We start from the raw sequence: 273252 nt of genomic DNA, 5'->3' as shown, positions 1-273252 counted from the left end.
ATATGGACACAGGTCAAAATTTCCCACCCCCATAACTCGGCCAAATCTCATCCGATTTTCACGAGGAATTGCTTTTTGTTCATGGTTTGGGCTCTATATCAATTTGGCATCTAAACCTGACAACATTATTTTGGGTCGAAATTCATGTGAATTGGTACCCTCAAATATCCTATATAGACATAGATGAAAATTTCCCACGTCCATAACTCGGTCAAAAATCAACCGATTTACATAAGGGTTGGCTTTTTGTTCATGTTTCGGCCTCTAGATCAATTTAGCGTCCAAATCTGTCAACATTATTTTGGGTCGAAATTCATGTGAAAATGGTACCCTCAAATATCCTATATAGACATAGATGAAAATTTCCCACGTCCATAACTCGGTCAAAAATCAACAGATTTACATAAGGTTTGGCTTTTCGTTCATGGTTTGGCTTCTAGATCAATTTGACATCCAAATCTGGCAACATTATTTTGGGTCGAAATTCAAGTGAAAATGGTACCCTCAAATATCCTATATAGACATAGATGAAAATTTCCCACGTCCATAACTCGGTCAAAAATCAACCGATTTACATAAGGGTTGGCTTTTTGTTCATGGTTCGGCCTTTAGATCAATTTGGCATCCAAATCTGGCAACATTATTTTGGGTCAAAATTCAAGTGAAAATGGTGCCCTAAAATATCCTATATGGACACAGGTCAAAATTTCCCACCCCCATAACTCGGCCAAATCTCATCCGATTTTCACGAGGAATTGCTTTTTGTTCATGGTTTGGGCTCTATATCAATTTGGCATCTAAACCTGACAACATTATTTTGGGTCGAAATTCATGTGAATTGGTACCCTCAAATATCCTATATAGACATAGATGAAAATTTTCCACGTCCATAACTCGGTCAAAAATCAACCGATTTACATAAGGGTTGGCTTTTTGTTCATGGTTCGGCCTTTAGATCAATTTGGCATCCAAATCTGGCAACAATTTTTTGGGTCAAAATTCAAGTGAAAACGGTGCCCTAAAATATACATAGGTCAAAATTTCCCACCCCCATAACTCGGTCAAAAATCAACAGATTTACATAAGGCTTAGCTTTTAATTCATGGCTTGACCTATAGATCAATTTTGCATCCAAATCTGGCAACATTATTTTGGGTCAAAATTCACGTGAAAATTGTGCCCTAAAATATCCTATATAGACATAGGTCAAAATTTCCCACGTCCATAACCCTGTCAAAAATCAACCGATTTACATAAGGGTTGGCTTTTTGTTCATGTTTCGGCCTCTAGATCAATTTAGCGTCCAAATCTGTCAACATTATTTTGGGTCAAAATTCAAGTGAAAATGGTGCCCTAAAATATCCTATATGGACACAGGTCAAAATTTCCCACCCCCATAACTCGGTCAAATCTCATCCGATTTTCACGAGGAATTGCTTTTTGTTCATGGTTTGGGCTCTATATCAATTTGGCATCTAAACCTGACAACATTATTTTGGGTCGAAATTCATGTGAATTGGTACCCTCAAATATCCTATATAGACATAGATGAAAATTTCCCACGTCCATAACTCGGTCAAAAATCAACCGATTTACATAAGGGTTGGCTTTTTGTTCATGTTTCGGCCTCTAGATCAATTTAGCGTCCAAATCTGTCAACATTATTTTGGGTCAAAATTCAAGTGAAAATGGTGCCCTAAAATATCCTATATGGACACAGGTCAAAATTTCCCACCCCCATAACTCGGTCAAATCTCATCCGATTTTCACGAGGAATTGCTTTTTGTTCATGGTTTGGGCTCTAGATCAATTTGGCATTTAAATCTAACAACATTGTTTTTGGTTGAAATTCATGTGAAAATGGTACCCTCAAATATCCTATATAGAGATAGGTCAAAATTTCACACCCCCATAACTCGGTCAAAAATCAACAGATTTACATAAGGTTTGGCTTTTCGTTCATGGTTCGACCTCTAGATCAATTTCACGTGCAAATCTGGCAACATTATTTTGGGTCAAAATTCAAGTGAAAATGGTACCCTAAAATATCCCCATATTTCGGTCAAATCTGATCCAAATTTTCCCGAGGTTTGGCTAAAAATAATTATTTTATTCACATTCCAAATTTTGCTTTACGCATTTAACCATTAGGATTCGCTCAGATTGAAACTAAACGAGGTTAATAAAAATAATGCTAAAAACTTTGAAAAATTTAAACCGAATTTTTCCGCCATGGAGGAGTTTATTAAAGTCAAAAGGCTGTAAATAATATGCTTGTTGAATGTGTGTGTGTGCTTATTTTTCTTTTTATCTTTTATTTTTTAATAGCATATTTAGTTTTTATTTTATTTATACTAAATATAATACATGATTTTCTGCGACAAATAATCATTTTCTATAGCTTTTTGTGTACCTAAACTGATTTCCGATTGTGTGCTGTATATGTATATATATATACTATATCTCAAAATTGCAATATGGTTAAAGTAAACCTGTCCAAAAAATCGATTCACAATTTAATTTCTGAATAATTTTATAAAAATGAATTAGCGAAAAACTATTTTCAAATATTCTTAAAAAACCTATCTTAACAGAATTTCTAAAATTTCAAGCTCTTTAGTTTCGGATTTGTTGTTAATATTTTCTTTTTTTTTTTAATAAAAATTATGTGATTCGGCTTAACTAGCATTTTTTCAACTTTAGCGTTTAATTTTTTTCATTTTTTCTTTTTCATGAAACTTTAAGCTTGCTTAAGAAATTGAAGAAATATATATGTATAAATATATATATGTATATATGTATATATATTTATAAATAAATATGTATATATATATACATGTATACTAGGGAAAGTTTACAATATTTATTGGATAACGATTATAATCCACGCAACTTATTAAAGGCATTCTAAACTTTCCGAACTCAAGTTTTCTGATGTAAAGTTAAAACTTTGATTAATTATTCTAAAATTAGTATTGCCAATTAGCAAGCTAACTTAACTTTTAGCTTGCTCAATTAAATACAAATAAAAAAAAAAAACTGATTAATAAACTAAAACCAATTTGCAATTTGGCCTAGGCTTAACAATGTTTTTGGGTGGATAATGTTAGCTTCCTCGAAACTGACTCAGAATTGGTTTAAAATAAAAAAATAAATCGTATTTAAATTTGTTAACTAGTTGAAAAGCTTCTCGCCAGGCTCTCCAGTGATGTGCTCAAACTGTTCGGGATGATAGGGATTCTTGGCCAGCATCTCGTTGATGGAGCGCTCATAGAGAGCCGTATAAAGACGCAAGTCCATGTTGGTATGATCCTGCCGGAATGGGTTTAAGGCGCAATCAGGTTTTTATAGGTAAAGTACATTTTGAATTTAAATAGAAAAGGATTAGGTATCTTTGCGTTGGTCGAGAATTAATTCCCTTGCAGCCGAAAAAGTATGCTTAATATAATAATATTATAATATACAGATCTTAACTACAAAAAAACTGAAGAAAAATTGACAGACGATTTCTGTGGGTGCTGCATATATAAATATATGTTATGTAACCCCTTATCTTAGGTAAAATTTTGGGAATTTTAATACTTATTATCACAAATTGTTCTTTTTGTTCAAGAACAAAAGAATTTTCTATATAAAAACTAAAGTTTATATCTAATGATCCTATAGGAGCCAATGATTTTGAGCCAATGAAGAATAATAAATAATGATAATGAATAATGATAGAAGAATAATTCGAGAGTTTGGTTAATATATCTTAAAAAACAGAAAGATTTTCTATATAAAACCCTGCTTTCGACCAAAAGTTCCTATGACAAGTATTACTGGAACTTCACATTGATAATGAATAATAAAGATAATGAATAGTTCGCTCTAATCTTCATTGGATCCAATTCGTGGCAAAGTTCTTCGACTGCAAGGGCTTTAAAATTAGTTAAGAATAAGAATGATCTACAAGATGTGTGTGGAATAGTTAGTGGATGCTGGTTAGGACTTATTTATATATGAGATTAGTGCCCGATGAGACCAGTGATTAGTACATTAGTCCATATAATGGCAAAACTCATACTAATACCTTGGCATGGATACGTGGTCCGGCAGCTAAAACGCAGCAAAAGATTACAGAAGAAGTGTGTGTACCACGTGTGTGTGTCTACGTTTATGTGTGTGTCTCAATAATACCTTCAGATCGTTGCGTGCCAAATATATAATGCGCCTCATATCGTGTATGGCCTGATAAACATGCTGATACGTGGCGCTCTCACACTTCAGTATAATGGCGCGCACATCAATGAACTCGTGCTGGCAGCGCTCAAAGAAATATGGATACTGGAAATAGTAAAAAATTAAAATAAATTATGTTAGAAAATTTCAAAATATATTATAACTATTCAAGGAAAAGGAAGAAGTTCCGAGCTCGAGCAATAATAAATAGTAATAATAAAATAAAAAATATAATAATCATAATAGTTATAAAGTTTTAATTAACTATAATATTGTTTATAATATAATATAGTTATATATAATATAATATATATAAATAGACACACCAAAATCTACACTTTCTCCAGAATATTTACTTTTGTTTCTCCCAAAATCGTAAAAAATTTATAATCTTGGGCATTTAGTATTTACGCCCTGAAAATTTCCAAACAATCGGACAATATGCACCGAAGTTAATCATATATAGACATAACTTGTAGACTTTCTCCAGAATATTTCACTTTTGTGCTACCTTCAACCGTTTGCATAATCTTAGGTTTTGGTATTTACGCCTTAAATTTTTCAAAAACATCGGACAATATGCACCGAGTTTAATCGTGTATGCTTAGGGAAGAAGAAGCACAGCCGCAGGGTAGACTGCGTGTATGTGTGTGTGTGTGTATAGAGTGAAACTAGAAAGACTGTAACGGCAGCTCAGCGCTGGGTAAAGGGTATCTGCTAGTCGGCAGCAGCCAATTAGAGCCATCTTGTTGAAAAAGTATAAAGAAAGGGCTTCTTAGTGCTATATTATCCAACCTATGGAACGTATGGACTCACATAGTTGCGTGTGAACTGCTTTTGGAAGAATCGATCGATGTTCTGCAGTTGCATGATGCGGTTACTCAGATCGTAGAGTCGGCGCGACATCTCGCGACCCACAAGGGTCAGGGGCGTTGTGTAGGGCTTGCCATCGTTGTGGCGACACTGTGAGGTCTTCAGCTTGGGCGTTGGGCACTTCAGCACCGACCTGAGCTGCTCGAGCGGCGGCTGTGGCTGGCCTGCTGCCCGGCCGTTGGTCGAGTGCGCGCTGCATTTCCAGATATTGGGGAAGTTTTGGCCTGTTGACGGCGGCGGCGGCGGCGGCGGCGATGAATGATCCAATGCATTGGCGTCCTTCTTGAGGGGCGTATAGGTGCCGGTCTTAAGATAGGTGCCATTGGCATTGACGCAGCGCTGCGCCTCCTCCGAATCCTGGATCATCGTGTACAAATAATTCAAATCCGATTTCGATCTGCCATCCATTGGAGTTGGTTCCGCCTGCAGCTGCGGCTCACCGAAGCTATTGGCCAAATGCTGCTCGCCCGCATGGTCGCTCTTCATGCTGTTGTAGGGTGTGCTAAAGGCGCCGGGACCACGCCCATTGTCCAGAGCCAAATGGACAGGAACCGGCGGCATAGGCAGGACTATATCGGTGCCATTTAGAGTCTTGTTGCTGGAGTTGGAATCGCTGCTGTTGCCGTTGCTGCTCCAGTTGTTGTTGTTGTTGCTGTTGTTGTTGATGGTGATGTTGTTGTTGTTGTTGATAATGTAATGGTTGTTGTTGTTGTTGTTGTTGTTGTTGCTGCTGCTAATGTCCAGCTTGCAGAAGCTGTTCTTCTGCTTCTGCAGCATCCCGTCCAGATTGACAAACGACTTGATTATCATCTCGACGAGCGTCAATGTGCTTATCTGCCAGCTATCGAAGGCGGCCATAAAGCCGCCGGGCAGCTCGTCCTTGATCTTATTGAGGCCATCGGGCGTATTGTACACATAACCCTTCAGTATGACCCACGAGTTGACAATGCGCGTGAATACAAATATAAAATCCTTGACCGCCCAGGCGATGCCCTGCGAATTGATATTGGGCAGCACACCGTCCGGCCGCAGCAGATCCTGCTTGAGCCGGGCGCACAGTGTGTCCATCTTCTTGAAGCACGGACGCTGGCGATGCGCATTGGCCAGACGTTCGGCAATGTCACTGCCCTTCAGCGAGATCCGCGTTATGTCCTGCAAACGTTGTATGGGCAATATGACCTCCGAATTGCGACGCTCGCCCTGCTGAATGCTCGGATAGCCATAGCTCTCAAACGAGCTGCGACTGTTCGACGACTCCTTGCTGCTGTAAAAGATTGAGATGCAACTTGCATTAGCTAGCTGCACAGCTGAAGGAGTTGGGAGAAATATGGAATTCCTGGGAAGCTGAGAGGGTTAAAGGAAGTAGCGTCAACTATCTGGGATTAGGATTAGCAAGACTAGCAAGCGTCTGAGTTGATCGGAGAGTTGGGGTAAGCCTTCCAAGGAACATATCAATTATTGTTGACAATCATCAATGGGCGAGAAAGGATACAATGGTTACATCCCAACGACCTAGGCTCTCTGGAAATTAGGTCCTCCTGTGCGCAGGTTCCGTTTTCTCGGGAAAGCTTACTTTAAAGAGCTCTCAGAACTCCTTTTAAAAAGTTTCCACTGGCGAACCTAGTACGGGGAATACTTTCCAGACATCCCAAGCCTATTCCTTTTCCTCCCTAATAAACCCACAGGATCACCCCTGAAAGGATCAATACCGCACACTTACCTGTCACTCAAATTGGCCAGATATTTGTATTTGGATATGGGCGGCGCATCGCCAATAAGATCCGTCTGGGTGGTCGCATCGCAGCTGCGCCGGACACACGAGCGCGTCTGGCATCCATTGTCCTTGGTGTGCTGATGATGATGCGGACGCGCATGTGTCGGATGATAGTGGGGCACGTACATGCCGCCCACGTTGGCCGATGCCGTGGAGTGTTGCATATACATTTGGCCGTACGCATTCATTGAAGCTGCAACGTTCGAGGCGGCGCTGCATGAATAGAAAACTAGCCCAAGAAACCAGCATTAACATCGACTTACCCGAGCTGGTTGCATAATACTGTACGCCCGGCATGGACATGTATGTGAAACGTCCGTGCATCGATGGATGCGGCGGCTGCTGCGGCGGCGGCGGCGGTGCCGGATGATGATGATGGTGATGTGGCTGTGGTGGTGCTGAGTTTCCGCCCATAAATGGCCCGCGACCGGTTTGTATGAATACGGGTGCACGCACCGGCACCGGCGGAGTGCTCATCGACCAGGAGCTCTGCGAGACATGCTCCTGCACAAATACATCGGTTACGGCCATCCGGGTGCGATCCACATAGGTGTGCTGCTGATACATCGATTGCTGGCACAAAGATTCCACGGCCATGGCGGGCATATGGAATACAGGTGCATTGTAGCCGCTATTCATGGTGCCCTCAACACACTTTCAATTTATAAAAATAGAAACAGAATATGGACACTAGCACTAATTGCAAAAAAAATGAAAATTCGAAAATTTGTAGGTTAGCTTTTCTGTCAGATGTTTGCAATTAATTTTCTTTCAAACTGTACATTGTCAATTTTGGCAATGGCTGCATGCCAACTGTCAATTGTTAACTGGTTATCGAGCCCACGTGTAACAAGAACATCTATTGACTGATCACAGAATATTGAGATTTTTGTTAATGTAATTGCTCACCTGCAAATCAAGCTAAACAGAATTTAAGCAACGGGCAACAACAACAGCAGCAACGACCCGAAAGCGACGGCGCGCCGTACATATTTCCGATAGGTAGGAAGTGTGCAAATATCGGCCTAGCGATGAATGTACATCTGCTTATCGATAACTGCTAACTGATTTCTTCCGTAATTGCCACAACTTCAACTAATTCTCAACTCTATAAAATAAATATATAGATTCTATACCAAAATAATATACGATTTGTTTTCCAAAGCGCAAGATTAGTTATTTCGAATACGCTGCCTGACTTGTCAGTGTGAATGTCAGATAACACATATCTGCAAGCTAGAGGCACGAACTTGCTCTAACGTCTTTTTGCACATTCAAAATCATGCTAATGATACGGTGTTAAAAATAACGGCAATGTACGAGCTTTTCAAATTTCCTAAAAAATTAAGTTTAAATGATGAACATTTTCGTTGGTATGCTTAGATTAAGTCTGTTTTCAAATAACCATGTTTATTTAAATAAATTAGTTTCAATTTAAAATTGGCGGCAACCGATGAGAATGTGCAGAACGATACGATTGTCAAACTATCGTGCGCAATATTAATTCGATAATTCTTCAAGTTGTCTATTGTGAATGCAATGCATATCGATATAGCATATGATTTGCGCAGCTGACTTGCAATGCATTAATAGTTTTATTTTTCTTGCAAACTACTTTTTGGCTAGTTCGACAAAAAATTTGTATTCCACCAAATTGTATTTGTTCCTGTAATCAAATTGAATGGCTCGTAATAACTGTCAGTTATGAATAACAGCACGCTGTTAATAGCAGCGTAGTTAATGTTAAAAACCTATCGCTGCTGTTATGCCCACTGACAGAAGAAGAAGACGATTGTGATAAAGCCGAAAAAAAACAAAAATAATCAGATTAAAATTAACCAAAAATGACAGACGAAGCTAATTTTGCGGAGCAAGTAGTAAATGATAAAAACAAAACAAATGTGCGCTGTCAGTTTTGCAACAGTCTAATGCTAAAAGCCAAAGAGGGCACCTACTCGGAGCAGAAAGTATGAAAAATTGAAGTTGTTTGACTAATGCCCGCATAAAATAAAAAAAACTCTTTTTAGATAGCCGTGCCGCTGATGGTGCAAAAGAAGGACAGCAAAGCCGATGCGCTCAACACGGAGACACTGCATCATTTCTGGCTGGTCGAGGACATGATGTCATTCGAGAACATCGGCTTCTCGCACACTGTGGACGGCCGCAAGTTTCTGGTCTGCGCCGACTGCGAACGTGGCCCGGTCGGTTACCATGAGCTCGCCAGCAAGCGCTGTTACCTGGCCCTGAAGCGTGTGGTGCATGCGGACGCCTAAGTGGGGACTGGTAACAAGTGAAGGGGTCCTATTCTAGCAAAGACATGCACTGCCGGCGCTGCAAGCCATCGCGTTAGCCCAATATTAAATTGCTTTTATTATACTCTGTTCACATGGCGAACAAAGGGCATGTTGGCTTTGCGCACGTCTGTCTGTCCGTCCGTAGTTACATCCGCTTTAGCTAAACTGTTCCCATTATTCTAGATACGCCTACTAAGATGCGCTTCAATAGAATAAATCTATAACCTTCACAGTTTTGTAGCCACAAACCTCCAAAATAGATCTAAAATATAAGTTTTAGGATTTTCTGGAAGCTGTCAAATCGAGTAGATCTATATTTCTACTCAGCTCTAAAGCCTCTTCATAGTTGAAAAACATTCTTGCCATCGTCAAGTCAATATTTCGTAAAATTACAGTTTAGGGGTCACCGCCAATGGGCTACAGTTTCGGAGCCACCATTGCTATCATCTCTTGCTTGTGTTTGCGAACAGAGTATTTGCCTAGTCGGCTGCACCCGACTCTCGTAATTGTAAGTGTAAAGGGAAAAGTTAATCACGCTAAGACAAACGATTTTATGATTTAAGCTTATTTTCCCCAACAGTAGATAAAAAATGAAATATATACGTGTATATTTTTTTGTATTAATATTTATTGTTTTTCGTTTAAACATTTTTAAAAGTTTTATTGCATTACAAATATTGCATTTAAGAGGAGTTTCTTAACTAAAACACTTGTCACACTATATAAACTTGTTGTCTCCTGCAAAATGTGGCTTACAATTTGAACTAAAATTTGTTTCTTGTGGCTCTGGTTTCTACAACGATTCTTTTAGTGTTTAATTCTACAGCATGTGAGGGACACATTGATTTGCCTCCGCTCCGATTCTTCTGCCTCTGCCTGAGTTCCAGTTGTAGCACTCTTCTTCTTCTTCCTATGCATTAGATGGTTTTCATGCCTCAAAGACTTTTTGTGTACTCGTTCACAATGTAAAAGTGAGTATATTGATTTTGTGTAGAGATTTGAAACTTGGTAGATATACTCGTGAATATCCGCGTCAGACAAAGTGTTAAAATTCTGGGGCCACGCCTACTTGGAGGCGGGCTAGCTGTTACAGTTTTAGAAGTTTGAATGAAATAATTTTGGATGAAGCGTAATAAGCTCCACTAAAAAGGGCCTCCAAAATTGTTAGCCACGCCCACTGCTGCCCCCTCAAACAAAGAAAATGTTTATGGTACGAAAATAGTTTTGCATACGCCCGCTAGGGGCGTGGCGAATTGAGGAAAAATGGCTATATTTGGCTTGAAGCTATTTTTGAAGCTGTGAACGAGTATCTGTTAGTCGGTTACACCCGACCGCAAAGTTTTTGGTTGTTTTTCTGTTTGGTTTGGCAGTTGTTTAGAGATTTTACAGCGAGTGTGTTTCTTTCTTTTTTGTTTTTTTTTCTTTGAGTGCATGAGGCGTTTTGTCCTTGAAGCGGGTTTAGCTTAGCCTAAAGGATTTGATTTGGGGCGCGGCAATTTGTTTCATTTCATTTCAATTGGACTAATAATTCGTTTAATTTATGCAATTGATTTAGTTGTCTTTGTTTTTTTTGTTGTTAGTTTTTCTTTTTTAGAAAATGTTCTTATGAAAATAAAAAAAGGGCAACTCAGACAAAAGTGTTAACATTTATTTTATATGTATTGACTACGGTTTTCTTTAATTTGTTTAAAATTTGTTTGCTTTATATATTTATATTTATAGCCTTAGTTACAACAATTTTATAATTTATTTAATCAATCGTTTTTATAGTGGGACTTTGAATACTTATTTTCATTAACTGCGGTAGGTTTTTTAAAAATTTTTATTTATTTTTAATACTTTAGTTTCAGAATTCTTGTTATTTGAAATATGCTTTTATTGGCCAATTTTTATGGTTATTATTTTATATTTTCTTTTCTTTTTATATACAATCAAAGAGTTTTCAAATATTTTTTTTTTATTATAAAGCTTTTGCCGTAGGACATTGAGATATAGAGAAAAAAAATATTGGCTGGAACTGAGCTGCAAGAGAATTTCGTTTAGCTGGGACTCGGAGAAGGTTTTCCGGCTGGGATGCTTACCCGAGATTGCAGCAGCTGAGGGGCTGAAAATTGCTGAGACGGCTGGGGAAATGGCGCAGAACTTAGGGATTATCATGGGAAAAACAAAGTACGACATGTTGGGAAAACGAAAAGAAACACAAACTGAAGCGTCGCCCAATCCGAACCGATTGGCACCTAACGCTGCAACCAGTTGCAGGCGCCCACAAGGATTCCCACGGTGGCCAGCAGGACCAGGCCGGAGACGCCGCTCAGCGCTGCGGCGCCATTGCAGTTGTCCGTATCACAGGAGCAGACCACCTGGCGGCCGCCAAAGCCGGCGCGCTGATAGCAATAATTGGTCGATGTTTGATTCTGGAAGCCGCAGGTGCGTATCACACGGCTATCTGGCGGCACTGCAATAAACAAACAAATAAATTTATATATAAATATGTTAAAGTTGCAGGAGGAGGAGGAGGAACTTACGGCTGTTCACGGAGAACTCAATGATCTGTGTGATCTTGCGGCAATAGGTGGGTATGCCCTTGCCGCGCGTCGAGTAATCCTCCTGGCAGTCCTTCAGCAGATTATCTGGCGGTATGTCCAGCGCACAGTTGGCATCCTTATGGCTGTTGCACACAAAACACTTGATGGCAGCGCCTGCAAACGAAAAATAAGTATACACCATTTAATTAGCTGCGTTCCGAAGTCTGAACTATTTATACTTTGATCTTATTGAAATGGGTAAAAAAATAGGGTATTTTTTGTGCAAATGTATGTGACAGGCGGAAGGAAGCATTTCCGACCCTATAAAGTGTATATATTCTTGATCAGCATCAATAGCCGGGTCAATCTAGCCATGTTCATCCGTTCACCCGTCTGTCAGTCCCTCCGTCCGTCCGTCCACCCGTCCCTCCATCCGTCAGTCCCTCCGTCCGCCCCGTCCGTTCGTATGTATGAACGCTCCGAATTCAAAGTCTTTAAGAGCTAGAGTCTTGGAATTTTGAACGTAGGTCCTACTACGAGTTTGTTTCCAATAATAATGGTCCGATAATCGATAACTTGCTTCGTTTCTAAGCAATCGATAACAATCGATATCGGAATCCTGTTTTTTGAGCAAATCTCTTAGGTTTAAAGATCTCCACATTTAGATTCAAGAAAAGTATATATAGATTAAGTATCTTGCGTTTAAAAGCCAATTTGTAAACTTAATTTTAATTACTGCTTAAGCAAACGAGCTCTTAGCGCTAGTTGAATGTGCTGTGGTCAGAAGTGAGTTCAGGGTATCCGCTAGTCGGGAACTCCCGACCAGAGCCTCTTACTTGTTTCCTTTTGTTACATAGGATGAAACTTTGCCCAGACCAAGAACTTTACTCAAACTAAAACCGAAACATTATCTTCTTCTTAAATATATGATAGAGCTTGATCGTACCGAATAATAAGTTAATGATTGATTGAAGGTCAGGGAATAGGTAGCTAAAATTTGTATAGATTCTTTTTTTGGGTCAGAAGCGAGCACCAAATCTGGCTTTAGAACTGCAAGTCGGGGAAAATGGGGGTAAATCTTCGTATGACAAGCATTTAACTAGAACACAGAAATAAATTTGTGCTAGCAACGTGATTTTTAGAGACTTAAGTGCCTGAGCGTCCAACTAATATGCGAAAGGTTGCCAGTTCTAATTTCATATTATTATTATATTCCTTTTAAATAAAAATATTTGAACAAAGTAACTTATCAAGCATTTATATGCTGAAAATATTAACTAAATGCAGCACGAATAGCTAGCTTTCCATTTACGAGATTTTCTATGCCATCTACCCAGCTCTCAATAGAACAGACAGAGAGTGTGATATTAATGAAGCTCCCTAAAAAAATTGCCAAATTTGATATTATAATTAACTGCAAATTTAAATGCTAATTTGATCAGGAAAAATGAGGTATACAAATTGCCTAGAGGCAAATCGCTGGTTCGAATCGCTGGTTCAACTCGCGAACGTACCTAGCCTTGAACCCAGAGATAATCCTGTCGCCGCAATCTTTCTCTTAATTGACCGTAAAGCAGAGGCATTTAGTTAATCAGAAAACTTTTCCATACACAAATAAATACTCAAGCTCACAAGCGCTTAACCTTAATTTTTTAACAAAAAAAAAAGAGAGAGAGAGAGAGCGAAAAAAAATGGGTAAACAAATATTAGACGCTGCATTGAGCTGGAATTTAGATTGAGACGTTGACTTAGCTAAATTGAATTTAAGGTCGACTTTCGCATTATTTCAAATACAATATTAAGAATCCGTTTTATTATGCAACTGCGGTGCGCTTTTGCCTCACACTGTGCCAAAAATGGCACATTGCATAGCCCCAATGCCCCCAAGTCGAGAGATGCGCCTCCATTAGTGCCTGCTCGTTAGGCTCTTGAGAGCCAGTCGCTAATTAGAACCAATCTCCGTCTCCGTCTCCGTCTTCATCAGCTTGTGCTAATGGACTTCAATAACTCGTACATGTTTTGTTGCTGTCTCTCAATATTCTTCACAACCCCCAAATGGGTTGCATAAGTGCCGGACAGCATTGTTTTCCACTCTCCTCCTTTTTTTTTTTTTAAGTCTTTTGGTCTGGCGAACAATGCACCTAATATAAGACAACGTACCCCAACACAACCCCCGCCCCCAAGACGGAGGAGTGCCTTTTATGTCTCCTACTTCTTAGTATATCAAACATATTAATCTTGCATAACGGCATGCCAAATATAGTTTGGTAGGGTATACTATATATATGAGGAAATATCAGAGGAAATATTACCATCACAATATATTCAGGGGATTGCTGTTACGTAGGATCTATTGTGCTCTGAGATAGATTTTAAAGAATTTCTTACAACTAATTTGTTTACAAATTCATTTGAAAACAATATAGCTGTAATTTACAATGAACGACTGCAACATACCCCGTATGCATAAAAACCATTCAATACAAAAAATAATTAAATAAAAAATAAATCACTAAGAAAAACATGTCGAGATGAAAATTGTCCTATTAAGAAAGAATTATCTTAGATTAAGGAAGCCTTAACTTAAAATTCAATATTTTGGAAAGCTAATAAAAAGCAATCAAATGAAGATTTTAAATTAGGTATCTAACCCTCATTTAGAAAACTTGTCCTTAAGATGAAAAACTTTAAAATTGTTTTCGAATAAGTATTGTTGAAGTTTCTATAGAAATGAATTAATTAACCACATCCTGTTCTGTTAGGGAATTTGAGTATTTACTATATATATAGTTTCGTTTTCAGAAATAAGAAACTTTTTTTGCAAATTTAAAATTCCTCTGAAGCCGAAGCTTTCCATTAAGCGAGTAATCACTGTACTGCATTTGATATAACTTTTAATCTTTAGCTTACTATTTCAGTCAATAAATAACAATAAAAGATTAGATAGAGGATAAAATACAAGATATAAGCAAGAGTTTTCTATTGATATAGATATAAATCTCCCGATTTTTTCCCATTTTTTTATATTTAGACATTTCCATTTCCATGTTTTTTATTGGAAACGCGCTGCCTGCGATATAATATAGTTCATCATTGTTTATTAAAGCCAATTAATATTGAGAAATTGATTGTTTGCGCTGTAAATTGACAAACCTATAAATACATCTATCTATAGTACATGTATATATATACTATATCTATAGTTCGTTTATATATGTACATATCGATATATCTGAGTTCCTTACGTCTAGCTTACAATTGGAAATATTGTAATCTTTTTTTTTGTATTTAATATTTTATATAAGTGCGTCGTTTGACTTGAGGATGGTTTGGGGGCTTTTGTCTGTCGGGTGTAAAGGGGTGGGAGGGGGGGGGGTTGCGGGGTCTAGTTGCAATTGGATCCAGGCCTGCTAACCGAGTTACGGGCAGGGCTTATAGAGAGCATGAGTGCGCATGTCCTGCGTTCCCATACACAAACACTCTCACATACATACGCACACGCACACTCTTACGCACACACTCACACGCACACTCAAGCACACGTACATACGCACACACGCTCGCACACATTTCACCCAGTTAAGTTCAGGAAGGAAAATACATATTGCAATGCGCCTGGTTAGATTTCTCTTTTATGATATATGCTAAGCGTAAAATGCAATAATGAGCTATGGATAAGCATGTTAACAACTACAGTGAAGACTCCACTAACGAGCAGCTACCTTGGGCGATAGACTCTATTAGTTAAAATTGAACTTAAGACGAAAAGGGCTGCAAAAAGTCTTGTGAAAGACTTTTTATCAACATTCCCATTTGTTTATCGTTAAAAAATAAGTTGAAAAATATTATTACATAAAATTTGAAATCGAATTGTGACAGAAATTTGTCCGCATATCTTTCCGAGTCTCTTCCAAAAGTCCCTTAAGCAAATATCTATCTCCGCTCAAGCGAGCTTTCACTGTAGTTGAATAGGAGCCCAGTCATAATGGGAACACTGGGAATGGGCATACACCCTAAGGGTCTAGGGGCTGGTCCAAGGAAACTGCAATTGTCACTCTGCCAGCTGGGTTCTGGCTCTGTTTCAAAGGATTTCTGGCCAAAAAGGCGCCATTGCGACCGGCTTCCAAGGCGGCGCCAAGGCGTCGCTCACTCTCTCTCTCACTCGCTCGCTCTCTCTATCTCCCATTTACTCTCTTGAACTGTAACTCTGTGACAACCCCCTGACTTCCACTCTGCTCTCGCGCCTCTCGCAGTGCCATAGTACACGCATTATGTAATCGTCAAATCGTATGGACAAATTTCCGTTTTCAGTTTTTTCTTTTTTAGCATTAAATTCGAGCTGTGTGTGTGTGAATTTGTGTGTGTGTGTGTGTGTGGGAGGGGAGAGGGTTTGTAGGGGCTTTACCTTGCTGCACGGCAATTGCCAAAATTAGCGCGCTAATCACATAGATGTACTGCATTTTTATCAAATATATTTTATTTCAATTGAATTGTATAAATTTACGATTCGAACGAGCTAAAACACGCGCTAAGCTTTCGACTAGCTTGATTTTTTTTATTATATGTATGTTATATGTTTTTTTTTTTGGGGAATTTTTGGTATGCAGCACAATTGAAAGAACACCGTTGCGGTTGTTATCTGTTGTGTACTGATTTTTTAATGTGGCTCTTCTTTTTTTTTTTTTTTTTAATAATTTTCCAACACTCTTTGCAAGCACGGAACGGCGCACGGTCACAGAACGAGACCGTCAGAACGACAACAAGCGACTGGAACTGAAGACGCAGCTTGCACGAGAAATGTGGCACGAATGAGCAGATGGCGTTCAGAAAGCCACAGGCACAGCTACAGCCAGAGCCCCAACCTAGGCACTGTGGGGCATTTGCGAGGTTTTGCGAGCAAAAAGATTAGTGCTTTAAATATTGGGATTTTGATTTACATAAGCTGCAATGTTACAACCCACAAGTGTTTGCATTACATACGGCTGTTAAGATAACAGCTGTTAAGCAGGTAAGCTGAATTTGTATTGCTCTCCAAATGCTTTACATTTCGAACTTAATTGGAATTTTATGTTGTGTTATTTATGTTTACAGCTAAAACATCTGCTTATCGGGAAATTCTCTCAATAGTAAGATAACAAGTAAATTGACTAAGATTAACATATAATTCTTAGTTTTGAGTAATTAATTTCTGAATTTGGCCCACTGTGCACAGTCGCAGACGCAGCCCATTCAGCGGCTAATGCCCGGCAAGCTTTCGCGTGAGCTTCCCAGAGAGCGAGTGAGCGACTGTGTTGTCTGTTGAGTCCTCGCGCTCTCGCCAGGCGCAGTCCAGGCGTTGCCAGACAGCTGGACTGAGCTGCGCAGCCAGGAAAGTTAAATAGTGCCACATAAAAATGGATTATTTTGTTCACCTTCAAGGCTAATGTAATTTTAGAAGAATTTTAATTCCCAATGACCACTGTGCATGTGTGTGTAGCTTAATCAGCTCGATAGCTTAGAGTTCTATGCAAATGAAGCAATTAGTGGGCAATTAAGTCCGCCTAGTTCTATGCTAGTCCTAACCCTGAGTGAGACGTTAAGGCAGTCCGTAGGCTGCCTTAGCTGTAGTTCCAGTATGGTTCACTGTTGGCACAAATTTGCCCAACATATTAATTAAGCTTAATCGTAAGTTTCCTTTACTTATCATCACACACCAAGTCGTCCGAGTCGCTGTCCAATTGAGTTGAGCTATCTTATTTTTTTTTTGCGATCATGCGTCGCTTTTGTGCCTCAATCAGAGCAAAATTGCAGATCTCTCCCAATCCCAATTCCAATTTCAATCCCCAGCCCAAACACACACGCACACACACAAGCACACAGACACACATTCACACGCAGTGCCTTGCCCTTTTGGCTGGCATCTCGCTTCCACTCGTCAGCTTAGCTTTTTCTATCTCTGTCGCAATAAGCTGCTGCGTTTAAATTGATGTCATTACCACTTTCATTTAGCGATGATGCCTATAAATAGATCTGGCAACTCTAGGGTTAAAGTACGCGTAGTCGAAATGCCGACAAAACAAACATACAGTGAAAGCTCCCTTGAGCGGTCAGCTACAATTTCAGCAGATATGTTTCTGTTCAATTTTTAAATAACATTGTACTATTCATACTTATCCAAAATACAGGGGTTTTTAGTAAAATGTTCTTGGGAAAATGTTCGCCAAAGACACTTGTTCGTGAGCAGAGCGTTAACTGTACTTTCAATTTTACGCATTAAGCCATTGAGTCATTGAGTATTAAATATACAGAGCAGGCTTTTGGATCAAAAGTTCTTTTTTTTTTCAAAAAATTTGAAGCAAGATACCGAGGTTGCAAACACAAATAGGAAACATAACACCCGGCTGTCGACAGTTACTTCTGCCATTGCCCAAAGTTCAAGGGCAACTTCAAAACATTTTCTAAAAGAACCAACAACAACCATAATCACAACAAACGACTCGGCAGTGAGAAAAGCACACCAAAAATCCAGTCCTTGCTATCCCTTTTTGGTCTGAGGCTACAGCCTTTGATCTTAGTTCTGCACTCTTCTTACTCATTGTTGTGGTTTCTAAGCACTGTTATGCCAAAGTCCCAAAGTCACGTCTTCTTCTTCTCCACTCGCTTTCAACTTGCAAGCTGCCAGGCAGATTTTTATAATACATACATATTTCATTTTTCGACCTACAAAATACCCTTTCTCTAATAGGATATTTTGACTATTGATCAGTGCTGCCACCAAATACCACTAACCTTCTTATATACAAATTTTTATTCAATGTCTGAGAAAAAAGTAATTTCGTATTTAGTGTGCAACTATTAGTACAATCAATAATAATTGTTTTCTTTAAACATTATATACCATTTCTAATAATTAGGGTATCAAAGCTTCGACGCTCCAAAAAGCTCATTTACCATAGAAAGCAACAACGAATCAGCTGCAAAACAACAACAGTGCGCATGAAACCCTATTTTTTTCGTCGTCTGTCTTGATCGCTGAAATTTTGAAGCAAGATTTCGAGGACATAGGAAACTCAGTGCAAAGAAAAGGGACAAATAATGCCACTGTGTTTGTTACTGGTTTCTCTATCGTTCCTACAAGGCAGCGCGTAGAAACAAGAACAACACACTTTTGGTTCTAAATTGTTGTTGCAGAAACGAGTCCCGGGGCAAGTAGATAGAAAATTCGAATGTCAGCAGGCCATGGCACTCAAATCAAAGGGTTACGCACACGGCGCACCAACACCATACATTATGACGTCACATATTATAGAATTTGATTTCTTCTTGATTAGTATATATTCCAAACTTCATTATGTACATTCAAATAATTTATGAATAGGGTCTTTTATAGTAAATAATTTATATGTAATAATTTGAAATACGAAATGATCGCACACAAAATGCCTTTAAAAAAGAGCTTTTGATCCAGAAGGCCCCTCTGTCTGTACGCGTATTCAAAATACAGTGAAAGCTCCCTTGAGCAATCAGCTACAATTCCAGGAGATATATTTCTGTCCAATTTTTAAAAAACATTGTACTTTTCATACTTATCTAGGAAAATTTTCGATAAAGAAACTTGGTCGTGAGCAGAGCGTTAACTGTACTTTAAATTTTACGCATTAAGCATACGCCGCGTTTGACCGCGCAAGTTTTCTGAGTAGCGCTTGCAAGCAGCAGTACGCGTGTGTTGTGTTCTCAGCTAAAAGCTTATCGAAGACAGCAAATACTGGTTCTAAACGAATTCCCATTATTTTGCACAGCACAATGAACTCATATATGCACAAGCTTTAAGTCGACTTGCTGTTGTTGTTGTTGTGGTTTGTTATTAATGCAAAGCGCCGCAATGTTTTGCAATTAATCTTCAAAGCATTACGTCACGCAGAATTTCTAGGGTACGGGGTCAGTGTGTGGCGGGTGGCGGGCGGCGCCTGTGCGGCGGGCTCGCGCAGACACTAAATCAAATCAAACCAAACCGGTTTGAACAAACAATAAAAACATACACATACATGCGCACAAATACACTTGTGCGCACACGTTAACTGGAGCTGATCACAAACAGACACTCACACACACGCACACTCATATTGCACCCTATAAAAAGCCGTTGTATGTGGTCATGTACGTGAGTGTGTGTGTGTATGTATGTGTGTGGAATCACCAAGGGAATCTGTATAATCAGCTGTTTGAGCGCGAGGCAGTTCGAGTTACTAAATGCTGACAAATTCAGAATTGTTGTTTAGAGCATTTCATTGAGCCAATTCGGATTCAGTTCTTTATGAACACGCCAAGCATTCTACCATAGAACTGCAATAGGAGATCTTGAGAAAATATTGTTCAAGGCAGTCCAAAACAAACATATACTCGTGAGTTGTTAAAACACTGCGCATATTATATAAACAATTGAAAATGGTTTTTTTTTAATTTTGTGAAAATATAGGTTATTTAAAAAACTGACTAATAGTTCAACGACGATTCAAATTCGAAGACAGAAAAGGTGGGTTATTTGGAATTTGTGCTATAATCAAGTTAATAATAGTATACATATGGTATATATATATAAATACATTTTTCTTTTTAAATAAAAGATGGGATTTGATAATTATTTTCGAAACTTTATTTGATTTCAATTATTAAAAAAAAAACTCCAAATTAGATATTTTTCGAATTTGAATACTGAAAGTAAAATTGAAAAATCTTTAAATATAAATCATAGTTAAAGCTTAAGTTGGTTCTTATTAAAGTACTTTACAGATGTAATTTCTTTACATTACATTTTTGTTTCAAAATTTCGGCTCCTTAATATAATAATAACATTTTTTGTCAAACTCGAACAAAAGACGAAGAAAAAAGTAAAACTTTTGAATTGTAAACAAATTCTTCGCTTGTTAATTGTGTGTACTTTTATGATAATAATTAATTTTGCTGAAAATAACTCACCTGACGCTTGTTTTGCACACTGAGTTACAAGTTGAGAACCGCCTAAAACCAGCTCAAGCCGCCGTTAGCCTTCGGCAATTGTCGAATTTTGTTATTTGCAGAATTATAGTCAGATATATGACACACATATATCTACCTATATATACATATATATACATATATATGTGTGTGTGTGTGCGTGTGTTCAAAATGCTGAAAATCAAAAACAAAATATAAAACCCGAAATGCCATGAACCGCGCTTGATAAGCTGCCCGGTTTTACTCGTTGTATATATGTACATTTGGCTCTGTAAGTCCAGATACTTGGCTGTCTGGCCTCCCATCTTCGGCTGGATGAAACCAAAGTGGTTGAGTTTTGGTAGCCGTATACCAGTTTTAACTAAACAGCCACTGATAAGCGTATTGTTTAGTTGTGCGTTCTCCGTATCACCGGAACCTAAATCGTTTAAAACACACAGACAACACAACCGAGCCAGACGACAATCTGAACAACAATAATAATAACAGCAAGAGATACAGTCAATAACATCATAATAAATGGATGTTTTCTTAAGTTTCTTTTAAAGAACGATTAGTTATCTTCATGATAGCAAAGCTTTAATTCCCTTGTAGACATAGTATACCTTTCAATACATACATATTTTTATACTATGTTTTTTGTCATGCCAAAACTTAATAGTTTATTGTTAATATGTGAACTATAACGTGGAAATATAGTATATGTAAAATGAACAGAGTAAAACTTGAAATTGATGAGTTTGGTTAATATAGTAAAAAACATAAAAAATGTCTAGAGCAGAAGCACTAACCAAACAATATCCCGTTCTGTCGCACAAATCGTATGGAAGAGAGTCAGTAAAATCAGTTTCCTGTGGTGTAAGCGAATGAAAAGACATCATATGTATGTATATCTAACTCTCTTGCTCCCGATTTCGGACCAGATGTCAGCGATGTTTGTGTGTCCACTCTGCTCATTCTGAATGTCCTATCTACATATATGTTGTTTGGTTAGTGACAGAACTCAGTTTTAGATGTTACTTAAATTTTGTCAATATATAAGAAGCATATTAAGCAAAATACTAAGCGAGCTATATGTTAGAGAACCAGATCGAGTTTTTTTGTCGAGCGATCGTTCCTAAAGAAACTGTATTATATTCTGATGCTCAACAGTATAGGCTAGCTAGTAAATGCTTAATTTGATCAAGATATCTTGTAAAAAGAACAAGAAACTGATTCTCAGCTATATGATATAGTGATCCGATCAGTCCAAGTGCAACATATGTAATTGCTGCAATTAAAGTACAGTAGCTTCAAAACTGTGCGACAACTCCGGCTAGAAACAGACAGAGAGACAAACGGACACCGGACCAGACTGTACATGCTGATCATGAATATATATATGTGTATATATTAAAGACTTGCAACTGACTTCTGGAAAGCCTTACATATTTCGATACACAATTTTATTATACATCAACAAAAATAACTAGTTTCGCACGTGTCAGAAGAACTGTTCGTATAAGGCTAACTAATGCTCGTTCTTAGCTTTAATTGTGACGTCAGAGCTGCTCTTTAACCGGTTGAAAGCGGCTCTCATTTCGAAAAAGAGCTTCGACTTTTCGGTAAGAGCTAAATTCGAGCGGGCATCGAAATGAACGCGTTATCAATGCAAGCGGTCGGGCAACCCCTCCTGCCCCCTTGCCCCTGGCCGAGGCGACCCCGCAGCAGCGATCAAGTGACGGAAGTTTTTCCATAGCTTCTTTCGAAAAACTGCCTCACAGCTCGCCCCTCAACCCCCTGCTGATGCTGTTGATGGCGACCACTCAATGTCGCTCTCTTACGCACGCTCTCTCTCTCACACAAGCACAGACACACGCGCGCTTTAATCTCAGCTGTCTTTTCTCTCTCTCTCTCTCTCTCTCTCTGCTGCTGCTGCTGCGTATTCGTTCGCGTTTTCCAAATCAAATTGTTTTGAAAAACTCAACGCAAGTTTTCAGATTCATCTCGACGTTGCGCGTGTCAAGTTGTGTGTCTCGGCTTTGTCTTAAGATCGGTTCTCAATAATATTCCAAGCATTTTGTGAGTCTACAGTTTGCGCTACTATATAAAGACTTTTATAACTGTATATATCGGGCTTAAAGAAAGAAATGCTTGAAAACAACAAAAAATAATTCAAGTTGTGCAAAAAAAAAATGTATTTGAAAGTAAAAGCTATAAAAAATTTATTAATATTCAAAGTTACAATTGTTACAAGGAAACTTAATGTACATTATCATATTTATTAACATAATTGATTGATCGTGCAAGGCATGCAAGAAATTTTCAAATAAAAAATCGTGTTCAAGCAGTGCAAAATACAGATAAAAGATTATTATAATACAAAGTTGAAAGCCTATAAAACTTAATCTAACTGAAAAACTAGCATGGCTTCTGAGAATACATAGAAAAAATATCTGAAAAATTCTTTAAAACTTATCTTTAAGGTGCTCTTAAGTAAACAACGCCATGCTAATTTAAATGCAAACTTATTTGTGCTAATAAACTTTTAGACGCTGAACTAAAAACCAGATAGCAAATACTACTAGTAAATATGCATATTAAATTATACGTTTCACTCATTAAAAGTGGCTTAGAGGGTATGATAAAATTATGCGATTGTATGTGAAAGGCAGTAAAATCTATTTTGATATAAAACTAACAGTTTTATGTAAAAGTTAAGTTTAATTAACAGTTTTATGTAAGAGCTAAGTTAGGTTATAATTTAATAATTATATATGCTATTTTTTAATTATAATTATATTCTCTTTAAAATTAATTATATTAAGCGTAAAGCTTTTGATTCTTCAGATTGAATATTTATTAGATTTTATTCATGGTAGATCTCTACCTGTATTTGCGAAAACTTAGTTAAGGGTATATTCTAGTCGATCATATTCGTTTCTGGCACTCTTACTAATTTTGTCACCTGCTCTGCCCGTTTGTTTTTTGTTTTACATTAGGTAATCAAACCATAAACTAACTGACTTAACTGAGTCAAGATCAAACCCCAGACGTCAGCTTTAACGTATTCCTGTGTGGATCTGAGAAGAAACCGCCGGACTTCACCCACATACATAAAATGTCACAGACGCTAGCCTACATCACGTTAATCGCTTTTATTGCGAATCTCTTATCAGGTAACGGTATATACGTTTTTAAAATATATAATGTACAAAACATATGCCAGTAGACATAACGCGTCTGCGTCCGGATCCCGGACCTCTTCAATTTTATTCGCATTGCCTTAAAGTTATATTTTCGGGAAGTTTGTCCGAAAAGTCTAAAATTTGATTAATACTCAGTCGGCTGAAAAACAGAAAAGCTCCATAAACAGTTTCCTGACAAATTTTTCAGCCTAGGAGTTAGATTTTCCGAAATTGTTATAATCTGAGTTCGTTATTCTGAGGTTTATTTTTATTGGGTGAGATTAAATGATTTAAAAATATATTTAAAGCCATTTGAAAGAAATCTAACATTTTCACCTAGAAAGGTGGATTTTCCGAAATCAGTGAAAAAATCAGCAATGAATATTCACAAAGAATTCGCACAAAAGAACATGTTTCAAGCTGATTGGTTTACAGATAAGTTCCATGCAACCATTTTCCACCAATTTTTCACACTTGCAAGTGGATATCTAACGGTTGATCATCAATCATTCAATCCATCAGTCAGCCAGGAAATCGGTTTTGTTTGTATAGCTGTAGAACAGTGTCATATCACTCTTAAATTGATTAATCAAATTAAAAAGCACAGAATCAGCCAATTGATTTACCAAAACAAAGAAATCAGTCCACATCTTGTTTTCGGCTGGGCAATTGTATTTATTTGGAAGCGCCGATGTGGAACGTAATGTTAATGACAGCACCCTCGACAAGAGTCAGGGAGCGTACAAAAAAATTGATTTTGGGCTTTGCACTTTAATTAAATAACGCTTCCAAAACGAATGCCAAACATAAATTGATATCAATTGAATTTTCTGATTGGGCTTTTAACACCGTGCCTAATGCGACACGATTGATGGGTAAATAGGCGGAAAGGCAGGTGTTATCGGTAGATTGTTATGCTGATGAGTTTACCGAGCGACTGATTTGAATGCAGCTGACCAACGACCAGATACCCTGTAAACACTTACAGCATGGGCAAGTGAGACTTTGACTGTAAGTTGAGATTTCGTTCCTAGAAATAGTTTGCATTTATCTTCTTGGTAACTTTTAAATTGTGACTGTAACTCGAATCAGTGACTCTCAAACTGTGATTGGGAGGTTGGGCAGTGGGCATGGCCTTGATCTTGAGAATCTCTAAAACTATGTAAGGTATATACGTAAATATACGTAAGAGCAATGCAATCGACCTCTTGTAGGCGTGGCCAAAAAAGTATTGACACAATCTGACTGACAGACTGATTGACTGACTGATTGACTGACTAAATGACTGACTGATTGATTGGCGTATAAGGCATGGCCTAAGAGCGGGCAAATGTATTTTTGACTGTAGTTATATTTTGTATGAAAAGAATTGGTACACTTTTCCAGAAATTGAAAAACCTTTTGTTTTATGGCTGTTTTGTAAAATGTAGGGAATTTCTTGAGTGCAGGTACACACATAGACGGGATTTGGGTAAATTCCACCCGTAATTGTGGAAAATTGGTGGAAATTTGATGTAAAAAATACTCGGGATAATTTATTGACTGGTTAAACACCTGGGGCCAAACATTTTTCCACCATTCTTGGTTCTTTAGAAATGTGTGATAAACTTCCAACAAAATGTTGTAAAACGTGAGAACTCGAGGTAAAGTGGAAGATGGGTGAGAGAGTAATAGCTGGAATTGCCAATATACTTGCTAGCATCAACATATTTAGAGCTGGGTAGAGACCTAATGAGACTCAATTGAAGTCACTTTCTGCATTCTTTGCACAAGCTGAGAACCACTTAAATTTAACTTCCCCCCACGCGACATTTCAGGGCAGTAAAAGATGTTAAATTATTGAAGCTCTGCTGTGATAATCAGATGCGCAAATACACAACTGGTTTGTGTATATACATATATGTATGTATGACAACCCTAGGCATTGATAGGGTTGTGTTATATGAGAGTTACGCGCTTCATTAGCATACAATTGTCAAGTGTTGGCTGGCGAACACTGTGCTACAAGTTCAAGTTTAAGCTGACCGCAAGCCGCAGCGCATGTAAAATGCAAATGTCCGATTTGATATCTTGAATCTCATATTTCGCATTCTACAATATTCGAATGGCAACTTGTTTTTACTAGCGTTGCGCTTGGATTAATTGCAAATGGCAAGAAAATAAAAAAAAAACTGCAGACTGTGAATAGGCCAAACGTCAGCGATTTCATGTTACCAACAAACTGAGAAGCAACAAAAAATCGCGCATACGCCCAGTTAAACGGCATTCGTCTGACAATCAAGTCTCTTCAGCTAACCTGACATTCGGGTTAATAGACACAAAGAGCTGGGGAAAGGTACAAAAGGGTTAAAGGTCATGAAAACATTTTGAATTCTAAGATCAAATATCACAGGCATAAAATCAGAAAATAATAAGACAAAATATATATTTTAAATGCTGGATTTCAAGGTGAATATTCAATTAAAATTGTGTTTCCTTTTTCCTTTAGCCAAACAAATATTTACAATATATTTTTAATTTATGAACGCATTTGCGCACTTTTAAACTTAAATTGAATACCAAAAGAAAACTAATTGAAAAAGTTGTTCTTTTTCGTAAGGGTATCCAAAGGTTGTTAACTAAGCTCAAGTGCTTGTAGCTTAAGTTTTTGTGCCGTGTTGCGTGTCAGAAGTACCTGGTAACAGAATAAGGGCCCGAACAAGAAGTGCTCGCAGTTGACATGCAATTATTTAGCCAACTGCCGAGTCTCAGTCAGTTAGTCAGACAGGTAGCTCGGCTACCTGGCCGGGGCTAATAAAATAATTTGCTGTCAAAATGTCTGGCTATGTGAAAAGGTTGGTGCATTCGGAATGCCATTCGAAAAGGTCTGCTATATCTGCGCGTTGAAATGTGCGATGACAAATTGCTTTTCTATTCTAATCAAGGCTGCAAAACCGATATTAAAATTAATCCCCGCGCGAAATAGCAGCTACAAACCCAACCGAACTGCAATTTCCTTGTCAAAATGGTTTGGCCTAACATCAAATACTTTTGAGATGCATTTCTAAAGCAGAAATGACTTGTGACTAAAAATACTAGCATTACCCGGCCTTGACCGGCCAGTCAGTCTGTCTTATCGAAATGGATCTGGCCATGATCTCACGATCACGACAGACTTTAAATGTTAAATATATATCACATATACCTATATATATTACATGTTAATTATATGCAGAAGCTTATCATTTTTTATCGATATCTACTCCCACTTTACGGGCAGTCTGTCTGTCTTATCGAAATAGATCTAGCCATGTCCGTCTGTCTGTCCGTCTGTCTATATGAACGCGTCGATCTACGTACCTACAAAAGTTAGATCATTTATGTTTTTAATATACATCATATATACTTTTAAATATATTACATTTATCGGTAAATAAATATTAGATTTTAAGGCTTGGACTTTAAAATTTAAACACTCGATTGTCATATATATGCCCTGAAAAATTTATAATTGATCTATCTCATTGTACAGCGAAGTTAATAGGGAACACATTAGAGGCTTAATAGAGAAAAGAAGGCAGTTCGAATGATTGTAAGGGCGGGGTATCTCTTAGTCAGGCACTCCCGCCTAGAGTAGAGTACACTTGGTTGTTTTTGGCTTAAAAATTGATTCGAATACTTCTAATTCTCTATCCATTCCCATTCCTATTTAGTGCTTGTGTGTATACTTATATATAAAGAAGGCAGCTCGAGTGATTATACGGGCAGCGTATCTCCCAGTCAGGCACTCCCGACCAGAGTAGATTACTATTAGTTGATCTCAGGATTGATTTGAATATTAATTCTCGTTAAGAGCATGTCTCTATATATACATAAGGAAAGCAGTTGATATGATTGTAAGGGCAGGCTGAGCCTAGGCTATCTTTTGGTCAGAGAATCCCCTCTAAATTAGAGTATGCCTGAATTTGAGTATTAATTCGCACAACCTTTCTCATTTGTTTATGCAGTTTCGGGCTTGCGGTGTCATCAGTGCAACTCCCACGACAACGAGGATTGCGCCAGTTTGGTGGTGAATACGCCGCGTGCCCAGCGGGATGAGCAATATCTGCTCGATTGTGAGCCCAAAGGGGAGGAGCAGGCGTTTTGCCGGAAGACGATCATCAAGCTGGAGGTGAACGATGAGCATCGCATTGAGCGCAGCTGCGGCTGGATACAGGAGAAGGCGCATAATGCCTGCTTTACGGCGGACAACGAGGGCTACAAGCAAATCGTTTGCACCTGCAGCGAGGAGGGCTGCAATGGCGCCCCTGCATTAACCGGCCCTGGTTCAGCCCTGGTCCTGGCTCTCAGCCTGCTCACTGCCCTGGGCTGTGTCCTGCGACGCTGATGCTGAAGTGCATCCATCTAGAGCAAAGATTTGAGTTCCAATCTAATCAAATATCTTGCAATATCATAAGTCTTACGTTAATATCTTTTCGCGCAGCTGCTTCGCAGAGTTAAAATATGTTATTTGTATTTGTAATTTGTATTTAATAATTATACAAAAACTAAGATACGACTAATTTACTACATTTTTGACCTTTTCTCATTTGTTGTCTAGAAAATATGTAGATCTGAAGCCGAACTTTAGGATCACGCCTTCGAACTGCCTTTCGCACCCGGAAGTCAATATTTTTTATAGATTTTTAGAGGGTATTTTAATTTGTTAAACTTTTCTCTTATATATTCGCTTTTAATTTTCTGATAGATCATATTGTCGAAATCGGCTGGATCGAACCACCATATCCATATAGCTAAGATGCGAATTATCGGTCGAAAATTAAGTTCTAGCAGGGAAATCCATTTTTTCTTTAATGTATCTTGATCAAACTTGGCATTGATTAGTTTAAGAAAGCTCTTTGCATATATGCAAAATGGAAAACATTTTTTTATTGAACAAATTCTGGAATTACAAGCTTCACATTTCTCCTAATACATCTGTTCTAAATCGGTCTGCAATGTCATATGTCTCCTATAGACACAATAGGTCGGAAATAAAGTTGGGAATATATTGTACCCGGACCTTAATATGGTATATATATACATCTCTATATATAAAACTGTTTGTCCTGACTGACTGACTGACTGACTGACTGACTGATTGGTGATCAACGCACAGCCCAAACCGTAAGAGCTAGGAAGCTGAAATTTTCTCTGTAGCTACCTTATGTGATGTAGGTGCACGTTAAGACGGGGTATCGGGAAATTCCATCCGCAAGTGTGGAAAAATCGCGAAAAACGTTTGTATGTAACTTTTTTGTTCACCATCGGATCGGCCTCAAACTTATTTTCAAAGATCTTTGTTCAAATTCATTTGAGGGATATTTCACACTTTTAGGAAAATCCATTCCTCCTTGGTGGAAATGGAGGTCAAAGATTTGGTGGGTGACGTTTCGCGCTCAAATTAATTTCCAGAGATCTATAAGATAAATCATTTGAGACGTGTTTCACACTTTTCGCAGAATCCAAACTTTCTCGGGTGGAATGCGACTCAAAGATTTTTTGTGCGAAGTTTTAAGTTGTGTCCGATTTGCTTCGAGCTTATTTTCAAAGCTCTCCATAAGAACTTAATGAATACGTATATCAGCGAATTGGGAAATTCCACTCGCAACAGTAGTAAATTGGCGGAAAACGGTTATATGAAAGTTTTTTGTTTACCGTCCAATAAGTTTCAAAATCATATTCAAAGCTTTTTGAGAACGTTGATTTTTAACATACGTTCCACGGGCAAGGCCGGGTTATACCCGCTAGTATACATATATTATTTATACAAATTAATTTAAACTCAACCAAAGGGAAAACGACCCTCAAGCCGAAAAACAAATTGAATGTACTTTAAAATAGTGCTAAATTTTTGTAGCATAAAATCGATATTTTGGTTTATGTTGGGGTATGCTTAAGCTTTCCTCAAGGAATCCAGCTGATGCCAAAATGTCTGCACAATTGTTTTGTGGCTTGGTCGGCGACAGCCTTGTAGCATAACTTTTTTATTCTATTTGTTCATTCATTTTATTGTGGAGCCAGGGGAAGCACAAATTGTTGTTTTTGTGTGGCAGGGCAAGGACGAGATGCTGACCCATTGCCATTAGGCCAAAGGCACACAAATTGTTGTTTCTCCACGCACTTGACGGGCTTTAACATCTCGTAACATTTGCTGCCGTTTGTTAGTCTTTTATTTTTATTGCCAACTACACAGATACACAGCTATATACAGTGAAAGCTCGTCGAGCGGACATTCTCATTGGCCGTACACAGTTTTTTGGAGTTTAAGATTTTTCTGCCAAACTTGGCATCTATGAGCTTCCCTATGTTTCGAACATATCTGCAAAATATTATCTATAGAAACTTATTGTAGGAACAATGGGATAATACTTTAATACTGTCCCAGAACTTTTTTTAAAGCTCTATATAAAAAATGCATTAAATATATATTTCATAGGTTTTAAAAAACTCAGTTACAAATACGCTGGGGGAATTTTTCTAATTTCATGCGTGGAATATGGGTGGATTTCAAAGAATGTAGCTCTTTTTCAATGAATTTGCAAACAACAATATGTTTATAATTGTTTTACAAATGATGTTTCGACTTAGGAGAGGTTTCACTGAATTTTTCTAATTTCATGCGTGGAATATGGGTGGATTTCAAAGAATGTAGCTCGTTTCTAATCAATTTTCAAACAACAATGTGTTTATAATTGTTTTACAAATGATACTTCGACTTGGGGGAGGTTTCACTGAATTTTTCAAATTTCATGCGTGGAATATGGGTGGATTTCAAAGAATGTAGCTCGTTTTTAATGAATTTACAAAAAACAATGATGTTCCGACTTAGGAGAGGTTTTACTGTACATTGAAGCGACCTACATGCGTTACATATCCCAGAGTTGCTTTTGTCGCCAGTCCAACTAGCTATTCGCAGAGTCTTTTGTCCTGTCTGTGACTGCGAATGTGACTGAGAATATGATTGTGGACGTCGATGTGGCTGTGGATGTGGCTGCGTGTGCGTTTGTTGCCGCCAGCCTGTCGCCCTCATCCGGCTAGAGCATCCGAGGCTTCCGCTTGTGTGCCGCCCACAGTTCCACCTACCACTTCATGACTCTGCCCGCCCACAAATAGATTTGCCCAGCTAGTGGGTCTTTATTTTATTTTCGTGGACTCTTTGGCGCCAACATGAAGAAAAATTGATTTTCAATTCTATGTGAGACATCGCCCCATGTTGTTGGCGTTTTGTTACATGTGGCTGATTTCTTGGGTATTCTTGGTAATTGGGCGTTACTTTCTGGTGTTTTGAAGGACATTGAACCCATTGCAAATGGGTTAAAGGAGTATAGTGCATGTCCTCGGAACTATAGAGGGCCAGAGACTCGAAATTAAAAGTATATTTTCTTGTATATCATACGCAAAGAGTGTTCATCATTTTTTGTCGATATCTTCTGGCCTTTTTAACAATATCGATAAATATCGATTTTCGGGCTTGGTTTTCAAAGCATAAATCGAACTGATATGCAGGTGCTCGTATGTGATTACGATAATTTTCGACTTTATTTATTTATTTAAATTTGTGCATTGCGTTCGGCAAGCCGAAGATTTAATACCCTTGCAGACTGAACCTTATCATAATGCTCATTATGTTGACCAAGTATTCTGTTGCCAGATTTAGATGCTTAATTGATCTAGAGGCCAAAGTGCCAAACTTCGTGAAAATCGGGTGAGATTTGACCAAATTATGGGGATCAAAATGATTTGGTGGGTAATATTTTTATATTTATATATTTTCTTCAAGATCTTTATGAAAATTCATGTGAGACTTGAACGAATATTAAATTTTCGGCTTCAAGATTCTAAGTTAAGATTCTTTATTGGTTTTATTTTTTATTTTATTTACTTTTACATTTTATTTAAAATTCACTCTGTCTTAAAACAAACAAATTAACAGGATTAGAAAGTTTCTAGTGAAACCTACTACTTTATTTGACTTATTTTACATGTTGAGGGAGATCGAGAATATGCACTATTTTAAGTCTTCTTACTGCTAGACTATTATCTGTTAAATTTAAGGCTAGGTTATTGTGGTTGTTGTGAAGTCTATCAATGTATTTTGCACTAGCTTTACCTATTTCTTCATTTACATAAGGAGTTTGTGTATGCCTGCATTAGAGATTTAGGAAGGAGCATTTACTATGGATCGCAATGTTTTTGACTTATAGCGCTAAATAAATTCGATATTGGAGTTGCTAGCATATATCCACACAGGTTTTAGTTTGGCTTTATCGAGGAGATTATTTGAACCGATCTTTAGGGCGTTTACTTTGATTTTTCAACGAAGAAAGCAGGCTTCAATAAGTTTGAGTCTTGACTGCAGATGCTGGGAAGCTTCCCCTTTTAAAAAGATTTTTATTTATTTTTTATAATATACGTGGGGTTCAATAAAGTGCGGGTAGAAAAGTAGGTGGAAATGGTATATCTAAAATTTCGGATCCGGATCTATTTTTGTTTGTTTTAGCTGTCTCACGTATTTGTTCAGATTTGGGTTTGAGTAATCGCCTAGCATAATAGTTGTACGCCTCGGAGATCTGTGGAATCTTACATCTCTTCAATTCGATATTGATAATCAGCATCACACGTAGGCGGCAAAGGCTCCGAGTAATCACCAGTCCCGTAATAATTACGGCCAAGAAAAAGAGACAACCTGCTCATGGCTGGCCGCTTGCTTGGATCGTGTGCCCAACACTTTTCAATCAACGTTTTAATGATCTTCATATTATCGCACTCCATTACATCTTCCAATTTCGGTCGCACACCTGTGCAGGTATCATTTAGTTAGACCGTTGGGTATTTTATTTATTAACTCACCATTCGCAGATAACTTTTCAATAGTGAAAGAATTTGGATTTTCCAGGTGATCAAAAGGTTTCTTCCGTGACATTACCTCCCATAGTATAATGCCAAAGCTGTAGACATCGCATTTCTCCGTGTACTTTTTCCCTTCGAGAACCTGCGCTTGCAAGAGTAATGTTGAGTTAGAGTGAGTTGTGTTGTTAAACGAGACTACCCGACTAGAAAATACCCTGTACCCATTTCCGCAATTTACATTGGATATTGTTTCAAATGTGTTTTCGACGCATTCATTCATATGGACAGACACACAGACAGACGGATGGCTACACTTGACTTTTGATGCTGATTAAGATTAAATGAATAGGTACAAGGTATGTCAACAACTATATTTAAATTGAAAAATACAAACCTCTAATGCTATGTAAACGGGAGTGCCAACACTACTCGTCATCTTTGAAGCAATTTCTTTTACTTTACCGAAATCACATATTTTCAAGGTACGATATCTGTTAAAAAGTAGCAAATTGTTCGGCTTCAAATCGCGGTGGAGAACTGTTGGCTTCTGATTATGCAGATACTCAACTGCCTAGAATTGTCAAAGTGTGAGATTAACTATTTTATTATATCATCAATAATCATCAATTAAGAAGGAACCCACCTTGGCGCACTGAAACATCAGATTGTGAAGTGCCAAATATGTCATATTTTTCAATGCTTTCCTTATTGTGTAGATAGTAATCGAGGGATCCACAGTCCGCATACTCCATGACAATGTGAAGTACAGATTCAATCGTTGTTTTGCCAATTAGCTCGACAATATTCTCATGTCTAAGGCACAATAAAATGTCTAACTCTTTCTTCAATTTCTCGTCCTGTTCTGGCCCTACAATTAATTTCTTGACGGCTACTTTCCTGTTAATATAACTTGCTTCATAGACCAAACCAGAGCCTCCAGAACCTAATTTCTATATGAGTTAAGGTTGAGAGTATTATATTTAGAGATAGATTCTAAGAAATTGGAAAATGGTATCACTTTTTTAAACACATAAATAAAATTCGCCGATTCCTCTGACTCTCTTGCCTCCCTGATCACCCGAGCAAAAACGAAGTCGATGAGTGGCTAATTTCTCTTGTTCTTTGTTATAAATGACGATCAATGAAATATTGTATAATATGATCGAAAATATATGAATTCAAAAAAAAACAAATTACGTAAATTACATAACTTGTCTAATTAATGGAAATTGCTTAAAATTGAAGATAATAATTTTTTATTTAAAGTTACATTTTATGAAATAGAATTTACATTTGCAATCCCCACTGTTTTACGTAGAACTCTGGGCTCTGGTTTTCTAGGATTCCTCTTCACTTCAATATTATATTCAATATTGTAGATGGCAATGGTCTAATGGTGTAAGAATCAATGTCAAGTAAAAGAGACAACACTTGCATTGTCGGCCGCTTGTTTGGGTCTTTGTGCCAACATCGTTCAATCAAGTTTATAATGGTCCTTCGATTTTCATACTTCTTTATCTCATTCAAATCCGGTCGCTTTCCTGTATCAGTTTAATTTAAATAAATTGTTCGTTATTTTGTTAACTTACTCACCCTGCACAAATTTTTCAGCTTCAAATCGCTGTGGAGAACTTTTGGCTTCTGATTATGTAGATACTCAACGCTCTAAAATTGTCAAAGTGTGAGATTAACTATTTTATTATATCATCAACAAGAGGGAACCCACATAGGCGCTTCATCATATGCATACTCAAAAGAAACATCAGACCGCTAAGAGCCAAACATGCAATATGGTTCAATATCCTCTTCTCATCATCTAGATTGTAATCGAGGGATCCAATGTCAATTACAAAGTCAATTTTTTTTTTCGCGTTGTCCTCTGCACCTAATTTCTATGTAAGGTAAGGTTGAGAATATTATATTTAGAGATAGATTCCAAGAAATTGGTAGATGGTATACACATAAACATGAATTATTATAATAATTAATGTTGTTAAGTATTTAGTAAGTATTTCCAATCGCCATTTATTTACGTAGCGTTAACGAAAGAGCACTAGGAATAGGCCAAGTCAGTGGAAGCAAACAAAAGTCGCCGATGTCGATCTATCACACAATTCATATCGCTCTCTGACTAAGAGAGCGAGATATAAACCCGAGCAAAAACGAAGTCGATGAGTGGCAAATTACGTAAATTACATAATTTGTCTAATTAATGACTAATAATAATAGAAATTGCATAATTAACAGATATTGAGAAAAATTGCAAATTCAACAGATATTCAAAAAGCTCAATAACTCTGCGGTGGTCCTACCTTTTGTGTAACGCTGAGAAGAACCTTTGACACATTTTGCATTGTCGGCCGCTTCTTTGGGTCTTGGTCCCAACATTGTTCAATCAAGTTTATAATGGTCCTTCGATTGTCATATTTCTTTATCTCATTCAAATCCGGTCGCTTTCCTGTATCGGTTTAATTTAAATAAATTGTTCGTTATTTTGTTAACTTACTCACCTCTGGCAGTTAACATATTAATGGCGAATTCATTTCGATTTTCCAGATCATGAAAAGGTTTCTTCAGTGACATTGCTTCCCAGAGGATAATGCCAAAGCTGTAGACATCGCATTTCTCCGTGTACCTTTCACCTCTAACAATCTGCACTTGGAAAAGTAATGTTGTCTTAGAGCATGCTCTAGACGAGAGTGCCCGACTAGAAAATACCCTGTACCCATTTCCGCAATATACATTGGATATTGGTTCAAATGTGTTTTCGACGCATTTATTCAGATGGACAGACACACAAACAGACGGATGGCTACACTTGGCTGTTGATGCTGATTAAGATTATATTAATAGGTACAGGGTATATCAACAACTATATTTAAATTGAAAAATACAAACTTCTGGTGCTATGTAAGCGGGAGTGCCAACTCTACTCGTCATTTTTGAAGCAATATCTCTTACTGTACCGAAATCACATATTTTCAAGGTACGATAATTGTCAAAAAGTAGCAGATTGTTCGGCTTTAAATCGCGGTGGAGAACTTTTGGCTTCTGATTATGTAGATACTCAACACCCTAAAATTGTCAAAGTGTGAGATTAACTTTTTTATTATATCATCAACAAGAGGGAAACCACCATGGCGCACTGAAACATCAGCTTGTGATGAGCCAAATATGTCATATTTTTCAATCTGCTGTTCTCATCATGTAGATAGTAATGGAGGGATCCACAGTCCGCATACTCCATGACAATGTGAAGTACAGAGTCTTTCGTTGTTTTGCCGAGTAATACGACAATATTCTCATGTTTAAGGCGCGATAAATGGTCCAACTCTTTAATTAGTTCGGCGTTGTCCTCTGAGTTTGCAATTAATTTCTTGACGGCTACTTTCCTGTTCTTCCATCTTGCTTCAAAGACCAAACCATAGCCTCCAGCACCTAATTTCTATATGAGATAAAGTTGAGAATATTATATTTAGAGCTGGAATCTAAGAAATTGGTAAATAGTATGACTTTTTTAAACACATCAATAAAATTCGCCGATGCCTCTGACTCTCTTGCCTCCCTGATCACCCGACCAAAAACGAAGTCGATGAGTGGCTAATTTCTTTTGTTCTTTGTTATAAATGACGATCAATGAAATATTGTACAATATGATCGAAAATATATCAATTCAAAAAAAAAACAAATTACGTAAATTAATTAACTTGTCTAATTAATGGAAATTGCTTAAAATTGAAAAAGCTGAATAGCTCAACAGTAGTCCTACCTTTTGTGTTATGGAAATATCGTTCGCATCTATATCCTTCGCCTTTGCCATAATTCTCACAATAGAATTAAATATTGAACGCTTTAGAAAAAAAATTAAATGACCAATTACTGGTCAATTTAAATAAAGATAAGACAAGCGTTATCATAGTTATTAGATGGAATTGGGAAATGCAACCGTACAATATATCGATATATGTATATATATATATCTAAGACATGCTCAAATATGAAGCTTTAAATCGATTATTATCGAAATAGCTTGCATCATTAACGCGAACGTGATTAGATACACCCGACACAGATTATATAGGTATTCGACTCCCATATTGTGAAAATGCGATATCAAAGTGCTTGTTATGACACCAACTTTTTCCATTATGTTGTAGCAGTAATTAAGGGAGGGATCATGGTGGGATCCACACTCAGCATACTTCCTGACAAGGTAAGCTGCAGAACTGTCATCCCAGACAATGCCGCATAATCTGATCATATTCTCATGTGGGTCACGCCAAAAATTATTGACCCATAATCAATGTTGTCATTCTCATTGTTATCTGAAATTATGCATCTCAGGTTTTTAAGGGCCACAATCTTTTTTATACCTCACCATACAATGCGTCGCTTAAGAGCTTTAAGCCTTAAGATAATAATTTTTTATTTAAAGTTACATTTTATGAAATATAATTTACATTTGCAATCCCCACTGTTTTACGTAGAACTCTGGGCTCTGGTTTTCTAGGATTCCTCTTCACTTCAATATTGATAATCATCGTCAGATGTAGATGGCAATGGTCTAATGGTGTAAGAATCAATGCCAAGAAAAAGAGACAACATTTGCATTGTTGGCCGCTTGTTTGGGTCTTTGTGCCAACATTGTTCAATCAAGTTTATAATGGTCCTTCGATTTTCATACTTCTTTATCTCATTCAAATCCGGTCGCTTTCCTGTATCAGTTTAATTTAAATAAATTGTTCGTTATTTTGTTAACTTACTCACCTTGCCCAGATAAATAATTAATGGATTCAGGAGCTGGGTTTTCCAGGTGATGAAAAGGTTTCTTCCGTGACATTACCTCCCATAGTATAATGCCAAAGCTGTAGACATCGCATTTCTCCGTGTACTTTTTCCCTTCGAGAACCTGCGCTTGCAAGAGTAATGTTGAGTTAGAGTGAGTTGTGTTGTTAAACGAGAGTACCCGACTAGAAAATACCCTGTACCCAGTTCCGCAACAAACATTGGATATTGGCTAAAATGTGTTTTCGACGCATTCATTCAGATGGACAAACAGACAGACAGCCGGATGGACACACTTGGCTGTTGATGCTGATTAAGATTAAATGAATAGGTACAGGGTATATCAACAACTATATTTTAATTGAAAAATACAAACCTCTGGTGCTATGTAAGCGGAAGTGCCAACATTACTCGTCATATTTGAAGCAATTTCTCTTACTGTACCGAAATCACATATTTTCAAGGTACGATAATCGTCAAAAAGTAGCAGATTGTTCGGCTTCAAATCCCGGTGAAGAACTGTTGGGGTCTGATTATGCAGATACTCAACTGCCTAGAATTTCAAAAGTGTGAGATTAACTATTTTATTATATCATCAATAATCATCAATTAAGAAGGAACCCACCTTGACGCACTGAAACATCAGATTGTGAAGTGCCAAATATGTCATATTTTTCAATCTGCTTTCCTTATTGTGTAGATAGTAATCGAGGGATCCACAGTCCGCATACTCCATGACAATGTGAAGTACAGAGTCAATCGTTGTTTTGCCGAGTAATACGACAATATTCTCATGGTTATAGCGCGCTAAGTTGTCTAACTCTTTAATTAGTTTCGCGTTGTCCTCTGAATTTACAATTAATTTCTTGACGGCTACTTTCCTGTTCTTCCATCTTGCTTCAAAGACCAAACCATAGCCTCCAGCACCCAATTTCTATATGAGGTAAAGTTGAGAATATTTTATTTAGAGCTGGAATCTAAGAAATTGGTAAATGGTATAAATTTTGTAAACACATAAATAAAATTCGCCGATGCCTCTGACTCTCTTGCCTCCCTGATTACCCGACCAAAAACGAAGTCGATGAGTGGCTAATTTCTCTTGTTCTTTGTTATAAATGACGATCAATGAAATATTGTACAATATGATCGAAAATATATCAATTCAAAAAAAGCAAGTTACTTGAAAAGCTGAATAGGTCAACAGTAGTCCTACCTTTTGTGTTGTAGAAATATTCTTTGCATCTATATCCTCCGCCGTGGCCATAATTCTCACAATAGAAATAAATATTAAACGCTTTATAGAAAAAGTTAAATGACTAATTACTGGTCATTTTTACTAAAGATAAGACAAGCGTGGAACAACAACGTCGCGTAATCTACCCTCACCAAAGAAAACTGACATAAACAAGTTGAGCGAATCAATCAATGTTTTGCAATTTATCGATCACAGGCATTGGAAGGAATTGGGAAGTGCAACCCTACAATATATCGATATATGTATATGTTATTTATATATCGACAAGAGAATCACCAAATATTTGAAGTATATCTTAGGGAGGACTAAGCAAACAATTTAGAATAATAAGAACAGCTTTCTTTCGCACCCCGATATATTTTGATATTCCAATTTCCCCTAATAGAAGGGCCCTTAAACAGTGGACAGAATATTAAATTCTTAATGCCAATGATAAATTTTATGGACCGAAAATGCTTTTTTCTACTTGTTACAAATATTTGCAAAACTTCATCAAATGTTCTCACACAACAGAAACTAATATTAAGCGCTTTAGAAATGAAACTAATTAACGAATTTGTGATTATTATTAATATTATCTGATTAAAGGGGCGTTAAATCAAAACGTCAAGTAAGTTACCCGCGTAAGAAACATATGTCGAATTTAAGCGATAAGCGTATTTAAAACATTCTTAAACAAAAGTTGACTCGACTACAAAATCTCCTGTACCCCTCACTTAATATAATATGTTGGTAATAAGCACCGTGCTTTGGATTTAATAAATCATAAAATATGAACGTTAGAATGCTTATAAGGCTTTGGCTTTAGAAACAAGCTTTTAAAATAATCAGGAAATGCATAAATTGAAATATTCCTAATCTGTATCTACATACTAAAATTGGTGTATCTAGCTCTTGTAGTTTTTAAGTTATGCATAAAGTACCAAGTCTCAAAATCGATTTTTATCGATGTTGGAATTGGAAATGGGACGAGGTATGGAAAAGTTTACGAGATCGACGCATTCATACTGTCAAACAGACAGACAGACAGACAGACAGACAGACGAACAGATGGACAGGCGGACTTGCCTAAATGAACTCAGCTGACTCGCCCTGATCAAGAATATATATATATATTTAGAGATCGGAAATGCCTCCTACAGTCTGGCACATACGTGAGCACAAAACCATTCTACCCCTTTTTATTTGCATACCAGAACTATATTTCCTTATCATTGGTATGATAAGATTTTTGAGCTGTATTTGGGGGACGGTAATGCTTGTTGTTGCCCAGCTTATTTAGGATATTCTAAAAATAAAAGAGTGTTGCGGTCGGAAAGTTGCAGAGTAACTAAAAGACAAATGCACATGGTTTTATATATATTACATATATGCACTGTATAGTTTAGCAGATGCCCTCTTAAGAATACGCTTTGTTTGAGTGAAATCCTCGAGATATGATTAAAAAGTCACTGCTGTGAGCCGATATTTATCGATTTCGGGTAAACAGCGCGGAGTTGGATATAACACGATTATAGATCCAGAGTAAAATATAGCAGGTAGACTGATTACGATATCCTTCGAGTATCAGGAGTTTCTGCTCCCTCATTTCGCGAAAATCGATATTTTCTTTAGCCGTTATCGACTTCCTTAAGTCGTTATCACGTAATGTTGCGTATACTATGCTAATGTGAAACTATCGACAAACGCCCCTATCGATATATTCGATACTTGATTACCCCAACAATCGATTCTAACAATATATTGCCTTTAGTACATTAAGAAAAAGAATAAGAAATCGACAGAAATGGCAGCTCAAGCGGTTAAGTAATATATCTAATTTTGGCTTTTTTTTGGACTTCATCGTGCAACTGGAAAAATACTAGAACTCGCAAATTTTATCCGGCTCTGTTAAGTTTGAAGCTAATCGACAATTGTTTTCCACCAATTTTCCTCACCGTCGGGTGGAATTTTCCTAAGAGAGAGAGAGAGAGAGTGTCAACAAAGGTAGACGATGTAAAAAAAGCAGCTTTCTAACACATATGAGATGTGCTGTGCGTTGATCGTCAGTCAGTCAATCAGTCAATCAATCGGACAAACTTCTAACTGAGGCAATGCTCGGCATATAATGCGTGCCAAATTGTGAGATTGTGAAAATCGAAAGCATAATTTATGGGCAGCGGCGCGTCTGACCTTTGCACAACCGGAAACGGAAAGGGAAATGACAACGTGCGTTAACATTTTTAATTATGTCGCGTCACAGGTGCGAATGTTGCCGAAACCAAAACATGCAATAAATGAAAGGCCAAACAAGTTTTTGCCCCTCCAAAAATGATGACATCAACCCAACCGACGATGACGTCGACGCCATCGACAATTGGCAACTGGACGCGGCTCAAATGTGACCTTGGCACAAAATGGACGCCAGAAATTGGTCAGCTTTGATTTAATGTTGGTCTTCATTTGCATGTCGCTTGTGGAATACCCCTACTTCTCTCTCCCTCTCTCTCTCTCTCTCGTTCTCCCTTCTCTTTGAGTTTGAAATATTCAGTTGACCTGGTCCCAAAAAATAGAGTATCTCCTTTTTGTGACACAAATAAAAACAAATCACGTAAAGAAAATTATACAAATAATATAATAAACATAATAAGTATTAACTAATTGTACTTATTATTTCAAGTGCAGAAAATAATTCACCTTAAAAGACAATAATAAGAAGACAATAAAAAATAAATGAACGGATCGTTTGGACTGCATTCCATTTTCCCACTTTCGATTTGATTCGGTTCACAGCAAAAATTTGTATAGCATACTTTTAGCAGAGTTTAATATAAATTGGTGAGACCTTTTTAAATTTTGTGCCAAAATATATGCCATGAATATTTTTGTATAATTCTTTTAAGCTGGTTATTATTATATAAATTAAAATATAAATTATTCCCATACAAGACATAAGGAAAATATATACAATTTTTTTAAGCAGTCAAACTACACGAAATCATGAATCAGAATCGTTTAAATCGGACTACCCAGCCAATAGAAACCTCCTTTGATGCTCGTCCCCCTTTTTGTTGCACATTGAAAACAAGCAACCCCATTAGCCAGCACTTGGGCATAAAACTGGCTTGATACTCTTACACATTGAAGCAGACATATCCGAAGTCATAAAGTATTTATTTGCGATTATTTGCTTGATCATTAAACATAGCACAGATCCGTCCTTAGGTTGGAAACGATCGAAACTGACGACTTTATCATATGGCTGACATTCTTGTATGAACAACATTTATGCTTTAATCGAATCAACAATCTAATGGTACCCCTTTAGCTTCCATAGAATAATATTTTTATGTAAAATTTTTAATTTTTTATTTCCAGACCAAGATCTTAATAAAACTCAGTTAAGCCAAGTGTCATTAAACTTCTAACATATACCCCAAATCTTATCAACATCAGACTTCCACATCATATAGCTTCTTTGTTATATATTTAACTTTATCGCAAGGGTATTTGATCTTCAGCAGCCTTTTCCTTTAAATTATTATTATTTGAGTATAGCTTCTGTTTTGGCCAGGGCCGCGACCTATGCCAATCAGGGGCCGCATTGTTTATGATAAATTAGAAATTCTTGCCAGTCGCACTGTCTGTGTGTGGAGCACTCAGTCAAAAGGATGTTGAGTGCGATAAATAAAAGCGCCCACGCAGTGGACGAGGACGAGGACGTGGCCGAGGCCGAGGACAGCTGCGAATCGGATGAGTTTTTGCTCTGGGGCGCCACTAATTGCGGCGCTTTGTTGCGGCTTCTGTGTCTGTTCCCTAAACATTATGAGTTCTGAGTTGCATATTGATGAGAACTGGCCAAATAATTTGTTTTCCTTTTTTCTTTTTTGCAGCTGTTGTCGGAGTGAGGCCAGAAGCTGCATGCGGCTGCATTTTGCAATTTAACTACATGTTTTGTTGTCGTTGTGGCTTGCAGCCATGTGGGAGCCAAGAGGTTATTACTGTCAAAGCCACTCGAGCGCGGCGAGCCAACGCACCCACGCAGCGCGCAGGGACAATGGGAATGGGAATGTGAATGGGCCAGAAGCAGAGCTGCCAGAGCAGGGGAAGCGTAAAAGGCTAATTTCTAGCTGGCCACAAAATTATAAGGAAATTTAAATATGCCTACTTAGAATTATTTTTATTGGAAAGAAAGGAATTTCCTAGAATAATGAGGCTAATGATAATTAATTTGCTGGCAATATTAGAACATAATTTTCATTTAAACTCTCCTATGATAGCTGTATGATATAGTTATCCGTTCCAGTCAGCTTTAACTTATGTACTCTCCGGAACAAAAAGATGAAGCTATAAACTAAGAAATTAGACGGACATGAATATATAGACTCGGCTGTTAATGCTGAACAAGAATATATAAAGAGCTTACCATAAAAGCTTAAAAGAAGACAGACCCATCGGATGCATAGCTATGTATAAAGATGTCTATTCTCGGCAAGGCTAAACAAAAAACCGCCAGATTTGGCGGGTGGTTGGCAACACTGGCCAGAAACGGCGACGCGCCTCGAATTGCCACATCGTTCGTTTCGTTTGGCGCTCGGTTTAGGAGCTCGTGTTATTGCCGATGACGTCGCCGTTTTGTCGTCCTTTTGCGCCAGCAACAGCACAATTCCAAATCCCTCGAACAGTTTGCAATTGGCCAATGCTGGCGCCAGAGGAACTCAGCTCAACGCGTGACGAGAATCGAACAAATTTAAATTAAATCAAATAAATTCAAACTTAAATTAAATACCATTCAAATAAATTAAAAATAAAGAAAGATATAAAAGTTCTGTTACACGAAAAGTGTTGAATAGCGACGCGTGGAAAAACCAGAGGAAAAAGCGCTGTGCGAAAATGTGCCTTCGCCTGATGAGGTCGTCAGCTATTTTGTTGCTATTGCATTTCCTAAGCTGTATATCACAAGGTGTGTGTACGCGCCCGTGTGTGTGTGTGCGTGTGTGTGTGTGTGTGTGCTGTTTCAGTATTTTCAAAGATTTGAAAAATGTTGTACTAAATATATTAAATTTGTTGAAAACTATTTTAAATCAAACAATCAAAATAGATCAAAAAATATAATAAAATAATATACCATAAAATAAATCTAAACTATAAGAAAATCATAGCAATCGGGTGCTACCGACTGCGTAATACTCTGCTCACAGCTAGAAAAAAAAGTAGCTCGATAGAAAGCTTTATGATTTTCCCTGAAAACTTTAATCCGATTCGGCAGGGACTTTCAAACTAATGCTTGACAATATATATATATATGTATATATATATTAAATTAAATATTTATTTTATATATTAAATATGACTGGGACAGCCGTAATCATCTTGGGAATAAATTATTCAATCTCCTTTTAAAACTGTGGGAGATATATGAATTTAAGTGTTCGAAAATTCTTTTTTTGTAAATTTGGGCAGAGAAATTGTTATTTGATTCGGGCATTTAAAAATTTATATTCCAACTTTATTAAAAACTGTAACCGTAAGGGACAACAAATTTCATTATACCAGGGCTTCAAACCAACAAAAAATTAATTAATTCTCGATGGTTCGATTTGATGGTTCAAACCAACGCCCTAGTTTCTGATTCCTCAGATTCAGTTAATGAATCTGAATTTTTATTTGAAAAAAATTGGCTAATACTAAGTTTGCTTAACACTATTTCTGCCAAAGGTTTGTGTATACCTATTTCAACCAAAAGCTGTCTTTTGACACCTTAGCTAATAGAGAGAAAAAAGTGCTACCACTAAATGAATTAAGCTATCAATTAATGAATTATCAAAAAGTAAATTTAGAAAAAATTATTCAACTTAGAAAATAACTGCAAGTTAAAAATTGATAAAAAAGTTTGCTGATTTGGAACTGCCAAGTATTAGGTTGCGGGTTCAAATCCCGCCGCTAGCTGTGATCAAAGAACGGAACATAAAAAAACATATCTGTTAAATGTGAATCATGTTGCATACCCCACAGGCGCGGCGATCAAATGTTTTGTCTGCGACTCGAGCGACAATCCCAGCTGTGCGGATCTCAAGTCGAACTCGAGCATTGTGCCTGAGGTAAGTCTCCCTCCCTTCATAAAAACAAATCTCAGATAATGGCCGGCACATGTGGCATATGGCATGTGGCATACGCTTAACCTTTGCCCTTGCCCCGAGTGCCAGTCAGCTAATCAGACCCCGTTGACCTTAATCAAAGTGCCACTAAATTTAAAAGCACATAGCACATAAATTCTAGAAGAAGAATAAAAGAGAAAACTGAAAAAAAGAACGGAACGGAAAACGGAAACGGAAACGACGTCGTCGCTGTACTCGTCATTGTTGTGACCGTTAAATGAATGTGTTGGCATCTCTCCATTGCATTTCCCTACCCCCCTTCCCACCCTCACCATCTGACCCAAGCGAAATTTTCTTTTGAGCAGCTCTATGAAGACATTTTCACTTGGCAGCCTAACACAACTGGAATTCGTTCTATTTGGCGCTATTTATTGAGAATTTACAACCTAATTTCCATTTAGAAAAAATTATTGTTCAGCAAACATCTGGTTTTTCTTACTTGAAAAGTTTATTTTTTAAAGCTTATTAATGTAGAAATAAAATTGAAGCTCTTAAAGCATTTAAACTATTTTAAAAAAATATCGAGAAAATATTAAATATACCGACAAAAGAGAAGAATTAACTTCGGAATGGCGAAGATTTAATACTCTGATAGCTGATAGACTATAGATATACTATATATATTTGTATATTAATGTGATATTGTAGTCCTCCTCTGATAAAATGTTGCTGTTGGTTATGAGGTCCAACTTTTAAACTTTAGACTTTAATCTTTTTCAAAAAGTGTTTAAAAGTTACCACAGAGAAAGTTGTCGGCGATTTGGTTAACAATTTGGACAATTGCACGGCTCGTTTCTAGTTTTCGACATTCAATAACCAAGGTTTTTGCTTAAAAAAATTATTCTCATATTTTTTTCAATTTTAACTTTAGCAATTTATATATTTTGTATGTCTATAAAAAGAGGCTGAATACATAAGAACTTAAAAAGTGGAGTTGAAGATAGTATAAATACATAGATTGTAATCTTCCACGAGCGAAATAGAATTTATGGAGAAGTTATGTGGAGAATTTATGTCTAAAATTTGAAGCAACAAACTAGGAAAAGGTCAGATAATATCAGTTAGTGTCAAATATACCAACAGTTCGAAATAAAGTTAAATTTAAAGTAATGCAAGTAATGAAGAAAGTAAACCATGTCAAAGTAAGCTTAATGGGGGAAACCCCAAATTTGGATCCAAAATGTTATAAATCAAATCATTTCCAGCTAACTGATATAGAGGCCATATAAGAGCTTTAGATCACCCTAGTTTCTGGGGCAACGCCTGGTGTGCAGCAAGGCCGTTGCACCATCGATTGCGATAACGATAACGATAACAATTGCGATAACGATAACGATTGCGATGCATGCTTGATAAGATAAACTCTACCAACTGCAGCAGCAATTAAGAGTGCAATTACAAAGCCAAGACATAGGGTGGGTCGGCGGAAGGGCGGGTGTCTGATCAATCATCAATCATCAATCATTAAGCATTGTTCGCGGTATTGCCCACTGCACAAATGTTTGCCATAGACGTTAAACAACTAATATTGGCTTATCATTATTTATTATTGTGGTTTCTAGGAATGCACATTGGACAAAATGAAATCTCTGGACACCTGGCTATTCGATTTGAACAAGTTCTCGTATTTCGATAATGGGGCCAACAAGCATCCGCTGATGAATTGCCAAAAGGTGGTGGCCACAGACCGTAAGTAATAAATATATTTATTTATATAAATAGTATTAAAAAAAATATAAAAAAATATATATTTAAAAAACTAAAAAACAAGACAAATTTTAAGTTGTTTTATTTTATTTTTTCCTGCTTAAAGATATTTAGAAAAGACTTAAAAAACTGGGGAAATATATATATATATCTTGTGCATCATACTTTCCTATGCCAGCTTATGAATAATTTTTTTTAAAAAAACATCGCAAAATATCACTTTTTTTTTAAATTTTTGGCTGCTATTTATTTTTATAATTTTACAAAGTCAAATTTTGTTGAATAAAAAATGTGTAATGCTCTTTCTTTGGAGGCTCCAAAGTAGCGCAGAAAAAACGGCTAGACTTTTGACATAGTCTGCTAAAAAGACGTCTAGCAGTTTTTTTTTCGCTGTTATAACAAATTGTGAACAGAGTATTGAGCAGTTGCATCCGACTAAATGTTCTCAGTTTTTTTCTCTTGCTTTTTGTCATCCACAGCTGATACCAACAAGCTGGTCACGGCGCGCTTCTGTCAGCTGGACACCGGCGACTCGGATGCGTGCGACATATTGCGCTCGAAGCTGCGCATCACCAGCGACGGCAGCGGCAGCCAGCGGCAGCGACGCCGCGAGCGGGACCAACAGCAACAGCAGCAGCAGCAGCAGCAGCAGCGGCGCAAAGGATATGGCCAGGATGCCGGCGAGCAGTCGCCCGAGGAGGAGTTCTTTTGTGACATCTGCAAGACGGATCGCTGCAATGGGGCGGCCGCTGTGACGCTGACGTCAGCGGCGCTGCTGGCGTTGGGGCTGCTGCTGGCACGCCCACTTAGCTGCTGCTGAAGCGTTGAACGGTTTGCTGGCGGGCAGCGGGCGGCGGGCAGCGGACGGGCGGCGGTTGCATTTAGGTTGAGTTAACGTTAACGTTTATCGTTTACTTTGTAAATATTCTAGTGGCCACTGAGCGACATTGTTGAGTTAGTAAAAGAAAAAAAAAACACGCTATAAACCTACCCCCAAGCCCCAAGTGCCCCCAGGCCAACCCACCACAGACCACACCGACCACCCTTAAGGCCACCAAGGCCCTAGACATGTAAGTGACAGCACACACAGATACAAAATACAAATACTCACAGATACACAGATACAGATACAGATACAGATACAGATACAGATACACTCCCGCAGTGGCAATCGCTTTGAGTCCAAGCAAATATGCGAATTTCAATTAACAGCTAGCAAATGGCCAAAGGGGAACACAAATGTTATGTGTCTAATATCAAGGATTTTCACTTCAATTTGTTCGATTGTGAGCACAGTTGTTTTTGCAAGCAACTTGACATTTACCTAGCAGGACGCTGCACAGATATGGCAACACCAAACAGTATACAATTAACATGAACTTTGCCAGGCAGTTGTTGAATGGCTTTATGGCTTTATTGAGTTGTAATTGATTTGCTTTGAGCAAATGCCTGATGAGCTGAATGTTGTGTATGAATTCACCAAATGCCTTTAATTTTCTATTGTTCACATTGCAATGTTGAATATATATATAATCGAACAATTATATTTATATATATATATATATATATATTTGTGTGTACTTATATGAATACTTATGATACCATGAAGTAACCTGGCAAAGTAAAACAAATTGCCGTTAAGTTTAACCGCTAGTGTTGTAATATAACAAAATATTATCTCCTTTTTCTGCTTTTTCAACATTTCTTTACTTTTGTCTTCAGATTATTTCATGGTACTATATTTATATTGTATGAATGTGTATTTTTAGGTAGACACAACTTAAATAGTTGCATTATTGTTGCAAAACTCATTATAAAAAAAATACAAAACTCTAAAAAAAAAATAATTATATATATTAAAAAAATAATGAAATAGAGCATAAAGGATGCATAAAACTCTGTCGAATTCACTTAAACTTATTAACAAAACGTTTTCTATTATATATATATACATATATGCGAAAAAAAATGTCACGGAATGAGTGGAGGAATCTTAAAAGAATACGCTAGCAGTGTTTAAATGTTTCAACAAATGCGAACGCCTTAAGCAATAACCTTATATATTAGAATAAAAATGTATTTATACTATGATTTTCGAAACACGCAAAACAATCAGCAAAAGTGTGAAAAATGAGAAAAACAAAAACAAAACAAAAAAAAATGTGCAACAAATGTTAATTAAATGTGCAATTAGAAAAGTTTAACAAAGCAATACATACAACTATTTGTGAAAAAAGAAAGAAAAAAAACAAATAAAACGAAGAACAACAAAACTTTAAAAGCGAGCTTAAAAGTGCTTACGTCCCATGGCCACGCCCACAAAACAAAAACTAACTATGCTTATTTCGATTGCTGCTAAAATGTTGAAAACAAATGCAATTTTGTAGAAGTCGACTTAAGCGTAATAAAAATATGGCAAATAAAACAAGCGTGTCAAAGAATAGCTGCATGACAATATAACAGTATAACACTTGCACTCGATATGCTATATAACACTGTATAACAGTATAAAGCAGTTCACATTACTAGTTCTACTTTTTATTGCAGTGCACTTAACGGTTTCACATGCATGACAGTATAACAGTTAAGGCAACTGTAACAGAATAGCATAGTTTTCCTGTGTAGCACAGTTTGTATAGCTAGCTATTTTTGCAGGCCATTAGCAGTTTAACGGTCTAAATAATATAACAGTATAACAGTTTGAACCACTAAAGTATTGTGTAGCATAGTTAGTTAGTTAGTTGCAAACTGTCCTTCTGTTTCCCGATCGATTTTTATTTAATTGCTTTTCACCTTCACGGAAATGCCTAATAATGAAGTGCCACTATACCCTGTTTCCTATTAAAAATGTTTTAAAAAACAGGGTGTTTGGGAATTGTACAAAGGTATGTTATATGAATTAGAGACCGTTTACGATACTTTAAGGGCAGATTAATGATTCTTTGTTCCTTATAAACAGTAAAATGCTTTCAATTTTACATTTATCCTGAAGATAAATATTGGAATTTCCCAAATCAGCATAACAGAAGTAAGTATACTGTTACTGTTATATGGAACTAGGGCATCTGTTAGTCGGGCACGCTCCATTGGAACAACTATGACAACAAGTTTGAGTACAAGTTGTTTCAATGGGTAGTATAACAGTTTTTAGTGTAGCACAGTTGCCTGTTGCTCGTGACTTTTTGGCTTCCTATGTTGTCTTTGTCAATCAGCGATAATATTCCCATTACTCATGTTAGATGCAACCATCCACCCACCCATCGCCCCGTCCGGGTACCAAACCAAACCGTGCGTTTAATTTGAAACTCTTTTTGGCGATGCTATCGAGGCGTCGTCTTGTCATCCAGCACAGTGCGACATGTTTCAGCAGTACCGCAAATTATTTTCGCCGCCACATCGTGAAGATAGCCGCTGGAAAAAATTTGATTGAGTCAGCCAAAAAACAGCAGCCAACCGACGACGACGACGTGTCTATATCAATGCTGGCAGTTCTATTTAAATTTTCGGTAGCATCGGCCGCAGTTTCCCTACATTATCCCGACCAAAATTCAAATTACATTTATCCTCAAGATAAATATTTATAAGCTACATTGCATTAAAAGACATGCGTTCAATTTTGTCGTTGATTCTATGGCAGCTGCTGGCGGTTTACTGTGCTGACAGTTCAGGTGCGTGGAGGCCATAGCTGAGTGCAGCTGCCACCTGGCTGGAGCTAATTGATTGTCCAACATGGATTCGAAAGCCACCTCTTAAATAAGCCCTTCCTGTTTTACAGCGCTGCGCTGCTACACATGCGAGGATTGCGATGAGCATTCCAATTTGTCGGAGCTGGAAGTATGCAGTGTGCCGTTCACGGACTCGCAGCAGCCGCCGGCTGGAACTGGCCTGCCAGCTGCATCGAGCCCGAGTCCAAACACAAATCCAGCGCCTGCATCCAAGCCACCAGCTCCGGCAGCCAATGCGCCCGCACCGGCTGCAGCTGCTAATGCGCCCGCTCCAGGACAAACTCAGTTTCCTCCCAAGCCCGGTTCCGAAAGTGAGACTGAGGAGGATTACGAGAGCGATGAGGAAGAATCTGCAGCACCATCCACTTTGGGCATTATGCCCGCTGCAAGCAATGTGCCTGGAGCAGGTGCAGCGGGGGCAGCAGGCGGAGGCGTAGGATTAGGCACGAATGCGGCCTCAGGCACAGCTGCTGCTCCAGCAAAAGCACCAGCTGCAGCTGCTGCTGCAGTGCCAGCCGCCGGAGCCGGAGTTGGAGCCGGAGCCGGAGCCGGAGCCGCTGGTGGCGACAGCGAAACTGCCGAGGACGAGGAGGATGAAGAGGATTACGATGAGCGACGCAGGCGCAGCGTCAGTCGCCAGAGCCAGGACACGCAGAGAGCCGTTTGCTATATTGCGAGTCTGAGACGTAAGTGCAAATATCCAAAACTCTATCTATATAAGACTGAATGACTGATTGAAGGCTGATTGAAGACTTATTAAAGAGTGAAGACTAATTGAAGACTGATTAAAGACGGATTGAAACTGATTGAAGACTGATTGAGGACTTATTAAAGACTTATTAAATGCCTTTTAAAGACGGATTGAAGACGAATTGAAGACTGATTGAAGACTTATTAAAGACTGACTGAAGACTGATTGATGATTGATGGTCAAGGCACAGCCTTAATTGTGAATGCTACAAAAAGATTTTTTTTCTTTCCTTTTCAAACTATTTGCCCATTTTCAAAGATCTTTTTTAAAGTTTTTCTTTAAGCTGAGAACAATATAATCATTTCCGAAAACATTTTTAATTAATCCCAAAATTCCCAAGTATGTACTACCTTCATTAAGAAAGTTTTACTCTTGTTAGCAAGTCTCATTCAATTGCTTTTTCCGAGTTGTTTACCTAAACTAAGTCTTTAGTTTGCATAAGCCAAATTCTCAAAACAGCTTTGTTCCTAATTATCGACCTTACAAATAACTCCATGACGATATAAGACGGAACATGCCTGCGTTTTATCGCTGGGCAATTGTTTATGAAAAACTGTTTCAGCTGACTGAGAGTATTTAAACAAAATGTTTCACAGTATGACTCAACGAGTATTAAGAATTTCACCAACAGGGGTGAAAAATAGGGGAAAAACATTTGTGTGCGTCTTCTCTTGGTTTTACTACCCAAAATAAAAGAAAAATAATTTAAATTATTTATATATTAAAAAAAAAATATATGACCAAGCCGATTAGTTTCGCAATCATTCTTAAAGCTTTTCGAATTCACGTTCACGAACGGAAAATAGGTGAATAACTGAATTCGAATGTTAAATAAAAGAAAAAGTTTTGTGTTTAACGTGCATTTAATCAAAAACCATTGTATTGAGTGTTACATCTAGTCATACAAATAAAATGATAATAAATATATTAATTACGCTTATAAATATTTCTTTATAACTAAAATTTTCTCTTTCCATTAACTATTTGAACTTGGACTCTATGTTCTGGGCAGTCAACGGCACGGAAATAACAAATCGTGGCTGCACCATTGTCACGGCTGACAATCAGACTGGCGCCTGCAATACCCTGTTTAATGGCTGGGATGTGGTTAACTGCAATCTATGCGAATCGAATGGCTGCAATTCACCCATAAATGCCGTAGTGCTGGGCCAATGGAGCAGCGGCTCCGGCAGCTGCCGTTTATCAGGCCGCACGGCGCTGGCTATGACGCTGCTGGCCATGTTGTCTTCGGCGTGGATCTGTAAATGATAACAGCTATATTTAATCTATAATAATAAATATACATATATATATATATTTATATATATATGCGTGGTTTATTGCCTGCCGCGATTTATGAACCAGTACGCGGTCTATTTCGATCTTAATTACGCGCCATAGCTGATGAGCGGCCGGTCTATTTTTGCCTAATTGTACAATTGGTAAGCGATACGCGATAAAGGGGGAAAATGCCCAATCATTTGGGCTACCCGTTCACAGTTCACCAAATGACAAATCAATTACAGCAGCTGATAAGCCCCATGTTAAACGATGACAACGGTCGGCCCACAGAAATTATGTCTGACTTCATTTCTATTGCTGATAACTGATGATCAGCGCCGATCAACTGATAGCATTAGGCCTCAAGTGGCAATCGCTGCCGGCAAATTGAGCGATTTACAACCAGACAGATAGACACCGAAACAATTTCGCTGAGTTCTCAATTAGGTGATGAACAAATCTTCCGTTTGCCTGCGGAAATGTGATGTCAACTTAACGGATTCGCATTTAAGGCAACTTGTGCTTACCAACGAGCAGCTGTTTGCTTCTAATATACCCTGTATCCAGTGCAATTGGGTATAATGTAGCTTTACAGCATCTTCAACTCCAAAAAGCATACACGTATATTCTTGATCAGTACGATAAGCTGTATTAATCTATCCATATCAATCAGCCTCTCTCACTCGCTCTCTCTCTCCTCTCTCTCGCTCTCTCTTATCCTATTTCTCTATGTCTCTCTCTTTCTCCCTCTCTTTTTCGCTCTTTTCTCTCTCTCTCCCCCTTAAAGTTAAAATTTGATATGCCATATGCAAATTAAGTTTTTATAATCGATAACTAGCCCAATTTTAAGCAAAGTCGTTAATTATCCGTTTCCACCTACGATTTGAGCTTATCACTGATATTATGATTGTTGGGAACACAAAATGTGTTCTGTAAGTTCTCGTCTATCATATGCTCAATATGTAAACTTACTTAAATAAAAACTTCTTTTTAATCAATATCGATAAATATCGATTGTCAGCCTGGGCTTTGTAAGCGTATGTCCGAGATTATAGGAGCTAGAGATACCAAATATTGTATGTCGTCTCTAGTCTACTAGTGTCTAGTCAGGAATAGTTCATCATCTAAATGTTATCTTGAAGCTCTGAAATGTTCATACCATTTAAAAGTTATTTAAGTATCAATTTTGCAAAGTGTGTTTAAAAGAAGCTCAGTTGAAGCTTAATGTAAGGCGTGTCGACTACAGGGTATGCCCCAGTCGTGCACTCGATTGAAGCATGTTAACTTGCTGCGAATGCAATTGCCAAATTTGTGAGGCTGCTTAAAACGCGTATGGCATTATATAGTATATGTGTATATATATGGGATATATATAAAGCGAATACAAAGACGGGCAGGCCCAGCCCGTTTGCTTCCCTGTTTTATTTTTGTAAGGCTTAAAACTTCCGGGCCAGTTGGTATTACGCCAAAACTCGCACACGCAATTGCGTTCTCAGCAGGCTAACAAAAGCCGACTTTGACCTGGGCGCTGAGAGAGTTCTCTGAGAGCAGCGTGAGATATTTTTTGCTTTCCTCTTTTTTTTTTTGGCGATTTACGTGATGTCGCCAGCAATTGAAAACCACAAATTTCCGATTTTATTTTCATTTGTTTTTGTTTTATGTTTTTTTTTTGTCAGTTATCTGCGGACCGTGTGTCTGCGTCTGAGCTCTGAAATATTGATGCGTCAGTTAACAGCCAGACACTAAACACGATTTCTAGCCATTTGGCACGAACCGCTCGCAGTTGAATGATACACATACGAGTCCACAATATCTACCATAATGTACGAGTACGCACGATCTAGTATATAGTCGGTGCCAGCAAAAGAATCAGGGCCAAACCTAACCCAGCGCAGACAAACTAACTATGATATATGCATACTGTCCATTTCTGGTCTATTTACTATATTCATATCAAATACAGCTCTCAGTTTTTAGCACAACATCATTTTGTTAAAACTTAATCAATTTATTAATCAGGCTGGGCGGCAAAATAAAAATATATATACATATTTAATTATTGAGTAATGCAGAATATTTAGAATTTCAAAGAAATTAGAAGATTTTTTATTTGTTTCAAAATTTGTAGAACATTTTCTTGTGATTCTTTTCCAAACCAAAACTGAAAGATTTATCTCGATTTTTTGCTTGCAGTTATATCTCCGAAATAATATTCTGTTTACCAAACTTTCGTTTTCTTTCTTTTTGTCAAGTTTATTATTGGAAAAGAAGTGCAATACCCTGTAAGAGAACTCTGTCTCATACATTTTAGTCCAATAAACCTGCAACTTCTTCTTACTCTCAAGGTTATTCCGGGCCAATAATTAATTTTCGGGGACCTTGGCTTTGCTTATCAAATGGCCCCAAACAAAAGTCTTGTGGCATTTTGCGCATTTCATTAACATTGAATGCCGTTAACCTTTTTGTGCGTTCAAATGGAAAGTTTTTGTTTTTGTTCCCTTTGCCTAAGCAGTGCAGTGCGAGCTCTTCTCGGCGATTCTCAAAATCAACGTCTTGCTGCCGCAACATCGCGGTCAGCTGCAAAGTCGCACAATAGGTGTAAATGGATCGGGTAAATACCAAATAAAAGGCTGTGTTAATTGAGGGGAATTGAAATCGAGTTTGTTGATTTTGCGTGCTTTTAATATTGAGTAATATTAATCATGCGACAATCGCAAAACATCAACATCAAAACCAATATTTGAATATTATGTAAATGTGAGTGTACGCGGGGGATGACAAATGTTTACCCCCAAAGAGGAGCGTCGCATCGGGGTGTGGACGTTGATCTCAGAAAGAATTTGCTAACTACCTATACTAAGCGCTAAGTTAGCATATAAGGTATCGAACAAGTCGTTAAAGCAGTGTACACTGGAAGAAAAAATGTTGTACTCACAGCAAGTACAAAATTGTGACTAGAGCAATATTTTAAATATCAAAATTCCTAAATACAAGACTCAAATAGTTTAGTTAATCCAAGAAAGGCTTCCCAATATAAATTATTTAGATATTATCCAGTTACATTTATTATCTAGAGCGCCTGCTTTTCTCTGAGTGTATCATATAAAGTCCCATCTGGGGGATTTTGTAAAAACCCAGGCATTGAATCATTTGCGTAGTCGGGAAATCTTCTGCCCGCTTCGCTGTCTCATTATAAGAATTCCCTGACGGGCGCTGACGTTTGCGATCTTGAAACTGGAAAGAGCTGCAGCTAAAGAGAGCTCAGGCAACGAGTTCGGGAGAGCGAGTAAGCGTTTCTCTTAAGCTCGTTTTTTTGTACTTGTACTTTTTTGGCAATTTGGGTTTTGCATTATAAATTAATTTGTTATCAATAAAATAATGTACGCACACACACGCATTAACGTACCGCACGCGGCAGCAATTGTTAGCTCTCTCTCTCTCTCTCTCTCTCTCACTCGCTCTGACTCTCCCGCCAGCTAGCTGTCTCTTTCTTGAGCGTCGCAGCCGTCGCTGCGCAAGTCGCTTATAAAACTCTATAAAAAGTCTCAAACAAATCACAAGATTTTCAGTTAAATTCCAGAATTCGTAAACTGCGGTCGCAAGTGAAGTCGCGTTTGAAAATACGAAATAAATATATAAATATATATCTATTTTGCATAAATCTTGCGAGCAAAGATTTATAACAAGCATACAATATCCGGCTTTTTTTCAAAATAATATAAGGACAGATAAAAAGAAAAACAAAATCACAATGCGTCGTGGTAATAATTTAATTCTGTTCAGCGCCCTCATTTGGCTGCTCGTCGCGCCAGGTAAGAGTTCAGGTGTTTCGGTGCCCCAAAATGTGTCAGACCCGATATTCGAGTGATATCTCAAAAGTCAGATATTATGCTAAGTCCGAGTGTCCAAAATTGTGATACAAGATTGATGCGCCCGTATTAAAAGTGGATCGTGTCGGATCGCTGGAATTCTATTTGTTAAGCACCAACAGCAAAGTCGGAACGAAATGTATATAAAAAAAAAACTACCTTTTCGATAATATGATAAAATAATAATTATTTGCTGCTATTTATAAACAATTTGTGTGCCGCTTGTGAAATGCCAAACAGAATGAAAAGAGAGAAAAAATATATATTCAACGAGCAAAAGAATCGTATTTAAAATGCAAATTCATTTTATTTCTGCCCATTAACATTTATTGCATTCGCAACGTTTTTGTGCCCGTTAAACAAATCACAAATAAAAGAAAAAACACTATAATTATAAAAAATGTATACGGAGAAAAAAACTGTCTGGTTGAAAATCACAGTCGAGAACAATTGCAATTTTTTCCTCTCTCTATAAATTGTCATAAATAATGCGAAAATAGTTGGCGGGATTTTTACGTTCACATTCCTTTTTTTTACAAATGCGGAAATGTTGACATAAAGCAGACATATTAAGCTTTAGCATAGAGATAATTATATGTTATTTGTGTATATATAATATATATATCCATATATATATTCCTACGAAGTGCGAACTTCTAGAGGGAGCTGCATTTTGTGCAAAGTTAAGAATTATTTTTAAATATTTGCAAATGTGAATACCATGCTAAATATTCCTAAACTTTGCTTGATTATTTAATTATTTATTTATTAAATAAATTTATGAAAAATACAAAAAATTAGATGATAGAAGATAAATACAATTCTGGTCCTTTGCTTTAAAAAAATATATAACTTAATAGGGATTAAATATTTAGAAGGTATTCTAATAGAAAAATTAAATTTATTAACTAACTTTTTAAAGTATGCAGCACAGTAAAATAAATGAATTATCTATTATTCTTACCAATTTCAATATAGACGACGCGTACTCTAAATTACCCCCAAGTGCAAAAAAAACAAATTGGAAAATATCTCTAGACATATAAATTAATATTATCAGAGCTCTGGATGAGCACGACACGTGCCCAACTTTCAATTACTTCGAACAATATTACAACAAAATGAACAAAAATATTTCAAATGATTCAAATATTTTTTACAGGAGTTCAAGTAATAACTAATTTTCGTACCACTTTCAATATAGATATATAGATAGATAGTTTATTTGTCCGAAGTGCTCAAAAACAAATTAGAAAATATTTCTAATAATTGAAATTATTTTCCTTAACAATTTCAAACTAGAGATATAAATATATATTATTAGAGCTCAGCACAAACACGACACGTGCCCAGCTCCTAATCACAGCCAGAATTTCTTAAAAACATTTTAATGTAAATAAATAGATAGTTCATTTATCCGGAGCTCAGCACGAACACGACACGTGCCCAACTCCAGTGCCAAGTTAGGCATAACAAATATTCCAATATATATTGAGCTGATTTCGAAAGGCAGCTGAAATTTTGGTGCATTTGAAATGCATTATTCGAGCTATTTTTTTGTTTGTTTGTTAGTCTCGATATTGACATTGAAACTGCGTCAACTGCTAATTGAAAGGCTGCGATTCGAAGCGTTTTAGTTGGCTAGCTTGGCGCGTACTTACAGACATGTATGGCACACATGACAGCTGTCGTTTAGCACATTTTGAACAACAACAACGAGAACAACAACAACAAGAACAACAACAACCTGCTCGGCCGTTTAGCACCAAATCAAAAAACTTGAAATTCTCGCCTGATTTGAGTGCAAAATGTAAAGCATTTACGTAAGGCCAACATTTGCAGATGTTTTTTTTTGTGTTTTTCAAATTGCCTAATTAAAGAATATTTAAAAAAAATATTACAATAAATAAGAAAACACTTTCATTATATAACGCTAAGACTGCACAATTCTTAATGATCTGTCAGATTTCCAGTCCATTTGTAATAATTATTATAAGGCCTGTTCGGTTTAAGACTTTGAGCGCGTGCATATTAATTGAAAAATTTTAATACACTTTACTTGAGTTGCAAAACATATATGCAACTTCGCGGAAGTCTACACTCAGAGAAAAATAACAGTACTTTCTAGTTCAAAACTTCCTAAGCTGAAAACAGGTTTTCTAATTTAAGAACTTTTCTTAGCAGTTTGCAAATATCCAAATACTTGACTTAATCTAAGCAAAAATCATTTAAATTAAGATGCTTTTATGCTTATTTTAAGCATGTAAATTCTCATATTAAGCTTTGGTTACGTAATCGAAAACATGTTTGAAGTTTTTATAATATTATTTCTTGAAAGAAGAGAACTTATAGAATTCCCATTTTGAACCCCGTTTTTTCTGAGTGTATAATACAGAGTGCGCCCTAAGAACGTAGTTCAGCAAAGTCTTTGTTAACGAAACTGGTTTTTGGACGAGTCGAATGGATGCACAATGCAAATGAATTGTATTTCATTGTTGGCAAATGATAAAATTATTATTTATTGCAAACAATTATACAAACAAAAACAATAAAAAAGAGACAAGACTCAAGTTCAAGCACAAATTTAACCAATTCCCGTACGCGTTGCTTATCACGTGCCACTAAAGCCACTTAAATATTTGAGCTACAGCTCCTCCCCCTCATTATCCACCGGACGGTCGTCCATCAATCAATGTGATTTATTAATAATTTTTAAGTCAACAATCGCGGAACTCGACCATATCGTATATCATAGCAGGAGCGTTGCGCTGAAAAAATGTGTGTACAAAATTGTATGGGCTACGCGGCGTATGAGCAATATCCATACCCTGTTTACAGACAGTGCCAGACGGTATATTGGCTGGCTGGCAGTCTGTCTGTGCAAATGAACGCAAGTTTTGGCGACGCTAAAGCCTAGCTAATTGCAATATATATTCCATATATACAGTAGAAATTCTCCTCAGCGAACACTTTGAGTGTCGAATTTCGTATATCTATATCTTCCATAGTTTTAAAGCTAAAACCAAATTTTACAGTTTGAAAGTTTCCACAGTTTTGCAGCGCAAGTTCAGGGATTTGTCAGAAACTTAACTGATGGGCTCTTTAAGCTTGGAGCTAAAAGTACCCATAAATCAGAAAAGAACAAGATTTTCCCAAGTCACAGTTTGAAAGTCACTTTGACAGTTTTAAAGCCAAAGCCAGGAAACCCAATAGGTAGTTCAATGTTGATCTACTTGAAAGAGCCCAGCTCATTCACGTTTAACCAATAAATCACCTTAAGCCATATTTTGCCATAGTCACAGTTTGAAAGTCACGACTTTGTTTTAGTTACAGCTTTAGAGTCAACCACCTAAATATCAAGAGATTGTTTGTCAGCTGTTTTCAAACAGAGTATTGCGCAGTCGCCAACAGCCGACTTGTTACGCTTATCAGCGGCAAGCAGACAATTTGACTGACATTTGGATGAGCATGGGCTAAACCCAGCCCATTGCGAGTCCGCCCGTGAGTCATCCGCCGCCCGGGCAACTGGCAACTGGCAACTGGCACCTGCGCCAGCGCTGCTCTCTACACGTTGACTCTGCTCTGATAAGGCAATTGACGCAATTACGCGAATGTCTCTATAAGTTTGCTCTCTGCACGGTGCAAATATTTGTTTATTTGTTGTCGTAAATTGCCAACAGGTAGCTGGTAATTTGCATGGCAGAGGAGCTCGTCTGTTTTGGTTGGACGGATCCAGTGGAGGGCACAATAATAGCTCTAGTTCAAACATTGAACTAATAATAAAGAATGAGCAAATAATACGAGAAATATCAAAGTCAACAAAGTCTACGAGCCCGTTGCCTTGATTTATGGCCCGCACATGGTCGAGTTACGATCGCTTTGTCATCGTTAATCGTTTATCGCTCGCTTGTTGTTCATATTTACCAAAGCTGTAAATTGTTTGAACCCAACCAGAGATAGGGCTTTAACGATACCCTTATGATATATATATATCAGTGTTTGGAAGTTAAAAAAAAAAAACATAAAAAAAATGATGAATGATGTACAACAAAACTAATGCACTTCAACTACGAATATTTTCAACATGAGTAAAATAAGCCTTTATTGACACTCAATAGATAAAACAAAAAATAATACAAATCTTGTCTGGTTTTAGATTCTGTTCTTCAAAAAATATACATTGGAATTCCATGCTGGAAACGGTTAGATTCTTGCATAGATCTTCTAGATCTCGCAGCAGTATTTACTTTAATCTTTAAGGCATGTTAAATAAAACTAGGAACTATATATGATATAGACCTCCGACCTCGATAAGAGTTTTGCAGATGTGTTAGAAGAATTCTAAAGCCTATAAATGCCAAAATATGCTATAAGATATCCGAGAAACAATTTTGAAAAACAATCGTTTCTATAAAAGCCATATGATATAGTCAATCGATCCGGCCGACTCCGACATACTCAAGTCAAATATAGGGAATCGTACCCCAGTTTCATAAAGTTCAAATTGAAACCTATTCGCAAGGTTATACGTAAATGTTAATTGACTACAAAATACCCTGTTCAACTGCTAGAATAGAGCTCATTATTTGCTTAAGACCGCATAAAGTAGGCTTAATTTGTAGCTCATAGACCACGACTGGGGTATTCCCTATAAGCAGCTGCTTTAACTCTAATTAGAGAGCGGCTTATACTCCAAACTTGGAGTTTATTTAACTGGCATATTTGTAGCCTCAATTCTAATCCGATACTCCCCACTTACTTGCAGCTTGTTTGGCGGATCTGATGTGCTATGTGTGCGATGACTGCGAAAAGGTGACCAAGGAGACGCCGCTGCTGGCCTGCAATGCGGACTTCTTCAATCAGGGCGGCAGCACCGAGGCCTCAACCGTGACCACGACCAGCACAACCCCAACGACAGTCTTCACCACCGACGAGGCGCCGACGAGCAGCACCGAAACCACAGTCACAGCCGAAAACACCACCACGGATAGCACCACCAGCGATCCGGTGACCAGCACCGTGTCGACGGATTCGACCAGCGAAACGAACACCGAGAGCACGGAGAGCACAGAGGCGCCAATGCCAACGCCGGCGACAGTGGGACCACCAGAGACGACAACCGGCGTGCCCACGCCGCCGGCCGAGGATCTGTTGCGTCAGGTGAACACCACCCGGCTGTTGCCTAGCTCAGCTGATGCCGACTCAGCTGCTGTCACAACAACCACAGAGCTGGCCATACGCCAGCGTCGTGCTCTGATCGACACGAGCGTCAGCTATCACTGCTATACGGTGCAAAAGACCGGTGAGTATAGCTGATACGGATCCGGTTCCGGTTCAAAAACTAACCAAAACTCCGCCCATTTCAATCCACAGTCAATAATACGGTGCAGACGGTTCGCGGTTGCTCGCGTGTTGAGCCGGAGCAGTCCGTCTGCCAGGAGCTGCAGATCCAGAGCAACGAAACCAAGCTGGCCAACTGTGATCCGTGCAGCATGAATGCCTGCAATGGTGCCACATCCACGTTCCAGTCAACGCTGCTGGCGACACTTGCCTTTGCCCTTGTCGCTGCTCTCCTGCAGCGCAATTGAGGAGTGGAACACCAGCCACGCCCCCCGCTCTCCATCTCCATTCGCCTTCCGTCGCCCACTCCAGCCCGGTGTTAATTAGTACATATTGCTCATTTGTTTAAGGTACACACAAACACACACACACACAAACACACACAGACATAGTCACTGAAGCGCTCTACATGGGCGCACCTGGGGCAGGGGTTGCTTTTATTGAAGAAATTACACCTATGAACTTAAAGCTATTGAGCTTGTAAAAAACTTTTCTTGAATATAGAAACCCCCTCTCACCCCTACCCCCACTAGAGACACAAGCCCCTTTATCAAAATCCTGCCTACGCCCTTGAAGCGCCTCTGCTCTCATTTGTTAAGTCAAGCGAAACTTTATGTAATTTGTAAGCGACACATACACACACACAAACAAACAAACACACACACACACACTCACAAGCGAATATCGAAATATATACATATATGCCTATATATAACTTAATATGAACTAAAGCTAACCAAATGTGAAGCATAAGACAAGTTAATTGATATGTAATAAACTATTTATACATTAAACGATTTTTCAAGATCTTCTCCGAGATGTGAAAACTTTTTTGAAGTTTTTTATTTTAAATTAAACCGATTTCATGTGTTTGATTTTATGAAAAAATAGTATCAAATAATATTAAAATGAATAGATTAAATATTTCTTAAATGCAGTGAAAACCAAAAAGAATCATGGGAAATATAAACTATTCTGTATTCATGCCAGGACTTTAAGCCCAAGCCGAATTATTTGGATACGGAATTCAAGTACCAAAACATATATTTAAAAAAATGGATCTATTCAAAACATTTTTCTTCTTTTTTTTATTTTAAAAAATGTTATGCCAACATTTTTTAGTTTTTGAACTTATAATATCAGAAGTTAACTAATTAAAGATAAATAATAAATTGAAAATATATTTAATAAAAGTAAACTGAACCAAAATCGAGAGAAAACATATTTGGACCAAGAACTGGGTTCGTAGATGAACAAAAACCGGTTCACGAACCGAACCTTAAGGCAGTTCAAACCGTGAACCGAACAACCGAAAACTTTTGTTATAAATTTCGTATCCAAACTAAGTATGTTAATCTTTATGTGATAGTTGATAGCTGAGAGAAGTCTATTTATAACACATTTAACGCAGAGTTAGATCTGTGGATAGGTATAATAATAAAACAAAAATTGTTGACGAAGTCAACAAATCAAAAATTCAGATAAAGCTCGATACATTGTGTCCTCAAGAGTTGTACGACAAGCGATAATTATTTGGGTCTTGGTTCTGGTTCGTAGCGCTTGCCTATGTAGCCTCTGGGTCAATGTTACGTCCATTGCGCATACGCCGCATTGTGCCAACAAATCAAGCCGGAAGAGGCATACTTTTAGGCCCAACTATGCTAAGTAAATTTGCCCAGGGCAAACACAGTTCGGCCAAAAGCAACGAGAACCAAGTTCCCAACAATAAGATAAGATAAGATTTCATTAATAACAAAAAAAAATATATATATATTTATAAAAAAACTTGTGCTTCTTTTTATATTTGTGCACAGTGCATGCGAAAAGTGTGCGCACCATGGCATAAATCATGCTACGAAGTGGAGAGCCATAAATTAAGGCGGCAATTGGTCATATGCTGATATATACATATATGTATACACATAAATATAAATACATGAATGAGTAGGGATATCATGGAGCTAAAGACATTAGAGATATGTCCAGAAATATTTGATAACCGAAGTTCCCAGAAGTGCTCTACAGATAAAACAAGTGAAGAACCAAATAAAAGCCTGACCTCTAAAACTGACGTATATTGAAAATAAATATCTGACCAGATAAGGCATATATTGGCCAGAGAAATGTGTGTCACAACGACACGAAAAGCGACCTTCACGAATGCTATTTTTTTTATTTTTATATTTACCCCATTAAGTGGCGAGATTTGATAATGATTTCCATCTGAATGGTGCTTCACAAGCAGCTTTTATATATATATAAAATTTAAACGTGCTGACCGTGATAAGCCGTTCTGGGTGAGTGAAAGTTTTCATTAATTATGCGTTATCTTCCTCTTCGATAAGGGGCGCTCATTAGCAATGAGTGGACTTTTAATTTTCTTATGACTTGAATGAAATCAAAAAAAAAAAAACGACTTGAACGCAATTCGGCCTATGTGAATTACAAAACTATATCTGTAAGTGTGCTTTGGAGAGGCGTACTTGATTCAGAAAATACCTGTTATACAGCTCCATAATAATAAGCTCGTGCTTACTTCAACTATAATTGTTATGTATTGATATTGATGTATAGATTTAATTTACATAAAATGTACGTAACAGCTACAAAGCAGATTTACATACTAGTTGTTAGGAACACTGAGCCGTAATTATAAAAAAGAAGAAGCAATCACTTCCATTCTAATCTCAAAAGAAGACTCTACATACATTACAATTATTTTCTTTTTCTGCTCTTTAATAACTTGAAAATTTTTCGTATTTAATGTGGACATTACATTACATATATTCAACTATCTTGTCTGAGCATAAAAGTTTTGATTTGTTTTGGTAATGAAAGATACTTTAATAGGTGGTACCTAAGTACTTTTCAATGGCTAATCAAGTTCCTTGAAACGCTAACTCAAAAAAGTCAGTCAGTTGGATATGTGAAGAGTTGAATGAATGACTGATCAAAAATATATATTTATATATATATCTAACTAACTGAGTGACTTATGAGTTATATATATACAAAAGACTAGGGCTACGCACGGCACAGTCTTTCATTTGCAAACATCTTATAATATCTAAGAAAACAATTAAGATGATCTGGGAGTTCCCGATATCTAAAATTTAGAATAAGATTGCTTTAAGTACCCTCTTTATATATTTTTATGTCAGCAATAAGCCTATGCATATGCTAAGTGAGCTGATTTACCCATAAATTTAGCCTAGATTTATTTCTTTAAATTTTTAATTTCATTTTTTTTAATATTTTAATTTTTATATTTAATATTTTATAATAAGCATCACAAGCTTCGCATTATATTTTATTTATTTGTATTATTAAAAGGGGAATGCTTTTAAGATGTGATAACAAAACGTTATCCAACCAATTTTTAAGAGAAAAATCACCAAACCCTTAAAAACTTATATTCCACTTTTTGCTTTTAAGCAAATTGAATTATCTATATTTACCTTAAAATAAAATCATTTGCTTAACTTTACGCAATGATAAATGCAGAAATAATTCTTCTAGATTGTGCTAAACGAGGGACTTTACCTGAAAATGCACAGGTGATGTCACATGCTAAGCTCACAGAACTGTAGATCTCTTAGTCAAGATCAACTGGGCTGACAAATCGGGTTTTAGTTCAAAGAACTCGACAGAAGACTCTGATAATGTATAAATAAATCTAGTATTAGAAAGTATGTGCTTTCTTAGTACGGAAATGTCTTCTTATGTCAGAGACAAATATTTACCTTCATTTACCCAGTTTTTATTTTATTTTATGTTACGTTATTAAAACGTTTTTTGCCTAATATATGGAACAATTTGTGAGCTCGCTTGTGTACTTTGAGCAGACAAAGCCCATTTGTTAAACGGCTGTCCAAATATGTGAATCATCGGCAATAAAATTCTTGCCAAAATATTCACAATGCACTGGCAAAACAATTCCGATACGCGCGTCTTTGGTATCTATATACATATATATCTATATCTATATAGATATACATATATCTATATATATATATACTTTTATCATTTGTTTATCAATTTGTGGCGTAACCATAAACGTTCGCCAACTTAGTATCTAGGCATTTAAAACGACTGTAGCCTTGGGCTTAGATGCCTTAGAAATCGATAGAACTGATTAGATTCCATTACACGGCTCTATAGTCTACATTTCAGTGAGAATTGCATTTATGGGCCAACTCAAGCGTTACGCATTTAAGTCAGCGGCTGATCTAGTAAATTCCCTCGGACTGACGCTTTCAGACATCGGAATGAGCATTTCAAGTGCCCAGTTAAAAGAATTTCAGTTTACACACATTCAATTGTTGCTTATCACAAAACACTTTTATTGGGGTCTACGGCAATTGAACCATATCCTGAGGAAGTGCGTTCTAAAAGCAATAGCAAAAGCAACACTAAAGCTAAATAAAAAAACCCCTGCAAATCGCAATCTCCTTATCAGCAGCAGCAGCAGCAGCAGAGTTGATTTTATCAACGTCTATAACTGGTCCTAAAACACAATAGCCACAGTGAAAGCTCCCTAGAGTGTACCGATTTCAGCTTGATAACAATTCATTCGATTACGATTTTAGTTAAATTAAATAAAACCATAAATATATATTATTATTTATTCATTTGACGAAGCTTACATATGATAATGGAAACTCAACCTCTCAATAAGAGTTAAGTCCTTGCTGCCTCAAATTTTTTTTTATGAGTTAATTTCTTAATATTCAAATAATAATAAAAAACATTGTTAGAGCAATGTTGGAGGTTAAAAATTTAACAAAATTATTTTAAAATATTTTAATACATTTTTTATAACTTTCATTTCCTTCTTTTTTACAATAATACGTTTCAGGTTCAGGTTCAGATACGCTTTTTGCCAACTGATTCGGTTCAGAATAATAAAAAAAACATCGTTGATTTGAAGGTAAGAAATGCAACAAAACTATTTTAAGATATTTTAATATCTGTTTTATAACTTTTATTTCCATTTTTTCAATGATAGGTTTCAGGTTCAGGTTCAGCTGTTCTTATAGCCAGCCGATTCGATTCATGGTTCGGTTCACAGTAACAGAAAATGAAATACCAGGATTCAACCAGATCTTAACTATTGCTAAAGATTCGGTTAACAGTAACGAAAAAGTAAGTTTCGGAATTGAACCAGATCTTAACTATCGCTAAATAGTCCTGCAGGTATTAAAATGGTTCAAGGTTCGATTCGCAGTAAAATAAATACCGGAATTAAACCAGATTGCCCAAACATCTTGCAGGTATTCAAATATATAAAGGACAACAAGTATCTAATAAAAATGAATATATAAAAACTTTTGACTAATAAAAATGTGCAACTTTGCGATTTCTTACTGCTTTTTCGGTCATTCGATGCAAAGTTCTTTGGCCATGCACAATATTTCTACCTTCAGCAAACAGAGAGGAAATGAAATGGGTAATAAAAAGTCGACTTAATTTGGTCGGTTGGTGGAGCATTGACTGTGGCCAAAAGCAGCCAACGGGGCGCTGTGCTGTGGCGCCTTATCAGTGCCATTGGCCCGACCCGACCAACCCATGAGTATCGGGCCCGGTGCCAAGTGATAAAAAAAGCCATGTTAACAATATATTTAATTGGTAGTTTGCATTCGAGAGTCGAGCCGTGCTGTTGTCTACAGTTCTTGTCGCGAGCCAACGATCTCGCGGGCATTTCAACTGATCCTTAACATAATATCCTTTTAGGCATAACAAATCGAAAATGCGTTCAATAATCCTCGTCATATTTTGCTTGTGCGTCTGCGCTGCCATTTGGCCAGGTGAGCAGTCAACGATTTGAGCGCGTTTAAAAACGCACGCAAAACGCGCACTAATTAATTAAGATTTATGCAATCATCAATATTCGTTAAAAAAGTGAAAAGCATGATTAAACTATATCAAAATATAAATCAAGCCTATATAAATAATAAAATTGATTAATTGACTAAGAAATAAGAGCAAAAAAAAATCTTTAAAAAAGTGCAACATGTCTCTTTCAATCAATCAAAGTTAAGAAAAAAAAAGAAGAAATGAAATTAAAAATAAAAATTCCAGATCGATCGATTTCATTTCTTTAGTGTCTTCTGTATTTTTCATATGAACTAACTACGATAGTTGTACCAGGGCACACACACACACACACACACACCTTATCAGCATGTTGTACTCAATTCAGAGAAAAGAACAAAAAATTAAAAGAAAAAAAAAACAGACCAGGGTCATGCCCATTATTGTAATTAGTTCACATTCGAAATTACGCATGCCGCAAAAATGTTCCGGCCTCATGAATTATTATCGTCTTTCAAGAACCAGGACACCTTATCGACAGGCCTTTTTTTGATTTTTTTATGAATTGCAATTAACGAAGTTCATATTTTCCAGCTATAAACAAGTTTTTTCAGATTGATTTAATTTTTAGCAACTCTTTATATAATTTTTATTGCATCATCTGCGCGAGCAACAGTGAGTTTTTCAAGTACACTCAGCGAAAACTTCAAGTATTATGTACTCAAATCATTTTTCAATAGTTCTTAAACTCAGTTTAACTGACAATGCTATACTTTCTTTGAGAATAAAAATTCTTACTTTAAGAATGCCAAAATACCTAAAACCAGTTTAAGGCCTGTTTACTCAATTAAAGTAGTTCGATACTCTTAAGAAGAATATTTATGCTTATTTCAAGCATGCATATTTTTAAAATAAGTATTACATACTTTGCTTAAGATATTTTCAATTTTTTTGTAACAATGACAGTCAACTTTAAAATCAGACTTCCTTCAGGAATATTCAAGACCAATCATATCAAAGCTCAGAGAGTAGTTTTTCTCTAAGTGTAAAGCTTTACAGACTGCTTGTTCGCAAAGTAAAAGATTCGAGCTAAAGAATCTTTGCAATGTTATCGTAAGTTTACTGCATTACACATAGAACACACACCTCTCCATTCGATTTATCAATCAGTGTAATTGCCGATACGAGTTCGTTTTTTATATGAAACACATTTTTATCTACGTTACTTTATAAATATTTACAGCAAATGCGCTCAAGTGCTACCAATGCATCGGATCCGAGTGCGAGGAACTGGATGATTCGAAGGTAGTTAGTTGCAATTTGGATGAGACTACATCCACGTTAACGACGGATGATACAACGGAAGATACAACGACTGAGAGTTTGCCGGACACGCCGACGAGTACGTCGGATAGTTCGACGGGAGGATCCACAACGTCGCCAGGTTCTACAGTGGAGCCGCCAGCCACAGAGTCGTCGCCACCAACAACGACAGATCAAACAGATTCCACAACAGATTCTGCATCAGAATCCAGCACAGAAACCACAAGAGAGCCATCCGAGACAACAGAAACCACGGAATCCACGGAATCCACAGAAACCACAACAGGAGAGCCATCAGAATCGACAGGAACCACAGAATCAGAATCTAGCGAAACTACAGACTCGACAACAGGAGCGTCATCCGATTCCACATCAGATTCCTCATCAGATTCCTCATCAGGTTCCACAACGGATTCCACATCGGATTCCACAACGGATTCCACATCGGATTCCTCATCAGGTTCCACAACGGATTCCACATCGGATTCCTCATCAGGTTCCACAACTGATTCCACATCGGAATCCTCATCAGGTTTCACAACGGATTCGACATCGGAATCCTCATCAGGTTCCACAACAGATTCCACATCAGATTCTTCATCGGATTCCTCATCAGGTTCTTCATCAGATTCCACCACAGAAACCTCGACGCCAACGGTATCAGGATCCAGCGAATCCTCCATACCATCCTCATCGGGATCTACAGAATCCTCAACAGCAGCGTCAACAGGATCCTCCGAGATCACTTCAACATCCACATCATCAGGATCCAGTGAACCAACCGAATCCTCATCGGCAAAACCATCGGAAAGCACGGATATCCCAACTGAGAGCACGACAACAACGGAACGCCCAAGTGTCGTAAATCCTGGCAAGTTGGAGAATATTCAGATGGCCCTGCAACAGGCGGCATTACCTGGTGGTATACGCTCCGGTCGCGCTCGCCGCTCCCTGGCTGCCCAGGCAGCCGATCAGCTGATACGCAACTATCGCTCCTACGAGCTCAACGGACGCGCCACCGATTACCGTACAACGGCCTGCTACAGCATCGAAAAGAATGGCGGTGAGTAGCGTTAAAGTGGTCGAGGAGGTTCCTGTCGGGTGCGACTGCGACTGCGCGATGCTCTATTTAAAGTTTAAAATCAGCTTTCAAGATCAAAATTCAATAATTTTTTATTCAAATCATTCCACAGCCTTGAGATTGAAATTCCCATTTACATAACTTTTTTAATAGTTCTTAAACTCAATCTTAAAATGGCTCTACTTTCTCTAAGAATGAAAATTCTTATTTTAAGAATCCCAAATTATCTAATACCAAAGTTGTGGGCTCCTTACTCAATCTTAAAAACAAATGGTTTGGTTATATCAAGCGTATAATTTCTTTAAATAAGTATTGTATACTTTGTTTAAGACATTTTTCTTATATTTTTTGCGTAACAATAAGCATCAGCTGTCTTCTGGTGACTCTCAGACTGTAACGCCAAGACAGTGTCTTTTAAACTGTAACCATGTTTGAGTATTCATATTTGAGATTTAATGGACAAAAATTGTTGTGGAAACTTTCTAGATCTGCATTCTTCTATCCCTGCAATTAGCTGACAATAGCTTTAAAACTGTAAAAGTTACTTTCAAACTGCGACACTTGAAAAAAATTAAAACAATATTTAGGATTGATTTCTGAACTCTTTAACGCTTTAAAACTCTGAATATATATGAATATATATATATATATATATATATATTTGAATATATATATGCTAGTATATATCCGAAGCATAAAGACTCTAGTTAGACAGCCAGAAGGACATGGGACAAAAACCAATATACCCTTTTGTTACACTTTACGAACAGGGTATCTCATTTGTGATTTTTCATTTGCTTCTATTCCAACAGAGATTCAGCGCGGCTGTGTTTGGATACCCGAGGGTCAATCCGGCTGCCAGGCGGTGCGTGATAAGGTCGACCTGCCTGAGAACTCTGTCAATGATCTCTGCGATGTCTGTCAAACGGATAACTGTAATGGCAGCGCCAGTCTGCGCATGTCCTTGGCAGCGCTGCTGCTCCTGCTGGGCCTCGGCTTGAGGAGCCTCTTCTAGACCATTCGGATGCTCTGCTAATGTTTACTTTGTATTATATATATATATTATATATGCCTATTTTTCGCTAAGTGATTTGTATTTGTACTCGTAACGAAATTCAAGAAGAAATTAATAACTGGAATTATATTAAAACAAAAATTGTCAAAAATAGTTTATTCATTTTACAAGCTTCAAAATTTACCTTGTTGCTTCGAATTTTGGCAAAGGTATCAGCTGATCATAATCAAAACCAATTCAAAAGTCATAACTAGTTTATTGTCTTTTGTAGAAGGCAAATAACTTGAGATAAAACCAATTATTCGTACCAAGACTTCGAGTTCTTTCGCTGTTCAATAATGCAATAAAAGCTGAGGAAATTATGGAAACCAACCTGACAAGTGGCTCAAATCGAACAGTTGCCAACTGCTTTGTATGATTTGATTATGAGTTAGATAAATATATATGTATATATACATACTATAGAGTGGTCGTCAATCGGAAGGCATTTGCTTTGAGATTTTCAATTTTACTTTATCAAAAATTCGAAATTCTTTAAGACTTATTCATGCATACAAAAAAGGGAAATTAAAACAGGCAGACAGATAAACTAATTCAAGTATTTCTTATACTTAGTATCTAGTAGACCCGACCTTGATTCATATCTTTGTAGTGTGAAGTTCATTCTTTTTGCTCTGTGTAATCTATAAACTTATATACATTTTAAGTATAACTCTTGAAGAACATTGAAAACTTCAAACAAACTGTTTTCGTTTTACCTTAAGCCTCATATTACTCATTATTAAAACAAGGCACAAACGAATCCAGTTTAAAAAGATTCTTTAACTAGAATCCAGCTTTAATTCTTCTTAGACTAAGACTTTATTTAAGACAACTTTTACTCAATGCAAGACCTATTAAGATTACGACTAAGCCTACTATAAGCCATATCATATAATCATTAGTAAGATCTTCATAGTCCAATTTTAAAGGGATTTTCACTAAGCTAATTAAAGTTCGTCCTTTTTTTTCTTGGTCTATCATAAAGTCATATAGTCATATCATATGATCATAATTAAGATTTTCATAGACCAACTTTATAGAAATTTTCTAAAGTGTTTAAAAAACGCCACAAAAAACATGCTCGAACTAATTTTATGTTCCACTCGATTCTTGTTCCGAGAAAAATATATAGATATATATATTTATATAAAGTCCGACCGACAAAGCAATCACAGCCCTTGGTAAATAAATACTTAGATATATGGCCAATTATCATGGGATCACTTGAATGGGTGCGATTCCACAGAACTTTATCTAATCGTAGTCATCATTTTGAACTCGTGAGGATTATAAATCAGATATATAGTATTTCTGCACATAGCACCTACATATATGACAATATTCTCGGCATGTCTGTCTATGTTCCCAGCCCATCCACCTATATTGCATCTGCGTCATAAGTTTATAGCTCGGTACTTTTAAATGCAGTTATTGCAGCCAATCAAATGTCACCTAGAAAATATATTTATGTGAATCACTTTATATACAAAGATGAAATTCCAAATAGATAGTTGGGCAATTCTTAAATAGAAAATACTTAGATGAAATTCCAGGTAGTTACATAAGTATGAAATATAATAAAATTAAATAGAAAATGCTTAAATATCTGTATTTTGATCTATGTTTGATTGTTTCATAAAAATTCTGGTTTTAAAGTGATTCAAATAAATATTTTGTCTTATCTTAACTTAATTTTAAACATTCGATTATCGCAAAAAAAGTACTTAGTTTAAAGTGGAGCTCATAAATTAATCTAATGTGCGAATTAAAACTAATGTTCAATAAATTAACAATCACTGAATGCGCGACACGGAACAATATTTGATTGTTCAGATATAATATCTATATATAAGACTTGTCTGTTTGGTGGTCAACCCACAGGCCGGTAAAAGGTAAAAAGCTTGCAGGCTGAAATTTTCACTGTAATTATCTTATGTGGTGAAGGTGCACGCTCAGACGAGGTTTCGGGAAAATCCTCCCAAAATTGTGGAAAAAGCGCGAAAAATGTTTGTATAAAACTTTAATGTTAAACATTGGATCGGCTAAAAAACTCAATATTAAGAGTTACCTCACATTTTTTCTAAACATCGGGGTCGGTTCGAAAATCACACATTTATTGAAAGTTTTTTTTTAATATCTCGGGTAAATACTGTCTGATTAAGAAATGTTATACCTTTTTGAATTAAAAAAAGTGGTAAAGTCAACCTTTTTTCATAATTTTTTGGAATATTTCGGCCAAATAATGTCCGATTTGGGAATTTTATACCATTTTGAACTCGTAAGGATCAGTACTATCGATTGGCATCAAAAAAGTGAAAATCTAAATTTTGGCCCAAATCGGCAAAATGGCAAGGGGTTACATCATGTTTTTTCTCAAATTCCAGGTCGGTTCGAAAATCAAAACTTTTTTGATGATTTTTATTGAATATCTCGGGTAAATACTGTCCGATTCTGATATGTTATGCCTTTTTGAATTCGTAGGGATCCCTACTATCAATCTGCATTCAAACATTTTTAAAATCGATGGGTTAAAAAAAGTTGTTGACAAAAACCGATTCGTTTGTAAAGTCAACCTTTTTTCATGATTTTTTGGAATATCTCGGCCAAATAATGTCCGATTTGGGAATTTTATACCATTTTGGACTCGTAAGGATCAGTACTATCGATTGGCATCAAAACAATAAAAATCTAAATTTTGGCCCAAATCGCCAAAATGGCAAGGGGTTACATCATGTTTTTTCTCAAATTCCGGGTCGGTTCGTAAGGATCAGTACTATCGATTGGCAAAAAATGAAAATCTAAATTTTGGCCCAAATCGGCAAAATGGCAAGGGGTTACATCATGTTTTTTCTCAAATTCCGGGTCGGTTCGAAAATCAAAACTTTTTTTATGATTTTTATTGAATATCTCGGGTAAATAATGTCTGATTCTGATATGTTATGCCTTTTTGAATTCGTAGGGATCCCTACTATCAATCTGTATTCAAACATTTTTAAAATCGATGGGTTAAAAAAAGTTGTTGACCAAAAACCGATTCGTTTGTAAAGTCAACTTTTTTTCATGATTTTTTGGAATATCTCGGCCAAATAATGTCCGATTTGGGAATTTTATACCATTTTGGACTCGTAAGGATCAGTACTATCGATTGGCATCAAAAAATGAAAATCTAAATTTTGGCCCAAATCGGCAAAATGGCAAGGGGTTACATCATGTTTTTTCTCAAATTCCGGGTCGGTTCGAAAATCAAAACTTTTTTGATGATTTTTATTGAATATCTCGGGTAAATACTGTCCGATTCTGATATGTTATGCCTTTTTGAATTCGTAGGGATCCCTACTATCAATCTGCATTCAAACATTTTTAAAATCGATGGGTTAAAAAAAGTTGTTGACAAAAACCGATTCGTTTGTAAAGTCAACCTTTTTTCATGATTTTTTGGAATATCTCGGCCAAATAATGTCCGATTTGGGAATTTTATACCATTTTGGACTCGTAAGGATCAGTACTATCGATTGGCATCAAAACAATAAAAATCTAAATTTTGGCCCAAATCGCCAAAATGGCAAGGGGTTACATCATGTTTTTTCTCAAATTCCGGGTCGTTTCGAAAATCAAAACTTTTTTGATGATTTTTATTGAATATATCGGGTAAATACTGTCCGATTCTGATATGTTATGCCTTTTTGAATTCGTAGGGATCCCTACTATCAATCTGCATTCAAACATTTTTAAAATCGATGGGTTAAAAAAAGTTGTTGACCAAAAACCGATTCGTTTGTAAAGTCAACCTTTTTTCATGATTTTTTGGAATTCTCGGCCAAATAATGTCCGATTTGGGAATTTTATACCATTTTGGACTCGTAAGGATCAGTACTATCGATTGGCATCAAAAAAATGAAAATCTAAATTTTGGCCCAAATCGCCAAAATGGCAAGGGGTTACATCATGTTTTTTCTCAAATTCCGGGTCGTTTCGAAAATCAAAACTTTTTTGATGATTTTTATTGAATATATCGGGTAAATACTGTCCGATTCTGATATGTTATGCCTTTTTGAATTCGTAGGGATCCCTACTATCAATCTGCATTCAAACATTTTTAAAATCGATGGGTTAAAAAAAGTTGTTGACCAAAAACCGATTCGTTTGTAAAGTCAACCTTTTTTCATGATTTTTTGGAATATCTCGGCGAAATAATGTCCGATTAGGGAATTTTATACCATTTTGGACTCGTAAGAATCAGTACTATCGATTGGCATCAAAAAAATGAAAATCTAAATTTTGGCCCAAATCGGCAAAATGGCAAGGGGTTACATCACGTTTTTTCTCAAATTGCGGGTCGTTTCGAAAATCAAAACTTTTTTGATGATTTTTATTGAATATATCGGGTAAATACTGTCCGATTCTGATATGTTATGCCTTTTTGAATTCGTTGGGATCCCTACTATCAATCTGCATTCAAACATTTTTAAAATCGATGGGTTAAAAAAAGTTGTTGACCAAAAACCGATTCGTTTGTAAAGTCAACCTTTTTTCATGGTTTTTTGGAATATCTCGGCCAAATAATGTCCGATTTGGGAATTTTATACCATTTTGGACTCGTAAGGATCAGTACTATCGATTGGCATCAAAAAAATGAAAATCTAAATTTTGGCCCAAATCGGCAAAATGGCAAGGGGTTACATCATGTTTTTTCTCAAATTCCGGGTCGGTTCGAAAATCAAAACTTTTTTGATGATTTTTATTGAATATCTCAGGTAAATACTGTCCGATTCTGATATGTTATGCCTTTTTGAATTCGTAGGGATCCCTACTATCAATCTGTATTCAAACATTTTTAAAATCGATGGGTTAAAAAAAGTTGTTGACCAAAAACCGATTCGTTTGTAAAGTCAACCTTTTTTCATGATTTTTTGGAATTCTCGGCCAAATAATGTCCGATTTGGGAATTTTATACCATTTTGGACTCGTAAGGATCGGTACTATCGATTGGCATCAAAAAAATGAAAATCTAAATTTTGGCCCAAATCGGCAAAATGGCAAGGGGTTACATCACGTTTTTTCTCAAATTGCGGGTCGTTTCGAAAATCAAAACTTTTTGATGATTTTTATTGAATATCTCGGGTAAATAATGTCTGATTCTGATATGTTATGCCTTTTTGAATTCGTAGGGATCCCTACTATCTATCTGCATTCAAACATTTTTAAAATCGATGGGTTAAAAAAAGTTGTTGAGCAAAAACCGATTCGTTTGTAAAGTCAACCTTTTTTCATGATTTTTTGGAATATCTCGGCCAAATAATGTCCGATTTGGGAATTTTATACCATTTTGGACTCGTAAGGATCAGTACTATCGATTGGCATCAAAAAATTAAAATCTAAATTTTGGCCCAAATCGGCAAAATGGCAAGGGGTTACATCATGTTTTTTCTCAAATTCTGGGACGGTTCGAAAATCAAAACTTTTTTGATGATTTTTATTGAATATCTCGGGTAAATACTGTCCGATTCTGATATGTTATGCCTTTTTGAATTCGTTGGGATCCCTACTATCAATCTGTATTCAAACATTTTTAAAATCGATGGGTTAAAAAAAGTTGTTGACCAAAAACCGATTCGTTTGTAAAGTCAACCTTTTTTCATGGTTTTTTGGAATATCTCGGCCAAATAATGTCCGATTTGGGAATTTTATACCATTTTGGACTCGTAAGGATCAGTACTATCGATTGGCATCAAAAAATGAAAATCTAAATTTTGGCCCAAATCGGCAAAATGGCAAGGGGTTACATCACGTTTTTTCTCAAATTGCGGGTCGTTTCGAAAATCAAAACTTTTTTGATGATTTTTATTGAATATCTCGGGTAAATAATGTCTGATTCTGATATGTTATGCCTTTTTGAATTCGTAGGGATCCCTACTATCTATCTGCATTCAAACATTTTAAAAATCGATGGGTTAAAAAAAGTTGTTGAGCAAAAACCGATTCGTTTGTAAAGTCAACCTTTTTTCATGATTTTTTGGAATATCTCGGCCAAATAATGTCCGTTTTGGGAATTTTATACCATTTTGGACTCGTAAGGATCAGTACTATCGATTGGCATCAAAAAAATGAAAATCTAAATTTTGGCCCAAATCGGCAAAATGGCAAGGGGTTACATCATGTTTTTTCTCAAATTCCGGGTCGGTTCGAAAATCAAAACTTTTTTGATGATTTTTATTGAATATCTCGGGTAAATACTGTCCGATTCTGATATGTTATGCCTTTTTAAATTCGTAGGGATCCCTACTATCAATCTGTATTCAAACATTTCCAAAATCGATGTGTTAAAAAAAGTTGTTGACAAAAAACCGATTCGTTTGTAAAGTCAACCTTTTTTCATGATTTTTTGGAATATCTCGGCCAAATAATGTCCGATTTGGGAATTTTATACCATTTTGGACTCGTAAGGATCAGTACTATCGATTGGCATCAAAAAATGAAAATCTAAATTTTGGCCCAAATCGGCAAAATGGCAAGGGGTTACATCACGTTTTTTCTCAAATTGCGGGTCGTTTCGAAAATCAAAACTTTTTTGATGATTTTTATTGAATATCTCGGGTAAATAATGTCTGATTCTGATATGTTATGCCTTTTTGAATTCGTAGGGATCCCTACTATCTATCTGCATTCAAACATTTTAAAAATCGATGGGTTAAAAAAAGTTGTTGAGCAAAAACCGATTCGTTTGTAAAGTCAACCTTTTTTCATGATTTTTTGGAATATCTCGGCCAAATAATGTCCGTTTTGGGAATTTTATACCATTTTGGACTCGTAAGGATCAGTACTATCGATTGGCATCAAAAAAATGAAAATCTAAATTTTGGCCCAAATCGGCAAAATGGCAAGGGGTTACATCATGTTTTTTCTCAAATTCCGGGTCGGTTCGAAAATCAAAACTTTTTTGATGATTTTTATTGAATATCTCGGGTAAATACTGTCCGATTCTGATATGTTATGCCTTTTTGAATTCGTAGGGATCCCTACTATCAATCTGTATTCAAACATTTCCAAAATCGATGTGTTAAAAAAAGTTGTTGACAAAAAACCGATTCGTTTGTAAAGTCAACCTTTTTTCATGATTTTTTGGAATATCTCGGCCAAATAATGTCCGATTTGGGAATTTTATACCATTTTGGACTCGTAAGGATCAGTACTATCGATTGGCATCAAAAAATGAAAATCTAAATTTTGGCCCAAATCGGCAAAATGGCAAGGGGTTACATCACGTTTTTTCTCAAATTCCGGGTCGTTTCGAAAATCAAAACTTTTTTGATGATTTTTATTGAATATCTCGGGTAAATAATGTCTGATTCTGATATGTTATGCCTTTTTGAATTCGTAGGGATCCCTACTATCAATCCGCATTCAAACATTTTTAAAATCGATGGGTTAAAAAAAGTTGTTGAGCAAAAACCGATTCGTTTGTAAAGTCAACCTTTTTTCATGATTTTTTGGAATATCTCGGCCAAATAATGTCCGATTTGGGAATTTTATACCATTTTGGACTCGTAAGGATCAGTACTATCGATTGGCATCAAAAAATGAAAATCTAAATTTTGGCCCAAATCGGCAAAATGGCAAGGGGTTACATCACGTTTTTTCTCAAATTGCGTGTCGTTTCGAAAATCAAAACTTTTTTGATGATTTTTATTGAATATCTCGGGTAAATAATGTCTGATTCTGATATGTTATGCCTTTTTGAATTCGTAGGGATCCCTACTATCTATCTGCATTCAAACATTTTTAAAATCGATGGGTTAAAAAAAGTTGTTGAGCAAAAACCGATTCGTTTGTAAAGTCAACCTTTTTTCATGATTTTTTGGAATATCTCGGCCAAATAATGTCCGTTTTGGGAATTTTATACCATTTTGGACTCGTAAGGATCAGTACTATCGATTGGCATCAAAAAAATGAAAATCTAAATTTTGGCCCAAATCGGCAAAATGGCAAGGGGTTACATCATGTTTTTTCTCAAATTCCGGGTCGGTTCGAAAATCAAAACTTTTTTGATGATTTTTATTGAATATCTCGGGTAAATACTGTCCGATTCTGATATGTTATGCCTTTTTGAATTCGTAGGGATCCCTACTATCAATCTGTATTCAAACATTTCCAAAATCGATGTGTTAAAAAAAGTTGTTGACCAAAAACCGATTCGTTTGTAAAGTCAACCTTTTTTCATGATTTTTTGGAATATCTCGGCCAAATAATGTCCGATTTGGGAATTTTATACCATTTTGGACTCGTAAGGATCAGTACTATCGATTGGCATCAAAAAAATGAAACTCTAAATTTTGGCCCAAATCGGCAAAATGGCAAGGGGTTACATCACGTTTTTTCTCAAATTCCGGGTCGTTTCGAAAATCAAAACTTTTTTGATGATTTTTATTGAATATCTCGGGTAAATAATGTCTGATTCTGATATGTTATGCCTTTTTGAATTCGTAGGGATCCCTACTATCAATCCGCATTCAAACATTTTTAAAATCGATGGGTTAAAAAAAGTTGTTGAGCAAAAACCGATTCGTTTGTAAAGTCAACCTTTTTTCATGATTTTTTGGAATATCTCGGCCAAATAATGTCCGATTTGGGAATTTTATACCATTTTGGACTCGTAAGGATCAGTACTATCGATTGGCATCAAAAAATGAAAATCTAAATTTTGGCCCAAATCGGCAAAATGGCAAGGGGTTTCATCACGTTTTTTCTCAAATTGCGTGTCGTTTCGAAAATCAAAACTTTTTTGATGATTTTTATTGAATATCTCGGGTAAATAATGTCTGATTCTGATATGTTATGCCTTTTTGAATTCGTAGGGATCCCTACTATCAATCCGCATTCAAACATTTTTAAAATCGATGGGTTAAAAAAAGTTGTTGACAAAAACCGATTCGTTTGTAAAGTCAACCTTTTTTCATGATTTTTTGGAATATCTCGGCCAAATAATGTCCGATTTGGGAATTTTATACCATTTTGGACTCGTAAGGATCAGTACTATCGATTGGCATCAAAAAAATGAAAATCTAAATTTTGGCCCAAATCGGCAAAATGGCAAAGGGTTACATCATGTTTTTTCTCAAATTGCGGGTCGGTTCGAAAATCAAAACTTTTTTGATGATTTTTATTGAATATCTCGGGTAAATAATGTCTGATTCTGATATGTTATGCCTTTTTGAATTCGTAGGGATCCCTACTATCCATCTGCATTCAAACATTTCAAATATCGATGGGTCAAAAAAAGTTGTTGACAAAAACCGATTCGTTTGTAAAGTCAACCTTTTTTCATGATTTTTTGGAATATCTCGGCCAAATAATGTCCGATTTGGGAATTTTATACCATTTTGGACTCGTAAGGATCAGTACTATCGATCGGCATCAAAAAAATGAAAATCTAAATTTTGGCCCAAATCGGCAAAATGATTTTTATTGAATATACGGGTAAATACTGTCCGATTCTGATATGTTATGCCTTTTTGAATTCGTAGGGATCCCTACTATCAATCTGTATTCAAACATTTTTAAAATCGATGGGTTAAAAAAAGTTGTTGACCAAAAACCGATTCGTTTGTAAAGTCAACCTTTTTTCATGATTTTTTGGAATATCTCGGCCAAATAATGTCCGATTTGGGAATTTTATACCATTTTGGACTCGTAAGGATCAGTACTATCGATTGGCATCAAAAAAATGAAAATCTAAATTTTGGCCCAAATCGGCAAAATGGCATCATGTTTTTTCTCAAATTCCGGGTCGGTTCGAAAATCAAAATTTTTTTGATGATTTTTATTGAATATCTCGGGTAAATACTGTCCGATTCTGATATGTTATGCCTTTTTGAATTCGTAGGGATCCCTACTATCAATCTGCATGCAAACATTTTTAAAATCGATGGGTTAAATAAAGTTGTTGACAAAAACCGATTCGTTTGTAAAGTCAACCTTTTTTCATGATTTTTTGGAATATCTCGGCCAAATAATGTCCGATTTGGGAATTTTATACCATTTTGGACTCGTAAGGATCAGTACTATCGATTGGCATCAAAAAAATGAAAATCTAAATTTTGGCCCAAATCGGCAAAATGGCAAGGGGATTACATCACGTTTTTTTTCAAATTGCGGGTCGTTTCGAAAATCAAAACTTTTTTGATGATTTTTATTGAATATCTCGGGTAAATAATGTCTGATTCTGATATGTTATGCCTTTTTGCATTCGTAGGGATCCCTACTATCAATCTGCATTCAAACATTTTTAAAATCGATGGGTTAAAAAAAGTTGTTGACCAAAAACCGATTCGTTTGTAAAGTCAACCATTTTTCATGATTTTTTGGAATATCTCAGCCAAATATAGTCCGTTTTGGGAATTTTATACCATTTTGGACTCGTAAGGATCAGTACTATCGATTGGCATCAAAAAAATGAAAATCTAAATTTTGGCCCAAATCGGCAAAATGGCAAGGGGTTACATTACGTTTTTTCTCAAATTGCGGGTCGTTTCGAAAATCAAAACTTTTTTGATGATTTTTATTGAATATCTCGGGTAAATAATGTCTGATTCTGATATGTTATGCCTTTTTGAATTCGTAGGGATCCCTACTATCAATCTGTATTCAAACATTTTTAAAATCGATGGGTTAAAAAAAGTTGTTGACCAAAAACCGATTCGTTTGTAAAGTCAACCTTTTTTCATGATTTTTTGGAATATCTCAGCCAAATAATGTCCGTTTTGGGAATTTTATACCATTTTGGACTCGTAAGGATCAGTACTATCGATTGGCATCAAAAAAATGAAAATCTAAATTTTGGCCCAAATCGGCAAAATGGCAAGGGGTTACATTACGTTTTTTCTCAAATTGCGGGTCGTTTCGAAAATCAAAACTTTTTTGATGATTTTTATTGAATATCTCGGGTAAATAATGTCTGATTCTGATATGTTATGCCTTTTTGAATTCGTAGGGATCCCTACTATCAATCTGCATTCAAACATTTTTAAAATCGATGGGTTAAAAAAAGTTGTTGACCAAAAACCGATTCGTTTGTAAAGTCAACCTTTTTTCATGATTTTTTGGAATATCTCGGCCAAATAATGTCCGATTTGGGAATTTTATACCATTTTGGACTCGTAAGGATCAGTACTATCGATTGGCATCAAAAAAATAAAAATCTAAATTTTGGCCCAAATCGGCAAAATGGCAAGGGGTTACATCATGTTTTTTCTCAAATTCCGGGTTGGTTCGAAAATCAAAACTTTTTTGATGATTTTTATTGAATATCTCGGGTAAATACTGTCCGATTCTGATATGTTATGCCTTTTTAAATTCGTTGGGATCCCTACTATCAATCTGTATTCAAACATTTTTTAAATCGATAGGTTAAAAAAAGTTGTTGACCAAAAACCGATTCGTTTGTAAAGTCAGCCTTTTTTCATGATTTTTTGGAATATCTCGGCCAAATAATGTCCGATTTGGGAATTTTATACCATTTTGGACTCGTAAGGATCAGTACTATCGATTGGCATCAAAAAAATAAAAATCTAAATTTTGGCCCAAATCGGCAAAATGGCAAGGGGTTACATCATGTTTTTTCTCAAATTCCGGGTCGGTTCGAAAATCAAAACTTTTTTGATGATTTTTATTGAATATCTCGGGTAAATACTGTCCGATTCTGATATGTTATGCCTTTTTGAATTCGTAGGGATCCCTACTATCAATCTGCATTCAAACATTTTTAAAATCGATGGGTTAAAAAAAGTTGTTGACAAAAACCGATTCGTTTGTAAAGTCAACCTTTTTTCATGATTTTTTGGAATATCTCGGCCAAATAATGTCCGATTTGGGAATTTTATACCATTTTGGACTCGTAAGGATCAGTACTATCGATTGGCATCAAAAAAATAAAAATCTAAATTTTGGCCCAAATCGGCAAAATGGCAAGGTTATTACATCACGTTTTTTTTCAAATTGCGGGTCGTTTCGAAAATCAAAACTTTTTTGATGATTTTTATTGAATATCTCGGGTAAATAATGTCTGATTCTGATATGTTATGCGTTTTTGAATTCGTAGGGATCCCTACTATCAATCTGTATTCAAACATTTTTAAAATCAATGGGTTAAAAAAAGTTGTTGACCAAAAACCGATTCGTTTGTAAAGTCAACCTTTTTTCATGATTTTTTGGAATATCTCAGCCAAATAATGTCCGTTTTGGGAATTTTATACCATTTTGGACTCGTAAGGATCAGTATTATCGATTGGCATCAAAAAAATGAAAATCTAAATTTTGGCCCAAATCGGCAAAATGGCAAGGGGTTACATTACGTTTTTTCTCAAATTGCGGGTCGTTTCGAAAATCAAAACTTTTTTGATGATTTTTATTGAATATCTCGGGTAAATAATGTCTGATTCTGATATGTTATGCCTTTTTGAATTCGTAGGGATCCCTACTATCAATCTGTATTCAAACATTTTTAAAATCGATGGGTTAAAAAAAGTTGTTGACCAAAAACCGATTCGTTTGTAAAGTCAACCTTTTTTCATGATTTTTTGGAATATCTCAGCCAAATAATGTCCGTTTTGGGAATTTTATACCATTTTGGACTCGTAAGGATCAGTACTATCGATTGGCATCAAAAAAATGAAAATCTAAATTTTGGCCCAAATGGGCAAAGTGGCAAGGGGTTACATCATGTTTTTTCTCAAATTCCGGGTCGGTTCGAAAATCAAAACTTTTTTGATGATTTTTATTGAATATCTCGGGTAAATACTGTCCGATTCTGATATGTTATGCCTTTTTGAATTCGTTGGGATCCCTACTATCAATCTGTATTCAAACATTTTTGAAATCGATGGGTTAAAAAAAGTTGTTGACCAAAAACCGATTCGTTTGTAAAGTCAACCTTTTTTCATGATTTTTTGGAATATCTCGGCCAAATAATGTCCGATTTGGGAATTTTATACCATTTTGGACTCGTAAGGATCAGTACTATCGATTGGCATCAAAAAAATGAAAATCTAAATTTTGGCCCAAATCGGCAAAATGGCAAGGGGTTACATTACGTTTTTTCTCAAATTGCGGGTCGTTTCGAAAATCAAAACTTTTTTGATGATTTTTATTGAATATCTCGGGTAAATAATGTCTGATTCTGATATGTTATGCCTTTTTGAATTCGTAGGGATCCCTACTATCAATCTGCATTCAAACATTTTTAAAATCGATGGGTTAAAAAAAGTTGTTGACAAAAACCGATTCGTTTGTAAAGTCAACCTTTTTTCATGATTTTTTGGAATATCTCGGCCAAATAATGTCCGTTTTGGGAATTTTATACCATTTTGGACTCGTAAGGATCAGTACTATCGATTGGCATCAAAAAAATGAAAATCTAAATTTTGGCCCAAATCGGCAAAATGGCAAGGGGTTACATCATGTTTTTTCTCAAATTCCGGGTCGGTTCGAAAATCAAAACTTTTTTGATGATTTTTATTGAATATCTCGGGTAAATACTGTCCGATTCTGATATGTTATGCCTTTTTGAATTCGTTGGGATCCCTACTATCAATCTGTATTCAAACATTTTTAAAATCGATGGGTTAAAAAAAGTTGTTGACCAAAAACCGATTCGTTTGTAAAGTCAACCTTTTTTCATGATTTTTTGGAATATCTCAGCCAAATAATGTCCGTTTTGGGAATTTTATACCATTTTGGACTCGTAAGGATCAGTACTATCGATTGGCATCAAAAAAATGAAAATCTAAATTTTGGCCCAAATCGGCAAAATGGCAAGGGGTTACATTACGTTTTTTCTCAAATTGCGGGTCGTTTCGAAAATCAAAACTTTTTTGATGATTTTTATTGAATATCTCGGGTAAATAATGTCTGATTCTGATATGTTATGCCTTTTTGAATTCGTAGGGATCCCTACTATCAATCTGCATTCAAACATTTTTAAAATCGATGGGTTAAAAAAAGTTGTTGACAAAAACCGATTCGTTTGTAAAGTCAACCTTTTTTCATGATTATTTGAAATATCTCGGCCAAATAATGTCCGATTTGGGAATTTTATACCATTTTGGACTCGTAAGGATCAGTACTATCGATTGGCATCAAAAAAATGAAAATCTAAATTTTGGCCCAAATCGGCAAAATGGCAAGGGGTTACATTACGTTTTTTCTCATATTGCGGGTCGTTTCGAAAATCAAAACTTTTTTGATGATTTTTATTGAATATCTCGGGTAAATAATGTCTGATTCTGATATGTTATGCCTTTTTGGAATTCGTAGGGATCCCTACCATCAATCTGCATTCAAACATTTCAATAATCGATGGGTTAAAAAAAGTTGTTGACAAAAACCGATTCTTTTGTAAAGTCAACCTTTTTTCATGATTTTTTGGAATATCTCGGCCAAATAATGTCCGATTTGGGAATTTTATACCATTTTGGACTCGTAAGGATCAGTACTATCGATTGGCATCAAAAAAATGAAAATCTAAATTTTGGCCCAAATTGGCAAAATGGCAAGGGGTTACATCATGTTTTTTCTCAAATTCCGGGTCGTTTCGAAAATCAAAACTTTTTTGATGATTTTTATTGAATATATCGGGTAAATACTGTCCGATTCTGATATGTTATGCCTTTTTGAATTCGTAGGGATCCCTACTATCAATCTGCATTCAAACATTTTTCAAATCGTTGGGTTAAAAAAAGTTGCTGACTAAAAACCGATTCATTTGTAAAGTCAACCTTTTTTCATGATTTTTTGGAATATCTCAGCGAAATAATGTCCGATTTGGGAATTTTATACCATTTTGGACTCGTAAGGATCAGTACTATCGATTGGCATCAAAAAAATTAAAATCTAAATTTTAGCCCAAATCGGCAAAATGGCAAGGGGTTACATCATGTTTTTTCTCAAATTCCGGGTCGGTTCGAAAATCAAAACTTTTTTGATGATTTTTATTGAATATCTCGGGTAAATACTATCCGATTCTGATATGTTATGCCTTTTTGAATTCGTAGGGATCCCTACTATCAATCTGTATTCAAACATATTTAAAATCGATGGGTTAAAAAAAGTTGTTGACCAAAAACCGATTCGTTTGTAAAGTCAACCTTTTTTCATGATTTTTTGGAATATCTCGGCCATATAATGTCCGATTTGGGAATTTTATACCATTTTGGACTCGTAAGGATCAGTACTATCGATTGGCATCAAAAAATGAAAATCTAATTTTGGCCCAAATCGGCAAAATGGCAAGGGGTTACATCATGTTTTTTCTCAAATTCCGGGTCGTTTCGAAAATCAAAATTTTTTTGATGATTTTTATTGAATATCTCGGGTACGTGATTTCTCCAAACATGCGGGTGGAATTTTCCGAAACCCCGTCTTACCGTGCACCTTCATCACATAAAGTAAATATAGCGAAAATTTCAACAACAAAAATCACCAATCAGTCAGACAGTTAGTCAGTCTGTCAGGACAGTTTCATAAAACAGATATATAAATTCCATAAATTCTATATATTTCAATTTTTTTTAAATTATATTCAAAAATTTTAAAATGTTTTATTCCATTTTTTTCTATTTTTGTTTTCACCAAGACCCCCTTAAATATAATATATTGAAAAAAAAATGTTTTAGAATATTTAGCTGCAATTTGGAATAACCTCTGAACCCGTAAAGCTCCACTTTATAAAGAAGATTTTAGCTCCAGACGGTTAACACTTAATTTCAATCAGACACATATGAATTTACGCTTGACGATGTTTAAGCCAGCCAATAAAATATTTAAAAAATGGAAAAGTCGCCAAAACTAGCACCAAATTGTTTTTGTTTTATATATTTTGTTTATTTAAATTGTTTGCTGTTTAAAGCTCCGTAATCCTTAAAAAGCTTATGACCAAAAGCACAAGAAAACATTATTTAAAATGCACTGAGCTTTTAGCCTGTGCACAAACCGCAGCCAGCATGCGCTGACTTTATAAAGCTCTCTCTTTCACTCTTTCACTCTCTCTCTCTCTCTCTCTCTCTCTCTCTCTCTCTCTCTCTCTCTCTTTCTCTCTCTCTCTCTCTCGCTCTCTCTCTCTCTTTTCGCCCTGTGCCGCGCGAACTTTAATTTCTTTGAAAATGATTTTGCGGAAAAAGCTCGAGTTGCAATCTCGTCGCTTGCCATATATTTTTATCGCTCTTTATCAGTGAAAATTGGCTGAGCGAGCAAATAGAACAAAGGAAGATAACAAAAAATTTCGAAAGTGTTGAAATGGAATTGATAGGAACCCTCACGGCCAGCGGCTAACTGGAAACAGAAGAGCCAGTTAACCAGCAGCAATCGAGGCAAACGGAGGTTTAGCACAATCGAAAATAAAAATAATAAATAAGAAAAACTAATCCAATTGCAACATGCGGAGTCGTCGAGTGTGCATTTTGATAGCCACGCTTATCGCAATTGGCCAATTCGGCTGCCAGGCACTGAGTAAGCCCACCGCCCCATGGCTGCCCAATAAATATATATGTATATATCTATATAAAATCTCATTGCAGATTGCACTACGACAGGCTCGGACACGCCCACCATCTGCGCCGAGGGCGTAACGCAGTGTTTTGCCAAATCAGGTAAGTCTCTGGCCAGGTGTCATGACTCACGCGAATTACGCATGTAAAAACATACACAACTACACGACCAAACAGTTGTAGATAAGTCCCAGCCAGGTTCTTTATTGGGCTAAGTTCATTATTGTGCCTATCTCCGGGCAGCTGAACACGGTGCTCAAGAGGCGATAGCAATAAATACTGTGTACGCTGATCAGCAGTCATTATTGGGCATTAGGCTACGTTGTGAAGAAAAAACTACATCGCATTTGAAGTGCATTGCAAAATCGTACACTGTAAGAATTACTAAAGTTTTCCGTTGCACAAGCATACATTGCGATATAATATTATTATAAAATAATATATGAAAGAAGGCAGCATAAATCTTGAAGACCTCAAATGATTGATGAATGTTTTTAAGCCCTTGGCATTATAGGTATATAGGGTATATAGGGTAATATATATATAAATAAATAGGGTATTATAATTTTGTCATGAAATATGTGACGCATAGAAGGGAACAGCTCGCAAACCAAACAGTATATACATTCCAGATCTTGATGCTGATCATTGATATAGCCATGGTCGCCTGTCCGCCTGTCTAGTTCTATGCGAACTAGTCTCTCGGTTTTGAAGCTTTCGTCTTGAAACTCTGCATAGGTCCGTCTTTCTATTGCAGAATGTAGAGGATCGGACCACTATATCATATAGCTGAAAACCTTTTCTATATAAAGATAACCTGACCAAACTTGGGATTTATTAGTTCCATCCATCCACATATATATGTAAAATCCTATCAACATCTTAACCCTATATCACATAGAAAAGATCGTTCCAAACGTAGGTTCTTATATTACACAACTTTTTTGATTATCAAGATATCTTACCTAAGCTATCCATTTACAGGTTTTACTATGCTTCCTAGATATTTGCAAAATCTTATTAACATCGCATAACTATATCATATAGCTGCAATAGGGTAAATCGGTCGAAAAGTTGATTCCGATATGGAAACCTTTATGATGTTAAGTTAACTGGGCCAAACTCGGGCTTTATTAGTTCCATTATGAACCTTATATACATATATATATATATTAAAAATGTAATCAACATTGGAAAAATATATTATATAGCTGCCATAGGAATGATCGGTATTAAAGTAGTTTCTTGTATGGCAAAATATTCAGTTTTCAAAGATATTTTCATTTTCTTACTTTCTCGTTATTATGATTATATTGAGAGAGACTATAATTTCGACTAAACCCCTTTCTTATATGCCCCCTTCCAGATGACAGCGGAACTGTAACGCGCGGCTGCCTCACGGATGCAACCTGTACAGGTGCCTGCTTGCCCTGCAACACGGACAACTGCAATGCGAATCTGGTGTGCAAACAGTGCAACGGCACCCAGCCGCAATGCGCCACCTCCCAGACGGCGATCGGGACATCGCTGCAGCTGTGCTCGACCGGAGAACAGCAGTGCGTGAATCAGTTGGCGGCGAATGGCGCGTTGACCCGCGGCTGTGGCGAATGTGCGGCTAATGATGCCAATTGCGGTGCATGCAAGACGGACAACTGCAATGTGGGCATCTTTCCGGCAGATCGCCGGCTGTGCTACCAGTGCGACGGCGCCAACTGCCAGACGCTGGACAATGCGACCGTGCTGATGCCCTGCGCGACTTACCAGGCGGAGGCGCAGAAGTGTTATATGATTGGCAGCAGCGCGACGGCCATGCAGCGGGGCTGCCAGAACGATGAGGGCGCCAGCAACAAGTGCGCGGGCGCCACGCCCGATGCCAGCTGTGTCTTTTGCGACAATGAGAACGGCTGCAACAATCGCCCCTACGAGAGTGTCCTGGGCAGCTGCATCAAGTGCAACGACAACACCACCTGCGCCGACAGCCAGGAGGCGGATAAGGCCGTGGCCTGCCCGGCTTCGGTCTACACACAAAACGAAGTCAGTTGCTACACGAAAACGGGCGACGATAACACCGTCTCACGTGGCTGCACCAACGAGCTAGCCCAGGAATGCAACACAACGAATAACTGTGAAGCGTGCTCGGGCACCGGCTGCAACATTCAGGTGGCCGGATTCGGTTGCCTCATCTGCCGCAGCGACAACTATGCGCCCTGCCGCACTGCAAATGTCGGTATCGAAGTATGCCCAATTGCCAGTCAGACGGGCGAGGATGCCAATAAATGCTTCAGCGGACAGTGGAGTGAGTAACACGTTCATAGATACATCTAAGAAATATTCTCAGTAGTACATACGAAGATTCACTCAGAGGGTTTCACTTTGAGATACATTCAATGAATGATACGCTTAGAGAAACTCTCAGAGATCTAGGGATACTCTTGGACATAGACTCAGAGTTACACTCAGGGGAATATATTCAGAGATTCAGTCGGAGAGGATGCACTTAGAGATACACTCAGAAATACATCCAGAGATACATTGAGAAATGCTTGAGAGATAAACTCAAAAGATACTCTTAGAGAAACATTCAGGGATACATAAAGGAAATATTCCGGGAGTATTTCATAGATGCTGTCAGGGATAAACTTGGAGATACACTCAAATCACTAAAATCAACACTCTGGGATACACTTTAAGATACATTCAGATATACACAGAGAGATGTGGGGGATACTCTCAAAGGGATCCACTTTGAGATACATTCATAGGTACACTCAAAGCTACAGAGGAATACACTTAGAGATCCACTTAGAGGGATACAATTAGAGATACATTCAGAGACACACTCAAAGATACATTCAAAGGGATACACTTAGAGATACACTTCGAGAGACTCTCAGAGATATACTCAGTAAAACATTCAGGGATACATTCAGGAATATTCTCAGATAAATATTCAGGGAGTATCTCAGAGACACTTTCAGGGGTACACTTGGAGATGCACTCATAAATATACTCTCAGGTACTCTTAGAGGGATTCACTCAGGAATACACTTAGAAATACACTGAGAGAAAATCACAGAGATATAGGAATACACTAAGAAGGTTACACTTAGAGCTACACTCATAATTAATCTCAGAGGGATACACTTAGGGATACACTCCGAGAAACTCTCAGAGATATATTGGGATACACTGAAAGAATAGCACTTCGATATTATTCTCTGAGTGTAACCTTATGCACACACATAGGAAAGACTGAAATAAAAGGCAATTTTCCACCTTTTCCCCCTTATAGATGGTGTCGTGGTTCGCGGCTGCCTAGCTGATGCGACTCCCCTGATGAAATTCCAATGCACATCCGCAGACGACACGCGCTGCGAATCGTGTGACACCAAAGGATGCAACACCAAAAATTATAATGGCGCCGCCACGTTGCAGCACATGGGCCTCGGTCTGTTCGGACTGATCTTCGTTGTGAGCAAATATTTGTAAAGAAAAAAAAAGAAAACAAAATTAAAGCAAACCATATCTTAACTAATTGTACATACACCAAATGCTATCTAACTATGACAAACAAACAAAATACATATGTAATCAGCACGACCAGCTCTGAGTCATTATAGTTATTAATAATAGACTCTCCCCCATTAGAAACAAATTAGTTCAGTAGCAAACAACATAAAAAAAACTAAAGAAAAAACTCTTTAAAAAAGTTTTTAGAAAGATTGGACCAACGCTTGAGAAATCAATAAAAAATATGATAAATAATAAATAATATAAAAATTTTTGGATTCTATTTTTAACGGATATGCAAATTATAAATTATTATCACAAATAATCAAATTATTTGGGATTTGTTTAAAATGCACTTGGTTCATGAAATATTAGTTTCATAATTTTGTTAAATACTTTCAGCAACTGCAAATAATTTATTAGTTTGTTGTTCGCAAACTTTTCGTTATCAATTATTGATAATAGATAATTGGCTGCTTATCTATATCAACAAGATTATTGAACCGGTTGTTATTAAATTCATAGAGGGTATATGAAGAAATATATAGTAGAAATACAACAGTAGAGGGTATAAGATATGGGATATGCTATTCCAACGCGATATCTATGTATGCTTATAAATATAATGAAAAGGTCTGCTTGTTAAAACATTTTTACAGGGTATTATAGTTTAGATTTTTTATTTGAAAAATTTTAGAGTTACCCAACACTTGCAAAAAGTTTTCTAAGCCTTTTTGCAGGGTATTCTAGTTTACCTATTTTATTTTTAAACTTTCAAAATAACCCAACACATGCTTAAAGTTGTTAAAACATTTTTACAGGGTATACTAGTTTAGCTTTTTTATTTGAAAACTTTCAAAATTACCCAACACTTGCTTAAAGGTTTTTCAAATTACCCAACACTCGCTTAAAAGTTTTACATATCTGTTCTTCAGTCTAGAACGAGAAGAAAAAACTATATTTCCTTTTAAAAAAATATACTGCAAAATTGGTTTAAAATTGAAATTTTTATTTAAAGATAAGGAAAATAAGCTTTAGATTATAGAAAAAAATGTTGTTTCCATAAACAGCAAACAATATTATTAGACTTTTCATAATTCTTTAACACAATTTGAACAGTTTTTTTTCCTAATATTGATAGAAAGTTCCAACAAAATGCTCAAGATACTTTTTTTATCTGCAAAATTGCCAAACATCTAAAATTTTCTATGGATAGGCATATAAATCTATATACCCATTATTTATTTGTTATCTCTCGAAAGTCTCTTAACTTTTCGATTATGATATGTATGGATTTCTAGGAAACATTCATTATGAACGATTAGATAAGGAATGAAAGTTAATAAAACAACCGTATTAATTTTCAAGTAATAAAAGAGTTAATTGAAAAATATCGCTATACACCTGAAAAGCGACTCCAGCTGAGCTCTTAGACTTGCCCCAACGCAGCTATAAAGCATAGAAGCCAGATAGTTAAGCTGCCCAGGAGCTGGGCGGCGCCGGCCAATGCAGCCAGCTCCTTGTTGCAGAGTGGACCCGTGCACAGCTTGCAGAGCTCCGTTTCCTGGCGGCAATATTTGTCACCCTCCTCGGTCAGGTCCGACGTGCAGCCGCGCATGATCAGCTGTGTGTCACCTGGACGAGGAGATAAATAGTTTGTATAGAAATTAAATTAATCAAAGAGACTTTATATAAAGCAAAATAAAAAGTAATTTGAGACCAGCTGAGTCAAAAAAAAAGAACTGACAGAATATGTGTTTTTTTCCGGTCTCGAACCGGGAACTTCTCGTTCGTAAGTCGCGCGTCCTTACACTAAACCAAGCGTGCCTTAAAGCCCACGTGCAACAAATCTTCCTACATAAACTTCTTCCTACACAAAAGTGAGAGCGCATTGAAATTAAGAGAAAACGTACTTTTAAATTGTAACAAAATATTGCCAAAATTTATATTTCGAGGATTACTTAAGAGTTGTGTGAAAATGAGTCTCAAGCGAACTAGTTATTCCTGCAACCTACCAAAACCAACCTTAGCTTCCATGACTATATCTAATTCACTTACGTTTGAAGAGTGTATAGCATCCAAAGCGTTTGGCATTCGGTGGGCACTGCTGCCGCTCCGCGGGCTGCCGCAGACAGCTGCCATTCCGATAGCTGGAGCAGCTGAAGCAGCTGTTGGGCAGCAGAGGCATCGAGAGATTCACTTGGTTCACGGCGGGAACAGCTGACAAAGTGGGAGCTGGTGTCGTTGGAGCTGGTGTCATTGGAGCTGGTGTCTCTGGGGTCGTCGCCTCATGCGGCGCCGCTGCATCATCCTGGTAGTCCATCGAGTGAGTGGATTCTTCAGACTGAGCTGCTTTGGTGGGTTCGGGCTTTATTTCTTTGTCCGCATCTGGCTCCGCTGGCGGTTCAGTTGGATTTTCCTGCTCTTCCATTGCCTTGGCTTCGCTTCCCTTGCTCGATTCTGGTTCCGGTTCGGGCTCATTTTTATCCCCTTGCTGCTCCACCGACTCAGTTGCCTCTGCCTTGCCAGTCTCTGATTCCGCTGGCGGCTCAGTTGGATTTTCCTGCTCTTCCATTGCCTTGGCTTGCCTTGCTTTGATCGATTCTCGTTCCACTTCCGGTTTCGGGTTCGGTTCCGTTTCAGTTTCCGGCTGTTCCATTGACTCAATTTTCCTTGATGTGTCCACTTCTAGTTTCGGTTTCGGTTCAGCTACCCTTTCCTGCTGTTCCATTGATTTCGTTTCCTTTGGCTTGCTCGCTTCTGGTTCCGCTTCAGGCTTATTTTTGGTATCCAGTTGTTCCATTGACTTGGTTTCCCCTGCTACGCCCGCTTCTGGTTCCGGTTCCATTGGCTTGGTTTCCGTTGGATTGATTGATTCTGGTTCCGGTTCCGGTTCAGTTTTGATTTCGTCCTGCGCCAAGGACTTTTCCGCTGCTGATGAGGGCATCGTATGCGTCGTGGCCATATCCATAGCTAATGCCTCGCCCACAGTCGTCATCCCCACCTCCAGATGCTGATCCTGTCCCTGCTCCAGCTCCAGCTCCAGCTCCTGCTCCTTTGCTGCGCTGCTTCGCAGGAGCAGCAGCAGGCTGAGCGTTAACCAACTTAGATGCTTCACATTCATCGCTGATTTGGCTGATGTTTCAGTGTGGCAAGCTGTAAATATGGGCTTATCGAATGGGATTCCTGAAGAGCTTTGCAAATAAATTGGCTACAATACTCGAATTGTCGTCCGTCCGTTCCTGTCCCTTTGCTGCCGCGCGAGCAACTGCGGCAAGGCCATCAAATTGCTGGCCATATGTCGCTGATTGTCACGCAATTATCATACTCTAAATTAAATCGATATGCGGCAGTCGACCCATTTAAATGACCCCCCCCCCCCCTTCGCCACCACCCTCTTCCCACCCGGTTAAGTAGCTCCGTTTCATCCTGGCCGCAAAGCGAGCCTCCTGAATTATTGATCATGTGAACATTAGGCATTTCGAAAAACCTGCTGTCCCAGACCATGTATGTATATATATGTGTCCATATGATATGTCTATTCTGCATTTGACCTATGACATCTGGGCCTAACCGCAAGGTCAAAATGCAATCAAACTATTCTTATACCTATTATTATACCAAGAATAACATTTTCCTTATTTCAACAACGTCTGAAAAACTCATTTCTGATCCATGCGGCTAGATTAAATAGTTAGCCACAATTCAAGTAAAAAGTTGACCAAAACTTAACTCTGCTTTTAAAATGAGGAAGAATATTTTTGGCTGAAGTTCAAGTAACTATGTTACTTTCTAAATACCATAAAAATCCCTTATAGACATTGGTCGAAATTTCCAAAACTCAACCAATTTCAATGAGGAATGACTTTTTGGTTCATAATTTGGCCCCTAGATGAGCTCTGCATTAAAACCTCGAAACATAATTTTTGACCGAGATTCAAATAAAAATACTCTACGAAAATTACCTATATTCATTGGTCGAAATTTCCCATAGTCATAACTTTGTCAAAACTCAACCAACTTCAATGTGGATTGCCTTTTTGTTCGAGGTTTGCCCCCAGAATTAACTCTGCATTTACTTTCAATATGTTACTTTCTATATTCTGTATAAAAACCCATATAGACATAGGTCGAAATTTTCCACAAACCTTATCAAAACTAAACCCATTCCAATGCGGAATGTCTTTTTCTTCATGTTTTGACTCCTAAATAAATTTCTTATTAAAATGTAAACACATTTTTTTTCAAAAACCAATTAAAAATTTAACTCAAACATATACAAATCCCTTTTAGACAAATGTCAATATTTTCCAAAGCAATATTTTTGTCAAAGCTCAACCTATTTCAATGCGGAATTGCTTTTCGTTCATGATTTTTGATAAAGAATATACCTATTAAATTTAACGCATTCCCATAGTTGGGCATATACACTTTTGGATGTATTATCGCACATTATTCCAATATATAGTATATTTATAGCAAGTAGTAGCAATTTATGGATTGCCATTGTTCTCAAGCGGCCGAAATGCGGCTTATCCTTATCTCTATCTGACTGATAGAGGCCTTTGTTTTAATGCCCTGTGATAAGCCATAAAACAGATCTCCATTGTCAATGCACAAAAGCAATTTATTGGAGTGCAGGTGGCCAAAATGAACGTTCCAACTGACCAGCTGCTAATCCTCTTGCTTGGCTGTAAGTGGAGCCAACTGTTGCCCTTAATGTGTTTCCAATAACGCGAAGAATTATTCATAGGCCTCGCCCTGCAGCCGGTTGGGGCCATTGTCTGCTATCACTGCGACTCCGTTGCGCTGCCCGAGTGCGCCCAGACGCTGGGCGAGGTGGGCCTGCTGCCGTACAAGGAGTGCGCCCCGGAGCTGACGTGTGCCATGTCCATTGGTGGGTAGATGAAGTACCTCGTAATCAAATCTCAATTGGAAATTCCTTTGCAGTGGACTCGATTACGTATCGTGGCTGCGGCGCCGAGACGCCCACCACGCAGGCCAGCTATTCCAAAAGCTGTTCGAGCAATCTTTGCAACGCGGGCGTTTATCCACCTGGTCGGCTCAAGTGTCATCAGTGCGCGGGGGAGAGCTGTGTGGCTGCGCCGGCGGGCAAGCCGCGACCCTGTCTCTATCATCGGGAGGAGGATCAGTGCTATACGGAAATCGTGAGTGCAGCATTGGGGTATCGCGGCTGCAGCTCCGATGCCAATCACACGGCCGGATCAACGGCGCAGCTCTGCGAGATTAACGGCTGCAATGATGCACAAGGCGCCTGGACCTTGAGCTGTGCACGCTGCGATTCGCGTGAGGCACGCGGCTGCAAGATGGATCTCTTTCAGCTGGGCAGCCGCTGCAATGTCAGCCAGTTCGAGCAGTGCCAGCAGCAGCTGCTGCTTGGCCGGGAGCAGCAGCAATTCTGCTACACCTATCACAATCTGAGCCGCGTGATGCGCGGCTGCTCGGCAGAGCTGCCGGCAGAGCTGGAGCCAGTGCGGGATCAGCTAGTGACCTGCGCTACGGGCGACAACTGCAACGCAGGCTGCCTGCCGCAGCAGCGCTGCCTCAGCTGCAACTCGGCGGATCGGGAAACGTGCCGCAGCAATGCCACAGCGCTGAGCAGCAGCGTGTGCGGCTCCGCGGAGGCCTCCTCGTGCTATGCCTGCGAGTATGACGATTGGCAGGTGCGACGCGGCTGTGGCGCGCCGCCCAGCGATCCGCACGTAATCAACTGCTACGAATGCGCGGACAACGATGAGCTGGCGGCCTGCAATGTGCCGGACTTTACGCGCTGCTATCGCTGCAGCAGCGACAATGCCGCCGGCTGTGCCAACTGGGAGCAGCCCGGCGGCATTTACATAGAGCAGTGCGATGTGCCCGCAGCACCTTGTCTGATGGTTAGCCACACGAACGGCACCACGGAGCGCGGCTGTCAGCGGGCAGATTTCAACTGCAGCAATGCATCGGTGGCCAGCTGTCGCAGCTGTGAGGGCAGCTTTTGCAACACGGGCGCCTATCCCGAACAGCGACTGTGGTGCCATCAGTGCGTTAATTGCGAGCATGTGGAACGTGGACATAATGCGCTGCCCTGTGGACTGTTGGCCAATGAGCCGGCGAATCAGGCGGCCGCCTGCCTGGAATACTATGATGCGCACAGCGAGCTGGTGGTGCGCGGCTGTCGCTCCAATGGCCAGCTTTACTACGAGTGCATGTTGCGGAGCAGCGGTCAGGCGGGCTGTCGTCTGTGCCACAGGCACGGCTGCAATGAAACGCCAGGGCAACAGTTGCGCGACGGCCTTCGGCTGGAGCAGCAGGCGCTAATCTTACGTTCGGCGGCGGCAGCCATGGGAGCTACAACTTTAACATGTATTTTAGGTTGGTTTAGCATAATTTATCAAATAACTGCATTAAACTAGACATGTTGTAAACCGGCTTTAAATGGATATATAGTTAATATAGCTATTGCTCGTCCTCATTCAGCTCTGGCGGCTTGTAGCCGGGACTTAAGGCGCGACCGCGATGATTGAACATATAAAATGATGGAAAATTGCCCAGCGTATCCCAGGTTCGCTGCTGCATGTCCACAGTGGCGCGTATCTCCTTAAAGTTGCCCACAATTTGGATAATATTGTAAATGACCAGCACCAAGCTGATGACAGTTTGCAGTATAATCTGTAAAGATTTAATCATTAATTAGGACACAAAACTAAAACTTATATGCTCACATCTAGCGGCAGACTGCTCCACTCTTGCTCCGTCAGCCGCAAATAGGTGCGATCTGTTATAAATAAGAATATTTTAATTAATTCTCAGTGTGAGCAAAGGTTGACATCAATTTTCACTTACGATGTGCGGCGGAAAAAGCGGCATGCGCCAAGCTAGCAAAGCCCGCAATTAGCAGTAATTTATTAAAGAATTTGCTGCCCATTTTGACGTTTACTTTTAAATATCAAAAGCAGCAAGTTTGTTTAAATAACTCGAGCAAATTTACAGCGAAAAATTTTTACTTGTCTCTATGTTTAAGCAATTGGAAATAATTTTTGCCAGCTACACGTCAACGTGTGTGTGCCTTGCCAGACACAGCTAAAACAGCTGTTTGCCATTCGGCTGTGAACGCTGCCGGCCTTGCCACATCTGTCGAAAACGTTCACAATCGACTCTTGCTACGCTCGTATGCGTCTCGCTCGCTCGCTTTGCCTTTTCATTCGTATAAGCGACTTCGTGTGCTTTGGATGTTTTGCGCGCTTTATTAAAAAACCAAAATTACTCAGTTATAAACCAAACCCGCACAACTTTGCACCGGTATTTGCGCGCGCATCTTATTGTTAAACTATTGACAACGCATAAAATTGCTACAGTTCCAGTTAATTGCTAGCGAACAAGTAAGGTTTGTGTAGGCGTGACTGCACTTGTTTCAAGCCCTTTTGTGTGCGTGTGTGTGTATCCTTACATCCTCGCCTGTCCCCGCCGCCGCTGCCGACGCCGCCACCAAAAAACTGTGCACAGGGTGTGGTGTTGAAAAATTCCAGCGCAAAGTAAACCAAATTAAAAAAAAAAACCTTAAAAACATGTCGGTCTCCTCGAATGCCTCGTCCGCCTCGCGCAACGGCAGTGTCGATGATAGCACAACAACAACAACAACAACGGACAGTTCAGAGCTGTCGCACATTTTGAACCGACGACAGGAGATTATGGACTCCCAGGAGGCGGGCATCGAGGTGCCGCGCACCTTTAAGGTGGTCAATGTCTACACCGAATTCCATGAGTTTACGCGCAAGCAAATCAAGGATTATCAGAAGACCTTCAATACGTAAGTGCGCCCTAAAAGAATATAGTACATTATAATACCCATTAAATAAACCCAAAAGGGGGGGATATATTAACTAATAAAAAAAATATTAAAGGAAATATATCTTGGTTTTTCAAAAAATTTAATAATCTTGTAGGATTCGTTATATTTCTTGTTTTGACTAGAATTTAAGAGCTTGGTCTTCGAATTTATATGGGAAATTTTGTGATAGTATATTATTCATCTTCTTTTCTTTTAATATTGAGTGTATTTTACTTTTATATATTATTGGAATACATTTGTACAATTTTGGACCCACCTTTCGTTATCTTACATTAAAGAAAGTTCATTATTGGCTCAATTATATCGTACAGGGTATTTCGTAGTCGTATACCCGTGTTTGTTTACTAGCAAATTGCCTACTTCTTAGCTAAACTCAATTTGCAGCCTCACAACCGCTTGACACCTAGCTAAAAAAAAAAGGCCAAGCATAAAGCTTTTGCGGTTAATTGGCAACTAAACTGCATGACGCCCACCCCCTTCCGCCCCTCCCCTTACCAGGCACTCGAATGCAATGGGGCATGACTCACACCAAGTACTCTTTGAGACTTTGTCACAGTCATTTGCACTCGTCGCTTAAGATTTCAATTCCGCGACTCGCGACTCGGATCGCCCGTGAGTCAAAGTGTGCGCTACTTAAGGGTATTACATATTCATAAATCTCTAGCTGCGGTTTTCAGTTTTCGGTTCAGTTTTCTGTTGCCAGACGTGAGTCGACCGCCGACAATCGACAGGTCTGACACTTCGTCAAGTAGCTAGAATTTCCTTGTTTATACTCTGTTTACAAACTAAATACGAGTATATTGCTTTGATTACATGAGCGTATTGAAGGAATAGTGTTGTAAAGTCTTAAATATATCTCTCCTTGTTAAAGATTAAGCTGGAATAGTGTTGCAAAGTCGTAAATATAATTAACATATTAAAGATTATGTTAAAAATATACCCGCCGCAAATTACAGTTTGAAGGCAACTGCTTTGCTGTCATGGTTTTTGAGTGACTGACCTCACAATCATTAAGCTGGAATAGTGTTGTAAAGTCTTGAATAAATCTCTATTTATAAAAGATTAAAAACAAAATATTCCCGCCGCAAAAAGTTTATCGCTTACAGTTTGAAGGCAACTGCTTTGCAGTCGCAATCATTCAGCCATTTCGAGCTAAAACAGTTAACAGGGTATTGCGCAGTCAGCTGCATTTGAATCTTCGGCTTGTTGTAGGCGTCAGCTCTCGCATTACCAAACACCCTGCTGCATCCGCCAAACGATCGCGTTCTCCGTGTCCAATGAAGCGCTAAAAATGTTGCGCAATCTTAGCCAGCGAATCTGCATAGGTATTTTGATAACATAAGTATATATATAACATATATACAGAGTATATAGTCTGCTTGGACAGACACCTGGCACGTCGCTTTTGATAACTTATCTCAGCTCATCCAAATTTGGCTTCTGCGCCCGCTATTTGTGCTTTGCATAGAAAAAATATCATCGTCTGCTCCTCCTCTCTCTCTCTCTCCCCCTCTCTGTCTATGTCGCCCCCCACGGCCACAATTCTCAGAACAGGCGGCTGATTCAGCGCTTAACGTTAAACCTTAACGAATCAGCTGCAAGCGTCGAGCACAAAAACCAGTGTTGAAAAGCTTTATTAGCTATGTTGAATCAAAAGATTAGCTTGGAATAAATAAACTAAGTTGAGTGAGTAATTTAATTGCAGCTACGCTCTTTGTTTGTAATTAACTATAGTATTATTTGTAAAGTAATGTGAATGAATAATGTTAAATTATTTTGAACCAACATTCTTACTGTGCTGGGCATCCATTGTTAAATAAAAGAATTAACTTTCCTATCACCAAGGCTCAAATAAAAAACCTCATTTAAAAGTATATTTTATATGAGCTGGCATATTATTGAAACTCTCAGGTCTCTAAATAATAAAAACAAATATATAATATTTGGATATATTTATTTTTTTTGAAAGAAAATCCTTACTTCGATTACAAATATAGCTATGTAAATATGTATATAGTAATAAAAAGGCTAACTGGACAACACTGTACAGTGCACACAGGCTAACAGGTAATCAAATTTATCTGGCAATTAGCAGCTGGGCAGCACTCTACACACAAACATACCAGCAGGTAATCAAATTGTGCTGACAATTAGCAGCAGCTGCTCTCTGTGTGTCTTTCCATTAGCAACTCTGGCCAATTGGAGCAGAGCTCCTAACTAGCTGGCAAAACAAGAGAATCCTGTGAGTCCTATTTGAAAAGAGCTGCTGTGATTCACTGTGGGCCTAATTGGGTCACTCGACGGGCAAATCGACGCTTGGCACATTGTCAAAATGAAATATTTGTAAGACGAGACACGAAATAAAACAAACGAACGTGCCTTGAAAATGAAATCGGGCAGGGCCCCAACCCAAATAGCAGCTCCACAATGTCTGGGAATTGCTCAAGACGCCAATACTTGCACATCTTAGGCGTTTAAATACAGGGTATAATGTGTAAATGTTATATAAAGCATAAACGTAATGAAGGGAATTTAGAATAGACTATTATTTTCTATGGTTTAAAGTTTAATAGTCAAGCATGTTTAAAACATTTAAACTATGCCTGGTATAACCCATCTGGTTTTAACCAGTTTGGCCTGAGCCAGGTTTTTTTCCTAGAATTTTAAACACTGTGATTAATAACAAATTAAAATTCTTTGATTTTAGAGTGGATTCAAATGTGCAAATCAATTTCTATAAACCCTGTTTGTTCATACAAAATTAATAAAAGCTCAAATTTTAATCACAAATATTCTATATTCTAAGGCACATAAGGCACATCTTTAAGTCATTTTTAAATTTATATAAAAAGTTTTGGGGTTCAATTCACAAATAGATCTTTTGAAACCAGACCTCAACAGCGTCATTTTCACCCATTTTTCATGCGATTTAAATGAATTTTTATAAATAGACAACCTTTATAGTTAAGTTAGCTTTAAAGAAGATTCGCAAACAGAAACAAGAATTTCCGATACAGCTCAACTTACAGCAGTTGTTGAATTTTATGTGCATTTCAATTATAGAACTGGTTTCCAGTTTATCAGGCATTATCTTCAAGTCAAGTTTTGTGCACCCAGCATCCCCTCCCCCTTCCCCCCTCCCCCTTCCCCCTCACTCTCTTCTAAATGCCAATCGACATCTTCACGTGCTCTTTCAGGTTGTTGTCAAAATTTACAAAAACAATAACCGGCTGCGGCGTCTGCGCAGCTTTTGGCATTTCGAGTCGCCTCTCCCCCCCCCCCCCCCCCCTTCAACCCTTCCCCTCATGAATATATGCGCTAATTTTGTAAATTTAGCGAACAAACTTGAAAACATGGCAAGTAAAGTGTTCTACTGAGTCACGCGGCATTGTTTTATAAAGAAATCGCTACTGATTCAGCGAATCCGCCGGCAGATAAACAAATAAACCAATAATAACATATTGCAAATTGTATAAACAATTTCCCGAAAACAAGCGTCATGTGGGCTGGGCAATAAACAAAAAAAAAACAGGGTATCTTCATTTCCTAGAGCCGATAACATTTCGAGGCGCGCACTGCACGGCCCAATTGTGCTTAAACAGATATGAATTTGTAATTGTAATTGTTTATACTATATAAAAGAAAAAAGAAGATGAAAGCCAACAAGAGAGTGCTGCAGTCGAGGGGTGCCAGACTAGGAAATACCCTGTAAACAGGCTTGCCGGACAAAGTTGTTATACGTTTTACATGTGTAAACATAATTGAAAGCACTTTTCTTTTTCTAAGTCCAATTCTAAATATTCACTTTTAAATAACTTTAATATCTATTCTTCGATTAAAGTAAAATTTAAAAAAAAATTAAATATGAGGAAGTTGAGGAAATCCAAAAATAAATATTTTCATTACAAAAACCTGACAGATAATTAAAATAATTAAAATTCCTACATGTGCACAAAACCAATATGCCCCACTATGCCCATTTTCAATTGGCTACAGGGTATTAAAACGAAGAGGAAACCTCATTTGCCCAGCGCAGCTCTCAGCGCTAATCGGACACGCAATATGTAATGTTTTCTTCTTTTTTTTTCTTTTAGCGTCGTAATTATTTGTTGATATTGCTGGATTTTAGTTTCCGGGCTTTTATTTTGGATGCGCCATTTTCCGCACGCTTTTCCGGGGGGCAGCAGCAGACGCTGGCGATAAATACCAGACGCTCACAACTTGATGATATTGATTTTAGTTTTTATGTGCGACGCCCCAAGTCTGGCAAAATTTCACACATAGAGATAAATATACATAAATCATCCAATGGGTGGGTGGAGTAGGATTAGGAGTAGGAGCAGGGCGTCGTCTGGGCGTCTGTCTGCAGCTGATAAAGATGAAAATCCTTAAACTAGAGAAGCAACCACCACAAACATTCCCCTTCTCCATTGTCCATTTTGCAATTTGGCTTATTGCATATTTAGCTTAAATGAGTTCACACAGAAAATACATAAACAAACCACATTTGCATGCTAGTTCAGACAATGTTATTTAGAGATGGGCCTTTGTCGTGCTTTCTTGTAAAATGAAAAAGCGAAAGGAAAAGGTTTTCCATATTACCAGTACAGTTATGCACATTAAATTTGAGGTTATGCGAGCTTAAATCGATAAACGATATATCGCTTAAAAGCACGCTCATCACTAGCAACGATGTCAATGCCATACAAATTGGGTTCATGGCAAAATGTACAGCAATAAAGAACACGCACAACGCACAAAATCAGTTACACGCACTTTACAATTTGAGGGAGGGTTGTTTTGTCGGCCCCACAATCAGCATATCATGGCAAGCTGCGGCGAAAAGCTTTTAATTAAACCGCAGTCACCACCCATTACCACCGAAGCATAAACCAGCCTCGAGCTCTTTCGCAAAGGGGTTGCTGTTGCACATTTAAGGATAAACTGCAGCGGCCTTTGTGGCACTTCCTGTGTCTGCATGTCGGGCGAGGGGTCCAAAATGCATCATGCATGCATGTTATGTGCTTAAATATACATACATATGTACAACTGTCGCAGGTTCATTGACATTTTCATATGATTTTGTCATTTTACATTTCTGATGCTTACATTTGCGATTACACACCTTTGTTGTTGTTGTTGTTGCTGCTTATCGCCAACTACATTGCAGTCGCATGTAAATGCTGTAATCGACAAGTTTTTGTTGTTTTTTTTTGTCAATCGATTCCACTGCAGTCTATTGTGAATGGTATTTTGCTTATGCTGCCATTTCCGCACACTGGCGCTGACCTTTGCCAAACTGTGTGCACGTATAATTGCAGGCGACCAGCTGTCTGGCAACCACAGCGAGTGGCCATTATGGCGCCCCTCCGCCCGCTGCGTCAGTACGCGCGCGGGCGCGCGCGCGCACCCGTGTTCATTGTGTGTGCGCTTATTGTGAATGCAATTACAATTCTTTGATTGACAGTGAATAAAATGAAATACATTCGCACTGCGGTAAACCAGCATAGCGTACTCTTATCTGTGGTCATCTGTGACTAGTGGCAATGTCGCGCCACTCAATTGAGGAAATATCAAATTAAATAACAAAAATACACTCATAGAATCATCGTCAGCAATCAGCAGCAGCAGCAACAGCTCCTTTGTGCTTGCTGCACAATTAGTCATGTCTAGTTAATGGTTAGTTTTATATAGAGTTGGACGCGTGACACGTGAGCAGCACGACGTGTTCGTGTTAAGAGGCAAATACAATTTTTAAAATTAATTATATAGAAATGAGGTAACAATGAAATTTATGAATGCAAATTTATTATAGAAACTTTTAAAATTAATCTTGAAAAATATTTTCTATTTTGCAAGACTAAAATATATATACATATATATATAACTTATTCCCTAAGACGAGCTTTAAAAAAATGATAAGTTATTCTCAAAATATTTTGAAATAGCGAAAAATATATTTTAATTGAAAGCAAGTTCATATATTTGCCTTGTTGATAATTTAATCGTGCGTGCTTGCAACTTGTGTTTCGTGTTCGTGTTTGAGAAATTCAACACCAGTCCATCTCTAGTTTGAACTCATTGAGCAATTCTTTATCTGCGCTGCCTCAGTTCATGCATTGCTCTTCAGTTAGTTGCAAGCACTGACTCATAGAGAGCTCTTTTGTTGTTGTTGCTGTTGTTGTTGTTGTTGTTGTTTCCTGCTGCAACTAAAAATACGCACACGCGACCCACGCAACGCTTTGTTTTTGGTCTGCCTTGCTCCAATTTCGAAATGTCAAAATATGATTCTTGGTTTTTGGTATACGAATAGTCTTCGACATGTGGACGGGTTGTGCTACTGACTACAGTAAAAGCTTCACTAACGGACAGCTTTTCCGGACGGACATCACCTTGGTGCCAATCTGTTTTCCTGCCTTTTCGAACATTTCCCTCAATTAGGCAATTAAATGGAACTGTAAGTGTCCGCCTTAACGAGCTTTTACTGTACTGCCGTGTTCTGTATTCTGGCCAACTTTACGCTGCAGTTAAAATGCTGTTGATTTTTATTGATTCTATATGCACACGCACTTCTCAGCAAAAGTTTACATGTGTCTTAAATATAAATGGCCCAGACAAAGTATTTTAGGTGCACAGGTGCATGCGGGATTTCGAAATGGAAACAGTCAGGCAGGCAGGCAGTCCGTCAGTCAGTCCGTCATTCAGTCAGTCAGCCAATCAGTCAGTCAGTTAGTTTGTTCGTGCTGAGCGAAATAAACAAGATATTGTGTATGCAAGACGTCAACTGTGTACATTATTTTTATTTCATTGCTCTTCGCCGTAGTTGACTTTACAATAGATAAAAGACCTCCGCGCAGCTGTGCGCAATCACATGAAGAAATCCACCAAACTCAACACAGCGCAGTGCATTTTAAACGTTACACACAATAATAACCGTTACAAAATTACAGTCGACAAAAAATAATAACTAGCAAGGGAGACGATTTTATCTGTGCGCTGCCGAATATTAAATACCCTTGCTGACGTTAATCATAGTTGCCTTAAGATTTGATATTATGAAAATACTTATAAAAGCTTTAAGAAAAAGCGAATTCATTAATGATATGATTTTCCCATATGTTTTTAGTCATAATAAAGCTTGTCTTTGTTGAGTTTGATTAGGTTTTATACAAAAACTCACTTTTCGAGCCATCCTATGGAAACTATATAAAGACTAATGAACATGTCTATGTATGTCGACTCAACAAATGCCTTCTTTACGCATAACATACATATTTCGTGGCAAAATCATGATACCCTTCGCAAGAGTATGCATTAAAAAAGGTTCAAGAACATGAGGCGTTGTGACTGCAGAGCGTTGGCATTAACCCGCTTGGGCCACCGAGCATAGCCCAGAGACCAAAAACCAAGAAAAACGAAACATAAATTCACAATGGGCAACAGAAACAGCAACAATTGCCGTCGCATTAAGTTGCTAATAGAGAAAAGCCGCGACTACACGTTCAATAATTGCAGCTACTACTACATACATACATACATACACACACATATACATACATGCGGGGAGGTGCCCAACTGGCAAAATGCACACATACACTCAAAAAATACATGCATTTTGCGATTTACGATGCAAATGCGGCATGCAACAACAATGGCCAGCTGACCCCGTTATTTGTTGAACTGTACAAACCTACATGCATGTACACACACACAAATACCTGCCTACATGTGTGTCTGCATGTATATGTATATCTAAAATAAGACCAAAATCGCATGCCTAACAAAATGCAATGAAGCATCCATCTAGATTTGGGCCGAAATGGCAGCGCTTATGAAATCATTGAAATGAAAACATTTTGTAATCGATAACAGGCAAAGGGTTAGGACTGCGTGGGCGGCGAGGGTGGGCGGGCGGCGTTGCCACCTGAGCCGCGGGGGAGAACGCAGCGCCCAGGAGTGCTAGAGTTAGAGCGAGAGCGCAAGTGCTGCCAGAATTCTATAGGCTAAAATACATAGCTATAGCCAAATATTTAAAATTAAAGCGAGAAGTTTTATGCGGAAATAATTATTTTATATTAATCAACAAATGCCAAGTTTAACTTGATGTCTTTGTCAAAAAAAAACTAGGAAGTTTAACAGAGAGCCAAAATTTACATACAATTTATATATTGACATAGGTCACGGAAATAGATGTTTTTATGCTTTCGGAAAACCCTTTAAAAATTCTTTAGAATTCACATATAGAGCCTTAACGGCTGAAAAAGCCAAAATTAGCTAAATTGTGTATACAAATTACAAATTTGCACTAAGAAAAAGGCTAACTCTAGCTAAGAGATAGCTTACCTGCCTGGCAGGTGGTTTAACTAAAATTGACTAAACGCATGATTCAATATTAATTGATTTGGACAGCTGGAAATGCAATCGCAACTAATTGCGCTTACATGAAAAAACAGCCAAACGTAACTTCACGTTTAATGAGCATGTGCTAAGCGAGACAATTAATTGAAAAGAAAACCACAAAAACATAATAAAAAGCAAAAGTCTGCCAATTGTCACATTGACGCAACAGTGGGAGACGCAGACACGGAGAGAAGCTCATGGCAATTGAAGTTAATTAAATGCGAGCAAGCGAAATAGCAACAAATAATTGTTATGCTGTTAAATTGCATGGTGACACCTTCGTGTCTGTTATTCGATATAGAGATGGGCGAGTATCGGCTGCACGAACACGTCGCAAGTATCGGCAGCACGAAAGGCGACAAGTCTTTGTCGTGATCTTTCAACATGGAAGAGCAAAAACTTAACCAGATGTGAGCTTTGTAATATTTGCTCAGTGACACCTTCGTGTCTGTTATTTGATATAGAGATGGGCAGTATATCGGCTGCACGAACACGTCGCAAGTATCGGCAGCACGACAGGCGACAAGTCTTTGTCGTGATCTTTTAACATGGAAGGGCAAAAACTTAACGAGACGTTAGCTTTGTAATATTTGCTTAGTGACACCTTCGTGTCTGTTATTCGCATATAGAGATAGAGATGGGCGAATATCGGCTGCACGAACACGTCGCAAGTTTTGGAAGCACGACAATTCTTTTTAGTTTTTGCAGTCATGAAAAACAAAAACTTAACGAAATGTGAGCTTTGCATTATTTACTCCCTTCCTGGTGAGTCGTGCTTGTTCGTGTCACGACACGCGCACATCTCCAATTATGTGCTTCTGTCACCGTTAATTACTTTCACTCTCGTCGTGTTTACACAAGCCTCACGCAATTTGTCGCCCCACAATTGTCGATCAAATTAACAACGAAAGCGACAAAAAATAACAGAAAACACGTCCAAGTCTTCTGAAGTTTTCTATGCTCATTAGATGAGCTCTCAGTTTTCTAATGAAAACGAAATCGAAATTGGAATTGAAAATTGAAAGTTATGCTCGAATGTAATCGATTGCGTTATTATTTATGAACAATTTGGCTGTTGACAACAAACGACGCAACTTGTTGCAAGTTGAGTGTTTCCTTGCCTTGCCTCGAAAACTCGCCTTGCTCGCGGCTTTGATGGCAGCTTGTCGTATTTTTAGACCAACTTGTTTTACTTGTTTCCAGTTGGCCGCAGCATCCTTCAGCGACAAGGCAAGGTCGAGGCCTTCCGCCACATTGTTGCCGTTGTTGTTGTTGTTGTTGCAAGCGCATCTGCCCCGCACGCGATTTGGCCATCATAACAACAACAACGGCAACAACAACGGCATTAACATTGGCTAATGTTGCGTTTTCTCTCCATGCCACACGCTGCTTTTATATAGCATTACGTAATTACCCAGTAAGTTTTCTATTTACATTTTTATCACACAATTTCCTGACCCCCCTCCCACACCCCCTCACACTGAGTCGAGGAAGTGGCCAACGAGCATTCGAACTTTTAGACTTTAAGCCAATGACACTCGCTTCAAATGAAGCTTGATTAATTTAAGGCTAGAGCGAGCGCAGTCAAATTAACTGCTAGTTAAATCGTAATGTTAAAATGTTCCACGTCGGAAACTACAAAAGTTAAAGACTAAACTTTGTAATATATGTATAAACTAATATAAGTATATGCAGAACGAGTCCTTCATTTGCTTATCGATATTATACCATTTCCATAATGTCGATAAATATCGATTTAGGGACTTGGTTTTTAAAGCATAACTGGAAAGCTATAAGAGTTAGATATAGTCAACTTGATCTCCCCATTCCCCCCAAAACTGGAAATATATCATTTTTGATCGTAAAGCCATTCCCTTCTTCTGTATATAGACACATTTGTATGACATATGTATATACATACTAAAATTGTTTTCACTTTTTGGTTTCCACATTTCCCCCGAAATTGATAAAACACCTAATTTTTAACAGTAAAGCCTTGCTTATGTCATTCTTAATTCCTGTTAATTTCATAAAAATCGGACAATAAACACCGAAGCTAATCAAGAACGCATTTCCCTTGGTCTGCTGTATCTTCAGTCTGGCACTTTTACACATTTTCACAGTTGATTTAATATATATGCTAATTACTTTTGAATAACTGACAAGTTAACCTGTTATACTATCTTGTCTATTATTTAACTATAGTCATGCTACTCTCACCTTACTTTCTCGCTTCCTTAAATCACAGTTTTTCACTGCCAACTTTTTTAGCTGAATTTGTAAGTGCATTGTCATGCCTGGCATAAAATGAGAAGTCAAGCGAAATTTAAGCCTCTGTGCACCGTAAATTTAGCATGAAATTGGGTTACCTTCGTGTCTTATCGATTGGCAGAAGGGGCAGGGTGGGGGAGAGGTCAAAGACCCAGGCCAGACCACGTCCTCGTACAATTTATTTTTGCAATATTGTTTTCAACTTATTTTTTTGTTTTTGGTCTTTTTGCAGCTACGACACGGCTAGGGATGGATTTTTGGACCTGAACGAGCTGAAGTACATGATGGAGAAGCTGGGCGCACCGCAGACCCATTTGGGGCTGAAGAAAATGATAGCCGACGTGGATGAGGATCACGATGGCAAGATATCGTTCCGTGAGTTCCTGTTGATCTATCGCAAGGCGCAGGCCGGCGAGCTGGACAGCGATTCGGGCCTGAATCAATTGGCCCGCCTCACCGAGATCGATGTGGAGCAGGTCGGCGTCAGCGGTGCCAAGAACTTCTTCGAGGCGAAAATAGAGCAGCAGCTGCGCACAAATAAGTTCCACGACGAGATACGGCAGGAGCAGGAGGAGCGACGCCGCGAGGAGGAGGAGCGCGCCCAGAGACGCCAGCAGTTCCAGCAGCGCGCCGCCATCTTTCAGTAAAAAGCCAAATTGTGTCGGCATTTTATATACATACATATTTATACAAGATATTCGATAATTTGTAGTCTAGCGCGTAATCCTTGTGGCGTAGGTTAAACAAATGCAACATAGCACACATTTAGGGGCAAATGCGGAGCAGGACTTTGATATCACATCACATATAACATACCCATTCATTCAATTATAACTAACTATATAAATAACATACATAACATACATAACATTTATAACATTTATACATATAGTTAACGAGCATACCAAAAGCATAAATTTTAGTTGCCTATTTAAGTGAAGCATCAAATATATATATTTTTTATGTTTAGTTTTAAGGCTTTTCCGTTTTCCCTTTTTGTTTTTGTTTTTTTGGTATTCCGCGAAAGTTTTGTTAATTTTTTAATATCTGTCTTTATTTGCTTTTACTTGTTTTAATTATTAGTGCCATTTTTTTTTTTAAATTTCATTTCAATTTTTTGTTAATAAAATTAAATCACATGTTTTATGTTGCATAAGTTAAAAAATTTGTTAAAAAGGATAAAAAGATTTTCTATTTTACTTTACACTCAACTGTTTTTTGTACATATTTATGTTGCATTTTTTTTGTATGGGTCATTATATTTAAGTTGAAAATCTCAGTATTTTCATACAGCAATATGCGAGCCGTTCAAGCAATATTAAATTACGTTTAAATATATGAATATACAAATATAACGGCAATTACTAAACATACATATGAATTACTGTATATAGTGCAAATAAAAATATACGTGAAAAACCAGATGAGTTTTAAATGTTGTGAAAAACAATTGGGAAATTATTTGATTTTAATATGAGTTAATGTGACGCTGATAATGTTAGTCCTTTCCCTGTTAATGTGCAACTGTTAATGTTATGTTAACATTTCGAGTACTTGCCAAACCAAATATCCGCACATACTTTGCGGTTGGTGTTTTTTAAGTTAATGCTCGATTTTGCAAATATTAGTTGTAAACTGTTTTCGACCTTCGCATTTTAGGAGTCTTGGCTTAATCCCAAAATAAACTATCTAAAATTTTTACATTCTGCTCGCATACGTATTTTAAACGAAAATATTTTGAAATTTCAATTTCTAGAAATATATTTCTCCAAATTTATGAATAAGCCCGACAATAATAGGTAACAATATATCGTAGCCGATATATAAACAAATAACATAAGGTAAAAAATAAAAATATGGTATAGTACATAACAATATGAGAATGACAACTTGTACCTTATATAAGATCTTATCTGAAAAGATAAAATAGGAATAGAAAAAAAAAATAGAAAATTATAAAATAGGTATAAAATAATATGTTACAATTGCAATGATAAAGTAGTCTGAATGCCGAGTTTGGTCAAAATATCTTGATAAACAAAAAAGTTTTCTATACAAGAACCTACTTTTCGACTAATCGTTCCTATGGCAGCTATATGATATAGTGGTCCGATGTTGATGGGATTTTAGTAAAACTATTGAACGCCGAGTTTGGTCAAAATATCTTGAAAAACAAAAAAGTTTTTTATACAAGAACCTACTTTTCGACCAATCGTTCCTATGGCAGCTATATGATATAGTGGTCCGATCCAGCTGGTTCCGACGTATGTACTGCGTGCAACAGAAAGAGGCACTTTTGGGAAGTTTCATGACGATAGCTCTTAAACTGAGAGACTCATTCGCATAGAGACAAACAGACAGACAGAGGGACAGACGGACATGGCTATATCGACTCGGCTGTTGATATCGATCAAGAATATATATACTATATCGTAGATGTCTCCTTCTATGCGTTACACATCTCACGAGAAAATAATAATACCCTCTGCAAGGGTCTAAAAATATGTATAAAATAATATCATACACTTACTACAGAAATATCGTGAGAGTATGCGCAATTCGTTATGTTTTTGGTGGCTCAGTTTCCGTAACCTTGGCGCCGCGTCGCTGCGAATGGCGGCAGCGCAGCATGTCGCACTTGAGGGCATATCGATGCTGGCAGACGGGACACTGATGCGGCTTGAGCTGTAGATGGTAGCCCTTGATGTGCTGGGAGAGCCCGTTGCGCCGCTTAAAGACGCGCTCGCAGATGCTGCACTTGTACCTGCGCTCCGAGCTGTGCGTGATGCGATGCTGCTTGAGCCCGGTCAGCGAGCTGAAGGTCTTCTGGCAGACGCTGCAGCCGTGGGCGGCACGCTTTGTGCCGTGTGCCTGGCCGGCGTTGGGCGTGCGGCGTCGCTTGGCCGGGCGCGTCCTCGGCGGCGGCGGCCGCAGGCGACACTTGAGCTCGTGCCGCCTGTAGATGCGCCAGTGGGTGAAGCTGATGCTCTGGCAATGGCGGCACTTGTAGCTCTGCAGCCGTGCATTGCGCAGCGGCAGCGACTGGCAGATGTAGCGCATATGCTGCCGCAGCCCGAGCCGTGTGCAGAACAGCCGCAGGCAGCCGAAGCACTTCACGGCAAATGTGCGCGGCGGCGGCACCACAAAATGCCGCCTGCGTCGCCGATGCCCGAGCAGCTGCTGCACGCTGGCAAAACCCCGTGCACAGCGGCCGCAGCGCAGCCGCGGATTGGCCCGACTCGCAGTCGGCTTCAGGTTCGTCCGCAGCCGGCGGCATTTGTGCTGCAGCCGGCGATAGCGCGCGGCCAGCTTGGCGTAGGCGGAATTCGGCGATTGCGGCTCACTGATCGCCGGCTGGGCAATGAGATCGTTGTAATGCAGAAAGCTGCGCTGCATGTCCAGAATGTCGATCTTCTTCTTGGCGGGCATCTGCGCCGGCAGCCAGTCCGCCTGCCAGTAGTCCACCGAGGCGGGCAACGGCGGCAGCGTGCTGCCCTCCAGCTTAAGAGTGTTGTTTGTTGTGGGCTGACTCAGATTCGGCGGCGGCACGCTAACCATGGGCGCAGGTGCTGGTGTGGGCGTGGGCGTAGGCGTGGCATGCGCATGGGCATAATGCTGCTGGAGGCTCTCGGCGGTAAAGAACTTGGTCGTGCACAGGCTGCAGTTGTGCAGTCGAAAGGCGGACGACTGCACCACGCTGTCGTTGAGCACCACAATATTGGGCTTGGTTGTGGTCGGAGCGGGCGCGGGCATCAGTTCGCATATCATGGGATTGGGTATCTGGCTGACATTGGTCACGATTGGCTTGGTGCTGCGCGGCTCCGTTGCGCTGGGCTCCTGCATGTCGGCGCCTTCAACTTTCTCCGTTTTATATTGCTGCAGCGGCGGCAGCTGCCAATCCTCCTTGGCATAGTTGTGCTCCTCGGTGAGCAGCTCCGACTGCAGCAGTTCGTGCGGCGTGGGCAGCGCCGTGGGCACAGTAACGGGCTGTGCCTGGGCCACATCCGCATCGTCGGTTATATTTATAAACGGATCGTCGAGATTGATAATCTCCATGATATCACAATTGTTGATGATGTCCTGCGCGTTCAGCATGGGAAAATTGCAGAACTGAAACTTTTGCTCCGTTTCATCGTTGGCCTCCGGCTCGTGATCGCAGCAGCCCTCGTCCAAGCCCATGTCCAGCTCGTCGGGAAACAGATTATCGAGACTTTCGCATGCCTCCTGCTTGACGCGCACCACCGGCTCCTGTTTGATCTTCAGCTGGCGACGATATTTGCGCTGCAATTCGCCCTGCGCCACAATAACAACATCACAGAATTTCGAGAAGCGCTCCAGTTGACGGCAACACTCGCCGCATATATCCTTGGGCAGCGGCAGCGTGTCGTCCTGGAGTATCTGCAGCGTGGGAAAGCATTTCTGTATCATGCCAAACAGCTCGAAACTCTTCTCAAAGGACACACAATTCAAGGCGGCGATGCCACAGAAGCGACAGGTGCTCTTCGTGCCGCTGCAGCTAGTCGCCGGCACGCTGTCCGTCGCAGGCAGCGTTACCTGTTCCACAATCACATTCAGCCTCTCCTCCGGCACACGGACCGTGGGCACCGCATTCTTTTTCAGGGTTTTGCGATTGTTGCTGCAATTGAAGTCGGCGTCCACGAAGTGGCGACTGCAGACGGCGCTCCACTTGGAGGGCATCCACTGGCCGTTGCGCTGTGTAAAGTCCCGCCATTTCTGCAGCAGATCCTTGCGCTTAAATGGAAATCTGCCGGCAAGAATAACAACAATTTAACATAGCCAAAACTCTTGTAGAAATCTCACCTGTGGAAGGATATGCTGCCCGCATGTACATATTTATCACTGCAATTGACCACCGCACAGTAGGCGGGCATTTGGCATTGTCTGCTTTTCAAAATCTTATTCTAGTCGAAATTATTTTGTTTTTTATTGTTTGGAAAACTGAAAATTGCAGTTTTAAATTCTCTTTGCGTTTTAACAGCGTACAAGAACAGTGTTAATAGCTAACCAATGCAGTGCTGTTATTAACAGCGTGCTGTTAGAAATGCCTGGCAAAACAGCTGTTACGCTTTTTTAGGCAAAACGACATTTTTTGTTGATTGCAATTAGACTTTAAAACGCAATAGGAAATGCATGAATATCTAATAAATATTTTAAGTGACTGTACAGTAGGAAAAAAAACGCGTTAACTGTGAACGCAGCAATGAGTTAACAGGTTCTGTTAATGCAGTTTGGCTCGTGAACAAACGAACTGGTTCATCTCTTATCAGTATCAGCTGTTTTGCTCAACTACCCGCCCACCCGCTTTCAATTAACGCCTTATTAGAGCTGCCCGCCGCTGCTGCTGTGCCAAATAAAAATTCTCCGACCGTTCAGTAATACAGCTCTTGCGGCAGCTGTAGACGCACTGTTGCTGGAAGAACGTGCGTTCGGGACAAGGTCGAGCAAGGTCAAGCAGTGAAAGTTAAACAAAATGGTAAAGCTGCTCAAAGCTGCAAGCGCCGCACTGGCCCTGCGTTTCAGCCCAGTCGCTGGAACAGCGAACAATGCAGCATTACAAACACTGGACAGACAGCGACGCTGGCAGCACAAATCGGCTGCGGGCAGCGGCAGCGGCAGCGGCAAACGGTGCGTGAGTAGCGCGATAAGAAAATTTGACATTTAACGCGTGTTAATTGTAAAAACAAATAAGAAAACTTATCTACGGCAATTGCCGCAGTTTAATATATGTATTTCTATACTGAGTCCCACAAAGACAAATTCATAAAAACTTTTCCATCAATAATTCCCATGGGATCTATATAATAATTAATTCGATTTTTACCAACTCTTTGAAACTGGGAATTGAATAGTTTGTTAAAGTTTTTAATTAATTAAATTAAATTAATTTTTGAACGTTTTTTTATTTTCGAACTATACATACAGACGCTCTTAATTCTATATATTTTTCGGCCGATCGTTCCATTTGGAATTATATAATATATTGGTCCAATAAGATTTTTAGAGATACGTAAAGATATCTTGTTTTATAAATTAACTTTATTTTTGACATATTGTTCCTTTTGGAAGCTGTATTATATAGGGATCCGTTGGGGAAGATTATATAGCTTATATTAAAATACGATCGATTATATAGAAATACGATCCAGATCGTTGGGAATTAATAAACTGAGATCAACTAATTATTGATTTTCCTCTCTACCCTCCCCCCGCAGACAATATGATCTTGTTGTGGTGGGCGGTGGCATTGTGGGCGCGGCCTCGGCACGTGAGATCCTGCTGCGCCATCCCACGCTGAAGGTGGCCATTTTGGAGAAGGAGCCCAAGCTGGCGATGCACCAGAGCGGCCACAACTCGGGCGTCATCCATGCGGGCATCTACTACAAGCCGGGCACACTGAAGGCCCGCCTCTGCGTGGAGGGACTGCATCTGGCGTACAAGTACCTCGACGAGCATCAGATTCCGTACAAGAAGTGCGGTAAGCTGATCGTGGCCACGGATGCCAAGGAGGTGAAGCTGCTGGAGGATCTGCATCAGCGCGGCATCAAGAACAATGTGCCCGATCTGCGCATGATTGACGGGGATCAGATCAAGGAGATCGAACCCTATTGCCGGGGCGTCAAGGCGCTGCACAGCCCGCACACGGGCATCGTGGACTGGGGCCTGGTCACGCAGCACTACGGCGAGGATTTCAAGTGCGCCGGCGGCGATATCTATCTGGACTTCAAGGTCAGCAAGTTCAGCGAGACGAAGGAGGACAACGACTATCCGGTGACCATACACGGCGCCAAGCCCGGCCAGACGGTGAGCACCCGGAATGTGCTCACCTGCGGCGGCCTCCAGTCGGATCTGCTGGCCGAGCTGACCGGCTGTCCGCGCTCGCCGCGCATTGTGCCCTTCCGCGGCGAGTATCTGCTGCTCTCAAAGGAAAAACAGCATATGGTGCGGGGCAATATCTATCCGGTGCCAGATCCGCGCTTTCCCTTCCTCGGCGTGCACTTTACGCCGCGCATGGACGGCAGCATCTGGCTGGGACCTAACGCGGTGCTGGCGCTCAAGCGCGAGGGCTACACGTGAGTAAGACCTGGGCAGCTCCCCATTCCCATTAAAAGAGACTCTCCTTTGCCATTTGCAGCTGGGGCGACATCAATCTGTTCGAGCTCTTCGACGCGCTGCGCTATCCGGGCTTCCTGAAGATGGCCAGCAAGTACATTGGCTTCGGCTTCAGCGAGATGGCCAAGTCGGCGTTCATCAATCTGCAGGTGAAGGCGCTGCAGAAGTATATCCCCGAGATAAACGAATATGATATTGAGCGCGGGCCGGCGGGTGTGCGCGCCCAGGCGCTGGATCTGCAGGGTAATCTCGTCGACGACTTTGTCTTTGATCGCGGCGAGGGCTCCGGACCGCTGGCCAAACGTGTGCTCCATTGCCGCAATGCACCGTCGCCGGGCGCGACGAGCAGCTTGGCCATTGCCAAGATGATCGCGGACAAGATCGAGACGGAGTTCTCCATTGGCAAGGCCAAATAGAAACCCAAGTGAAATCCGTTCTTTTGTTGTGCAGTTCTCTTAATCTTTTAAGCATAAATTGTTTCCACTTTTCGATAAACTTTTCTATTTTTCCTTTCACTCGCAGGAAAGAGTTCTTACTGCTAGGGATTTTTTAGTTCTAATGAAGCTCAATTCAGCTTCAGAATGTGCCGCTTCCCGCTCGCCGGAGGAGGTTTCTTAATGCCCAGCACCTTGATCTCCCTTTGCAGCTGGTTCACTGGAGATTCGGTTTTCAGCAGCTCGCGACATTTCTCATTGATTATTTTCAATCCGTTGGCGGCATGTTGTCGCATTTGAGGATCGCAGCTTTCGTTGGCTTCGATGGCTCGGAGGAGCCTATAGATGGGCTGGAGCATGTCCTGGTAGTCCAGCAGACTCTCCATGCCGGCCAATAGCTCGGCGAGCACCAACAAGGCGCCACGCTTGGCGGGCAAATAGCGACCGCTGCTGAGCTCGGCGTCGATCAAGTGCAGCAGCTCCTGGAAGAAGCTGTGCACCTGGTGGGCGAGCAGGCGGCAGAGCTGCGCCAGATTCGCATAGGCGGAACTGCGAAACTCATCCAAGTCCGAGCGAGCGCCGTGCAGAAAGCAATTGAACAACACGGCCTTGTAGCGATAGCAAAGCGGACCTGTTGTATGAAGCGAAGGGAAGGCATTAGCATATGCTCCAATTGGGGTTGCTCGATTAGGAGATCCTCTGCTACTCACCCACTTCCTGAGCTGCCTTTAGGATAGCTTCACCTACGACCAGACGATAGTCCAGGTCGGCTGTCTCCGACAAATATTCATCGCTGAGCATCTCCAGCACCTGGGACTCCATGATGTGCACCAGCTCCACAAACAGGCGCACACAATTGAGGAATGTGTAGGACTCCTTGTGCTTGAGCGTGCTCAAGGCGAGCGCAATGATGCGATGTGATTGCGACATGAAGGCGGGATCCTTGCGCCGCAAAGCCTCCAGCATCAGTTGGATGCCATAGACCTGGAGATGTGGCTGCTGATCCTCGATGAGCTCGCGCGCTCGCTGAAAGCTTGTGAGAGTCGGAGCACGGCTGGGCTGTCGATCGCCGCCGAGCAGCTCCAGCAGCGGCAGCAGCGCATTCTTTAGCAATGGATTCGATGTGTGCTTGGCCAACTGCTCCAGTGGTTGCTGCAGGCGGCGCGTGCAATCCGCCAGCTGCAGCTGCTCGCTGCGCTCGAACAGCTCCTGCAGCAGCAGCAATACGAGCAGCTGCATCTGTTCCGCCAGCTGCGCCGGCTGCACTTTGATGTCCAACAGCAGCAGGACGAGCTCCATAAACGGTTTGCTCTGCGTTGCCGCTAGCTGCGTCTTCAGCGGCTCGTGCCAGACCAGCTGCTCCAGGGCCACGAGCAGCTCCAGCTTGAGCTGATATTTCAGCTGCAAGAATTGCGCCAGCTCCGTTTCCGTGGACAGCAGCTCAATGCTGGTTGGCTCTGGCGCCGCCAGCTGCTGCACCATCAGCCCGAGCAGGGCCAGAAAGACTTTGGTCGTGAGCGCCTGATCGCTGCCGGCCATCAGTAAAGCGGGCAGCACGCGGCAATAGTTGTGCTCCGCCTGTTCCTGCGCCACCTGCACTGTAATCAGATCCAGGTCCGCAGCATGCTTGACGACCAGACGTGGATGCAGCGCTAGCCAAGGCGGCGGGCCGGCGATATCCCAGCTGAAGAGACGCTGCAGCAGCGCAGGCAGCTCCTCCCTCAACTCTCGGTTGTCCAGACACCGCGAGATTAGCGCGGCCAAGGCCTTCCGCTCCGGCAGCGTTTGCGGCAGCTGCTTATACAGCTGCAGGAGCAGCGGCATGTAGGGAGCCAGCAGCACGCTGGGCAGGCAGGCGACGCTGGAGCTGCAGAAGAGCTGCTGCCAGAGGCGCAGGCAATCGCACAGCTGCGCCTGATCCCAGACTATGAGGCCGTTTAGTAAATCCGCCGGCGAGGTCAGCGGCTGCCAATCCTGTCCGAGCAGTTGCTCCAAGCATTCGCGATTCGCCGCATTCAGCTCGCAGAGACGCCGCAGGCTGAGCACGCCCGCCAACAGGCTGTTCGCATGCGCCACCTGCAGGCGGCAAAAGTCCAGGATTTGGGCGAGGAGTCGCTGCTGCAGACCCAAGGAGTAGCCGCGCTGCGCCACGATGTTGGCCACGATTTCCGCATTGCGTGTGGCGTTCGGCGTCTGCAGAGCGGCCAACAGGCTGGCAAAGCCGTGCGCTGCGCCCAATTTGCTCAAGAGCTGCTGATGCAGCTCCTTGGCCAGGACAGCGCACAGCTGAGGAGTCGCCTTGAGCAGCAGCACATGACGAAAGTAGTCCGCCTTGGATTCATTGTGCCACAGATAAGCGAGCGCTGCGTCTAGCTGCGAACGTTGCGCCGACGTTGGCTGCCGCACGCGCAGGCTAATTACGACTGCCAGCAGATCCCGCTGCACCAGCTCCATGGCATTGGCTATGTGCAGCTGGCGTATGCTCAACAGTCGGGTAAAAAGCGCTACACTCAGCCAAATCAGCGAGGAATGGCAGCCGAGTTGGCCATTGTTCGGGACATCCTTGAAAACGGGTGATTTGTAGAAGTCCTCGTGCAGCTGGGCACGCAGCGCGTAGTAGCCGAGCTCCTGGGTTGCCTGTATGCACAGACGGAGATGCGCCACGGAGATGAGATCCTCCTTGGCATCGCTGTGGAAATTGATGTTGCGGCTCAGCGTGTGCAGCACGTGCAGCAGGCGTATTATGTAGCAATTAATACAGTTCTCCAGATCAATCGGAGCAGTCTCTGGCTCAACATTAAGATCTGTAAACAGTTCTTGCAGCTGCTGCGACACATCCAGTTGAACGTATTTCGCCAATATAATTAAATTTCCCTGGACACTTTTGTCCGTCTGCCCTTTGCCTGCTGCAATGTATTTAATACATGCTAACTGTAATTAATTGCTAAAAACCACTCTATACTCACGCGCTGCATGTTCAAAGTTTAATTCATCCAGCAAAGCAAAATATTTGGGTATATTAATCATGGCGCGCGAACGTCAATTGCAACCATCAACCAATATTTCACATTTACGGCAACAGCTGTTGCGCAAACTAGGTGGCAACGCCGAAGAGCAGGTAAAATGCCAGCATGACACTTGCCATATTTCATAATGCACACAATAAACACTATTAAAAGCGTTAAAACTTTTATGCCAGGCAAAATTTATTGGGAAATGTTATTATTTAACATATTTTCAACACAGTATTAACATACTTTTAACATGCTCTTAACATTTAACATTTTATGCTAACACAACAGCCTCACGCATGCACGCTGTTATGCGTCCCATTAGTATCGTGCCGACTGGCGAAGCGTGCGCACACCTCTAATTTTTTTTTTATCGGCTGGCAACCTTGCACAGCTAGTGAAATCCAATTTAATTGCAGCTAAAATTCGTTCGCTTTATTTTTGTGCTGCAAATATTGTAAATAGTTATTCCGCGATTCTGTGTATATAGACAACAATAATGTGCAACTTTAATAAATAGTAAATAATACCAAATATCATAGAATTTATGCAGCAATAGCTTGCCGTAAAAACCCGTACGTGTAAGGCAGGAAAATCGAACAACTTTCTTTTTCCATAGTGTGTGTGAGTGTGTGTGTGTGTGCGTGCGAGTGCTTGTGTATGCATGTATGTGTATCGCTGCCATGCAAATGCGAAAAAGCGCAGCGTAAATCACAAAACTACGCAAAAACAAAAGTTAATTAAAATAGAAAATTATACGGCTAGCGGCCAGGTGGACACGCCCATCGTTGGCAAACGCCCACGCGATTAACTCACACACACAGCTGCCGTCGACGTCGTTGTTGCCACCGCAGTAAACGACAACAGTAAAAATTGAAAAATGAAGAAAATCCTGTCGAAATTCGACAGAAATGAGAAATTGGAAAACTCGCACAACAGCTCTTCATCCAAGGAGACAAACAGTTTCGTTGGCAAGGTTTTCACAGTCGGACGCGTCACGGTCACCGTGGAGGATGTCTTGGCCGAGGGTGAGTGTGTGGGCGGGGGGGAGGGAGGGAGTTGCTGGTTTATCAGATGTTCGTGTGTGTGTGCGTAGAGAATTACACAAATTGTTGCCACCTGATTTAAAGCATGTAGCCAGTGCGTCAGATTAGATAAAAAATTAAAAAAATATATATGCCATAGTCTGTTTCTTTTAATGTGGGGCGTAAACAGCTGCGTTTCCCCTTTCGGCCGGCGCCACTTGTCGCGTGCTGCATCGGAGCACAAAGAAACTGGCACTTTACTTTTCTACTATACAAATTAATAGAAATTCAATCAATTATGCACATTAATCAAGCCAATAAAGCAAGAACTATTCTTTCCTCTATTCCCGGTCTGCACGCACACACACATTGAAACTATGCCGTAGTGTAATTGCCGTCATTTGCAAAAGGCAGAGTTCAGCCCCGATGTTGCCATTTTAGCCATTTTATAGCTACTCCTAGCCTGTAGAGAAAAAAAGGCTAGGATTAAAAAATCAATTATTCATTTATTAGATTAGTTAATTTAACTGAATTGGAATTGTTCGGACCTTAAGCCACTTTTTAAGTTAGTCTGGCTTCTTTTGGCAACTTTTTTTTTATCTTTTTAATATATGGGCAACACTGTTCAAGGCAAGGCGCAGTGATATCTTGCGAATGTCCTTGATTTGAAGTGAATAATATCCTGCGCTGCAAAACGCCCCTCAATTGTCAAGTGCTTGGCAAATAGTTGCTACTATTTTCAACAGCTGCCAGATATTTTATTTGCATTTATTATTTTCCTTTCGCCATGTGTGTGTGTGTGTGTGTGTGTGTGTGTGTTTGTGTGCGTGGAGCCGACATTTCACCTTTTACTTGGCTACAGTTATTGATATTTTTGTTTTTGGCTATTTTTGCAACTTGGCAGGCACCGTTGTTGCTGTTGACCACAGAATGTCGGCGTCAGCTGTTGTTGTTGTTGCTGTTTCAGTTGCCTATCAATTGCCAGAGTTGCCAACTCGTTTGCATACAAAAAATACATTGCATGACTAACTGTAAGAGCTAAAACATAAGGAGTTTGCCGCACTTGCCGCTACCCCGTCGAATGCCCACACCTGTCGCTGTCTTTCTTCGTCTTCGCTTTACGTTTGAAATCCACTTCACAGTTGATTTACTCTCTCTATCTATCTCTCTCTCTCTCTCTCTTGCTGAGTCGTCACAATTGCAATTACAATTGTGCATTGTTATTGTTGGCCGTTGATTTACGCTGCTCAACCTTCAGCATTGATTAACATTTGACGTTATAATTTCACAAACGCCAACTAAAAAGTCGAACGAAAATCGAGCACTGACTGCTACAGTTACAGTTATTGTATTTGTTGTTGGTTTCGACCCCCCAAACGTACATACATATGTATGTATGTAAGTTTTATTATTCTTGTCACTGTTGCTGCTGTTTCTGTTGTTGTTGTTGTAGTTGTAGTTGTACGTGACCTTCAATAGTTTTGTACAAATGTACACATGTACCTATTATGTTCATTTGTATGTACATATGTATGTATATTACGTCGCTTTTTATCGTTCATTGGAGTGGCTCCAAAGTCGCGAGGGTGGCGCTACTTGGGTCGGGGAGGGGTTGCGGTATATGCTAACATTAACGACGTTTTTTTGTTCTTGAAAACTTCTATTGAAAAATGATAATATACACTACTTAATTTGCATAGCCAAGGCAACTGTAGATAAGGTTTGATTTATTTACATTTTTAATATACAAATGTCGGGGAATAACCACATTTAAAGGAATATGAAACAAAATACTTTGAGTTTAATTTATAAATGTAACAATTTTTTTCGTATCTCTCTGACAACTGTTACGCTTACATTTTGAATTTTAACAGACACATTTGAACAGCTCGCTGTTACTAACATTTGTGTTATATGTTATACCAACTGTTATTGTCATTAATATTCATTTAGTTTTCAAAAATGTAAAGTTTTCATCAATATAAAGTTTATATCTTTGCCTATTTTTAGTCGAACATGGAAAATGCAAATCCAACAGCCTAGTATTTAGACTCTTTGTATTTTGAAGTGTATTAGGTGCCTGTTGGCCTCCAGTTGGTGTTGTTTTCCCAGCTGTCGGCTGTCTAGACTCTGCGCTTGATATAAATTTACAATAATGGCTAATGTATGTATATTCCCTCGTTGCAGGTGGTTTTGCCATGGTTTTTCTGGCGCGTGGCAATGGCGGAGGCAGTGCATCAGCCAATAAATACGCACTGAAACGTATGTACGTCAACAATGAGCACGATCTGAACGTGGCCAAGCGTGAGATACAAATTGCCGTAAGCATTGCGAAACATAAAACTCATTGAATCCATTTGCTAAACTGCTTCTATCGATTTCCCAGAGCAATTTGAGCGGTCACAAGAACATCATCGGCTATGTGGACTCGAGCATTACGCCCACCGGGAACGGAGTGTGCGAGGTGCTGCTCCTAATGCCATATTGCAAGCATCACATGCTGGCCATGATGAATGCTAGGTGAGTATAGTCCACACACAATTTTATTTGTTTTCATGGGTAGAAGGAACAACATGTAGCTCAGTATCCCTCAGGAAGATAGGAAAGCTATACCTTTAAGATAATAGAATAATAGAAAATAATCAGAAAATTGAATGTAGCTCCCAAGCGACATTTATTCTTACTCCCTCGCAAGCGCAGTTAGTTGTTCTAACAACAGTTACTTTTGCATATCAATTACATTTATTAAAAACAATTTATTTTTCCGCAGATTACATGTTGGCTTCACCGAACCGGAAGTGCTAACCATCTTCTGTGATATTGCCGAGGCGGTCTCCCGTTTGCATTACTGCCAAACGCCCATTATACATCGGGATCTGAAGGTGGAGAATATCCTGCAGACGGACGGTGGCAATTTTGTGCTCTGTGACTTTGGTTCGGCGACGGCGAAAACTCTGAATCCCCAGCAGCATGGTGTCACCATGGTCGAGGAGGAGATACAGAAGTATACAACGCTCTCGTATCGTGCGCCCGAAATGATTGACCTGTACAGTGGGAAGAGCATTACGACCAAGGCGGATATCTGGGCACTCGGCTGTATGCTCTACAAGCTCTGCTTCTTTGCCCTGCCCTTTGGCGAGAGCACGTTGGCCATACAGAACGGACAGTTCGCCATACCGGACAACTCGAAATACTCGCGCGGCGTACATCAGCTGATCAAATATATGCTGGACACGGACATGGAAAGGCGTCCCAATATTTGGCAGGTGTGCGAGGTCGCCTTCCGGCTGGCGGGCAAAGAGAATCCCGTGCAGAATTTGCACGTAAGTTGTTGCTTTCCCTTTAAAGACTGGAAAATTAATTCATTTCGCTTTTGCAGAAATCCGCCTTGCCCAACTTTGAGCAGCTGCTGGTGCCACCGTTTGAGTCCGAGGCAAAACGCATCAGTGCAGCCGCCGCCAAGGCAGCCAAGCCGCAGCAGAACGTGTCCCTAGTGGAGGCAGGCACCAGTGTGGCGCCACGTTCCCGGCCCAAAGGTTCCACCTCGGTGCATGTCCAGAATGCGTTAGGTCTGGGTCTGCCGCCCAGCCCTTTGCCGCGTCAGAGCATCACTTCGCCGCAGCCACAGCCCGTCGTCGAGCAATTTCAGGCGAATTTTCCCGCTATGCCGGCGGTGGTCGCCGCGCCGCCAGCTGTCGCAGCCGTCGCCGCAGCAGCAACTGTGCCGGCAACAGCAGCTGCAGCGGCCAGCACAACGGCGCCAGCAGCTGTCAACAGCCTGTTCGAGTCGAGCGTCTATCCGGATCCGTTTAATGAGGCAGCTGCAACTGCAGCTGCAGCTGCAGCAGCAGCAGCAACAACAACAACAACAACAGCAACTGCTGCCAGCGAGGCTGTCAGCGAATTGCCGGACACATCGGTCAATGAATTGTCCCTGCCGGCCGCCGTGGGCACGCCCACCAAGCACATGCTAACACCGCCCAAATCGAGCACCGCCAGCAGCGGCGGCCATCGGCGCAACGTCAGCGACACCTCGGCCTTTAACAAGTAAGTGCCACGACTGACTGCCAGACTTTTGGCCCACATCTTTGGTTATCTGTTTGTGTCTGCTCTTCTCTTGCTTTCACTTGCCCACTTTTTGCTTGTGTTCTCTCATTAAACCCTAAGAGCTACAAATGTCGCTGATGCTCAGCTACAAAGTCAATAAAAAACCCAGCGATACCCTGTACTCAGCGACAGCAGCATAGTTCATTTGCTATGATCATGCCCCACAGTCGGAGGATGTGCTTCTTCTATTCCCACATTTGATTCTGAATCTGATTCTCAAGTAACGTCTGAAGGCATAAATATAGCATTTAAATGTGTGTATATATCAAAGATTAAGACCATAATTCCTAGAAATATTTAATTTTGGGAGGAGTAGAGAAAAAGGTGAACTCTTATAGATCTGCATATACTATTCGAGATATTGCATTCCAATTTACCCCTAGGTTCCTCTAGCTGTTAACTTATACAATCTATGCTCAAAAGTCTAGACTAAAAATCGATATTTATCGAAGGAGTTGAAGAATCTATCGATCATTATAGTACATATTTCAGAATATTTCTGAATCCCTTAGAAACATAATATATCTGTATATAATATTCAAGATATTGCATTCCAATTTGGTAGCTCTAGCTGTTAAGTTCTACAATCTATGCTCAAAAATCTCGATTAAAAATCGATATTTATCGAAGGAGTTGAAGCAGCTATCGAAGCAAAAAGATAAACTTGTTTTGTCTGGACTTATTGTTCGATCATTAGTACATATTTCAGGCCCTTAGAAATATTATAGATCTGTACATAATATTCGAGATATTGCATTCCAATTTGGAAGGAATTGGAGAAGCTATCGAAGCAAAGAAATAACTTTGTTCTGTATGCTTTTTACTGACTGTTGCCATTATACCCTTTTTTTAACGCTTTCAAAAGTTACAGCGTATTCAAAAGTAAGCTTAAGCGTGTTTTCACCATTTCATTTAATTGCTTTTCGCTTCGGCTTATCTTCAATTTTCACTTCCATTTCCGTACACTCATAATGCACTATTTTGTTGCGCCCACCGCAGAACCTTTGCCAATGAGACGAGCCAGTTCCTGGCGCCGTTCAACAATAATATTGCCATGTCGGGCGACGGACCGCAGAATGTGACACTGGCCAGCGCTGCCTCCAATCCGGGCATTTATGCGAGCAGCAGCGCCACAGCCACATCGCTGTCCAGCAACGAGCTGGCCCGGCAGACCATGGACAAGCGCGTGGAGGCATGGAATCCGTTCGAGGAGGAGCAGCCGTTCAGTCAAATGACCGAGGACAACATATTCGAGGCCGAGTTCGACAAAATACGCCAGCGCGGCAGCCAAGGCAGTGAGTATATAATACAATACATAAAATAAATCTATTAACAAATATTTCTCATAAAATGTGAAACTTTCCATTAGCTTTTGAGGAAGAGCGTCTAAAATAAGTTAGAAACCGAAAGAATATAAGCAAGAAATGCTTAACTACTTTAGATTTCCACCTATTTTTCGATCGGTTCAAATGATAACCAAAATATAAAAGATTCAATCCGTTTATAAAAAGTCCATTTTCTGATCCAGAGTGGATTATTCAAAATCGGAAAAAAATGGTTTAATTAGGGATGTGCAGAAAGGTTTAATAAAACCGTTTCCACCCATTTTTCACCTTTGCGGGTGGAATTTTAAAAAGTTTCGTTACCCGGTGCCCTGATGGCTCGGGCTGTCATCAATCAGAACAATCTATTTTATTTATAAAGATACTTATGATTCCTTACCTCTGCAGGCATAACGGCCAAGTCCGCGTCCACCACGTCGACACTGACGCCCACGGAGCAGAATGTTGCGATTCCGGCGGCGGGAGCCAGCGCAACGGTTGCCTTGACAGCTCCGGCTCCGGCTGCGGCTGTGGCAATAGCGCCCGCGGCTGCTGTGTCGCCAAATCCGCCGGCGGCGTTGGCTGAGGATCCGTTCGGCTCGGCGCCGTTCAGTTTGCCGCCGGGTCTGCGCGAGAAGGCGAGCTCGTTGCGCAAAACTGGAGGTAAAGCATGAAATTTGTAAAATTCTTAATGTTGCAAAGCCAGAAATACGTTTAGTTTCTCGATTGTTGCTTTTGTTGCTCTCAATCTCTCTCGATCTAGAAAGTGAAAGTGAATTGAACGTAGACGTAGTCTAAAATACCCATCCACAGTAGAGTAACAGCAACAACAACAGCAACAACAACATCAACAGCAGCAACAACAACAAGAACAACAGCAACAACATCGACAACAACAGCAGCAACAACTACAACAACAGCAACAGGGAGAGGGAGAGAGATCCTCTAAAATAGTCTAACAGAAAGCGATTGAAGATAGTGAGCGAGAGAGAGTTGGGAGTGGGTGAGGCAGAGGGGGTACCTATGTGAGAAGGGGAAGGGGGGGGGGGGGGGGAGAGAGTGTAGTGTGCCATAGATCGAACGACGATCCTCATATTGCGACAAACCTCCTGTCAAAGCTTACTTAAAAGTGTTCTATATATATACATAATTTATCTATATTTCTTTTGTAAATATTCAATTGCACTTAATACTAACCAACAAATGTTCGGGATCTACATTTGTTGTATATATACATATATTTCTATTATGTAACATCAATATTTGACAAACAACAGACAAATGGGTTGACCGAACTAATTTGTCTCTCACTTTACTTTAAACTAAACTTCAACTCCAAATCTAAGCGCTTCTAACAAACAAATTTTGGTGCTGGTTCTATGCTAGAGAAACAATTATTAGTAATACTATATTAACATTTAAAGTAATTAGTGGTTGTGGTTTAAATTAACCAAAAACAAATTAAACATCATTTCAATTATAATATACTGTAAAATTTGCAATATATATGTATGTAGTATATGTCTAATGGCTGCTAATTAGAGTAAATGTTAGCTAGAGCTGTTATGTAAATGTAACAGCGCTAAAGAAATGTTAGTGAAACTGCAAACCTAATGTTAAAGCAACAGCCCTGACAAATGCTTGTGAAATCTTATCTCAGCAAATATTATGTTCAAGCTGATTAAGGTAATATAACAGCTTGAGCGAATGTTAGTGAAAGCACTAACATTAAATGTTTACGTTACTTTAACAGAGCTTCGCAGCTATTGACAATTGTCTTTTAAGAATATAATTTGAAAATATTGAAAAATATTTGTATTCACTTTGAAGCCCTTCGACATATACTTCATCTCTGGGTCTACCTATTGTAATTTATCATGTGCTCTGTGTCTGCGTGTTTTGTAAATTAAATTAAGGCTAAAGAAAATCTTAAAAATATCATCAAAAATCAAATGTTGTTTAAGTAATTATTTGCTGCATATCAAAATTAAATTCATAAATTAATTAAACTAATTTAAATACTCAAGTCGTGCAATTCTAAAGATTTTAAGCTAAATTACTAAAGATTATTAATAATTAGGGCTTGCTCAAAATCCGAGAATATTTTAATTTAATAAATTTCTTTAATTCATTGTTTATGCCTATCCCAACTTTGCCAAGTTCGCGTAAAGCTGCGTTCGCTGCGGATGTGGCAGAAGTTAAACAAATCAAATTGAATGCAGAACTATTGTTAAATAATCAATCAATGTCCAAACAATGCTAGACAATATTTAAATAAAAGTCCATATGCAATGAGAGATTTTTCGTTCCTTTAAAAGCGACCACAGCAGCAATTAAAACAAATGTTCAATTAGCTATTTAATGAAAACCTGTTAATACTTGTACATATACTTAACTTACAAACAAAAAACAATTTGAAGTATTATTCCAAAGAGCAAAATTCTAGTTTTAAATCAAAGAAATGTATATTTAGAAAATGGACAAGAACAAAAATGAAGCGCAATGAAAGCAACAAAAGTCAGGTTATGATAGACACAAACACGTATTTAGCCGAAGCAAATCAAACTATCAGACAGATATATATCTATATATACACACACATATATGAAAGCACTATATATTTATATATGTAACAAGTTGGAAGAGCCAGAAACGCGGAGCGTTAATTTAAGTTAAAAAAAAAAACAAACAAAACAAAGATAAAATTGTATGAACGTTAAGCAGCCTTTTAAACCCGATTTCAAATGCAATAAACAAAAGAAAATTAAACGAAAACAAATTTAATTAGCTAACTTAAGAGCGCCAGTGATCGTTCGTTCGTAAATTTAATTGTTACACTTAGAAATTGCCTTTTTCCATGCCTTAAAACTTTCTAGTCTAAAATCAAACAACTTAAATAACTAATTTTAAAAAAATATATACTAAAATTGGCACATGGCATACTTAAAATTAATATAAGTCTTTTAAGATTTATACATATGTAATTATTTTCCTGCTTTTTTTGGTGTGAGAAAAAGGTGGCTTTTAGAGTTAAAAAGTGTTCTAGTCTGCGAGCGATCACTGTACTTAAAATTAAATGGGAATTGATTGAGAACTATTTAACTATTTACTAACACCAAAGGCTATGCACAGGGCAAAACTATCTAAAATCTAAACAAATTACAAGTTTTAATCTACTTTAAGAAACTAAAAATTAAAAATATTATATTTTTAAACCCTAGCACCTGGTCGAAGGCATCTGCGATAGGAAATAGATTTTTTCGTATGAATAACTTTTCTTTTATAAAAGATTTCCTATATATATTCTCCAGATCGTATAACTTTAATAGAATTCTTTTATTAACAAAAACTAGTTTGTTCTTTGGGTTATATTAACAAAACTTTCAAAAAATATGTATTGTATTATGTTAAACTTTCTATAGTATTACAATTAAGACACGATTTAATACAGATAAATTGAAGTTATTTGAAGAACAGTCTTCTATATATTATCTGAATAATTGGCTCAGATTAAATATTTCACAAATGAGATGATGTCTTATATGTAGGGTATTTAATGTTCGTACTTGAAGGATTCTTGTACAAAAATAATATTTGAGAATTTTAAAAATATTTTACCATAGACCAGAAACAATGTAGAGCATACGGGAATTCGGTTAAGTAGTTAACTAATTATGAACTCAAAGTAGAGCTCTAATCTTAGCTCAAATTTGATGTAGCGCCCTGTGCATAGCCCCGTAATCAATGTGTCCATAGATCATCGTTAACTCACAGCTCCAAGGATGACATCGAGGAGTCTCTTCGCCACATTTGACTAATCCTAGATATAACACACACTTACACACACACACACACAATCACACACTCACACACAGCTCACCTATATATGTATATTGTATCGTGTAACCTAATCGTGGGACAAGTGTCCCAACTATTCATCCAGGCAACGCACGTTAGACTCGAACTAGTTCGTAAACTCATTACCTTACTGCATAAAAGTACTTGATCTCGTTCACAGCCAAATTCATTGTGAGCTGCTCCTCGGGCGGTGGCACGCCCAGCATCACGGCGAGCGCCGGCAATGCGATGATCTCATCCAGCTCGTCCAAGTGGCTGCTGTCGCCCACACTGGAGGAGGACAAAACCTCGCTGATAAGCCGCCTGAAAACCGATTCCGACGGGCTCGGACTGCGCGAGAGCGAGGGCTGCGGCGGCGGCGTTGGGGGCGGGGCTGTCTCCACGTCGGGCTTTGTCAAGCTGCCGCTGGAGGATCGCAACAAGTATGAGAAGCTGCGCAGCAACGATCAGCCCACATCCGATGACTCCGACTCGGAGTTCTTTCAGCAGGACAGCGACGACGACGGCGGAGGCGGAGGCAGCGCCAAGAAGGCGGCCATCTTCAAGCAGATCGTGACGAGCAACATACCGGAGACCATACACAAGATCCAGCAGGTGGCCTACCAGAAGGTGGACAAGACGACGCACCTGCCCATTGTAAAGAAACTGCGTCAAACGGCGACCACAAAGCGACCCTCATCGTCGGCACAGCAGGCGGCGCAGCAGCTGAATCTAATGGCCGCCGCGGTGGCTGCCCAGGCTGCTCAGGCGGAGGCGGCAGCCCAGGCGGCGGCCAATGCGGAATCGGACGATGATGATGCCGATTCCATTGGCTCGGCCAGCGATTTGCGTGCCGAGGATGATGATCTATTTGATGAGAATCCCCGTCATGCGGCCCAGGCCAAGCCGCGTCGTGCCTTGCCCCTGGACATGGACGGCATCAGCGAGAGCGTGAAGACGTGCAGCAGCTCGGCTTATCATGCCGAGTGCGAGAGCGTCACCACGCACGAGGACGATGTGCGCAGCCGGGTCGTCGTCAAGGTGCGACTGCGCAAAAAGGATCGTTTCGCAGCGGTGGCCGCGGCGGCTGCGGCGGCCAGTGGAGATGCCAGCGCCGGCTGTGCGCCCGTCAACGATGAGCTGAGTCCCACGTCCAGCGATCTGTTGGATCACAAGTTCGGCGATCGGCCGCTGCTGCTGGACGATGAGCTGGACTATGGCTCCGCAGAGAGCAAGAGCAGCACTGAATCCGCGCCAGCTGCGGCGCCCCTTGAGCCGGCCGAGGATGAGCTGGACGTGTTTGCCATGGCGCCGTTTAAGCTGCCCGTGGGCAAGCCGCCCAAGCGTGTGGCAAAGCCAAAGCTGGCGCGGCACAGGCCCAGCGAGCCCGAAATGTGGACTTCGACGCCGGTGAAGGGTGCGCAGGGCGAGACGCCCGCCAGCCAGGCGGCCAATTTTGCCAACTTTCCAGCTCAGCAAGAGCAGCTGCAGCCGGCCCAGCAGCAGCAGCAGCTAGATGAGTTCAATGAGCCCATCTTTAATCCCTTTATCGAGACGCCTGCGAAGGAGCAGCAGCAGCAGCAGCATTTGGAGGAGCAGCGCGATCTCTTTGGCTCCGAGCCATTTCCGCAGGTAATACGCAAATGTGTTGTTGTCACGCCCGACTATCCCAGTCACAATCCCAACAACAACAACAACAATGTGATCAAAGTGAATGCTGCTCCCGTTGTGACCATCAATCATTCGATTATAATCAATAAAACGCCCGAACCGCTGACCATCCATCACAAACCCAACTGCTCCAGCAGCACCACCAGCAGCAGCTCCACATCTATCACAACCTCCTCCAACACGGCCACCGCCACGAACAGCAGCTGCGTCTATGTGAATGTGCCCGCCACGAACAGCTCCGCCTGCAGCATTTCCTTGCCCGCAATGAGCGCACAAATCCCGCCAACACCGACTCCGCCGCCAGCAGCACACTTGCAGCCACTGCTGCCCATTGCCGATAATGGTTTTGTCCAAATCTCTCAAGAACGCTGCTCGGACTTCACGCCCGACGACGAGGAGGAGCCCGTGGTGTTGCGCGCTGCCGACCTGGTGGCAGACGGCGAGGCAGCGTCCACCATTAAACCGAAGAAGGAAAAGTCCCATTTGGCTGTGAGAGCATTGCCGGCCAAGCTAACCCAAAAGGTCAAGGGTCATGCCTATAAAAAGGTCAGCGCCGCCGCACTGGGCTCCACATCATCCCTCAGCTCCGGCAGCAAGCAGAAACATCAACGCCTCCAATATCAATCCCACGACGATGATGACGATGACGATGTCAAAGTCTCCAACGCCGGCCAGGATGAGAATCGGGGCAACACTCGCAATTCGCAATTTCAATCCAATACCATACAGAACTCGGCCAAGACGGGCTTCAGCAACATGAGCTTTGAGGATTTCCCATCGGATCAGGAAATCGATCGCATGTCCAAAACGATTCCATTCGAGGTCGTCCGCAAGGAGAAAATGCTGCTCGAGGCCGAAAAGAAATTTGGTTCGCTCAAGCGACGCAACAATCTCTTCTCCTAAGTGAGAGCGAGAGCGAAAGATAGAGCAGGAGAGAGCGACAGAGACCGGGCCCACCCGGTTACAGTCGTGGCTGTGCTTATCGGCACGCTGTTATCAGTGCGCGTGGAAAATTCCTATAAAAAAAAAATAAAACAGAGTGTAGACTGAGATAATGTTTTAAAAATTGGCATTGGCTTCTACTTTTCTCTCAGTGTGCGTATTTACTCTATTTTTTATTTGATTTTGCTATAATTATGCGTTTTTTATACTTTTATCAGCAGCCGCCACAGTTACAAACACAAAGACACACTCACACACACACAAGCAATGAACTTCCAAGCACGTAGAGATATACGCATATACATATACATATATATAGAACATATATATACATCGTTCCAAGCGCAGATCATGTATTTTTTGAGCATAGTATTTCTCTGGCCATTTTTTAAAACCAGAGCTCAAAACTCCGATAAAAAAAAAACAAAAAATAATAATACAGCAGCTAACCTAAAAATTGCAGAAGATATATAACTAATATTATAGCTGTTATTTAGTGCAAAAAATAAACTGTAAATTAGTTGTAGCACATTTGATCAGATGTTGCAAATGAATTATATAGAATTTATACGATTGCGTAAGTTTACCAAAGTTACATTTATTTGTTTATCGCATTTTCCAATTGATTTGCTTTATCATGCTTTATCATATATGCACACTATTATTTATTTATACTTATATGCATACATATACATATATATATACAAAACATCAATGTGATTATAATACCCTAACATCCAAAAAAAAAAAAAAAAAAAAAACGATCAATTAAACAACAAGAAAATATTTACTAACAAAGCCGTTTGAATATGGCCACAAATATTTCAATGAAATTCGTACTCACTTTGTTTATGAATATGTATTATTATCGACTATATAAATTATCTATATCTATTTATATATATATATATACATATATATTATACTCGGCGAATAAACATGTTTCACAATAAATAAATGAGTAAAGCTCTGCATCTTATTTGGGCAGCCACTGTAAATGTATGCCGTATTGTTTTGTTGGACGTTGCTGTTTCCATTTGTACCTTCAAAACGACGACGACAACAACAACAACAAGTGTAAACAGTAATCAGCTGTGCGGCGGCAAGCATGTGTGCGTGTGTATGCGTGTAAGAATGAATGGGAATGCGAGAAAATATAAAAAAAATACCGTACAACCGTAGAAAAGTTGCCAACAACGTTGAATAAACTTCGAAAAAAAAAACAACAAGCGAGCGTCGAGCAAAACAACAAAACATAAATCAAGATATCAGCAAAATTCACAATATCACGTACACCCAAAAGTAGGTAGAACCGTGGCGAATCACGGAATCCAAATCGCGTTTATAAATTATATACATATACATATATTATTTATATGCAGTCGCAGCTCTCACGTAGCCCAAATTGCAAGATGCTGCCCGCCTTTACCGGCAACTGGAACCAGGTGAAGGAGAAGCCGCGCATTTTGGTCAAATGCGGCGGCTTCTCGAGCCAATTGGCGCGCAACGTACAGGAAAAGGTTGACGGCGATCCGCTGTGGGGCTCGCGATTCGATGCCACCCAACCGGCTGCCGTGGTCAAAACCCATTTGGACTTTCTGCGCAACGGCGCCGACATCATACTGACCAACACGTACCAGTCGAGCGTGGAGGGCTTCATGAAGCATCTAGGCAAGTCGCGCGAGGAGAGCATCGAGCTGATTGCCAAGAGCGTGCATCTGGCGCGTCAGGCCAAGTCGCAGCACCTGGGCGAATTGGCCACCAGCAATGGCAACATTGCGCCCGACATGCCCTGGATAATGGCCTCAATCGGACCCTATGGTGCCCATCTGCACGATGGCTCCGAGTACGCCGGCAGCTATGCGAACCTGGTCAACTTCACCCAGCTGCAGCAATGGCACACGGTGCGCATCGACACCTGTCTGAGTGCGGGCGTCGATGGCCTGGCCGTGGAGACGCTGCCCTGCCAGCTGGAGGCCTTGGCCGTCACGGAGCTGATACTCAGCAGATATGCCACGGCACGCTTCTGGGTGTCCTTTCAGTGCAAGGTGAGAAACAACTCACTGTTGTATTAGAACTCCTTTTAAATCGAATTTCTTTGCAGGATGCTAGCAGCCTGGCACATGGCGAATCGTTTGCCCAGGCCGCCCTGGCCGTTTGGCGTCTGGTGCAGGAGTTCAAGGCGCAGTCCCGCCTGCTGGGCATCGGTGTGAACTGCGTGAATCCCAGCTATGTGACGCCGCTCCTGAAATCCCTGCTGGCCATCACGCCGCCGGACGAGAAAATACCGCTGGTCGTCTACAGCAATCGCGGCGAGATCTACGACAGCGACCGCGGCGAGTGGACGGGCAACGGCATTAATGTGACTGGATTTGTGCCCGAATGGCTCCAGCTGGGCGCACGCATCATTGGCGGCTGCTGTCGCGTCTATCCGGACGACATACTTGAAATACGCAACACGATTGACAAGATCGCACAGCAGCCCGATTCGCCAATTCAAACGTCCCTAGTTTCTTGTTAATTATAGTGTGCACGGCGTGCGTGCGTCTGTATATTAATTTCATTCATCTCGGCCTAGACCTATATATATATATAGTATATATATATTATGCTAAAATATAAGTGTTTCTAACTGTACGAGAGTCGAGTTCAAAATTCGCCAGATTCAGCAGATTAATGTCACCAAGCACACGGTTTTATATAAATAGATGTTATATTTGAATTATTCGCTTGCAAAGGGTATCATTATCGTATAAAGATTCCACGAGCTACACATACATATATATATATATATATAGTATACTATAGCATTGACCATATGTCGCTTACTATGCCAAAAAAAAAAAAGTTGCGCAGCTTTCAAGCCAGCTCTTATAAACTTGACCTAGATCCCAGATCTGGATCGAAACACTATATTATCGTATCACTATATTATATGGCTATATTATAAAGCTGTCGTAGCAACTATCGATTTAAAATTTAGTTCATGCTTAACACACAATAACTTATCTTTTACAAGCTTGATTATGCTGCACATGATCGGAATCTTATCTACAAGGGATAGCTATATTATATATGTATATATACCCATTATATATATATACCCATAGGAACAATTTGTAAGTTCTTAGTCTATATAGCTTCATGTCAAGTATATCTTATAGCATAGAAACGATAGATCAAAAAAATATCTTATCCCAACTTGGCATAGGAATAGGGTATTTAAACTTCGGCACGCCGCGGTTAACTACTTTGTTCCGTTTCAAGTACACTTGGGAATGGCTTAAGCCATATGTCCGGCTGTCGGTTCACACGATTGGGCCAAGGGTTATCAAGGCAGACAACGCCGACTCCAGACATCAGGCGGCGAGATCTGGACATGGTTAGCACCTAAATCGATAGTTCTCCTATGATATCATTATTTAACCAGCAAGTGATGTTATTCAAAGCACAAGCTGCAATTGATGCCGGCTGGTGAATGCCCCCCAATTGGATGGATGGTATTGCATCAGATACTTTCGGTTCCGTCGGTTCAATCTGTGTCTGCCTGGCAGCTGGACGTCGAATCTTATCACTAGGCCGGGCGAACGAGCCGTTGGTTTGTTTTGTTTGGTTTTGGTTTTGTTTTGTTCAAGTTTTGCCTTTGTAGATTTGTTTTTTTGTTTCGTGTTGTCGTGTTGATAAGCACATCGCTATAAAAGCAACCAGACGGCATTGTAAACCACTTAAACGCGCATAGAACGTCCACGGCACATAATATCAGCACCAGACTGAACGGAATTTAATAATATTTTGTTTTCCAAGCACACACAACACGTTGTCGTCTCGCACAAATCAAAACAATTTAATCAATTACAACATCTATTTATAAGCTTTCAAGGTGAGTCTTCACAAAGTCGTGCCTAGAGAGGAGCGCGTGCTCGTGTCTGCTATCGTGTAGAGTGTATGCACGACGTGAGCGTGCTTAAAAAATAAATAATAAAATATGAGGCATATGGAATAAAAGTCGAGCTTAAAAAAATATTATATTGCAATTAAAAATTTTAATAATTAATAGTTTATGAATATTTAGTAAAGAAAAACCATTCAAAAATAAAAATAAAAAAGGAGGAATGTAGCCGACTAGTTAATACTCTGCTAACAATTTAATAAGAGCCGAAAGCTGGTCAAAAATAGCTTTTCCGAATGTGAAGATCGTGACTCTAAAACAAATTCAGCGCTGAAAATGTGTTTTATAGATCTTTAGGCTTTACGAGGGCTTTCATGGGCTACAGCCACGCCCACATAGAGAGTATTAAAAGTATTGAAAAGTCGTGTTTATTTCGTGCTCGTGTTAGACAAACGCGACACGCGCCTAACTCTACTCGTGAGTGCACCAAAAATCTTCCACAACAGAGATTTGGGTGTTAAATTAAGTTAAGTTCATTGAACTCTGCCCGCAATGGTGTTTAAAAAACAAAGCAAGGTTATCGGGTGAATAGTTTGAACTACAATGTATTGCCATAATTGTTTGTATAATCAGTGAGAAGCACAAACAAGTCGTGCCTTTAGGCAGGTGTCCAGCTTCGCACTTGTGCCCAGCTGTGCTGTGCTCCGCTGATAAGCGCAATTACAGCGATGTAAAGCTGTGCGCTTCTCCTATCTGGGTCGGCTATTATTATATGTATATATGGAATAACCCGCCATCAAAACTGGCCCCTTCCCTCCCCACAGAATATTCATTTAATCATGGGTTCGACGCGTTTGCTGGTGAAAGATGGCGGCTTCGGCACACAGATGACCGTGCATGTGGGAGACTCGGTGGACGGGGATCCGCTCTGGAGTGCTCGGTTCAATGCCACAAATCCGACAGCTGTCATAAATACACACTTGGACTTTTTGCAGAGTAAGTGCCAAATGCCAATTATTTTACTTGACAACAAACTAATTGAACGCCACTCGCCGATAGATGGCGCTGATATGATATTGACCAACACCTATCAGACGAGTGTCGAGGGCTACATGGAGTACCTGGAGCTGGACGAGCAGGAGAGCATCGAGCTGATCAAGAATACGGTGCGACTGGCGCACATTGCCAAAGAGAAGTACCTGACGGAATGCTATGAGGCACAGCTGGCGGTGCCCGAAGGTAAGTTACGAAATTCCTTCCATTCCAAGAATTGTTCGTAATTCCATAGAGAACATTTCACGCTTAGATCATTTGATCCTTTGGATCCTTTAAAAGTGAATGCCTAGAACAGAGAAAGCTTTGTGAATCACATTTGAATTGGGAACGAATCTTTTCTCTAAGTTTACTTGTTTACATTAATTTACTTGCCTAATCGCTGAACCTTGGACTCTGCTTTTGCAGGTTTCCCGCTGATTATTGCCTCGATCGGACCGTTTGGCGCACATCTGCACGATGGCTCCGAGTACACCGGCAGCTATGCGGACTATGTGGAGGCGAAGACCATAACGGATTGGCATCGCGTTCGCATCGAGGCGTGCCTGGAGGCGGGCGTCGATGCGCTGGCCATAGAGACGATACCCTGTCAAATGGAGGCCGAGGCGCTGGTTGAAATGCTCTGCGATGATTATCCCGAGGTCAAATTCTGGATTGCCTTCCAGTGCAAGGACGAGAACACGCTGGCGCATGGCGAAGAATTCGCCGAGGCAGCTAATGCTATTTGGGATATACTGCGCGAACGCAAGGCGCTGGACAAGTGCCTGGCATTGGGCGTGAACTGTGTGCATCCCAAGTTTGTGACGCCGCTGTTCAAGAGCTTGAATGGCGAGCGCAGTGCCGACGAGCAGATACCCTTGGTTGTCTATCCGAATAGCGGCGAGGTCTACGATGTGGCCACGGGCTGGCAGGGACGGGAGCATTGTGTGCCGCTCGAGAACTATGTGCCGGAGTGGTCACAGTTGGGTGCCAAAATCATTGGCGGCTGCTGCAGAACCTACGCGCGTGACATTCGACGCATTAGCGAGGCCGTGCACGCCGTAAACAAACTCAAGAAAGTTGCCTGAGATCCCGGAAAATGGATCGGTGGATCTCTCTGTTTAGAACAAAATGCATTTGATGTAGGTATTCAATGAATTTAGGTATTTAGAATGTAAGTAAAAAGTGTATCAAAACTTTTGTACAAAATGTCACACAACAATAAATAAACTAAACTTTTACTCTAAGAAATTCAAGTTTAACATTTTCGACCATGACCAGATCAGTGTAACGGCGCCAGAAATATCGAAATTGATCGAAAACGCATGTTATCGCCATTCACAGCGAAGTTGAGTGTCGATTGCATCAAGTTGGCAGCACCGCTCGAATGACATTCGCAAAAACGCCGCGACCAGGAACAAGCTTGCGAAAAGTTGTAATAAAATTAAATTATTAAATTAATTGGTATTCAGGAAAGCCGAACACACACACACTAGAACAATGTTGATTAAAGTGAAGGTAAGCCTTAATTTGGAATATATATTATCATGCTAAAGCGGCTGGTATAAGGCCCCGCCAACCATGCGTCAGCTTTGGCGCACAACAATAAAAAACGGACTGCAATCGAAATTTGCCAATAATTATATTTTTTGTTATAACAGACACTGACGGGCAAGGAAATAGAAATTGACATTGAACCCACAGATAAGGTTGATCGCATCAAGGAGCGTGTCGAGGAAAAAGAAGGCATACCACCGCAACAACAACGTCTCATATTCTCCGGCAAACAAATGTGCGTCACACAGCTGAAGACAAACTAAATTAAGAATTTGGCAATTAATTCTTTTTTGTTGTTTTTGAATAGGAACGATGACAAAACGGCGGCGGATTATAAAGTGCAGGGCGGCTCAGTGTTACATTTGGTGCTGGCTTTGCGTGGCGGCGTAAATCAACTAAACAAAAATTAGACTGGCGCCGGCGTGTTGAACTCGTCTTAGTAAATTGGTAACCCCATTAAGTCATTTTCTACAAAGCACTTTCATGTTACTCAAATAAAAGCCGTCAACGGTATTTACATATATACGAAAATACATATATTTTGTTTCCCCTACAAAGTTTGGTTGAAATGCATAACTCAACTGCGGCGCACATAACGTCCGACTAGCAAATGATTCTTTGGCGTACACTGTTCCGGCTTGAGGCGTGTGAGTATCACCTGGTAGCCGGCCTCCTCCGCCTGCAGCTTACGATCTGTGTCCACAATACACATGCAGTGCAGTCCCTGCAACGTTGTCTCCGGCTTGCAATTGCTGGTGCCCAACTCGTGAGCCTGATCCGCCGTGTGAGCTATGTACAAATAGTCCCGCGTATCGAGCACCTCGCGGAAGCGTGCACTCAGCGGATAGGCAATGTGTGGCATGGGCTGCAGCGAGCCATAACAGCAGGGGCAGCACACAAAACACGCATTCACCCGCTGGCACTGCTGCAGCACAATGTCTGTGGCTGTGCCGCAGGCGTGCAGCGAGGCGCCTATATCGAAGCGGCCCATAAAATAATCAATATTGCACTGATAGAAGACGCAGTTGTTCAGCTTAAGCTCGGCCGCACGCTTTTGAGCGTGCGCCAGCGAAAACGCCTTGTTCTCCAACACAATCACTGTGCACTGGGGCAGCTTGAGGGCTAGGAGTATGGCCAGATGGCCGGTGCCGCTGCAGAAGTCAACAATGCGATCGCCGGGCTGTGCCAGTGAGACGACCGCATTTGCCATATTTTCCAGCTGCTGACGCTTGCGCTCCAGACGCTCGGCCGGCAACGCTGAGCTCTTGGCATGCGTGGGCTCAATGACCTGCCAATCGATCAACTGCTGGCCATAAGAATGATCTGAGTCGGCGCTAAATTGCAGCTGCAGTGGCGTCAGCTTGGCCAACGCCGCCTCCACTTCTGCCTGGCTGGTGTATATGCGATTACGCGGCCGATAACGCTTCGGATCGGCTTTGTACAGGCTGGCCTCCTCGCAGTCGGGTATGCTGAGCAATTGTGTGTTCTCCGCCGGCGCCACCAGCATGGGCACATACAACTCGTGCAGGATGCGTGCACAATTTGTGTCGAAGCTGTCGATCTGCAAGAAAATTGAATTATCTTCAAATAGATGCAATTAAATGTTATCCTACGCACCTCACTGAACCAGGTGCTGGTGAGCGGAAAATGCGGCAGCATCTGGGCGCAATGCTGAAAGACTAGACGCAGCAGCGGATAGAGTATAAGATCGGCGATTGTAAAGCTAATGCCCTCGGCGAAGCGATGTTCGATCAACAGCTGCTCCTTGGGTATGCTGCATTCGATGAGCACACGCTCCTTGCGCTTCACTGGAACACCGTATTCTGTTTGATTTGCCTGCTCTCTGGCCAGCTTGTAGATGTTGTGCATCCGCACCGGCTGGTTCATGTGCTGCTCAAAGCGCACCACTTCGACGGGCACCTCGCGCAACTGCAGCTCTTCACCTTGCAGCTGGCTCACCAGATTAACCATATCCACTTCACAGAAGCGTGTCCATATGGAGGCCTCAGCTGGCGCCAATAGGCAGCTGCCCTTGAAGCCCAACAGTTGGCGTAAATGCTCACTGGGTTGGCGTGCAATGAGCTCCCGGCAAACGGCACAGGTGCCCGCAATGAAGATGTTTCCATCACGCTCATAGATGGGCAGACGTAGATCCCGGAGGGCGGGCAGGGTGGCGGCCTCGCGGCATGTGATATGCTCATCGGTTAGTTCGCGTCGCAGCTGAGAAGTACGTAAAGCTATTTTGCCAGCACTTATTTTACTGGCCACAAAGTTGACCTTAATGTTTTGGGGCTCCTTAAGGTAGCGATATGTGTAGAGCGCTAGGAACGAAGGCACGCTGGTGTATATGGTTGTTTCGGCATTTTGAGTGCTTAGCTCAATCTCCACATACAGTTGATCCATAGTTTAATTAATTTAACTAAGCATTTAACTAAGGAGAATTAAATTAAAACACAAAATCAATTCAAACACAAAACCAAAAATTAAAAATTAAATCAAAGTGCGTTTGAGGTTATGTGCAAAATAAATAAAAACAGCTGTTTGCAACGGCACAAGAAGCAGCTAACTGCCATTCACCTGTCCGCGGGCGTTGGAATTTTTTGAATTGTTTTTCGATTGATTTCGCTATGGCTTTGCTAATTAGCTTTTTATTTTGTTTTTGTTGTGCGCGCACTTAAATAAGATTTTTTTTTATTGCGCTGCTAAATACACAAATTATGAATTGTGCAACAACTGAATGCAAGCACCTCACGCGTTTCTATAAATTCAAAGCCAGCGCTTGGGCTGCGCTCACCGTTGTATCGAGCCAAAAAGTAAACGTTAGTTTAATTTGACCAGTTGTACGAAACAGGTGCGTGTTTTGCCTGCCGAAACGTAAATTATAAGCTCATACTTGAAACTTCTACATTGTTGCTAACTAATTTCCATAATTAACAATCAGCTGTGCTTATTGACATGTGCGTGCGTGCGTGTGTTGTGTTTGTTGTACGTATGTATGTATATATGTGCGTCTGTTCATATGTATGTGCGCCTGCCCAGTGGCAAATGCAGCGCACTGCAAGTGCAAGTGCTACAATGCGGCGTATGAGCAACAAAACTGCATTAGAGTCAAGGTCAGCGGCTGGCTCGCTCATTCATTCAATTTTTAAAGCGGGAATGGGAAAACTTTAACAATTATTATATAATTGTTCACACATAGAAATGCATATATAATCTCTCTCTCTCTCTGTATTTCCCATTCATTCAAGCAGCACTTAAAATGCGCATTACTCCCTCTACACTAAAAAAAAAAAAAAATGGAAAAAATGGAAAGTGTTCTAGTTGGGAGTGTCCGATTAGAAGGTACCCTGTATCCAGCTGTTCCTTTATACAAGGCAGCTGATTTTTGAATTATCCCATAAAATTTATTTGTTAAAATTTTTTTTTAATTTCCAATTATTACTGAACTTTCAGGGCGTAAAGCTGGCATTCAAATATGTGATGATATTTTTGATCAATAATGCATAGATAAACACGTTATAGGATCAAAGATAGCCGCTGCTTCTGACTCTTTCTGCTTCATTTCAATAGTTACAGGGTATGGAAAGCAATTAAATAAACATATTGCACAATTGTTTGTTCTATTCAACTTGTAGGCTAGTTTATTTTACAGCTCAATTGAGTTTGTTTTGTCTCGCAATTGCCAGCTCTTGATAGTTGATTATTTATACTATCTGAATATAGCAACTAGAGCGTCCTAATCGCTTGCAAGCCAATCTATGCGATTTGTGAATGTATATATAAATGTAGGGTATTCATATGTAGAGTACATTGATTAACGTTGAGTTCATTTAATTGGGTGCGATCACGACTTAAAGTTTGTTTATTTTGCGACCCGGTTGAGCAATGTTGATAAACAAAACAAGAAAGCAGCAAAAAAAAGAGAGGGTATTAAAAATAGGAGTCCCAGGGCCAAGGAGAGGGGAGCAGGGAGCCGGGTAACAATGTAGCCACGTCGCAATCAAATTGTAAACATTAAGAGGTTATAAAAAATTAAATAAATAACAATAATTAGCTGGGTAAATGAAACAGGCGCAACACACACACACACACACGCACGCAGACGCAGACACAAACACACACACACACACACACTGTACAGTAAGATATGAAGAAGATGTTTACGTCGACGACGACGCCGACGCCGACGACGAACTCGTTTCAATTGAAGCGCTGCGTCCCCGTCGTCCCGCAGTCTGCTCTGAAATTCAATTCATTTCGCTTCTGAGCGCAAAACCGAGCACATTTCGATCGTGCCAACATCATCGCGTGTATTCTGATCTGTTGCTATATACTACTTCTTTTCTAATACTCTGTTCACAAAGTGTTTAAAGGTATATTAGCTGTGTGCAATTGGAATCTCCACTTTTACATTAATATTCGTTTATCTCGCATCAAATAAAAATCTTCCAAAATTTCAACGTCCAGTTTTACAGAATTTCTCTTTCGATCAAACTAAATATATTCTGATGATGTGCTCCAAAGATGGAACGTAATCGCATAAATAAAAATTTGCTATAGTCACAGTTTTAAGCTCCGCCTTACAGTTTTGGAGTCACTAATCATTATCCTTTTTGTCCTGGTTTACACTGTAAACAGAGTATTCTGATGACTTCTATTGCACCCAGAAGAAAAATCAGTGTAATCTAAAAGCACATTTTGAGAGTCACTGCCTTACAGTTTTAGAGCCTTTCTTTCTTGTTTTTTAAGTAAAGACTTTTCGTCCTGCTTCTACACTGTGAACAGCGTATTCTGCAGTCAACGCCAACCGACTGCCACGTTCTGAAATACTTTTTATTTTTTCATTGCATTCCGATAAAGTCAACAACAACAACAACAATAGCTACCCAAAATGGAGCAATGGAACAATGTGGAGCTGACGAGCATTACCAAAAAGTCGTACACACTGAATCACGACTACGATGGCGCCGAAAGGCTTAACAAGGCAAACGAGACGGCGGGCACGGAGGCCACGCCAACCGCCACGGCAACAAATGGCAATGGAAATGGTAATGGTAATGGCAATGGCAACGGCAACAATCCGCCGGAGAGCAATGTTGTGCTGCAGCCCGGCTCGGATATCAAGCCCAAAATGCAGCCGGAGCATGTGGAGCCGCTGGTGCGACGTCTCTACGGGATTACCATCAGCGAGCTGAAGGAGCTCAATGCCTACGATGATCGCAACTACTTGATACAGGAAGATTGGTGAGTGGCAAAAAGGGAGAATCTGTTTTCGGCACGCCGAATATTAAATACCCTTGCAAAAACCCCGTTTCCGATCGATTGTTCCTAGAGGAGCTTAAGGGACATTTTAGCTAAGCTACGAACCAGCCGAAAAGATGTCGCTGGTTCGGTTCACGATTCCAGCCAATTGCCTGTCTTTCTATTCGGTTCTTGAACCCAGGTTGATCACAGGTTTTGGTTCATATATAATCAAAATTTTAGTTTTCATTCCATTTTCAATTTTTAACTGCCCGCTGTACTGAAAGTATCGCAACTCGTAAATATTTTCATATACAAATTGCGCGCTATATTCGATCCCCGCCCAAAAATGGGATTTACCAAAGCTGGTTGGATAAATGCTTTATTGGGCCTACCTCATAAGTTTTTAAGTTTTTAGCCAAACCTGTTTTGAAAAGGCAACCAAAAAAATAACTTTAATATTTTTGAACTGTGTATCTCCAGTTCTCTAGTTCTCAAAACCTTAGAGATACGAGAGTTTACATGTCAAATTTGATGTCTCTAAAGAGACGTAGAATCGGAGGATTCCTAATATGGAGAAAATTGCGGAGGTCTCATCCAAACAATCTCTCAGATAGGTTTATATAATCACCCTATCTTTGTATATTTTTTACTAGTTCTCAAAACCTTAGAGATATACTCTCGAGAGATATATACAAGAGTTTACATGTCAAATTTGATGTATCTTGCTCTAAGAAAAAAGGATTAATATATCGATTCTTATCGATTCTATGATCAATGTTAGTTATCAAAGATTTCAAAGAAGGACCTGCATTCAAAATGTCGCTAGTTCTTCTGATTTCCGAGATCGATCCGTTCAAACATACGGCAGGAAAGGCAACGACTATTGATGCTACGTAAGAATAGATGAAGTTTATGTGGACCTGGCTAGCTTAGCTATTGATGCTGATTAAAAATATATCTACTCTATGTGGTCCGAGAGGCTCTTTGGGATCGGAGCAACCTGCTCTTACAAAATATATCGTCACAAAACTATAATATACTCGGGTAGAGTATACAAAAGATAAATGTTTGCTCTAAGCGCCGAAGGGGGGTACCTATACACACACACGCACACACATTTGAGTTTATTTATAGCTATATTAATTAAAGTTAGTTAGTCGTGCGGGGGACATTTGAGCTTGACGCAGTTGCGGCATCTGTTATTGTTGTTGTTGTTGTTGGCGGTCACCTTGAGAGCAGCCTCTTTTGTTATCTGGAGAGGGGCTAACATTTGGCTGGGCGCATCTCTTCCAGATCATATGACAGCTCACTTTATTTTCCAACAGCCCGTATCTGACTGCAGACCCTAACCTTAGGTAACCCAGCCAATTGTAGCTAATATTCTCAGGGAGTCAAAGATTTAAAGCCCTTCAAGTTATCCGATTGGGCTGTGGCATATAAATATATCTATGCCAGGTTTCATTAAGATAGCTTGACAGACAATTGAGACATTATTTATTTACTACCCGATTCATCTAATAATTGTCTTTTATTTTAGTTGATATTTAAAATTAGGCAGTATTATGCATGCACAGCCTTAGTCGTTAAATAGTTAATTAATAAATATTTTAAACATATTGCCAACAATTACCTAAAAAAAAAAAACAGAAAACTTAACTCAATGGCAGCTTAAGTAAAAAAAAAAAATAAGAAACTTAAGTCTATGGCAGCTTATTTAAGAACACTTCGTTTTTGAAATCCAAACGCGCTCAGCTTGGTTTGATTGTCGCCGAGTGAGGCGGACTTTGTCTTCGTGTTGGCGCGTTTGCTCGACTTTGGCTTGGACAGACCCACGCGACGGGCACTTGCCGCCAGTTGGGGCAGTAGTTGGGGTTTTGCGGGCAGCGGAGCCTCCTGACTGCTCGGCAGCGTGGCGCTTTGTGAGCTGGTGTCCTCATCCGAGCAGGAGGAGGATAGCAAAACGATGTCAGCGTTGTTATTGTTGTTGTTCTTATCGTTTGCAGCTGCTGCACTTGCGGTGGACTCCAGTTCCAGTTCCAGTTCCAGTTCCTGTTGTTTGTCTGCTTCGGCAGCTGCCTTTGGCTGTTCCTTTGTCTCTGGCTCTGGGGTTTGCGCGCTGAAGAAGCGACTGCGCACCTCCACCTGCGGCTGCTCCTCGGCAAAAATGCTGCGCTTCAGCGCCTTCACATGCCTCTCCTCAGGCCTGGTTGGCTCTTCGGCTGATCTCATCGGACTCACTAAACGCAGCAGTGATGGATTTTCACACACTGCCGTCGGATGTTGCGTTGTCTCCCTAGCAAACGGATTGTGGCGACTTTTGCTCTGCGCAGGCGATTGCGGCGGCGTCGAGTTGCTGCTGCTTCTGCTCGGACTGCGTTTGCGCTTGCCCTTGAAGCTGTACAAGCTGAACAGCTCGGCCTCTGTCTGCTTTGCCTGCTCCTGGCGCTGATTGGCCTCAATCTCCGACTGTATGTTCTGGCCAACGAAGTCCACCTTCTTGAAGAAGAGCGCGCAAGTTTTGGGTTTTGGCTGCGTCTTTAGCTCTGCTTCGTGTGTATTGTTGGAATGCGCTTGCCAAATACTTTTGTGCTTGGTGCGTTTAATGTGCTTTGCTGTCGCTGTCTTCGACTCAGTCGCTTTGTCCGGATGCCAATTGTCCAAGCTCTTGAGCGTAAAGGGATTCAGATTGCCCAAGGCCAGATGGAGTGCCTTTTCGCTATCCGCCAGCAATGAACCCGCATTGCTGCAGTGGCCTTCATCGGTTTCATGATCCTCAAGGGCACTCAGTCTTTCCATGCGTCGCTCCAGCGGATTGTAGATGTACATGTGCTTGAAAGTGGCCTCCGCCTTCATGAAATTCTCTATGTAAGCATCGTCCACCTGTCGTATATTCAAGAACTACAATCTGAAACAAGTCTCATTTGTTGCCCCGCACTCACCTCCAGATTACGCATGTTGAGATATTGTGGGATTTTCTTCAATGCTATGCGCATGTCGTCCTGTTCCGTTTTGAGCATAAACTTACATGCCTTGGCTAAGCCAATGCCCGGCAACGAGTCCAGATAGTCGCAGCCGGACAATATGCACATGCGCCGAAATTTATCGAACTTATAGCGCTCCTTCGTACAGCCCATGGCTAGGTGGAACTTCTCTGCCTCGACTAGCAGGCCGGCACCATTCAGGTCCAACTTAAAGATTATTTTCTGTGCACCGAATAGCGTCAGATCCGAGTCTTCTGTAACTATATACTGTGCAATGCCCGCCTTGTTAAGCCAGGCCATTTGTGCGTCCGCCTCGTAGGGCGCCACAATGCAGTCAATGTGTCGCACGCGGCACTCCTGGATGAGACGCAGCGCCATCTCGTGTGTGACATCCACGCAACGCCGCATTTGGGAGCGCGCCTCCTCGGTACGACCCAGTCGCAACAGTTCCATGGCGCGTTTTTTGCTTTGCTGGCGCGATTCGCGGCGCCGCTGTTCGGTGAGCGCCTTGGCCGGCAAATGTTGGCCATCGAACACCAAAATGGGCTTAATATTGTAGGAGAGCAGCATGAGCACATATTTCAGGCAATACTGCACATACAGATCCGTATCCTCGCCGCGGGCCAGTTTCTCGGCGCAGCTGAAGACACCTTTGTGTAGCCAGCAGTAGGTGTCCACGGCAACGGTGCTGCCGCTCAATTCCTTTAAGTGCACCTTGGCCGACGCCTTCTCCAGAAAAGGTATCAGCCCGGTTATGCCCATCACAAACGCTTAATTACTAATATTAAATTGAATGTAAACAAATCACAGCTCCAGAAGCAACAAAATCAACCCCAATGATTCCCGCCAAAAAAAAAAACTCATGCTTCTTCATGTCCGCTGCCATTCACCACGAATTCAGCTCAATTGGCGCCATATTTACCACCTTTACCAGCACTGCAAATTATTTTATTTTAAAAAGTTTGAAACGTATTTTGTTTATCTTTAATTTTATATATTTTAGCAATGTTAAGAATCCGCTGATTGTAACGCACAGCGTTCATGGTTATGTGCTGAAAATTCTGAACGCCTTGGATTCAAAAAAGGAGGAATTTGTGGACGCCCAAAATCAACTGCTGCTCTACTTGGGTTAATATAAAATTAAAAAAAAAAAACATATTGACACAACTGTTTTATTAACCATATATATGTTTTATATACACTGCAGCCAAACAGCACGTGCATTGTCCCCGACCCATTGCCAATGCACGTGGCAAATATTATTCTGTGGAACAGATCAGCGGCAATACACATGTGGTACGCTTATTGGAGTTTATTCCGGGCAAAATGTTCCATGAAGTGCCATTGACCAAAAATTTGCTCTATCAGAGCGGCGAATATTTGGCCAAGTTGGATCGTGCGCTAAAAAACTTCACGCACAAGGCCTACGATACCCATAAGACGCTCTGGATGCTGCAGTCGGTGCCACAGTTACGCGATTTTCTCTACGCTCTCGAGGATCACCAGCGCAAGGCGCTGTGTGAGGAAATCATCGATGCATTCGAGTCAAAGGTGCTGAGCGTGCTGTCCACGATGGAGCTGCAGATCATACACGGCGATTACAATGAGCAGAATATCGTAGTTAATGCGCCGACGGCAGACGCCGAGCGTCCAGATGCGTATCGGGTCTCGGGAGTCATCGATTTTGGCGACACCAGCCGTTCGCCACTGATCTTCGAGCTGGGCATTGCCATGAGCTACATGATGTTGCAAGCCAAGGATTTGGCCAGTGGCGGCATCTTTCTAGCCGGTTATACGAGCATCCAGTCAATTAGCGCCGCGGATCGTGACTATCTCAAGTATTGTGTGGCCGCACGCCTCGCCCAGAGTCTCATCATGGGCGCCTACACGCACACGCTGCATCCGAGCAATGATTATGTGCTGGTCACCCAGGCGCAGGGTTGGGTGCTCCTCGAGCAGCTCTGGCGCGAGAGCATGGACACCATTGATGACCTATGGGCGACTACAGCACACCAGTATCTCACACAGAGCACCAAATAGGCCCACACCTAATCCTTCCGTCCGCAACTAAACTTTGGTCAATTAGTATTTTCAATTATGAGCGAAAAAAAAAAACAAAAAACAAATTGTCCAAGTTGATTTATTGAAAATTTCGCATTTTACTTTATTTGTATGTATGTATTATTATTATATAAACTTTCATAATTTACATTAAAACTTGTTAAACAGTTAAATGTATAAATACATTTTATGTGGTGTTAATAGTTTCTGGGAAGATTTGCTTTTGTTAACGTGTTTCTAGCGCTTTATTGCAATTTATTTACTGGAGCTGCGGCTAATTTATCTAATTAACAGCTACGTAAATTACAATATAATTACAAAATTGCAAGGCAAATGTTATTTGCAATATACAAGCGCATCGAAGTAATTGCTGTGTACAAATTTATTGAATAAAAAATATATATTGCTAGTTTTAATTATATGTATATATAGAGATATATGCTATATATTCACGCGTCTACTTAGGCTAGTTAGTTTAGGTTCTTAAGAGCTAAAATTTACAGGGTATGTGCCTGCATGCCAAAACGACTTGCCTGCGAACGTTGCACTCGGCGAGATATACAGATATATATACATATTCATATATATATATCTGCTATTATCGTGCCACAAATCAAATATATTAAGACATTTTACCTGAAATGCTTTTCTCTTTTTATTGCTTGTAAATCGTTTATATTGTTGTTCTCTTCTCTCAAAATGAAACAAAAATCTGTATTGTTTTCCAAATTATAATTAAACAAAAATATGTATAATATGTATTTGTTTGCATACCATGGCTTTCAAAAATGCAGACAAACTGTTTGTTTTATTCTAACTAGCAAAACTAGTTAAATGACGATCAGACTTCGATATATGTTCAAACAACACAACACATAATAAAATCTATCAAATTTTTTAGTACACACAAGCTTCTAGCACACACAAATATATACCTGAGTAACTACACACACACACACACACACACACACACACAACAGTCTGCATTTGTTGAAGAGCCACGGATCCTTATAACAAATTATAAATACACGCGGTTTTGCACAAAGTAATGCACAGTTATAATAGAAGAAGAAAAAAATTGGGTTTTCTTAAATAAATCATATACATAGGATTTTCAGCAAAAAACGCTTTTGAAGTCTACAATTTTCATTTTGTTAAAGCCAAAGCAAACTTTTCTGCGGTTGTTTTCTTTTCTTTTTGCTCTTATCAATTCAGAATAAAGCTGAGATGTTTTGTTTTTGACTGTATATATAAATATTTAACATAAGTTTTGTTTACGTCCTTTGAAGCAAGCTCAAACTGAACGTTCGAGCTTGTTCCACACTTTAAAGTCTCTAGAAACTAACGACTGTTATTTATTATTGTTACAAATTAAATTTAATAAAAAAAAAAGGGGGTTTAAAAAAAAATTAGATATAGATATATATATGTATATATAAATATATATCAGCACTATGCAACGTCAATGTGTGGGCTTTAGCAGGTGTGATGTGGCATGTGGCATGCGGCATGCGGCATCTGCTGCTGCTGTTGCGAGCCTAACGTCGCCGCTGACGTTTGCGTCGCTTGAGGAACACATACGATGAATTCATCTCCTGATGTCGCGCCTCGGCGGCCGTTGTGGGCAGCTTTTTGCTGCCCAACGTCGCGACGGGCGCTGCCTGCGCCTTGGTTCGGGCATCCGCTGTCGGCGCATGCACCGCATCCAGCCAGGGCAGCGAGAAGTGTTCGCTTTCCGGTTTCAGGTTAATCATATCCTCACCAAACGCCTGGACAGGCACTTCGGTAACGAACTGTATGCCCTCAATATCCTCGGGCAGCGGATAGAAGGTGGACGTTGGCAGTGGATCGAGCGGTATTAACACCTCATCCTGATTGTGACGCAAACGCAACGCCTCGCTGCGCATCTGTTCCCGTAAGTAGCGTGCATCGCGCTTCTTGCGCTCAATCTCATCCCGCACATACTTCTCGTGGCGACGCACAAAGTCCGCATCGCTGAGCGACTCTATGCCCTTGGGATTCGCAGAGCGTGGTATATGCACCACCTTCCATTTGGGTATCTCCAGACTGGGATTGTCGGCGAGCAGCTCATCGGCCTCCTCCAGAAAGAATTCATTGTCACAATGAAACTCTTGATCCTCCCAGGACCGTGTCGTATATGGCTGCAGCGATGTGCGGAACTTCGAGTTGTTTCTGATGCTGCTCGAGCGCTTGTAGATGTCGCTAGTTTCGCTAGTTTCGCTAGTGTTGGTGTTGTTGGTGTTGCTGCTGCTGTTGTTGTTGCTGCTGCTGCTATTGCTGCTGCTGCCGACGCTGCTAATGGACTGCGGCGTCAGCGGCGTTTGTATGATTGTTACTGATGTTACGGATGTAACTTTTGTTAATGTTGTACTGTTGTTGTTGCTGTTGCTGCTGTTATTGTTGTTGTTGTTGTTGTTGTTCACCAGCTTCAACTTGGGCGACGCAACATTTGTTGGTGAGGGCGCGGGTGTTATTGTGGCGCTCGTCTGCGCTATGGGTGGATATATTAGGCTGGTATTGCCGCTCGTCTGCATTGGTGACTTCTTGAGCCGCACCAGCGGCAATTGTTGCTGTTGGTTTTGCAGTCGTTGTTGCTGCTTTTGCAGATGTTCGTGTAGTTTGCGCATCGTCTCCTCTTCAATGTTGGGTTCCACTGCTTGCGCCGCTCTTTGTTTTTTCTCCTGCTTTTCACGTTTTTTACGCTCCCTTTCCAGTTGCTTCTTCTGTTTCCGTTCCCGTGCCTGTTCTAGCTGCTGTTTTGGCTTCTTGACGCGTGCACGCTCGACGTTTTGTTTACGCTCGGCATGTTTTTTACGCTCCTTTTTATTTGCGCGCTTTTTCAGCAGCTCCTTTTTCTGTTCACGCTTCTTCGGTCGTTTTCGCTCCACCTGCTGATCACGCTCCACCTGCTGATCCTGCTCCAGCTTCTTTTTACGCTTCTTTAGCTGTTTCCGCTTCCGCTTCTGTTGCCTTTCCAGCTTCTGTTCCCGTCCCAGCTGCTCTTCGCGTTCCAGCTGTTGCTTGTGCTCTAGCTGCTGTTCCCGCTCCAGCTGCTCCTCGCGCTCCTTTTGCTGCTCGCTTTCCAGCTGCTGTTCACGCTCCCGCTCCCGCTGCTGTTCCAGTTCATGCTCCAGCTGCTCTTCCCGCTCACGCTCCCGCTGCTCTTCCAGCTCACGTTCTTGCTGCTCTTCCAGCTCACGCTCTTGCTGCTCTTCCAGCTCACGCTCTTGCTGCTCTTCCAGCTCACGCTCTTGCTGCTCTTCCAGCTCACGCTCTTGCTGCTCTTCCAGCTCACGCTCTTTCTGCTCTTCCAGATCACGCTCTTGCTGCTCTTCCAGCTCACGCTCTTTCTGCTCTTCCAGCTTACGATCTCGCTCCCTCTGCTCTTCCAGCTCACGTTCTCGCTCCCTCTGCTCTTCAAGTTCACGCTCTCGCTCTCTTTGCTCTTCCACCTCACGCTCTCGCTCCCTTTGCTGTTTCTGCTCACGCTCCCGCTCCCGCTCCCTCTGCTGTTCCTGCTCCCTCTCTTGTTGCCTTTCCAGCTCCCGTTGCTGCAGCGTTGGCTTGGCCAATATCGCTTTATCATTTGCTGTTGCTGCATTCTGTGTCCCCGTTGGCGGCTGCTTCGCTGATTTAGCTGAATTTCGCTCCTTCTTTGTGGCTTCCATTTGCGACTTGGTTGCCTGATGATTGGCTACAGCTTTAGACGGCGTCGCTGGCAACCTTAATTTGCGTGGCTTTGTTGCTATTTCGTCCACATTTGATTTTATGGACGCCCCTTGCATGTTTGGTTCCCTTAGTGCATTTTGCAGCTTTGTGTGGATCGGTTCATCACATTTTTGCACTTGGAATAACGAATTATCAATATCGTCATCTGTGAATTGTGATTGTTGTTGAGGGGGAGGCGTTGCAATGTGGTTTTGCTGCTGATCTTCCAGCTCCATCTGGCTGTCCAACTCTGCGTGCCACTGAAAAAGAAGAGGGAATAGCGTTTTAGGAATGGAAATTCTTTTGTGGCTATAGCAAAAGCTTACCAGTCGCTGTTCCTCCGCATCCGCTTCGTGCTGCCAGAGATTGTCCGCATCGCAATTGTTAACAATTTCCTGCTCCATCTCGACCTCCTCTTCGTACATGTGGCCATTGTTAATGTTATCATTATCTTCGGCAGTCTCTTCGGCGCCCAGCTCCTCCTCGGCGCCAATAATTGTTTCAGTCACTATTTCCATTTCATGCGTATCAAGCGCATCGTGATAGATATGCTCCTCCTCCTCGTCCACTTCCACCTCCAGCTCTTCCTCCTCTACATCTCCAAGGTCCATGTGTGTGTGTAACTCATCATCGTCTAGCTGCAATTGCAATTGCTCCTGCTGCTGTTTCTCTCTTTCCTCTTCCTGCTGCTGTACCTCCTCCTCCTCCTGTTGTTGCTCCTGCTCCTCCTCTTGATGCACACGGTGCAAGAAAAAGGTTCTCACCTTTTTGCCGCCATTGAACTCGCCGCGCACCTTACTATTCTCAAAAGCAGGTGTCGTAGGCGGCAAATCCGTTACGGACGTAACCAACACGTTTTGTGTTTGCTTCAAATGTGTCCCATGTTTATAGCCATGAAGCACCGTCTCCTTTGGGACAAAGTCCGGTGTCTGGGTTTGTTTATCCGCAACACATTGAGATTTCAGCTTGGGCTGTCCATCAGTATCGTAAGCCGACCGCTTCATGTGTCTACGGAATTCCTTGCGCAGATCCTCAATAGTTAGGGTAAGTTTGGCTATCTGCTGCATCTGCTCCTGGTTCTGGGCGAGCAACGTTTTGATGCGTGCATTTTTATCCTCCAACTCTTTGTCTTTGTCCAATATACTTTCGGTCTGATCCTGCATAACATTCAGATGGAGCACAATCATGCGCTTCAAATTGTTGTTCTCCACTATTAATGTGACCACATCCGAACCGTTACTGGCGTTTCCACAGTCCGGCATCGGTGCCGGCTCCAACCAGCCGCCACCGCACCCGCCACCACCTCTGATATTTGTAAGCTGCTGCTGCTGCGGCGGTGGCGGGGGCTTGTAATAGTTATTGCCATTATTGTTGTAGCTGTTGTAGTTATGATTGGGGCGTGTGTAGTTATTGTAGGGCTGCTGATAGGCGGATCTTGGTGCATGTTGGCCGTAGTTTTGTTGATCCACATAACCACCTCTCTGTTGGTTCATTGGCCGTTTAAAGCGCTTATCCATTTCGCAGTCACACACGAGACACACGCTCTTTTATTATTATTGTTTACAGAATGTTGTTCATAGTGTTTGGTCGTGTTTTGTTTTCGGCTTGCGCCTATCCACCACGGCACGCCAACTTTTTGACAGCCGCAGCTGATGGACTAACACAGTAAAATGCGTAAAACGGTTTTATTCACCACACTCTTAATTTTTCTGCTATCGCTTTTTCCCAGAAAAATGCGTTTTCGCAACAATTTAGCGTATTAATTACATTGACGTTATGAACTATGGCAGTAACATTTAGTTTATTTGCTACGTTAAAACTTTATAAATACTTCTTTTACGTGCTTTTACTGTTTTTAAATTTTATGCGGATAATGTAAACTGGCCCGAAAAAAGCATTTTAGAAGTATGGCGTTGTTGGTGTTGCCAGGCTACACAATGGCAGGGTTGCTAAATATCGCCACGCTGCCAACTGCTAATATTCACCACTTGCTATTGTTTGCCAATTTCGGTCCACTGTTCAAAACGTTAAACAAATATTCCCATTTATAATTCCTAACAACAAATAATTGGAATTAGACAGCAGCCAAGCACAAAAATTATATAACAAAGAGGCGTATTCCACAGCGCGAGTTGGCATTACGTGTGCACATTCGCTGTGAATGGCAGCAGATAGAAGCAGAAAAATGGCGGCAATACAGCTTGTAATTCTGGACTCTACAGTGGTGGCTTTGTGGACTTCAATATTCCGCGATGACATCCATATTTGGTGAGGATGGGGTTGATGACCTGTTCAATGATAATATTGGCATCGACAACGATCAATTACCGAGTGATGGCGAGGTTGATGCTGGCGAAAAACTGTTCGGTGACGATGAGGATGCTGCAGATGGGGCTGGCGAAGGTGAACAGGACGGCGTCAAGGTAGAGCCCAAAAAGCGTACGGTGCGAAATCCACGGCCACGACTCACTGTGGACACACTGCGCGGACCACGAGGTTTGCACACGATCGAACACTATTTCAAGGACATTAAATACAAGGGCAAGGGGCATGAAAAGGCCGACTTGGACGAGATTTTGCGCCGCTTGCAGCACTGGGGCCATCGTATGTATCCAAACTACACGTTTGACGATGTCCTTAACAACATCGAACGTTTGGGAAAGAAGAAACCACTGCAGGTACACATGACACGCTATCGCCTGAATCAGTTGGAGGAGTTATTGGAGCATGACGGCGAGCTGCAGGACAATGCCGATGATGACGACAATGATGGCGCCGCCGAGCCGTTTGATGAATTTGATGCCCTATTGGGCGAACAAATTGCTATGTCAAAACTGGCGCCGCGAACACCGGCAATCCAGCGTCGCAGCTTGTCCACGACAAGCAGTACACTAGTGACGCCTTCATTTTCACGCAATGCTATTGTATCCACACCATATTCCGTGACGGTGCCCGCGATAGCTGACGACGACAGCATCAGCGATTATGGAAAACCCTTGCCGCCATCGCAACCAGCAACGCCGGCAGCAAAAAGTGGTCAATTGTCCGCCGAGCAAATGGCGCGCATTGCAGATAATCGCCGCCTGGCACAGGAGCGACTACGCGCCAAGCAAATGGAGGCCAGTGCAGCTGCAGAAGTTACATAGTGAAACAAAGATATTCTTTAAAAAGAAGACTTATTTATTGTAGATTAAGAAATAAATTAAGATTCGTTTAGAAGGTTGTTAGAGTCGTTGTCTATATATATCTGTATACATGATGTGAACACGATCAGTGCGAGTCGGGCTTAAGAGAAATACTATTAATTCCATTAACTACAAACTAAAATTGCCTGCTGGATGCATAGCTATATCAAGGTACAAGCGTGTTTTGTGTAAGCTGTTCAGGATTTATGTGGTAAAGCGCAGGGCGACGCGTGGCAACATCTCGAGCAGCCCCTTGGCGCCCCTGAGTAGTACAGCGACAATGTTCAATGTAAGTAGATCTGTATTTGGCAGGGCTTGCCCATCCATATCTCTCGGTTCGGTGCTCCGATCAATTGCCTCGCTTATCACATGCAAGAGGCGTTGATAAAGAAACGATTGGCGGTAAATAGGCTTGGAGAGGCTGAGATGATCATCTTTGAGCAAAAAGAAATCACCGAAATCGATGCGGGATGATTCCTCAGTAACGATGCGCAACGGAAACTTGAATGTGGTCAGCATGGTGGGTGATCCTTCGGCCAGACTGAGCACATTCACGTGACGCAGGCAGGTGCGCAGGCAGCCCATGAAACGGCGATGCATCTCTAGCAATTTCGGTGAATTCTCTTCCATTTCCTTTACCTCAATCGATGGCGAGAGTATCATTTGCATATGCTGTTTCCATTTGGCTATCGGCGAGCCGCGATGCGGTGTGCCCAGAAACACAATACCCTGCGTATTCTTGGCAATCTGTTGCACCCTCTGCTCCACAGAATCCACAGATTTTAGCAGTATAAGCTTGGTAAGCAGACCACCCATGGAATGCCCAATCCATACCACTGGCCGGCCATTGCCAACGCCGGCGGTGGCAATGCGTTCCAACAATGAGCTGGCACGCACATCTATATGACCCTGGCCCTTTTCACATGGGCAATACTTGGTGAAATTGGCCGACCACTCGGTCACCGCGGATGTATAGTCAATGCCAATGATTCTGTAATAAATATTATAAAATTAATCAATTGGACAGGTGCTTTGATTAATGTGCTTACCGAGAATCAGGATAGTCATCGGGCAGCCACTCCATGGGCCAGCAGTTTGTGTACTCTTCGCTTGCATCCTGATTGCTCCACTCATTGCCGGAGACACTGAAATTGCCTTGACAATCGGCATTGCCCTCCAGCGGGATATCTGGATGCACTACCTCCCAATCCGAATCGAGCTCAGCCTCGCTGTATAGGGTTTCTACAAACTCTTTGGTGGCCGCATCGCTTATGTTCAGACGTTTTTCCTCCACCTTTTTGCTGGTCTTCAGCAGCGAATCTGCAAGTATACGAACGTTAATTGATAATACGAGAAAGCAAAAATTTCTTTTGGTAATACCTTTCATGGCATTGGTTTTATTGGCGTTTGTCTTGGCCGCATCACTGGTGTTGGCTGGTATCTGGGCGGGAATCAACGGTCTGCCCTGCTGCCTTTTATGTTGTTGTCTACTGCCATTGCGCTTCGGTTCGCCCACGAGAAAGACATCATCCGTTTCGCTCGTATAGAACGCATTCTTGCCATACAGACCCAGTTCAGTGGGCTTACGATCCCGCTGCCGCCAGGTAATAAAGACGCCACCCAACAGTCCATGTATGAAAACAATGTCTGCCTTGGGCTTGCGGCGAGTGCGTACACGCGGATGCAGGGGATATACGTTTGGCGGATAGGTGAACTGATTGGGATCATCATGATCCAGATTGGCCATTGTCTTGGCTGAGATAACCTGGAGACGCAAGTCGGGGCATTGCTGCCAATCGGCCAGCGCACCAACCCAGCCAGAGACGAAGAAATGCTCGACTGCATCCGGCACCAACGATAGGTTGGCAAGCACTTTGCATAGCGTTGACAGCGTCTCGTTGTCCTCGGCGAAAATCTTACGCAACTCCATTAAATGCATCAGTCCGCCATCGTGTATGATTTTGGCCGCAATCTTCGGATCCTTGGTGATGTGATGCAGAAACGAAATGACTTCTTTGAGTAAGTCTGTGTCCTGCACAGCCAGCGCTACGTTTTGCTCCTGCGTGAAGAATTCGTTGAGTTCCTCCTGAAAGCGGGATCAAACTAATTAGCTTGGGTTATGTTCAACTGCTTACTTTCGGACTTACGATATTATGCTGATCTGGAAAATATTTGCTAAAGAAGTGATCCACACAGGATAAGGGACGCAGCCGGGCAAGCATTACGTGCAGCTCGCTGAGCAGCATTTTGGGATTCCTAATGCAGCCGCGGCGTGGCACCGGCATAAACCAACGCATATCGGCGCCGCAGCGGGCCAAGGAGACGGAGGTGCGTGCATCACAGATCTGTGCCAAGTGCCGAAAGTCCCAGTCCTTCAAATGATCCATACATATCAGCTGTTGTACTGCCTTTAGACGTTCCGCCTGGCTGCCGTTTTGTGCAATATTCAGCAGACGCCAGGCAACCGAATGCTTCGCTGCCTTCCACCATTTGCCAATGGGATTTATGATGACACTTATCCACTTCTTCTCGTCCTCCTGCTTCTGCTGCAGCTTGCGCATGGATTCCCGATAAATGTGATATTTAATGTAAATGTATTCCGTGCGACGTTTGTCCGGCTCCTGTTGTTTTTTGTCCACATACTGAGAGAAATATTTACGGATTCGCGGTGACTCGTAGAGTATGATGCCGGCGCTGAAAATAGGATAGAAATTGTAAATTAATACACACGTGCTGTTGTTCTTTTACAATTTGTTGTTGTTGTTGATGTTTTTAATTGACCCAAATATCAACAAGCTGGGAGCTGCTGCCAACAATTTGTTGTTGCCATAAACTTGCGATAAACAACAACAACTTTTATTATTTGTATAAAAGTGGGCGTGTCACAAATACCTACTCAAGCAGCGCCACACGCGCCAACCAAAATTCCCAGAACCAACAACAATAACAAAGATAACAGTGCTGCCAAGTTTTTAGCAGAAAGCTAGTTTTATAGTGAAAAATAGCTAAATAGCTTAATTTTATATGTAGTACGAAAAAGGTTTATAAAAATTTGATGTTTGGATATTTTTTAATTTATAATAAGTATTTCCAAAATAAGTATATCAAGCTCTTAATTTACCTAACTATAGTCATAATTAATTAATTACAAACATTTTTGTGAAAATCTAAACTAAAGCAATGTTTATAAGTTGCATGGTAAAGTATTTAATTTTAAATTTTGCATGACATTTTTGGTAAATAGAGCCGACAAAATTATTAATCCAAAATTCGGCCAATACATATTCCCGTGGTTTTTAGTTCTTCCGCTGCTAACGCATTTTCAAAATAAGTCGAAATTTGACTGGAAATAATCGGAAGTGGCAGCACTGTCCAATAACTACAAATGTCGCGGGGGGTCCGTTATTTTGCGAAAACTACTGCGCACTATTTTGATGGCCAGTTTGTTTTGTTTTTGTGTGTGCTTGCGTGTGTGCATAAGTGTTGGTGATCAGGGGAGGGCCTTGAACAGCTGTTACGCACAAGAAGCAGTAGGGTAAGCGAAAAGCAAACAAGCAACAACAACTAACTCTATCTTGCTATCTCATTTTGACAAAATCGTACGTTTGTTTTGATCGTGTTGTGTTAATATCAACAACAACAACAACACTTGGCAGTTGTTCAGCGACTGCAGAATGAATAATTTCTTTTATTTGTTTTTTACAATTTGTGTAAACAAATGACGTCACAGGTGCAATCGCCCGATATCTGGCTAGAATGCGGAAAACGCACTAAAGACATTTTAGTTCTAATGTCAGGCAACTAACTGTTCAGGGCCAAGTGGCGCCACATCGTGTATGCTAAGAATTTAAGTGACAAGCCCCCTTTAGATGGAATGGTTGTATGTATATTAACTGTAATTGCTGTTGCGAGCCAGAGCAGCTGTTGCAGCTGCTTAACTGATTTTACTTACGTGGTCAAAATGCCAAAACCTCCAAGCAGCTTTGGAAAACGGCGTATTGTTGCTTTAATATCCTCTAATGACATTGCCTGCTGTAGTTCTGTTGTGTGTTGTGTAGCCTGGCGAACTCACTAGTAAAATTTGTCAAGTAGTTGCCAAAAGTTTACTTTGTTTTTTTTTTTGTTTTTACACAATCACACTTTAAATTTAGACTATTCTCGTGCGTCGAACTTATCACTTTGACACTTTGCTTTTAACTATTCAGAATTTATTTGTATTTCTAAAACTTGTATTAATTAAAACGGTTTGTAAAGTCAGTAATAATTAATGAACGACCGACCCCTTTGGGGTCTAAAAGTTTGTTTTTTCGAACTTTTGTGCTGTGATTCAAGTTGTTGAATGACTGATTTGTTTTGTTTCGTCTCTTTTATCTCTTTTTCGTAGTCGAGTGGGTTGCCACACTGTCTTACAAAAATCAAAGTGTTGCCACATCATTTGCTGCGAATATGTTAAATCGGATAATTAAAATGTTATAATTCATGTTTAATTGTATAACGTAAATAATAAAAACCATTATTAAAGAAAAATTAAACTAAACTTTTCCACTTGTTTCTTATCCTCTTAACCAACAACAATGTTATGCTATTTAAGCGTTGAGAAAAAAATGTTTTAAACCCGCTCACTGTTAATAACAGTGCGGCAAAGGTGATTTGTACTCTCACGGCTATGCTGCTGTTATCATTTAGTAGATGGCTTGTGCGCTGCGAGTGTGCACGCACTGGTCTCGCGATTTGTGTAATCAGGAATTGTATCAAATTAATGTACTATAATGAAAATACATTTTCGTGAACAATATGGCACCAAAGGCGAGGAAATACTTTATGTGACGCCGGCAGGTGAGTATTAAGAATACACAAAGCAACATAACAATTATGCAAGCATCCAATTTGTAGATCAAAGTAATATTGTGCGTGTGCCTCTACGTGGCGACAGGCTGGTCATACAGGAGAAGTTCCTGCTGTTCCGTGTGTTGCAGAATATCTTTCTGCCCAAAGGATATCCGGACTCTGTATCCGATGATTATGCGGCGTACCAAATATGGGACACGGTGCAAGCATTCTGCAGCACCATTTGCGGCACACTCTGCACACATGCCATACTCAAGGGTATTGGAGTGGGCAGCGAGAATGTGAATGCCTATTCGGCGACAGTTACGTGGATATTGAAGGAGGGCTGCGGGCATTTGGGACGCATCATATTCGCCTGGTGGCAAGGCAGTCAGCTGGACGTTGATTCAAAGAAGTGGCGACTACGCGCCGATTTTCTCAACGATCTGGCGATGGGCATTGAGATCTATGTGCTTCCCAAGTATCCACATCTTAGCACGCAAATTCTTTGCGGCTCCACCATGCTGAAAGCGATAGTGGGCGTGGCTGGCGGCGCCACACGCGCAGCGTTAACACAACATCATGCTGTGCGTGGCAATTTGGCGGATGTCGCTTCCAAGGATAGCTCACAGGAGACGTGCGTCAATTTGATCGCTTCCTTTGTGGGCCTCTATCTACTCACGATGATCAAGAGCCAGGCTATGCTATATACCGTGTTTTACATTGTGGTCACGCTGCATCTCTATGCGAATCTAAAGGCTGTGCGTGCTGTTTGCCTGCGCACGTTCAACGAGTCGCGATATTTAATAGCCCTAGAGGAGTTCTTTAGGTCGTCGCACATGCTGACACCGCAGCAGGTGAGCTGCAACTCAATTCAGTTTATCTCTAGTCAGTTTAAGGATAGCGCTAATAACTGTCCCTCTTTCAGGTAAACAAATTGGAACGCGTCACGGTCGGTCAGATGGTATCAGTATCGCTCAACATACGCCTCGGCTTGAGCGTAAAGCATCTCATTGATGAGTATAAAAGCAGTAATGTCATTGAGAATATTGTCTCCTCGTTCGATCCACATGAACGCTTCATTATAGCGGAGAGCAAGAAATATCTAGGTGTATATTTGCATTTTGATACACGACCCCAGGATGTGCTGAAGGCATATTTTTTCGCTGTCTCCTATCTGCAGGATAGAAATCAAATTAAGGAACAGTATTGGGACATACAAGGCAAATGGCAGGAGTTTCTAAATTTAGCGCAACAAGAGGGTAACTCATAGTCAATTTATAATTATATATAAGATAATTATATATTTAAACTATCCACGCAGGATGGCTAATCAATCAACACTTGCTGCTGGTTGATGAGTATCGCTTGGACTGGAAGGCTTAGGGGACCGACTAATGCCCACCAACTGGACCAAAGATGATACAGCGCTCAGATGCTTGCTATGAACGATATTATTTGAGTTTTATTTAGCCTAGTACGTTTTAACAACATACACACATTCTCACATATCTCACATGGTAATACAATAACCATAAGGCAATCGTTGATATTAGCAAATTATTGCGATGATACATATTTACACATTATAGATTTAGTCACATAACGCATCATTCGCATCAATCTTAAAATATTTTGAAAAACATTCAATTCGAATATAACGTAACATCTTCCAACTATGTAACTCTGCCTTAGCACAAAGTAACGTTTGAACCGATATTTAATAAGATATTCAAGAAGCCCATCCTAGACTATCTTTAAAGCATTTTCAATTCAAAGGATGTGCTTATTTAGGACTCAAAAATCTAAAAAAAAAAAATAATCTATTTTGTAATAACTTACCACTTGTATATTTCGAGGAGGTACTTTTTACCAAGAGAAAAACTTCGCAACGAACGAGCCGCTTCAATTGTAACCCATAAAATTGTACAAAGTTTTTAATCGTAATTTAATTGGACTGCACTGTAGAGTGCAATTTTATATAAAACGTGTAATATTATTTATAAGCTTTGAGTATAATTTTAATAATTAATATGGCAAATTGCAAGTCCATTAGCTTAGCACTTAAAACTAGCTTGAGAAATGCTTTTTATATTATGCGAAATAGTAGTAAAAACACAATTGATTTTAATAGGAGAATAAATAAAATTCTTCGACATTTTATGCTAAATATATTTATAAACTCTGTTTTGTGGAATATGTTAATATGTTAGTAGCAGAAATGGAGAGCTGTCCATTAGTAAACATAAATATATATATATATATATATATATATATACATATATACTTTTTTTATTTATACGTATCTATGGTATCGGTATCTATTGTTTATATATGTTTTTATGCTACTATTGTTTAGTTAGCATTTTTAAAAAATTATAAAACTTTGTTTTCATTTTTTTTGGATTTGTAACCTACATATATTAAAATTTCTGCGCCTAATAAGATAACGCAGGAAATTTTGTGTTGTTTAAAAATGTTGAATAATATAATAATTTAATTGTCACCATAGAAAACACGCCACACACATAACTACGGTTGCCCTGCTAAAATGGCTGAAAGTAGTTCAAATGTAGTGTGAACATAGCAATTGTAAGCTAATAAGTATCGATGCTGTCTACTGATAACATTTGAAACATCAAATGTATTCTTGAATTTGTAGCCTACATATATTGAATCTTCTGCGACTAACAAGAACACGCACGATTTTTGAATTGTTTAACAATTTGAATAACATAATATAATAATATAACTGCTGTTGCCCTGATAAATTGGTTGAAAGTAGTTCACATGTAGTGTGAACGTAGCATATTCACGCTAATAAGTATCGATGCTGTATATCGATAACACGAGCGATTATTTCTTATTTTAAACCAAGCACGTGCGCCTGACAAACGTGTTTTTGTTTAAAAAACAATTTAGAAGCGATTTATAAAGTATGGAAGATGCTCACCCAGAGGATGTGCCAGCCAACAGCTTGGTCACAGATGTGGAGGCAGCAGCGCACCTAACTACGGCAGACGAGGCCACTAATGCAGAGATCGTCGTGACCGAAATGGTGCACACAAAAGCAGCAGCTGTTGAGGCGGAAACAAATAAAAGTGATTCAACAACCGTTGTTGATGAATTAACCACAAATACGAAGACCACATCTCAAATAGATGCACACAAAGAAAACGCAGCCGAGACCTTGATAAGCAGCCAGGTGGAAGCACTTGCTAGGCCCCAAACAGGTAGGCTTAGTCGAACCTAAAAACTTTTATTTTACCTATATAGCTTTTATATATTTTGTCCAGTAGAAAGTCTAAGTGCTGTGCCTGCTGAGTCAGTAGAACCAAAACTGCCTATAAATATCACAAACCCAGTTGACGCAGAGCTGAGCTGCGAGGGAATAGGTGCTAATCCTCAAGTGGAACCCACAACGGCCGCGACTGCAGTGATTGATGCAGAGATGAGCAATGAGCCAATAGTTGCTAATCCTCAAAAGGAACTTTCAACCGTCTCGACTGCAGTGCTTGAGGCAGAGCTGTGCGTTAACGAAATCGTTGCTAATCCTCAAGTGGAACTCACAACACCCTCGACTGCAATTCCTGATCCTCAATCGGCAGTGACAGCCCTTGCCACTGAAGTGATTGACACAATGATGAGCACTGGGGATGGTAATCCTCAAGTGGATCTCACAGTAGTTGGTGATCCTCAAGTGGAACTCACAAACGCTGTAACTGCAATGGAATACGAAACGTTGCCGGAGGCACCAGCAAACACGGCAGCAGCGAAACCATTAAACGGGCTCAGCTTGCTGGCTGGCTACGGCTCTGATGCGGATTCAGATGTGGAGGATGTAACCCAAATAGAAGATAGCGACAACGATGATATAGTTGAGGTGCCCGTCAACAGTTCCAGCATACGTCGTCGAGTTGTTCCCGCGAGCTCGGATAGCGACAGCAGCAGCAGCAGCAGCGACTCGGACTCAAACTCTGAGGCCGAATATCTCACGGTGCTGCGCAAGAAAATAGAGAAGCGCATCAATACCGTGGATTGTGATGATGATGATGACGATGAGGATGTGGAGGATGATGCACGACCGCGTCGTCGTCAGCCGCCAAAAGTGCGCGGCGAGATGCTTTTGGATGAGCTGCCGCCCATACATCAGCTTGAGATAACCGTGCCGGAGGATGAGTGCATTGAGCTGGGCAAGGTGCATTCGATAGTGGATCAACTGGTGCTGGTTAGTGTGTTGCCCAATTCGATGCTCTTCGATTTGGACACTGTGCTGTTTCTGGAAAAGGGACGCAAAGTGCTGGGTCAGGTGTTCGATGTGCTCGGCCAGGTGGCCGATCCGCTCTACTGTGTGCGCTTCAATACCAATCAGCAGATTAAGGAGCGCAACATTAACATTGGCGACATTGTCTACTGTGCGCCGCAGACGGAGCACACACAATTCGTTATACTGTCCAAGCTGATGCAGGTGCGCGGCTCGGATGCATCGTGGGAGCATGATGTAGAGCCGCCGGCGCGTTTCATTGATTACTCCGACGATGAGGCGGAGCGGGAGGCGCGCTGGGAGCAGCGCAAGAAGCGACAACGTGAGCGCACCAATTCCACGGACTCCGTGGAAACCACGGTGACCACAACGAACACCGAGGCAAGTGAGCAGCCGGTCGCGGCTCCTCGCCAACGTGGTCGACGCGCTCAACGCCAGTCGCAGAACTACTCAAATGGCAATCAGCCAATGGACCAGCACAGTCAGTCCCGTTCGCAATCGCGTGAGACGGAGTACAACTATCATCCCAGCTACAATCCGGGCAGCTGGCACTCCAATTATTATCACAATTATCATCCGCCGGCGGCCAATTTTAATATGATGCCCGGCATGGCGTTTCCCATGCCCACACATGGCTATGGCTACATGCAGCCGCCGCCTCCGCATCCCTATGCCATGCCGCCGCCCATGCCCATGGCCATGCCCCCGCACATGTACCCAGGCTACGGCCAGCCCCCGCAGCCCCCCAATTAGAACTTTATGCGCCTTTTTTACTTTTTACTTTATTCCAATAAAAAAAATTCGTAAACAATTTGTATTTTTTTTCTTTTTCTCGTTTGTATTTAAAAAGGTTTTCGTTAAAATGCTTGAAGATTTGTATAAAAAGGTACTTAATCTGTGTGGGATCTCAACAATATGTTTGTGTGTTTATGATGCGCCTTGTAAATATTTCTAGGTATATCTATGGCTGTCTATGCCCAATTGACAAACATTTCATATAAAAGGAAAATAGCTATATAGAACAAATTCTGTAATCTTATATAGTCGATTTTTAGCTAATGTTATAGATCCATGATTTGTGTGTAGCTATTTTTTCTGTTCTTAAAAATACATTTGTACAGTGATCGCTCGGTAAGTAGAACTTTTAGTATTGGAGAAATAATCCAAAAATTAAAAACTAGAAATTAGGAGTTATTTTCAACAATTTATACTGAAATAATTGAATTAAAAATATGTTTCCGATAGAAAATTCTGTAGTTTATTGCCATTTGCATTATTTTCTTTCAATTGTTTTCGGTTTTTTAACACTTTTTGACTTAAAAATCGGTCGAAAACAATAATATAAATATAGTATTCTTATAACTTGTGATTTTGATTTAAAAAATTCTATTAAATTTTTTAATATAATATTTTTGTAAGCCCCATAAAACTGGCCAATATAATTCAGGAAATTTGAAACAATATTTATCAAAAATCCTTTGAAATTGGCCTATAGAAAAACATCAAACATTAATTAATATTTTTTTTAAACATTTTTGTATATAGAATTTTAAAAAGCCGCCTTGAAATTGGACTACAGAAATTATTGCTATGTAGAACTTTTCCAAAAACATAAATATTTTTAAAGACATAATTGTTTTATAGAAATTAGTAAGTTTTTGTTTTTTTGATTGGCTTCATAAAATTAAAAATTACAATTTTGTTTGAGCCCGAAGTATTCCAATTTTCGAGCGACTACTGTGTTTTATTTATAGTCTAGTTATAGATTTTTTTAGGCTTATATCTAATCAAGTTTGGCAAGGGATCGAATTTAATGATTTTAAAATTCAATTATTTAAAATTTAAATTTTAGTTTTCATTTAGTTTGTGATAATATTTGCACTAGTTACGTGAATAATTAAAAGATGACTCGTAAAATCGAGCAGTTCGTTGGATTCGCGTTAGTTTGTCAACTGGGCAGGTTAAAAAGATATATATATATATATATATATTCTTTTAGATGTGAATATATAGTTGCCTTATGTACAGCTTGCTAATCGGGTGGAAGCACTGCGAGCTATTAAAGCGGCCAAAGCAATGTTAACTATTTTGTGTTCGTATGTAAATATATGTATATACGACGCTTGTAAAATGCATGTATATATACGATATATATACTATATATATTGCTATATAATCGGGTCAGGCAAAATATTTGTGTTTGAGCTTATTCGAGAGGCAACCAAGGGGGCGTGGCTGCCGGGAGGCACATGCGAATGTGTGTATCGAATCGAAAATGGGCGGGCTTAAAGCTATTTACACGACATACAAATACAAATACAAATAAAATATATAAATGGAAAAACAGACAACAAATGCAGAATAACAATTACAAACAAAAACTCAATCGATTGAATTAACGTTGATTGATTTGTTCGCGCGTCTTGAGCAGCACCAGGACAACGGTGATATTATCCTGCGAGTCACGCTCCTTGGCAGCCTCCACAAGCAGTTTGGGAATGTCGTCTAATTTGGTTGTCACCTCGGCGAGGCACTCGTAGACAGTGTCCACAATGAACGGTTCGGGCACATGATCCCACAGCCCGTCGCTGCCGAGTACCAGAAAATCATGTGCTTCAGTCAGCGGCACATCGACGAAATCGGGCTCCGCAATGACCGCTTCGAGGCTGTAGTCGCCAATGGAACGACCCACATTCAGTATGCCATTGACACGCCATTGGCCCTGGGCATGGATGACGCTGCCGCCGCTCAGTTCTATGCGGCGCCTTTCATCGACCGCCTCGGGCTTGTGCGGCTTCACCAGCTGCAGTTGGGTGCGCTTGCCCACCAGCAATGCCTTGGAGTCGCCCACCCAGGCGACATACAGCTGCTGGCGATCGCTGTTGATCAGGGCACAGACGGCGGTCGTGCCGCTGGTGATGCGTTTACGGGCAAAACGTTCGTCGGCCTGCAGAAAAGCCATCTCGAACGCATTGCGATAGAAATCCACGTCGCTCTCGTCGGGCAATCGGTTGCGCTGCAGTTGCACGGCCAACAGTTGTGGCAATTGGCTGGTTGCATAGCAGGCGGACAGTGCGCCGGAATGGCCATCAAAGACGCCAAAGAAACGGCTGTCGCTGTGCTCGCCCAGCTGATACATGGCACCAAAGCGTTCCAGGCACACATGACGATCCTCCATTTTGCGCGGCTTATTCTTAACAGCGGACGCACTGTGCGCCGGCGCAGCAGGCTGAATGGCGCATGGACAGCACAGAGGCTGCTCGCACAGAGCCTCGTCGTCGGCATAAAACTGTAGCTTTTCCATGGCCGCATTGTCGGTCAACTTGAGCAGCAACTTGTCCAGCTGATTGCTGACAAATTTTTGCAATTTCAATAGATCATATTGCGGCGGCTCACTGACATCCACTTCCGTCAGCTCCAGCTCCTTGGCATGGCTGATATCCTGCTCCAGTTGCGCGGTGGCCGCGTGCAGCAGCTTAAGCTGGAATGCGCGCGGGCATCCTCTTGCAGTAAGCTGCTTCCAAATGGCTGATATGATTTCGGCGCGCTTTTCGTCGGCGCTCACCTTGTAAGTGTCATTGCTGCTGCGCGTTACACAATTTCCATTGCGCGTGAGTTCATTGCCAGAGGTCAGTTCGCTGCTGGCGGCTGTTGAGGCCAGAAACTCCTTGAATTCCAGCAGTTGGGCACATTCCGCTGCACATTTCAGCGGATCCGCGGCTACGTCTGTCGACATAGTTTCTTGTACTCAGCTGTTGCTGTTGACGTTATTGTTGGCGCGCCTGACACATGTGTTAATATTGGTAATAACGATGATTCACCCGCGCACTCGCATTTTTTTTACGCAATGGTTCTATTTGTTTATATATTCTATGCAGTGTGGCCGCATCTGGAAAACATGAATATACCGCTTTGCTCACTTAAGCAGTGTGATGCCAGTGTTGTTTATATTCTATGGCACTGCTGGTAGTTGAGATGGTCAACAGCACGCAATCAACACACGCACACGGCTTGTTGGTAAATATACATATTTAATTTTTAATGGCAGATAGACTATATGCCAATCTACTACATGCTTTTTTTGTTTGACATTCACTTAAGAGTTGATAAGCAATAAAACTTTTTTTGTTGCAGCTTTTTTTTTAACATTTGAAAAATATTGTAAGTATCAGCAATAATCCTTAATAATTATTTTTAGTTTCAATATTTCAGCCACTTTTATGAAATTGAATTTGTCATTTCTTGATTTATAAGGCGAAAACGTCGTTTTGAACTGTGGTCGTCGTGTCACGAAAGGAACACGAAACGCGCCAAAAATGTTTTGTAGTATCGATACTTTTGTGTAATATACTTTCGACAGTTGTGATTGGCGATGCGTCTTCTTCTTCTGCTGCCGGCAGCACTCAGCTGTTGCTTTGTTTTGTTGCGACATAATAATTTTATTTTTTTCAATTTTGCATTGCTTTTTGTGAAATGTGCGTTGTTTAAATATATTCAGTGAAATTTAAACAGAATGTCGACACCGCTGGAACAACAGACAGATGAGCGCGAAGCCCTGCAGTCCATTTACGAAGGCGATGAAAATTTCAAGGAAATTGACCTGACCACATTTCAATATAAAGTAAGAGCCGCATGCAAATATCAAAGTTAAAATCTAATTAAATTGTATAACGACTTCAGTATGGCGAAGAGGACAACTATAAATCATTTCTGGTGGAGCTGAAATGGGGCGAAAACTATCCCGACGAGGCGCCCACGATCAATATGAACACTTTCTACAATCGCAATCTGTGAGCACGTCTGAAGTGTCTATGCTGGCCATCTTTTTATGGAATCGTTTTTTTTGCAGCTTACCCGCAGTCAAGGAGGAAATACAAACGGCGCTCAGTACAGAGGCCTCACAATGGTTGGGCTGCGGCATGACGTACACCCTCTTCGAATGTATTAAAGACAACATTGAGCAACTGACTGCCGCACAGCCGGAATGTGCGCCCACTGCGGCAGCTGTGGAGGATGGTGTTGGTGCAATTAAGATATCGGATACCCAAGCGGATGCTAAGCTAAAGGAGCCGAAGAAGGAACAGCTAACAAAGTCGCAAAAGCGACGCCAATGGGAGCGCACCGATCACAAGGGCGACCGTGTACGTGGCTGGGATTGGGTGGACATTGTCAAGCATTTATCGCAAACGGGCAGCAAAGAGGACGCTGCAGCGGCCATGGAAAGTGCAGCGGCAGCAGCAGCAGCCAACCCAGTGCTGCATCCACTTAACATTTAACAACGACGCCTGCCAAATCAACTAGTTAACTAATTACAATATCAAAATCTGGCACTCTAACGAATTCAATCAAAAAGTCAAATGTGATCTGCGCTCATGTGTTCTCCATTAAAGCCGATCAATTTACGCACGCCCGTCTGGTTTTTCTTTTTGGACACACAAGGTCAGCCACTGGCTCGCTGGGGTCAAGCCCGTACGCATGGAAAATAAACTAATTTTTTCAAGATTCAAAAGCGCCTTGCCTAGTCGCAAAATGTTAATGCACTGGGACAGTCGTTTGTACGTGTTGATGATGTAATTTAAACGCAATTCTGTTACAATTTTTATTTAAATTTTGCATTGCTTGAGCGTTCAAAAAATATTGTCAGTTGATTGTGGACATCGCGCGTGTCGAGTTCCAGTTAAAACAGAATTTCGATTGACTTAGAGGGGGGAACATATCATTGCCAGAAAACCTGTTTAACCAACTGAGAATACCTGACAATGGGTCAGAAATGCTCTTGCCTAAAACTACGTAAAAATTCCAACGAACAGTCGAAATGCGAAACGGACGCAACGTTGCGTATGCGCAATATCAATGCAAATCTCTTGACAGCTCCGGGTGAGTGTTTGTTTATAAATATTTGCAATTATTATTGTGTTTTGCTTGGTATTTACGTGTGAGTGAGCGACAATTATTACCTAATGCCAATATTGCCTTTTTTGCATGACAATTTGCCGTGTGCTGTGGGCGTACGTGTAAAATTCCGAAACTGGCTGCCCACAGACTTTACTTTTATTCACATATATCTAGTTAAATAAGCTTGCCAATAAATTCAGCATGCTTCACAGTGTTATTAATCAGTTTTACTCGAATAGCTTGCAATTGAATATTAAATAAATAACAAGCACCTGGAAGCTGTTCGCTTAAACAGCATGCCCAAAAATTTCATTCGTATTTATTGACCTATAAATAGCATGAAATTGTTCAATTTGCAGATCTGCCAAACCTTATTGGATACAACAAAAACAAAAAACAACCATGATATTAATCATTTCATCTTTATAAGCAATTTTTTCTAGCTTACGAGCTGTACCTGAGAGCATAGGCATAGTTAGCTCAAATTTATACCCTTTCTGGGATTATTTATGGTTATATCTGCAATCCCATAACGTCTATATATTCATGAGTATCTACCCTGAATGTTCGCAATTAGAATTCTAGGGTATATATGTATATAAGTCTGCAAGGGTATTCAGCCTTCGGATCTTTTCTTTATATATCTTGTATACATGGTAATTCATATATAATCGGTTTAGCTGTGTTATTAAATTCTAGAGCCCAAAAAATGGGGCTTGGCTCTTGGCGAAATCAATAGTTTGCTCTTAATATTAGACATTTAAAATTGTTCCAAGTACTCTGTTAAAAACAGCTAGAAATTGTGCATAAATAAAACATGCAAATTAGCTGATGATGCCATGGGGTCCAGAGCTCTAGGCCTAGCTGCTCGCACATGAATCAATTAAATTGGTCTCATTCGCTGCGCTCATGTATCAAGATCCGACTCTGACTGCGCCCGATGACGTAGCCACAGCATCAACCAGATGGTGGTAGCTTCTATTACCAAAGCCAACGCCAACGGACAGCCAGAAATCGCTTCCCGTTCATAATTAATAATAACAGAGAGCGCACGAATCTCGGCTAACGGCTTAGTGCTGTTGTTTTGGCTTTAATAAAGCTAGCTTAAGCTTTTTGTAAAGTCTGGCTGCTGCGGACTAAATAAAAGTGATCGGAACTAGTCTTGAGCACTAATCATCTATCAAAAGTAAAATAAGTTATTAAATTTAATATTTACATCATTAATTCAGAATTAAATGGCTGATTATTAAGGTATATAAAGGCCACTTAGATTGGCAACCTTCGATATAGACAACATTACGTCAACACTTTAGAAGACAGCTCTCTTATAATTAATTAGCTGGCCGCTTAGCCGTTTCAGCTGTTTTTAGCTAGCTTCAGCCTTCCCTAGGCTGGCAACACTGCTAGCTAACAGCTAGCTTTAGAGCACTGCAAGAAGAAGAGCGCCAGAATGAGAGAGCGTTCGCTCTTCAACAGACAAGCGAAACTATCTCAATCCCCGATATTGATCAGTGCGGTTTGAGGCGTCGCGGCGTTCGGTTTTGATTTCAAAAAGTAGCGCTAGTTTCGAAGCAACAAAAGAATAGAAGAGAACGATTTTAAAGCGCAGTTTCCGTTACGTTTTGTGTGTGTCCGTGTGTGTGCGTGTGTGTGCGTGGTCTTACAGACACGATGAGCCATTGGTACCGCAACTATGCGCCCAGTTGGATACAGCGCTGGTGGCATCCATCGCCGCCAGCCAGGCCGGTGAATCCCTTTCGCAGCATACGACCCGGTCCCGATATTGCAAGTAATTAGCTGCACTCAAAAAAACCAAAGAGTTGACTTTTGTTTTAAAATTAAACAAATTCGGTCAAATTCAAATTTGAAAATGTTGTAAAGGTTGTTAAGACTTTGAGAAGAATTGTTGAAAATTTGAATGATTTCTGGATCATATGGATCATATGAAAATCATATGTATTAAAACCTGGAGTCGGTTTTTTATAATCAACATCAAAATCTTCGGTTTTCTACTGATTATTAAAAAGATTATTTTATTGATAGAGAATAATTTTTGCATGTCGATTTTAGTAAATTTTTTGTATTATCATAAAACATTTCTAAGGATCATATAAAAATCATATTTATAAAAACCGGGAAATCTTTTCTACAATCAAAATAAAAATCTTCTGTTTTCTAGTGATTATTGAAATAATTATTTTTCTCATGTAGATTGTAGTACATTTTTTTTATTATGACTAAAAAGGCTTTGTTTTTCTCAGTGTAAAGTGTATTCTGTATAAATCCTCAGGCATGGCATTTATTTTATTTTTTCGACTATGACTTCACGCGTTTTGTTATTTCACTTGTTTGTTTTTTTTTTTATTTCGTTTTTGTATCTGTTAGTTGTTTGACACGTTTTGGGATTCTTTGGCACTTCGCTTAAATTAAATATTTATATGCATATATATGGATTTTTACACACTTTTAGTTTCGTTAGCATTTATTTCCTGCTTAAATGATGATTAATAAATCATTTGGAATGATTTTAGGCTTTTAAAGCTTCTTATCTTATCGCTCTCTATTTTTACTTATATATATAAATTTAGCATCCTACGTTGAGACCCGAAACACTTTAAAGGTTAACATCAATTGAATTTGAAATGAATCTTAAATTCGAGTGCAGCCATGTGGAAATGGAATTTTAAATATATATATCTAATGGGCGGCATATCAAAAAAAGCGTTCCAAATGAAAGATTTTTCTACTCTACTTTTTATGGCTGATTATTTTGAGATTCGTTTTCAATATTCAATATTTTAATGGCATGCTAAAGTAACTCAAAAGAATATTTTCCATTTCAAAACATATTGCCTAGATATCTATACGAATCTATTAAAAAAATAGATTTATTTTAGTGGCCAAAAAAAAAACTTATTCTAGTCATAGGACAACAGCTGAACAGAAGCTAATATATGCTTAGTACAGTGGTCATTCGATAAGTAGAACACACTCTACTCTTATTATTATAAATAATTAAATAATTGCTTAGCTTAAAAGCAGAATGGAGACTTTTTGCCTGTAGATAAATTCTCGACAAAATTTGTAATAAGTAGAAAAACTTTTAAAAAGCTTTATTTTTATCTATGACAAATTAAGTCTAGATCTCAGTTCGACTTGACGTTTTTTATTTAGAATAAAAAGTTTTTTTTTTTTTGTGGAAATACAAACAAGTTTTGTTATTATTTTTCTATATTTTCTAAATTATGAAGACAAATTTTTAAATTAAAAAATAAAATATACTTTTTTGCAATAAATATATATACAAGTAGTTTTTACTGAGCCTTCACTGTACACGTATATATATATCTATTCCTAGTTAGCAGAATATGTACTATTTATAAATATACTCTTATTTTTGTTTTTATGTAGAGAACTTGATCAAAAGTTAATTTCTGGCAATTGAAATGTGTCCATCAGCAGGTGTTTATGTTTCTGCAGCTAATTCCCATAGAAGATGATGATGACACTTTTGGCCACTTTTAAGCATGGGCCATGCTTTTGATTGTTTCTTGTGGGCGTTGACAGCAAATCGCGTATACGCCCGATTGTCCACTCTATGGGAATTAATTGACTTGGCATTGAACTTTTTGGCCACAGCGCCGCAAACTTTGTGTGTTTATGGCCAAAGGCGATTATTTGACAAATTCGCTTCGGCTGCAACATGACAAGCGATCGGATTTGCCTCATGAGATCATCATCGGACTGTTACAGGCGAGCTAATCCGACTAGGGGATACCCTGAACCCTCTTGCTTTTGGCTTAGCAGAATTAAAAAAAATAATTATAAAATGAAAGCTACTTGATCTGTAAACAATACATTTTGATGATTTTGAGCTCTTCAAAACCGAAGAGATTTGCTCAAAAAACACGATTATCGATTTATCGATTACTTGGCAACGGCGCAAGTTATCGATCATCGGAAACAAAGTCATACTGCGCGAGCACTAGGAGCAGCTATGTTTAAAATTTCAAGTCTCTAGCTCTTATGGGTTCTAAGATCCTTGCGTTCATAAATATGGACGGACGGACAGACAGACGGACGGACATGGCTGGATCGACTTGGCTTGTGATGCTGATATACTTTATGGGGTCGGAAATGCTACCTGCTGCCTGTAACATACATTTGCACAAATACATTATACCCGTTTTACCCATTTTCAATGGGTTCAGGCTATCGTTTTTTATCGATTACTTGGCAACGGGGCAAGTTATCGATCATCGGAAAGAAACTCGTACGGCGCGAGCACTATGAGGACCTACATTCCAAATTTCAAGTCGCTAACTCTAATAGGCTCTGAGATCCTTGCGTTCATACACACGCACGGACGGACGGACAGTTCAGGGCAAAAAAAAAGGTCGATGGTTCAGTTCAGGGTTCGCACCGGGCCTGGGTTTTTTCCCATTTAAAATATGAACAAATTAAAATTTATGCTGAACCACAATCTTTTTAAAAATAAGTTAGACCCAACTTTTGGGTACTTGGTTAAGGATTAGTTAAAAGCAAGGCTTGAACCGCTGCGTTTTACCTGCTCCTCCTCCTTTCGTTACCTTGTCTAATGCCCATTTCTGTCTGAACCCACAGATGCCGGCAGCTCAGCGGTGCTGGGCGTGCAGCGTGTGGATCTCTGTTTGGCGGACAACCATGTCGAGCATCACACGAGTCACTTCTATGCGGCGGCCGCGAAGGAGGCGCTGATCGTGCGGCGCGGCGAACCGTTTCGGCTGCGGATCATCTTCGACCGGGATTATAGTCCCAGCAAGGATGCGATTAGCTTCATTTTCAGCGTGGCCGATGACAGCAAACCGAGTCCGGGCCACGGCACACTGACGGCTCTGGTGCCGCACGACGGCATCGATTATCTGGGCGATCCGCTGGAATGGGGCGCCGGCATTGAGTCGCACGAGGGTCAGATACTCACGGTGCTGGTGAAGCCGCCGGCCAGCTGCTCCGTAACCGAATGGCGTCTGGATATCGATACCAAGCTGCTGGGCGATGGCTCGCGCAGCTACCAGCTGCCCCTGCCCGTCTATGTGCTCTTCAATCCCTGGTGTCCCGACGATCAGGTCTACATGGCGGATCGGGAGCAGCGCAAGGAGTATGTCATGCACGATACGACCTTGATCTGGCGTGGCTCCTACAATCGCTTGCGTCCGTCCGTCTGGAAGATAGGCCAGTTCGAGCGCCATGTGCTGGAGTGCAGCCTCCGTGTCCTGGGCACCGTGGGACGCATTCCGCCTGCCTATCGGGGCGATCCGGTGCGCGTGGCTCGTGCGCTTTCCGCTCTGGTTAACTCCGTCGATGATGACGGCGTGCTGCTGGGCAACTGGACGGAGGATTTCTCGGGCGGCACAGCGCCCACCAAGTGGACGGGCTCCGCGGAGATATTGCAACAGTTCCACAAGACACAGAAATCCGTGAAGTTTGCTCAGTGCTGGAATTTCAGCGGCGTCTTGGCGACCATAGCCCGTGCTCTGGGCATTCCGGCCCGTGTCATCACTTGCTACTCCTCCGCCCACGATACGCAGGCCTCGCTCACGGTCGATGTGTTCATTGATGCCAACAACAAGAAACTGGAGGCGGAGACAACGGACTCCATTTGGAATTATCACGTGTGGAACGAGCTGTGGATGCAGCGGCCGGATCTGGGCATTGGCCAGTTCGGTGCCTACGATGGCTGGCAGGCGGTGGACGCCACACCCCAGGAGGCCTCGGACAATATGTACCGGGTGGGTCCCGCCTCCGTGCTGGCCGTCAAGCATGGCGAGATCCTGCGCCCCTTCGACTGCGGCTTCGTCTACTCCGAGGTGAATGCGGATAAGCTCTACTGGCGCTACAACGGACCCGCCCAGCCGCTCAAGCTGCTGCGCAAGGACACCCTGGCCATTGGCCATCTGATCAGCACCAAGGCCGTGCTGAAGTGGGAGCGCGAGGATATCACCGACAGCTACAAATACGCGGAACGCAGCGAGGAGGAGCGCAACTACATGCTCAAGGCGCTGAAGCAATCCAGCCACGCCTTCAGTCGATACTATCTCAACGACAACTTCAACGAGGTGGAGTTCAGCATGGAGCTCAAGGATGACATCAAGGTGGGCGAGAATTTCACGGTCGTCCTCAAGGTGAGCAACAAGAGCGCGGAGCGCACCCATCAGGCTGCCGGGCAGCTCAATTGCGATGCCGTGCTCTATACGGGCGTCGGTGCCCAGGAGGTGAAGATCATGGGCTTCGAGCTGGACCTGAAGCCGGAGAGCTCCGAATATGTGCGCATGGAGGTCACCTTTTTCGAGTACTTCGAGAAGCTCTCGTCGCAGGCTGCTTTTCAGATATCCGCCGCCTGCCATGTCAAGGATACCGACTACGATTACTATGCCCAGGACGATTTCCGTGTACGCAAGCCGGACATCAAGTTCCAGCTGGGTGAAGGTGGCGCCGGCGGCAGCATCGTGGCACAGCAGGAAACGGATGTGATTGTGCGTCTGCTAAATCCATTGCCCATACCCCTGCACAAGGGACTGTTCACCGTGGAAGGACCTGGCATAGAGCAGCCGCTCAAGTTTAAGGTACGTATTTATACCCTACTTTTCATAAGCTGGGATTTTTCGTAAGGAAATTTTTAAATATATACCCAAATTGTTTAACGGCTCTGGGAATTTTGGTACTTTTCGTAAGCTGGGATTTTTCGTAAGGCAATTTTTAAATATATACCCAAATTGTTTAACGGCTCTAAGAATTTTGGTACTTTTCGTAAGCAGGGATTTTTCGTAAGGAAATTCTAAATATATACCGAAGTTGTTTAACAGCTTTAGGAATTTTGGTATTTTTCGTATTAGAAAGATACACAGGTTGCACACACTGCAGTTCCGTTACGCGCTGCTGAGCACAAGCGTGTGACGTCACAAATGTGCTGCGTATGCTTTGCTTGCAATGTCTAGCTAATTATTGCGTATGAATGAATCATATTTATTTATTGTAGTGATTAATAACTTGTATGGTATTCGCAAAATGAAGCAACAGTTTAAAAAAGCCCTCTCTTACACATTTTAGTACTTTTCGTAAGCTGGGATATTTGTAAGGCAATTTTTAATGTATAACGAAATGGTTTAACGGCTCTAGGAATTTTGGTACTTTTCGTAAGCTGGGATTTTTTGTAAGGAAATTTTTAAATATATACCGCAATTACTTAACGGCTCTAGGAATTCAAATGAAACAAACATTGTCTGATTAAATCGCTTTAAATCGATGCATTTCTAATTGATTTATAGATTGCCGAAATACCTGTTGGCGGCACGGCTGCAGCGACCTTTAAATATGTGCCACCTTATGCCGGACGTGGTACAATGCTTGCCAAGTTCTCCGCCAAGGAGCTGGACGATGTGGATGGCTACAAGCACTACGAGATTGAGCCGCGACCCGGCGATGTGCTGCAGCCCAACGGGAGTCACCGGAGCAGCAATATAATACGCCGGCGCACGGATGTTATTCCCTGAACCAAGTGAACGATGTCCTTCTGCAAGTCGTTATTTTTTGTATTTGTAGGTTAGGTATTGCATTTAGGTTTATAGTTAATGATAATTATTGATTAAATAAGTTAAAAACATTTTAATTGGCGTCCACGTCGTAGTCCTTGGGCAACATATCGTCCATGCCGAGTGCGTAGCTGGGCTTCCTACCCGTCTTGACCAGGTAGATGCCACGTGCCTCGCGTGGCACCAAATCGCCCATCAGAATCTTGCCGCCGCTGCAGTTCCGGCCCCTCAGCTCATCCAACGAGCCGCAGGGCACGCCATAGAAGCCTTTCTCGCTGTTTATGGACTCCGCATAGTACTCATACGAGCGACCGTGACTGCAACCGGCTGCAAGAACAAGAGATTAGTTCCACGAACCACAAGAGACTTCTTCTCCTCCGCCGTGCTTACTGAAAACCTGGGAGAGCTCCTTGCAGCCGGGCTGCGGTGGTCCGCCGCCATTCGGATAGAAGTCCACCATGCCGATGGGCTTCCGGAAGCCCAGATAGCCCGCACAGCTGTGTATGACATCGACAAAATTGGCGTCCGTCTCGTCCAAATGATTCTCCGGCCCAATGCAATCCTCGAAGGCTGGCCGCGCCGGATCCAGGCCCGTTATGCGGCTCACCCGATACTTGGTATAGGAGCCGGCATAGCCCATAATATGCGCGCCCAGACTGTGTCCAATCAGATGAATACGCTGCGGATCCGCATCCTTCTCCTCCACCAGCAGATCGATCAGCTTGGCCACGGCGCGACCCACCTGCACGGTATACCGTGCCGGGGTCAGATAGTAAATATTATCGGCCTGATCCCGCCAATTGATCGCGAATACATTGACCAGACCGCGCTCTATATACGCGCCACGTATCGACTGTATGGAGTTGGACATGGTGCTCGATTTCCAGCCATGCACCAGGATCTTGGTGTCCAGCTTCGGGTCAAACTTCTCGGCCATTTCCTGCCACGTGTCGCGCTTGCGACGCGCACGCTGGAAATCGTTCTCATCTATCCAGAAATTGGAGCTGCGCACATCTTCGGGGGAGGAGCTGAGATCGGGGAGAGAGTTGCTCCTAATCTTCTACTCCCTAGTCTAACTTATCGAAACTCACCCGCCGGAAAACTCAAACTGTATTATCTGCGGCAGGCTGATGCGATCCTCTGGCGGCGGCTCCACAAGATACGCCACCTCGGGCTTGCCATCCCCGTTGGGCATATAGATCCAGGTCCTGTTGTAATCCTCCTGATTGAGTGCCACCTCGCCCCTTATGCCAACTGCAAGGGAATATCAAGCAGAAGAATGATCAATATGGAATTTACCCAATTCGATTCACGCAAATTACAAAGTAGGAGCACGGGCCGCACGACCTGAGCCAGTGCAGCGAATCCTGTGACCAGCCATTGGATGACCACAAATGTGGTGGACACCTCATTGCGACAGGGATTAATCACATTGCAAACGCAGGCCAGAGCATTCGAGGAGCGCATCTTGATCAGTTGCTGTCTGCGTCGCGACTAAACGACTCATCTTTATGGATTCTGAGTTCTTTATTGGCAGACAACAGAATCTCATCTGTAATCCTTTCCCCCTACAAACCAGTTTGCCTGCAGGGCAAAGCTGGGCGGGGCTGGGCAGTAATTAATTCCTCAGATGTCATCAGCCTCTCGAGCTCTTCAATTAATCAGGCTCTGGAAAGTCGGTCAGGTAGACACACTCACCTGGCCAAGCAACTGTTAAGCAGAGCCAACTCAGCGCCAGCTTTAACATTTTCTCCAGCCTTTATTTTGCTGTCGTGACTAAAACCTTTTCGCTTTACTTGGCGGGATTTTATAGCCCAGTAAAACTCAGTTAAACTGCGACGGGGCCAGTTGTCAATCAAGACTGGCTGCCCGAATAAAACCGAATCACCTGCAAAAGGCAGCTTATCAGGCGCCACAGGGGTTAATTGGGTCAGACTAAAATTTAAATTCAACGGTGCATGCAACGGGTGCATTTTATTTGGAGTACAGTTGGCCAAAAAAAAGCTACTTTTGGTATAACGAACTATTTTCAAATTCATTAAATCATTCATTTTTATTATTATTCTTTCTATTTGTCAGGCTTTCGAAGCCCATTAAGCTATGCTTATCTTAGCAAAAGTATGCTACGATTTTAAATAATAAAACAAGTTCCACAATTCTTATCGAAATAAAATCGATAGCATTTTCTTGCTCTTTCGTATGAAAAATATAATTGTATTGTTTAAAATTAACAATTATTGCCCTCTTTAAACCTTCTTTAATTATTTAAGAATTGCAATTTTGTCAATAATATAATATGAATATGATGATAATATGAACAGTTTCTGTTTAAAAATATTTCCCCGTTAATATTCAAATTTTAGCGAACAATAACTTCTTATCTCAGGGTTGCCTTTGACATATATCGATATTTGCCGTTATGGTATTTTGGTACTTTCCAGATACTGTCGCATTCTTTTTGTGCGTCATTTTTTAGAAACGCCGCGAAACTCACTAAATTACCAATTTCATTTTATTGTTTAAGATTAGAAGCATCGAATTAATTGAAATAGCGATTAAAATATGTCGGGCACAACTCAAAAATACAAAAACTTTGTGGCGGAGCCCATGGGCGAAAAGTCTGTAACAGAGCTGGCTGGCATTGGCGAAACGCTTGGTGGACGCCTGACCGAGGCGGGTTTCGATAAGGTAAATATGATGACGCCATGTGCTCAAAAAAAAAAAACAACGCAATTGTTTACATTCGTAAAAAATGAATTGTGTTGCTTTTAACTATGTTTCAGGCGTACACTGTACTCGGTCAGTATTTGGTCCTGAAAAAGGATGAAGAGCTTTTTAAGGATTGGATGAAGGACGTTTGCCATGCTAGCTCAAAGCAGGCCTCCGACTGCTACAATTGCTTAAACGATTGGTGCGAGGAGTTTTTGTAAAGGATGTGAAACTAGTGGAAATCTTCGGACAAGCAATTCTTTTTATTCATACAATAATAATCTCCACACATTGATATATGTTTTGTCAACTGTAATGTAAGCTATCATTAAAATGTAAATTAATGTTAATTGGAATTGAATGCCCTTCGCCATTATTGGGCTACTTTAGGGAATACAGCGCGCACATACGCAAAGGGCAATTAAAATTATAGAATTCTTTCGGGTATTTTACGTTAAATCCAACGTAGGCAATCGTAAATCATTTAATTTTTTAAAAATTGTATTTAAATCTTTAAAATAATATATTCGATAAGTTATTTGTTTGGCACAACAAAAAAATCTAGCAACCGATAACAATAATTATATTTGTGGTCCGATAAGTTTTGGTAGTTGCCGGACTTTGAAAAAAATAAAGGTGAATGGAATGAAAGCAGCTGCGTGAAAAATTAATAAACATTTCTTAAACATAACCAAACGGTGATTTAAAGTGCAAAATAAGCTAAGCGTAACTGGCGCTAGCTTAATTGGTAAAACGCAAAAATATGTCACATTTCTTTGAATTAACAAAGTGAAAATAGTACGGCTTTGGGGTGCGCTTGTGTTAGTGTGTTTTTCTTTGTATATAGATACGTCGACTGGGATAGCTATACAGTCATGCGGCTAATAAAACGTGTGTGAGCGAGTAAAGCATATACGTGCAGCAGCAACTCTGTTGTTTCAGAGTTCCAGGCCAAACATTCTGTGCGACAAACGGCTGAATCGACTTTTTGTGTGCAATGCACGACGTTTGCATTAATTATATTCGTAACAAATCGTAAATAGCGCAATTACCAACATAGAAAAATATTTAATGTGATCCTATGCCGCGTAATCAAACAAAAAAGTCGTTTGTCTGCATTTACACTTTGATGCTTCTTCGCGTCGCAGAAAAATTGCGTGTGTGTGTGTGTGTTTTTTTTGCGTAAACGTCTCTAACCAAAATCGTAGTCGAAAAAACGGTAGCAACAACGTTTCCTTGGAAAAATTTGTAAATAGTCAACAAAATTTTCAAGTAAATGTGAGTAAAATTAATAGATTTGTGAAAAGTTGTATGTGCTGGAAACGTAGCTTCAATATGTGTGCCTAAATAGTAGTAAACGTCGTTGTCGTTGTCATTCAAATCAGTGCGATTGGGTGAGTGCGCCTGTATGTGTGTGCGTGTGTTGTGTTGTGTGTGTTTGTGACGTTGTTGTATCGTAAAAAGAGTGAGAGAACGCGCGCGCGGAGCGGGGGCGTATACGGTTCCGGTGAAGTGCGAACAAGAGAGAGAGAAAGAGCCAAAGCGAACCGGGAGACAGGCGGGCAGTTATTTAAGCCCGTATCCTTTTCCTTGTTTGCTGCTCGTCGAAAATTCAATGACCTCATTTGTCTTACGTCTGGCCAATTCTGTTCTGTCTTTTCCAAACAGGACCAATAAAAGCAACCAGCTAGAAAATAACACTCGAGGGCAAGCTTTAAGAACCAGACCAATTAACGTGTCCTACGCCATCGAGTGAAATTTTTGTCAACCCAAAAGCAATAAAAAGAGGATCAAAAAACAAATACAAAAAAAAAAAATAAATAAAAAAAACAAACAACAAACTGCAGTGACTGCAACAACGGAACCAGAGGCAGAGATACAACAACAACAGTTACAACGGCGACGACAGCATCTGGCTACGCCAAGCGACACAAACAGCAACCAGAAAAGCCAGCGTCAAGCCACAACAACAACAAACACAAATGGGAACCAATTCGGGAGCCACCGCTGGCATCAATAACAAGCCGGTCGGTGGTGCAGCCGTTCTGGGCGTTGGTGTTGCCAATTCAGCTATCGGCGGCGGTGTGCTATCCAACAGTTTGGGCAGCGGCGGCGGCGGTGGCCTCAGTATCAGCGGCCTGGGCGGACAGAATGCCAATGTGGGTGGCATAGTCACTGGAATGGGCGGCGTTGGTGGCAATAACGGCAGCGACGATGGCATGGGTGGACCCGGCGGTGGACCCAATAATCAGCAGGCCACCACGCCCCAATACACAATTCCGGGCATATTGCATTTCATACAGCACGAATGGTCGCGCTTCGAACTGGAGCGCTCACAATGGGATGTCGACAGGGCCGAGCTGCAGGTGAGTCCTCCTTAAAGCTCACTTTCCATTTCAATGAGTTTCTTTTTCTGCATTTGTACCGCGGAAATGAGTTTAGCTGGCAGCGCATAACAATTTCTAGTACCTAATTTGTTTTGTAACTTTATGGTCTGTTTGCTTCAGCTGCAACGGCTATCGAAATATTTATTTTACCAAGCATAAAAGTACCAAGTTTCGTAATTTATAAAATCAATCCATCTATCGCATTAGCAAGAACTTTAACGACATAGAAGGGAAATATTCTAGGCATTTCTGTTTATATTCCTGATTTCTATGTGAAGGGAAATTTTCTGGGCATTTCTGTTGTTGTTTACATTCCTCAATTCTATGTGTGCGTGCTGATCACCTTATCGATGCTTTTGTATCACGGCATGGGTCAAGCGGTTGCTTAATTCCTCCCTCCCTATCCCCCTATGCATCTCTTTCACCAAAAAAAAAATGCAATCGCAGCTTTAAACGTGCTATCGTTATCGATACTACGCAGCATCGATGCACTCAGTGTACATTCCGTTACGCTCTGATAAACAAGTGACATTCAAAACGTCACTGCACTCGAAACAAGTTGGCGACGGTGACGCTGCACTTTACCTACACACCGTACAAATTTGTCGCAAACATTTATGAACCTGTTCGCCTTGTTTGTGTTTTGCCAAAAACAAAAAAATGAGAAAAAGAATATGAAAATTGAGCGGAGAGTGGGTAGCGACTAGACGACGGCCCCCATACCATACCCAGCAGCAGCAGCAGCAGCCACTACATTGGAAGCCATTTTAGCGCTTTTGCATACACACACACAAACTCAGTATATGGACATGCCATGCCTATGTACGCATGTGTGTGTGTTATATGTCGTGCGCCGGGCTCCACACGCTGCGTGCGTCTATTTCTGACTTGCGGCTGTTTGTGTGTCAGTGTCAGTGCTGCACATGCAACGTCCTTGTGTTTGTGCCGGGCCCGGTTCATTGTACAATCTGTTAACTCCCCGCCCGCTCCCTCTGTCGGTGCTTTTTGAATCGATGGCAAAAGCCGTCAGGCCAGCTGTTAATTAGTCTTATTTGTTTTGCATTTGACGATTGATCGCTTCGATGTGAGAAGAAAATAAAAATGTCGGCTCGGTTTGCATTTGTCATTTCCTATTTTATTTTACGTTTTAATTTCTTTTCTCATTTCTTAGAGATGGGTGCGAGTCGTAGTTAACAAGCACGAACATTATGATCATCATGACTTTGACAATATATATGTATATGTATATATAAGCTCGTACATGTTTTGTCTAGAACTACGGTAAAATCTTGCTCGATTTTCAATTATAGTACGTTTTCGTGTCACGAAAGCAAACACAACACGGCCTAACTCTACCTTCCGCATTAGTTTTCAATGCCAAAAACAAATTCAATTATTCATATATTTTGAACCAACAAATGACTGTTGTTCTGCCGTTTGTATATTTTTATAAAGAAAGCAAAGAAAATAAATGAATATGCGCCACCTGCCGCCCACATTTTCTGCTTAGTAGACGTCATCGCTGCCGTTGCATGTCACTGGGTAGTTTAAAATGTGTTTAGCATAAACACACGAACCCATTGCGATTCCCTGCTCTTGTTGCAGTTGCCTGACTATCGTGGCCATACCATGGAAGTGTGCCCTTTGTCGCTTTTTGCAGTTGCCACCTTTTTCATTCAGCAGCCACTTCAGTACTGGCACGCGAACAGCATTCTAACATATTACTGGTAAATGCGTGCTTTAATTAGCAACTGTGCCGAATACGAAGCCATTGAATTTTAATTCAAATGCAGAACATGTTTCCATTAACAGCAACAACAATACCAATAGCACCAGCAGCCGCAACAGCAACTGAAGAATAATGAAACAAATTGTGTATAAAATCAAATAGCGGCACAGTTACGCGCTGTGCTCTCTCTCCCTCTCTGATGATTACTCCCAGTCGGCTGCTCTCTTTGCTTCTCTCATGCGCTGCTGTTTCTGTTATTAAAATGTAGAAATTGTTATTGTTGTTGCTTTGGGTGCGCAGGCCAATTGTGCGTACGTGTGTGTGTGTGTGTGTGCTTATGTGTATACACTATCCAGTTCTGTGATAGAACATTGAATGAGTTTCCCGAAGAGGAAACAAGCAAAAGTTTTTGTATGCGGTATCGTTACGCACCTGTCCTCTTTTTCTTTTTGTCCCGTTCCTGTTACTGTTGGTTAGTGCGGGGGCGTTTTTGCAACAATATTTTGCTTTCCCCCCTCTCACTAACGCAATGTGTTGCGCAGAAATATGCTACATAACCTTACATTTGTTACGCCGGATAGCGGTAAATGGTACTGATTTCGCTCTGGCTCTCATTTTCTATCCTTTTCACTCTTGAGCAACAATTAGTGGAGCAAGTCTGTAATTTTATATTACAATTAATTGAATTTAATTGTTTTTTTTTTTGTTTTTCGTTTGCTGTGGCGCAGCGGACCGTCAATTATGAGGCCGCCGCAGCGTCGCGCCAAACGCAATTGGAATGCAACGAGACGCACACATTTATCATTTATACACACACACATATGTTATATGCGTACATACGCGGAGAGCACAATGAAAGCTTTTAAGTGTTACATTAATGAAAATTAATTATACCCTGTAGCCAATGCAACATATGGATATACATGCATGCTTAATAGTTATGTATCTATATACATTGATGAGCTAAAATCCATTGAGATAGTTTTCCTCACCGAGGAACTCGATATGGATATGCTCTCGATATTTAGGCTTAAATCTCAACCTATCGAGTACTTTATTATGATTGTCCCGTTGCAAACGCACCAAAAAGATGGATTCGCTTTTAGCTTTGAAAAAGGAGCAAGTTAGCGATAATTATCATAAACAAAGTCATAAATTACATTCTTGATCGATAGTTATCGATATACATGTTAAAAATGAATTTGATTCCAAGCTTTAGCTAACGTTATAAAGGCGAGCTTTGAATAGTTATTAAAATATTCGACATGTTATCGATAGTTATCGATTTTTAAAAAATATTATCTGAACTAATCTATTTTTTAATATATATTTTTAGGCGCGTATCGCGATGCTGCTGGGCGAACGCAAATGCTTGGAGAGCCTCAAATCTGACCTGACGCGACGCATAAAGATGCTGGAGTATGCGCTGCGTCAGGAGCGAGCGAAATTTTATCGATTAAAATACGGAACCGATCCGCCGCAACTGAACGAATTCAAGCCCTCGTCAAATGATGATGGTGGCCTCGGTGGCGATGTGGCAACCGATTCGGAAGTGCCCTACAGCTCTGTATCGAACACCACGTGGCGGCAGGGCAGGCAAATGCTGCGCCAATATCTGGCCGAAATTGGCTACACAGACAACATAATCGATGTGCGCTCGAATCGTGTGCGCTCCATACTTGGCCTCAACAATAATGCGGATCATGATGGCGGCGGCGGCGGTGGAATCGGTGGCGTTGGCAGCGGCGGCATTGGCGGCGAGAATCTCAGTCCGAATATTAATGGAAATGAGAGCAATAAACGTGCCTCAGAGTCGGAAGGTAGGTCATTGTACACCCTCTTCCCCCCCTGTTGAAGATTTGAATAATTTGCTCACATTAGGCCGTCATACTCCCGCTAAAAAAGTGCAACAATCGAACGATGCCATCATACTGGACACGGAGGCGGCGGTCATGGCCAACTTTGAGTTCCTGGGACCGACAGAGATGTCCGACGATGATGAGATATCCGATGATCTGGAAATGGTCGCTACCGACAATGAAGATACCGATGTCAAAATGGCCAAACGGCCCAAATCCGGCAAGGATATGCTTACCGAAGGTATGTTCCATCGATTCTACATACTCGTAGCACATCCATGCTGCATCCACTCCCGTACACCAACTTAACTTAGCCCTCCCGCCGCCTGTCGCCTCACCTTATGTAGTGTGCATTTAAATTGTTACTTTGCAAAGTTCCGTTCCATTCAAAACAACCAAAAATCCACCAAAATTAAAAAAAAGAACCTCCCTCAAACCAAGAAGAAACGCTGTATTTGTCTTATGCTTTCCGCTTTCTGTTTCTTTCGCTTCTCTCTAATTGTCGATGCGATCATCTTTGCATAGATCTTGAGGCCGAGGTGGGAGAGCAGCTCTTAAACGATATGAATCTTATGACCGAAGGTGCTTTTTACTCATCAGCTTAACATACAACTTAACAAATTAAAGAACTGCAAAGCTATCGATGGAAATCGATAAAAATTTACAAATAAAATTATATCTTCAAATTGACTTAATTTATAAAAATTATATGGGCAATTCCTGTGTTAATTTTTATATCCTAACTAAATAAATGTGAATCCGTTATCGGTCTTTTTGAAGCTCATAAAAAGCTGAAGTTCAAAATTATATTAACCAAATCTCGCCTAAATTATCATAATATATTTCGTATAACGTGCGTCACGTAACGTTTTTATTATTAAAAAAAATAAAATAAATATAATGCAACAAAATAATTATTCATTAAACCGGAAGTCGAAAATAACTTTGATAATCCGTCATGTAACGTGTTACTATTTGATTAGTCATTTATTTGTTAATATATATTTGCAAATATCACGTAATAGACCTAGGAATTGCCCATATATCAAAAAAGTACAATTATCGATAGACATACGCATATCGATAGTTATTTGAAAAGGTAACTTATCGATACTGTCGCTGTTTCCGTTGATGGCTTTGCCTGCTTTTATCGTAGTCCTTTGTTTGCCTTGCCCAGTAACATTTTCTTTTGTTATTTTCTTTTCGCAGAGGTGGACGGTTCACTGGGACTGGGTGAGCTGGCGCAACTGACGGTCAACAATGAGTCGGACGGTGCATACGATGCGAATGCCAAGGACGGCACCGGCGGCAGTGCTGGCGGAGCTGGCTATCGCAAGACCTGGAATGCCAAGTACACGCTGCGCTCCCATTTCGATGGTGTGCGCTCGCTAATTTTCCATCCGGAGGAGCCGGTGTTAATCACCGCCTCCGAGGATAATACGCTCAAGCTGTGGAATCTACAGAAAACGGTGCAAGCCAAAAAGTCCGCTAGTCTTGATGTGGAACCGCTGTACACGTTCCGCGCCCATACCGGACCCGTGCTGTGCCTGGGCATGTCCTCCAGCGGCGAGACATGCTATTCCGGTGGCCTGGATGGCAACATCGAATGCTGGCAGCTGCCATCGCCCAATATCGATCCATACGATTGTTACGATCCGAATGTGCATTCTGGGACACTGGAGGGGCACACGGACGCCGTTTGGGGTCTGACCACCATGCAAAACAATATTGTGTCATGCTCGGCGGATGGTACCGTTAAGCTGTGGTCACCATACACCAAGGAGCCGCTGCTGCGCACCTATACGGCCGCGGAGGCCGAGGGCGGGCCCTCATCCGTGGACTTTGTGCGCAACGAGGTGGATCACATTGTGGTGGCCTATAATAGTGCACACTGCATCATCTATGATACGGAGACGGGCAAGCAGGTGATCAAACTGGAGGCATCACAAGAGATGTCCGGCAATACGGGGAAGTTCATCAATAAGGTCGTCTCACATCCGACACTGCCCATCACCATAACGGCGCACGAGGATCGCCATATACGCTTCTGGGATAACACATCCGGAACTCTGGTGCATTCGATGGTCGCGCATTTGGAGCCAGTCACATCGTTAGCGGTCGATGCGCATGGACTGTATTTGCTGTCCGGCTCGCATGACTGCTCCATACGCCTATGGAATCTGGACAATAAGACGTGCGTACAGGAGATAACGGCACACCGTAAGAAGTTCGATGAGAGCATATTCGATGTGGCGTTCCATGCAACCAAGCCCTATATAGCCAGTGCCGGTGCCGATGGATTGGCCAAGGTCTTTGTTTAAGATTAGGACTACCCAACCCCAATCCTCCCCCTAAATCCCCTCACACACACACACACGCATACACACACACACAGCCAATGCTGCAGCAGCTCTCAGCTAAGCGATTACGAGTTCGAGTTAAATAATTATACATATAAATACACTTATATATATACATTATACTATACATTTAAATCTAATTATACAATTATATACAAGAGATGAACAACAACCGCAAATTATGCAACACAACACATTGCTATATACATACATAAAAAAAAAAACTAAAAAAAACAAGAATAAGGGCAAAATCAACCTAAAAAATATATAATAAAATTTACATTATTATGGCATTTCCGAGCGTAAGAGCGAGCACATTTGTAATCTAAAAGATCACACGAATACGAATACAAAACCATGCCGCATATTAATCACACACACACACACACTCACAAATGTATCTATTTGTTAACAACAAATGTAAAGTTCTTGATTTTGTAGCATGTTTTAAGCCGCAAGCTCAACAATTTTATATAGTTTCTTTTCTTTTTAATGTAGACAATTGCCAATCGATGACAATTTAGTTTTTAGCTTTTAGTTTTTTGCCTAAACTGCGCAGCGATTGTGTCAATAGTTGCTCCAGTGGATGTTTTACTGTACATTTTATATAGAGAAACTTGCGCCTAACTGGCTAACTTTAACGATGTAATCGATGATTGATGATTGATGCATGATGTACGTACCTTTTTTATTGGCCACTCGCTGTGCAAGTTTTGCCATTTCAAATTTACTCATCTAACAAAACGTTCACGTAATGATATATAGACGATCAAATTTGTAGTCCATAAGTGGCATATATATATAAATATATTGATATATATATATATATATGCAAAACTCGTAACCCCCCTCCCCCGATAACACAAAGAGCGTGCAAGTTGTAAATTAAGATTAGTAAACGACGACGATAATGCTGATTGATGATCGATGTAGATCATGATGTTTATTTATTGAGAGTAGAAAGCGAGTGTGTGGCGCATGCGCATGATTAGTTGAAAGTAAACACAAACAATCGCCAGATAACTTTATTAAACACTAAGTGAAAAGTAAATGCTTCTATTTCTATAATTTTTCATACAACAAAACAAACAAAAACAAAACAAATGCAAAGAGTACGCAATGCTTGGGCCAGAGATCCACATATACAGATCCAGATTATTATATAAATAATAAATGCCGTTGAGCTATATGGTAACTGTATGCTAAGCTATTTATTTAATTTATGCCTAGTATTAAAAGAAAAAAAGAAGAGGGAAGAAAAGAAAACGGCGTCAATCGCTGATCCAATGGATTTCGTACACTTGTAGTTGAATATGTTTAGGATCGCTTAACGATTCGTAAATTGTAATCAAATAAACGTTAAAATGTGGACATGAATGCCGAGCAACTCAATATTAGTACTAGTATTAACAATTATTATAAAAGCGTTTCGTCAAAAACAAACAAAACGTAACGAAACGTGGCTAAAATAAAAATTAAACCCAAGTTGATATTCGATAAAAATTTAATATAAAACCCAAAAAAAAAGAAAAGGAAAAACATCAAGCGATGATTCATATATATATATACAAAAAGAAAATCCTCTACTATATATATATATATATATACATAAATTATGTGTATTTTAATTTGTACTTTAGTTGTTACAAATGAAAAATGCGATATCATATATAAATATACACCCACACACACATGTAGATCTATATGAAAATGGCGATTATGATATACTACTACTAATATGATGGTAATTATACGAACACACACACACACACACAGACACAGTTAGCAGAGTGATGCGCATATACATACAGAACATTAATACATTAAATCTATTGATTTTTAATTTTAACTGTACATTTTTGATTTTTTTATTACCATGTATTTTTATTTTAAATAAAGTTTACAAAATGAAGCCGTATCGTCACATTTGGCCTTGAGATTTTTAACACCAAGAGACTCCAATTCATTTCTCAATACAATATAATAAATACGAAATACGATAAAACACAATTTTCTAAAACGTTGTGAACCAGCGGGTTCTCGTTTACAACGATGCAGTTCATCCGTATGGAATCAGAACGAAAAAACAGAAAAAAACAACAAAAACCAATCCAATTTAAACAAAAAAAAATACCTTTGTTGCCTTTTCATTTGAAGAAAAATTTCGCTGCTGGCAGCATTTTCATTTAATTATTGATGAAGGGTCAAACGGGAAAACTCGCACAAAATGGTTTTTATTTTTGTACCGTTTACAAATCCACTGCCATATTTTTCAACAACAGCAACACGCATGCGTTACGTTCTAAAAGGAAACATCTTACAAAAAGATAAAAAACAAAAAAAAAACCGATTGTAAAACACGTATATACTTATTATTTTTACGCAATGGAATGCCACAAAATATAATATATATAGAAGCGCAAAACATTCAAAGTGTTATTCGATAAATGACAGCTGAATGCGCGTGCAAATATTGAAAAGCAAATTAAACATTAAGTCGTACAACGTTCATTGTAGATTTGAGCATATAGAGGAATGAACCCAATTCCCTGCACATAAGTTTATACGTATAGAAATTGAAAACAAAACTCATGCATATTAACGAAAATAAACACAAAAAACAAACTATATATATAAATACTTTTATAATAAATCGAAGAGAAAAACCATACATAATACTTAAACAACAGAACATAATGAAATCCACACAATTCATGTTAAGATATAATAAAAACGAATAAATAAAATATTTAATAACAATATAAGAAATACGTTACAATTAAGTAGCTTTTTACAACACTGTTTCTACACTTAAAGCACTGCAAATAATGTGGTGGCTTTTCGATATGTTGGCTACCGTTATCGAAAGCTCATATTAATAAGTTAGTTATCGACGTAAATACTAAGAATAATAATAATGGAAGCAAGCGCAACGTTTACGGGCGATGTGGATAAAACACAGATACCGCCGTTGAACCAAAAGCGCATTCTTGCCTTTGTTAATCACTTTTTAATTAGCACCTGCACATTTCTCAATGAATTCGCCTTGAATTGCGAGACTAAATTCGTGCGAATGGAACGACAGCTGCAAAGAACTGAAGCAGCTTTAATAATTCTAGAGGCTAAATTAGCTTCAATACCGGTAGATAATGAAGCAGATAATTCCAGCACGCCTCAAGTAAACATTGAAGCGACAATCTCTGACGAAATCGATAAGCCAGCGGCGGAAGAGCCCACCGAAGTTGAAGTAAAAGGCGTGAAGGTCTGCGAAGACATCCATTATAAGAAATTCTTTAAAATGCTGCACGTGGGCGTGCCAGCGCCTGCTGTTAAAATAAAAATGCAAACCGAGGGTCTGGACCCACATTTGCTGGAGTAAGTAGCATCATATGACGCACGTCTCTAGATAACTAACAATGAATTTGCAGCAAACCCGACTTTATGCTGGAGGATGGCGTGCTGGAATAACGTCTGCACCTTTAGAGAGCACATATTGTGATATAGCATACGGAATGCTACACTTTTAAATGAAAACATTTGCTTAAATTTACTTCTACAATTTGTTTTATTTTCCCACTTGTTGCACAGCCAGTTGAAACGCTTACAAAGCGCTCGGCCGGGCAAGGCAAAAGCAGTCGATCAAACAACTTAAAAACACTTCATTATCAAAAGGTAGCGGGCGATTATTAGTGAATCCATGACGAAGCTGGACACGCTTAGAACTGAATCATCTGTCCCTTGCGCTTCTTGTCACCACCCAGCTCGAAGTGCTTGCAACGCTTCAGGGGTGTCTGCTTGCGGTATTTGCATTCAGTGCACTCCATACGCAGCACAATTTTCTTGGTGGTCTTAGCCTGGTAACGAAAAAAACGGGCCACATATTAGTACAAGTTAAATTATTATCCTAATGTGTCTACAAAACGTATTTAATATTTGTTTGATGGTGCCAGAGCTTTATGCGCCCAGACGGGGGATGCATAGCTTAGATTTAGTCCGCCCTTAGGCAGCATCAAAAATTTACTTTTGCACTTATGTCCCAACGAAAAGCTGAGTGCTTTATGAGCGCAGCAATTCAGTTCTACTGGAAGTGCCATATTGTTTATCTTAAATATTGTATGTTGGTGCCGGCTCAGCATTATGCGCCTATAAAAAGGCTACATAGCTGTAATTAGATAGATGTGATACAGCAACAACAATTTACTTTTGCACTTATGTCCCAACGAAAAGCTTAGTGCTTTATGAGCGCAGCAATTCAGTTCTACTGGACGTGCCATATTGTTTATCTTAAATATTGTATGTTGGTGCCGGCTCAGCATTATGCGCCTATAGAAAGGCTACATAGCTGTAATTAGATAGATGTGATGCAGCAACAACAATTTACTTTTGCACTTATGTCCCAACGAAAAGCTTAGTGCTTTATGAGCGCAGCAATTCAGTTCTACTGGACGTGCCATATTGTTTATCTTAATTATTGTATGTTGGTGCCGGCTCAGCATTATGCGCCTATAGAAAGGCTACATAGCTGTAATAAGATAGATGTGATGCAGCAACAACAATTTACTTTTGCACTTATGTCCCAACGAAAAGCTTAGTGCTTTATGAGCGCAGCAATTCAGTTCTACTGGACGTGCCAAAAATTTGTTTAAAGCCATCTTTGCGAGCTTACCTTCTTCCTGAAGATGGGCTTGGTCTGGCCACCGAAACCTTGCTGTTTTCTGTCGTAACGTCTTCTGCCCTGAGCACCCTTGCGCTCCTTGGACTTCTTGTACTGCGTTACCTTGTGCAGCTTGTGCACCTTGCACTTTTTGCAGAAAGTGCGACGTTGTTTCGGTACATTCACCTATAATATTACAAGAAATATATTGATTATTATTTGCTCATTACAGCCTTTTACACAATTTGCCGCCATCACAGACTGGAGACGCAAACACAAAAGTTTGAAACGCAAGCAGAACGCATTTAAAGTACGCACATTCGGTTAATATTGCCACCAAATCACAGAAAACATTGTGTTGTGCAATATTTAATCATTTGTTTTACATTTTGAAAGCTGTAAACGCGGATGCTTGTTGATTTTCGTTAAGGCCACTCAGAACACCTACCATCTTGAATAGGAAAGAAAACCCAAAAAGACGGAATTAGAGATGTGCAATAGTTATGTGTCGCTGTAGATGGCAAAATTCAGTGTTGCCACACTTTGACACTCACCACGATTTCTGACAGTCACTCTGGGAAAAAGTGGTGATAAATTTTGCCCATCACTAATTGGTAAAATTAAACAAAAAAAAAAAGAAGCAGTTCTGCACATCAAAAAAATAGCTGAGAAAATAATAACTTTTTCAGCGGTAGACGAGTTTCCTGGTGGACAACGGCCTTGTGCCAGAGTTGTGTGCAATGTAAGAAGAGTGGAAAACATGCAGCACCACAATTGCAACCGGATAAACACAATACAAACGGATGTGCCCGACATTGTGTTAACACAATTAGCATAAAAATGAGATTGGGCTGCGAATGCGAGAGTGTAATTAAAATGCAAAGAATGTACGCACTGCTGCCAACCTTGACATTTTGGTTAATCTGCTTTCAATTGCCACTACAATCGGAACAGCTGCACATAACAGCTCCATGCGATCGCAGTCGCAAGGTGTTCACCGAGCCCTTCGGTGAAATAAGCGACGGGCCCTCTGGCTACAATTACACCCAGGACTCGCACTGTGAATGGCTGATAAAAGCGAAAAATGACAGTCAATTTATAACACTAACATTCCATAGTATGGGCACCGAGTGCTCCTATGATTATATCTATGTATACGATGGCGATTCCTTTAACTCGACCCTGTTAGGTAGCTTCAGTGGACGCACCCAACCGCAGAAACTGGTTGCACGCAGCGGTAGTGTAAGTAGCATGGAATTCCCCTCCTTGTTGTTCAATACTAATTCGATTATTTCCTTAACAGATGCTCATACTCATGTACAGTGATACGAACTATGTGCTCGATGGCTTTCGTGCTTCCTACTACATATCAAATTGCCTGAACAATTGCCACAATCATGGCAAGTGTGTGGGCCATCAGTGCGTGTGTCATGGCGAATGGGTGGGGCCCGACTGTGAGGATGAGGCGTGCCCCCAGAAATGCGGCGAGCATCAGGGCCGGGGCAAGTGCCAGAAGAGCATCTGTCATTGCTCCAACGGCTACAGCGGACGCCTATGCGATTTGAGCGATAATCCACCGGGCAGCAGCTGGCGTTGGCTGGCCACCGATGCCGAGGGCATGACGCCCCGGGCCGCACACACGGCCGTCTACATGGAGGACGAGGATGCGCTCTATGTCTTTGGTGGCTATGATCTGAACAATGTCATTAGCACGTTGCAGGTAAGTCAGATAACATAAGCTTTATGGAGCAAGAATTTAGTGCGAATATCTAATCGAACTGCATTTATTGCTTGCAGATATATCGCTTCAGTAGCAGTCAATGGGAGGATGAGTGGGGCCTAGCGCTGCAGAGTCGCCGTCATTTTTATCATCCGCACAAGATTGATCATACGCTGCTGAAGGCGGTGCTGGAGCACAAGAACGAGGACGAGGCCAAGCTGTGGGGCCTGACCAGCGATGTGAGCTTCTTTCGCAACATACTCTACACGCTGGCCGAGTCGAATTTGCATCAGCGACGGACGCGCTCCTCGCTGCCTCTGACCACGGTAAATGCCAACTCAACAGATGAGGAGCTTACGGAGTATCTGGTGGATATATTCGAGGAGGTGACGGATCAACAGCCGCACGGACGTTACGGGCATGCTGCAGATCGTGTGCCTGGCGGCTTTGTCATCTATGGCGGCAAGCATGCCAATGGCAGCTTCTACAATGATCTCTGGCAATATAATAATACGGAAAGCGGCGCAAAATGGAAGCAAATGGCTGTCAATTCAGAGCTGCAGCCGCCGGCGCTGGCACGGCACACCCTCACCACGGCTGCCGATTACCTGTACTTGTTTGGCGGGAGCGTGGAGTCGGGTGAATTTTCCTCCAGCATTTATCGCATACGACTTCCGCTCAGCGAGGACTCTCAGTGGCAGCTGGTGCAGCCGCGTGGCGGCAAGACCTTGGATGTGCGCCTCGCCGCACACTCCACGGTTTACTATGGTGCCACCAATTCGCTGATTGTTTTCGGCGGCATTATGACCAGTTTGGCACGCTTCTCGAAGCTATCGGATCGCATTTATGCCTTTCAGCTGGACCAGCAGCATTGGACCGAAATACTGTATCCGCGCACGGCCCTGCGCGACACGAACATTCCGCGGGAGCGCGCCTTTCATACGGCAACCATATCGGGCAATTATATGATCGTATTTGGCGGCTATACGCATCGCCATAACAAGGACGAGATCTGCTATGATAATCAAATGTATTGGTATCATCTGAGCTGTCACATCTGGATCAACCAGGTGGTCTCCGCCGACGACAGTCTGTATCCGAAGCATCAGGGCGTGTTCGCCCACGCGGCTGCACTGCGTCGCAATCACACGCTTCTAATTGTGGGCGGCTATCATGGGAATGTGAACGCGGATCTGTTTGCCTATGAGCTGCCGCAGGTGCTGCGCGTCGAGAATCCCCTCTACAATCACAATCCGGAAATGGCCTGTCGTTTGCACGCCTCACACACAGCTTGTCTCTCGAATCCGGAATGCGGCTGGTGCTCGGCGGACAGCAGCTGCTACGGCCGCACAATTGGCGCCAATTGCACCACCAATCTGCAGACCACCCGCTGTCCTGGCATCTGTCCCTCGCTGGGCGATTGCCATGCCTGTCTGGTGCATGGCACCCAGTGGGGCGGCGGCAATGGCGCTGCCTTCTCCGTGGCCAGCAAGCTGGGCCTCAACGAGTGCACGTGGTGTGTGCAGAATGCGCGCTGTCATCATCGCGACGATAACTATGGGATCTGCGGCGACAGCTCCGGCTGGTGGGGCGAGCAGGGCACCGAAATACGCCAGCCAGATATGTGCACGCGAAACGATCGTCGTCCCGGCTTGACCTACATCAAATACAATTATCCTGTTAACTTTACCATGCCCGATTATGTGGGCATTGTGAATGCCACCATGGTGGACTTTGCCTCGCCGCCGCCCACAGCCTACTTTGAGCAGCGGCAAGAGGGTGAAATGCTGGCTCGCCTGCTCGGCTTTGTGCGTCCGCTGCAGCAATGGAACAACAACAACTCGGCCATACAGGTCTGCAGCAGCTACTCTTCGGCGGTGCTGCGCGTCGGCCTCGGCATGAATCTGGATATGCTTGACAATGTCTCCAGCCAAAGCTCAAATCAATCCTATTGCAGCAATGTCCAGCTGCCCAGCACGGAACAGCCGTTCCTCATCGATTTCCAGGTGAGAAGTGAAGACCAATTAAGGCAAATTAAAGAAAGCAGCAAATATAATTTATTTATACAAATTTTGGTATCAAATCCTAAGCTAATCCCTGCCTTTTTCTATCCTATTTAAGGCCCGTCGTCGCATTGGTCAGAACAACATTTATAACACGTATCAGAAGACCAAAATGGAGCTGCAGCATTTGTATAACGGTCAGCTGAATGCGTTTACGTTCGAGTACCTGGAGCCGTATTATTCGGGCGATTGTACACATTATAGCAACTGTCTGCACTGCCTGACAGATGCCTCCTGTTCCTGGTGTCCACTGACCAGCAAATGTCATCTGAAGTCCGTTAACGAGAGCGCCGTTTGTGTGGCCCACGATCCGGAGCACGGCAGCCACTGGGCCTATCTGATCAGCCAGCCAACGCAGTGTGCCAACTGTTCCAACTATGTGACATGTCGCGCCTGCGTCTCCACGCCAGGCAACGGCGAGTGCGAGTGGTGGCTGGACGATGCGCGCTGCGGACGCATTGGCAAATCCAACAGCAGTGTGCGCGCCCTTGCCCAGTGTCCGCGACCGTGTCGCGAGCGTCGGGGCTGCGATCAGTGTCTGGGCGAGCGCGGGCGCTGTGTCTGGTGCGAGGCGAGCGCCCAGTGCTTCAGCTTTGCCGTCTACACCAGCGAGTATCAGTTCGGCATGTGCCGCGAATGGATCGACAAGGTGACCACGCCGCCAACAGCTGCAGCGGGAGCATTGGGAGCAACAGCAGCAACAGGCTCCTCTGCCACACCAACGACCACCTTGCTTATGCATCCGGCGCCAGCGCTGCGCTCGCTGCAGCAGTGCAAATCCTGCGAGCGTCATCGCAATTGCACCTCCTGTCTGCGCACGCTGAGCTGCGGCTGGTGCTTCGATCGGGACAATCCCATCGAGGGCATCTGCATGCAGGGCGACTTTAGCTATAGCGCCGGCAACTGTTCGCTGGCGCTGAACAGCAGCTCGCAGCACGATGCCGAGTGGGCCTATGCCCAGTGTCCGGATGTGGACGAGTGCGGTCTTGGACTGCACGACTGCCACAAGGAGGCCAAGTGCACGAATACCCAGGGCAGCTACAATTGCCATTGCCGGCGCGGCTATGTGGGCGACGGACGCTTCAGCTGTGTGCGCACCTGCTTCGAGTTCTGCCAGCACGGCTACTGCTCCGGCGCGCCGGACTACAGCTGCAAATGCGACCTGGGCTGGACGGGCCCCGACTGCGGCATCAGCTGCGGCTGCAACAATCATTCCACCTGCATGGATCGTGTGGGCAAATGCGACCAGTGCCAGGCCTGGACCGAGGGCGAGCGCTGCGAACGCTGTCGCCAGGGCAGCTACGGCAATGCCACCGCCAACGTTGGCTGCCATCCCTGCGAGTGCAACGGCCACGGCAATCAGGATCTGGTAAGCAATAGATCAAGCTATATATAGTCTATATACTCACTCCTCCTCCATTTACAGGGCATCTGCAATGTGAGCCACGGCGAATGCTTCTGCAAGGATAACACACAGGGCCTCAAGTGCGATAACTGTGCGCCGGGCTATTACGGCGATCCGCGTGACGGCGGCCAGTGTTATTATCAGTGCGAATCCCGCGGCATTCTGACCAGCATTGGACGCAGCGCCATCGGCTCCTATCAGTCGTATCGTTCGCCCTGGGGCGCCAGTTTGGAGGTGCGCGAATGCCTCTGGATATTGCAGCCAAAGACGTTGCAGGCGGAGAAGTCACTGCTGCAACTGGAATTCCAATGGAACAGCCTGGTCATGGACTGTGACGAGAATGCCGTCTACATCTACGACAGCCTGCCGGATCTGACGGGCGCCGCACAACAGAACCAGCTGCTGGCCGTCGTCTGCGAGCCGTACAGCGCGGCCCGCATCATCGAGGCACGGTCCAGCCACGTGACCGTCTACTATAAACAGGGCAGCGAGCGGCGACACTTTGGCTTCAATGCGCTGTACTCGGTGAAGAATTGCGTGGCGGGCAGCTGCCTGCATCCGCACATCTGCGATGTCCAGCAGCGCTGCGTCTGCCCCGCCGGCTATGTGGGCGCGCGCTGCGAGATCGAGATCTGTCCGAGCAATTGCCATGCCAAGCGGCTGCAGGGCTATTGCGACACGGAATACGGACGTTGCATATGCAGCAACAACAACTATGCTGGCGCCGATTGCGGCACTTTGGTGCAGCGGAATCACCTGGTGATGACGGAGCTGTTCAACACGCAGCTGCTGAGCGAGGCACTGGAGCATCTGCGCAAGACTATACCACGTTTTGGTCACTCGGTTAATGCGGATCGACGCGGCTCGCTGTGGATGTTTGGCGGCTATTCGCCCAGTCACGGGCCGCTCAATGATTTCCGTCAGTTTGACACGAAGAACGGCACCTGGCTGCAGGTCACCGTGGAGTCATCCACGCCCGAGGATCGTATGCCGCTCGGACGTTACTTTCACGCCGCCGAGATCTATGTGAAGAAGCAGAACATTTATATTTATGGCGGCATCGGCGCCAATTCGCGTCTGCTCTCCGACTTTTGGCAGTTCTCCATACAGAACCAGCGCTGGCATCAAATCGAGATGGATCCCGCGGCCCAGACGGAGTCGCCCACAGCGCTGGCCGGGCACACCCTAACCCATATACGTTATCAGGAGCGCGAGTCCCTGCTGCTTGTGGGCGGCCTGAGCTTGAACAAGTCCCGCCCCCTGGAGCTGTGGGAGTTCAACTTGGACAGCGGTCGCTGGCAGCAGCTGGCGGCGATGGGCGCACGCCTGCCGGTGCTTTTCGGGCACAGCGCCGTGTACCATGTGGAGACGCACAGCGTCTACGTTTTTGGCGGCTATGCGGCAGGCGAGGCGCAGAGCAGACTGTACGCCCTGGATTTGACAAAGCTCAGCTGGACGGAGCTGCCCACGTTTAGGGAGCTGAATTCACCCGCCTCGCTGCTGCCGCGTGCGCGCTATTTCCATTCGGCCGTCACCACGGAGCACTACATGGTCGTCTATGGCGGCCGGACGAGTCCCTATAATGCCACAGATGTGCTCATCGCCTATGTGTTTGCGTGCAATCAGTGGGTGCGCCTGACGGACGATGTCCAGCTTATCGGACGCCTGCCGGTGGCCAGCTATGCGGAGGACATGACCATCGATGCGGACAGTGGTACGATCTATGTAATTGGCGGCTGGGATGGCAGCGCCACACAGAGTCATGTGACCCGGATCAATATGCCCGAGGACATTTGCCAGCTGTGGAGCGGCGGCAAGTCCATGTGCCGCCATTATATGGGCTGCAGCTACTGCACCGTCCAGAGCACCTACAGCAACAGTTCGCATTGCTTCACCCAGGGCCGGGCGCCGTGCGCCAACTACAATGGCACGCTGATCATCAACAACGGTCCCGCCTGCAACGATGTGTGGCTCTCGAGTCGCAATTGCTCCAGCTTTGGCAGCTGCAGCGCCTGCCTGGCCGCCTGGCCCATACACCAGGAGCTGACCCCGGTCTGTCAGTGGTGCGACGAGTGCGGCATTCGTGGACGTTGCGTGCCCGCCGGCGTGGATTGCGCGCGGAACAGCGCCTGGTGTCCCAAGGAGCTGAGCGTCGGCGTGCTCGGACTGTGTCCCCTGCCCCAGTGCCATCAGCTGGGCTGCGAGGCGTGCATGCTGCACAGCGAGCAGTGCCATTGGGCGCGCAACGAACTGGGCCACGTGGAGTGCATTGCCCGCGAGCTGGTCGAGAAGAATGCGTATCGCCTGGTCGAACAGTGTCCGCCCGCCTGTCACACGCACACCAATTGCAGCAGCTGTTTGCAGTCCGCGCCGGATGCGTTTGCCTCCACGGATTGCAAATGGTCGACCATGTTGAATGCATGCTTGTCGCCCAGCGCGCAGCCGTTGCTCTGTGCCGGCGGCGTTTGTGGCCTGGTGCTGGAAGCTAGCGAGCTGGAACGTTGTCCCGAACCGTGTCATGTGTATACCCAGTGCTCCAGCTGTCTGGAGCATGCCCATTGCGGCTGGTGTGCCCGCGAGGGCTTCAATGGCGATGGCATCTGCACGGAGGGTGCACTCGAGCACCGGCAGGAGCATCCCTCCGGCTCCACTTGCGATTTAATCTACAGCAGCTGGCGCAACGATTCCCAGCTAACCCATGCGGATGTCGTCAGTTGGCATTATGTGCAATGCCCGGCGGAGAATGAGTGCGAGAATGGACACCATAATTGTGATGCCGTCTCCGAGCAGTGCATTGACCTGGACACGCCCACCCTGGGCTATAAGTGCGTCTGTGCCGCCGGCTATCGCGAGGAGCAGAACAGCTGTCTCCCGGTCTGCTCGCAGGGCTGCGTACGGGGCAACTGCATCCGGCCGAACGAATGCAAATGCGACTTTGGCTATGTGGGCGAGAACTGCAGCATCCAGTGCCTGTGCAACGGGCATTCCAACTGCGAGTCGAGCAGCCGGCTGGACATATGCCTGAAGTGCCACAACAACACGATGGGCGAGCAGTGCGAGAAGTGCCAGCCCCTGTTTGTGGGCAATCCGCGCGAGGGTCACGCCTGCCAGCCCTGCCTGGAGTATTGCCATGGCCATTCGGACGTGTGTGTGGCCTACGATGCGGATCCGGCTGTCTTCAATATGACACACTCCGAGCTGGAGCGCATCCTGCCCGAGGGACCCGCCCACAATGCCACCTGCCTGCGCTGTGCCAACAACACAGCCGGCGATCGTTGCGACAGCTGCCTGTTGGGCTATTTCCGCGGCAGCGAGGATCTGCACAAGCAGTGCCGTCCCTGCCAGTGCCATGGACACGGCAATGTCTGTGATGCCGTCACGGGCGAGAAGTGCAACTGCGCCAACAATACGGAAAGCGATGCCACCTGCACGGCCGGCGGTGGCAAGAACTCGGCCCAGCTCTGCTGGAGCGTCCAATGCTCCAAGTGCCGCGACTCGTATGCCGGCAATCCCACCGATGGACACCAGTGCTACAAGCAAATTACGGTCGAGTCGCGCATGTGCTTCGATGCCAAGCCAATAGGTGAGGAGGCTCTCCGAGTTGCGAGTTGCGAATTCCGAGATTTCTTAATCAATTTCTTTCCCTTTCCTCCACAGAGGAATGCAAATCGAAGCCGGCGGCGTTGAAGCCCGGCCAGACGGTGTTCTTTGTCATCCAGCCACGCTTCATGAACGTGGACATACGCATCATTATTGATGTTACCCAAGGCGAACTGGATGTGTTCATGTCGCCGCAGGATGATTCGTTTATTGTCGAAACGAATGAGACGACGGGCTTTCACGAAATCTTCCTGGACAATCGCTACAATTGGGGGCCCAAAACGAAGCGCGAACATCCGCTGAACGTGGCCCTGCCCCGCCACGACAATGTGACGCTGCAGAAGCTGTTCGCGCCGGAACGACGCACTGGCACGAGCAGCGCTGGCCTCGGGATGGGCCTTGGCAGCAGCAGCAGCAGCGGCAGCAGCAGCTTCTATGTGCCGCAGCTGCACGACTGCCGCAGCCATGGCGGGCACAGCTTTGTGGTACAGGATCAGTACGCCAAGGATCTGAGCACACACGTGACACTCAATCAGTGCAATACGCTGTTGCGTTTGTTTGGACTAAGGAATCGTCTGGTGTTGACGCTGCCGCAGCATGCCCACAATTTGAGTGCGACGCGTTTCTTTATTGCTTTGCGCGCCAGATCCGGACCGGAGCCGAGCTATGGCTCTGTGGTGTTTCGTCAGGATCAGCTGCACATCGATCTCTTTGTGTTCTTTTCCGTATTCTTCTCCTGCTTCTTTCTCTTTCTGGCCCTGTGCGTCATCGTCTGGAAGGTAAAACAGGCCGCGGATTTGCGTCGCGCTCGCCGCCAGCATGTTGTCGAGATGCTGCACCTGGCCAAGCGTCCGTTTGCCCAGATCTTTTTGGCCTCCGCCAGCCTGGACATGGACAACAGTCCACCGGCCACGTCTGCCACCACCACGCGCCACATGCGCCAGCGTGCACGCCAGGCGCTGCTTCTGCAGCAGCAACAGCATCTCCAGAGCGAAACCCAGCTGCACAACCAGCCGACACACAACACGAGCAGCACCCAAACCCACTCCAGTCACACCCACTCCAGCCACAGCCACACCCACTCGAGCCATACCCACTCGAGCCACACTCACTCGAGCCACGGCCACTCGAGCCACTTGAGAAGCAGCTCGCGTCCGGTACAGGCCACGGAAATCATGCTGGTGGCCATTGAGCCGACCAACGATAATCTCGCCGCGGTGGGCACCGTTTTTGTCAGCCTGCCCGGCCGCTCCAAGGCGCCGCTCAGCATTGCGCTCGGCTCCACCCTGATATCCTATCCGCGCCAATATCCGATCAATGCGCGCCACTTTATGCGCACCCAGCGTCATCATCAGGTCTAAGGGGCTCCAAACTCTCAACTCTCAACTCTGGTAAATCAGACGCAAAATGTAAGTGTTAATCTATCGTAAATCCCGCCCCGTCCCCGCCGTTCCCCTTCAGCCCCATATGCAGCAGCACTAGTGAATTATATATATATATATATGTACCCGCATATATATATTACAGATAATATATATAAATATGATATATATATCTATAATTAATATACATATGTGTACTTGTGGCATTGTACGCATAGATTAGGCAATTTTTTTGTACATAACGTTTAGCTAACGACAAAATAATACTTAAAAACTAAAAGATCTGAAGCGAAAAAAACAATTTAGAGCAGCTTCTAAAGGAACAAAACCAAGTGAAAAAAATCGAAAAGCAAAACAATTTCACACATTTATAAACAAAAAGAAATTTAAAAAAAAATGATGCAATGGTCGCTCGCAAATGGAAAAGTTAAGGGTTTCATATGTAGATTTTGCTCGACGCTTAAAATTCTCAACAAGTTAAAGCGACGGCAAAGAGACAAAGTCTGCTGATTTTAGAACCGAGAGGTTCTATAAACACAACCCGCTCACTTTTTCATCTAAAGCAAATGCATTTGCTCCGATATGAAAGGACTCTTAAATGCATTTAACAATAAAAAGAAAACCGATTCTAATTTCTAGCAAAATTCCAATTACTGAAAGTCTTTGTCAGCGTGCGACCATTGTCTGCTCTTTGGACTATAAAAAGATCAAACGGGAATTTAAACTATATCTTAAGTCTTAAGTTAAGTATTTGTGTATTGTCAATTTGATAGGGAAAAGCAAAAACTATTGTGTCGTGCATTTCTTTTGTTCAATTGAACGCACATCAACTTTTAGCAGCCATAAACAAACAAACAAAGAGCAAACTACAGTATAGATAAATGATAAAAGATAATAACAATTAACAACAGATACGTATTATATGTGTGCATGAATGTATTTACTACTAAATGTGTCCCCCCCCCCCCCCCCCCCCGCCCAGTTCCCAGTTTGGTGAAACATTTAAACGAATACGAAAACGAATCTCTAACTATGATATTTTCTATGCTATTGGTTTAAGGTATTACGATTATTTCTTGTATAAAGAGTATTATGTTATTCTGTTTTTTTTTTTTTGTTTTTTGTATATGTATTTCTTTCTTTCTCTCTCGGTTGATGGTTGGCATTTGCTCAATTTAGTTTAATTTAACGACAGCTCTCGCACTTTTTGCACCTACGTACCTATATATTAATTTAAGCATACAATAAAACAAACAAAACTATGTATTTATGTACTACGTACTACCCCAGCGCTCTCTCTACTATACACTCGTTATGTTTAAACACAACAACAACATAAACGACTATCGAACAAAACATTATCTCAGTGATTCTATATTTTCACCTCGAAAACACACTTAGATACTCTTATCAAAACAAAAAACACTCGAGTGACCAAAAGGTTGTAACAAATTTTTCGCTTTAAATTATAGCTCTCTCCTTATTTTTACATATTTTTTTTGTAATATTGTTATTTAAATTACAGTAGTCGCAGAGTAGAGCCTAATTTCATAAATATTCCAATTTCTAGAAGTCTCATTTTGCCAGAAAAAAAATTTAATTTTAATGAATTAAATTATTCATGCAATTTTAATAACTTTTTTAGACCAATTTAATGGTTTTTTATAAATTAAAATTTATAGTTTCTCATAGTAAGAACTTAAAGAAAAATATATAAAAGTTCAATATAATTTTTAAAAGTTCTCTCTCTTCTCGACTACTGTACTTTGTTTTTTATACTTTTGCGTTTAACAAAATTAGCATAAATTTTTAGAACTGAAATTGTAATTAAGTATACGGATTGATATTTACAAACGAATTATTTGGTAGCTGCGTACGTCCCCCCTTTTTGCAATATATATATATATATATAAATAATTGTGTATTATTTTGTATTTATATAACGATTAGTTTTCGTTTTTCGTGTTTCAAAAATAAAGTTATGATAATTCATATGAATAATATGCATAAAGCGTGTGTGCTTTCATTGTGCAAACGAATAATTTTATTTGATTAAATAGTTTTAGGTGATAAATATATAAGTATATGCATATAGATAGATATACGCTTATAAACGGATAGCGGCAGCTAATCCTGATTAGTGTTTAGTTGGGGTATCAATTTCTTTAAATATGATGAGAACTGCATTTGAATCTAACTAGAGCTGGTTGTGGTGGGCAGCGAGCCGAGCACCTCCTCAATGAAGCTGTCCGGCTGCTCGATCAGATCGAATAGACCTAAAAGAAAGAGATATTTATATAATGGAAATCCATGTATTTGTAAAGGCCGCAACTTACCCGCCACATCGCAGAACTCGCCAAATGAGGTGCAGGGCAAAAACTCCTTGGTAAAGGTTTGCAGTATGCGATCCGTATAGTCGAGCATGGCCTCATCATTTTTGCGTATATACTCAAATAGGGATGCGGGCCAGTCCTCCTCCTTGACGGTGCTGACCGTCCTGAAGAGCGTGTTGTACATCAAATCGACCAGCGCCCACATCATAAGGAACGGCTTATATACGCTATACTCTTTGGCCTGTCGATCCGCCGGCGACAGCAGCGCCTTGCACAGCACCGATGGCGATACATGGCGCGCCTGAGCCACAGCCACCAAATGTTTCAAATGCGCCAGCTTGTGCTTGTTCCACAACTCGCGACTGTGCAGGGAGAGGGATATGGTTAGCATGTAGAGTGGTCCGTCCACCTCATAGCCGCACTCCAGCCACTTGTCCGATGGCGCTGACGTTAAATAGTTAAGCAGCGTTTTGCTGTCCCGTGCAGCAGATCGAGAGGAGAGCAGCAAATAGACCGCATAGAAGAGCAGGTAGGGCACAAAGTGCATATTGGATTGGGGGCCACCGCCGCCGGCATCATCATGGAAGCTACGCTCCCAGGCGAAACGCATCAGCAACAGCTTCAGATCGTGCACGCTGCTGGCATAGGAGATGTCGCAACGTTGGGTGCTCTCCTGCATGTAGCTGCTGTGACGGGTCATGCAGCCGGAAAAGGCCGCCTCACCCACAGCCGGACCCCAAAGGGGCAACAGTCCGTTGCAGCGTGTGTTCGCATTTTGCAGGCTGGCGCGTTCCCATTCGTCGCGACCGCGGGTCAACCGTATGGCCGAGGTGTGACAATCCACATGCACCACATTAAAGTGGGTGACGGTGGTGTAGCCGATGGTTTTGCGCGACTTCAGCTCAAACTCCTCGACATTGCAGCGCTTGGTGAACGTATAGATGCCCAGCACCTTTTCCGGCTGGCAGGCGTAGCCCTCGCGACAAATAAAACAGGTGAGGCCCGTCTCGTCGCGCAGCTTCTCGATCTTCTGCAGTATGGAGCCCTTGGCCGTCACCTGGCCCTTCTCGTTGGTGCGCATGCCCAGGGCATCCAGTTGCTTCTCGCGCGTGGCCATCGCCAGGCGTTTCTTTTCGGCACGCGTAAAATCGCGCACCTGTTGAACGCGCGAAGCCGTCGCCGCATCTGTGCTGAGCGCCTCGAGCAGATTCTCGGCCAGACTGCCGACATGCTCGTCACTGGACACCTGCTCCAGGCGATGTATAATCGGTATTATGTCCTTGCTAATGGCCAGCTGTGTGGCCTCATGATGATTGGCCAGGCCGGTGAGGAAGCGCAGAATATACTTCAAGCTCGGACGCGAAATGAACTCCTTCAGCTCATCGGAGTCGGTGCGCAGCAGGGTGGGCTTCACGCACGGCGCGTGCTCCGTGATATAGGCCAAGGCGCGCTCCACAATGCCCAGGCCCACAATATAATCCTTCAGAGTGCCGCCAATGCAGTTGTGCTCGATCTGATTGGTCAGCACGCAGAAAAGTTCCAGCTTAAACTCTTCCTCGGTGGTGCGTTCGTTGTCAAAGCGATTAAAGTCCAGGGTGTGCTAGGAGCAAACAATAAGTAATGATAAATGGGAATAGCTAAAACCTCCTCACCTTGAAATGTTCGCAGAGCAGCGCCATTTTGACCTCGTTGCCGTAGACGAGCGCCGCCAGGACGCGTATAAGATGACGCAGCACGGAAGGATTATTGCGGACATTCGGGCAATCGGTGCAGGAGATCAATGCGCTCACATATTCCGGCCCGCCAAAGGTCAGCGAGAATTGCAGGAAGGAGTCGAGCGTATCACTGGCTGCCTTGGACAAGATGGTCTCCATAATCTCGAGCAGCTGTTCGGTGACGGCCGATTGTATGGAATCGTTTTCCGATTGCAAGCACATTTGCAGCACCTTCAGGAGGGTGTTGATGGCGCCAACCTCCGGCTGGCAGAGCACCTCCTGGCAGCGACGCACCTTCACACAGATGAGGAACAGCTTGAGCAGCACCTGGATGAGTTCACGCTGGCGCGAAATGCGCTGCAGGCTGCCGATGCGCTCCAGCATGACGCGCAGTCCATTGCAATCGGCTAGCACATTGGCCATGCGATACAGCTGCTCGGTGTCGACCTGCTCCTGGCTCTTGTTGTTTAATGTCTCCACGAATTCCTCGGTGGCATCGCCCAACAGTCCGCGCATGCGATAGACAATGCGCATGGCATCACGATCGCCGCCCTCGGCCAGCCACACCTTCTTGTACACATCCTTGACGGGCAGATCCAAGCTAATGATCTTGTTGTTCACCAGCAGCTCCATGCCGTTGTCATCCTCCAGCAGGGCAATCAGTTCGCAGTCGGTGCAGATTTTGTTTTTCACATCGCGCATTAATGGACCGAGGCCCACCTCGCTGGAGGGATACGGATTGCCGAGCATGCGTCCCTGCAGGAAGTCCTCCTGCTGCGGATCTTTCTCCAGCGTCATATAGAACTCGCTCTCATCGTGCTCCTCGGGATGTATTATCGAGTAGAGACGCTCGAATATAAAGACCGGCGTCTTGATGTCATTCATGCGCGTCTTCTCCACCGTATCGATGAGTATCTCCATAAAGGCGCGCGTCTCCTCCTCGGTGCCGCTGGTCATCTCCTCCAGCATTTCCAGCAGCTTCTCCTGGGCATCATCGATCAGACGCGTGCGCTGCACGACCAGACTGCGCAATGCCAAATAGCTCTCCAGCACAGGACCCAACAGACGCGTCTTGTAGGTGCGCCTGATGTTCGGGCACTCGAGGAACAGCCAAAGCAGCTCCACATACTGCCGCAACGCATAGCCCAGCGACAGATCCGAGGACAACGAATGCTCCTCCATGCGATGTATTTTACCAATTTCCACCGCCAGCAGTTGGGAGATTTCGCCGAGGACGCCGCGCAACACCAGATATTGCAGCCAGGGCGTCTCGGTGGCCACACTGCGATACAGGGTCAAGTACTCGGCGCTCGCCTCGCCCGCCTCGCCCACATGCCTGAGGAAGCCGGTGAGCATGTTGAGCGCCTGCTGCTTCCGTTCGCTGGTGCGGCACAGGCCGCTGAGCAGCGAGCAGGCCAGCTGGCGGCCGAAGCGCGAGTTCGCATTGAAGAGCAGCGGCTGTATCCATTTTGCGTTGAATACGAGCGGCTTGATGACCTTCTCCTTGTCCAGCACCTGTTGGCGCCAGCGATGTGCATACTTCTCGCCCAAAAAGGCGGCGCGCACCTCAGCACGTCGCCCGCCCTTGACAGGTGGTGCATCGCCCACCTGCGACTGTTGCTTGTTGCTGTTGTTGTTGCTGCTGATCCGCTGCTGCGGCTGCTGCTGCTGCTTGCCGCCTTCCTGGCGCTGATACTTGTTGGTGGGCATGCGACTGCTCCAGGCGCTGTACTCATGATTGCGATCGGAGCTGAGCCAGGCGCGATAATCGATCGTGTTGCCCTCCAGCAGCTTGATGCTGCACAGCTCCGTGGGACCCAAAGGCTGCTGTGGCTGTTGCTGCTGCTGCTGTTGTTGCTGCTGCTGCTGCTGCTGCTGCTGTTGTTGTTGTTGTTGTTGCTGCTGCGGTTGGTTATTGTTGTTCTTATTGCTCGGCAAAGCGGGGCAAATCAGGTTCTGCATGATGCGCAGGCAGGGATGCAGCACCGAAGTAACAGGACCACGTGGCAAACTATTTGAAGGAAAAGGTAAATATTATTATACAGATAAAATCTTTAGGACTTCAGGCGACCCACCGACAGTTGCTGATAAACAGCTCAAAGATGACCTTCAGCTTGTACTCCCAGCAGACGTCATCCTGGCCGAGCAGCACCTCCAGCAGCGTCATCTCCTGATGCACAGCCGCCTCCAGGCTAATCAAAGGTATAGCGCCCATCAGGGCATTCTTAACACGCGTTGTGACCAGCTGCAGTAGGTGCATGCAGGCCTCGGCATTGTCCTTGGTCAGCACGACGAGCAGATTGCGTACTTCCTCCTGGATTTGAGGCGTGCCACGACGCAAATTGTGCTCGGCCAGCTCGCTGACCAGACCCTGGCTGTAGAGCCCGACGCGACAGTCATAGTTGTAGGCCATGGCGCGCAGCAGAGTGAGGCACTGCTCGGTGGAGGCCAGGGCGCAGCCGTAGCAGCGATTCGTGGTATGATTCGATTCGGCACCCGAGGGCAGACTAACTACCGGCTGATCCTGCTGCTGGCGGTCATAGGCAACCAGTTCGCTGATGGAAAGAGACAATTGAAATGAAGATAATCCTTGGGATTGGATAAAGTGGGAGCTCACCTGCGGCAGGCCTTGACCTTTTGCACAATCTTGCTTAGCTCCTCAAAGCTGGTGCGCGACTCGACGCAGTATTTCTGGGCGAGCAGCTGTATGATCTTGTTCACCTGCGAGGTGCTGTGCACGCTGCCCATATTGTCCTCGACAAGGCGATCGCTGCTGCGATGCTCGGCCACCTTTTGGATGAGCAGCTCGAGCATCTGCTTGTTGGTCAACAGCTGGCGATAGATGCGATCGGCACGCTCCAGCGAGCTATGTATCAGCTGCACAGTCTTGGCGCGATCCTCGGCGGATTCGATGGGATCCACGGCGCAACAGACGCGCGCATACATGCTGAAGTCAAATTTGGCATACTTGCAGAAGCCGCACGAATGGCACAGGAACGGATCCTTCTCGTCGTAGTTGATGGCGCGGCACTTGTGGCATTGGAACACATTCTCGCCGCAGTTGCCACAGACGCCCGGATACGCTGGCACCGCTGCACTGCAGCGTGGACACTGCAAATTCTCGCTGGAACCGCTGACCGTCTCGTAAAAGTCAGCGAACTCGATCATCAGATTGCACGCGGTGATCGGCAGCGGGAAGTCAATCTTCAGCTCCGTCTGGCCCGACTGCAGGGAGACGGAGCGTGCCTTGTGCCAGAGCGCCGGACGATTCTTGAGCTCGACAACGGCCTGAACACTGCGATTGTTGTAGTACACGTTGATGGTGCGCACCATCTTGGAGCGCTTGAGATCGGCAATGCGCACAATTAGCTTCGAAATGGTGTGGCACTGCACGAGCTTGTAGATCATGGTGGTGGTCGTGTATTTGGAGTCCGACTTGACCGAGGGCAGCTTAATATTCGCCATGGGCACCTCCGGATTGTTGCACACCAGACACGGCTCCGATTCCAGGTAGTAGCCGTTCACCTGGCAGGGAAATTGACAAAGATTTGATGAGTATTTATTTGGAATATATTCCTGCCAGCACTCACCTGCAGTATGGACTCCAGCGTGGTATAGATGGGCGCATTGGGATGCTTGCAGAGCAGCTCGTTCTGCTGGCGCAGCACCTCGACTGCACGGGACACAAACTCCGGCAAACGGTCCGTAATGCTGCGCGTGCTAAGCGTCAGATAGCCGAGCAGATCAACAAACTGTGCCGTGCGACGACCATAGCTTGGCACCAGGGGCCACAGATTCCAGAAGATGCTGAGCAGCTTCTCGCGCTGACGCTCGTTCGCATGCTCAAAGAGACCCGTCATGAAGGAGTGCGCCTGCCAGCGCAACTGACTCACATTGTTCTCCAGCAGAAAGATGCGGACAAAGCGTATGATGAGCGCATCGCTGGCATAGCGAAAGATCTGGTGGACAAATGTGCTGCACTGGGCCGGATCAAATTTGGAGTAGTACGCGGTATCCGTATCCTCGCTCTTCTCGCGGTCGCCGCGCAGCTTGCTGCTGGTCGAGGCCTGCTGCGATTGCTGCTGCTGCTGCTGCTTGATGCCGGCCATGGGCTGGGGTATATTGCAGACAGCTGCTTGCAGCAGCTGAATAATGATGGGCGAGACGCCGTCGTCCAGCTGGTAGCAGGCGATCTCCATTAGCATGGCCAGGGCATCCTCGTGGACCACGCAAAACTTTTGCCAATTGCCGGTGCGCATTTGGCTGATCTCCTGGCAGGTGCGCAAATGCTCCGTCAGCTCCACCAGCGCATCGTAGCTGAGCAGCGGCGGATTGGCGTTATACGGAGCGCCGTTCTGCAGGAAAAATAAAATATATATAAAATGCTGCTAATCATCTAAAGAACTGGCACTTACCTTGGTGCTGACAATGCTGCAGACGCGTTTGACCACACGGAAGTGTGCATCCAGCGAATGTCCGTCGCGATACATGCGGAACTTCTCCTTGCTGCCGCAGATGTACATGAGGAGCTTGCGCACCTGGCGACGCAGCAGCGCATTCAGATTGAGCATCATGTACTCGCAGAGCGTAAAGGTCATCGCCTCGCAGAAGCCGCTGTCATAGTTGTCCGGATGGGCGCTGCTCAGGCGCAGAATCTGATACGGCAGACGCACAATAATCTCCGTGAGCAGTGCATCATACGACTCGAATATGTCCGGATAGTTTTTCAAATAATTGTGCGGTATGAGTATCGATATGTCCGGCTTGGGTCCATGCTTGATGGGCTTCAATAGCTGTCCCGCTGTGCCTGCGCCCGTGCCGGACGCATTGCCGCTGGCCGGCTGAGCAACTCCCGTGCCGCCGGCAGCATACGGATCACCGAGCACCTGCTTCCAGTGCACAAGCAGCGTATTGAGCGCCTCCAGGGCATAGACAAAGGCGCCGCTCTTGCTCAGAACATTCGCCGTGGTGCTGGCCACAAACGAGCTGTTGTCCTTGAACTGATGCGGCGGCGATGTGGTACCCGTCTGCTTGGACTTGGTTTTGCCCATCATGACGCCGAACAGCGAGAGCAGCGCCAGACGCACCTCGTTGCCGGGGCACTTGGTCTCCATCTGCAGAAAGTGGAAAGTTCAATTTATGTTGGGATTTATCAAAAGGATTTGCTCTCACCTTGGTGGCTGTGCCACGTTTGCCAATCTCCACGTACTCGACGAGCGCGGCGAGCAGATCCTGCAGCACCTGTTGATCCCGCTCGTTGTTGCCATTCAGATCCGTGGTCAGCATCAGGATGACCTGAATGAGCGGAATAGCCTGCAGGCCATTGCACAGATCAAACGTGCCTAGATGCTCGATGATGCTCTCCAGCACGGCGATTCTGTTGGGGATTGATTAAAGTTAGTTAAGTTAATTTATTAATTCGATTTCTTGACTTACCTCAGATCGTGCAGCTTGCTCAGCTTCTCGTCCTCGTTGATCTCGTTGTCCTCGCTGCTGCTCATGGCGCTGAGTGCTGCGACGCAGCCGCTGCTTGTGCCCGGCTGTTCTTGTTCTTGTTCCTGATCCTTGCTCTGGCGCGGCGGCGAGGCATTCGCATGATCACCAAAGTTGCTGCTGCGCGCCGAGGTGCCGCCAATGCTCTCGACTCCGCTGCCGCCGCTCTCGGAGCCACCGCTGCCCGCCGGTTCGGCGGGCGAGGTGCGCAGCGTGGAGCCATCTGTGGCCACATTGGAGCCCTCATCATCATCGGAGCCGGCTGCATCGCCGCTGGCCGCAGCATTGGCCGTGGCCGCCGCCGCCAGGCGTATGCCCTGCAAATTGGCCAGGCCCTGCTGCAGGGATTGCAGCGCATTCGCATCGCCGCCGTGCTGCTGCAGACTCAGCGCAATGGCAATGTCCATGATGGCCTCGTCGTCGGCGTCTTCGGGCAGGCCGAGCAGTCGCGGAAAGCCGCCGCCCATGAAGGCCTCCAGATTGAGCATCTGCTGCTGTCGTTGCTGCTGCTGCTGATTAACGCCCGCTGCATCCGCATCCAGCAGAGCATCAACGCCAGCGCCAGCGGAGGCATCTACAGCCGCTGCGGCGGCCTCCTCAATTATATCGCTGGCCGCCTGCGAGGCGGCGCCCTGCAAAGCGCTCAAATTGTGGCTGCTGATGGCCGAGGCCGACGGCGTGGGCGTCGAGCAGGCGGGCGGCGTGGTCACAATGGCCACCTTGCGGCGCTTCATGCGCGGACTGAGCAGCAGAATGAGCGCTTCCTTGGCGCTGTGACTAATCACGCTCGCGTCGTGCTTGAGCAGCTCAATGAAGTACTTGGTCATGCGACCCACTTGACTGGCATCGGCCAGCGCAAATCCGTACATAATCTCCACCAGGCAGTGGACAATCGTCTCCGTCTGGCAGAGACCGCGTCGCACAATATTCGTGGGCTCATCCAGCGCCGGCGTCACCTTATGCAGCTCCAGCACCATGGCCATCAGGGCTGGCACAATATCGTAGCTGCACTCGGCGCAGATCTTGGCCAGCGATTGCGGACGGGCGTTGGCAATGCCGCGCACGAGCAGTATCAGGCGATAGAAGGCCTCCGGATCGATTTCCTGCAGCGTGTCCAGCTGCGTCAGTTTCGGCTGCGTTGCCTGCAGCTCGCCGTGCACAAATTGCAGCAGAACGCTATCCTTGTAGGCATGATAGGCACCACGGCTGCCGTACAATGTGGCCAGGACATAGCGTGCCTGTGTCTGCACGGGATTCGGTGTGGGCAGCAGCAGCAAGGCGCTCGCCGTCTTGATGGCCTTCTGGCGCATGGCCAGCGCGACGGCGCCGCCATTGCCGAGTAAATTGAGCGCACAGTCGAGCACCTCCAGCAGATGGGTGCACATGCGATCCAGTTGGGTGATGCTATTGAAGCCTTCGCCGAAATTGGCCGCGCTGGCGGGCAAGGCAACGGCTGCGGCCGTGCTGGCGTTGCCCGCTGTGGCCGGCAGCTCCTCGCTGTCGTCCGGCCAGCCGACCAGCTCCTTGGACTTGCCGTACACCTCGATGCAGTCGAGCAGGGTGACATGCTCCGGATCCTGAGACTTGGCAAAGCACACCTTGAGCAGCTTATCCGACTGCAGCATCTCCTCGCGGGTTAGCGGTATATCGAACCAGCGTGCCCGGCGCACGGGCGTGGCCACCGTGCGTCCCAATATGCTCACGGATTGCGGTGCGCGTTGAGCATCCTGTGTGCCCAGCAGGACGCGTATGCCCACCATAACGACATTGGGATCATTGTTGAGCACCTCCAGCGTAAAGCCATTGGACCGGGTGCTGGCCACGAACATGCCCGTGGAGAAGAGACGTGTCTTCAGCTTTTGCTTGTTGTATATCTGGAGCAGATCGTTGCCGCCAAACTCCACATCGGCCAGCATGTTGCAGTGCTCGAAGAAATCAATGGGGAAAACGGGAACGCCGCCCGATGTCAACTGCTTTTGCTGACCAGCTCCAGCTCCGACTCCAGCAGCACCTGGAGCATTGCCCGAAGCACCGCCACCAGATTTACGTGGCAACTTGTTGGGCTTGCTCGATTTGGGACTCGTGGCGGACAGGGAGCTGCCGCTTTTGGCCAGCAGCGTGGCGGAGTACAGCTGATTGCCCAGCGGCTGGACGCGCGGCGACAGCCAGAAGCTGGTGTGCTCCGGCTGGGCAGAGAAGATGCGCAGGCTGCCGTCCTCGCAGAGCAGCAGCAGCGTGGTCTTCTCGGTGCCGGCCACGGAATGACGTATGCCGACCACGTCCATGATGCGCGACTTGGCCGACTGCGCCTTGATCTCCTGCATGTAGATGAGCTCCGGCGTGAGCATTAATATAATTGGATTATTTGAGGTCTGCATGTTGGCATAGATGAGGCCGGGATGGCCGGCGACCTCGGTCCACTGCACCAGCGGCTGGAGCGGACCCTTCGATGAGGATTTACTAACTGCCGAATTGGTGTCCAGATGATAGATGCCCTTGACGCCCTGATTGACGTTCGTCAGCGGCGAGACAAAGCTGCGACCAGAGGCATAGCTATAGAAGAGTAACTGCAGCGCATGCGAGTAGTAAATGGAGACACCGCCGCCGCCCACCTGCCCGTTGACATCCTTGATATGATGATGGCTCAGCTCCAGCGTATTGGTCACATAAAAGTCACCGTGCACGGCCAGACTCTGTTCGTCCAGGGCCTGGTAATAGATGTAGCCGCTGCTGGCAAATGTCAGCATATAATAGGCGCCCTCCTGGTACATGAAGGTGCAGTCGCGTATTTTGCCCACCGCAACAAGATAATAGTACTTCGGACTGTATGCATCCAGTGCGAGGTCGTAGATCTTCACGTAGTCCGAGGTGACCAGCGCGAGCAGCGTCTGCGAGCCGGGCAGCCAGACGGCCTTCTTGATGTAGTTGCCATTGTCCAGCTGCGGCGTGACCACGATGTGCTCATTGGTGCTGCCGCTGCTCGAGAAGGTCAGCACATGGCATTCCTTGAGGCCGCACACGGCCAGGCAATCCTCATTGCAGGGATTGGCGGCCAGCGAGAGCACGGTGCACGCTATGGGCGCCGAGCTGAGCTGTGTGAGCGTCAGCTTGCGCTTGGAGGCGTCCGCCTGTTTGAGCAGCGCCGACAGCTGCAATATGGTAACCTTGCCCTTCTCATGGGACACGGCCAGCTGCTGGCGTCGGCCATGTGGCGACGACAGGCAGCAGAAGGCGACACGTCGCACAACGCCCGATGAAATGAGATGTTTGATTGTCTGGCCCTGATCGCCCGAGTAGTTCATGCGCACATTCTCGAAGGCGCCCTCCTGGGAGCCCAGCGTGGCGAACATGAGCTGATCCGTGACCTGAAAATAAAGGAAACCAATTAATATTAAACCATCTTTAAATGGTTGCAGGGCACAACATGAAATGCTGGTCAGACTACGCACCTGGAAACTCTGATCCAGCTGATGCAGTCGCTCCAGTGCGGCCGTTGCGCGCTTGTGACAGCCCACAATCGAGTAGAGAGTGCAATTCTCGCGAATCGAGGGCAGCAGCACATCAAAGTACTCGAGAATGCAGCGCACGACGAGCAGCCATTGATCGGGATGCTGCAGTGCCTCGCGATGCGGCTCCAGCAATTTGCCGAGCAGAGCAATGCGCTCGTTGCTCAGCGAATCCTTGCGTACTTGTGTGGGCGGCGATGGACGCTTCTTGCCGGCGGCCAGCAGGCTCATGTGAGCCGAGACATAGCCATCGCGTGCATCGCAGCCGCTGGTGGGCAGACGGCGGCTAAGCGCCTGGCAGGAGCCGTCCTCCTTGGCGCCGCAATCGCAAAAGAAATTGCCGTATTTGGCATAGCTGACATCGTGACCCTTGTGACAGACGCGGGCGCAAACGGAGCAGACGCCTACGGTGTTGATCATGTTGCAGGTGTGGCAATGATACCAATGCTGGTTCATGAACTCCTTTTGGGTCTGCGAGAAGGTGCACAGCTTGTTGTTCAGCGTATCCTCATCGGAGTCGTCCAGCAGCGAATCCTGCTCCTGCTGGTCATCCACCAGCTCGTCGTACAGCTCATCAATGTCCGACTGCAGCTCATCATCCCAGGGCGGCATATGCTGACGGCTGCCCCGATACCCAATGCCCTGCAGCAGCTCGCTGAGGTAGCGCAACAGAGCACTTACATTTTCCGCATGACGCAACTGTTTGTCCGGCAGCTGCAGCTTGGCCAGCTCCAGCCAGAGTAGCGTCGTATTAAACAATGCCACATGGCCGCGTGCGGGCGCTGCATCCGCCAGCGTGATCATAATCTGCAGCACGTCCGCAAAATCGCAGCCATCCTGCGGCGGCGTTATCAACGTTTGTCCCAGCTGCAGCAGCGCCTGGAAAAGCGGCGGCGCCAGCTGAGCAGCTGCCGGCTGATCCCGCACCAGCGATTTGACAAAGCTCAGCAGGAGCGCGCCGTTGCGCGGCTGTGTGCTGGCGCTTGGCTGATCGCAGGCCTGCGAGGAGTCCTCGGACTGATTATTGGGCTGATTTGTGCCCTGCCACAGACTCAGGATCTGCGATGTATTGGGCGCCGCATTGCCTGTGCCCGCGCAGTCATAGTCAATGTCCATGGCATCCAGCTGATCCGATATGCTGGGCATGGCCGAAACGGTGGCCATATTAGTTGGTGTCTGTGCATTGCTGCTCGAGCTGCTCGAGGGCTGCATAATGCTCGTCAAGAGCTTGCAGGAAGCCTCGCAGCTGCTGCTGTTGGCCGCGGCGCCGACCACATTGGGTCCATAGATGATGTGCGCCAGCCAAAGCTTGAGACGCGCCACATCCACGCTGGCCAGGCCGGCAAAGCAGTCGACCAGTTCCTCGTGCTGGAAATGGGCATCCGGCTGTGCCGCCTGCTCAAACAGACGCTCCACAAACTGCAGCATCTTGCGGGCATAGCTCAGCGGCAGCGTTGTGCCCGTAAAGGAGAGCAACAGGGTGGTCAAGCTGCCGGCGCGCTGCTCCTTGAAGAAGTGCCGCATGGCCTGGACAGCGGTGGGCACATCCAGCATTTTAATCATGGTCTTGAGCACGGCAAACAACATCGATTCATTGAAGAGTGCGCGCTGCTCCTGTTGCTCAGCAACAGCTCCCGTTGCCGGCGGCTGCTTCAGCTCGGCGGCAAATTCAATCAACATGTCATAACAGTGTCCGATCATGTGCTCGAAGAGCAGCTGCTTGTGCGCCTCGTTGGTCAGGCCGTGCAGAATCTCGCGCAGGCACTGTTCGCTCTGGCTCTGCAGATAATCGGTGCGCATGTCCATCATCGAGGCAATCAGCAGCGGCTTCAGCTGCGTCTCCACATCGCCAATCGCTGTGCAGAAGGGCAGCAGCAGCTCCAGCAGATGCAAAATGGACTTCAAGCAATGCTTCAGCGTGTGCAGCGTGGAGTACGTCGTGGACTTGGTCAGCTCTGTGATGTGCGCATCGATAACGTTCAGCGTGTAGGGTTCCACGGGATGCTGTTTGCCATTGAAGGCTTCGTCGTTGACCAGCAGACATTTGGGCCACTCGTTGGCAATCAGCTGCTTGTCCTCGTTGGGCAACAGCTTGAGGAAGGCCGCGTGCAGCTCCAGCATAATCGCCGGCTTGTCGCTCACCACGGGTACTATCAGATTGAGCGTCTGCTCCGGCGTATTGCTGGACAGCTGCTTCAGCATCTGGGCGCGTACAATATTCGAGATGAGACTGTAGGAGTCCATCAACTTGAGCAGCAGCTCGTTGCTTAGCTGCGTGCGCTCGAGCAGCTCTCCCGGCGTGAGTATGTTGTCCTCCGTGAGCTTCGATTGCTGCTCATCGATGGACTCGCTGGAGGAGTAGAGCTCCGGGTCGGTGGCAGCGCTGGAATTCTCACGCTCGCGACTCTCTGATGTGATGCTGTCGCTGTCGCTCTCCTTGCGCTGCACCTTGAAGCCCTCCTTGTCGGCCCAGGCCACGGCCTGCATGTGGGCAACCAGCGCATCCAAAAGAATCAGATCGGAGAGACGAGGATTTTGTGAAGCTGTAAGACGAAATATTAATATTAATCATGGTGAATATAAAAGATGGTATATCGAATTATTTTCCTGCTTTTAATACCTTTGTTCAGCTGCTTGTTGAACGCCTCCACGCCCAGAATGGTCTGTTTGAGGCTGTAGCGTATGTCGGCGGTGCGATCGCCGACCTGTGCCCACAAGGACTCGGCATACTGTGTGTACATGCCCTGCTTGATCAGACTATTGACCACCAGGTAGTGCGAATAGACCAAGGGGCAGCGTATGCTCCAGAGCAGCGAATGCAGATTGGGCGCACTTTCGGTTTTCAGCGATTCCACATGCGATGTGGACGGCGGCAGGCCGAGCAGCAGTTTCCAGGCAATGCTAAAGCAATACTGCATCGCGCACAGATTGTGCAGGTTGTCCTTGTCCTTGGTGTAGGCGGACATGTCCGTAATGGCCAGTATATCGATGAGTGCATCCACCAGCAATGGATACTTCAGTTTATCGGGCGTGCACAATATGAAATTCCAGGCTAAGCCATCCAATTTGAACTCCTGAGCCCAGTGGGGCTTAGCGGGATCTGCCGTGACCAGCGAGTAAAACGTGGGACGAATGCCTGAAAAGAAAAGGAACTATCAGTGGGAAAGTCTCTTAATTATTAAAGTACTCTTTACTTGAGGTCAGGTCGCCCACAGTGGAGTTCCGGAACTTTTCCTCGATGTCGTGGCGGCAATAGGAGGTCAACTTGGTGCGACTATTTAGAAGATCGGTAATCTTTTGGGTATCCGGCATGCTGCTCACGCTGAACAGATTCCAGCGCACCTGATCGAGCAGTTCAGGAGGCGCATTGTACAGATGCTTCATGAGATACTCCAGGAAGAGCAGCAGACGGGAGAGCAGCATCATCTGGCTATTGCGCACGGTGCGCTCGCCGCTGATGCCGCGACAGACGTCGGCACAGCGGATGACGCCGCCGGCGGTCAGCAGCAAAATGGACTTCTTCTGCATCAGATTGAGCGAGTGGAACAGGAAGAGCAACAGCTGCGCATGTTCAATATTTAAATCCTCGAATTCCGTGTCGCTGGCATTGGCAGCCGAGCAGACGCCATCGACCAGCGTGTTGATCAGACGATGCCAGACGGACAAGCAGGCCGCCTCCTTCTCATGCGTTGGCTTCAGCAACAGGATCTGCACCAGCACCGACAACGTGCTCGGATAGACCTGCAGTGGCCAGCTGTTGGTGTCCGTGGACCAGGGTGAGATCGCCAAGTGCTGCAGCAGATTTGATTGCAGCTGCTCCGAGAGCAACGACGTCGAGATCAAGTTGTGTATATAACGTCCTGCGGCGCCCGAGAAGCGTATCATGGCCGATTGCCAATTGGAGCAGTTGCCCTCACCAGAGCCCCCGCCGCCGCCGCCGCTGTTGCCACCAGCCTCCTGACGCATAACATCACGATCAAAGTCTTTTATAATGTTGGCCATGAGCAGCATTTGCTGATCGCTGACGCCCGCCTTCACATAGCGCTGCATGTAGGCATGACGATTGGCCAAAAATTGATCCAGGAAACAGAAGATGTCTGCAGCCAAGTCCAGATATTCATGTGGCTCGTCCAGCTTGGGCACCAGCGCAGATTTTTGTTCGCCGCTACGCTCCTGGGCATTGGCATTGTCATCGTGCGTTTCCGGCGACAGGGTTTCCTTGAACCAATGCCCCAAATAGCTCTCGCTATCATCCTCCTCTGAATTGTCCGAGCAGGAGAGCGAATCATTGAAATAGGTCGTCGAATCGGAGTAGCTAATCGGTTCGCATTCGGTGCGATCTTTGGTATTGGCGCGCTTCAAGGTGCACGCCTTGCGATAGGCCACAGTTGCCAGGAACGTGAAGAGCTGATGCAACGTGGCCGTGTTCAGAACGCGTACAATACGCTGCAGGGCCGTGTAATTTTGCAGTATATCAAATTGTGCCGGCTCCACGTCCACGCTGGCGCTCTGAGCCGATGCAGTGCCGCAGGCAGATTCAATCTTCAGATCATCTATCAGCTCGGAGAGCAGCTTAATGCTGTGGTTGGCAATGGCCGCATTAAGCTCGCCAAAGCCTTGCTGCACCTTGAACAGATTAACACGCGCTATGGGCGTACTGGGCGTGGCAGTCGGAGTTTCGGTTGCACTGGCAGCAGTTTTCCCCTGTGCCGCTGCGCTGCTGCTGCCAGATGCGCCCATGGCACCTTGGATGCCGCTGATGAGCAACCAGGAGCCGTAGCACAAATGATTCTGATAGACATGCATGCGTGCCGAGGCCCTGAACATCTCGCCGATGCTCGTGTAGATCTCCAGCGCCTTGTTCACAATGGTGCAGGCCTGTTCCTCGAAATCGTCGTGATCCTTGCCGCCGCCAGCTGAAGGATTGCTGTTGCCGCCGCCGCTGCCCTGGCTTGTTGATGCAGCTGCTGGCTGCTGCTTCTGCGATCCGCCGCTGGCCTGGCACATGCTCAGCACACTGGCAGCTATGGAGGTCAGCACAGCATTGTACAACGCCGCAATGCCGCACATCGACAGCTTCTCGATGCGGCTCGGTGTCAGCGGCTGCAGCGCAATCAGCGAATGCGCCTGTCCCAGTATGGACAGATCGGTTAGCATATGTGCCATGGCCGACTTGACGGCGCTGGCTTCCAACTGGGTCAAAGGCAAATACAGCGGCTTGCCGCCCACAATTGTCTCCTGGTATTTGGAGCGATAGCGATTGAGTATAGGCAAGCCCACGCCCACATCGAGCAACGTGTCCACGCCGTTCTGTTCCTGAAAGTACTCGACATTCGCTGCCAAGAGTTGTTCCTGCGAGAGAGAAGATTGTGTTGTGAATGAAAACTTGACAAAATAAAAAAAAAGTGGTATTTGGCGAGCCAGAGATTAAAGATGAGCTGAGAGAGATCATTAGCTCAACTCCTTCTCCTGCTCAATAATATGTGTACTTATATCTAACAATTATAATATCCTCTGCAGGATAAATATGATAAATTGCTTACGGTGCAATCGCTGATCTCTTCGCTCAATGGCACCCAGGTCATTTTGCCGGGCTCTAGAGGCGCCAGCAACTGTTGCAATATAACCGTTGAGAGATCTGAACGCGAACGTTTAATCTCCGATTTGGGCGACTCCTTTTCGGTGCCGGGGCCGCTGCTGGAGACGCTGCTGCTGCTGCCGATGCTCTTGCTGTTGGATTCCGGATGCTTGGCGCTCTTCAGGATCGCTGCCACGGCATTATAGTCGAATTGTGTGGCGCCCGAGCCTGGGGCGACGCTCTCGCGACCCTCGCACAGCATCTTCAGTGCGACCAGCAGCCATTTGATCTCATACACAGACACCTTCGGCAATCTGAAGAGTATGAAACGGATGAGCACCGCGCTGGCATCGTGCAATTGTGATATTTGCGTCTGGCATACTGAGAAAACGAAAATATACAAAGAAAATGCATAAGTACGTATAACAATGCGCGACTAGAAGATATCCTGTACTCAGCTGCGAGCTGCCGTAATAAGTATATATATATATTTATAAATTTTTTTTTATGTATATACTTTTTCACATAACCAATAGGATTCATGGGTGCACCTTAAAACAAAGGCTAACCGCATGAGTCATGCGTTAAAATTGCATATCTCTAGCTAATTCTGGGAAGAAAAAAAATCATTACGAGGGGGGGCGAGGAGGTGGGGATACTTACTTGACTTGATTTGCATGAGCTTATCGGCTGCCAGAGCCGCAAATGCTGTGTAAAATTGTGTGTAATTGCTTTCATCGTCGAAAAATTCATGTTCACTGCAAAAATCCAAATTGGAAATAGAAATTTTATTGGGAAACTTAAAAAGTTTCGTCACAGCAGGTCGCCATATTTAATTTTGCAAGTCACCTTGCAGGCAAATTTTCAACTGCGCCATTTCGCCATCAAATGTAAATTTTAATTATTAATTTTATATGCACTCACCATCTGGTAATCGCTTTTAGTAAATTTGATATTTCATTTTTGTTTAAAGCGCTTGTACGGTTTGATAAAAGTGGTTTTACAACCGAATTCCAATCCGTACCTCCGCTGTGCGCCGACATTTTTTTAACTCTGACGTCCCTTTTTTTTTGCTCGTCTTCTTCTTCTTCAAGTTCGATTGCTTTGCGACTGTCAACGGTGCGCTTGCTTTGGTGCTTGATTTAGCGGTACCTTTGTTGTGGCGTATTCTTTGTTTACGTATGTAACGAAAAAGGGAAGACGTATAATTTTTGGAGAGTTGTGTGTGACACACCTTTCGTGCACAGCCGTTAGTGTTGGTAAAGAGATTTGCAAATTTCCACAAAAATTAAATATTAAATTTATGTAAGTACATTAGATAAAAATCATAACGCGTACAAATAGTATAAATATTCTATTACCTACAAAAATAAATAGGCGACGCATACTTTGTTATTGAAAAATAATAACGTACAATCGCATTGACATTTGTTTCCCCATTTTTCATTGATATGTGAACACTGTTTTATGCTACGCGTGTTTTTGTTTAACTCTAAGAACTGGTCCAGCAGCAATTAAGTTTATTAAATTGAATTAAAAGAAAATGCAATTCCATTTCAAAATTGCCGAACCGGATCCCAATGCGCCAGCCGTCCAAAATACCAGTAATCCCCACAGTACGCTACAGCCGCAACAGCCTGCCGTGCTGACCGAGCCCAAAGATGCACAACACGAAATTAAATTACAGTAAGCTCTCGCTAAGCCAGCTTTCATTTGGCCTGCCGTAACTGTTTACTTGTAGAAATATTGTGGCTACCTTCTCCGTGGACTGTGAACTCGATTTGAAGACCATCAATTCACGGACCCGCAACTCGGAATACACGCCCAAACGCTTTCGCGGCGTCATAATGCGCATGCATTCGCCCCGCTGCACTGCGCTCATCTTTCGCACCGGCAAAGTGATCTGTACGGGCGCCCGCAACGAAATGGAGGCGAACATTGGCTCTCGCAAGTTTGCGCGCATCCTGCAGAAATTGGGATTTCCCGTCAAATTTGTTGATTATAAGCTGCAGAATATTGTGGCCACTGTCGATTTGCGTTTTCCCATACGCTTGGAGAATCTGAATCAGGTGCACGGCCAATTTAGCTCCTATGAGCCGGAAATGTTTCCGGGTCTCATCTATCGCATGGTCAAGCCACGCATTGTCCTGCTCATCTTTGTCAATGGCAAAATTGTGTTTACCGGCGCCAAATCACGCAAGGATATCATGGATTGTCTCGAGGCCATATCCCCAATATTGCTTAGTTTTCGCAAAACTTAGAATTTACTGTTGTTTGCTATAATTAAGGTACTTTATAATATTTTTAAGTTTAAACAGCATTTACCGAACAAGTCAACAAAATAATATATAAATATTTATGACCGTTTTTTGTAAAAAAAAAGAATGTTCCCATTTTCTTTTTCGTTTGCCAACACCCACCAGTGTGACCACACGTTTTTCCGCCATGTTGAAATTCGTTCAAATATTTCGTTAATTTCATTTATTTGAGTTTTTTTCGTTACATAGAAAACGTAAATTACACTTATTTCATTTTGTAGATTCATTTCATTCGCTTACCATAAAGGAGGGACGGAATACTTGATTTTAAGATTCGTTAGCTAGTTGGTACATGGCTATTCTTTGTAGTTTGTATTTAAATATACAAAATCAATATTTAAACAGTTCTTGTCAAAATACAAATACGTATAAAACTTGCTTAAGTTTGGTATTGGTTGGTTTCATTTGCTTATTATTTATTTCGTTTTGTTGTTTGTTTTTGTTTGCATCGTTTAAAACTTAAATCGTATTGGACGGTTGATTTCAACGCTAATCATAATCATTATCTTTTATAATAAAATTTCCAAAAATTGATATGCATGCAGTATCCAAAAATAAAAGGTCACATATATATATATATAGAGAGAGATATTCACTATCGATTTCTAAAATCTAATAAAGGCAATTTGTGATATTTAAAAAGACACATTCTTGTTACATTTCTCGCATAAGGCGGCACTTGAAGCGCCCAGTTTAAATTAAGGCAAACAGGCTTGAGGCTCTGTTCCTGGTCCGAAGGGCATACATATTATATATTATAATATAACTGAACGCTAAAGACTAAATTGCTATATGAATATATATATAATGTTAATGGTTTGTGTACTTCAAAACCAATTTGTCCAATTGGATGCGAATTTTTTTGTTGTTTTTTTTTTGTACATACTTTGAGATTACGATTAAACGCCGAATTACAAAATAATAATATAAATTTAGTTATTGAACACAAAATAAAAACCTCTGGACGGAATGTTAAAAAAAACAAAAGAAAACATCAACTAATAAGCTAATAAGCGACTGCGCATCAAATAAATAAATACGCTAAAGAACAACAGGGAGAAGGACATGGATGCACGCCAGCCCATGTTGTAGATGGAACAGTATGGACACTGCGAACTGCCGCAGACCTCGCAGATATTCAGCAGATATGTTGGCAGCGCGTCGAAAATGGACTCGTTGAAACGCTCTGTTGGAGTAGAAACAAAAAGGCGATTATAAAATGAAGTTTGGAATTAATTGTGGGATTGGCAATTACCGGGCGCATAGTAGTCGTAGATGCGCACGGGCAGATACCGCGACATATTGGCCACGGGATACCAGCGCTCGATGGTGAAGTTGACGCAGATGTCCTCCTGATCCAGCTGTATGGGGGAGAAAACAATTTATTTGTGAGTATTTCATTTGGCTTGGACTTTCCTTGCACTCACATAATCAAAGTAGAAGACAATCTTGCGTTCCAGGTAGCGTGCACGTCGCAAATTGCGCACACGATTGCTCAGCACATAGGTGTCCAGTTTTTGCTGCTGTATCCAGTAGCCGGTGGGTATGGCCACATCCAGCACAGCCATGCCCGAACGCTCCGATTCCTGCAAGTTCACCCAGCTGCAAAGGTTCAAACGCTATGATTATAGTTCTATCAAATGGAGTACTTATCGAGAACTTACTTTTGGCACGCCACGTAGGAGATATGCGACTGATTCCTGCCATGGAATATGGCCTTTGTGTGCAATCCGAACGCTGGCACCGGCGGCTTCGTTTGGAACTTTTCAATATCCACATTGTACTGCACGTGCATCTGGAGTATGGCATAGCCGGCGCCCTTCGCCTGCACCTTGATCGTGCCCCAAGCATCAGGTATCTGTGCATCAGATAATTAAATTGAATAAATGTATATTTGTACTAGCTGGAATTTATCTTTGCAACCCACCTCGATGCTCTGCAGCCTGGCCAAGTTGGTGTCATCGATGTGCAGCTCCTGCGTCTTGCCGCCCTGCGAGGATGCCTCAATTTCGACGCTCAGCGAGGAGACCTCACGAATTCGCGAACGCACCGTATACTCCACCAGAGCACGCAATGCAGCGCTCGTATCCTGCGTGGACGCCCAGCCGCCCTCGTTCAGACGCTGTGCGTTCAGCCAACGGACAATGGGATCGACAAAGAACTCGCGACGTGCCACATAAACGAGCAGCGCATAGGCGGTCGTCTCGATGTTCAGCGAATCGTATTCGTAGGGCAACCGGGGCAGGGAGAACCATTTCTGATTCTCCAGTTTGCGCGGCGGTTGCGGCAGCTCCTGATTGCCCCAATACATAAAGTCGCCAATGGTGCGCGCGTGTTTGCGCAATATACTAAACACATGCTCGGCAATTGGCGAATTGCAGAGCTGGAGCGCGTATGCCGTGATGGCCACATCGTACGGTTCCGGCGTATCCTTGAGGAACTGCATATTGCGCTCGATCCAGGCGACAGCACGTTGCGTCGCCAGCGCCACACGTGAGCCCAGCGTGCCGGACAGATCCTTGACCGTGGCCAGCGTGATGAGCACATGCGAGGTCAGTGTTATATTGCGATTGCGCAAGCTCGTGTAGCTGGCGAAATTGGTGCGGTTGATTTTACGATCCGGCAGCCAGGTGACCTCGTAGAAGGCGCCCTCCGGCGTCTGATGCTGCAGCAGCCAGCGCATGTTCTTCTCAATGATGGTCGCGTCGATCCAAATGAAGTTCTCCCACTCGTAGAACGAGGCCTCCTGGAAGATGCGCAGACAGTAGCTGGTCAGCCAGACCGAGGATGCCGAATTGTTCCAGTCAGAGCGGAAGAGCGAGAAGCTGCCGTCGGCGCGCATAAAGCTCAATTGCCGCTGATAGCCAATGTTCATGTGGTAGAAGGCGTTCTTCTCCAGCGTCTTGTTGCGCTGATTGATCAGACGCATGTACATGATCGTATAGAGATTGGCGGCAAAGCTGAAGGCATTCTGCTCGGCCGACTCCATGGGCAGATACAGCAGCGAGCTGGCGTTGACGGGCATCGTCGGGAATATGGGTCCGACCACGTCGCCCACGACGGAGATGCGTGCCCGATTCGAGCCGTAGACGAAATAACGATCCACCTGGTAGGGTATTTCCGGTGTTTGTGTGATATTGACATGCATATATTCCAGGACATAGGCGCGATTCGACAAATCCAGCAGCACCGACTGATGCCTGTACTGCGGCAGACCGTCCGACTCGACGTGCAGGGTGCGGGTGACGGTGTCTGTGCCCAGCAGCGTGGCCACGTGCAGCGTCACCTCGATCTCGCCCAGCCGTTGCGGCACCACCGGCACATAGACCACCGTCGTGCCCTGTGCATCCAGATAGATGAAGAACTGATGCTCGCCGAAGCTGGTGCGCGGATTGTAGCTGCGCACGATGCCGTCCTCTTCCACGTGCACGAACTTGTAGTTGGGACTGCCGTGCAGCACGACTATCGCCTCAATGGGCGTGGTCATGTAGTTGAAGACGGTGACACGGATGCCCACCTGCTCGCCCTGGCGGCAAACCGACGGCATTTCCACATTGATGAAGAACGGCTGGACGCCGACATACTCCAAGGCGCGGTTGAGCATGCCGAAGCCCTTGGAGGGGCTGACACTGAACGCGCTGACCATCCAATAGGCCGGACGATCCGGCACATCCACATTGAATATATAACGACCGTGCGGCCCGATATTCACGTCCTTCCACAGCCAAACGTTCTCGTAGTGCCGCAGCACGCGATTGAAGCGATATTTGCGATAATTCAAGAGCTCCGTATCGTTGCGGACATGGCAGCCAATCTCGTCCGTGCCATCCTCGCAGTCGAAGAGTCCATCGCAGCGCTTCTCCAGCCGATAGCAGCGTCCGCTCAGGCATTCGCCGTAGCCGAGCGTGCGATTGCAGTTGTCCTGGCGACGCGGCACAAAGCCGTCCGTGAACACAATCAGGCCGCTGTACTCGAACGTGCGATTGGCATCGATGCCAAATGAGGAGGCCGGGAAGTAGACCAGCTCGTCGGGATTGCCCTCGTGCGAGTACCAAATGTGTTTGTATGTGCCGTTCGTTTGCTCATCGAAATTGGACATTTTCGTGATGATCTTGGCGTAGGTCAGCTCGTTGCCCGCCTGCATGGTGTAGAAGGCGCTGTCGATGCCGGAGAGGCCCACATACGAGCCGGGCTCCCCAAAGATGGCCACCTCAACCTTTTCGCCGGTGCGCGCCTTGCGATTGTTAATGTAAACCGTAAAATTATTACGCGAAATGCCATTGACGGGGAACGTGAGAGAATCGGCGACAACTTGACCCTGTTGGGTGATCTTCCAGACGACCAAAGTGGCAACGGGCGCCATCTCGGCGCTGAGGACGACGGCAATGGTGCGTATGCCCTCGATAATGGGTTCGCGGTCATTGATCAATATGACGCCCTTGGACATGATCAGATAGTTGAACTCCTCCAGATAGAAATTGGTGCGTATATGGAAGATGATGTACTCCCCAACAACCGGCTGCTCCGTGCTGGTCGTGATCTTGATGTGCTGATTGCGCGGCGAATAGTGTGAGACGAGCAGCAGCTCGGTTTGGATGCGTTCGCCGCGCGGATCCGCAAAGACCGCCTGCAGACGCATATTCTGGATGCCGTTGAGAAATTCACGGGACTGTGGACGCTCGTCCAGCTGCAGATCGTTGCGTATATCGATTTTGAGCTCCCAGACACCGTCGCTCTGCTGCGACATGTGCAGGCGCTGGGCGGGCCAATCGCGGCGTCCGCCATTGCGACTCTCCACAAAGCCGCTGACCTCCATCAGGCCCTGGCGCAACAGATTCGGATTGATGGGCGAACCGTCGTGATATTCGACGACCAGGTAAGCGGTAAAGGGCATTGCGGGCTTGAAAACCTGCGGCGATTCGCCAAGGAAAGCCACACGCAAACTCGAGTTGTAGACACGGGCCACGGCATAGCCGCTGATGATCTCGTCGTAGAATTTCTCGCCAACGGTGGCCGTGATGAGCACCTCCATGTTGGCCATGTTGGGCACGAGCAGCTCCAGTTCGCGCAGCGGCCATTTGAAGTCGAAGGTGCCGTTGAAGTAGCGCAAAAAGGGCAACGAGTTGCGATAGCTGCTCGTCCAGGAATCGTAGCTGTCCAGCACCTCGGGCTTGCGCACCCAGAATGGCCACTCCTCCACGAACTGATAGTTGCGCTCGACCACATACTGATTGCGATAGAGCAGCTCCTGGGAGAGATCGCCGCCGTCTTGTGGCTGCTGCGGCTGCCCATTGTATTGCTGCTGCGGATTCTGGCTGGGATTATTGTAGCGCCAGCGTTCGTTATACAAATTCATCTGCTCCAGCGGCGAGCGACCCAAGCGGAACTTCTCGTTCAGCACCTGATTGCTGAAGTAGCCAATCGGCCGGATCGTCGCCTTCAGTGTCAGATTGCCGCGCACGGGCAGGCCGCTCGTAAAATTCGCCATCACCCGACCGTAGATATACGGATCCGTGGTGAAGAAATACGCCGGCATCGTGACATTCACTTCGAATCGCGTCTGATAGTATTCCTCGACGCTGAAGTGGCTCTCCTCCTGCTGACCCTGGGCAATCACTCGGATCGTCCATTCTCCAAATGTCGGCTGATCCGATAGCTTGTATTCCAGCGAGACGGAGCCCAGATTCGATTGCCTGAAGAGAGGAGATGTTAGTCAAATCGCAAGCTAAGCATGAAACAGGAAAAGAGGTTCGTCGACTGCGGGGGAGATATATAATTGGATGTAATGTTCATAAGCTGATTATACCATACTAGAATCTGGCCTCAGTTATCGGGATATAGAACTTTTTCCGATATTTATCGATTTGGGAGAATTTTGACGAGCCTAACAATCCTTTGAAATTTAAGATCTAGTTATCGATATTTATCGATAGCCTCAATTATCTCGATATATAACTTTTTCCGATATTTACCGATTTGGGAAAACAGGTTATGTTATGGAAGATCCAACATAAATTCGATTCAATATGCTCGTGTTTCGATGACCCTAACAACCCTTTGCAATTTAAGATATAGTTATCGATATTTATCGATTTGTGAAAATAACATTAGCTGTCCAAACGTTGCACTGAATGCAATAATTGGCAGATGTATCGCTAGCTCCTATAATCTCACGTCATATATCCGCGCGGGGTAATCGATATCGATATCGATATTTATCGATTTGTGAAAATTTGTAGATATGCCTGGGAGCTGTTTGTGTAATATGAGAACCTGCATGCCAAAATATAAGTTACCAGTTTTAAAAATTTGTTAAGCTACTCAAAAAAGACAGGGTAACCGATACTTATCGATAACATCTAAAATCTAATTACTCGATTTTGTTAAGCCTTTTTGTAAAGGCTTTAATAGGCTGCAACTGGAACTTACCGGGACAGCCAACGCTTGAGAATGTGTTTATTGGGATCCAGCATATAGACATCGATGGCATTATCGAAACCCTTCAGTTCGGTGGTGATGGGAATGGTGCGGAAGCGGATTGTCTCGCCCTGCATATAGAGCGGCTTGTCGGTCTGCACAAAGATGGTCATCGAGCGCTGCGAAAAGTCCAGCCGGGTGTCATTGAGAAACGCAATGCCGCCAAAGACATCCTGATAGAAACCCTCGACGCGAAGTTTATAATCCCCGGTGACACTGGTCGGTGGGATGCGCATGAGCAAGGTCTCCGGCACGCCCTCCTTGACGTCCTTGGAGTCGCCGCTGATCTGAACGCCATCGCACGAGATGCTCGCGTGCACCGTGATCGGATATTTGGCCTGGAGTATGGACACGGATACCTGATAGATGAGGCCGGGCCGGACCATGCGGGAGGCGACAATAAAATAGGTCGGCTCCCGATTGTGCAGCGTCTCCAGAAAACTGGCCTTAACATTGTACGAGGTTTTTCCAAGCTGCAAACTGGGCTCATCGTCGCCAAAGCCGCCCGGGCGCTTGTTATAATCCTCCTGAGCGCCGCCCAGGTTGTTGTAGCTGTAGGTCGGATTCGGACTTTGACTTGGATTCGGGTTGTTATTGTTGAGATTTGGATTGAAATTGGTATTCAAATTGGGATTCAAATTGGGGTTGAGATTCGTTCCGTATTGTGGATTGTTGTCGTATGCCGATGTGGGCTGTGGCTGCAGCGGCTGTTGGGGCTGCTGCTGCTGCGGCTGCTGTGGTTGCACGTTGTAATAGCTGCCATCGTTTTGTGCCGCCACCAAATGCAGCAAGAGCAACGCGTGCAGCATGTGCCACAAGCGTTGCATCCTCAATTTGTGACTGCTGCGCTGCAAGGGAGAACACAGAAAACAAAAACAAGTTGAACTCAATCAATCAGTGCGTAAAGTGAGTGCATCAATTAACAACTTATATCCCGACTGTATATATGCACTATATATAAATAGAGCTGCGACTGCTTTCTGTTGTTCGCCGTGCGTGTTCTACAGGCTCTTGTTTAATCTGCTCGAATGCCTTCCGCGTGCTGTGCAGGCAACCAAAACAGCAACCACTAACATGACAAGGCAGGCCAAGGCAGTCAACACCGACACGACAATACTCTACCAAAAGCCAGCGAACGTAAGACACGTTTGGAAAAAAACAAGAATAACAGAGAGTAACATTTTTGCTACAAACATAATCATGTTATATACAATATTTATTAACATTTGTGACGCGATGTTAGTAACATTTGTGCGTGCTGTAAAACAGTCATAAAAATAATAAGAATAACAGAGATCAACAGTTTTGCCTTTAGCTATCTATAAACATAATCATGTTTAATCCATTTGTGACGTGCTGTTAGTAACATTTGTTCGTGCTATAAAACGGTCATAAATATAATAAGAATAACAGAGGGTAACATTTTGCACTAAGGATGTCTACAAACATAATCATGTTAAATCCACTATTCTTTAACATTTCTGACGCGCTGTTACAAACATTGGTACCTGCTGTTAAACAGCTGTTAGTTTACACAAATGTTTTGTTATCGTGAGCTTAAAAACCACATTTTCCAACACTCAAGCAGCTCTTATCTTTATAGCTTAGAGATGGGAGCATTTCGCATTGGTTAGTGAATGACATGAGGTTAGTGAATATTTAAAACATTTTTTATCTTATGTAATTTTCAATTTTTTCTAACTTCTTTTGGTTAAGCCAACTCTATACTCATGTAGAGCTAGACGCATTCGTGTTTATTTACAATCTATGAGCACGCACGACTTTTCACGAAAGCAAACACGACACGCGCTGAGCTCTAAAGTCCCAATGCACTATGAATACCCTCTGGCAAGGGTAACAAATGAGGGCGCTGCATGAATATTTATAGCGGCCCCACTAGCAGGAGCAATGTACCTACGCGCTAAATTTACAAACGGCATGGATTTAGGCGGCTGACTAGACGCACACACACTCACACACATTGGTGCCACACAACATGCGGCATTTAAATTATGTCAAATTTTAAGTTAAATGTCATTCAAGTGGGCGCGCAATTAGTCTTTGATATGGGATATGTGCCAAAGCGTTTTAAGGCGACAGTTTGGCAACGCCTAAAAAAAAAGAAACAGAAGCCTCTATAATTTACGACACATTCAGCGACATTCAGTGCAGACTGGCCCACTTAAGTCTGTGTGCTTGTTGGCATTAATCCCCAAGAATAGGTTCTAGAAATCCAAGAAACAAACCGATAAAAGCCTCAAAATGAAAGGAAGCCTAAAAATTAAACTAGCGAGCGTGATCACAGAATTTTAAAATGCGCCATTGAAGGGAGAGTTGCCATCTTGTTCATTAATATTAAAACATACACTATGCAACTATTAGGCAGTGTTGCCAGTTCCGTTAGATTTAATCATAAGTGTGTCTGCAGCTCGCAATTTAAATAGAAAAATGGCGGCCGCCGAAAGCTGCAAATTTAACAGCCCTACGTTTTTGACATTGACGAAGTGACGCACATAATAAGAAGAAAAGCAGCTTATCACGATCATAAAATTCCCCTGCCCAACAAAAAAAAAGGACAATGTCCTAGGTAAAAAATAAGAAGACAATTTTAGGCAACCATAAAAAAACAGTCGAGAAAAGGTGAGAAGAACGGACAATTAGGTAAGCAGCAGGCAAGGCGCACTTGACCCTCGGCCAAAAGCCTGACAGAGACCAAAAAGAGAGGGGGAGAACATTTGAAAGGCAGTTGCCGGTAACGAACAAAATAACAGAACACGCAACACAGAAGATAGTGTCGGTTACCTGTCTGTTTGTATACATGTGTATGTGAGTGTGTGTGTGTGTTGTCTGCGCAGTGAAGCAGCAGAAGTCGCTGGCCGATGTGAAAAACAAACACAACGAGAGAAAAAAAAGAACAAAACTCGGTAATAATAATTCAGCTCAACGCTGCTGCAAGAGCGACGGACAGTGTAATCCACCCTTTCGCTGCTGCTGCTGCAAACGGCAAACACACACACACACACACATGTAAAGTGGCATTAATTAGTGTAAAACCATGCCTAAAGGCAGGGCAAAAGTGCAATTGAAATGCGTGCAGGAGCTGGGCACACACCAATATGCAAAAACAAAAAAACAGGGGCTCTGAAATTTGAGTGCGCCTCAAATTTCCAATTGGGCAGCAGGTGGCTGGCGGCAGACGTTGCGTTCTTTTTTTTTGCAGAAAGAAGCCTGCGGCCATTTTAACACAGAGGACCGCATTTTATTAGTTTTGATGCTTATGATGTGCTGCATAAAAGTAGCTAGTCAAATACTGAAGAGCTGGCGCTTTGGGTTTTCAGTTTTTGGTCAACGCCCATGTGCGGGCAGCACCAACAACAACAACAGCATAATAACAACGCAAGCAGCAGCGCAGGTATTTGAGGCAAACATTTTGGGCGGGTCGCCATCGTCACGCATTGTAAAATGAGAACTGCACTCACCTGTTTAATGCAATTTGTGTGCTCACGCTATGCAGCAAATCGAGCGCATTATTTGTAATAACAGAAGCAACACAAAAATATAACTTTTAACTTAAATAAATGAAACACAAAACCAACAGCGCACTCACACACGAACCCGCAACGCGATGACTTATGTTAGTGATGTGCAATCAGAAACTAAATGAAGTTATCGCACCACACCCCTAACTATCGCATGTTATCCAAATCGATAGTGGTCTCGATATATCGATCTTGAAAAACTATTCGAATAATTTAATGACTTAAGTTAACGAAAAAAGTTATGTGTCAAATGTATTGACTTGACACACCCCTTATATAAATATATACATAATACGGTTTATGTTGCTAATTTTCAAAACAAAATTCTAAAATATTTTAGAAGAGTTAAAATTAAATTAATAACGGTCGCTTTTTCTATGAACTCGCCTGATTAACAATCGAGAACGGTCTATAGTTATCGATGTACTGTATCAGTGTTGGTAAACAATAGTTTCCCAGAGCTACTCACTTTTTTAGTATTTTTATAAGGGCAAAATGTGCGACCAAACTTGGACAGGCAATAAATGCCCACAATTTCAGGCGCGTGTGTGTGTGTGTATTGTATGCGTGTGATGTAAGGTCATTCGCGTGAAAATATCAGCGAGGAAAAAATCGAATTTTTGTGTTTTGTGTGCTAGGTAAATTCCAAAAGAGTTCATAATAATACAGCTAAAAGAAGTGCGATTGCAATAATTATCAAATTTGTGTACAGTAATGTGCGGTGAGCACGTGCAAAATTAAAATTCGATGCCAACGCAAAAATTATGACGAAAAGCAGCAGCAGCAGAATTCTCGCACACACACATGCAAACGCAGGCACGCACACACAGGCACATATACTTGAAAGCGGAGGAGCTTGAGCTAGAACCTAGAGTTGTCAACGCTCTCCGAAGAATTTCGTCATTGAGTGTGTCGCGTAGTGTGTTGTGCGTGCGTGTGTTTTTTGTGCGTGCCTCGTTTGCATGTGTGTGTGTAGAGTTCTGGTAGTAAAACAAAAAAGAATGAAAACCCAGCTGCAAAAAAAAAGCAACGAAAAAGTGAATTATACATAATTTGGTGAAAATACGTGCCAGGTGCAATGCAGCGGGTTGCAACTGGCTAGATGAAATTCGCCAGCGTTTGAAAAAAAAACTATTACATAAATAGTACAAAGTGTAAATGTAAATGTTATTGAAAAGCGCAAGGCGAAGGCGCCGCCGCTGCTGCTTTTGCTACCGTCGCGCACGCTGTCGTCATCGCGGCTAAAAAGAAGAAGAAACATAAAAGAAATGGGAGAAAAGAGGGAGCAGCTAGCAAAAATCCCGTTACTATATTTGCGCTCAATATACTCATCGTTTGCCATTTCTCGCATACACATGCAATTTAGATATAGAAGTATGTGTGTGTCTGTGTTTCCATCTCGTGACTTGAAATTGTTGAGTATATTGACTCCTCTGGGCGCACAAATTAATATTTGTGCCCCGATGTCGCTGGGAAAAATCAACTAATAATTGCTATTGAGTGAGGACAACCAGGGGACGCGCGGCTGGTCGCCTAAACGTGTATGGGTGTGTGTGTGTGTGTGTGTGAGTGACCTCGTGTCTGTGTGTCGCGTGCTTTTGCTTGTGTATGTGTGTGTGTGCGGCAGCGGCAAGGAGTGTCATGCGTATTTTGCTGCCTTTGCCGCCCCCACCATTCCCTGCCTTAGCGAACGCCTCGTATCATCAACAACAAGCAGAATACGCGCTGCTCCTTTGCTCCAAAGAGTTTTATCTTGTTCTCCATTTTAATCATATGCGGGCTCTGAGAGACAATCACGTCATCCAGCCTGACACGTACACGTACCCGCACGCACACTATAAAGTCATTTGTGTTAACTTTAGAGCTGAGCGTGGAGTCAATCCGGCCGCCGTTTGTGTGTAGGCGGCGCGTGAATTGTTATTAATATTGTTTTTTCTTCTCATTCATTTTAAGCTTAATCAAATCAATTAGCTTGTGAATATATGTACATATATTAATATGCGTACATACATATATTCATTTTGTAGGTTATCCTTAGCAAAAGGCTAACTGTATATTGTAGAGTGACCTGATGTCTGCTACAAAATTAATACCAAATTAGTTAGATGCTCAAATTGACATAATAAATACTATATTTATACACATAGATTCCTTGGAATTATGATTGTCGCTGATTGTTAATTGCTCAAAGTTGCGGCCCAGCATCACATCATCGACTGCGTCAATGTTGTTTTTGTTCTCGTGTTTGCATGTAAGTCAGCAATGCGTGTGTGTGTGTGTGAACAGTAAATAAAGTATGACCGGGACACTGAGTCATGGCTATCCGATGACGTTATGCTGCGCTAAAAGGCAATTTGTCTCGCAAGTGGTCCGAACTTTGCCAATAAATGGCAAAACTTTATCAAACAAAAGTGTTATGTTCTCATATAAGCACACACACACACACACACTTAGGCGCGCCAATCGATATCGAGTTGGACTGTCAATCGATATCTGCAGCCTGGTCTACGTTCTCATATAAGTACACACACACACATACACAGACTTGGGCGCGCCAATCGATATCGAGTTCGACTCACATCGATACCTGGTCTATCGCGCTCAGCTGCTTCTACAAGTTTTCACCAGCGATTAGAAAACAAAAATGAAATTACATGACGCGTCGCCGTTGTTGTTGTTTCTGCTGTGCGTTGCTTTATGAGTGTGCGCGTCTTTTGTTTTTAACGCAACGAAATTAGCTTAGCAGCTACCCAGCTAAAAATCATGTCGAAACCGCTGCCATCCGCTTTCAGGCAGCTCATCATGTTGCCCCCTCGCGCACGTTGCCTCTCTTTGTCCATGGCTGTCATACGTGAACGTTTCACGTTGTCGCCGACTTGTATATTTGTATAAAATACTGCAATGAGCACTTTATCTTAATGTCCGTGTATATAAGTATTTATATATATTTATATATGTACGTACATATGTATTGTGGAGTATATGGAATATGCGTATAAATTTTGACGGAAACATTCGCTGCGAATGCCGCCGCATACACGTCGCTGCGAGGTAAACAAACTGCCGCTGATTCTGCTGCGGTCATTGTTGTTGCTGCCGCTGCTACTGCTGCTGCGGCTACTGATAACGCTGCTGTCAAAAGTATTTCAATCTCAAAAGCAACAGCAAAAACAATGAGCTAATAACAAATCCGCACGACTTTTATCAGTCAGCCATGACGACGTCGCCGTCGCCGTCGCTGCCGACCGTTGGCCGAGCGAGCCTCAGCCTGTTATAATTTTTGTTGCTCTGCTCTTTTTGCCTACTCGCTCGGTTGCTGCACAGCGGCTAGTTCAGTCTGCTCGCTGATTTCGTTGCGTTACGTTTACGCTTGCGCTTACGTTGCTGTTCCGTTCTGTTGTGTTCCGTGTTCGTTTTTTGCCCATTCTTTTGGTTAGTGTGCTGTATTAGTAGTAGTTGTTAAATGTTGTGTAAATGTTAAAGAAATATAAAGAAAAATTCAGGCAGTTGCCGTTATTTTAGTTTTGAACTCATTTTTGAGTGCATTTGCGTTGAGCATTTTGCATGGACGTCAATGTGGCATATTTCATTTTCGGTTTACCAGCCAAAAATTCCTCGACCCCCAGTTTCACTGAGTGCGTGCGTGCGTGCGTCTGTTTGTGTGTGTGTGAGGGAAAGGCAGAGAGAGAGAGAGCGTTTTTGGCTACGCATGTAAATGAATAACGTCAAAAATGATTTAACGCGACAAACATAAGAAATTAGCAAAAGGTTCAGCTGTCATTCCTCCCCCCTCATCCCCTCGCAACTCTGCGCTGTTCGCACGTGTGCTGCATTCAACTCTGACGCTGACGTCGAAAGCGATAAAGAGAGAGAGACAATGAGTGGACATTTTAAAGAAATTTATATTTAGTTGAATTCCCGTTGGGTTTGTTGCCGCTGCTGCTGCTGCTTTTTTCACATCCTTGAGCTAGCTTCTCTTTCTCCCTCTCCCTCTCACGCACTTGTAGACGCCGCGGGCATTCTTCTATGTTGCTTTGCTTTGCTTTATTCTGTGAATTTATGTATTTTTAAATTTTGTGCAAAAAGCAGAAGAATCAAAGCAAACCGAACGAGAGAAAGAAACTAAAATTGACAAAGAAACAAAGCGAGCGCAATAAATATGAAATTGTTTGTTGAAATAATATTTCTATAATTTTCTTTCTATTGCCACATAATAAAAAAAAAAATAGCGACAAGAAATAAGAACAAAAGCTGGAGCTGGTTAAATAAAGAGAAAGATAAGAATCGTTAGAACAAAACACAAAAACAAACAACCAACCAACCAACCAACCAACAACAACAACATCAACTAATATCAAATTAATGTTAAGCATAATTAATGAAAACAAATTCAAATCGTATAAATAAAGCTACACATAAATTAATCTTAATAATGATCTAGTAAGTTAAGCATAAAGTACAAAACAAAAATAATAAAAAATTAAAATTAATACAAATACAAATAAAAAAAAAACAAGCAACCGAAAAGAAATAATTAATCAATCAGCAAATAGTTAATGCAAATTTAATATGCAAGCAATTTGAAACGACAACCGCAACAACAACAACATCAAAATAATTACAACAGTTGAACACAAGCAACAAACACAACAACAACAACAACAAAAGCAGCAGCAGCAGCAACAACCACAACAACAACAACACGGATCAATACCAAAGATGGAGGCAAAATTCTTGGCTAGCGCTCTTTCATTCCTCTCGATATTTTTAGCGGTTCATGCTCAATCATTTGGTAAGTACCCAACAACAACAACAACAACATCAATAATTAATTTAATAAATACAATAACAATTAATATTAACCAAGCAAACCCTATCTTTAAGCTCTCTGTATGTCGTACATATATATGTATCCATGTGCCGATACATCTTTTATCTCTGTGTGTGTGTGAGTGTACATAACTGCAACAGAAATTGCAGACAATAACAAAACAAAAACAAATAGAAAAATGTATGGGGAACAAAAAAATGTTGATAGTATGTGGTCAACTCCCAGACCCCACCCTCCCCCGCGCAACGCCGCCCTCGGCCAGCCAAACGCCCTAATTGCCCGGTGCCGAAGCCAACAACACATTTGCCTTTGCCTATTTCAATACAGTTATTTTTTTATTTTTCGACTCCCAGCAGAACTTTTGAGCGTGACAAGTGCACTGAAATTCGTAGTATTGATTGTATATTAAAAAAAAACTATTTAGTTATTTCTTCCTACTTCTTGGACTTCATTGTCCGAACTATCGAACTGCCGAGTTCTACATATTTGATATTTATACAGTATACAAATGTTGCTCCTATATTATATTAAATAATTTAAATTATACTTTTTAAAATATATATAATTTAAAGCATACTATTTAAAATTTATATAATTTAAAGCTTTCCATCTTGATTTTTTGTTACGACATCTAAATTTTTAAATATTGTTTTTTTTTTATATAATTTCTATAGAAACGCAAAACCTCTCAAAAACTTAGTTCTTTACGCAAGAAAGTTATTCCCTAAAAGGAATTGTTTCAATTTTCGACTGTATCAAATACTTTTGTAATTTATTTAAATTATTTAACTGATAATTAGGCAGTTCCTAAAGTTGTCCTAAGTGAAACTTTACTAGATTGGATTGGATTAAGCTTTAGTCAGGCATATATGGGCAGATCTGAATATAAAATCCAACATTTTAAAGTCCCGAAGACAGAACGAGGTTATCTTATAAAATCGATGATAATAAATAAATTCACATAAGTTTTTGATATGAAATGCATTGAATTAAGTTCCTATGCTAAGATCCTATTTCGTTTTTTAAGACCCCATCGGAGATTAACTTATATATACTTGATATAGATACTCAGCGCATTATAGGATATTCTGAAATTAAATTTAAAAAAAAATATATATATGTATAATAAACTCTTTTATCGCTCAAGAAATCTTCACCAAACTTGTCATATACGAGCTCTGTCATGCTCCAAACATATATAAGTATTATCTTATCTTATCAACTTGAGCTGGTTCTAGAGGAAGAATTGGCCAAATAATTTGATTTTGTATAGAATATGTTTCTGTTTTTCGAGATATCTCGATCGAACTTAGAATGTATCATGACATTGCCAAAGATAACCCATCATTCTTGTTAAAGTTGCAGACTAAAAGCCTCTTCTGTTTTCCCTCTAGTATTTTAGGGCATTATAGTATTTACATTTTTAATATTTCCATTGATTCTTTTGCACAATCCTTGTTTTTATACCCTTGCAGAGGTATTATAATTTTGTCCCGAAATGTATAACGCATAGAAGGAGACATGTCCGACCCCATAAAGTGTATATATTCTTGATCAGTATCAACAGTCGATATAGCCAAGTTCCTCTGTCTGTCTCTTTCTATGCAAACTAGTTTCCCTGTTTCGTCTTGAGACTTAGCTGAGGTCTCTCTTTCTGTTGGATCGGACCACTATATCTCAGTTTTCCAATATATTTTTGATCTAGCTCAGTCTTTACGAGCTTAACTGTTTTCACATATTTGCCGTAAGGCAAATGTCTGCAAGGGTATTAAATCTTCGGCGTGCCGAGGATAACCTTACTTTCTTGTTATTTTTTTATAGACATTATCAGCGCTAATTAGTAACATATTGTTTTAGTTTTATGTACACTAATCGTGAGTTGTCCATAATTTTTTTTTTTAAATGTACCCCATAAAAAATTTGTATTTATTGAAAAATAATATTCCCCAAAGTTCTGCTGGGTTTTTGCCATAGCACAAACATACACAGACACACACACATACATACATACATAATAGAACATAGTATAACACACACACACACATGTATTGAGCGAACACTTTCCTTTCGCTTGCTTTTTATTTTCTCTCTTTTACAATGTAAGCACACCTCCTCGTCGCCCCCCTCCGCCGAGGCCAGCAAGCTTTGTCTTGCCCGCTCGCTCACTCTCTCTCTCTTTGTCTCTCTGTGTCTTGCCCCCCCTCTCTCTCTCTCTCTCTCCCTTCGTCTCTCTCGCTCATTGTCTTTGTCTATCTTTTTGGCCTTTAGTTAAGTGTACTTGTGCTTCGATATTTTTGTGTTGCTTTTTATAGTTTATATTGTTGTTGCTTGGGTTGGGTTCGTACTGAGACTCGGACCTTCCCCCTCTCCCCCTCCCCCTCCATCATCATTCGCCTGCTGTCCGCATTCCCACTATGATTTTCTTCTTCTATGCGCCGCGCGCTCATTTGATTTTCAATTTTCCACACAATTGCAAAAAAGAAAAGCAACAGCAAAGAGAAATACCAAAGCCAACAACAACAACAACAACAGTAGGAAAATGTATTAAGTTCATTTTAGTATTTTAGTTTAAATCTGATGATTTTTTTTCCGTATTCTTCTATATTTTCCGTGCTTTTGCTTTGGGCCATTTTACTACAGGGTCGCCAGGTAAGAAGCGGACCGTCTTTTAGCCGGTTTCATTCGCTGTCCGTGGACTTTTGTTTATATTAACTCATCGACCCGGTAGTCTGCTCTGCTCTGTTCGATACTCGATACTCGATACTATATACTCGATACTGCATTGTTTACACACCGTTTTGGCCATTTGAGGTTCTCTCCATAATAGCCTTTGCCATGCTTTTATCCCACACACACACACACATCCGTCGCAACTATTTATTATTCTAAGCATAACACAACTATCCATTTAACATTTAGCCAGACCATCTATCTATCTATCTATATGTTTATCTATCTATTGGCCCCTCGGCTAGCTGCACATCTGTGTTCTATTCATGTATGTGTCTCACGCCCCCCGCCCCCGCTCAGACGCATTCAAGGTGTGTTTTATTCGAGTCTTTTTTTTTAGTTGTTGATTGTTTTTTATTTCATTTGATTTTGTGAGCAGACTTTAAATTAACTTCACTTGTTGTTCCTGCTGAGGCTAACTATGAGAAGGCCCAAAGTATATTATTATACTTTTATTAACATGAAATATTGATTTATAACTAATTCAAGCAAATAATAGGAATTATCGATCTTTGAATGTTACAGCAACAAATACGTCTAATATATAGATAAATATTTACTTAAGGGGATTAGGGATTATTTGTATAAGTTAGTTTAGGCGATATATATAGATAGATGTATAGGTATGGAAGGTTTGTCGAATAACATATCATCTGAATGAATTGTAAGCTTTTCTTTGTGTTTTTCCGGTTAATATCAACATAGGTTATATATCCCTCTATATATATATATATATATATATATATCTATATATCTCCTGTAAATATCAACATAGGTTATATATCTATCTATATACATCTATCTACATAAATCTGTCTATATGCATATATCTATGTATATACATATCCTGTATATCTCCTCTAAATATCAACACAGGAGATATCTTTATCTATATATATATATATCTATCTCTATATATCTATCTATAGATATCTATAGATTTATCTATCTATCTATCTATATAAATCTCCTGCATATCTCCTGTAAATATCAAAACAGGAAAAACATATATTTATCTATATATCAATCAATATATATCTTCCGTGTTGATATTTACAATGAAAAGTTTACAAACCATTTAGATATGCTTTTCAACAGCTTTTCATTCAGTTAACAACTTTGGTTTATGAATATTTCGATTTTGTATTGTATTATTCATCTAAGTATTTCGAATCAAGTGTATTTCAGAGTGCGTTGCATTGCTTACTCAGGTGTTCATTTAATCTATGCGATTATCAGATTCATTTTGCACATGTTTCTTTCGGTTTTTCTCAATTTTATCTTTTTTTTCGTTTTTTTTTTTATGTACAATATTTTCAATGCTTTTTCGAATTGTTTACGTAAATATACGAAATCATACGTAAAATAATGGAAAGCTGGGAAAACTTTTGATATTTCAAACGGTGAATTTTGCACGCTACGTACACACACATGTGTGTGTCTGTTTGTGTGTGTGTACATGTGTGTGTGAGTAAAAACTCGTATGCCCGGGGTACTTTGTATATGAATCACGAACATCGAGTTGTTGGCCCGCCCTCACTTCCCGCCTGGTCAGCATTATAAAGTATTCTTTTCATTTTTATTGTAGTTGCGGTTGGTTCTGTTCTGTTGTTATATTATACCCTTAGCGGGGCACTTTGATTTTGTGACCTCATGTGTAACGCATAGAAGGAGAAAGCTATATATATTCCTGATCTATATCATTTGCATCTTCCAGTATATCGGAGCACTTTATTATAGAACTGCCAAAGAACTCATCTTTTAGATATATTGATCAAACTTTCCATATACGAAGTTTCGTGGGCTTCTAAATGTTGTGTAATATCTTGTTAACATCGTACCCCTATATTATTTAGGTCTCATGGAAACAAATGGGAAAAATAGTGCTTTTTTTTTATTAAAAACTTCTTTGTTTTTATTAAAAACTTCTGTGTTTTTTAAGATATCTCGAGAAAAAAAACTAATCGAAATACATGCATTAGGCTCCTAACATAGGAATAATAGCTTCTATTGTATCTTTATCTTTATCTATATCTATATCTATATCTATATCTATATCTATATCTATATCTATATCTATATCTATATCTATATCTATATATATGTATATCTATATCGTCTATATATATTTCTATACCTTTATATGTATCTATATCTATATCTTACTCTATATATATATCTATATCTATATCTATATCTAAGTGTATAACTATATCTATATCTATGTATGTATCTGTATCTGTAGCTGTATCTTAAAGATCTCATAGGAACTATGGCTTCACAATTAGTTTTATTTTTATGAAATAAACCTCAGGCATTATTATGTAACCTTTTTGATATCACCAAGTAAATGATATAGTATAGTATAATGTTCAAGTTAAGTTACTCATTTTATAAGTTTTCTCTTTAAATTTCGTGCTCACAATAGTTGAAAAACACAAAACAGTTAAAAGAAAAGTGTTTTAATAATAAGAATTTCATATTTAAGATAAATTTTCAATTCCGAAAGTTTCCATTTAACGTATTTGGTGCATTTGTAGCTGTTTCTGTAAGGGTATTTTGAGCTTCGTCAATTGGCAAATAACTCTTTTTTTCTATTTTCTGTTATTTCTGGTTACTTCAAAGCGAACATTGCGTAGGCAAAAAAAAGCGAAACCACGTGTTGTCCAGGTGTTTATGTTGGCTTTCCGTGAGGGTATATTTTTCTTTCTTTCCGTTTTTTTTTCGCCTGCCACCGTGTTTCGCACATTTTCATTTGACGAGTTCTTTTTCCACACACACAGCGCAGGTTTTTGAACTTCACAATGGAACATCAACGGCAGGGAGTGGAGTGGATGGGGAAGGGGGAGGGGGGGGGGGAATTGTGAATTGTGTGTACACGGGAGCTTACCTGTTTGGTTTGCCATGTTTATTTAATGGCATTTTCATTACATTAATAAATGTCAAATATTTAAATTTCGGCTCGCCCAAGTTGCCAGCCCTTGGTCGATAGTTGAAGAATATGAGAGCGCACAGTGGAGCAAGCTGTTTAGTAATTGTGTGAAATGTTCGAGAATTTAAGGCATGTGAATATAAAGCATAGTCATTATAAGGAAAGCTAAGAAGTTGATTTTAATGCCTTTTATAGTGGGGCAAACTATGAGAGACCGATATGAATTTGTAATCTTTTAAAATATATATAGATATTACAGACAAAATCTAAGGGACAGACAAACTCTAAAATATATATCAGATATTACAGACAAACTCTAAGGGATATAGGTATTCTGCACAGTGGTGCACATTTTGTGATTCTACATATGAATTACATTTAAAATGTGAATTTTATTTATAAATGAATTTCATTTTAAATGTGCATTTCATTCTAATTAGAAATTTCAGAATACTTTTATTTATAATGTTTATTATAAGGATTTTATTTTATTAAAAGGATTATGACTTATTTTACAATTCTCATTATTATATATTTTGCTTGAAGATAGTTTTTTAAGTTTTCAAAAGCGCCACAAAATTGGATTGTAAAAGTAATGTTACTTTACAAACTATTATTATTTATATTATATATACATATTATTATTATTATTATTATTATTATTATTATTATTATATATTATTATTATTATTATTATTATTATTATTATTATTATTATTATTATAATTATTATTATTATTATTATTATTATTATTATTATTATTATTATTATTATTATTATTATTATTATTATTATAATTATTATTATTATTATTATTATTATTATTATTATTATTATTATATATTATTATTATCATTATTATTATTAATATTATTATACATAATATTATTGTTTTCTTATTATTGTTTTTTATTTAGGAATCAGGATTTCCAATCATTTTTGTTGTTCTCTCTTGTGTTTAATCACAATCTTATGCAAAGAACTTAGTTTCCCTTTATTCTATGATTAACTATAAAGATTTTTAGCCCGATTTCACTTTTAATTTATAACTTAACGCCCGAGTTGAATCTATTTATATGTTTATATATGATAGATGTACTTCTGCTTATTGAGAAACTTGCGGTGGGTTTTGTCGGCGTGCTGCGAAAATATTATTTTTATAAAGACAATAAACATGAAATGTAATTTCCCTTTCAATGTCGTCGACGTCGTCATTCATTGTTGTTGTTTTTCTGCTGCTGCTTCTTCTCGTTGTTCTTGTTGCTGTTGCCATTGCTGCGTCACAAACAAAGAAAAGCCGCCCACTTTTTGCGTGGGCGTGACCATATTGTATTCTGAATGCTTTTCTGCATTGCTTGCAACTCGGAATGGTTGGTACATTTTGCTATAGAGGTTGCCTCTGTGTTTCCGGTCGTGCCAGATAATGACTGCTTAAACAGAGCAATGCACACACACACACCCACACACACACATATTTACGTTACAGTTAAATGTAATACAGTGCGTCTTTTACAAAACGAACAGCTTCTTCTTTGGCCCATATCTCTTCTCGTTGGGCAATTATTATTTATATCCATGTGCCCTACTTTGGATAGACGCTATTTTGACTGAAAGCGTACAAAATATGGAGAATATTGTACTCTCCATACTGTACTCTTAATATTGCATTCTCCATATTGTACTCTCCATATTGTATTCACCATATTGCATTCTCCATATTGTATTCACCATATTTCATTCTCCATATTGTATTCTCCATATTGTACTCTCCATATTGTATTCTCCAAATTATACTCTACTTATTGACTCTCCATGTTGTACTCTCCATATTGTACCTTAAGCTAAAACCATATAAAATTCTTTAAAAATTAAAAAAACAGTTGAAAAAGTCTTCTATTTCATATTATTCTTTACCAAAATAGTTTTGAAACATGTCTGTTGTTCGTTTAAGCGAGTGTTCACTGTACGTATGGATATGTATTGGTATATCAGTGAATTGCACCTTTCGCATGGCTCTGCTGCGTTTCATGCTAATTTACAACACGAAATTGTTGCTAGTAGAAGCCAAATGGGAAATAGAGAGACAGAGCGAGAGAGAGGGAGAGAGGGAGAGGGAGATAAAAAGAGAGAGAGTGGGTAGAGAAACGTTTTTGTATTTATACTCTTATCTATGGCATGTGGTGGCCCTGGCCCAGAGTTTGCCCAGCCCATTCAGGCTCTTAGCGCCCCCGCTTTCATTAGCAGGCACCTGACAAAAGCTAAAAGTTCACACATCGCCTATTTAGAGGCAGACACAAGCACTTATACTACACCAGATAAATATACATGCATACATACATACACGCGTACACATGTGTGTATATGCATATGCGTCTGCTTTTGTTCAACTTGTATTGTATATGTACTATATACATTTCATATATAATTTTAAAAATAAATATAAATAAATTTTTGCGTGAGAACAATAAATGTTTATATACACGTGTGTATGCGGGCTGTCTGTTCGTCTGTATATAAATATACAAATATATATATATATATATATATATATTTATATATATGTGTCAACAAAACGAACTGAAAACATTTATGCATGCATTTTTTGTTGTTGTCGAAATGTCAAGTTTTCTTTGCACTTGAAGACAATTGCGTGTGGCCCACTGTGCATGCAGACAGTCCGACTCTACACATATACACATACGTGTGTCTGATGTGTTAGTGAGCGAGTGTGTGTGTGTGAGTTTCTGAGTATTAATATGTATTATATGTTCGTCTGACTGTCTGGCGGCGCTTTTTGTTTTTGTTGTTGTTGTATGCTCAGCTTTTCAGCGCTGGCCATCGCCGCCGCCGCCAAGTACAAACAACAAAAACAAAGCAAAAAAAGTCGTCACAAACGTCACTAGCTGCTGCCCCCGCCCCGCCCCACTCCTCGTCCTTATTGTCGCATCAATCAGCCGTCCTGTGAGGCGGGTTTTTTTTTTTTCATTTCATTTCATTTTTGCTTTTGTCAGAATCGGATTTTTGCTCAAATATTTTCACTTTGCTGAGGTTGTCTGAAAATTTTTCCATTGTGACGTTGCGGCTGCCGAGTGACAGAGTTGCCAGCCTGTGCGATCAATGTTTGTCCTCTTTTGTTGTTTTGTTTTACAATTTCATTTGCACCCTGCCCCCTGATAAATTGTTTGTGGATAGAGAGAGAGTGCGGCAAAGAGCGAGCGGTGACGCTCAAAGCTTTATCGCTTCATTGGCTTTGACAATTTATAATTGCTCGGGCTTCAAAGTTCGACAGTAAATGTATTTCGTGTGAGTGCATATGTGTGTGTGTGTGTATTTTTACAAGTTGTTCAATAAATACATAAATAAAATGGCGCATAAAGCAAAAAAAGAGGGTGTAATAAATGAGTACATATGTCTGTATGTAAATATATGTACGTGTATGTGTGTGTGTGTGTGTGTGTATTAGTGTCCATTTAGTTTTCTTCGAATCAATTTGCGTTGGTTTCAATTGTGCCAAGCCAATAATAATTGACATAAATGTCTGGCACGAGCAAATGAAGAAAAAAAATAGAAAAGAAGAAGGCCGTATGAAATATTCAAAACTGTCTGACATGTTTTCTCTGCATTATTTATTGTATCAGCAATGCGCCAGCCCAGCCAGCTGACGTTTGCGATTCCAAGCTGCTCAAACTGTGCGCCGCGATCATCAACACAGTCAGTCGCTCCAGTTGCTGCACAACTGTTGTGCGGTAATCGAATTGGTTCAAGTTAAATCGCTTGAGAGCTGGAAATTAAATTTAGCTAATGTTTATTTCGTTTAATTAGACAACTGCAAGGCAAACAGAATATTTATGTACACACCAGTCGCCGCAGACTGACGTAGAAGTTCACAACAACAACAACAAACTAAATATGTATATAATTTGATTTTTTTTTCTATTTTCTTTTTGGCTTTCAACATACTTGAAAACGTTAAACAAGTGTTTTGTTAATGTTTGTTTGCTTAAATCTTTAATGTGTATTGCCAGAAAAAGCCAACAAAATACAAATCAAATATATTTTTCAAGTTCTTGCGTTCTAATACGTTTACAATTTTAATACATGTTGTTGTCAGTGCTGCCAACTTTTGAGAAGCTAAATTAGCTTGATTTGGGAGGCAAAAAACGGTTAGAAAAAAGCTAAGAAACAGTGTAGGAAGTCAGAATATATGACTCGATATTTTATTTATTCAGTTATCTTCTTAATTTTGAGAAGCTTTAACTCAAGCAACCTTCCATATATAGATTAATAACAAAATATTTGGCCTATAACATAAAATAGAGTCTACAACTTTTGACCTTTTGAAAAGGTCCCAAATCAAAATGTTCCGCCAAAGCTAGATTAATGCCAGATTATGCGGAAAACAAGTTAACGTGGCAGCACTGGTTGTTGTTGCTGTGGGCAAAAACTGCAAAACTTTTATACACAAACGCACACACACGTGAGAGAGAGTGTGAGAGAGAAAGGGGGGGAGGGGGCAGAGCGGCAGTGAGTGTATAGAACACGGACGCTCAGACGCCTAGTCATTTTCATTTTGGTTGCTATTGCTAATTTTAAAATAGACAAACAATTTTTTATTTCAATTTACAGCAGCCAGCAGCATGTCGCACACACACACACACACACACACACACACATATACACGCACAAGCACGAACACATGCATAAGGCACACATACACACGCTCTGCCCTGACACATGACTCGACGTCGCAGCCGCAGTCGCAGTCGCTGTCGGCGTAGCTGCTGCTGCTGATATTATTCTTTTATTCCACAGCCCGTTTTAAAACGCTTTTGTTTGTTTTAGCGAGTAACTCGGTTGCGTATTTAAATATTTATAATTTGTCCGTCTGTTTATGATAAGCACGATAATCATAATGGTTAGTTGGCACTTAGTTTTTCTCATATTCTCTACTAGAAGGGCTGTGCCCCCTCGTTAACAGCACTCTGTCAAGTGCACAGTGCAGCAACAGAGCGTCCCCTCTTTGTTTAACTTGCGTGCCTGTCACTGGCCTTCTCGCTCGCTCTGTTTGCATTTGCGCTTTATTCGTATTTGTTTTGCAGCAACTGTTGTTGTTGCAGTTGTTGATTCTTTTTATTTATTAACTTTTTTTTTTTTTGATTGAAATTGCTTTGTTTTGCAATTAATTGGCGTGTTTCGTGCAATTTACTTAATGAATTTCACGTTGTGCGTTCACTGACCGATCAATTCGATCGATTGGTCGCAATATGTGCCTATATGTGTATGTGTGTTTGTGTCTGTGTGTGTGTGCTTGCACAGACATGATAGTCACACGAAAACTATTAAACGAAATACAAAGAAATCAAATATTTGAAATAATTGATTTTATGCCCTGTTCGCAAACTGACAAAGGAGTATATTAGTTATGTTTTCGACTTTTGGCTACCGAGTGCACAAGGTATCGGTAATCGATAATAACAGAGTGCACAAAATATCGAGCAATTGGGTAATCGATAAGATTAGAGTGAACAGGGTATCGAGCAATTGGGCAATCGATCAGATTAGAGTGCACAGAGTATTGCGCAATTGGGTGTAACCGAGCTTTTGGCTTGTTTAGATTTTAGTCACGGTTGGCGTTTTTCAGCGAAGGCCCATAAGCATGCATCTGTATGCACTTGGCGCCTTGTATCATTAATCACTGCATTTATTTTATTTATTTTTATAAAATATATTTTATTTTTTCTATTTTTATTAACCTTCAACACAAAATTGCGCTCACCAGTGTCATTAAAAATCATTTACAACATGCCTCTCAAACTGTGTGCTTTCACGTGCACAACGCCTGCTAAAAATAAAAGCATATACACACACACACACGCACGCACACACACTCGCATAAACAGACAATTACATAATATAGGCGCAATCAATTTTGTTTCGTGTTAATTAATTTTTTTTTTTTTTTCTTTCTTATTGCTTGTTGAAAATTCTCTGTATGAGCGCACTTTGTTTTCGGTGTAGCGGCATTTATGTTTTTTTTTTTTATATTTTTCGCAAATTCTCTGTGTAAATATTTTAATTGCCTTTGGCTATAACATTTTCAACTGCAACAATAACAAGGGGGCCATTTGTTGCACTAAAGCTCAATGCGTTCATTAAAAAATAATAAAACCAAAACGAACATTTAAAATGAAAATGTAATGAGCGTTAGCACACACACACACACACACACAAAGCACACACATGCGAACAAATGCCAATAACAATATGTCACGAGTGCGCTATTCATCTGTTGCGATGGCCGGCAGTGCGAGAGGGACATGCATATGTATGTATGTATGCATGCATGTATGTGCTGGCAGCCATAAATTTGATTAAATAAAGTTTTAGTTGGCGCTCGCTTTCGCATGCTCTTTCTTCTATTTGGCACAAGGAATGCGACAAAAACTATGCTACATGAACAAGCAATAAACCATAAATTTCTTGTCACTGACAACAACAACAATAACAAGAACAACAATCGGCAACAGCCGCAGCGGTTAAACGATTTGGGCTTACAAGTGTATAACTAGACAAAAAGAGAGCCTTAGAACCCAAAAGAGAGAGGGGCAGAGAGTGAGGGTGTGTGTTTGTGGTGAGCGTGAGCCGTGCTGCAAAAAATGTTAAGGTGTGTTATACGCGCACGTGTGTGTATGTTGGTGTTGTATAAATTTATAATACTTTTCGGCACGCTTCGCGTCCCACTCTCTTTTGCGCTGCAATATGCTCTATGTTAATGTAATTTGTGTGCGTGTGTTTGAGTGCTGTCCAAAGTGACAGCAACAGACGAAAATGCTTACAGCTGGGGGTGCAAGGGAGACGGGACTTCTTGTTGCTTGTAAATGAAATTGTGCTGTGTGCAATCTTTTTGCGCTTAATTTGCTATAAAAGTGTCAGCTGAAAAGGGAAGGCAAATAATCACATCTACTCATGTGTACATACATACATATATATGTATGTATGTGTGTGTGTGTGCACATGTCTAATCACCCAGTTTTGTGTTGACATGCAGTCACATAAAGACTATGTCCGTTGGCTCGTTGAAACAACTGATAAGATTGCGGCTTTATCATTTCGCACGGGCAACAATCAACAAGCCAACAAATTTATTATCACATTAGCCTTTCCTTATTTGTTGCCAACAAAAGTACTTGTTACCGTTACCGTTGCTCTGATAAGCCATTTGGCTGATAAAATATTTTCGTTTGCTCTCAAAAAAAGCGGCACATGGCCAACTAACTGTGTATATACAGTTATATAGCGAGTGAGTGAGTGTGTGCGATCAAGGCTTAGGAGTTTGCAGTTCAAACTGGACAGCATTGACGTCACCCCCAATGACCGTTATGTAGATATGACCACATACATACATATATACATAGATATGTATGTATGTATGAATGTACCGACATTTGTGCCCTACAGAATGACGAGTTGATTTTAATCAATTTGATGATGAATTTAAATGGTTTGCGTCAGAAGTCGGACATACGTTAATTGTCACAGTCCAGTGTTGTATAATGAAACAATATCAAAATCACGTTGTCAGCATGTGAAGGCAGGGCTTGGACCCGAGATGAGTGTACAGAAAAGAAAATATAGTATTAATTGAAAAGAAAATATAAAGTCGATGCCTATGCAGCATTTGCTATATATGTATATATATATTTATCGATAACTTAGCTTAATTATAATTGCAATTCAAAGGGTTGTAGACTCGAACACAAAGCTTTTTAATTTTAGCACAGGTCTTCGATAATTATCGATTACTTTTAATCTAATTAAAGCGTCTGATGTACATCGATACGTATCGATAGTTATCGAAATAACTTAATTGTTAAATACCTTACATATAAGATTTAAAACCAACTAAACATTCTACAAAATAAACAAAACATTTTAGGTTAATTAGTGAATCATTCACACACCATTTATTTATAATTTCAATTTTGTTGCTTCAGTTCGGTAATTGGTTTTTTCAAAATTTGGTTTTTTAAGATTTACGACACATTTAGAATAGATAAATTGATGCATACATAAATATTTTTGCAACTTGGCGCTGAAATCAAATAATCCGAATACTGGAAACACATATAAAAACGAAAAAAAAGCAAACAAAAGTAACCGATAAAAAAACACACAGACACAAATCGTATCGGATCGTAAGCATATTTAATGGATGATTGTAAAAGACTAATTAAACCTGGCAAAAACAGTCCACATAGTCGTTTATTTCTTTTGGTATTGTTAATTGTTTAATGTTTTCTTGATTTTCGATTATGGTTTTCAATTGCGATCGCCTACACTGTGTTGTGCTGCCCCACTCCCCCCCCTCTCACCCCACCCCCTTCTTTGTCGCTATTTGAAAATATCGATTTGTTGTAACCTTTTTGCTCTGTGTGTGTTTTATATATATATATGTATATGCAAATTTGTGACCTGAAATGAATTTCGAATAAAAACAAATGCAAATGCAAATGCAGCGAGTGTCATTGCGAATGACAGCGACGAGTCGGCAGAGTTTGCACTCGCGACAGCGCCGATTGTTTATTATGGCGATGCGAACGTGAATATCGGCGAGCCATTTTCGATAACCTGTGTCATACCGATAACCGAGAAGATACACTGGCTGAAGAATGGCGAGTCGATAACACGGCACAATTTGCGGCACGGCCACGACGAGCACGCGTACACGCTCTCGGAGAGCGCCATTGAGGGTGAGTATAGCTGATGAAGAAGAAGAAGATGAAGAAGCAGCCAATTAAGGAACAACAACTCTTCAGGCGAGAAGCACAAAATCGAGGCACATCTGAAGGTGCGGCACGCTCTCAAGGTGCACGAGGGCCGTTATCAGTGCAACAACAACAATTATCGGCACAACAGCGGCTACCACATGCTGCACGTGCGCAGCAAGCAGCAGCAGCAGGAGTCGCCCACAGAGAGCGGCTATCGGACCATAGACGAGCTGACGCCCAGCTCGCCGGACGAGATCTTTACGCGCACGTGGCAGGAGCAGCAGCAGCTGCCGCAGCTGCCGGCAGCGCCCACGCATAAGCAGCACAATCAGCAGCAGCATCTGGGCAACGCCAGCATCGGCTATGGCAGCCATTTTGGCTTTGGCTATGAGCCGCCGGCGCCGACGCGTAAATACAACGATCTGACCACGCTGCCGTGGCACGCAACGAGCGCGGGCCAAGGCGTCGGCGGCGGCATGGGCTCCATTCATCGCATTTATTCGGCCACGCCACCCGATTTCCCGCCGCCTCGTCTCACTTTGCTGGAGCATACGGTGGCGCCACCCGAGCCGCCCACCATACAGCTGTACAATCAGACGCTGCCGCATTATCGCCACCCGTCGTCAATGGACACTGCCACCGCCACCGCCACCGCTGCTGCCGCTGCCTCTGCCACAGTCGGCAGCAGCACCGCCACGGCGCATCATCATGCGCACCATCAGCAGCAGCAGGTGCAGCAGCAGCTACAGCAGCAGCAGCATGCACTTAACGCTTTTCAACTGCCGCTGCCACCGCAGCCACATCAGCCGACTGCGCAGCATCCAGCGCAGCAGCATTACAATGAAAAATATCAGACGTATGCACCGCAATTTATACCGCCAGCGTTGGGTGGTGGTAGTACCGTTACAGCAGCGCCCACCGCGCTGACCACCAGCTACAACAGCAACAACTTCGGGTTAATGCAGCAGCAGCCCAAGACGTTCATGCCTATTAAAAAGGGTGAGCCACATACACACACACTCACACACTCTCACATTACCTCTCACATACCAACATAATATATACATATTCCACTCAACATCACATTATGCAGCTCCAGCTCAGTCAGTAAAAAAGTTACTCAAAAACACACATAAAACAACACTCTAATTCAAAGTTCACTCAAAATCTCAAGCACAATTTGTATACTTTGTGTGGTGACCAACATTTCAACACACTTGCAAAAAAATAAAAATTATGAAAAAATATTTGAGTACAAAGTTTGTGCAGTAGTTCATTTGAGTACGAATAGTTTATGTTTATGATCATTGGATTTTTTTTTAACAAATTTATTAAATTACAAATGAGCACATGAAATTTGCTCATTTCTGTTGCATAGTGTAGCCAAACTATGCTTCCACATGAACAAGTGAACTACGTGAGTAATTTGAACTAGAACTGGTACTGAACGATAATTGAAACTCAAGTAAACAATTTGTTGGTTCACTGAACCGCTTAAGTGAACTGAGCGATCATTTACAATCAAACTACACAAACATACAAACTCCAATAAACCCTTCAGTCAGTCATTCGTTTTGTTGTTGTTTTGTTTGACTCTACAACAACAACATCAGCAAGTTCACACATTGCGCTCGCATTAAAACTCACTTTCGTCCAGTTTTTTTTCGTCTAAGCCTCGCTCTTTTGCCCGTACTCGCTTGCCATGCTCTCGCTCCGCTCTCGCTCTCCTCTATCGTTATCAGCACGTCTCACATTGCTCAAACTCCCACATCGTCAGACTATTTTGGTGTTGTTAATCGTTAATCGCTCGATAGCTCTCTCAGGCTTTGACAATTCGCCGTTACTTAACCTTGTTCCCCCTCTCACACACATATACACACTCACACACATACACATACATGATAAATACAGGCAAACTTTAAGTTTTGCTTTTAATAGTTGTTGCTTGACATATATTTTGATTTATTTATGTGTAACAATTTTGGATTTCATTTGTGTGTGTCGCTATTGTTGTTGTCATTGTTGCTATATATATATATACATATATTTTACTCAATTTATATATTTAAGTTGTTTACCTCTGATTTTGAATCACACCGGTGGCAGGTGCACAGCGCTCTACTCGTTCTCTCTCTTTCTCTCTCTTTCTCTCACTCTCTCGCTCTATCTGCCTGCATATCTTGAATTTGATTGATTGGCAGCCATTTTGTTGACGCATATTAAATTCATGTGTAATTCTGAATTGGCTCTCAGCCGCTTGTGATAAGCCGTGTTGCTTTAGCCCCAATGGCTGTGTAACCGCGACCTTATGTTTATTGCCTTTTGTTTTATTATTTTATTTTCGTTTCTCTCTCTCTTTTTTTGCCGATAAGGAAAAAGCGAATACATGCATATATGTATGTGTGTTATGCCAACAATTTATCGGTTATCGAATTTGTTCGCTGTTGCTTTTGCTTTGCCTTTGCCTTTGCCTTGCTTTGCGCATTTCGATAGACAATATTTAGTATTTAAATACCAAACAACGATTATTGCTCCATTTGCAGCTAATTTTAAAAGTAATTAAATTAATTATTGTAATTACCGAAAAACGAATTAAATACATTTACATAAATTACATATACGTCGCGTAAATCAAATTTATTTGATTTCAGTCCAAGTTAAATGAAATATATATATAAAAAAATAAATATCATTTTACAAATATATAACTACATATGTATGTTTAGGCGAAATAAAATTCGAAATTCACCAATAAACAAATTATTGTATGCTGTTTTTATTTATTTCAATCGTTTTAGTTTCTTTTTACTATTTGGGTTATTTATATATGTGGGCCCTTTAATAAACTATTGAATTTTTGTAATTCAAATTGTGTCGTTTTTGCCATTTATATAGCTATATTTATTTTTTTTGGTACAACTAGAAATTGTGTGTAACAATTTTTCTTAAGTTGCAGTTGTTTAGCTTTTAATTTTATTTAATTGTTAAGTACTCGTTAATTAGATTTTTGAAAAGTGTCCAATTGACAAAATCGAAACAACATCTCAGCTCATTTCTTGCTCTCAGAACCCCAAAAAACAAATACGAATAAAGAAACCTGCGCTAGCCACGCCCACAGAAACCCCTACGCCTACCCGTACCCCTAGCTCTACCCGTACCTCTCATATATATTAAGCGCTCGCCTCTCGAATTTATCTACAAATACTCGTAATATTTATGCCATACTATTCAGACCATATATTTATTTATATTTTTTCTCTTCGTTTTTTTGATATGCATAACTATTTAGATATAAATTTGTTTAAGCATTTATTTATGTAAACGTTGTTGCCTCTCCTACTCTTTGATATTACATACGATTTGTATATATATTTTTATTGGTAAATATTTGCACTAATTTTCATGTCTTCTCTCTTGTTTATTTTCTCTCTCTCTCTCTCGCTCATGTCATCCTTTTCAAATTCAGGGCCAGATTCCTTGGTGCCAAATTATGACCATGTGGAGCGTCAAATGAGATTTTACGATATCCGAACGCCGCTTGTGCTCAGCTGCAATGTGAAAAATGTGGAGTCCGATGATCCACTCATATGGTAAGTCCAAGTAAATCCAAATTAAATACACCCAACAATAACGTATACTGTAAGAAATTTGGGCTTAATTTGATGCCAATTTCAAAGGAAAAACTTTAATTTGTTGACTTAAATGAGAAAATTTCAGTAAATCCCACAACTAATTGTAGTTTGAAGCATTTAGAAACACCGAAAACTGAAAAGAATTTCTTGCAGTGTTGCACAACACTTGCCAAGAAATTTTGGGGTATTTTGCAGTCAATTTCCAAAGAAAAACTTGAATTTGTTGACTTAAACAAGAAAATGGAATTAATTCCCACAACTAGTTGCAAATAAAAGCCTTTAGAAAAACTTAAAATTGATAAGAATTTGTTGTTGCACAACACTAGCAAAAAGAAACTCATACTGTACAAAATTTGGGATTATTTTGTTGTCAATTTCCGAAGAAAAACTTGAACAAGAAACACTGAAAACTGAAAGGAATTTCTTGCTGTGTTGCGCAACACTGGCCAAGAAATTTGGGATTATTTAGTTGTCAATTTCAGAAGAAAAACTTGAATTTGTTAACTTAAATGGGGAAAATTGAATTAAATCCCACAACTAGTTGCAATTTGAAGCCCTTAGAAACACTGAAAACTGTAACGAATTTCTAGCAGTGTTGCACAACACTGGCCAACAGGAACTGACAGACAGACAGGCAGGCAGGCAGGCAGCTCCCCTGGCTCAGCATACTAGTTGGCAGTTATAAGAGCAATCATTTTAATATGGCACAGCTAAGCACTTTTGCTTAATTATGTTGCCGACCGCCAACCCACCAACAACCCCCCGCCCCGCCCCCTAACCGACCACTTGACTGACGTAACCTGGAGAGCATAGCATAGCATAGTTTGGAGGAACACGGGTTACGGGTTACGGGTTAATGCGGGCTTGTACCAAAAAGTGACGGAAAGACTTGTGCCCGCTTGCCGGGAGTGGGCCTCTTCCGACTCTAGTTTGTGCGAGTGTGTGCGCGGGTGTGTGTGCGAGTGTGAAGCAGGCTCGTAATGGTAATGACACTTTGTGTCGGTCGCCTGGTCTCGGGGCTTGGGCCCGGACCCGGACCCGGGCCTGGGCCTTGGCCAGGTCCGACGCTTTGCGTGCGTGCCTCATGTTGAATTAGTCCTGAATAATTGCCACCAAAGTTCTTGACGAAAACAAAAGGAATTTGGAATTTGGCTAACGAGAGAAGAGGTCCTTCTGCTTCCAACAATAGGAGTAGTCCTTCTCCAACGATTACAAAACACTTACGTATTCCGGGAAAAAGGATAAAATAAATAGTTCGCACACTCATCGAAAATATCGTTCAATCATTATATTTTTATCGATTACTCAAGCCTTGAAAGTCGATTAATAGACAGCCGTAATCCAATGTAGAAAATCAATAAGCAAAATGTTTGTAAAGAGTTCGTACTAATGTGAACGATAGTTAAAGCAGTTATCGATAGTTTATGCCAGATAGCAGTCGGAGGCTTTAATTGAATATAAAATAATAGATAAACATATGACAATATATGATTATTTATAGTTCAAAAACTTTATATCGAAAGCCAAAACCTTGTTTGAGCAGTTATCGATAGTTTTAACCAGATAACAGAAGAAGGCTTTAATCGATAAACATATGACCCCATGATCGATAACTTTAAGGACTTTTTTCGTAAGGCAGAACTTGTTCAGTAAACTATCGATATTTGTGTTCAAGCGACTATTTACATTCAGAAAACTATCGATATTTGTGTTCAAGCAACTATAAACTATCGATATTTGAGTTGACGCAACTATCGATTGTGTCTTAAATACAACATTATGTCTTAAACTTATTCTCAATGTGTTTTCGACAGGAAAAAGGATGGCGTCAATGTGACGGACGTGCTAAGTCTGAGAGGTCGCTTCAAACTGATCCATCCCGAAAGAAAGTTCATAATTGACAGAGCGGAACCTCACGACGACGGCCTCTATACTTGTGAGTTCAAGGGCGTGTCCAGAGATATTCACGTGATCGGTAAGTCGCATCAAATATTAATAAATTTGATTATTATCAATTAATTATTATTGTTAATTAGCTCGCGTGGTCGTACGAGTGCCTTCAAATACTGGTGTTGTCGAGGGTGAGAAAATGATGATCCCCTGCACAGTTGTCGGTAGCAATCCCCGATTGTCATGGAGCTTTGGTGAGTGCCATTCCATATCTTCCACATATCTTCAAGCTAAACAAAAACGACAACACAAATTTAAATTCATTTTATATATAACTTATAAATATATATAGTTTAGAGTTGAACTCGATACAGAGGAAGCTTAAAAAGTATGTTTTATATTTTCGGCTAAACAGATCTATAATATCTTCTCTCATATTCTTAAGTCTCTCCATTAACAACAAAAGGAAGCGAAGCTCAGTTAGATACTTAATTATATGAATCAACTTTCTAGTAAGCTTGCCTTGTTGCCTTGCAAATGTAAAGCTCGTAAGTGCTGAGCTTGATGAAAATATCTTGGGAAAATAGAATGTGTTGACATAGCGAACGTTAATATGCCAGATATATGATATAGTAGTCCGATGTTAAGACTTGGTATATATATATATATTATATTCATAGTAAGACTTATAAATGTCGAGTTTGCTCAAGTTATCTACATAAAAAAAAGGTTTCCATAGCAGAACCCACTTTTCGGTCGATCGTTCCGTTCCTATTGCAGCTATATGATATAGTAGTCCGATGTTAAGAAGCTTTGGTATATGTATGAGAAGCATAGTGAGACTTATAAATGTCCAGTTTGGACAAGATATCTTGAAAAAGTAACAAGATATCTTGAAAAACTAAAAAGTTGCCAGCACCTAATTATTTATCGATCGTGTTCCTATATGATACAGTGCTCCGATGTTGATAGGATTTTGCATATATGTAGGAAGCATAGTCAAGATAATAAATGCAGAGTTTATCCATACAAGTATCTACATTTCGACCCATAGTTCCTAAGGAAGCTATATGATAAAGTGGTCCGATCCGGCCAGTTCCAATATGTATACTGCCTGCAAGAAAAAGACGAACCTTAGGGTCGAAGATGTTTCCTTCCATGCGTTACACATTTAATGACACAACCATAATACCCCTTGCAAGGGTATAAACAGGGCTAGTCTAGGCTACTTCACGAACCTTACAGGCTTGCACATGCTCTGCCCAGTTGCTCGAAGCTTGAACTAGTTGGGAATTGCAACGCAGCATGCTTCGTAAAAGAAAGAAGAAGCAACAGAAGAAGTTCATATTCTGTGGCTTGACAAGAAAGACAAAACTATGGAAGATATTGAAAGGATAATATTTTTAATTAAAATGAAATACATTAAGAAATAAAAGAAAAATGTTTGTGCAAATGAAATTAACTTAAACAAATTTTGATATTAACTTTTGATTTCTTACATTTCTTTTTGGCAGGCAATTACACAAATATAACAAACAGCACAGATCGTTATATACTAAAATCGGATGATAATAAAATTGAGAATGCAATTCTAATGATCGAGAACGTGACCCTCGACGACAGAGGCGAGTTCAAGTGCCACGGACGTAACGAGGCCAATGACTTTGGCAATAGCACCGTTGCCACCGATTTTACAACCGTTCGTGTTAAGGGTGAGTCCTATATGCAGCTGATATTAGCCAGATCGATATTATATATATGTTTCGTTTCTTTTCCTGTTGCCAGGCAAATTCGCCGCCTTGTGGCCTTTCCTGGGCATCTGCGCCGAGGTCCTGATTCTCTGCCTCATCATTCTCATCTACGAGAAGCGACGCAACAAGAGCGAGCTGGAGGAGAGTGATACTGATCCCCAAGAACAGTAAGTTGCCAACGACAACAACAACCACACAAGAAATCAACAACAACAACAACAAGCAGTCCACAACAACAACAAACAACAACACCAAATAATTGTAACAACATTTTGAAATGCAGCAAAAAATTTACACTTTAGTTAATAAAACTGCAAATTAAAGACGTTTGAAGCTGCATTCGCAAATGCGCAACAAACAAACAACACACACACAACAAACAACACACACACACACAACAAACAACACACACACACACACACACACAAGCGACGTACTTACACACAGACACAGCAGCAGCAGCAACAAATTTAGCAAAATTTTCCTAGTTAACAATTTATAAAAACAACAACAACAAAATGAAGGCACAAATAATTTGTTGTGTGTGGCGCGCACAACAAAAAGTCCAGCTAAAAAAAAAATATAAACAAAAATAATAATAATAATAATAAATTTTTATATTTGCTCTATTTTTTGTATTATAACATAAATGAATACATATTAACTATGATTTAGTGCACAAGTTATTTAGACGCTGGCTCAGGTTTTGCGTGCCACAAAAATAAAAATTAAATATATAAAATATTAAATAAAATAAAACTTAATTAAATTTATTGTTTATGTGCTGCCCAGAAAAACAAACACAAAACAAAAGTAAATTCAACTGTGTGCTAAACGAAAGAAAAAACAAACACAATTTGTGCTTAAAAACTGACAGACACACACACACACACACAGGTACACACACACACACACACACTGACACACACACTTACACACTGAGCGTAGTTTTATAGCCATATAAATACTATATATTAATTATACAAGTATATATATATATATATGTAAAAGTATGCCTTATGATTTCAATGTCGAAAAAATTGTTTATAAAAGAAAAAACTTTTATTGTTTGCTGCGCTTTTTTTTCTTCGTTTTTTTCTTTCTTTTTTCACTGTTGCCCGCAAAAATTTCCCGTTTTTTATCGAGTGCATTATTAAGAATCGGAAAGTAGAAGAAAACACAAAACAAAACAAAAATATAAAAAAAACATGTTATGAACTTTGTTTTAAGTACTTATTGTTTAATTCTAATTTAAATAATTAGCCACGCCTTGAATGAAAGTGAACTACACACACACACACACACACACACACACGACACACACGCAAAGTTTATCAATCTATATCGTTACTTATGTATATTATTATGACTATCTAAGCTTAAAACACAAGTTGGCAATAAATTTTGTTTATAACAATAACACACAACAACAACAACAAGCACACACACACACGGCTAAAAACTAGATTAAAGCAAACTTTTCTTAATTGCAGTTGTTTTTCTTTACTTTGGTTTTTATTATTTCTTTTTCGTTTTTTCTCGATTGTAATTTGTAGAGCACACTGCGAGCGCCTATATCTAATTAGTCTGTACACACATACATTTACATTTACACACACACACAACACACACACACACACAGAAAAGTATTTGTTTTCTTTGCGCACTTTTTGTTTCTATTTCAGTTTTCCTTTTCAGTTTGCCTTTTTACATTGTTTTTGATTTTATTATAATTTCGTGTATAGATTTCTATATATGTTTACCGCTATGTTTACAACCGATTTTTGCCGTCTTTTATTATTAGAATTACATTTAAATTTATATGAAATACTTTTGTGCTATTTTGTTCGCTTATGATTTTGTGCGTTTTGAGATTTTGATTTCTACAAAAAGAATAAAAAAACAACAACAACAAATGTAAATTAAACAAAAAAAAAACAATTGAAATACACGCATTTTTAATGTCTTCTCTGTCTGTATAATTTGAAAACCGATATTGATTTGGCTTTATATCTTATAGAGATCGATCTGCCCAGACACACACACACACACACACACACTTGTATAAAAAACATGTAGATGTATATATATATATATATATGTATGTATGTATATATATGTGCGCAACAGTATTAACTCGCAAGTACAGAATTTGAGCCCAAACCAAATTCGGGCTCGTTTTTTTGGCAACCATCTCGATGTGTCCATGTGCTAAAGCGCTTCCTTTTATTGATTTGTTGTGCTTTATTTTTTATTTTTTTCAGTTGAGCTTTTCATAGACGTAATCGTCGTATTCGTAGTGCCAAGAAAGCATTTGTGTTAGCTAATTATCATGAAAAGCTAATCAAATTGTATTTCATTCTTTTCTTATTTTTCCCCCAAACCAAAACGTCTAAAACTAACAATTGTCGCAAAATTGTATGCCGTATGCCGTAGTTGATAAAATTCGCAATAAGTAAATAATTAATGCATAAGTTAAATAGGTAAATGCAACAGCCTGCAGCTTGATTGATTGATTGATTGATTGATTGATTGAATCGATTGTTGTCGCTATCGCTCGCTATTCAAAAAGAAATTACAGTTGCAAAAATCAATTCAATTCCACCTATCAAAATGAAAACCCAGCGTTCGTGCAGCAAAGCAACCGAAAACAACAACAACTATAACAATAATAATATTAACAACAAGTAGCCTAATATTTGTACCAGCAACAACAACAACAACAACAACAACAACTACAACAAAAATGCAACCAAAAAAGAAAAAAAGTATAGAAAATTATGAAATTTTTCGTTTAATGTACTTTTGAATTTATGATTTTTTGTTTGTCTCAAAACGTAAATTTTCCTGTCATGTATTTTATGAGATTTAACTAATTGATTGATTGATTGATTGATTGATTGCCGAACCCCATGCATTTAGTTTTTTTTTGGTTGAACTTTGAATTTGACTCAAATCTCTTGACTCATGCGATTTTGCAATTTGTTTCTATTGCAGGAAAAAGAAAAGGAGAAATTATGATTAAAAATTCCTAAAAAAAAATGCAAATAAAATAAACACGAAATATAATTGAGCATTCAAGTAAAATGACGAGCAGCAAGAAATGCATTATATTATACACATAATATACATACTAAAACTAGCTAAAATGAGTGTTGTCACAAGAACCTGTTACCCCTTCCCCTTCCCCTTCCCCTTCCCCTACTCCGCCCACTTCCCCTAAATCTTTTTACCAAAAATAACACCCAAAAGAACTTTGAAATTTCCGCAACAAATATTGTACGAAAGAACTTTGTTTAGTCAAATTGTATTTTACTACATAAAAAAAGAACAAGAATTAATATTAAAAAAAAAAATGGATAAAAAATTTAAATTAACAAACGAAAAGTGATAGAAGTTAAATGAGCACTAAATCGGAACATTAGTAATTAACTAAACGATCAACAGGATCAGGATAATGCAGACAGGTCCAGTATCCAACACCGAAAGCGCAGTACTATTAACAACACTACAACTACTACTACAACTACACACACACACACATGCATACGTAGGATTATACGCCATCTTGAAATGCAAGCAAGTCGCCGAAAAGCTGTACATAACCTACAAATGTTTATTGTTTATAACTAGCGAAAAGAAAGCAAAAAGAAAGCAATTTCCGTCTTCTTTACACTCTTTGGGCTAATTATTTAAATTTATTTATCGTTTCGGATTGTTTTAGTTCGAGTTCTTGGGTGCGATCAGTAAAAAAGAAAAACAATTTGGCAAAAGAAAAAAAAAACAGAATTTAAAAAATACCAAAAAAACTGTTGAACGAGAAATGTTAAAATTTGTTTATTAATATTAGTTAATATACAAAAAAAAAAAAAGAAAAAACTAAAAACTTTTTAAACAATTAAGTAGCGCGTTATGAGTATATTTTAATAACAAAATAAATAAATCATAAATGCTTTACGATTTATGAGAAAAGAAAAGAGAAAACCAAAAAAAAAAAAACGATGACAAACAACATTGTATATTTGCATAATTTTAAACAATTACAAGAAATGAGAAAATTTCAAATAAAATACAACAAACTGCGTACTGCCAAAACTTGTAAAGTTCGGTACTATTTGCTTATATATATATATATATATATATATATATATATATATATATATATTGTATGAGATATGATTATGATTATGACTATGATTATGATTACGACGACTTTGCCTCATTTTTGGTAAACAAAACAAAAACTAAAAACCAAAACAAATCAAAACGCAAAACTAAAAAAAAAAACACTGTTAATTATTATTGATTTCTGTTAGTTGTTAACCTTTCGGTTGTATATGTATGTATGTGTATAAAGCGAAAGCAAGTGGGAAAAACAAAAACAAGATTTATAATATACTAAAGCGGTCTTCAATTCGTCGTCTAACTCGTAACTAAACGGAAATCCTTGATTTTTCTATTTTTGATGAATTTTTTCTTTTTTGCTTTTATACGAAAAAATTGACATTTTCTTCACTTTTTTGCCGCCACCAAAGCTTTAAATATTTATATATGGTAAACTGTGTTCTCAGTAAATGAAAAAAAAAACTAAACTAAATTAAATTAAATTAAATTAAATTAAAGTAAATAAACTTATGTTGACATGCGCAAATTGTGCATTCAAAACATGAGACATTTGTATAGTAAACTAATAAACTAATAAATAATAACAAATAACCGTTCTTGTTATATACGAAAAAACAAAAAAAAACCAAACTGAATCATCGTGTGTGTATGTTCGATATCGATATATGAATAAAAAAAAAGATATAAATATATATATATATAAATAGAAAGAATTAAATAGCCTAGCAAGATACTTTGAAACCGTCGTAATCGTAACGCTCTCGATGAATATCGATTAAAATGATATCGAAAATCGAATTGATGCAATTTAAGGGTTTTTGTGTATAAGTTTTTTATTGTACATGTACAAAATTGTTGTACAGTTTGTGGCTTATTTGTGTAACGACTATTTGTGACTATATTTATATATGCATAGATCCACACATATATATGTGTATATACATATATATATATATGTATATATATATATGTGTATGTGTATATTGTATACAAAAATGTTTATTAAAAGTTGTTTTTGTTAATTAACACTCCGTCTCCTACACTTTCCAAGCCATACGCACACATACTCCCTCACACACACACACACAACACTGACACTCTCTCACAAAGGCACTCTCCACTCTCTTACACAGACACTCTCTCACACAAACACAGACCCTCTCTAACAGACACAGATCCTCTCTCACAAACACAGACACTCTCTCTAAACATACGCACTATCTCACACACTCTCTCACATATACTCACATTCTCTCAAACACACACACACACACACTTGTGTATATTACACATAACCTCTTGAACTGATAAAGTGAACCCACGTTGCTTATACATACACACACACACACACACACACACACACACACCAACAAGAACAACATGAACAGCTACGATACCTATTTACTGCTATAATGTATGACGTAATGTTACCCACAAACAACAACAAACGACAACAACAACAACAAGTACGACTATTTGAACCTACTACAGAAGACAAGATGAAGAAGAAGACAAGATGAAGTTTAAGATGAAGTTTAAGATGTAGAAGAAGATAAATTAACAACAACTTTGAAACACTCGTCAACTATTTGCTATATACTAAAACTATACATAAATATTATACACTTATATACAACAAGTACATACGCAGTATTGTATGTTTTTTTTTTTTCTATGTACAGTGAAAACAAGAACAAGAACAAAGCCTGACAACAACAACAACAACAAAAACGAATCGTGTATCCTATAAATCCTCAGTATATTTGAAACGATTTATTTACGCCCTCTTTTTCGATTATTTACATTATGATGTGTATTCTGATTGTTATCGATAACAAACCAACAACAAAAGCAACAACAACAAAAATACTAGCACACAATTTTACTCTCCTTCATACAAAATAAATGAACAATTACTAAACAACAACAAAATAAATAAATTAAAATAAACCCAAAATTAAAAGTAAGCAAAACTTATATATTATATATACATATATATATATATATATATATATATATATATAGTATACATAAATAATATTAATGATAGCAGGTAATTTTAATTAGCCATAAGCCATGTTATAACAATTTTGGAACCATTCGAAAAGGCAAGCGACAAGAACAACAACTACATAAAAAATCTACATAAATTAAGCGAGAAAGAAAATGTTTCACCTTTAATCATTTCAGTTTCAACACTCAAGAAGCTAAAAAACAGAAAAACACAAATTACACAAAATACACAAAAAAAATAAGAAGAAAGCAAGTAAACAAATTAAATTAGTTACAAAAAATTGTAGACTCGATAATAACGAAAGATCGATGATCAAAGATCGAATATCGATTGCAAGTCACACGTTTTGATAACATTTTTTTCTGTGTTAATTGGTTTTTGTTTTTGTGATTTTTTCAACAAAATTGGCAGCACTTTTCTCTGTAACTGTAAAAATTCTGTGCCAAGCTTTTAACTCGAAGTTTTCTTTGGCATGGCAACTGCGCGATCTTCTTGTGGCTGAGCTCTCTACTATAAATATATATATATATATATATATATATACATATATATGCTATATATATACTATGTCCAAGTCCTAAGTCTGGTTTAGCTTCTGATTTAACTGTAGTATAAAATTAGCATTAAACAAATTGAAATGTATATGCCTTAGGGTTTCAGTAGAAATACAAGACGAACAACAATGAACTAAACTCTTCTTAAAGAAAAACATTCTATGCCCAATTTATGAAATAGTTAATTGTTATAAAAGAAAAGGGAAAAAAACGTGTGACTTGCTCTCAGACAACTAGGCGTATAATCAATTTGTATTAAATACTCTATAATCCAGTTACGGGTAAAACAAAAATATTTTCAATAAAAACTAATGCTAAATAAAAAGTAAATAAAAAACAACTAAAATGATCATTTGTAAAGCGAATGAAATCCCGACGAACAGCCGAAAATAAATAAAGTATTTTTCTTTAAATTTAACAAGACAGAGAAAGGGAGAGGGAGAAAGGGAGAGAGAGAGAGTTGAAATCAGTCAAGTGCCCCGCTTATAAAATAAAATACACCCACACACACACACACACGTTCGATAGTTAGCCTACACAAAATAATTGGCAAAAGTTAATTAATTGACAAAAAATTTAATTGTGTTTATTTATTTTTGGCTGTTCGGTTTGAGCTGGGCAGCATGAAATCCAGGCGTCTTCAGATAGGCAAATACTAAATACTGTGTTTAAATGCTAATTACACCAACTATGAACTATGATTTTATAGCAATTTATATAGAAATAGTACTACATACATACATATATATATATATAATTATATATATATATATATATCTATGAGAAAAACAAAACAAATCACAAGTCAACAGGGCACAGCGCTTCTTAACTATATATATACATATACATATATACATATATATATATATATTCATTTCGATGAGCAACTTTTTTAAAAACCAACGCTAAACTTAAATTACATTAAACTCTAACTATAAACTAAATATGAGAAGAAAAAAACCAAAAAAAAATGCAACTTTTTAAACTAATATTGAATTGAACCCAACAAAGTGTTCATTAAACTAAAAGATACAAGATGATTATACATATGTATGTGTATGTGTGTGTATATATGTGCAGACATGCATATACATGCACACACATGCATATGCATATACATATACATACATACATATATATATATATTATGTACGCGACACGACATTTTGTATGGCTGAGGCATTAAAAGAACAACCAACAAAAAAACATAAAACAAAGAACAAAGAACAACAAAACCAAGTAACAACAATTAGCTATGTAATTTAATGTAAAGAGTTTAATAAATTGAATACACACAAAAACAGCAACAAAATTAAATACAACAAATTCATGAGCAAAAACAACATTTTACGAATTTCATACAAAACTAACATAAAAAACTGCGCTCTCAATGCCTAAACTAACGTAATTCTCTCTATATATATTACTCAAATATATATATATATATACATACATATATATATATATACATACATATACATACAAATATACATGCAAACAAGTTTATAGAGTGTGAAACGAAGAATTGTTTTTCCAGCACTTTGACAAAATACAACAGAATTCAATGTTATGCATACATATGTGCATACATATATACAATTATATATATATATATATATATGTATATGTATATGTGTATATGTGTGTGTACATGTGCATGCACAGCTTTTAGTTTGGTTTCTTTTGGTTTTTGTTTGAATACACGCAAAATGTCGTCACACTCCTGTTGCTACTTACTAAATTGTTAAATACATACACACATACATACATACGTACGTACACACATGCATACATACATATTCTAAAGAACAAGAAGAAGAAGAGCAGCCTAGTTAATAGCTAAGCCTATTAAAAAACCAATTGCAATCCACACGAGCGTTAGTTCCGTAATAAAAACAATTGTATTATATTTAAGAAACCCCATCCAAGAAATAGTAAAAAACTAAAATAAAAACTAAAACAAACGCAAATAGAAAGAACTAAAGAAAAGCTCTAAATTAATAAGAACACAAGGTTAATTAACGCTAATATTTATATATATATATATATATATATATACTTATATATATATAATATATATAAATGCGGCTATTTATTAAGGTGATTGCGACTTTCAGCTAAAACTAAATTAGTAATTGTAACATTAATAAAAATAAATAAAACAAAAATACAAATATTTTAAAAGCAAGCGCTTGAATTGTACATTTTTACAAGGCAACTGTACATTTAGCGCCCACGGCAAAAAAAAAACAAAAAAAAAAAAATAAACTAAAATTTAACAAAAAAACAACAAAAAAAAAACACAAAAACAAATGAGTTGAAAGGCACAGCAAAATATAAAGAATATAAATAAATTTAATAAATAAAATACAAGGAGCAACATGTTGCTTAGCCAGAACGGAAATGAGTTTATTAAATATACATTTAAAAATTCATAATTATAAAACTAAAACAAAAAAACAAACCAGAAAACAAAACCCAATTCGTTGCATAATATTTAAAACGAAGGTAGTATTAACTCGATTGCCTAATTCTAATATTAAAACAAAAAAAAAAACAAAAAGGAAAAAAACTATAAAAACAAAAAATATTAAAATTAACAGGTAAAATAATAATGAATGAAAAACAAGAACAACAAAAATGTTATTATACTTATTATACCGATTAAAATGAAAACAAAACAAATTAAAATAAAAATTTTATTTAGATTAAAATCTTTTGCACTCAACCATAATGACACGAATTTACAGCTGAACGGTAAGCAGAGCTCTACAAAATCTGATCGGAGGATAAAATTTACAAGCCACATTGAAGAAAATGGGTCCACCCTAATGCTGGATGCTGATCAGCTTGAATTAGATTAAAATGAAAACAAAACAAATTAAAATAAAAATTTTATTTAGATTAAAATCTTTTGCATGATGACACGAATTTACAGCTGAACGGTAAGCAAATCTGATCGGAGGACAAAATTTACAAGCCACATTGAAGAAAATGGGTTCACCCTAATGATGGATGCTGGCCAACTTGAATTAGGTTTGGAATTTCTGAATGCCAAGCGTTGGCTCGAAGCTGTACGAGTCCGTAAAGGAATATCTTTAACTAAAACTTGTCTTATTTGTTTTATACATACCAATAAAAAGTAAAAACTTATGACATTTTTAGCGCTGATCCAACGAAAATAGGCTTTTAGTTAACTTCTTTTATATTCCAATGAGAGTTTCTTAAAACTTATAGAATATGTAGCTCGGTTTTTTTTAACCTTTCAGCACCAATCTAGCTACATTGGATTTCGTATTTCCCAGCAACATTTATTGGCTCCCAGATGGTCCCTTTATCCTTGGAAATCAACCACAGCAGTTGCTGTTCTCATTTAACTCCTATTTGCTGTTTCTGTTCGCCTGGTAATTCAGCTAAAAATTTTCGTTGTAATTAATAAAATTCGTGGATCCGTGCGCGTATGCAATTAAATTTTGCATTCACATATTTTTGTCTACTTGCTGGGCATTTCTGTTCGCCTGATACTTTTGCTCAGTTTGTACCCAAATCTTGCCAGCCAGCGGCCGCCAACCATCGCCCCTTGTGCGTATGCAATGAAATTTTGTATTCTCAGAATTTTTTGGACTGGCACTTAAGCTGAATTTTTACGCAAATCTCGGGAGTCAGCGGCCAGGCAAGGCCAGCGGGAATTGTCGACCCTCAGAACCGAAGAATGCTTTTTATCTTATATAATTTATTTATTTCTCTAAAAGCCTCATAAATCGTTGTTGTTTATTTTATGCTCATGTACATATTTATAAATTTCTCTTAAAATTATAGATCACAAGTCCAACTTATAATGGTAATAAATTATGTTTTTTTGAGGATATAAATTCTGCTTAAATCTAAAATGACTTAGAACCGAATAATCCTGGAAACATACATCGCGGAAGTCTACAGAATCAGTTGGAATTTTGAATTCTTCAATCTGAAAAGATAAAAATCAATTAAAATAAAATAAATAAGAAAAAACAAATAATATTGATCAGACAAAACTTATGACAACTTATACAAATGGTCCATTAAAAAATGGACAAAATAGCATTACGTTTTTT

The 273252-nt window shown here is 41.3% G+C and overlaps 43 protein-coding genes and 2 long non-coding RNA genes across 64 annotated transcripts; 26 read left to right on the top strand and 19 right to left on the bottom strand.

The window, feature by feature from the left end:
• Positions 1 to 2871: 2871 nt before the first annotated feature.
• mtsh (mitoshell) lies at positions 2872 to 8017 on the bottom strand. Of its 2 annotated transcripts, none has more exons than XM_064681735.1 (6): positions 7778 to 8017; positions 7132 to 7564; positions 6815 to 7061; positions 5038 to 6358; positions 4180 to 4326; positions 2872 to 3312 (listed from the first exon to the last, which is right to left on the bottom strand). In XM_064681735.1, the coding sequence occupies exons 2-6, from the start codon at positions 7505 to 7507 to the stop codon at positions 3175 to 3177; spliced, it is 2229 nt and encodes a 742-aa protein (XP_064537805.1). In that variant the 5' UTR covers positions 7508 to 7564; positions 7778 to 8017; the 3' UTR covers positions 2872 to 3174. The 2 variants fall into 2 exon arrangements, with proteins under 2 accessions (XP_064537805.1, XP_064537813.1); XM_064681743.1 differs by having other exon boundaries at positions 2874 to 3312; positions 5038 to 6355; positions 7778 to 8013.
• Positions 8018 to 8634: 617 nt separating this feature from the next.
• On the top strand, positions 8635 to 9786 carry strat (RAB interacting factor STRAT). Its single transcript, XM_064681775.1, has 2 exons — positions 8635 to 8835; positions 8896 to 9786. Exons 1-2 carry the CDS (start codon positions 8713 to 8715, stop codon positions 9139 to 9141), a joined length of 369 nt encoding a protein of 122 aa, XP_064537845.1. The 5' UTR covers positions 8635 to 8712; the 3' UTR covers positions 9142 to 9786.
• A 773-nt stretch (positions 9787 to 10559) lies between these two features.
• LOC135427977 (uncharacterized) lies at positions 10560 to 16475 on the bottom strand. 3 transcript variants are annotated; one of them, XR_010436183.1, is made up of 4 exons: positions 16093 to 16475; positions 11688 to 11861; positions 11244 to 11617; positions 10560 to 11184 (listed from the first exon to the last, which is right to left on the bottom strand). XR_010436183.1 is itself a non-coding variant. In XM_064681764.1 (3 exons), exons 1-3 carry the CDS (start codon positions 16145 to 16147, stop codon positions 11400 to 11402), a joined length of 447 nt encoding a protein of 148 aa, XP_064537834.1. In that variant the 5' UTR covers positions 16148 to 16475; the 3' UTR covers positions 11234 to 11399. The 3 variants fall into 3 exon arrangements, 1 of the variants encoding a protein (XP_064537834.1); XR_010436184.1 differs by having other exon boundaries at positions 10560 to 11179; XM_064681764.1 differs by lacking the exon at positions 10560 to 11184 and having other exon boundaries at positions 11234 to 11617.
• Positions 16476 to 19978: 3503 nt separating this feature from the next.
• Positions 19979 to 28375, top strand: LOC135427950 (uncharacterized). Of its 2 annotated transcripts, XM_064681723.1 has the most exons (4): positions 19979 to 20068; positions 20143 to 20199; positions 23642 to 23818; positions 27814 to 28375. In XM_064681723.1, exons 3-4 carry the CDS (start codon positions 23761 to 23763, stop codon positions 28191 to 28193), a joined length of 438 nt encoding a protein of 145 aa, XP_064537793.1. In that variant the 5' UTR covers positions 19979 to 20068; positions 20143 to 20199; positions 23642 to 23760; the 3' UTR covers positions 28194 to 28375. The 2 variants fall into 2 exon arrangements, with proteins under 2 accessions (XP_064537793.1, XP_064537785.1); XM_064681715.1 differs by lacking the exons at positions 19979 to 20068; positions 20143 to 20199 and adding an exon at positions 22611 to 22721.
• Positions 28376 to 32189: 3814 nt separating this feature from the next.
• On the bottom strand, positions 32190 to 33386 carry LOC135427594 (putative mitogen-activated protein kinase kinase kinase 7-like). The gene is made up of 4 exons (XM_064681147.1): positions 33342 to 33386; positions 33161 to 33269; positions 32699 to 33025; positions 32190 to 32646 (listed from the first exon to the last, which is right to left on the bottom strand). Exons 1-4 carry the CDS (start codon positions 33384 to 33386, stop codon positions 32429 to 32431), a joined length of 699 nt encoding a protein of 232 aa, XP_064537217.1. The 3' UTR covers positions 32190 to 32428.
• Positions 33387 to 37107: 3721 nt separating this feature from the next.
• Positions 37108 to 38863, bottom strand: LOC135427820 (mitogen-activated protein kinase kinase kinase 7-like). 2 transcript variants are annotated; one of them, XM_064681440.1, is made up of 5 exons: positions 38697 to 38863; positions 38109 to 38417; positions 37860 to 38036; positions 37466 to 37607; positions 37108 to 37413 (listed from the first exon to the last, which is right to left on the bottom strand). In XM_064681440.1, exons 1-5 carry the CDS (start codon positions 38745 to 38747, stop codon positions 37223 to 37225), a joined length of 870 nt encoding a protein of 289 aa, XP_064537510.1. In that variant the 5' UTR covers positions 38748 to 38863; the 3' UTR covers positions 37108 to 37222. The 2 variants fall into 2 exon arrangements, with proteins under 2 accessions (XP_064537510.1, XP_064537519.1); XM_064681449.1 differs by lacking the exons at positions 37108 to 37413; positions 37466 to 37607 and adding an exon at positions 37727 to 37792.
• A 4553-nt stretch (positions 38864 to 43416) lies between these two features.
• Positions 43417 to 47601, top strand: witty (without maturity). The gene is made up of 4 exons (XM_064681380.1): positions 43417 to 43680; positions 44733 to 44818; positions 46438 to 46564; positions 47062 to 47601. Exons 1-4 carry the CDS (start codon positions 43611 to 43613, stop codon positions 47400 to 47402), a joined length of 624 nt encoding a protein of 207 aa, XP_064537450.1. The 5' UTR covers positions 43417 to 43610; the 3' UTR covers positions 47403 to 47601.
• A 2406-nt stretch (positions 47602 to 50007) lies between these two features.
• Positions 50008 to 52373, top strand: LOC135427939 (uncharacterized). The gene is made up of 3 exons (XM_064681705.1): positions 50008 to 50250; positions 50358 to 50993; positions 52071 to 52373. The coding sequence occupies exons 1-3, from the start codon at positions 50187 to 50189 to the stop codon at positions 52325 to 52327; spliced, it is 957 nt and encodes a 318-aa protein (XP_064537775.1). The 5' UTR covers positions 50008 to 50186; the 3' UTR covers positions 52328 to 52373.
• Positions 52374 to 55923: 3550 nt separating this feature from the next.
• LOC135427813 (uncharacterized) lies at positions 55924 to 62375 on the top strand. Its single transcript, XM_064681426.1, has 3 exons — positions 55924 to 56151; positions 60974 to 61510; positions 61582 to 62375. The coding sequence occupies exons 1-3, from the start codon at positions 56091 to 56093 to the stop codon at positions 61794 to 61796; spliced, it is 813 nt and encodes a 270-aa protein (XP_064537496.1). The 5' UTR covers positions 55924 to 56090; the 3' UTR covers positions 61797 to 62375.
• A 4795-nt stretch (positions 62376 to 67170) lies between these two features.
• On the top strand, positions 67171 to 70932 carry Mur29B (Mucin related 29B). The gene is made up of 3 exons (XM_064681414.1): positions 67171 to 67355; positions 68606 to 69748; positions 70579 to 70932. The coding sequence occupies exons 1-3, from the start codon at positions 67298 to 67300 to the stop codon at positions 70779 to 70781; spliced, it is 1404 nt and encodes a 467-aa protein (XP_064537484.1). The 5' UTR covers positions 67171 to 67297; the 3' UTR covers positions 70782 to 70932.
• Positions 70933 to 87155: 16223 nt separating this feature from the next.
• On the top strand, positions 87156 to 90948 carry LOC135428080 (keratin-associated protein 5-4). Its single transcript, XM_064681886.1, has 4 exons — positions 87156 to 87320; positions 87389 to 87460; positions 88725 to 89654; positions 90651 to 90948. Exons 1-4 carry the CDS (start codon positions 87248 to 87250, stop codon positions 90845 to 90847), a joined length of 1272 nt encoding a protein of 423 aa, XP_064537956.1. The 5' UTR covers positions 87156 to 87247; the 3' UTR covers positions 90848 to 90948.
• A 1095-nt stretch (positions 90949 to 92043) lies between these two features.
• LOC135428070 (proteoglycan 4) lies at positions 92044 to 94041 on the bottom strand. Its single transcript, XM_064681874.1, has 2 exons — positions 92927 to 94041; positions 92044 to 92503 (listed from the first exon to the last, which is right to left on the bottom strand). The coding sequence occupies exons 1-2, from the start codon at positions 93990 to 93992 to the stop codon at positions 92298 to 92300; spliced, it is 1272 nt and encodes a 423-aa protein (XP_064537944.1). The 5' UTR covers positions 93993 to 94041; the 3' UTR covers positions 92044 to 92297.
• A 1200-nt stretch (positions 94042 to 95241) lies between these two features.
• On the top strand, positions 95242 to 97307 carry LOC135427788 (uncharacterized). The gene is made up of 3 exons (XM_064681390.1): positions 95242 to 95561; positions 95622 to 95765; positions 95819 to 97307. The coding sequence occupies exons 1-3, from the start codon at positions 95519 to 95521 to the stop codon at positions 97282 to 97284; spliced, it is 1653 nt and encodes a 550-aa protein (XP_064537460.1). The 5' UTR covers positions 95242 to 95518; the 3' UTR covers positions 97285 to 97307.
• EMC5 (ER membrane protein complex subunit 5) lies at positions 97238 to 97923 on the bottom strand. Its single transcript, XM_064681409.1, has 3 exons — positions 97715 to 97923; positions 97594 to 97646; positions 97238 to 97540 (listed from the first exon to the last, which is right to left on the bottom strand). Exons 1-3 carry the CDS (start codon positions 97794 to 97796, stop codon positions 97328 to 97330), a joined length of 348 nt encoding a protein of 115 aa, XP_064537479.1. The 5' UTR covers positions 97797 to 97923; the 3' UTR covers positions 97238 to 97327.
• A 136-nt stretch (positions 97924 to 98059) lies between these two features.
• On the top strand, positions 98060 to 110813 carry Swip-1 (EF-hand domain-containing protein D2 homolog Swip-1). The gene is made up of 2 exons (XM_064681402.1): positions 98060 to 98678; positions 109624 to 110813. Exons 1-2 carry the CDS (start codon positions 98437 to 98439, stop codon positions 110036 to 110038), a joined length of 657 nt encoding a protein of 218 aa, XP_064537472.1. The 5' UTR covers positions 98060 to 98436; the 3' UTR covers positions 110039 to 110813.
• Positions 110814 to 111517: 704 nt separating this feature from the next.
• LOC135427637 (zinc finger protein 526) lies at positions 111518 to 114419 on the bottom strand. Its single transcript, XM_064681207.1, has 2 exons — positions 114213 to 114419; positions 111518 to 114156 (listed from the first exon to the last, which is right to left on the bottom strand). Exons 1-2 carry the CDS (start codon positions 114281 to 114283, stop codon positions 111954 to 111956), a joined length of 2274 nt encoding a protein of 757 aa, XP_064537277.1. The 5' UTR covers positions 114284 to 114419; the 3' UTR covers positions 111518 to 111953.
• On the top strand, positions 114320 to 117037 carry L2HGDH (L-2-hydroxyglutarate dehydrogenase). Its single transcript, XM_064681219.1, has 3 exons — positions 114320 to 115037; positions 115625 to 116482; positions 116545 to 117037. Exons 1-3 carry the CDS (start codon positions 114883 to 114885, stop codon positions 116936 to 116938), a joined length of 1407 nt encoding a protein of 468 aa, XP_064537289.1. The 5' UTR covers positions 114320 to 114882; the 3' UTR covers positions 116939 to 117037.
• Positions 116590 to 120068, bottom strand: Tango6 (transport and golgi organization 6). Its single transcript, XM_064681196.1, has 3 exons — positions 119923 to 120068; positions 117667 to 119862; positions 116590 to 117587 (listed from the first exon to the last, which is right to left on the bottom strand). The coding sequence occupies exons 1-3, from the start codon at positions 119981 to 119983 to the stop codon at positions 117088 to 117090; spliced, it is 2757 nt and encodes a 918-aa protein (XP_064537266.1). The 5' UTR covers positions 119984 to 120068; the 3' UTR covers positions 116590 to 117087.
• A 272-nt stretch (positions 120069 to 120340) lies between these two features.
• Positions 120341 to 133329, top strand: Nak (Numb-associated kinase). 6 transcript variants are annotated; one of them, XR_010436093.1, is made up of 9 exons: positions 120341 to 120995; positions 123180 to 123313; positions 123379 to 123512; positions 123763 to 124315; positions 124372 to 125039; positions 126099 to 126394; positions 126830 to 127084; positions 130440 to 133024; positions 133093 to 133329. XR_010436093.1 is itself a non-coding variant. In XM_064681161.1 (8 exons), exons 1-8 carry the CDS (start codon positions 120848 to 120850, stop codon positions 132830 to 132832), a joined length of 4581 nt encoding a protein of 1526 aa, XP_064537231.1. In that variant the 5' UTR covers positions 120341 to 120847; the 3' UTR covers positions 132833 to 133329. The 6 variants fall into 6 exon arrangements, 4 of the variants coding, with proteins under 4 accessions (XP_064537231.1, XP_064537255.1, XP_064537263.1 ...); XR_010436094.1 differs by having other exon boundaries at positions 133090 to 133329; XM_064681161.1 differs by having other exon boundaries at positions 130440 to 133329.
• A 704-nt stretch (positions 133330 to 134033) lies between these two features.
• Positions 134034 to 135593, top strand: Bhmt (Betaine-homocysteine S-methyltransferase). 2 transcript variants are annotated; one of them, XM_064681363.1, is made up of 3 exons: positions 134034 to 134173; positions 134254 to 134919; positions 134976 to 135593. In XM_064681363.1, the coding sequence occupies exons 2-3, from the start codon at positions 134284 to 134286 to the stop codon at positions 135390 to 135392; spliced, it is 1053 nt and encodes a 350-aa protein (XP_064537433.1). In that variant the 5' UTR covers positions 134034 to 134173; positions 134254 to 134283; the 3' UTR covers positions 135393 to 135593. The 2 variants fall into 2 exon arrangements, with proteins under 2 accessions (XP_064537433.1, XP_064537440.1); XM_064681370.1 differs by having other exon boundaries at positions 134097 to 134173; positions 134260 to 134919.
• A 998-nt stretch (positions 135594 to 136591) lies between these two features.
• On the top strand, positions 136592 to 139043 carry LOC135427728 (homocysteine S-methyltransferase). The gene is made up of 4 exons (XM_064681331.1): positions 136592 to 136751; positions 137585 to 137756; positions 137820 to 137999; positions 138222 to 139043. Exons 2-4 carry the CDS (start codon positions 137600 to 137602, stop codon positions 138878 to 138880), a joined length of 996 nt encoding a protein of 331 aa, XP_064537401.1. The 5' UTR covers positions 136592 to 136751; positions 137585 to 137599; the 3' UTR covers positions 138881 to 139043.
• LOC135427755 (uncharacterized) lies at positions 137825 to 138319 on the bottom strand. Its single transcript, XR_010436130.1, has 2 exons — positions 138189 to 138319; positions 137825 to 138102 (listed from the first exon to the last, which is right to left on the bottom strand). It is a non-coding gene; the product is annotated as an uncharacterized LOC135427755 (long non-coding RNA).
• A 98-nt stretch (positions 139044 to 139141) lies between the features above and the next one.
• On the top strand, positions 139142 to 139882 carry Nedd8 (Nedd8 ubiquitin like modifier). Its single transcript, XM_064681351.1, has 3 exons — positions 139142 to 139310; positions 139454 to 139584; positions 139657 to 139882. The coding sequence occupies exons 1-3, from the start codon at positions 139293 to 139295 to the stop codon at positions 139757 to 139759; spliced, it is 252 nt and encodes an 83-aa protein (XP_064537421.1). The 5' UTR covers positions 139142 to 139292; the 3' UTR covers positions 139760 to 139882.
• Positions 139863 to 141868, bottom strand: LOC135427698 (glutathione S-transferase C-terminal domain-containing protein homolog). Its single transcript, XM_064681296.1, has 2 exons — positions 140967 to 141868; positions 139863 to 140910 (listed from the first exon to the last, which is right to left on the bottom strand). The coding sequence occupies exons 1-2, from the start codon at positions 141750 to 141752 to the stop codon at positions 139927 to 139929; spliced, it is 1770 nt and encodes a 589-aa protein (XP_064537366.1). The 5' UTR covers positions 141753 to 141868; the 3' UTR covers positions 139863 to 139926.
• Positions 141869 to 142054: 186 nt separating this feature from the next.
• LOC135427707 (hydroxylysine kinase) lies at positions 142055 to 149820 on the top strand. Of its 2 annotated transcripts, none has more exons than XM_064681314.1 (4): positions 142055 to 142200; positions 144210 to 144593; positions 148578 to 148702; positions 148782 to 149820. In XM_064681314.1, the coding sequence occupies exons 2-4, from the start codon at positions 144241 to 144243 to the stop codon at positions 149612 to 149614; spliced, it is 1311 nt and encodes a 436-aa protein (XP_064537384.1). In that variant the 5' UTR covers positions 142055 to 142200; positions 144210 to 144240; the 3' UTR covers positions 149615 to 149820. The 2 variants fall into 2 exon arrangements, with proteins under 2 accessions (XP_064537384.1, XP_064537377.1); XM_064681307.1 differs by lacking the exon at positions 142055 to 142200 and adding an exon at positions 143605 to 143722.
• Positions 146088 to 148417, bottom strand: tos (Exonuclease tos). Its single transcript, XM_064681285.1, has 2 exons — positions 147533 to 148417; positions 146088 to 147473 (listed from the first exon to the last, which is right to left on the bottom strand). The coding sequence occupies exons 1-2, from the start codon at positions 148334 to 148336 to the stop codon at positions 146304 to 146306; spliced, it is 1974 nt and encodes a 657-aa protein (XP_064537355.1). The 5' UTR covers positions 148337 to 148417; the 3' UTR covers positions 146088 to 146303.
• Positions 149821 to 150865: 1045 nt separating the features above from the next.
• Positions 150866 to 155365, bottom strand: msl-1 (male-specific lethal 1). The gene is made up of 2 exons (XM_064681258.1): positions 153691 to 155365; positions 150866 to 153624 (listed from the first exon to the last, which is right to left on the bottom strand). The coding sequence occupies exons 1-2, from the start codon at positions 154879 to 154881 to the stop codon at positions 151174 to 151176; spliced, it is 3642 nt and encodes a 1213-aa protein (XP_064537328.1). The 5' UTR covers positions 154882 to 155365; the 3' UTR covers positions 150866 to 151173.
• An 87-nt stretch (positions 155366 to 155452) lies between these two features.
• LOC135427739 (protein TIPIN homolog) lies at positions 155453 to 156583 on the top strand. The gene has a single exon (XM_064681340.1). The coding sequence runs from the start codon at positions 155617 to 155619 to the stop codon at positions 156508 to 156510; it is 894 nt and encodes a 297-aa protein (XP_064537410.1). The 5' UTR covers positions 155453 to 155616; the 3' UTR covers positions 156511 to 156583.
• On the bottom strand, positions 156524 to 160869 carry LOC135427683 (protein SERAC1). The gene is made up of 5 exons (XM_064681273.1): positions 160502 to 160869; positions 158697 to 159243; positions 157930 to 158635; positions 157599 to 157869; positions 156524 to 157540 (listed from the first exon to the last, which is right to left on the bottom strand). The coding sequence occupies exons 1-5, from the start codon at positions 160573 to 160575 to the stop codon at positions 156754 to 156756; spliced, it is 2385 nt and encodes a 794-aa protein (XP_064537343.1). The 5' UTR covers positions 160576 to 160869; the 3' UTR covers positions 156524 to 156753.
• Positions 160870 to 161230: 361 nt separating this feature from the next.
• LOC135427720 (RUS family member 1) lies at positions 161231 to 163550 on the top strand. Its single transcript, XM_064681321.1, has 4 exons — positions 161231 to 161385; positions 161443 to 162233; positions 162305 to 162638; positions 162701 to 163550. The coding sequence occupies exons 1-4, from the start codon at positions 161319 to 161321 to the stop codon at positions 162760 to 162762; spliced, it is 1254 nt and encodes a 417-aa protein (XP_064537391.1). The 5' UTR covers positions 161231 to 161318; the 3' UTR covers positions 162763 to 163550.
• A 705-nt stretch (positions 163551 to 164255) lies between these two features.
• Positions 164256 to 166422, top strand: LOC135427926 (H/ACA ribonucleoprotein complex non-core subunit NAF1). 2 transcript variants are annotated; one of them, XM_064681692.1, is made up of 2 exons: positions 164256 to 164609; positions 164676 to 166422. In XM_064681692.1, the coding sequence occupies exons 1-2, from the start codon at positions 164315 to 164317 to the stop codon at positions 166391 to 166393; spliced, it is 2013 nt and encodes a 670-aa protein (XP_064537762.1). In that variant the 5' UTR covers positions 164256 to 164314; the 3' UTR covers positions 166394 to 166422. The 2 variants fall into 2 exon arrangements, with proteins under 2 accessions (XP_064537762.1, XP_064537753.1); XM_064681683.1 differs by having other exon boundaries at positions 164673 to 166422.
• A 1529-nt stretch (positions 166423 to 167951) lies between these two features.
• Positions 167952 to 169689, bottom strand: LOC135427828 (protein phosphatase 1F). The gene has a single exon (XM_064681461.1). The coding sequence runs from the start codon at positions 169374 to 169376 to the stop codon at positions 168036 to 168038; it is 1341 nt and encodes a 446-aa protein (XP_064537531.1). The 5' UTR covers positions 169377 to 169689; the 3' UTR covers positions 167952 to 168035.
• Positions 169690 to 170041: 352 nt separating this feature from the next.
• Positions 170042 to 171046, top strand: LOC135427833 (RWD domain-containing protein 4). The gene is made up of 3 exons (XM_064681472.1): positions 170042 to 170261; positions 170321 to 170430; positions 170490 to 171046. The coding sequence occupies exons 1-3, from the start codon at positions 170154 to 170156 to the stop codon at positions 170914 to 170916; spliced, it is 645 nt and encodes a 214-aa protein (XP_064537542.1). The 5' UTR covers positions 170042 to 170153; the 3' UTR covers positions 170917 to 171046.
• Positions 171047 to 173040: 1994 nt separating this feature from the next.
• Positions 173041 to 179174, top strand: Tg (Transglutaminase). Its single transcript, XM_064681657.1, has 3 exons — positions 173041 to 173324; positions 176159 to 178137; positions 178840 to 179174. The coding sequence occupies exons 1-3, from the start codon at positions 173207 to 173209 to the stop codon at positions 179062 to 179064; spliced, it is 2322 nt and encodes a 773-aa protein (XP_064537727.1). The 5' UTR covers positions 173041 to 173206; the 3' UTR covers positions 179065 to 179174.
• On the bottom strand, positions 179089 to 180610 carry LOC135427919 (pancreatic lipase-related protein 2). The gene is made up of 4 exons (XM_064681671.1): positions 180426 to 180610; positions 180195 to 180357; positions 179494 to 180131; positions 179089 to 179430 (listed from the first exon to the last, which is right to left on the bottom strand). Exons 1-4 carry the CDS (start codon positions 180568 to 180570, stop codon positions 179177 to 179179), a joined length of 1200 nt encoding a protein of 399 aa, XP_064537741.1. The 5' UTR covers positions 180571 to 180610; the 3' UTR covers positions 179089 to 179176.
• A 959-nt stretch (positions 180611 to 181569) lies between these two features.
• On the top strand, positions 181570 to 182168 carry baf (barrier to autointegration factor). The gene is made up of 2 exons (XM_064681638.1): positions 181570 to 181791; positions 181887 to 182168. The coding sequence occupies exons 1-2, from the start codon at positions 181666 to 181668 to the stop codon at positions 182031 to 182033; spliced, it is 273 nt and encodes a 90-aa protein (XP_064537708.1). The 5' UTR covers positions 181570 to 181665; the 3' UTR covers positions 182034 to 182168.
• Positions 182169 to 182434: 266 nt separating this feature from the next.
• Cka (Connector of kinase to AP-1) lies at positions 182435 to 190453 on the top strand. 6 transcript variants are annotated; one of them, XM_064681568.1, is made up of 5 exons: positions 182435 to 182560; positions 183481 to 184178; positions 187265 to 187748; positions 187810 to 188028; positions 188997 to 190453. In XM_064681568.1, the coding sequence occupies exons 2-5, from the start codon at positions 183795 to 183797 to the stop codon at positions 190106 to 190108; spliced, it is 2199 nt and encodes a 732-aa protein (XP_064537638.1). In that variant the 5' UTR covers positions 182435 to 182560; positions 183481 to 183794; the 3' UTR covers positions 190109 to 190453. The 6 variants fall into 6 exon arrangements, with proteins under 6 accessions (XP_064537638.1, XP_064537655.1, XP_064537648.1 ...); XM_064681585.1 differs by lacking the exon at positions 182435 to 182560 and adding an exon at positions 182734 to 182847; XM_064681578.1 differs by lacking the exon at positions 182435 to 182560 and adding an exon at positions 182919 to 183090.
• LOC135427910 (uncharacterized) lies at positions 185588 to 186492 on the bottom strand. Of its 2 annotated transcripts, none has more exons than XR_010436176.1 (2): positions 186361 to 186492; positions 185588 to 186179 (listed from the first exon to the last, which is right to left on the bottom strand). It is a non-coding gene; the product is annotated as an uncharacterized LOC135427910 (long non-coding RNA). The 2 variants fall into 2 exon arrangements; XR_010436167.1 differs by having other exon boundaries at positions 186244 to 186486.
• Positions 190454 to 193025: 2572 nt separating the features above from the next.
• CCDC53 (Coiled-coil domain containing 53) lies at positions 193026 to 193697 on the top strand. The gene is made up of 2 exons (XM_064681613.1): positions 193026 to 193522; positions 193576 to 193697. The coding sequence occupies exons 1-2, from the start codon at positions 193065 to 193067 to the stop codon at positions 193613 to 193615; spliced, it is 498 nt and encodes a 165-aa protein (XP_064537683.1). The 5' UTR covers positions 193026 to 193064; the 3' UTR covers positions 193616 to 193697.
• Positions 193694 to 195369, bottom strand: RpL36A (ribosomal protein L36A). Its single transcript, XM_064681624.1, has 3 exons — positions 195250 to 195369; positions 194814 to 194987; positions 193694 to 194001 (listed from the first exon to the last, which is right to left on the bottom strand). Exons 1-3 carry the CDS (start codon positions 195250 to 195252, stop codon positions 193864 to 193866), a joined length of 315 nt encoding a protein of 104 aa, XP_064537694.1. The 5' UTR covers positions 195253 to 195369; the 3' UTR covers positions 193694 to 193863.
• Positions 195370 to 195412: 43 nt separating this feature from the next.
• Megf8 (multiple EGF like domains 8) lies at positions 195413 to 205139 on the top strand. Its single transcript, XM_064681544.1, has 6 exons — positions 195413 to 196043; positions 196105 to 196521; positions 196599 to 198527; positions 198643 to 199953; positions 200011 to 203572; positions 203647 to 205139. Exons 1-6 carry the CDS (start codon positions 195642 to 195644, stop codon positions 204948 to 204950), a joined length of 8925 nt encoding a protein of 2974 aa, XP_064537614.1. The 5' UTR covers positions 195413 to 195641; the 3' UTR covers positions 204951 to 205139.
• A 1853-nt stretch (positions 205140 to 206992) lies between these two features.
• Positions 206993 to 224924, bottom strand: poe (E3 ubiquitin-protein ligase-like protein poe). Its single transcript, XM_064681488.1, has 15 exons — positions 224521 to 224924; positions 224260 to 224354; positions 223562 to 223977; positions 221213 to 223370; positions 220639 to 221154; positions 217962 to 220561; positions 214456 to 217877; positions 214192 to 214396; positions 213435 to 214133; positions 212610 to 213374; positions 211637 to 212544; positions 211095 to 211574; positions 208957 to 211030; positions 207308 to 208904; positions 206993 to 207247 (listed from the first exon to the last, which is right to left on the bottom strand). The coding sequence occupies exons 1-15, from the start codon at positions 224637 to 224639 to the stop codon at positions 207165 to 207167; spliced, it is 16137 nt and encodes a 5378-aa protein (XP_064537558.1). The 5' UTR covers positions 224640 to 224924; the 3' UTR covers positions 206993 to 207164.
• Positions 224925 to 225038: 114 nt separating this feature from the next.
• Trf (TBP-related factor) lies at positions 225039 to 225953 on the top strand. Its single transcript, XM_064681530.1, has 2 exons — positions 225039 to 225282; positions 225338 to 225953. Exons 1-2 carry the CDS (start codon positions 225140 to 225142, stop codon positions 225855 to 225857), a joined length of 663 nt encoding a protein of 220 aa, XP_064537600.1. The 5' UTR covers positions 225039 to 225139; the 3' UTR covers positions 225858 to 225953.
• A 107-nt stretch (positions 225954 to 226060) lies between these two features.
• On the bottom strand, positions 226061 to 236038 carry Mcr (macroglobulin complement-related). Its single transcript, XM_064681504.1, has 7 exons — positions 235871 to 236038; positions 232344 to 233239; positions 227842 to 231607; positions 227579 to 227772; positions 227342 to 227516; positions 227170 to 227275; positions 226061 to 227100 (listed from the first exon to the last, which is right to left on the bottom strand). The coding sequence occupies exons 2-7, from the start codon at positions 233216 to 233218 to the stop codon at positions 226913 to 226915; spliced, it is 5304 nt and encodes a 1767-aa protein (XP_064537574.1). The 5' UTR covers positions 233219 to 233239; positions 235871 to 236038; the 3' UTR covers positions 226061 to 226912.
• A 298-nt stretch (positions 236039 to 236336) lies between these two features.
• Bsg (immunoglobulin domain-containing protein Bsg) lies at positions 236337 to 262841 on the top strand. The gene is made up of 8 exons (XM_064681518.1): positions 236337 to 236370; positions 254941 to 255174; positions 255241 to 256191; positions 258659 to 258782; positions 260639 to 260799; positions 260861 to 260968; positions 262229 to 262426; positions 262500 to 262841. Exons 1-8 carry the CDS (start codon positions 236352 to 236354, stop codon positions 262634 to 262636), a joined length of 1932 nt encoding a protein of 643 aa, XP_064537588.1. The 5' UTR covers positions 236337 to 236351; the 3' UTR covers positions 262637 to 262841.
• Positions 262842 to 273252: the final 10411 nt, after the last annotated feature.

Source organism: Drosophila montana, unplaced genomic scaffold, assembly GCF_035044405.1.
Source record: "Drosophila montana isolate Dmon_TW-CO22-7 unplaced genomic scaffold, ASM3504440v1 contig_1407_1, whole genome shotgun sequence".
In the NCBI taxonomy this organism is placed as follows: domain Eukaryota; kingdom Metazoa; phylum Arthropoda; class Insecta; order Diptera; family Drosophilidae; genus Drosophila; species Drosophila montana.
Note: the sequence above shows the minus strand (reverse complement) of the source record. Positions and strands in the feature narration are given on the sequence as shown.

Bases quoted from the DNA above. Each gene is read 5' to 3' on its own strand.
- mtsh (XM_064681735.1), bottom strand. From the start codon at position 7,507: ATGAATAGCGGCTACAATGCACCTGTATTCCATATGCCCGCCATGGCC. The intron at 6,359-6,814 runs GTAAGTGTGCGG...AATCTTTTACAG, and splicing joins CTGGCCAATTTGAGTGACAG to CAGCAAGGAGTCGTCGAACA. The intron at 3,313-4,179 runs GTATTATTGAGA...CCATTCCGGCAG, and splicing joins TGGCACGCAACGATCTGAAG to GATCATACCAACATGGACTT.
- strat (XM_064681775.1), top strand. From the start codon at position 8,713: ATGACAGACGAAGCTAATTTTGCGGAGCAAGTAGTAAATGATAAAAAC. The intron at 8,836-8,895 runs GTATGAAAAATT...AACTCTTTTTAG, and splicing joins GCACCTACTCGGAGCAGAAA to ATAGCCGTGCCGCTGATGGT.
- LOC135427977 (XM_064681764.1), bottom strand. From the start codon at position 16,147: ATGCAGTACATCTATGTGATTAGCGCGCTAATTTTGGCAATTGCCGTG. The intron at 11,862-16,092 runs GTAAAGCCCCTA...TTTCGTTTGCAG, and splicing joins GGCAATTGCCGTGCAGCAAG to GCGCTGCCATCAAGTGTTTT. The intron at 11,618-11,687 runs GTAAGTTCCTCC...TGTTTATTGCAG, and splicing joins TGAGTTCTCCGTGAACAGCC to TGCCGCCAGATAGCCGTGTG.
- LOC135427950 (XM_064681723.1), top strand. From the start codon at position 23,761: ATGTCACAGACGCTAGCCTACATCACGTTAATCGCTTTTATTGCGAAT. The intron at 23,819-27,813 runs GTAACGGTATAT...TTGTTTATGCAG, and splicing joins TATTGCGAATCTCTTATCAG to TTTCGGGCTTGCGGTGTCAT.
- LOC135427594 (XM_064681147.1), bottom strand. From the start codon at position 33,386: ATGACATATTTGGCACTTCACAATCTGATGTTTCAGTGCGCCAAG. The intron at 33,270-33,341 runs GTGGGTTCCTTC...TGACAATTCTAG, and splicing joins TGATGTTTCAGTGCGCCAAG to GCAGTTGAGTATCTGCATAA. The intron at 33,026-33,160 runs GTAAAGTAAAAG...AATCTTAATCAG, and splicing joins CTTGAAAATATGTGATTTCG to CATCAAAAGTCAAGTGTAGC.
- LOC135427820 (XM_064681440.1), bottom strand. From the start codon at position 38,747: ATGGCCACGGCGGAGGATATAGATGCAAAGAATATTTCTACAACACAA. The intron at 38,418-38,696 runs GTAGGACTACTG...TACCTCATATAG, and splicing joins ATATTTCTACAACACAAAAG to AAATTGGGTGCTGGAGGCTA. The intron at 37,608-37,859 runs GTTTGTATTTTT...TTGCAAGCGCAG, and splicing joins CCGCTTACATAGCACCAGAG to GTTCTCGAAGGGAAAAAGTA.
- witty (XM_064681380.1), top strand. From the start codon at position 43,611: ATGTGCCTTCGCCTGATGAGGTCGTCAGCTATTTTGTTGCTATTGCAT. The intron at 43,681-44,732 runs GTGTGTGTACGC...CATACCCCACAG, and splicing joins CCTAAGCTGTATATCACAAG to GCGCGGCGATCAAATGTTTT. The intron at 46,565-47,061 runs GTAAGTAATAAA...TGTCATCCACAG, and splicing joins AAAGGTGGTGGCCACAGACC to CTGATACCAACAAGCTGGTC.
- LOC135427939 (XM_064681705.1), top strand. From the start codon at position 50,187: ATGCGTTCAATTTTGTCGTTGATTCTATGGCAGCTGCTGGCGGTTTAC. The intron at 50,251-50,357 runs GTGCGTGGAGGC...CCTGTTTTACAG, and splicing joins TTACTGTGCTGACAGTTCAG to CGCTGCGCTGCTACACATGC. The intron at 50,994-52,070 runs GTAAGTGCAAAT...TGTTCTGGGCAG, and splicing joins CTATATTGCGAGTCTGAGAC to TCAACGGCACGGAAATAACA.
- LOC135427813 (XM_064681426.1), top strand. From the start codon at position 56,091: ATGCGTCGTGGTAATAATTTAATTCTGTTCAGCGCCCTCATTTGGCTG. The intron at 56,152-60,973 runs GTAAGAGTTCAG...ACTTACTTGCAG, and splicing joins TTGGCTGCTCGTCGCGCCAG to CTTGTTTGGCGGATCTGATG. The intron at 61,511-61,581 runs GTGAGTATAGCT...TTCAATCCACAG, and splicing joins CTATACGGTGCAAAAGACCG to TCAATAATACGGTGCAGACG.
- Mur29B (XM_064681414.1), top strand. From the start codon at position 67,298: ATGCGTTCAATAATCCTCGTCATATTTTGCTTGTGCGTCTGCGCTGCC. The intron at 67,356-68,605 runs GTGAGCAGTCAA...AAATATTTACAG, and splicing joins CTGCGCTGCCATTTGGCCAG to CAAATGCGCTCAAGTGCTAC. The intron at 69,749-70,578 runs GTGAGTAGCGTT...CTATTCCAACAG, and splicing joins CAGCATCGAAAAGAATGGCG to AGATTCAGCGCGGCTGTGTT.
- LOC135428080 (XM_064681886.1), top strand. From the start codon at position 87,248: ATGCGGAGTCGTCGAGTGTGCATTTTGATAGCCACGCTTATCGCAATT. The intron at 87,461-88,724 runs GTAAGTCTCTGG...GCCCCCTTCCAG, and splicing joins GCAGTGTTTTGCCAAATCAG to ATGACAGCGGAACTGTAACG. The intron at 89,655-90,650 runs GTGAGTAACACG...TCCCCCTTATAG, and splicing joins ATGCTTCAGCGGACAGTGGA to ATGGTGTCGTGGTTCGCGGC.
- LOC135428070 (XM_064681874.1), bottom strand. From the start codon at position 93,992: ATGAATGTGAAGCATCTAAGTTGGTTAACGCTCAGCCTGCTGCTGCTC. The intron at 92,504-92,926 runs GTAAGTGAATTA...CTCCTCGTCCAG, and splicing joins ATGCTATACACTCTTCAAAC to GTGACACACAGCTGATCATG.
- LOC135427788 (XM_064681390.1), top strand. From the start codon at position 95,519: ATGAACGTTCCAACTGACCAGCTGCTAATCCTCTTGCTTGGCT. The intron at 95,562-95,621 runs GTAAGTGGAGCC...AATTATTCATAG, and splicing joins GCTAATCCTCTTGCTTGGCT to GCCTCGCCCTGCAGCCGGTT. The intron at 95,766-95,818 runs GTGGGTAGATGA...ATTCCTTTGCAG, and splicing joins GACGTGTGCCATGTCCATTG to TGGACTCGATTACGTATCGT.
- EMC5 (XM_064681409.1), bottom strand. From the start codon at position 97,796: ATGGGCAGCAAATTCTTTAATAAATTACTGCTAATTGCGGGCTTTGCT. The intron at 97,647-97,714 runs GTAAGTGAAAAT...TATTTATAACAG, and splicing joins CGCTTTTTCCGCCGCACATC to ATCGCACCTATTTGCGGCTG. The intron at 97,541-97,593 runs GTGAGCATATAA...AAATCTTTACAG, and splicing joins GGAGCAGTCTGCCGCTAGAT to ATTATACTGCAAACTGTCAT.
- Swip-1 (XM_064681402.1), top strand. From the start codon at position 98,437: ATGTCGGTCTCCTCGAATGCCTCGTCCGCCTCGCGCAACGGCAGTGTC. The intron at 98,679-109,623 runs GTAAGTGCGCCC...GTCTTTTTGCAG, and splicing joins TATCAGAAGACCTTCAATAC to CTACGACACGGCTAGGGATG.
- LOC135427637 (XM_064681207.1), bottom strand. From the start codon at position 114,283: ATGCCCGCCTACTGTGCGGTGGTCAATTGCAGTGATAAATATGTACAT. The intron at 114,157-114,212 runs GTGAGATTTCTA...TCTTGCCGGCAG, and splicing joins GGCAGCATATCCTTCCACAG to ATTTCCATTTAAGCGCAAGG.
- L2HGDH (XM_064681219.1), top strand. From the start codon at position 114,883: ATGGTAAAGCTGCTCAAAGCTGCAAGCGCCGCACTGGCCCTGCGTTTC. The intron at 115,038-115,624 runs GTGCGTGAGTAG...CTCCCCCCGCAG, and splicing joins GGCAGCGGCAGCGGCAAACG to ACAATATGATCTTGTTGTGG. The intron at 116,483-116,544 runs GTGAGTAAGACC...TGCCATTTGCAG, and splicing joins CTCAAGCGCGAGGGCTACAC to CTGGGGCGACATCAATCTGT.
- Tango6 (XM_064681196.1), bottom strand. From the start codon at position 119,983: ATGATTAATATACCCAAATATTTTGCTTTGCTGGATGAATTAAACTTT. The intron at 119,863-119,922 runs GTGAGTATAGAG...AATACATTGCAG, and splicing joins AAACTTTGAACATGCAGCGC to CAGGCAAAGGGCAGACGGAC. The intron at 117,588-117,666 runs GTGAGTAGCAGA...TTCATACAACAG, and splicing joins AAAGGCAGCTCAGGAAGTGG to GTCCGCTTTGCTATCGCTAC.
- Nak (XM_064681161.1), top strand. From the start codon at position 120,848: ATGAAGAAAATCCTGTCGAAATTCGACAGAAATGAGAAATTGGAAAAC. The intron at 125,040-126,098 runs GTAAGTGCCACG...CGCCCACCGCAG, and splicing joins GACACCTCGGCCTTTAACAA to AACCTTTGCCAATGAGACGA. The intron at 127,085-130,439 runs GTAAAGCATGAA...TCTCGTTCACAG, and splicing joins CTCGTTGCGCAAAACTGGAG to CCAAATTCATTGTGAGCTGC.
- Bhmt (XM_064681363.1), top strand. From the start codon at position 134,284: ATGCTGCCCGCCTTTACCGGCAACTGGAACCAGGTGAAGGAGAAGCCG. The intron at 134,920-134,975 runs GTGAGAAACAAC...ATTTCTTTGCAG, and splicing joins GGGTGTCCTTTCAGTGCAAG to GATGCTAGCAGCCTGGCACA.
- LOC135427728 (XM_064681331.1), top strand. From the start codon at position 137,600: ATGGGTTCGACGCGTTTGCTGGTGAAAGATGGCGGCTTCGGCACACAG. The intron at 137,757-137,819 runs GTAAGTGCCAAA...ACTCGCCGATAG, and splicing joins ACACTTGGACTTTTTGCAGA to ATGGCGCTGATATGATATTG. The intron at 138,000-138,221 runs GTAAGTTACGAA...CTGCTTTTGCAG, and splicing joins ACAGCTGGCGGTGCCCGAAG to GTTTCCCGCTGATTATTGCC.
- Nedd8 (XM_064681351.1), top strand. The intron at 139,585-139,656 runs GTGCGTCACACA...GTTTTTGAATAG, and splicing joins ATATTCTCCGGCAAACAAAT to GAACGATGACAAAACGGCGG.
- LOC135427698 (XM_064681296.1), bottom strand. From the start codon at position 141,752: ATGGATCAACTGTATGTGGAGATTGAGCTAAGCACTCAAAATGCCGAA. The intron at 140,911-140,966 runs GTGCGTAGGATA...ATTTTCTTGCAG, and splicing joins CCAGCACCTGGTTCAGTGAG to ATCGACAGCTTCGACACAAA.
- LOC135427707 (XM_064681314.1), top strand. From the start codon at position 144,241: ATGGAGCAATGGAACAATGTGGAGCTGACGAGCATTACCAAAAAGTCG. The intron at 144,594-148,577 runs GTGAGTGGCAAA...TATATATTTTAG, and splicing joins TACTTGATACAGGAAGATTG to CAATGTTAAGAATCCGCTGA. The intron at 148,703-148,781 runs GTTAATATAAAA...TATACACTGCAG, and splicing joins TCAACTGCTGCTCTACTTGG to CCAAACAGCACGTGCATTGT.
- tos (XM_064681285.1), bottom strand. From the start codon at position 148,336: ATGGGCATAACCGGGCTGATACCTTTTCTGGAGAAGGCGTCGGCCAAG. The intron at 147,474-147,532 runs GTGAGTGCGGGG...AATATACGACAG, and splicing joins TCAACATGCGTAATCTGGAG to GTGGACGATGCTTACATAGA.
- msl-1 (XM_064681258.1), bottom strand. From the start codon at position 154,881: ATGGATAAGCGCTTTAAACGGCCAATGAACCAACAGAGAGGTGGTTAT. The intron at 153,625-153,690 runs GTAAGCTTTTGC...CTTCTTTTTCAG, and splicing joins ATGCGGAGGAACAGCGACTG to TGGCACGCAGAGTTGGACAG.
- LOC135427739 (XM_064681340.1), top strand. From the start codon at position 155,617: ATGACATCCATATTTGGTGAGGATGGGGTTGATGACCTGTTCAATGAT.
- LOC135427683 (XM_064681273.1), bottom strand. From the start codon at position 160,575: ATGTCATTAGAGGATATTAAAGCAACAATACGCCGTTTTCCAAAGCTG. The intron at 158,636-158,696 runs GTAAGTCCGAAA...TCCCGCTTTCAG, and splicing joins TTCCAGATCAGCATAATATC to GAGGAACTCAACGAATTCTT. The intron at 157,541-157,598 runs GTAAGCACATTA...TATTTATTACAG, and splicing joins GATGACTATCCTGATTCTCG to AATCATTGGCATTGACTATA.
- LOC135427720 (XM_064681321.1), top strand. From the start codon at position 161,319: ATGAAAATACATTTTCGTGAACAATATGGCACCAAAGGCGAGGAAATA. The intron at 162,234-162,304 runs GTGAGCTGCAAC...TCCCTCTTTCAG, and splicing joins ACATGCTGACACCGCAGCAG to GTAAACAAATTGGAACGCGT. The intron at 162,639-162,700 runs GTAACTCATAGT...CTATCCACGCAG, and splicing joins AAATTTAGCGCAACAAGAGG to GATGGCTAATCAATCAACAC.
- LOC135427926 (XM_064681683.1), top strand. From the start codon at position 164,315: ATGGAAGATGCTCACCCAGAGGATGTGCCAGCCAACAGCTTGGTCACA. The intron at 164,610-164,672 runs GTAGGCTTAGTC...TATTTTGTCCAG, and splicing joins ACTTGCTAGGCCCCAAACAG to TAGAAAGTCTAAGTGCTGTG.
- LOC135427828 (XM_064681461.1), bottom strand. From the start codon at position 169,376: ATGTCGACAGACGTAGCCGCGGATCCGCTGAAATGTGCAGCGGAATGT.
- LOC135427833 (XM_064681472.1), top strand. From the start codon at position 170,154: ATGTCGACACCGCTGGAACAACAGACAGATGAGCGCGAAGCCCTGCAG. The intron at 170,262-170,320 runs GTAAGAGCCGCA...TAACGACTTCAG, and splicing joins TGACCACATTTCAATATAAA to TATGGCGAAGAGGACAACTA. The intron at 170,431-170,489 runs GTGAGCACGTCT...TTTTTTTTGCAG, and splicing joins ACTTTCTACAATCGCAATCT to CTTACCCGCAGTCAAGGAGG.
- Tg (XM_064681657.1), top strand. From the start codon at position 173,207: ATGAGCCATTGGTACCGCAACTATGCGCCCAGTTGGATACAGCGCTGG. The intron at 173,325-176,158 runs GTAATTAGCTGC...CTGAACCCACAG, and splicing joins ACCCGGTCCCGATATTGCAA to ATGCCGGCAGCTCAGCGGTG. The intron at 178,138-178,839 runs GTACGTATTTAT...ATTGATTTATAG, and splicing joins AGCAGCCGCTCAAGTTTAAG to ATTGCCGAAATACCTGTTGG.
- LOC135427919 (XM_064681671.1), bottom strand. From the start codon at position 180,570: ATGCGCTCCTCGAATGCTCTGGCCTGCGTTTGCAATGTGATTAATCCC. The intron at 180,132-180,194 runs GTGAGTTTCGAT...CCCCGATCTCAG, and splicing joins CAGTTTGAGTTTTCCGGCGG to CTCCTCCCCCGAAGATGTGC. The intron at 179,431-179,493 runs GTAAGCACGGCG...TTGTTCTTGCAG, and splicing joins GGAGCTCTCCCAGGTTTTCA to CCGGTTGCAGTCACGGTCGC.
- baf (XM_064681638.1), top strand. From the start codon at position 181,666: ATGTCGGGCACAACTCAAAAATACAAAAACTTTGTGGCGGAGCCCATG. The intron at 181,792-181,886 runs GTAAATATGATG...ACTATGTTTCAG, and splicing joins CCGAGGCGGGTTTCGATAAG to GCGTACACTGTACTCGGTCA.
- Cka (XM_064681568.1), top strand. From the start codon at position 183,795: ATGGGAACCAATTCGGGAGCCACCGCTGGCATCAATAACAAGCCGGTC. The intron at 187,749-187,809 runs GTAGGTCATTGT...TGCTCACATTAG, and splicing joins ACGTGCCTCAGAGTCGGAAG to GCCGTCATACTCCCGCTAAA. The intron at 188,029-188,996 runs GTATGTTCCATC...TTCTTTTCGCAG, and splicing joins CAAGGATATGCTTACCGAAG to AGGTGGACGGTTCACTGGGA.
- CCDC53 (XM_064681613.1), top strand. From the start codon at position 193,065: ATGGAAGCAAGCGCAACGTTTACGGGCGATGTGGATAAAACACAGATA. The intron at 193,523-193,575 runs GTAAGTAGCATC...ATGAATTTGCAG, and splicing joins CTGGACCCACATTTGCTGGA to CAAACCCGACTTTATGCTGG.
- RpL36A (XM_064681624.1), bottom strand. The intron at 194,002-194,813 runs GTAAGCTCGCAA...TTTCGTTACCAG, and splicing joins AGCCCATCTTCAGGAAGAAG to GCTAAGACCACCAAGAAAAT.
- Megf8 (XM_064681544.1), top strand. From the start codon at position 195,642: ATGAGATTGGGCTGCGAATGCGAGAGTGTAATTAAAATGCAAAGAATG. The intron at 196,522-196,598 runs GTAAGTCAGATA...TATTGCTTGCAG, and splicing joins ATGTCATTAGCACGTTGCAG to ATATATCGCTTCAGTAGCAG. The intron at 199,954-200,010 runs GTAAGCAATAGA...CTCCATTTACAG, and splicing joins GCCACGGCAATCAGGATCTG to GGCATCTGCAATGTGAGCCA.
- poe (XM_064681488.1), bottom strand. From the start codon at position 224,639: ATGTCGGCGCACAGCGGAGGTACGGATTGGAATTCGGTTGTAAAACCA. The intron at 217,878-217,961 runs GTGCGTAGTCTG...CTTTATTTTCAG, and splicing joins AGCTGGATCAGAGTTTCCAG to GTCACGGATCAGCTCATGTT. The intron at 213,375-213,434 runs GTAAGTGCCAGT...TTTTTCCTGCAG, and splicing joins GCAGCATTGTCAGCACCAAG to AACGGCGCTCCGTATAACGC.
- Trf (XM_064681530.1), top strand. From the start codon at position 225,140: ATGCAATTCCATTTCAAAATTGCCGAACCGGATCCCAATGCGCCAGCC. The intron at 225,283-225,337 runs GTAAGCTCTCGC...GTTTACTTGTAG, and splicing joins CAACACGAAATTAAATTACA to AAATATTGTGGCTACCTTCT.
- Mcr (XM_064681504.1), bottom strand. From the start codon at position 233,218: ATGCAACGCTTGTGGCACATGCTGCACGCGTTGCTCTTGCTGCATTTG. The intron at 227,773-227,841 runs GTGGGTTGCAAA...TCTGATGCACAG, and splicing joins CCAGGCTGCAGAGCATCGAG to ATACCTGATGCTTGGGGCAC. The intron at 227,276-227,341 runs GTGAGTGCAAGG...TCCCCCATACAG, and splicing joins TTGTCTTCTACTTTGATTAT to CTGGATCAGGAGGACATCTG.
- Bsg (XM_064681518.1), top strand. The intron at 255,175-255,240 runs GTGAGTATAGCT...ACAACTCTTCAG, and splicing joins CTCGGAGAGCGCCATTGAGG to GCGAGAAGCACAAAATCGAG. The intron at 260,800-260,860 runs GTAAGTCGCATC...ATTGTTAATTAG, and splicing joins CAGAGATATTCACGTGATCG to CTCGCGTGGTCGTACGAGTG.